Source organism: Hyla sarda, chromosome 1, assembly GCF_029499605.1.
Source record: "Hyla sarda isolate aHylSar1 chromosome 1, aHylSar1.hap1, whole genome shotgun sequence".
Taxonomy (NCBI): domain Eukaryota; kingdom Metazoa; phylum Chordata; class Amphibia; order Anura; family Hylidae; genus Hyla; species Hyla sarda.
The window spans coordinates 40,643,303-40,931,660 of record NC_079189.1 but is presented as its reverse complement, the minus strand read 5'-3'; the positions used below and the strand labels follow the sequence as shown (position 1 = coordinate 40,931,660).

Genomic DNA, 288,358 nt, shown 5'->3' with positions numbered 1-288,358 from the left:
CTGCTCTCGTGGATGCTGGACTAGCAGGACGGATCTGCGCAAATTTCAAAGACACGCTAGGCCTGAAAACCTACCGGCATCAGCTGAACTAAACCGTGAGTTCTAAACTAATCCCCGCTAAAGCTAGCATGACTACTGGACCCTACTAAATCTGGACCCTACTAAATCCCCTGAATCCAGTGGAACAGCGCATATCAATCTAAAGACTCAAAATTGCTTAAGGTCCCAGCCTTTCTCAATCTCCACGAGAACTTGCATATGTAGAGACTGTTCCTGTTGTGAAGTTTGCAGAAAATCTTCAGTAGTAAAAGTTACAACTGTTTTCAGCAAGCTCTCCGGTTGTGGACATTCAATTATTCAATACCTCTCTATCGCTCTAGGGAAGGGTGGCGGTAGGGCAAGCATTACGGAGGAGCCCTCACTCTGGCGTCATGAATAGCAAGAGTTAACCAGACACCCTTTAGTCACTGCACAGCTACACCCAATATACCCTACTCCCCCAGGCTATCACACTATGTTCACACAGAAAATTTACATGAGGATATTCTGTAGATAGTGGAGTGGAGTCAAAACATGCTGGCGCTAGGACCGCTCGGAAATTTGCTGTCTCATAGCCGGCAATGCATTTCTGAGCAGAATACACAGACATTTCTATTCTTTCTGCGGACGCCAGAATTTGATTTTCTGTGCCGGATATTTCCTGTGTTGAAATTCTGCTGTGCGCACAGTGTGCCAGAATCCCATTGAAATTAAGGGGACTCTGCTGCAGCAGAATTACCGTGTGGAATATTGCTGCAGAATTTCCGTGCGGAAATCCTGATGTGTGAACATAACCTAAGAATTATTAAAAGGTGGACGGTGCAAAGAAGGGGTGAGACCAAAAGACGGGACAAAGGGGCGGCAAAATGAGGTTTTGCCTACGGTGGCAAAATTCCTTGCACCAGCCCTGGTGGCAGCGGCCACAGGCAGGGTCCCAGTGCCATTTCAACCCCTCCCCCCCCCCCATTTTGATCACCCTGTGCCATTCCAATCCGCAGTCCCCCTCTGATTCCCCACCCTGTGCCATCTCAATCAGCCTAGTCTTGGCCAGAGTGTTTGGTGTGCAAAACTGTGATTTTTGCACAAGTTGCATATCATAAATCAGTGTGTAAACTGTGCACCTAGAAAACCACACCCATTCGCCAGCGCAGAAAGCCATATATACCATCAGAAAGCTGCCACATAAATGCGGAACGCGCTGTATGCCGACACTATACAGATATATAGCACAACCTGCAGCCTGGTCCAACCTATTGTGAAAACAATCATTTAGGCTGGGGTTACACTTGTTTTTTTTTTTTTTTCTTGCAGTTTTTGAGCCAAAGCCAGAAGTTTATTCAAAAGGAATAGGACATATAAAGGAAGGACTTACACTTCTCCTCCCTCATGGATCCACTTCTGACTTTGGCTCAAAAACTGCACTGGCACCTCAGGCTGGGATAACACCTGACGCATTTGTAAATAGAAAAAAAAAAACACCATGCTCGCTGCGGGCACATGTTATGTTGGAATCAATAGGGTAATATGAAACACCAGACACTAATTGTGTTTTCTTCATCTTTTTGTTGCGTTTTTGGCAAAATCTAATTTTTTGTATTTAAGGGTACGTTCACACAGGCGGATTTTTTTGCTGGTTTCCTGCTGCGTATTTGAAAGGGGTGGGCTCTTCTCGACTGTCCGCAGCAGATTTTCCACGGCGGAATTTACGCTGCGGAAAATCCACCGCAAGCCCCAATGAAGTCAGTAGGGACTGCAGTGGATTTTCCGCAGCGTAAATTCTGCCACGGAAAATCTGCTGCCGAGAAGAGCCCGCCCACTTTCAAATACGCAGCGGGAAACCCCCCAAAAAATACGTCCGTGTGAGCGTACCCTTATGAAGTTTTGGCATTTTTCTTCCCAATTTTTCAATAGAATCCCTTGAGTCACAAGATGAAAGAATCACATGACTTGTAAAGAGAAAAGCCAGGGAGAAAAAAAATGCCAATAATAATAATAATGATAATAATAATCCTACACATAGGGGGAGATGTATGAAAACCTGTGCAGAGGAAGTTGACCAGTTGCCCATAGCAACCAATCAGATCGCTTCTTTCACTTTTCAGAGGCCTTTTTAAAAATGAAAGAAGCAAGCTGATTGGTTGCTATGGGCAACTGGTCAACTGGTTTTCCTCTTCACAGGTTTTGATAAATCTCCCCCAGTGTTTGTCAAAAATGCCACAAAGATGTCATTTTGGTAGAAAATAAATGAGGTGGGGCAGTTTTTGTGGTGTTTTTCAAAAATTGTGACTGTTACAAGGCTTAGGCTGGGATTAAACACAGTTTATATGTGGCAATTTTCATATCACACATTGCTTTATCTTTGGCAGTCACCCCCCATGTCAGGGCATGCTGGGAGTTGTAGTTTTGCTACAAGTGGACAGCCACAAGGGATAACTGATGCAGTATGTCAATCTAGGACCAAGGTGTCTGATCTTGAACTGGCAGCAGGAGCCACGACCACTTTAAATCAATGGCTGCCGGGACGTCTGACGAGTGACATCCTATGCTGCAGGGACGTCACTCGATGGACGCCCAGGCTGTTGGGGCCACAAAATGATGTTACAAATATTAAGCGTCTGGATAGGAGAAACAAATATAACGCACCCATAGGGAGTAGCGCCATTTTGTAAAAAATGCAAAAAAAAAAATCCCTTAGATAACAATCATGCAGAATATGTAAAAAAGCTTTTTTTTAGGTTTCAGCCAATCAGAGAGCAGCACTGCTCAAATAGAACTCCCAGGAGGTAACAGCGTGTCACACATGTGATGTCATAACCATTGTCCACCAGAGAGCAGCACTGAGCAGATATAACACTGCTCCTGCTCATTCTTCATCAGTGAGGGGCCGGTGCTGGACACTGTAGGGACGCGGGAATGTGAAGTCAAAAACATGACTGTGACTGGTAAGTGCCACATTAGTGTTTAGTGCAGTTCCATGTGCATTTCTACAATAAACATGTAAATAATCTATATTTTGTTTTCCTATCTTAGATGCACTATTTCCAGCATGTGGAGTAGCATTTCCGGACTTACTGCAAGAAGTTGGATGATGGCCTAGATTTCCGGACTTACAGCAAGACGTTGGATGATGGCCTAGATTTCCGGACCTACAGCAAGAAGTTGGATGAAGGCACAGCCCCTCAAATCACGCACATACACATTTGCCCAAATTCTAGAGGTAACCTCCTTTAGTATGCCCAGAGGAAGGGCAATACAGTAGCCATGGATTCCCTACAGGTTTCCTCCCCTCTGGAGGTTTTTCCTGTCCTGAGTTAGTTACTGTACGCTCTTTGTGAGTGATGGGAGGTTACAAAAAATCCCTACACAAACATTTTAATAAATAATAAATAAAGTTTCCCTTTTTAAACTGTTCTTTGACTTGTTCAACTCATTTATTTAATTTCTGTGTGTGAAAAATAGTGTTAAAAAAATATGGATGACATGAGGTATTTTTTTTTTTTTTAAGTGAGGGAGGGCAACTGCCTACACCTATGGTGAAGAGGGGGGGGGGGGGGTAACTGCCTATACCTATGGGGAAGAGGGAGGGGGTAACTGCCTATACCTATGGGGAAGAGAGGGGGTTAACAGCCTATACCTATGGGGAAGAGGGGGGTTAACTGCCTATACCTATGCTGAAGAGGGAGGGGGTAACTGCCTATACCTATGGGGAAGAGGGGGGGGGTAACTGCCTATTCCTATGGGGAAGAGAGGGGGAGGTAACTGCCTATACCTATGGGGAAGAAGGGGGGGGGGTAACTGCCTATACCTATGGGGAAGAGGGGGGGGTAACTGCCTATTCCTATGGGGAAGAGGGGGGGTAACTGCCTATACCTATGGGGAAGAAGGGGGGGTAACTGCCTATACCTATGGGGAAGAGGGGGGGGTGGGTAACTGCCAATACCTATGGGTAAGAGGGGGGTGAGGGTAACTGCCTATACCTATGGGGAAGAGGGGGGGTAACTGCCTGTACCTATGTTGAAGAGGTGGGGGTAACTGCCTATACCTACCGTGTTTCTCCGAAAATAAGACTGGGTCTTATATTCATTTTAGTCCCAAAAAACACACTAGGGCTTATTTTCAGGGTAGGGCTTATTCATTTATGGGGAGCTGCAGGAGTGTGGAGGATGGTTGTCTGTAGCAGTGTGGAGGATGGGGGGCTGCAGGAGTGTGGAGGATGGGGGTCTGTAGCAGTGTGGAGGATGCCGCACCCCCCCATCTTCCACACTGTTACAGCCCCCCATCCTCCACACTCCTGCAGCCCCCCATCCTCCACACTCCTGCAGCCTCCCCATCCTCCACATTCCTGCAGCCCCCCCATCTTCCACACTGCTACAGCCCCCCATCCTCCCCTTCCCCCGTCCTCCACACTCCTACAGTGCCCCCCACCCCTCTGCCATAATAAACTATGGTATCTTACACATTTCATCCCCAGCGGAGACCAGCACTTCTCCACCTTCGTCCGTACCATAGCGTCCGCAACTTGTACTGTACTTGCACTGTCCGGGATCTCCTTCTGTTGCCTGTTGCTTAGCAGCCGGGGGCAGGGACACGTCCATGACGTCGGCCGTGCATACGTGCGGACGTTTTAAAGCAACAGCGTCCCTGTCCTGGCTCAATTACGGTATGCCCGCGACCAGCTAAAGGAGGTGAGGGGGACTGGGGGGTCTGGTCTGCGGGTATTACTGGTGGCTGCGGTCCAGATCTGGACCGCGGTCCGCCAGTTGATTACCCCTGGCCTAGGTCTTATTTTCGGGGTAGGGCTTATATTGCAGCCCACCCTTATAATCCTGCTAGGGCTTACTTTCAGAGTAGGGTTTATTTTCGGGGAAACAGGGTAGAGGGAAGAGAGAGGGGGGGTAACAGCCTATACCTATCGGGAAGAGGGGGGGGGTAATTGCCTATACCTATAGGGAAGAGGGGGGGGTAACTGCATATACCTATGGGGAAGAAGGGGTATAACTGCCTATACCTATGGGGAAGAGAGGGGGGGGTAACTGCCTAAAACTATGGGGAAGAGGGGGGGGGTAACTGCCTATACCTATAGGGAAGAGAGAGGGGGGGGTAACTGCCTATACCTATAGGGAAGAGAGAGGGGGGGGTAACTGCCTATACCTATGGGGAAGAGGGGGAAGTAACTGCCTATACCCATAGGGAAGAGAGAGAGGGGGGGTAACTGCCTATACCTATGGGGAAGAGAGAGGGGGGGTAACTGCCTATACCTATAGGGAAGAGAGAGGGGGGGGTAACTGCCTATACCTATAGGGAAGAGAGAGGGGGGTAACTGCCTATACCTATAGGGAAGAGAGATGGGGGGTAACTGCCTATAGCTATGGGGAAGAGGGGGGGGTAACTGCCTATACCTATGGGGAAGAGGGGGGGGTAACTGCATATACCTATGGGGAAGAGGGGGTATAACTGCCTATACCTATGGGGAAGAGGAGGGGGGGTTAACTGCCTATACCTATGGGGAAGAGAGGGGGGGGTAACTGCCTAAAACTATGGGGAAGAGGGGGGGGGGGGTAACTGCCTATACCTATAGGGAAGAGAGAGGGGGGGGGGTAACTGCCTAGACATATGGGGAAGAGGGGGAAGTAACTGCCTATACCCATAGGGAAGAGAGAGAGGGGGGGTAACTGCCTATACCTATGGGGAAAAGGGGGGGGGGGGGTAACTGCCTATACCTATCGGGAAGAGAGAGGGGGGGTAACTGCCTATACCTATAGGGAAGAGAGAGGGGGGGGTAACTGTCTATACCTATAGGGAAGAGAGAGGGGGGTAACTGCCTATACCTATAGGGAAGAGAGATGGGGGGTAACTGCCTATAGCTATGGGGAAGAGGGGGGGGGGGTAACTGCCTATACCTATGGGGAAGAGGGGGGGTAACTGCCTATACCTATGGGGAAGAGGGTGGGGGGGTGGGTAATTGCCTATACCTATAAGGAAGAGGGGGGGGGGGTAACTGCATATACCTATGGGGAAGAGGGGGGGTAACTGCCTATACCTATAGGGAAGAGAGAGGGGGGGTAACTGCCTATACCTATGGGGAAGAGGGGGGGGGGGAGTAACTGCCTATACCTATGGGGAAGAGGGGGGGTAACTGCCTATACCTATGGGGAAGAGGATGGGGGGGTGGGTAATTGCCTATACCTATTAGGAAGAGGGGGGGGGTAACTGCATATACCTATGAGGAAGAGGGGGGGGGTAACTGCCTATACCTATAGGGAAGAGAGAGGGGGGGGGGGGTAACTACCTATACCTATGGGGAAGAGGGGGGGTAACTGCCTATACCTATAGGGAAGAGAGAGGGGGGGGGGGTAACTGCCTATACCTATGGGGAAGAGGGGGGGGGTAACTGCCTATGCCTATGGGGAAGAGGGGGGGGGTAATTGCCTATACCTATAGGGAAGAGGGGGGGGGTAACTGCCTATACCTATAGGGAAGAGAGAGGGGGGGGGGGGTAACTGCCTATACCTATGGGGAAGAGGGGGAAGTAACTGCCTATACCCATAGGGAAGAGAGAGAGGGGGGGTAACTGCCTATACCTATGGGGAAAAGGGGGGGGGTAACTGCCTATACCTATCGGGAAGAGAGAGGGGGGGTAACTGCCTATACCTATAGGGAAGAGAGAGGGGGGGGGGTAACTGCCTATACCTATAGGGAAGAGAGGGGGGGGTAACTGCCTATACCTATAGGGAAGAGAGATGGGGGGGTAACTGCCTATAGCTATGGGGAAGAGGGGGGGGGGTAACTGCCTATACCTATGGGGAAGAGGGGGGGTAACTGCCTATACCTATGGGGAAGAGGGTGGGGGGGTGGGTAATTGCCTATACCTATAAGGAAGAGAGGGGGGGGTAACTGCATATACCTATGGGGAAGAGGGGGGGTAACTGCCTATACCTATAGGGAAGAGAGAGGGGGGGTAACTGCCTATACCTATGGGGAAGAGGGGGGGGGGGGTAACTGCCTATACCTATGGGGAAGAGGGGGGGTAACTGCCTATACCTATGGGGAAGAGGATGGGGGGGGTGGGTAATTGTCTATACCTATTAGGAAGAGGGGGGGGGGGGGTAACTGCCTATACATATAGGGAAGAGAGAGGGGGGGTAACTGCCTATACCTATGGGGAAGAGGGGGGTTAACTGCCTATACCTATAGGGAAGAGAGAGGGGGGGGGGTAACTGCCTATACCTATGGGGAAGAGGGGGGGTAACTGCCTATACCTATAGGGAAGAGAGAGGGGGGGGGGGGTAACTGCCTATACCTATGGGGAAGAGGGGGGGGGGGGTAACTGCCTATGCCTATGGGGAAGAGGGGGGGGTAATTGCCTATACCTATAGGGAAGAGGGGGGGGGTAACTGCCTATACCTATGGGGAAGAGGGGGGGTAACTGCCTATACCTATGGGGAAGAGGGTGGGGGGGGGGTAATTGCCTATACCTATAAGGAAGAGGGGGGGTAACTGCCTATACCTATGGGGAAGAGGGGGGGGGTAACTGCCTATACCTATGGGGAAGAGGGGGGGTAACTGCCTATACCTATGGGGAAGAGGATGGGGGGGTGGGTAATTGTCTATACCTATTAGGAAGAGGGGGGGGGGGTAACTGCCTATACCTATAGGGAAGAGAGAGGGGGGGGGTAACTGCCTATACCTATGGGGAAGAGGGGGGGTAACTGCCTATACCTATAGGGAAGAGAGAGGGGGGGGGGTAACTGCCTATACCTATGGGGAAGAGGGGGGGTAACTGCCTATACCTATAGGGAAGAGAGAGGGGGGGGGGTAACTGCCTATACCTATGGGGAAGAGGGGGGGGGGTAACTGCCTATGGGGAAGAGGGGGGGGGGTAATTGCCTATACCTATAGGGAAGAGGGGGGGGGTAACTGCATATACCTATGGGGAAGAGGGGGTATAACTGCCTATACCTATAGGGAAGAGAGAGGGGGGGTAACTGCCTGTACCTATGGGGAAGAGGGGGGGGGGGGGGTAACTGCCTATATCTAAGGGGAAGAGGAGGGGGGGTTAACTGCCTATACCTATGGGGAAGAGAGGGGGGGTAACTGCCTATAACTATGGGGAAGAGGGGGGGGTAACTGCCTATACCTATAGGGAAGAGAGAGAGGGGGGGTAACTGCCTATACCTATAGGGAAGAGAGAGGGGGGGGGGGTAACTGCCTATACCTATGGGGAAAAGGGGTGGGGGGTAACTGCCTATACCTATAGGGAAGAGAGAGGGGGGGGGTAACTGCCTATACCTATAGGGAAGATTGAGGGGGGTAACTGCCTATACCTCTAGGGAAGAGAGAGGGGGGGGTAACTGCCTATACCTATGGGGAAGAGGGGGGGGGGTAACTGCCTATACCTATGGGGAAGAGGGGGGGTAACTGCCTATACCTATGGGGAAGAGGGGGGGGTAATTGCCTATACCTATAAGGAAGAGGGGGGGGGGTAACTGCATATACCTATGGGGAAGAGGGGGGGTAACTGCCTATACCTATAGGGAAGAGGGGGGGGGGTAACTGCCTATGCCTATGGGGAAGAGGGGGGGTAACTGCCTATACCTATAGGGAAGAGAGAGGGGGGGTAACTGCCTATACCTATGGGGAAGAGGGGGGGGGTAACTGCCTACACCTATGGGAAAGAGGGGGGGTAATTGCCTATACCTATGGGGAAGAGGGGGGGGGTAACTGCCTATACCCATAGGGAAGAGAGAGGGGGGGGGGGGTAACTGCCTATACCTATGGGGAAAAGGGGGGGGTAACTGCCTATACCTATCGGGAAGAGAGAGGGGTGGGGTAACTGCCTATACCTATAGGGAAGAGAGAGGGGGGTAACTGCCTATACCTATAGGGAAGAGAGAGGGGGGTAACTGCCTATACCTATAGGGAAGAGAGAGGGGGTAACTGCCCGTACCTATGGGGAAGAGGGGGGGGGTAACTGACTATACCTATGGGGAAGAGGGGGGGGGTAACTGCCTACACCTATGGGGAAGAGGGGGGGGTAACTGCCTATACCTATGGGGAAGAGAGGGGGGGGATAATTGCCAATACCTATAGGGAAGAGAGAGGGGGGTAACTGCCTATACCTATAGGGAAGATAGAGGGGGGGGGTAACTGCCTATACCTATAGGGAAGAGAGAGGGGGGTAACTTCCTATACCTATAGGGAAGAGAGAGGGGGTAACTGCCCGTACCTATGGGGAAGAGGGGGGGGGGTAACTGCCTATACCTATGGGGAAGAGGGGGGGGGGGTAACTGCCTATACCTATGGGAAAAAGGGGGGGTAACTGCCTATACCTATGGGGAAGAGAAGGGGGGTAACTGCCTATACCTATGGGGAAGAGGGGGGGGGTAACTGCCTATACCTATGGGGAAGAGAGGGGGGGTAACTGCCTATACCTATGGGGAAGAAGTGGGGGGGGGCTAACTGCCTATGCCTATGGGGAAGAGGGGGGGGGGGGGTAACTGCCTATACCTATGGGGAAGAGAGGGGGAGTAACTGCCTATACCTATGGGGAAGAAGTGGGGGGGGGTAACTGCCTATACCTATGGGGAAGAGAGAGGGGGGTAACTGCCTATACCAATAGGGAAGAGAGAGGGGGGGTAACTGTCTATACCTATGGGGAAGAGAGGGAGGGGGGTAACTGCCTATACCTATGGGGAAGAGAGGGAGGGGGGTAACTGCCTATACCTATGGGGAAGAGAGGGAGGGGGGTAACTGCCTATACCTATGGGGAAGAGAGGGAGGGGGGTAACTGCCTATACCTATGGGGAAGAGAGCGGGTGACTCTGCCTATAGGGAACGGGGGGGGGGTGTAACTGTCTATACTTATTGGGGGGGCTACCTAACTTTATACCTGGATGCCTAACTACTTACCTACATACCAGGCTATCTAACTATGTACCTGGCCTTCATATCTGGCTTCCTGATCTACCTACCTAGTTACCTATTTACCTGTCTACCTACCTACCTGCCCTTTTACTGTGCAGGACACAAAGGAGGGCTTTATTACAGTTTGTGGGCCTATAGATGGGAAGATTGTGTAGAGGAGTGGAGGGCACTGAATATATGCAGAGTCTGACATGTTTTTCCTGCAGATATTAAGAGATCCACATGGCGGTCTTATCCGGACGGAGAAGAAAAGGAAAGAGGACGCTGCTGATCAGAAAAGACGTAATTGTGAGTCCCAAAATGTAACTGTAATCGCTTATATGGTATACACATCCTGTGTACAGCTGACATCTACCGCCATATGGTCCTGTATATAATCACTTATATGGTATACACATCCTGTGTACAGCTGATATCTACCGCCTTATGGTCCTGTATATGATCACTTATATGGTATACACATCCTGTGTACAGCTGATATCTACCGCCATATGGTCCTGTATATAATCACTTATATTGTGTACAGATCCTTTATAGTATACTGGTCTGTATATAGTGGTTTTATTCAGTACAACATTTTCAGTTTTCCACCTACAGAGCTATATGAGGGCTTTATCGGTATCTATTTGGTTTTGATGATTTTTTCATCCTATTTTTTGTTGTTGGTAGTGTGTATACAGAGGAGCTGTTACAATGTTTGCATTTGCACTATTTGGTGAGGTTGTCAAATGCATTTATATTATATTTATATTTGCTGGGTATCCCCTTAAATTTATTGCCTGTTGTTAAATAAATGTTATTTACAATTGTAAGTTTTATTCTCTAAATGTAATTTTTTTGTGCGATATAGGAAAGTTCCCCCCGCATATATATTGTATCCATCCCATCCCCTCTGCCATTTCTTTACCCCCCCCCCCCATCCCCCCCTCCCCATGCCATTTCTCAAACCCCTGATCCCTCGTCCTCTGTGCAATCGGGCCACACCCCTTTTTAGCTCCACCCCCACATAGCCACACCCACAACCAGTATTTTTCTGAGGGAAAGGTGGCAACCCTATACTACCTGTATTCTTCAGCAGGCCCCGCTGATGCCTGCGGCCTGCACGTATTAATTCATTACTTTCCCTTTAAGAAAGTAATGAATTCTGGGGGATGAGTGAGGCGATGTGCCTGTGCGCAGTTACGTACTGCAGCGTAGCTCTATTTGCCCGCCAAAGAAGAGCTGTGTCGCAGTTGGAAAAGAGCCCTTCACCAAGACGGTCGCCCGCAAGGTAGCTCCTGCTGCTCCAGCTTAATCTATGGCCGCCCGCCCGCCTGCAATGATATTTCTCACATGAATCATCATCACTCAGCTTTCTACTAGGAAAGCTGAGTGAATGATGATTCCTATGAGAAATATAATTGCAGCCATATTTTTTTCACCCAGCTTTCCTAGACTGTCTTCGGAACAGCAAAGTTTGCCTAAATATGTGGTAATATATATTTAGGAAATGTTTGCTGTATTGAAGTCTAGGAAAGCTGGGTGGAAAAAATATGGCTGCAATTATATTTCTCACAGGAATCACTCAGCTTTCTTAGTAGGATTCCTGTGAGAAATATAATTGCAGCCGTATTTTTTCCACCCAGCTTTCCTAGGCTTTAAAACAGCCAAGTTTGCCTACATGTGCGGTAACGCCTAAAATATAATTGCACAAGTCTAACAGCAGCCATAGGAAATATTATTGCAGCCATATTTTTTTCACCCAGCTTTCCTAGACTTCAATACAGCAAACATTGCCTAAATATATGTTACCACATATTTTGGCAAACTTTGCTGTTCTGAAGACAGTCTAGGAAAGCTGGGTGAAAAAAATATGGCTGCAATAATATTTCCTATGGCTGCTGTTAGATTTGTGCAATTATATTTTAGGTGTTACCGCATATGTAGGCAAACTTGGCTGTTTTGAAGCCTAGGAAAGCTGTGTGGAAAAAATATGGCTGCAATAATATTTTTCACTCAGCTTTCCTATGGCTGCTGTTAGATTTGTGCAATTATATTTTAGGTGTTACCGCATATGTAGGCAAACTTGGCTGTTTTGAAGCCTAGGAAAGCTGGGTGGAAAAAATATGGCTGCAATAGTATTTTTCACTCAGCTTTCCTATGGCTGCTGTTAGATTTGTGCAATTATATTTTAGGTGTTACCGCATATGTAGGCAGACTTGGCTGTTTTGAAGCCTAGGAAAGCTGGGTGGAAAAAATATGGCTGCAATAATATTTTTCACTCAGCTTTCCTATGGCTGCTGTTAGATTTGTGCAATTATATTTTAGGTGTTACCGCATAAGTAGGCAAACTTGGCTGTTTTGAAGCCTAGGAAAGCTGGGTGGAAAAAATATGGCTGCAATAGTATTTTTCACTCAGCTTTCCCATGGCTGCTGTTAGATTTGTGCAATTATATTTTAGGTGTTACCGCATATGTAGGCAGACTTGGCTGTTTTGAAGCCTAGGAAAGCTGGGTGGAAAAAATATGGCTGCAATAATATTTTTCACTCAGCTTTCCTATGGCTGCTGTTAGATTTGTGCAATTATATTTTAGGTGTTACCGCATATGTAGGCAAACTTGGCTGTTTTGAAGCCTAGGAAAGCTGGGTGGAAAAAATATGGCTGCAATAGTATTTTTCACTCAGCTTTCCTATGGCTGCTGTTAGATTTGTGCAATTATATAACAATATACCGGGTATATGAAAATGATGTCAATAGTGCCTACACTAACCCTTCGTCCTGACCTCACACACAGCCTACCTCCCACAGTCCTGACAGATCCCTATCCCTTGAATTCACTGCTTCCTGAAGGTACCTGTGATGAGGAGCCTGTATTGACCTGCCCTGTTTAGCCCCTCCCCTTTTAGTCCCTCCCCTTTTATGGCTCCGCCTTTTTCCGACGTCTCAATGCTATCCCCCCCAGATTTTTTGGGCTTCCTACGCCCCTGGGTCATACAGTTGCAAAGGATCAACTTTTGGGTACGTGCACAGGCACTTAACCCATTGGGGATGGAGGGTGTATGGATACGCCCTCGCGTCCCGTCACATAAGGACAGAGGGCGTACCTGTACGCCCTCTGCATTTCCAATCACTGCCGCTCTCCAGGCGGTGATCTTACCGGGATGACTTCTGAAATCATTCAGCAGGCATCCTCCATGTATCTCTATGGGAGAGGCGGGGATGCAGCGTTCGTGCCTCCCCCATGGAACTGTATGGGGAGGGTGTATGGAGGGGGCGTACCATCGACCTCCATACACATTACACGCATTAGCTGCTCACATAGAGAGGCAATGCGGGGGCCCTGTTTGGGAGATCATGGGGGGTCCGAGTGGTGGTCAGACACTTATCTTTTGCTGCAGATGTCCTTTAAGCCAGCTGAATGTCTGCTAAGTGCCGCTAAAGTAATTGGATCTCATAGATGGTCCGGTGGAAATCAGCCCAAAGAATGAAAAAGTTAATTCTTTGGGCAGATGTCCATTCCACTGTGATGATTTTACACTATGCACAGTGCAGCAGAATCCCATTGAAAACAATGGGAGTCTGCTGCAAGTGGATTTCTGCCGACAGACTGTCTCCAGTGTGAACGATACCCAACTACCCCAAGACTCCTTAGTACTCTTTCAGACCCATCTTTCCCCTCTTCCTTTAGACCCCTAAGTCCCCAAGACTCCTCTGCCCCCATCATCCTCCTTAACACTTTTCTGACCTCCGCCCATACCCCTTCACCCCCCTAAGACCCCTCAGTCAGCCTTTTACACACTTTTGTGCCCTCCCAGCCCACTTCTCCTCAGACACCCCCCTTCAATCATCCTTCACACTATTCTGCTCCCCTCCCAAGACCCCTCAGTCATCCTCCTTTACTTTTCTGCACCACCCCCAGACCGCTTCCCCCAAGACCCCTCAGTCATCCTCCTTCCCACTTTTCTGCCCCCAGCCCTTCTACTCTGCACCCTGCCATCATTCATCCTCCTTTATACCTTTCTGCCCCCACCAGAATCATCCTCCCCCAAGACCTCCAAGTCATCCTTCTTCACACTTTTCTGACCCCCCCCCCCCCAGATCCCTTCTCCACCCCAAGACTTCTCAATCATCCTCCTTCACATTTTTCAGGCCCTCCCAGACCCCTTCTTCTCCACACATTCCCTTTAGTCATCCTCCATCACACTATTCTGCCCTCTCAGACTCATCCTCCCCCAAGACCCCCCAATCATCCTCCGTCACACTTTTCTGTCCCCCCAGACTCATCCTCCCCCAAGACCCCCAGTCATCTTCCTTCACACTGCCCCCTTCTCTTCCGCACCCCTCCCATCAGTCATCCTCTATCACATTTTTCTGCCCCCCCCCAGACCCCTCACTCCTACGCACACCCCTCTTCAGTCATCCGCCTTTACATGTTTCTTCCCAGCCTTCTTCTCCTCTGCACCCCCTGCCATTTAATTATCATCCTTTATACTTTCTGCCTTTCCCCCTCTCTTACCTTGTAGGGGACAGGGGCGGATCCAGAGTCTAGTCTCGGGAGGGGCACTATTAGAGTATCAGGCGCTGGTCGACACGCCCCCTCCCATAGACTTGCATTGAGGGGGTGTGGTGTGACATCACAAGGGGCGTGGCTATGACATCACAACCCCCGCAGCCTGTACCCAGGGGTTGGAACAAAATGTTCAGAACGCTGGGGCAGTGGAGCACCCCTTTAAGTATGCAGCATAGTGCCCCCACACTAGATAGGCAGCATAGTTTCCAGTTCCCCCACACTAGGTAGACAGCATAGTTCCCCCACATTAGGTTGTAGTCCCCCCCCCATTAGGTTGGCAGTATAGTTCCCTCACATTAGGTTGTAGCTCCCCCACATTAGGTAGGCAGTATAGTTCCCCCACAATAGGTAGGCAGTATAGTTCCCCCACATTAGGTTGTAGTTTCCCCACATTAGGTTGGCACTATAGTTCCCCCACATTAGGTTGGCACTATAGTCCTCCTACATTAGGTTGGCAGTATAGTTCCCCCACATTTAGTTTGCAGTATAGTTCCCCCACATTAGATTGTAGTTCCCCCACATTAGGTTGGAATTATAGTTGTGATGTCCGCAGTGTAGCAGGTTGCAGAAAATAATTTCCAGCATAATAATCAAATATACAAATTGGCACAGAATGGGAAAGTGCTAAAGAAGTGTTTACCATTTAAAACTACAGCTCCCAGTATGACCTAAGTAGTGGTAAGGGTATGCTGCGAGTTGTTGTTTCACCCATGAAAACTGCAAAACTTACAAGTGACTTCAGTTTTGATGGGACATAGTGAGGCGAATACACATTGATATCAGTGACTACAGGTGACAGCTTCGATGGTACATACCGCTGTGACTTTGTCAGCTAAATCTTCTCTCTGCAGAAAATGACACCCAGGTGGCTCCTTAATTTGTCAGCGGATTCTGATCCTCTATATGAAAACAATAATTATTGTAATACTGCTAAACACCGTATCCTCTGAATACCCCACACTGTAGCCTCTGAATATAATACTACCACATACAGCGCTCTCTGAATATAATACTACCACACACTGCACCCTCTGAATATAATACTATCACACACTGCACCCTCTGAATATAATACTACCACACACTGCACCCTCTGAATACAATACTACCACACACTGTATCCTCTGAATATAATACTACCACACACTGTACCCTCTGAATATTATACTACCACACACTGCACCCTCTGAATATTATACTAGCACACACTGCGCCCTCTGAATATAATACTACCACACACTGTACCCTCTGAATATAATACTATCACACACTGTACCCTCTGAGTATAATACTATCACACACTGTATCCTCTGAATATAATACTATCACACACTGTACCCTCTGAATATAATACTACCACACATTGCGCTCTCTAAATATAATACTACCACACACTGTACCCTCTGAATATAATACTACCACACACTGTACCCTCTGAATATAATACTATCACACACTGTATCCTCTGAATATAATACTATCACACACTGTAACCTCTGAATATAATACTACCACACATTGCACTTTCTAAATATAATACTACCACACACTGCGCTCTATGAATATAAAACTACCACACACTGCGCTCTCTGAATATAAAACTACCACACACAGTGCTCTCTGAATATAATACTATCACACACTGTAGCCTCTGAATATAATACTACCACACACTGCTCTCTATGAATATAATACTACCACACACAGTGCTCTATGAATATAATACTACCACACACAGCGCTCTCTGAATATAATACTATCACGCACTGTACCCTCTGAATATAATTTTACCACACACTGCGCTCTTTGAATATAAAACTACCACACACTGCACTCTCTGAACATAATACTACCACACACTATACCCTCTAAATGTAATATTGCCACACACTGTACCCTCTGAATATAATACTACCAAACACTGCACCCTCTGAATATAATACTATCACACACTGTACCCTCTGAATATAATACTACCACACACTGTACCCTATGAATATAATACTGCAACACACTGCGCTCTCTGATCATAATACTACCACACACTGTACCCTCTAAATGTAATAATACCACACACTGTACCCTCTGAATATAATACTACCAAACACTGCGCCCTCTGAATATAATACTACCACACACTGCGCTCTTTGAATATACTACCACATACTGTGCTCTCTGAATATAATACTGCCACATACTGCGTTCTCTGAATATAATACTTCCACACACTGTACCATCTGAATATAACCTTGCCATGCAGTGCACCCTCTGAATACAATACTGTAATGTATTGTGGCCCATAAAAATCGTACCAAACCTGAAATTCCTTTGTTTATATGCACCATACCTCTAAAATGCAAAACACTCTGTGCCCCTCACATATAGTAATTATGCCCCATCCTGTGCCCCCATATATAATAATTATGGCCCCTCCTGCACCCCCCCCCACATATTAATAATGTCCGTCCTGTTCCCCCTCACATAATAAAAATGCCCTCTGTCCTGTGCCCCTTACATATAATTCCCCCTATGCTGTGCCATTCACATATAATGCCCCCTATGCTGTGCCACTCACATATAATGCCCTCTTTTCTGTGCCCCTCATATATAATGCCCCCTGTGCTGTGCGCTTACATATAATGCCCCCTGTGCTGTGTCCCTTACATAAAATACCCCCGTCATGCTCCCCTAACATTTAATGCCCCCTGTGCTGTGTTCCTCATATAATGCTCTCATCATGTGCCCCTCACATATACTGCCCCCAGTCCTGTGCCCCTAACATATAATGCCCCCCTGTGACGTGCCCCTCACATATAATGCCCCCTGTGCTGTGCCCCTCACATATAATGCCCCCGTCATGCTCCCCTAACATTTAATGCCCCCTGTGCTGTGTCCCTCATATAATGCTCTCATCATGTGCCCCTCACATATACTGCCCCTGTCCTGTGTCCCTAACATATAATGCCCCCTGTGACTTGCCCCTCACATATAATGCCCCCTGTCCTGCCCCACAGGGGGGCATCATATGTGAGGGACACATGAAAGAAGCATTATATCTGAAGGGCACATGATGATGATGGGGGCTTTATATGTGAGGGGCACAGCACAGGGGGCATTATATGTGAAGAGCACAAGACAGGGGACCCCCTGTCATGTGCTCTTCACATATAATGCCCCCCAGTCAGGGGAACCTCACATCAAATTTATCCTTTTTTGTGCCCCCTAAGTTTTTTTATTGCCCCCTGAGCCCAGTGCCATATAGAAGTGCCAAACAGTAAAAGAAAACTACATACACTTATATTACGTTCCCACACTGAGAAGCTCTCTTCTTCTTAGTTGCACAGACAGTGCAGACAGGTGAGCGACGAGCCGCGGTGACGGGATCTTCAGGCGCCGGCGCGATAATGTGACATCATCGCTCCGGCCTGCCGCTGATCGCCGATCACGTTCCAGCGGCGAGAAAGGTAAATTAATGAGCGAATGGTGGAGTGAGAGCTGACAGCTCCCGCTCCACCATGTTAGAGATCGGGGGGCAGAAATCTCGGGGGGGGGGGGGGGGGGGGCAATTGCCCCGTTGCCCCCCCCCCCCCCCTCCCCGGGTTCTGCCACTGGTAGGGAAGGCTTAGTCAGCAGGCTGTAGAAGTGAGCAGGGCTCCGGGTTCCTCTCCTCCTCGAAGCAGAGTAGCTGGGGCAGGGACGTCTGTGACATCAGGGGCGTGCCTGCGCACGGACGTTTGCTGCTCTTAAAGCAGCAGTGTCCCTGCCCAGGCTCACTGCACTTGGGGCCGGGGGACTGGTCACCGGACATGGGGCGGGCTGTGTCAGTGAGCAGGCAGAGCGGGCTGTTTTCTTCACTGCACCGACCACTACTTTCAAAGCGGAAGCCGAGGCTTTTAAAGCAGTGGTCAGTTTAGTGCAGAAAACAGGTGTATCACGACAGGGCAGGTGGACGGCCCAGCCCACCGGGCAAATGCCCGATGTCTAGTCTGGCCCTGAATGGCAGTCGCAGACAGTCCCTCTCTCTCTCAAAGTCTCCTATAGGCTCCAACAGCAGCAATCTTTTATCTGAGCTGCTGCTTGCTGAGTCAGCCTGTCTGTAGGGTGAACCTTCTCAGTGTTGACTGTAAGGCTATTGTGGTGTCCCGGTACCATATTGCATACCGTACCTTGTATGGTGGTCCCCAAAGTCAGAGTAACTACGCTCAGGTAAGGTCCCCAGGGTGGGACAGCCCCTAGTTGCCTTTCCTCTACTCTAATTCTGTGATGTTTTACGTGTTAATATTTAATAATAATGTACCGTATTTATCGGCGTATAACACGCATTTTTAGGCAAAAATTTTTAGCCTAAAGTCTATCTGTGTATTATACGCCGATAAGCCGCTGCAGTTCAATGATTTAAAGTGGGCGCTTTAAATCAATGAACGCAGTGGCTTTTGCAGGTCCAGAGACCTGCCGTCTCTGCTCGATTCTCTGCCCCTGCCTGTCCTGGGGTCCAGAGACTGCCGGCGCCGCTGCCCCATTGCCTCCCCTATCCCCGTGTTTTCTGATCCCGCAGAAGCCCCCAGAAAAGGCAGGGGGAGAGAGGCCGTCGCTGCCCGCTTCTCTCCCCCTGCCTTTCCTGGGTTCTAGAGCCCTGCTGCCGCCGCTTCTCTCCCCCTGGCTATCGGCGCCGCTTCTCTCCCCCTGGCTATCGGCGCTGCTGCCCCATTGCCGGCGTCACTGCCCCATTGCCTCCCCCATCTCCGGTTTTATAATTACCTGTTACCGGGGGCGGGTCCGCTCTGCCTCTTGCTCCGGTGTGGTGTCTCCTGTGCCGTTGCTATGCGTTGCGCTATGCAATGACGAGTGATGTCGCGTTGAAGACGTCACTCGTCATTGCGCCTCGCAGCACATAGCAACGACACAGGAGACGTCACACCGGAGCCAGAAGCAGTGTGGACCCGACCCCGGCAACAGGTAATTATAAAACCGGGGATGGGGGAGGCAATGGGGCAGCTGCGCCGGCAAACGTTTTTTACAAAATATCCTTGGTAAAATGAGGGTGCGTGTTTTAGGCCGGTGCGTGGTACACCCCGATAAATACGGTATATTTAATATAATGTATAGTATATAACATAACTTGTTAGCGTCGCAGGACCTTCGGTCATGTGACTGGGTTAAATCCTCTATGGTATGTTAGAGGACCTTTGGAGGTCCTTGGATCACCAGCTACCCATAATCCTGTGTGAAGGTGATTGATTAGTATTGGACCAATTAGCTCTAGTCCAGCCCCTGCCCATATAAGGGAGCTGTAGCCAATTATCGCTCTCTTGAGTTGCTGCTCTCGTGGATGCTGGACTAGCAGGACGGATCTGCGCAACTTTCAAAGACACGCTAGGCCTGAAAATCTACCGGCCTCAGCTGAACTAAACCGGGAGTTCTAAACTAATCCCCGCTAAAGCTAGCGTGACTACTGGACCATAACTAAATCCCCTAAATCCAGTGGAACAGCGCATATCAATCTAAAGACTCAAAATTGCTTAAGGTCCCAACCTTTGTCAATCTCCAAGAGAACTTGCAAATGTAGAGACTGTTCCTGTTGTGAAGTTTGCATAAAATCTTCAGTAAAAGTTACAACTGTTTTCAGCAAGCTCTCCGGTTGTGTACATTCAATTATTCAATACCTCCCTATCGCTCTTGGGAAGGGTGGCGGTAGGACAAGCATTACAGAGGAGCCGTCACCCTGGTGTCACGAATAGCAAGGGTAAACCAGATACCCTTTAGTCACTGCACAGCTACACCCCATATACCCTACTCCCCCAGGCTATCACATAGCTTTTTGGTGTCCTACGAAGAGGATATGGGTGTGTGCCTACAGCTGTTGCCACCAATCAAAGTGTACTCCCTCCTATGTAAAGGACTTTACTTATGTACTGTGAACCTCCTTCAAAGCTACGGGACTGTGTTTCTGGTGCTGTGTGCAAAAAGTGCGCACGAAATGTAAGGGGAGAGGCGAAAAGTACTGCGAAGCCGCAATTTGCAGCGCAAGGGGTTAAAGGCAGCGCTAGTCCTTCCCGCACGTGCGATCCTGAAACTCCGCCTACCGAGGTATCCGGAGCCGCGGCGGCCATCTTCACCGAGCCTCAAACAGAAGACCTACGGAAAAGCATAGTTAGAACAATAAAGAAACGCAGAGTGTTGCAGAGGACCGAAAGCTTTAAAGAGCCAGCACGGTGTAAAACCCTGAAGTGCCAGGTCACTATGTTAAGATCTTGGCTGGGTTCTACTCAACTCACGATCGTCGCACTCAAGTTCCAGCTCAATGCACTCAATTTCCAAACCAGCGCTCTCAAGTTCGAGATCTATGCACTCAATTTCCAGATCAGCGCTCTAAAGTTCGAGATCTACTCACTCAAGTTCCAGATTAAAGAACAGCTACTTCTCGTAAAGGGACCGACATTCCCGAGCTTTATTTAAAGGGACAATTCTGTTTGCCGAAATGTGGGATCCAGCAGCAGCAATACCGCTTCCAGGACCTGCTCTAGTACCTGCTCCAGCGTCTGCACCACCTGCACCCCCTATTCAGCAAGATGGTGGTGCTCCGGTGGTTTCATCAGCAGAACCAGCACAGTTGGCAGGACAAGTTAAACCCGATTCATCTCCAGCTACTGCACTGACCTCCAGGACACCTGCTGCAGCACCTGTCTTCCTGGGAAATCCTGTCCTCCCACACTACAACGGTGATCTGTTTACACTGAGGGACTTCAAGGAGAAGATATCCAGCCTCTTCGCTTTTTTTGCTTTCTCCCCTCATCTACAGGTGCAGTTACTTACTGGACAGCTGCAGGGACCTGCATTAGAGGAGATACGCACATGGCCACCGGCCGACAAGGCTACAGTAGGGAAAATCTTTGAGGGGCTCTATCAAGTGTTCGAGTCTCACTCCCCCTCTGAGGTACGTCTGAGACTGTATGAGCGACGTCAGAAGCCAGGTGAGACTCTTCGGGCCTATGCTGTAGCCCTACAGAACGCTTTAGAAGCAGTACAAAAGCTATATGGTATTACACCCGATCAGGGCAACAGGGTGTTGATGGACAGGTTCATAGATGGGGCACAGAACAAGTGGGATAAGGCCCAACTCAGGATGCTGGCAGAACAGAATTCCGACATGGCTTTCCCTGCCTTCAAGAGGTTAGCCATCAAAGTCATTGAGTCAGGGCCCAACGCGGAAGAAGTTAGGCCCGCTCTGCTGAATCATTGGGAGCCCCGGCCGTAACCACGCTTCAGCCCGCAACTGCCTCGACTCCCTCTAGTCCCTGGGCTAATGACTTACAACATGTACGGCAGGACATTGATCAGTTAACTAAAGCTGTTAAAGCGATGGTGGGCAGGGCTAACTCACCTTCATCCAAGGAGCCTGCCCCTTGCCCTGCCAGGCCACCTAGTATGCCTCTTGTGAGGCCAGGCAACCTGGGACTCCACGACCTGTTTGTAGTCATTGTAATAAGACTGGACACTGGAAGAGCCAATGTTGGGCTTTAAACGGGCATCCCCTACGGTCGAGGACCGCACCCGGGGAGTAACCATTGAAGGTCCAGAATTAAGAAGCACCAAAATAGGACTATCGATGTATGTTGTCCCCTGCCCCTATGTACAAATTGTGGTAGAAGGGGTTAAATTGCAGGCCTTGATCGACACTGGGTCCCAAGTGTCCACTATTCCTCAAGGGGTATTTTACAAATATTGGGGTCCTGAGATGTTTATGCAAGCCTAATGATGTAGACTTTCGGGTGATGGCAGGGAATGGGAAACCTGTACCGAAGCATGGCTACTGTGAGCCCACAGTGCAAGTAGGAAATCATGTCCTCAGGGTACAAGGTGTTATTGTTACTAGTGTTGGTGATGAACAAGCTGCTGAGTTTATTTTAGGAATGAACCTCATGAGACACTGTTTTGATGACATAGTTAACTCATTGCGTGCCTCTCTTCCCTACATGTCACCCTCTGGCCGGCGAGCCGTGCAACACCACCTCAGGATACTCCAAGCTGACAAGTTCGCCAATCCTGGAGGGGAGATCTGCCGGGTGAGAATCCATGACATACGAGCTGTTACCCTGAAGCGCAGACAGAGACTATTATGTGGTGTCGTGCCTGACCCAGGGTGAAGAACCAAGATTATCAGACACTCCTGGAACCCATGCAACTGGAGGACTACCCTTTGGTATGTGCAGCTAGAAGCCTTGTGACTGTGAGAAATGGGAGAGTCTTGGTTCGAAGGATTAACCTCTCCCAAGCCGTTACGAGATTAACCAAGTATACTCCTATCGCTCAGTTACATTACCTGGACTCCCAAGACGTGATGTCCAAGCCACAAGTTGCTAGACAGTGGACTGCTCAGGGTTCCCAAGGGGCCGACAAGAGCCCTGTGGACCCATGGTGGACTCAGTTGCAGATAGGAGACGAAGATACTCCCCAGAACCAGGTTGGAGGAGTCATTCAAGTGGCTAAACAGTTCCAGGAAGCCTTCAGTAAACACCCCACCGATTTTGGCCGGACCACGATGATCCAGCATCGGATCCTATCTGGAGATAGTCCTCCCATCAAAGAGAGGCACTGGCCAGTCGCACCTGGGATGTACCAGACAGTGAAGATGATGCTGCAGGAGATGAAGGAAGAGCCAGAGTTCCTGGGCTGCTCCTTTAGTCCTTGTCAAAAAGAAGGATGGGACCATTTGATTTTGTGTGGATTACAGGAAGCTGAATAATGTAACCCACAAAGATGCCTACCCTCTTCCAAGGAAAGAAGAGTCCCTTTCTGCCTTGGGATCCGGGGCCTATTTTTCAACACTAGACCTGACTAGTGGGTACGGGCAAGTGCCCATGGCCGAGGAAGATCGGGAGAAGACGGCGTTTGTGACCCCGGTGGGGCTCTTTGAGTTCAAAAGTATGCCCTTTGGACTTTGCAACGCATCGGCTACCTTTCAGCGCTTGATGGAGAGATGCCTCGGACACCTGAATTTCTAAAGTGTTCTTCTCTATCTGGATGATGTCATCGTTTATTCTCGGACATACCAAGAACACCTGGACCATCTCAGAGAAGTCTTCCAAGTCCTGACACAACATGGCCTGAAGGTCAAGCCCTCGAAGTGCCATTTGTTGAAACCCAAAGTCCACCATCTGGGACATGTCGTCAGTGCCAAAGGCGTACAACCTGATCCTGATAAAGCGAGTGCTGTAAAAGACTGGCCTACACCTAGAACTGTACGGGAACTGTCTTCGCTCAAATTGCTGGGCCCCTGACTACTCTGCTGCGGGGAATTGCCAAAGAGAACTACAATGGAAGACTCCTGATACAGGCGGATAAAGACCAAGAAGTAGCCTTCCAGGCCCTGAAGTGCCTCTTTACTAAACCCCCCCCCCCCCACCCCATCCTTGCGTACCCTGATTACAGCCAGCCATTCTGACTGTACACTGATGCCAGCTTTGAAGGTTTGGGGGCCATTCTGTCGCAGACACAGGGTGGTAAGGAGAGAGATATATACTATAGTATATATACTAGAGCTACTTCAAGCTAGAACTCCTTGCTTTGGTCTGGGCGGTCACTGAAAAATTCAAGGACTATTTGGCAGCTACTCCCTTTACAGTCTACACAGATAACAATCCTTTGGCACATTTAAACACTGCCAAGCTGGGAGCCATTGAGCAACGCTGGGCCTCTCGATTGGCCAACTATGACTTCAACATCAAATATCGAAGTGGGAAGACCAATGTTAACACAGATGTTCTTTCCCGTATGGCCCCCAGGGAAGAACCACCAATGGAAGATGTGTGGGAAGATGTAGAGATGACGCCCTTTTACCAGAGGTTTTGTGAGTCAGAGTACTCTGACGGCTTAAGAAGGTGAAGACCCTGGGCGTCCTAAGGTCCCCGAAGATCTGTATACCTGGAAGACCTTGCAAGATGAGAGTCGGGTCATGGGGCATCTTCTGGACTATCTATTGCAGAAGAGAATGCCGACTAGGCTCAGCAAGGTGCAAGGGGACTTGGAGTTGAAGCAGTTGTGGCGACAGAGAAATCGTCTGTTCCTCCACAAAGGACTGCTGTGCCAAAATTCCTTGGACCCAGTCTCCGGAGAACGCCTGCATCAGATCTTAGTCCCTCGAAGGGACGCAGCCATGGTTCTTAATGCCTATCATCACCAATCGGGACATTTTGGGGTCCACAAGACCGAGGCTACTATCCGAAGGAGGTTCTATTGGGTGTGGATGCGTGGAGATATTGAGAAGTGGTGTGCCGAGTGCACCATCTGCAGCATCACCAAGAACCCTCGCAAGGACACAAGAGCACCTCACATCCCATCCATACTGAACGGCCTGACAAACTGTTTGCTCTGGACCACGTGAAGTTATCCCCAACCCAATCGGGATATACCTATGCCCTGGCCATGGTGGGTGGTCGTTGTGTCCGTCAAGGATCTAACAGCCAGAACAGCTGCCCAGGTCTTCTACAGCCATTGGGTCCAACCTCTGGGGTGTCCTGAATCGGTCCTCACTGATCGAGGAATAGTGTTGCTCGTGAATATTCGCGATACGAATTTTATTCGCGAATAAACTGGCAGAGTCACTGGTAGAGAAGGATCTGGGTGTACTTGTAGATCACAGACTACAGAATAGCATGCAATGTCAGGCTGCTGCTTCCAAAGCCGGCAGGATATTGTCATGTATCAAAAGAGGCATGGACTCAAGGGACAGGGACATAATACTCCCCCTTTATAAAGCATTGGTACGGCCTCACCTGGAATATGCTGTTCAGTTTTGGTCACCTGTCCATAAAAGGGACACTGCGGAGTTGGAAAGGGTGCAGAGACGCGCGACTAAACTAATATGGGGCATGGAACATCTTAGCTATGAGGAGCGATTAAAGGAGTTACAATTGTTTAGTCTTGAGAAGAGACGTTTAAGGGGGGATATGATAAACGTATATAAGTATATTAATGGCCCATACAAAAAATATGGAGAAAAACTGTTCCAGGTTAAACCCCCCCAAAGGACGAGGGGGCACTCCCTCCGTCTGGAGAAAAAAAAGTTTAGTCTCAAGGGGCGACACGCCTTCTTTACCGTGAGGACTGTGAATTTATGGAACGGTCTACCTCAGGAACTGGTCACAGCAGGAACAATTAACAGCTTTAAAACAGGATTAGATACATTCCTGGAACAAAATAAGATTAATGCTTATGAAGAAATATAAAATCTCATCCCTTTCCCAATATCGCGCCACACCCCTACCCCTTAATTCCCTGGTTGAACTTGATGGACATATGTCTTTTTTCGACCGAACTAACTATGTAACTATGTAACTATATATAGCACTATATATTCGTAATTACGAATATTTTTTTTTTTTAACAGTACACATCACAGTGATCACCCCTCTCTGCTTCCAGCTTGTGTGGTGTAAAGAAGGCTCTAATACTACTGTGTGAGACTGGCGTGCGAATTTTTGCATATGCGAAAATGTGCATATGCTAATTTTCGCACATGCTAATTTTCGCTTATGCGATTTTTTGTATATGCTAATTTTCGCATATGCTGATTTTCGCATATGCGAAAATAAAACGTGAATATTACGAATATGAAAATTTAGCGAAGATATGACGAATATTCGTCCATATATTCGCAAAATATCGCTAATTCGAATATGGCCTATGCCGCTCAACACCATCGAGGAACTGCGTTTGAGGCTCAGTTATTTCAGGAACTCTGCCAGTTCCATGATTGCAAGAAGCTCCGGACCACTGTATATCACCCTCAGGGGAATGGGTTGTGCGAATGGATTAATCAGGTATTCATCCACATGCTAAGGACATCTGTTTCAAAACATGAAGAGTGGCCCCGACTCCTGCCTGAACTGTTGGAGATTTACAATAATACTATCCACTGCTCCACCAGATACACTCCCTTCTTCCTTATGATGGATTGACATGGCCAACTGCCCAACGATAGAGCCTTTGGGTTACAAGCACCTTTCAAATATTCCCCTCAAACTTCTCAAGATTGGGTTTCTGAGCATCGAAGGAGGATTGAAGAAGCTAAGGACATTGTGGAAAAGAAAATGGGCGAGGCTCAGTACAGGCAGCAAAAGGACTACAATCAGCATGCCTCCACTCAGCCACTGCAACTTGGGGATAGAGTCTGGCTCAGAAAGTTTCCTCGGTCACATAAATTGGATTCTCTGTGGGAGACGGAGCCTTACACTATTACAGCAATCCCATATCCTGACACTTATGTTTATGAAGTACAGAAGGTGGGGTTTCAACCACAAGTGGTCCACCGAAATAGGATAAAACTGTGCATGAAGGACGACTTGCCAGAGCCACCCCCTCCTGCTCCCTCAGAAGCAAGGCCAACAAGAGAGTATGTTCCAGGAGAGGGAATCCATCCTACAATGGACGTTCCACTGTTCTCCTCTCATCAGCCTGCAATGTTCTTCGGCCTACAGTGTCCGGCTTTAGCACAACTAGCTTTGATCTCCTCGCCCAGCACCGATTGCACTCCAGTGACAGCTCCAAGTGCTCCAGTGACAGTTCCAAGTACTCCAGTGACAGCTCCAAGTGCTACAGTGACAGTTCCAAGTACTCCAGTGACAGCTCCAAGCACTCCAGGACTCTCCTCACCAAGCCTCATGGGTCACACCAGTCCTGCAGAAGATATGACTCCTGTTTCCAGTCCTCAAGTTATTCCCTCGGGGACTGAAGTTTCTAGAGAATTGTCTTTTAATGAGGTCCCTGAGAGTCAAGAAGTGGTGTTGCGCCTGTCTCAAAGGTCCACACAAGGGAAACTACCCTTAAGATACCAAGACTGACCTTTCAAGTAGTACTGCACAGATAGTACCTGTTACTAAATTCATGAACCAAATAATCCTGTTCATGAGTTTACCCATACATACATAAGCATGGGTAAACTCATGAACAGGATTATTTGGTTCATGAATTTAGTAACAGGATGATATTATTTACATGAGATACATCCTACTTAACAGTTCTAAATCTCACTAGACATTTTTGCCATATAAGTTACCTGTTTAGTACACTGAGGGTTTTACTGGCTTGCCTGAGGCTTTCTACCAATAAATATGCTACTAGGGTCCATTGGTCCATTGTAGAGATAGACAGCCTGATTGATGGTCATTCAAGAAGTTATGTCCAGAACTGTTATAAACCAACCTACACTTCATTCCTCTGTCTTAGGGGACAGACGTCGAGGCCAACATACTTTAAGTAAGGGGGTTTCTGGTGTCCCGGTACCGTATTGCATACCGTACCTTGTATCGTGGACCCCAAAGTTTGAGTAACTGCGCTCAGGTAGGGTCCCCCAGGTGGGACAGCCCCTAGTTGCCTCTCCTCTACTCTAAATCTGGGATGTTTTACGTGTACATATTTAATAATAATAATGTATATTTAATATAATGTATAGTATACTTACCTTGTTAGCGTCGCAGACCTTTGGTCATGTGACTGGGTTAAATCCTCTATGGTATGTTAGAGGACCTTTGGAGGTCCTTGGGTCACCTGCTACCCATAATCCTGTGTGAAGGTGATTGACATCAGTATTGGACCAATTAGCTCTAATTCAGCCCCTGCCCATATAAGGGAGCTGTAGCCAACTATCGCTCTCTTGGGTTGCTGCTCTCGTGGATGCCGGACTAGCAGGACGGATCTGCGCAAATTTCAAAGGCACGCTAGGCCTGAAAACCTACCAGCATCAGCTGAACTAAACCTTGAGTTCTAAACTAATCCCCGCTAAAGCTAGCATGACTACTGGACCCTACTAAATCTGGACCCTACTAAATCCCCTGAATCCAGTGGAACAGCGCATATCAATCTAAAGACTCAAAATTGCTTAAGGTCCCAACCTTTCTCAATCTCCACGAGAACTTGCATATGTAGAGACTGTTCCTGTTGTGAAGTTTGCAGAAAATCTTCAGTAGTAAAAGTTACAACTGTTTTCAGCAAGCTCTCCGGTTGTGGACATTCAATTATTCAATACCTCCCTATCGCTCTTGGGAAGGGTGGCGGTAGGGCAAGCATTACGGAGGAGCCCTCACCCTGGCGTCATGAATAGCAAGGGTTAACCAGACACCCTTTAGTCACTGCACAGCTACAAACCATATACCCTACTCCCCCAGGCTATCACACTATGTTCACACAGAAAATTTACAGGAGGATATTCTGTAGATAGTGGAGTGGTGTCAAAACATGCTGGCGCTAGGACCGCTCGGAAATTTGCTGTCTCATAGCCGGCAATGCATTTCTGAGAAGAATACACAGACATTTCTATTCTTTCTGCGGACGCCAGAATTTGATTTTCTGTGCCAGATATTTCCTGTGTTGAAATTCTGCTGTGCGCACAGTGTGCCAGAATCCCATTGAAATTAAGGGGACTCTGCTGCAGCAGAATTACCGTGTGGAATATTGCTGCAGAATTTCTGTGCGGAAATCCTGATGTGTGAACATAACCTAAGAATTATTAAAAGGTGGACGGTGCAAAGAAGGGGTGAGACCAAAAGACGGGACAAAGGGGCGGCAAAATGAGGTTTTGCCTACGGTGGCAAAAATCCTTGCACCAGCCCTGGTGGCAGCGGCCACAGGCAGGGTCCCAGTGCCATTTCAACCCCTCCCCCCCATTTTGATCACCCTGTGCCATTCCAATCCGCAGTCCCCCTCTGATTCCCCACCCTGTGCCATCCCAATCAGCCTAGTCTTGGCCAGAGTGTTTGGTGTGCAAAACACTGCGACTTTTGCACAAGTTGCATATCATAAATCAGTGTGTAAACTGTGCACCTAGAAAACCACACCCATTCGCCAGTGCAGAAAGCCATATATACCATCAGAAAGCTGCCACATAAATGCGGAACGCGCTGTATGCCGACACTATACAGATATATAGCACAACCTGCAGCCTGGTCCAACCTATTGTGAAAACAATCATTTAGGCTGGGGTTACACTAGTTTTTTTTTTTTTTTTTTCTTGCAGTTTTTGAGCCAAAGCCAGAAGTTTATTCAAAAGGAATAGGACATATAAAGGAAGGACTTACACTTCTCCTCCCTCATGGATCCACTTCTGACTTTGGCTCAAAAACTGCACTGGCACCTCAGGCTGGGATAACACCTGACGCATTTGTTAAAAGAAAAAAAAAACACCATGCTCGCTGCGGGCACATGTTATGTTGGAATCAATAGGGTAATATGAAACACCAGACACTAATTGTGTTTTCTTCATCTTTTTATTGCGTTTTTGGCTATCAAATTTTTTGTATTTAAGGATACGTTCACACAGGCGGATTTTTTTGCTGGTTTCCTGCTGCGTATTTGAAAGGGGTGGGCTCTTCTCGGCTGTCCGCAGCAGATTTTCCACGGCAGAATTTACGCTGCGGAAAATCCACCGCAAGCCCCAATGAAGTCAGTAGGGACTGCGGTGGATTTTCCGCAGCGTAAATTCTGCCACGGAAAATCTGCTGCGGACAGCCGAGAAGAGCCCGCCCACTTTCAAATACGCAGCGGGAAACCCACCAAAATATACGTCCATGTGAGGGTACCCTTATGAAGTTTTGGCATTTTTCTTCCCAATTTTTCAATAGAATCCCTTGAGTCACAAGATGAAAGAATCACATGACTTGTAAAGAGAAAAGCCAGGGAGAAAAAAAATGCCAATAATAATAATAATGATAATAATAATCCCACACATAGGGGGAGATGTATGAAATCCTGTGCAGAGGAAGTTGACCAGTTGCCCATAGCAACCAATCAGATCGCTTCTTTCACTTTTCAGAGGCCTTTTTAAAAATGAAAGAAGCAAGCTGATTGGTTGTTATGGGCAACTGGTCAACTGGTTTTCCTCTTCACAGGTTTTGATAAATCTCCCCCAGTGTTTTTGTCAAAAATGCCACAAAGATGTCATTTTGGTAGAAAATAAATGAGGTGGGGCAGTCTTTGTGGTGTTTCTCAAAAATTGTGACTGTTACAAGGCTTAGGCTGGGATTAAACACAGTTTATATGTGGCAATTTTCAAATCACACATTGCTTTATCTTTGGCAGTCACCCCCCATGTCAGGGCATGCTGGGAGCTGTAGTGTTGCTACAAGTGGACAGCCACAAGGGATAACTGATGCAGTATGTCAATCTAGGGCCATGGTGTCTGCTCTTGAACTGGCAGCAGGAGCCACGAACACTTTAAATCAATGGCTGCCGGGACGTCTGACGAGTGACATCCTATGCTGCAGGGACGTCACTCGATGGACGCCCAGGCTGTTGGGGCCACAAAATGATGTTACAAATATTAAGCGTCTGTATAGGAGAAACAAATATAACGCACCCATAGGGAGTAGCGCCATTTTGTAAAAAATGCAAAAAAAACAAAATCCCTTAGATAACAGTCATGCAGAATATGTAAAAAAGCTTTTTTTTTTAGGTTTCAGCCAATCAGAGAGCAGCACTGCTCAAATAGAACTCCCAGGAGGTAACAGCGTGTCACACATGTGATGTCATAACCATTGTCCACCAGAGAGCAGCACTGAGCAGATATAACACTGCTCCTGCTCATTCTTCACCAGTGAGGGGCCGGTGCTGGACACTGTAGGGACGCGGGAATGTGAAGTCAAAAACATGACTGTGACTGGTAAGTGCCACATTAGTGTTTAGTGCAGTACCATGTGCATTTCTATAATAAACATGTAAATAATCTCTCTTTTGTTTTCCTATCTTAGATGCACTATTTCCAGCATGTGGAGTAGCATTTCCGGACTTACTGCAAGAAGTTGGATGATGGCCTAGATTTCCGGACTTACAGCAAGACGTTGGATGAGGCCTAGATTTCCGGACCTACAGCAAGAAGTTGGATGAAGGCACAGCCCCTCAAATCACGCACATACACAGACACATTTGCCCAAATTCTAGAGGTAACCTCCTTTAGTATGCCCAGAGGAAGGGCAATACAGTAGCCATGGATTCCCTACAGGTTTCCTCCCCTCTGGAGGTTTTTCCTGTCCTGAGTTAGTTACTGTACGCTCTTTGTGAGTGATGGGAGGTTACAAAAAATCCCTACACAAACATTTTAATAAATAATAAATAAAGTTTCCCTTTTTTTTAAACTGTTCTTTGACTTGTTCAACTCATTTATTTTATTTCTGGGTGTGAAAAATTGTGTTAGCAAAATGTGGATGACATGAGTTGTTTTTTTTTTGTGTCAAATGTTGCTCTCCTGCACAATCTGCACAGTGCGGTGCAGAGAGAGGCGGCTGATGCTGGTTGGTATAGTTGCTGAGGCAACCGTAGCACACCCACCAAGTTCCGTGCATAAGCCTTTTTCTGATGAACCGGAACTTGCTAGGGGTCATACAGTTGCAAAGGATCAACTTTTGGGTACGTGCACTGGCACTTAACCCATTGGGGATGGAGGGTGTATGGATACGCCCTCGCGTCCTGTCACTTAAGGACAGAGGGCGTACCTGTACTCTGCATTTCCGATCAGTGCCGCTCGCCAGGCGGTGATCGAACCTGGATGACTGCTGAAATCATTCAGCAGGAATCCGTGCCAATGCCCAGGGGCGTCCTTAGACCCCCCATGTCGGCGATGCCGCAAATCGCTGGTGAATTCACACCGGCGATTTGCGGCTATTCTGGGTCATACGGGTCTACGGTGACCTGGTGACCCGTAAATTAAGGGGGATCGGGGTTGTCCAAGATCCACGAGAGGGATAGGAGTGAGGTGGCAGGTGTGCCACCCCTCCTATCCCTGCTATTGGTCGTCTAGAAGCAACGAACAATAGCAGATCGGGGGCAGGGAGGTTAACTATTGGTTTCCCCGTTCTGCCCACCCACAATAGGTGGGGCAGAACGGGAAAACTGAAGGGGACCGGCGCCGAAGATCCACTTACCCATCGGTGGCGGCGGAGGCGACGATCGGTGGCAGAAGAGGACGGCGATGCGGCACACTGGATCCTACGGAAGACGGTGAGTTGCCGAGCAACATCTGGAGGGCTACAGTTTGAGACCACAATATAGTGGTCTCTAAACTGTAGCCCTCCAGATGTTGCAACACTACAACTCCTAGCATTTCCGGACAGCCACTGACTGTCCAGGCATGCTGGGAGTTTAGCAACAGCTGGAGGCACCCTGTTTGGGAATCACTTGTGTAGAATACCCCTATGTCCACCCCTATGCAATCCCTAATTTAGTCCTCAAATACGCATGGCGCTCTCTCACTTCAGAGCCCTGTCGTATTTCAAGGAAAGTTTAGGGCCACATATGGGGTATTTCCGTACTTGGGAGAAATTGCACTACAAATTTTTGGGGGGCTTTTTCTCCTTTTATCCCTTACGAAAAGGAAAAGTTGGGGTCTACACCAGCCTGTTGTGTAGTGTAAAAGAAAGAAAATAATTTACATTAACATGCTGGTGTTGCCCCATACTATTTATCTTCACAAGCGGTAAAAGGAAAAAAATGCTCTGCGGGCGCACAACAAGGCTCAGGAGTGAGAGCGCACTATGTACAGTTGAGGCCTAAATTGGTGATTTGCATTGGGGTGGCTGATTTTACAGCAGTTCTGATATAAACACAAAAAAAAAATACCCACATGTGACCCCATTTTGGAAACTACACCCCTCACGGAACGTAACAAGGGGTATAGAGCGCCCTTACACCCCACAGATGTTTGACGAAGTTTCGTTAAATTTGGATGGGAAAATGAAGAAAAAAAAGTTTTTTTCACTAAAATGCTGGTGTTAGCCTAAATTTTTCATTTTCAAAAGGGAAAATAGGAAAACAGCCCCCCAAAATTTGTAACCCCATTTCTTCTGAGTAAGAACATACTCCATATGTGGATATAAAGTGCTCTGCGGGTGCACTACAATGCTCAGAAGAGAAGGAGCGCGATTGGGATTTTGGAGAGAAAATTTGTCCGGAATTGAAGGCCACGTGTGTTTACAAAGCCCCCATAGTTCCAGAACAATGGACCCCGCCCCCCAAATGTAACCCCATTTTGGAAACTACACCCCTCACGGAATGTCAAAAGGGGTGCAGTGAGCATTTACGCCCCACAGGTATCTGACAGATGTTTGGAACAGTGGTCCATGAAAATGAAAAATGTAATTTTTAATTTGCACAGCCCAATGTTCCAAAGATCTGTGAAACGCCAGTGGGGTGTAAATGCTCACTGCACCCCTTCTTAAATTCTGTGAGGTGTGTAGTTTCCAAAGTCACAAGCCGGGGCTTTGTGGGGTCACAAAGCGGGGGCTTTGTAAATTCACATGGCCCCTGACTTCCATTCCAAACAAATTCTGTCTCCAAAAGCCCAATGGCACTCCTCCTCTTCTGAGCATTGTAGTGCGCCAGCAGAGCACTTGACATCCACACATGGGGTATTTCCATGCTCAGAAGAAATGGGGTTACATATTTTTGGGGGCATTTTCTCCTATTACCCCTTGTAAAAATTAAAAATTTGGTTAAAAAAAACAGAATTTTAGGGAAAAAAACTGTGGGGTGTTAAGGCTCACTGTACCCCTTATTACGTTCCTTGAGGGGTGCAGTTTCCAAAATAGTAGGCCATGTGTTTTTTTGTGTGTGTTTTTTTGCTGTTCTGGCACCATAGGGGCTTCCTAAATGCGATATGCCCCCCGAAAACCATTTCATCAAAATTTGCTTTCCAAAAGCCAAATGTGACTCTTTCTCTTCTGAGCATTGTTGTGCGCCCGCAGAGCATTTCACGTCCTAACATGGGGTATTTCCATACTCAGAAGAAATGGGATTACAAATTTTGGGGGGCACATTTTCCCATTACCCTTTGTAAAAATTGTAAATTTGGGGGGGGGGGGGGGGAAATGCACTTTAGTGAAAAAATCTTTTTTTTTTCATTTACACATCTGGCTTTAACGAAAAGTGGTCAAACACCTGTGGGGTGTTAAGGATCACTGGATCCCTTGTTACGTGCCTTGAGGAGTGTAGTTTCCAAAATAATATGCCATGTGTTTTTTTTTTTGTTTTTTTTTGCTGTTCTGGCACCATAGGGGCTTCCTAAATGTGACATGCCCCTCAAAAACCATTTCAGAAAAACTCACTGTCCAAAATCCCATTGTTGCTCCTTCCCTTCTGAGCCCTCTACTGCGCTCGCCGAGCACTTCACATACACATATGAGGTATTTCCTACTCGAGAGATATTGGGTTACAAATTTTGGGTGGCTTTTTCTCCTATTACCCCTTGTAAAAATTCAAAAACTGGTTCTACAAAAACATGCGAGTGTAAAAAAATTTGGAATTTTCTCCTTCACTTTGCTGCTATACCTGTGAAACAGCTAAAGGGTTAACAAACTTTATGAATGTCATTTCGAATACATTGAGGGGTGCAGTTCTTATAATGGGGTCATTTATGGGGTATTTCTAATATGAAGGCCCTTCAAATCCACTTCAAAACTGAACTGGTCCCTGAAAAATTCAGATTTTGAAAATGTTGTGAAAAATTTGAAAATTGCTGCTGAACTTTGAAGCCCTCTGATGTCTTCCAAAAGTAAAAACATGTCAACTTTATGATGTAAACATAAAGTAGACATATTGTATATGCGAATCAATATATAATTTATTTGGAATGTCTATTTTCCTTACAAGCAGAGAGCTTCAAAGTTAGAAAAATGCAAAATTTTCAATTTTTTCATCAAATTTTGGAATTTTTCACCAACAAATGATGCAAGTATTGACAAATATTTACCACTAACATTAAGTAGAATATGTCACGAAAATACCATCTCGGAGTCAGAATGAAAAGTAAAAGCGTCCCAGAGTTATTAATGCTTAAAGTGACAGTGGTCAGATTTGCAAAAAATGCTCCCGTGCTTAGGGTATAATGGGCTCCATCCCCAAGGGGTTAAAGGAATACTCCACCCCTAGATATCTTAACAACTACATTAAGGATAGGGGATAAGATGCCTAATGGTGAGGGCCCTCCTGCTAGGACCAGCTATCTCCATGCAGCTCCCGACATTCTAAACAGTATGTTTAGATTGCTGGCTTCCCGTGGCGGGATTCATGACGTCACATAGACATGAATGGAGGGGGCGTGGCATGACGTCATTACCAGCACCACAAGAACTCAGTGTTCTACATATATTGTTTAGAATGCCGGGTGCTGCACGGAGATCACGGAGGTGAGAGCGGCAGGACCTCAATGATCAGACATCTTATCCTCTATACTTTGGATAATGAATATGATTTTTAGGGGCGGAGTCCCCATTTAAGGAATTAGGAAGGGCGTGTAGGCATGCATTACAAGCAAGTAAAAAAAAGAGCAGCTGGGAGAATGGAGGGGCAAGCTGTGCATAACTAGCTTGCCCCCTGACTGGTGAGCAGTAAGGGGTTAAGAAATATACAGGCAATGTTTTAGCCCCCTCCCCCACCTGTAAAACTTGCCAGTGGCTATAGTGGTATGTCCCATGGGTGGGGGGAAGGAGTGCACCAATCAGGGGTTCAATAGTTTCCTGGGCTTTCAGGGGCCCTCCCCTGGGTATTTATAGCTGTGGTGCCTCCCTTCCCCCCTCAATCTGCCCAGGACCCGGAGTTTTGTCTGCCGGTTGGTATGTATCTGCCCCTTATTTATGGCCCGGATGGAGCAGGAGGGTGAGGGCTGGCATGCTCGCTTGTGGCTGAGCTGGCCTCCCCTCCTGTTGCGCCGGCGTTGGGTTCGGGAGGCTGGCGGACCTCTCCTCAGTCCCACTCTCCTTTCCCCTGTAGTCCCTGTGCGGCCTGTCCCACCCGCTCCTTTTGCCCTCTTCCCTGCCCCGAGCCCTCTCCCCTGCCTGTACCTTGATCCCTCTCCCAGGGCGTGCTCCTTATGAGCATGCTCTGGTTTTCCTTCTTGTCCCCCCCCCTGTTGTCCCCTCCATCTCCCCCCCCTGTTGTCCCCTCCATCTCCCCCACCCCTGTTGTCCCCTCCATCCCCCCCCCCTGTTGTCCCCTCCATCTCTGGAGGTGGCGGCCCCTGGGTGCCTGCTGCAGGGTGGTGGCGGCCCCTGGGTGGCTGCTGCTGGCTTAACCCCCCCTTTTTTCTGCGCAAATGGACGTTTATTAACGTCCATTTGCGCGTCCCCAGCTGTAATGCGCGCTCACAAGGCGAGCGCGCATCATAGCCGTGAGTCCCGGTTGCTATTAGCAACGAGGACTCATGCTAATGCCGGACATCGCCGATCGGGCAGATGTCCGGCATTGCCTCTTTAGACGTGACGTCTGAAAGTGACATTGCAAGCATCCCGGCTGCTCAGTCGGGCTGATCGGGACCATCGCGATAAAATCGCGATGTCCCGATCAGCTGGGACACAGCAGGAGGGTCACTCACCTGCCTCCTGCACGTCCGCTCGTTGATTGATTGCTACAAGCCTGAAATTCAGGCTTGAGCAATCGATCGTTGATAGCACTGATCGTTGCCATGTTAATACATGGCAAGTGATCAGTGTCAGGTTCAGTGAGTGCAGTGTCATAGCCCCCTGTGGGAGGTATGTCAGTGCAATAAAAAAAAAAAGAAGGATTTCAACAGTTAAGTTCATTTAACCCTTTCAATAAAAGTTTGTATGTATATATATATATATATATATATGTATGTATATATATATATATATATATATATATATATATGTATATATATATATATATATATATATATATATGTGTGTGTATATGCACATAAATTAAGTACTGTATATTATAATAAACACACACATATGTGGTATCGCCACGTGCGTACATGTCCGAAATATAAAAATATATCATCAATTGAAGCGCTCCATCTATGGCGTATGTGCAAATAAAAAATAAATAAAAAAAAGGATAATTTAATACATAAAAAACTAAAAAAATTTTAAAAAAATAAAAAAATTATTAAATAAATACAATACATAAACAGATACAAATATTAAGAATTGAATATATTTCACAGTCCTAATTAGCGTATTTTTGATCGCTTTTTGTACCGTAAATATGTATAAACAGTGATCTCATCATCTGATCAAAATGACGCTGGTACCACGGACGACTTCAGATCACGGCGCAAACTGTATGAGCCCTCATATCGTCCCCACTCATTTACCCAGCTCCTTACCCCCACCACACTAGCCCACCCCCCCTTATCTCCCCCTGCTGCTGTGGCTGCTGTTGCCCCCCCCCCCTTTTTCCTCATGCTTTTCTAGTGCTCCCCATGTTCTTGCAGCCACGGCACCCCCCGCCTCCCCATCACCTCTCCGTCCCAAGTTCCCAACCCCCCCCCTCCCGCCTCCCCCCCCTTCTGCCGCTGCTGTCCTTCTTCCTCCCTCCTCTCCAGTGCCCCCCGTGGAGGGGTAGGGAGTGCTCCCCTGATTTCATGTTGCTCTTCCCCCTCTGGGGCCGGATGGGAGCATAGACTTATTCGTCGCCGCTCTCGCTCTGGCCCTGGGAGGCAGTGTTTTTTGGACTTTCTGCTCACCTGCAGGGAGTAGGTGTTTCGGTTCTTCTGCCTCATACAGTGCCTCAGAGTCCTCTACTGCTGGTTTCCCGGCGTGGTTTCCAGCGCTGTTTCGGGCGGAGGCCGAGTGCCTGCGACCCGGCGGTCTCCAGCGTGCCTTGTCCCATGGCATGCCTGCGGCAGTGGTGAAGTGGTCCCTCCAGCTGTTGTGCTTCTCCATCTTCTGGAATTGGTGAGTGTTCTGCTGCGGGGTTTGGCCCCTTCCCCGGTTTGTGTGCTTATGGCTACGTTCTGTGTAGTGTTCGTCCTTTTGTTCCCGTGTGTTTGTTGTGTTTGGGTCTCGGATATGGATGTATGTCTGTTTTGGTCTCTGGTGGTGAGTTGGGTAAGTCTCTTCTTGACCGGGTGGTTTGGTAGGGTTTCATCTTGCGCGGTGTGCGCTTGGGTGAGTGGTCTTTTGGCCTTAAACTCTGGGTGGCCGGGGTTTGGCGGACTTCGCTCCCGAGGCTTGTTCCTTATCCTGGATCAGTGGCTGCCACCGAGTTGCGGTTTTGTTTCTTTTGGTTTTCTCCCCCTTTGTTTGGTTTATCTCTCCATCTTGGTTGTAGTCTCTCTCCGCTGCGACTCCTGTGTGTTGTACTGGGTGCTTTAGCTGATGTGGCGGTGGGTAGATTTCGCTTGAGTCTTCAGTGGGTAGGTTTCGCTTGAGTATCCGTTTGTAAACCCTTGTGAGTTCTTTTCGTGGTGGTATTCCGGAGGGTGATTCTCCAGTGCTCTACGCTTGTTGGGGTGTGGTTTGTTGCTGCAAGGCTGACATGCAACTTTGTGAAGTGTTCCATATTTTGTGCTCGCTTCGGCAGCACATATGTTATAATTGGAACGATACAGTAAAGATTAGCATGGCTTCCGCATGCGGCGTTGGCGCTGGTCTGCTGCTATCCTGTGGTTAGGGAGTGATTGTGTTAAAAAGTAAAAAAAAATTAAAATAAAAAATAAAAATTCTCTGTTTTGGTTTCCTCTGGGCTTGTAGGTGCCCTGCTTCCAGTCCTTGCTAGTTTACTGAATGTTCCACGGAGAATATAGTTCTGGGCGGAGTTTTTTCCTGCAGGTTGTCTCTGGCTGCCGAGGGTGCGTGGTGTCTGTGCCCCTGCATATGTGCCCCGGGTGCGCTAAGGGTTGATGTTTCAGTTGCTTGGGGTTTTTCATGAGTTGTGCAGTGGACAGGCCTGCTTTCAGTCCCCGGTTGCGGCTCTTGGGGAGCTTGCTCTGTTCTCAGATATGGCTGGTTTGGTTGGTTGTTGGTGTGGTGTTTGGTTTTCCCAGTGGTGCTGCGGGGTGGTTTACCCCTGGGTCTTAGTAGTCGGGGGGTTTCTGCCATGCTTGGGTTTTGTTTGCGCTTTTCCCTTGGTATTGGTTGTGGGACTTTGGGTGCTTGCTTCGGCAGCTCATGTTCTAGAATTGTAACGGTACTGTGTGGGTTGGCGTGGCCCCTAAAAAATGGCCGAGCGGTCTAAGACGCCAGACTCAAGAGGACTCTCTTGCGCTTGGTTGCGCTCTAATTTGGTGATTCTTTTCTAGGGTGTGATTTGAGTGATCGTGGTGTGTTGTCGGTCTGACATTCGGGGCGTTGTCTCTGCTATTATCTCTTTTTCGGCTTTCTTCCTGTGCTCGGCTTGTTGCACCCAATTCTTCGCTGTTTGGAGTTACAATTTATTTTGGGGCTATGCTCCTTGGGGTCGGTACTGGGTGTTGATGCTTTGTCCCGTTTTCTCTGGCAGTGGTTCCGGAGGTTGCTCCCTCGGGTGGAGTATGAAGGTTTGCTTGTTTGGCTGGCCCATGTGTCATTGTGGAGAGTGGTGTATTTCTTGGTCCGCTTTGGTGGGTCCTGCGACTCACGGTAAGGCGCTTGCGAGTGGTTGGTGTTGGTGTGGAGGCCGGGATGTCTACAGCCGAGGAGGGTCCCGGAGGTTCCAAATCGTCTGTGGATAGGGGATTTGTTTTTCATACTTGGAATGCCCCTTATGGTAACTTTACGAGGCTCTGATGTTTGATTTCCTATTTCGTTTTTAATAGGTTGTGTTAACGGACGTTAACTGCTGTGTCACCTCTCCAGGTTCGAGATTTGGGCTGTGTTCTCCGTGAATCCAAATAACATTCTTAGTATGTGACGCTGGGTATCTTCACCTGTTCATGTGAATCACCTGCTAATTAAAAAAAATAAATAAATAAATAAAAGTTGGGTGGCTTTCCCGCTGTGCTGCGATCCAGTGGGGTGCGGTTGGCACATGGCAGGGGGTGTTTTCTTTTCTGCTTTGCGGTTGGTGTATACCTAGGGGCTGGGCCCGTGAGTGGGTGGCCTTGCTGTCGGCGACCGGTTTTTCCTATCAGTTTTTGGGTCGCTTGGTGGCGGCTGCGGGTCGGGTTTTTGGTTGTCGCTTTTGCGTAGTTTTCTCTGAGCCGAGGTTTTGCGCTAGCTTTTTCCGGGGCTATGTGGATGGGACACTTCCTTTCTCCTCGTCTCCTTCCATGGGACTTGGGTGTCTGTGTTTTTGGGTGCCTATCTGGTGGTTTCACAAAAAAAGTAAAAAAAAAAAAGCCCGTCGGTCCGAGACTGCTTAGGCGATCCGGGTCACGCAGCTTGTGCTGCATGAGGGTCCGCGGATAACTGTTTTTTCCGTTGTCATCCTATTGTTGACTGGGCGGCGGTGGGGCCCCCTCCCTCTTTTTTCTTTTTGCTCCCCGCCCCCGATTATTCAGTTTCAGGTTTTTTGTCTGTTTTGGGTTTTGGCTTTTCTTTGATAGGATGTGGTTTTGTGAGTTCGGGATTTGCTCTTTTTTTTGTATCGGAGCCGGCGGAGGTGGCTGGGTTTCTGGAGAGGGTAGCGCTGTGCATGGGGCGCGGGCGATCTGCATGTTGTGTTGCTATTTTCGCCCAGTTTGATGTTTCCATATGTGTTTTTGTTTTGAGAGCGGCTTTCCGCAAGGTGGTACGAGTGGTGCGGCACTCTTCGGTGTATGGGCGAGTCTGAGAGTGGAGTTCACACGAGTTATTTAATTAAAAAAAAAAATGGTCCTGGCGGCAGGTACCTCAGATTTCCTGGAGAGGAAAAGTGTTGAGCGGATTTCCTGGAGAGGAAATGTGTTGGGTGTATTTCCTGGAGAGGAAATGTGTTGGGCGGATTTCCTGGAGAGGATAAGTGTTGAGCGGATTTCCTGGAGAGGAAATGTGTTGAGTGTGTCCGGGGGGCTGAGGTGGCCCCAGGTGTTGGCTATCCAGTATCTCTTGGGTGGGGGTAGGAGCCCAGTGTAGGGCTAACTGGTCTCCTCCGTGGCGGTAAGAAGACGGTGAAAGCGGGGTCAACCCGGGGTAGACCTCCACACAGGACGGTGTGGCAGCACCTCTCGGGTTGGTAAGAAGCCAATCGGTGTCTTTGTTACAGTTAAATTGTTATTTATATAAGTAATTTTATAAATAAAGCTGTTGTCACGATGCCGGCTGGCAGGAGGTGGATCCTCTGTGCCAGAGAGGGATTGGCGTGGACCGTGCTAGTGGACCGGTTCTAAGTCACTACTGGTATTCACCAGAGCCCGCCGCAAAGCCGGATGGTCTTGCTGCGGCGGTAGTGACCAGGTCGTATCCACTAGCAACGGCTCAACCTCTCTGACTGCTGAAGATAGGCGCGGTACAAGGGAGTAGACAGAAGCAAGGTCGGACGTAGCAGAAGGTTGGGGCAGGCAGCAAGGATCGTAGTCAGGGGCAACGGCAGGAGGTCTGGAACACAGGCTAGGAACACACAAGGGAACGCTTTCACTGGCACAATGGCAACAAGATCCGGCGAGGGAGTGCAGGGGAAGTGAGGTATACATAGGGAGTGCACAGGTGAACACACTGATTAGAACCACTGCGCCAATCAGCGGCGCAGTGGCCCTTTAAATCGCAGAGACCCGGCGCGCGCGCGCCCTAGGGAGCGGGGCCGCGCGCGCCGGGACAGGACCGACGGAGAGCGAGTCAGGTACGGGAGCCGGGGTGCGCATCGCGAGCGGGCGCCACCCGCATCGCGAATCGCATCCCGGCTGGAGGCGGTATCGCAGCGCACCCGGTCAGTGGATCTGACCGGGGCGCTGCGGGAGCGAGAGTGTAGCGAGCGCTCCGGGGAGGAGCGGGAACCCGGAGCGCTCGGCATAACAGTACCCCCCCCCTTGGGTCTCCCCCTCTTCTTGGAGCCTGAGAACCTGAGGACCAATCCAGGGTTGGGGAATGGTGTTGAAGCCAGGGTAGTCCAAGGAGAATTTCGGAAGTGCAATTGGAGAGGACCAAAAACTCAATTTTTTCGTGGTGAGGTCCGATGCACATTAGGAGGGGTTCCGTGCGGTAACGCACGGCACAGTCCAATCTTTCATTGTTAACGCAATTGATGTAGAGAGGTCTGGCGAGACTGGTCACTGGGATGTTGAACCTGTTGATGAGAGAGGCCAGAATAAAGTTTCCTGCAGATCCGGAGTCCAAGAAGGCCTTAGTGGAGAAGGAGAAGGTAGAGGCAGATATCCGCACAGGCACAGTAAGACGTGGAGAAGCAGAGTTGACATCAAGGACTGTTTCACCTTTGTGCGGAGTCAGCGTACGTCTTTCCAGGCGGGGAGGACGGATAGGACAATCCTTCAGGAAGTGTTCGGTACCGGCACAGTACAGGCAAAGATTCTCCATGCGGCGTCGTGTCCTCTCTTGAGGTGTCAGGCGAGACCGGTCAACTTGCATAGCCTCCACGGCGGAAGGCACAGGAACGGATTGCAGAGGACCAGAGGAGAGAGGAGCCGGGGAGAAAAAACGCCTCGTGCGAACAAAGTCCATATCCTGGCGGAGCTCCTGACGCCTTTCGGAAAAACGCATGTCAATGCGAGTGGCTAGATGAATGAGTTCATGTAGGTTAGCAGGAATTTCTCGTGCGGCCAGAACATCTTTAATGTTGCTGGATAGGCCTTTTTTAAAGGTCGCGCAGAGGGCCTCATTATTCCAGGAAAGTTCTGAAGCAAGAGTACGGAATTGCACGGCGTACTCGCCAACGGAAGAATTACCCTGGACCAGGTTCAGCAGGGCAGTCTCAGCAGAAGAGGCTCGGGCAGGTTCCTCAAAGACACTTCGAATTTCCGAGAAGAAGGAGTGTACAGAGGCAGTGACGGGGTCATTGCGGTCCCAGAGCGGTGTGGCCCATGACAGAGCTTTTCCAGACAGAAGGCTGACTACGAAAGCCACCTTAGACCTTTCAGTAGGAAACTGGTCCGACATCATCTCCAAGTGCAGGGAACATTGTGAAAGAAAGCCACGGCAAAACTTAGAGTCCCCATCAAATTTATCCGGCAAGGATAGTCGTAGGCCTGAGGCGGCCACTCGCTGCGGAGGAGGTGCAGGAGCTGGCGGAGGAGATGATTGCTGAAGCTGTGGTAGTAGCTGCTGTAGCATCACGGTCAGTTGAGACAGCTCGTGGCCTTGTTGCGCTATCTGTTGTGAGTGCTGGGCGACCACCGTGGTGAGGTCAGCGACATCTGGCAGAGGTACTTCAGCGGGATCCATGGCCGGATCTACTGTCACGATGCCGGCTGGCAGGAGGTGGATCCTCTGTGCCAGAGAGGGATTGGCGTGGACCGTGCTAGTGGACCGGTTCTAAGTCACTACTGGTATTCACCAGAGCCCGCCGCAAAGCGGGATGGTCTTGCTGCGGTGGTAGTGACCAGGTCGTATCCACTAGCAACGGCTCAACCTCTCTGACTGCTGAAGATAGGCGCGGTACAAGGGAGTAGACAGAAGCAAGGTCGGACGTAGCAGAAGGTCGGGGCAGGCAGCAAGGATCGTAGTCAGGGGCAACGGCAGGAGGTCTGGAACACAGGCTAGGAACACACAAGGGAACGCTTTCACTGGCACAATGGCAACAAGATCCGGCGAGGGAGTGCAGGGGAAGTGAGGTATACATAGGGAGTGCACAGGTGAACACACTGATTAGAACCACTGCGCCAATCAGCGGCGCAGTGGCCCTTTAAATCGCAGAGACCCGGCGCGCGCGCGCCCTAGGGAGCGGGGCCGCGCGCGCCGGGACAGGACCGACGGAGAGCGAGTCAGGTACGGGAGCCGGGGTGCGCATCGCGAGCGGGCGCCACCCGCATCGCGAATCGCATCCCGGCTGGAGGCGGTATCGCAGCGCACCCGGTCAGTGGATCTGACCGGGGCGCTGCGGGAGCGAGAGTGTAGCGAGCGCTCCGGGGAGGAGCGGGAACCCGGAGCGCTCGGCATAACAGCTGTGGTCGATTCCCACCCACGGAAAAGTTAAATTGTTGTTGTGTCAGTTATTATTTAATTATTTATTGTAGTAAGGGGGAGGGGTAGATATAACATGCTAGGAGCTAATTGGGTCTCAACAGTCTGGAGGGGCAAGCTGTGCATAACTAGCTTGCCCCCTGACTGGTGAGCAGTAAGGGGTTAAGAAATATACAGGCAATGTTTTAGCCCCCTCCCCCACCTGTAAAACTTGCCAGTGGCTATAGTGGTATGTCCCATGGGTGGAGGGAAGGAGTGCACCAATCAGGGGTTCAATAGTTTCCCAGGCTTTCAGGGACCCTCCCCTGGGTATTTATAGCTGTGGTGCCTCCCTTCCCCCCTCAATCTGCCCAGGACCCGGAGTTTTGCCCTCCCTCCCTTTTTTGTATCTCTGTTTATTGTAAGTCACAGCTTGGCGGTAAGAAGACGGTGAAAGCGGGATCAACCCGGGGTAGACGCACAGGACAGTGTGGCAGCACCTCTCGGGTTGGCAAGAAGCCAATCGGTGTCTTTGTTACAGTTAAATTGTTATTTATATAAGTAATTTTATAAATAAAGCTGTGGCCGATTCCCACCCACGGAAAAGTTAAATTGTTGTTGTGTCAGTTATTATTTAATTATTTATTGTTGTAAGGGGTAGGGATAGTTATAGCCTGCTAGGAGCTAATTGGGTCTCAACAGTCATGGCAGGATGCAAAGCAAAGTTTGTCTGGGACTGATTTTGAGTGTGTTCTGGCCGATTAAAAGAGAACTATGGCAACAATTAACTTATGCCTTATCCATGGGATAGGGGATAAGTAGCTGATCACGATGGTCCAACCACTGGGGCCCCCTGCGATCTCTGAGAACTGTGTGCTGCAGACGGTACTCACTCTATTATTTTTTATGGGAGCACCAAAAAGCCCAGAGTACAGCACTTGGGCATCACCGATGCTCCCATAGAAATGTATAATGCGCTTGTCGTCTACCTGGGAGACGCAGCAAACCTTCTTGTCAGTATGATAAAGATGGGAACCTATACTTTCTAACTGGACAGATTGGTAACCCCGAAGTTTATTTGCCTGCTCTTGCCTAAGTGTATCATCTGATGTGGGGTATGTGCAGGGGAGTAGCTGGAAACCACAGGGCCCCGATGCAAAAAAAATTCATTTCATGGTAGCCTCAGACGACCCTAAGAATGCTGTCAAAGTTTTATGCCCAGAAATGGTTGGCTACTCACTTTGTCAGTAGATTCTAATCCTATATATGAAGACAATCAGGGAGATTTATCAAAACTTGCGGAGATGAAAAGCTGACCAGTTGCCTGATTCTGATTGGTTGATATGGGCAACTGGTCAACTTTTCCCCTGCACAGGTTTTGATAAATCTTCCCAATAACTATTATAACCATGTTACGCACTTAGGGTTGCCACCTGGCTGGATTTTACCGGCACAGCCAGTATTTTAGAGACCCTGCCGGTATTTTTTAATATACAAAACACGTGCAATGCAATGGTCGGTATTTATCTAAAACCCCTGTGCTGTGATATGCAGAGGAGAGCTAACCCTGCCCCTTCCTCTGCCAGCTGAGTTCTGATGGATTAGAAAGCTGTTTTTGATTTTCAGCCAATCAGAGAGCAGCACTACTGTAGCCCCTCGAATCACGAACATACACAGACTCATTTGCCCAAATTATAGAGATAACCTCCTTTAGTATGCCCAGAGGAAGGGCAATACAGTAGCCATGGATTCCCTACAGGTTTCCTCCCCTCTGAAGATTTTTCCTGTCTTGAGTGTTACTGTACACTCTCTGTGAGTGATGGGAGGTTACAAAAATCCCCTACACAAACATTTTATTAATAAATAAAGTTCCCCTTTTTTAAACCATTTTTTAACTTGTTTAGACAGGGCCCCTGATGTTCTGGTGCTTCATGTAGGGGGTAATGACCTGGGGTTGCGGAGGTCCTGGGATGTTATGCGGGACGTGAAACTGGACATGTTACGGCTTTGGTCTACTTTTCCTGGCATCATTATGATATGGTCAGACATTGTGGCCAGGCGCAGGTGGCGACAGGCTCGGTCTGTGGCGTCCTTGAATCGGGCTAAGGTGAACCGGGTTGTCAGCAAGTTCATAGCTAGGAATGGGGGGTTGGTGGTTAGGCACCAGGAGTTGGAAGGGGGTCGCCAGAGTTCATGGATCCGGACGGGGTTCATTTGAATGCCATGGGTTTGGATCTATCGACTCTGGCAATTCGTGCGGTAGTGGAAAAGGCAGTGGTTTTGTGGCCTGGTCCTGAGTACAGGTTATAGATGAGCGGTCCTGTACAATCTTCCTTTACATGGTCCAACTGTCCACCTAGTGAACACTTTACATGAGAGCAGTTCATGACGAGGTGGCGGCCCCCACCATCTATGGCACAGACCAGGGTGATAACATATCTCCCACTCTGAGTCCAGGTCGAAGGAGTGCGGCAGGTGTCTGGTCATATTCTTCTCCTGCAGGAGCTGGATCATCACGGTTAAAAATGAGCAAATCGAAGCTGATGAACCCGAATTCGTTACGAATTTCATGAAATATTTGATTTGCAACAAATGCAAATATTGCCGCGATTCTATTCTATCGCTTCATTAAACTCCATTTACTGCGGTCCAGACTCCAGGGCATCTAAAATGGCAGACCCACATGTCAGTACATAGAGCAAGGAATGAAAGTAAGGCGGGAAGGGAAGTAAGCGGGATGACCCAGAATCACATGCAGGATGCAGCCTATCAGCAGCCAGTCACCCCTGTGATGTCACAGCCCTATATATTCGGCAGGCATTTTGTGGCTCGTTATATCATTCATTACACTGCAGAGAGATAGGACGGACATCGCTGTGTGTGTGCGTTGCACAGAAAAGCTCATTCAAGCAGCATTTCACATCAAAGTCACATCAGCGTTCTGGTGGACAGAGAGCAGTGTTTTTTCACTGAAAATGATTTTTACTGCAGCCATAAATCTCCCTGTTACTTTCTTCAGCATTGTATTACAGAGAGGGGCAGATAGCTGTGTGTTGCCTCATACATATCAACAAGCTGCCTCAACTTCAAAAACCTTAGCAGTGGAGGCAGGAATAATTTTTCAGCGCAATTCTGTGTCTTTGTTCCACAACAAATCATCTGCTGCTTATACTAGTCTGTAGATGGTATAATAACCAGCAGTCAATTCCAAATAGTCTTTGACAGAGTGAAATTTTGTGTTTAGTACACAGCTTTTTATGTGCTGCAGCACTGTTGTGTTCTGTTGGTGTTTTTCAAAAATACGTTTTTTTAAGCGTACTGTACCACATTTTTCTGACCTCATAAGTGCATACCACATACGTACATCTAAGTAGTGTACTATTTTGTACCTGTTAATCTCTCAAGGGCCTACATACTGTGAAAGGACAGACAAAAGTAATCACCGGCTGGCGTTTTACTAAAATACTTTTTTTAAGCGTACTGTATCAAATTTTTCTGCCCTCATAAGTGCATACCACATACCTACATCTAAGTGGTGTACAATTTTTTTTCCTGTTAATCTGTCAAGGGCCTACATACTGTGAAAGGACAGCCAAAAATAATCAACGGCTGGTGTTTTACTCAAATAATTTTTGAAGCATACAGTAGCGCATTTTTGTGCCCTCATAAGTGCATACCACATGCCTACATCTAAGTAGGGTACTATTTTCTACCTGTTAATCTGTCAAGGGCCTAAATACTGTGAAAGGACAGCCAAAGTAATCACTGGCTCGTGTTTTACTCCAATACGTTTCTTAAAGGGTACCTCTCATCAAATAAACTTTTGATATATTTTAGATTAATGAATGTTGAATAACTTTCCAATAGCATGTTAATGAAAAACTTAAATCACAGCTACAAACTTTACTTAGAAAACAGGTAGAGAGAGGAATTCTGTCAGAAAAAAATGGCAGAGAAGCTATTTCCACTAAACCCCAAAAATGCTACATGGTACATCGTACCGAAAATACATAAGACTATGGTCTCCCCTCCAGGAAGACCTATAGTCTCTGGGGTAGGTTCACTGACAGAATCCCTCTCTACATATACCGACTGGTTGTTACGGCCATTGCTGGCTGATGTACCATCCCTAGTAAAAGACACAGATGATTTCCTTGGTGCACTCGACGGCATCTCCAGTGTGGAAGGTTGCCTCTTAACGTCAATCGACGTGGAAAGTTTGTATACTCGAATACCACAGGGGCTGGCCGTCGATTGCATCAGAGAAATCCTAATACGGACAGGAAAATCCGAAGATTTTGTAAACTTAGTCTGCGAATCAATAGAGTTTATTTTGAAAAATAACGTCTTCCAATTTGGGGAACATTGGTACGCCCAAAGGGGTGGGACCGCAATGGGGACCCCGGTCTCGTGCACACTAGCTAACCTGTACCTTGCGATTTTTGAGGAAAAGTATGTCTTCACAGGTGATAATCCCTTCCTAGAGCATATTGGACACTATTCACGTTTTGTAGACGACGTGTTCATGCTCTGGAAGGGTTCTCCTGAAGACTTTGAGAGATTCGTTGAATATCTCAACAATAACCAAATGAATATGGCTTTTACCTCAAAATATAGCAATACAGAACTAGAATTCCTGGACGTTCTTATAAAAAAACAAAACAACACACTCGCTACAATAGGTTACAGAAAAGGAACCGCAAGCAATACCTTACTACACTACAAAAGCTACCATCCTTCCCACACGAAAGAAGCAATACCATACGGACAATTACTCAGATTGAGACGAATAAATAGTACAGAAGAGTCATTTAATACGCAGGCCGATGAACTGATACAACGGTTAGAAGATAGGGGATATCCACCTCAAATACTAAAAAATACACTAGAAAGAGTAAAAAGAATTGACAGAAGTACACTATTAAAAAATAGGAGACACAGAAAACACACTAGAATAAAAGATGAGGATATAAAGAAAGAGAGGTTTACATATACATTTAAATATAGTCCTATGCATGAATTAATAAAAAGATCTATATACACTAATTGGCATTTAATAGAAAGAGATCAGATTCTTGGTAAAATAAAAATAGAAAAACCCATGATAGCGTTCAAGCGAACGAAAAACTTAAAAGATGAACTAGTAAAAAGTAAAATAACGGAAAAAAGAACAACAGAAGAAAACTGGCTAAATAAATCAATAATCAGAGGAAATAAAAAATGTGGAAACTGTAACTGGTGCCACCATTTTATAACTGGCAACAGTATAAACATAGGGGGTATTACTAGAGAAATAACAGATTTCATGTGTTGTAGATCCAAAAATGTGATATATGCAATCATATGTGAATGCATGAGATTTTACATAGGCAGTACAATCAGACCCATGAATATTAGATTCAGAGAACACATGCACTCTATAGTGACAAAAAAAGGTTCACCGCTACTGATAGAACATGTGGTCTCTGAACATGCAGGAAACATCAAAAATATAAAATTCTTAGGCATAGAAAAAGTCAAAATAAAACCAGATCAAGACAATGTGAAAAAATTAAGAGAAATAGAAGCCCGTTGGATATTGAGAACGGGAGCTCAAGACATGAGAGGGTTAAACGATAGAATAGATATTGGAGTCTTCCTCTAAACATCGGTGTAGCTACAAATAGTTCTGTTTTTAGTAGTCTTGTTTTAAACAGTTTTTTTTTACCACAGCAGATATGCTATTTCCACTTATATACAATAATGAAATGTTTTATAAGTAATTTTTCTATAAATTTAATATTGGTAAATCTATTTGTAAGATTGAAACTCCGCTCACCTTGGCACGACGTCACAAATGAAGGAGGAGATATATAGTCACGTGCACAGGTGAATGGAGACGATCTGTTGAAGTTCCTGAACAGAAAGAAACAGCTGTCATCGGTTAACGCACTAGTGTTCGGCATCCCGGTGTGGCGTGGAGCCGCTTTACCTGCATGTCCCAGTAATAAACACGAAGTTACTACAACGTGGTGAGTTGCCTGTACTTTCTTCTCAACTATATGGATTAATGAAAAATATTGTCACGATGCCGGCTGGCAGGTAGTGGATCCCCTGTGCCAGAGAGGGATGGCGAGGACCGCGCTAGTGGACCGGTTCTAAGCCACTACAGGTTTTCACCAGAGCCCGCCGCAAAGCGGGATGGTCTTGCTGCGGCGGTAGTGACCAGGTCGTATCCACTAGCAACGGCTTACCTCTCTGGCTGCTGAAGATGCTGAAGATAGGCGCGGTACAATGGAGTAGGCAGAAGCAAGGTCGGACGTAGCAGAAGGTCGGGGGCAGGCGGCAAGGATCGTAGTCAGGGGCAACGGCAGGAGGTCAGGAACACGGACTAGGAACAGACTAGGGAACGCTTTCACTAGGCACTAAGGCAACAAGATCCGGCAAGGGAGTGCAGGGGAAGTGAGGTGATATAGGGAAGTGCACAGGTGGGAGCCAATTAAGCTAATTGGGCCAGGCACCAATCATTGGTGCACTGGCCCTTTAAATCTCAGGGAGCTGGCGCGCGCGCGCCCTAGAGAGCGGAGCCGCGCGCGCCAGCACATGACAGCAGGAGACGGGAACGGGTAAGTGACCTGGGATGCGATTCGCGAGCGGGCGCGTCCCGCTGTGCGAATCGCATCCCCAACGGCCATGACAGGGCAGCGCTCCCGGTCAGCGGGACCGACCGGGGCGCTGCGGAGAGAGAGACGCCGTACGCGCTCCGGGGAGGAGCGGGGACCCGGAGCGCTAGGCGTAACAGTACCCCCCCCCTTAGGTCTCCCCCTCTTCTTGGGGCCAAAGAACCTGAGGAAAAAAAATTCAATTTTTCCGTGATGAGGTCCGATGCAAATTAGGAGGGGTTCTGTGTGGAAACGAACGAGACAGTCCAATCTTTTATTGTAAAAACAATAGATGTAGAGGGGTCTGGCGAGACTGGTCACAGGAACGTAGAACCTGTTGATGAGAGAGGCCAAAAAAAATTTTCCTGCAGATCCGGAATCCAAGAAGGCCACTGTAGAGAAGGAGAAGGCAGAGGCAGACATCCGCACAGGCACAGTAAGACGTGGAGAAGCAGAGTAGACATCAAGGACTGTCTCACCTTTGTGCGGAGTCAGCGTACGTCTTTCCTGGCGGGGAGGACGGATAGGACAATCTCTTAGGAAGTGTTCGGTACTAGCACAGTACAGGCAGAGGTTCTCCATACGGCATCGTGTCCTCTCTTGAGGTGTCAAGCGAGACCGGTCAACTTGCATAGCCTCCGCGGCGGGAAGCACAGGAACAGATTGCAAAGGACCAGAGGAGAGAGGAGCCGGGGAGAAAAAACGCTTCGTGCGAACAAAGTCCATATCCAGGCGAAGCTCCAGACGCCATCCGGAAGAACGCATGTCAATGCGAGTGGCAAGATGAATGAGTTCATGTAGGTCAGCAGGAGTCTCTCGTGCGGCCAGAACATCTTTAATGTTGCTGGATAGGCCTTTTTTAAAGGTCGCGCAGAGAACCTCACTATTCCAGGACAACTCGTAAGCAAGAGCACGGAACTGAATGGCGTACTCGCCAACGGAAGAAACACCCTGGGCCAGGTTCAGCAGGGCAATCTCGGCTGAAGAAGCTCGGGCAGGTTCCTCAAAGACACTTCGAATTTCCGAGAAGAAGGAGTGTACAGAGGCAGTGACGGGGTCATTGCGGTCCCAGAGCGGTGCGGCCCATGACAGGGCTTTTCCAGACAGAAGGCTGACTACGAAAGCCACCTTAGACCTTTCAGTAGGAAACTGGTCCGACATCATCTCCAAGTGCTGGGAACATTGCGAAAGAAAGCCACGGCAATACTTAGAGTCCCCATTAAATTTGTCCGGCAAGGACAGGCAGAGGCTAGGAGTGGCCACTCGCTGCGGAGGAGGTGCAGGAGCTGGCGGAGGAGAAGATTGCTGGAGAAGTTGCGACTGAAGTTGGTGCGAAATGGTGGACATTTCCGACAGCTGACGGGTTAGAAGGGCGATCAGTCGGGCTTGCTGGGCGGCCACCGTGGTGAGGTCAGCGACCACTGACAGAGGAACTTCAGCGGGATCCATGGCCGGATCTACTGTCACGATGCCGGCTGGCAGGTAGTGGATCCCCTGTGCCAGAGAGGGATGGCGAGGACCGCGCTAGTGGACCGGTTCTAAGCCACTACAGGTTTTCACCAGAGCCCGCCGCAAAGCGGGATGGTCTTGCTGCGGCGGTAGTGACCAGGTCGTATCCACTAGCAACGGCTTACCTCTCTGGCTGCTGAAGATGCTGAAGATAGGCGCGGTACAATGGAGTAGGCAGAAGCAAGGTCGGACGTAGCAGAAGGTCGGGGGCAGGCGGCAAGGATCGTAGTCAGGGGCAACGGCAGGAGGTCAGGAACACGGACTAGGAACAGACTAGGGAACGCTTTCACTAGGCACTAAGGCAACAAGATCCGGCAAGGGAGTGCAGGGGAAGTGAGGTGATATAGGGAAGTGCACAGGTGGGAGCCAATTAAGCTAATTGGGCCAGGCACCAATCATTGGTGCACTGGCCCTTTAAATCTCAGGGAGCTGGCGCGCGCGCGCCCTAGAGAGCGGAGCCGCGCGCGCCAGCACATGACAGCAGGAGACGGGAACGGGTAAGTGACCTGGGATGCGATTCGCGAGCGGGCGCGTCCCGCTGTGCGAATCGCATCCCCAACGGCCATGACAGGGCAGCGCTCCCGGTCAGCGGGACCGACCGGGGCGCTGCGGAGAGAGAGACGCCGTACGCGCTCCGGGGAGGAGCGGGGACCCGGAGCGCTAGGCGTAACAAATATGCTTCTTTCTATTGTATTTTTCCCGATCAGTCCTGTCAGCAAGCATTTCTGACTCATGCTGGAGTCCTAAACACTTAGAGCAGCCAGCCTGCTTTGTTCACAGCCAAACAGGCTGTGAACAAAGCAGGCTGGCAGCTCTGAGTGTTCTCCTTTGTGAACAAAGCAGACTGGCAGCTCGTAGTGTTTAGGGCTCCAGCATGAGTCTGAAATGCTTGCTGCCAGGACTGGTAGGGAGACCCCTAGTGGTCATTTCTTCAAAGTGGAAAATTAAATAGAAAGAAGCATATTTTTTAATAACATGCAATTGTAAAGTTATTCTGCATAAATTAATCTATAATATATCAAAAGTTTTTTTGATGAGAGGTACCCTTTAAGCGTACTGTAGCGCATTTTTCTACCCTCATAAGTGCATACCACATACCTACATCTAAGTAGTGTACTATTTTGTACCTGTTAATCTGTCAAGGGCCTACATACTGTGTAAGATTATCCGTATGGCGCCTATTCCCAGAAAACCAAAATGCCACAGGATATTTGTTTAAATAAATTATTGGTACAAATAAAGGTGCAACACATTTCAAACCCGGGCCGGGTTCTTCCTCAGGCAATGGGTATTACAGGCGCATACTTGCGCTGGTTTAAATATACACATGCTTTCCCAGCACTTAATCACTGCCGGGTGACCGAGTACTAATTTGCTGTTAGTAGCACCCCGGTCAATGTATATTAGACAGGTAGAGCCCCCACATTTTTCTTCTATACATCTTTTGTTGTAACTGCACTAACTGAGGTGCAAATCTACACCAGCCCTGACTTGGCTTACAAAACTAACAGCAAACAGCATTATTAAAAAGTCGCACATTTTGTTGCACAGGCTAAAAAGTCGCAGAGGGGGAACCATACAAAGTGGCGTTCTGAAGTAAGAGATGTGATCAGCTGCACGTCTTTTTACCCCATTAATTTGTGTGGTGGTAACTGTGTACCTGCACCAAATTTATCAAATGGCGCAGGACATGTGATAAATCTGGTGCTGATCACATTTCTTACATCAGTACTCCACTCTGTATGGTGTTTACTCTACGTTTTGTAAGCTAAGTCAGGGCTGGTGTAGATTTGCGCCTCAGTTAGTGCATTTGCGCCAAAAGATGCAACAAACTGAAAAGGCGCACATCATACTTTCTGACCACTGCATGATATGAACTGAAATCTCGACTTGGTATGTTCTTTAAAAAAAAAAAAAAAATTCTAAATGAAAAGTCGCTAACTTTTGGCACAAAAAAATTACTGCACCACAGAAAAGCACAAAAGAACAGCAAAAAAAGTGGTAAAAGTATTCACAAATTTCCCCCAGTGTGTACATATTTTTTATTACTTATCCTGTACTGAGCCTGAGTTATATCCTGTATTATACTACAGAGCTGTACTCACTATTCTGCTGGTGAGATCACTGTGTACATACATTACATTACTTATCCTGTACTGATCCTGAGTTATATCCTGTAAATCTTTTTTATTAGAAAAATGTAAATCATAACAAACACAAAACCAGCACAACTTTGCCATAACTGAAAACAACAACATAAAATAACATAAACCCAAACTTTACATTTCAAATAAAAGAACATAAATCCTGCCTAACCGGCCAGCCCAGTTTTCCCTAGAAAATACTAGAGACGCACCTTACATAACCAAATATCTAACAACACTCACATACATACTCAACTTGCATTACCAAAAAAGAAACATAAAAATAGCACAATTTAGCTGTAACTCAAAAACACCCAAACTTGGGAAAACACACACAACAAGGACTCCCACTACACCCCATTAATTTAATATATATATGTATATATACACATACTTTTTTTTTTTTTTTTCCCCTAATTGTTAAGAAAGAAAATTAAATCTATAACTCAAAAACACCCAAACTTGGGGAAAAGAAGACCTAGACCAAAGAAAAACGAAATCCACTACGGGATACAAAAATACCAAAGAAAAATTACTACAAAAATAACAACTGGTTCGACTGCCATAATATAAGATAAACAAAATTATAACATATTATACATATAGACTATATACACTATATACACCTAAATATACAGAAAATACACCTACAAATACAATAAAACAACCTACACTAAACTGTCCCTTCACCCACACCACCCGCCCTCCTGTACATGGGTCAGAGTCCATACAATTCATAGTCCTCAATGTCCAGTTCATAACTGACCCATGCCAGGTCCACCAAAACAAACAACCACCACCACCCATAAATACACCCTCCCAACCTAGAACTCCTCCCAACCAACTTTATCATTATCAGCATTACAATATACATAAACAAACAATACAACCCACTTTAGGCCCAAGTTCGGTGCCTGTAAGCCCTTCATAACCTTAACATCTGAAAACAAAACAAAAAGCTATGGTGCACATGCATTAGCCCACCACCAGGAAGAAGGATGGCAATCCTGATACATACAAAATGTATATTCTTTCCCTAACTGCACCCTACCTCTCTCCCTACCATTATCCCTAAAAATAAACTGACCCTACTATCACCCTAACCCTGTCCCTACATCACTGTCCCTAACCAAATCAAGGGTACTCTACCCAAAAGGTCTAGTACCTAGGGCACATCAAAAGAAAACCCTCTCCATAGGAGAGAAGCCCTACTGGTACCAAGACTGCCATACTCCAAAGACCTGATCTTCCCGAGGTCACCAGTGATGTTCCTACAGACCTCCACCTCGGAGAGGACTTTCCGCTGTGTAGACACTAAACACTGTGCATTCCACGTGTAGTACCTAACCACTAAACTGACTAAGAATAAAGTGCCCCGATCACGGCCACCCAGGGTCCTGAATGCCCCATAAGCCCACTCCGGATAGGTAAGGCCGGCAAGTTGACTCCAGCCGATGGAAGCGCCCACCCGGTTGTAGACCCCTATATTAAAGGGACAATGAAGCAGGAAATGGTCCATGCTTTCCAGCATCTCCCCGCACTCTTCTCGGGGACACCCCCGGTCATCAGATCTCCTACACTTCAAATTGTCCCTCACATATAGCTTCCCCTGAAAGCAGCGCCAGGCCAAGTCCCAAAACTTCTGGGGGATCCTTTTCATGTTTAAAAGATACAACCCCACCCTCAGATCCCTACCTGGGCAGTCCCTGAGTGTCAGAGGCTTCTGGAAGTGGGTCAACAGAACCCGTTTGTCAAGGAACTGCCTTGACTGGGTCCTGATCTCCCACACTCCCAGACCCCACCGACGTATCGCCTTCAGAGTCGGGGTAGCGTAAGCCGGAAGATATCCATGGGGCGTACGGAGGTCCTTCACTTGCCCTCCTGTCTCCCATTCCTGGAAGAAAGGCCGAAACCACTCCCTGCAGGAGAGTACCCATGGAGGAGCCCTCTCTGACCAGAGGTTCGAGATGTTAGCTTTCAAGAAGGTGTTCGTTAAGAACACCACAGGGTTTACCATAGATAAACCCCCTAGTCTCCTCGTGCGGTACGTAACCTCCCTCTTGACTAGGTTCATCCTGTTCCCCCATAACAGTTGGAAAAACAGGCTGTAGATCCTAGTATAGTAAGCCTCTGGCAAGATACATACGCTGCCCAGATAGATAAACAAGGGGAGCAGGTACGATTTGATCAGGTGTACCCTTTCCCTGAGGGTCATAGACCAACCCTTCCACTGGTCCACCTTCTGAGTGGCATCCTGGAGCTTACCATCCCAGTTTTTGGTGGGATAATCATCCTGGCCGAATGTGATGCCCAGAATTTTTGCTGACTCTTGGGGCCCTGGAAGGGTGTCCGGGAGATCAAACGTGGGATCTCCCCCTCCCAGCCAAAGACTTTCACACTTATCCCGGTTGATCTTAGACCCGGATGCCTCCGAGTAGCGTTCCACCTCCGACATCACCACATCAACCTCCTCTCTCGAGGACACGAAAATGGTGACATCATCAGCGTACGCCACTACTCTCTGGGCAACATCCAGCTCCGCCAGACTCATCCCGACTCCCGCCAACGGCCCACAATCTACCCTCCGGACGAAGGGGTCGATTGCGAACACGTATAAAAGCGGGCTCAAAGGACAACCCTGACGGACTCCGGACCCCACCTCAAAAGAGTGGCCAGACCAACCGTTCACCAGCGGGAAACTCTCTGCCCCTGTATACAAGATCTTAAGCCAATTAACAAAAGTACACTGTAAGCCATATCTCAGTAGGACGGACCAGAGGTAGTCATGGTTCACCCGATCAAATGCTTTGGCCTGATCCAGGGACAGCAGGTACCCCTTCCAGAGACCCGCACTACTCCGCTCCACTGCCTCCCTGACACTAAGGACCGCACTTAAGGTGCTTCGGCCTGGAACAGAGCAGTGCTGAGCCCCCAAAAGGAGCCGGGGTGCAAACTTCACCAGCCGATTAAACAGTATCTTGGCCAGAAGCTTCCTGTCCGTATTGAGAAGAGCTATGGGCCTCCAATTCTCAATACGGCTGGGATCTTTACCCTTTGAGAGAAGAATCAGGGCTGACCTCCTCATTGACTTCGGCAGAGTGCCCGAGGAGAGACACTCATTGAATACCTCAGTCAAGAGGGGAGCTAAAGACTCCTTAAAGGCCTTGTACCACTCGGATGTTAAGCCATCCGGACCTGGTGACTTCTTGGGGGCAAGCCCCTCGATCGCCAGTCTCACTTCCTCTTCCCTGATTTCTTCTGCCAAAACATCAAGAGAGGGGTCTACCCCTGGCTCAGGAATGGTTTCAGCCAGGAAAGCCGACATCCAGTCTCGATCTAGATCCTTCCTTCCCAAGAGGTGTGAGTAGAAGGATCTGACGACCTCCAGGATCCCTGATCTGGACCGATTCAGAGATCCTGTACTATCGATCAGTCCTGAAATGACTTTACTACTCACTGACATCTTACAGTTTCTGTAAGGGTCGGGCGAGCGGTATTTCCCGAAATCCCTCTCAAAAACCAAAGATGCGTGCCTATCGTACTGACACCTCATCAGCAAGGATTTCACTCTGGAGATTTCACTCTCGGCTACCTCCAGTCGAAACAAGAAGCTCGAGTTTCCTCCTCAGTCCCTGATACAGGCGATACCTGTTCAGGGACCTGAGGCTCGAGAGCTGGCGGAAGAACCCCGCAACCCTCTTCTTTAATATCTCCCACCACTCTGACTTACTACTACAAAGGTCCAGTAAAGGTACCTGACTCTGAAGAAAATCCTCAAAGGACTGTCTTACCTCAGCTTCCTCCAGGAGGGACGAATTCAGCTTCCAATAACCTTTACCCATCCGGGGGGTCTCTGAAACATTCAAGGAAAAAGAAATCATACAGTGATCAGAGAACTCCACCTCAACCACGGACACTGCGGAAGAGACAGCTTCCTCCTTCAAATAAAACCTGTCTATTCTAGACCTGCAGCTACCTCGATGATAGGTGAAACCTGCGTGGCCTGAGGGGCTCCGAATGTGGGCATCCTCTAGGCGAGCTTCCCTAACTATACTATTGAGAGCTATGCTATCATAAGCCAACCAATCATTGGAGCCTCTCCTATCTTGGGATCTCGTGACAATATTGAAATCCCCTCCAAAGATCACCTGTCGGCTTGTAAAAAGAAAGGGCTTAATCCTCATAAAGAGATCTTTACGGTCCCACTTGGTTTGTGGGGCGTAGATGTTAATGAGCCGGAGCTCTTGTCCCTTCATGAGGACATCTAAGATCAGGCACCTCCCCATTTCTAACTCAATAACCCGTCTGCATTCAACGGGAGCGGTAAAAAGGACCGCCACCACACTATACGGCTCAGCCGCAAGAGACCAGTGGGAGGGGCCGCGCCTCCACTCTCTCCTGGCTTTTACCAGGGAGGCTAGATCTGACAACCTGGTCTCTTGTAAAAAGAAAATGTCGGCATCAACACGGCCGAGAAAATCAAAGGCTGCGAATCTAGCCGTATCAGACTTTATGCTGGCACAGTTAATAGATGCCAGCGTCAATGGGGTGAGTGCCGCCATCATGGGTGATCGAGTTAGACGGCCCTAACCCCATAATTTCTGTCTTTTCTTCACCCCCTCATCCCCAGACGAGGAGGCTTCCTTCTCTTTGGACCGTTTTTTTTTATTCTGACAGGTCCATTTTTGAATCCCCATCTCCACCTGGCTCCGGTTTGGCCCCATCCCCTGAGGATATTGCCCCATCAGGACAGGGCCCAGTTCCCCCTGGAGGCTTCCCCACTTCAGGCACCCCATCCTCGACCCCCTCCTCCAAGGAAGGGGAGGAGATGTCTTCAAGGACAGAGTACCGATTAGACAGATCAATCAGAGGGGGGGCAGGTAAGCTTCCGCTTGGGACCTGGTCCGTAGCAAGGGGACTAGAGGGCTCCGACCTCTTCTTTCCCCTTTTATTGCCCTTCTTTTTTGGCCGCTCTTCACCCTCCTCATCCACACTTTCATAGTGGGAGGAATCGGAAAGATCGGCCTTGCTGCCATCTTCTCTACAGATTCTCCTCATTTCCTCATCCAGCACATTCTCCTCCAGGGCCTCAGCAGTTTCAGGACTAACCTCTGGAGCAGGGCCAGAAGCTACCCCTGCCACATGGGAACTCTCCAGCTCCCTGCTCCTTCTCCGATTAGCCTCCCACCTCAGCTTGGCGGGACTTTTCCTCTTCACTGACCCTGTTGCACCTTCACCCGCACTCGTGCCCTCCCCAGCTGAAGCAACATTACTGCCGTCTCCAGCCAAGGTGACCGTCGCACGGGCAAAGGCGCTAGGACAACGGCTGAAAGGGTGTCCTAAGACACCACACAGATGACACCGGATCTGCCTACAGGATGCGGCAAGATGACCTACCCCACCGCACAGTGCACAGACCTGCACGGTACAGGCTGCGCTAAAGTGAGTGGGGCTGCCACACCTGTGACAGACCTTGGGCTGCCCCTGGTAGAAAACTTGGATTCTGTCTCTCCCAAGGAAAGCAGCTGATGGGATGTGGGCAACAGTGCTCCCCAAACGCTTCAGTTTGACGGAAAACGTCCAGGCCCCAGACCAGATCCCATGTTCATCATAGTTCTTTTTTGGCATGTCCGTCACATCCCCATATCGGCTGAGCCAGGTCATGATGTCATAGCAAGATAGTGACTCGTTACGTGTCAAAACGGTCACTTTCTTGACCAAATTCTGACGGGATATCGCCTTTACGGCAAAATCTCGCTAGCCGGGCTCGCTTTTCACCACCTCATAGTTCGACCAGAAAAGTTCCAAACCCTCTGGCCGAGCGAAGCTGATGTCAAACTCGGAAGTACCGTAGGGGTGGATCAGGGCAAAGATGTCACTTGCCCTGAATTCCATTCGGAGGAGGAGCTCAACCACCTTTCCCCGAAGCGGACACGCATCTTCGCCCCTCCACACTAAACGGACCACATTCCTACGGCCACTTTCCTGCCCAGATGTCGGGAGGGACCAGACCACCTCCCCATTTTGTTCTCGGAAGGCGCCTAAGCCGTGTCTTTCTATCCAAAAAGACAGGTCAACCTCACCCCTCCCCTCTACCTGGATCGACCTGTCTCCCCTACGTAGAGCCTCCAGGAGGCGCTGTTGCAAGTGACCCCCAGAGCCAGATGGAGATGGGGATCCCCCGGCAGTGACGCTGGCATAGCTTCTGGGAGAAGCAGCCACTACCGGGGGGGCAGTCGAACCAGAAACCAAACCAGGACCATTATTCTTGACAGAAATATCAGCCATAACACCTCTCTCTCCCATTCCACTACCGCTCCTCACCTGCATTTCACTAGCACCCCTCTCTTGCACCCCACTTACACCCCTCTCTTGCACCCCACTTGCACCCCTCTCCTGCACTCCACTTGCACTCCTCTCTTGCACCCCTCTTGCACCCCTCTCTTGTACCCCACTTGCACCCCTCTCTTTCACTCCACTTGCATCCCTCTCTTGCACCCCACTTGCACCCCTCTCTTGCACCCCACTTGCACCCCTCTCTTGTACTCCACTTGCACCCCTCTCTTGCACCCCACTTGCACCCCTCTCTTTCACTCCACTTGCACCCCTCTCTTGCCCACCACTTGCACCCCTCTTTTGCACTCTACAAGTTCCCCCCTCATCCACACTGCTACCACAACTCCTCCCATGCACACCACCATAATTCACATTTTGCACATTACCATTTTTGCTCTCACTTTCACACTTGCCTACACTCTCCCTTGGTGTGTTACAGACTGGGCTGGCTGGGTCTTTTGCATGTTTAATGGCTGCCGGTTTCAGAATTGGTGCTGCATAGTTCTTTCTTCCCGTCTCTTGGGGTGCAGACACACGCTCCGCCTCTGACATAGGTGGCCACGCCCCCTCGCAAAATGACTGTCCCTCCGGACTCACTCCCGCTACAGCCGACGCACAGGGAACCTCCCCCTTTACAGCGGAGTGCCTCCTGGTGCCAGAACCGGTACCAACCACATCACCTAGGGGACCGCCCCCTGAGCCAACAAGGTCCGGTGCCCGGACACTCCCCCCCCTCACAGGAGAGTGCCCTGCAGCGCCAGGACCTGTACCGCCCACTTCAACTGAACGGGTGAATCTGCCGCCATTTTCTGGTGACTGGACACCCTCCCCCCTCACAGGAGGGTGCCCTTTTTTTTCTATAGCACCCACAGCCATTTTGGGTGCACTACTGTATCCCCCATGCTGGCCCCGCTCCACTAAAGAAGCGGGGTCTGGCAGATTGGGGGACCCAGCACCCTGAACCGACTTTTCAGCCGACTCAGACTGCTGGAAGGGAGAGAAGACAAACTTCACTTGTCCCTCAGTTTTCTTTCTTTTCTTGCCCTTTTTTTAATTCTTCCTCTTCTCTTCTGGGCCCAAATCGTCTCCAAAAGAAAAATTTTCTAGACGGGTGGGTGACTCCTGCATTACAATCGCCCGCAGGAGACCCCCGTCTGCCAAGCCGCTGCCTTCACCGCAGTCACTGCCATCATCATCCTCACTGGAGAGAGGTAAGGCCACCTGAGCCGGGTTTATATAGTCTGCACTCAGGGTAAGTGGGGGGTCAGGGGTAGCAATGGTGGCACATACCGAAACAGTGTCCATATCCCCCTCACTCACATTGCCCTCCTCACCTCCTTCACCTTCCTCCATCTCCTCCTCCCCACTGCGGCAATCCTCATCTTGCGGACTTTCACAACCACTGGAGGCCTTCATGCTGGAGAACCTCTCTTCATGAATTAGCTTCTCACCAAGAAACCCAGCACCCTCCACAATGTCCGATCTCCTCCTCACAAGCTCCTCCACCTCTTTCCTCAGAGACCTCACCTTGGTGTTGAATGCTGATCTCTTTGCCTTAGGTGCCTGATCCGCTTGATAGATGGCAAACTTTAGATCTTCTCTAAGGCCACGAAGCTGCTTTCCAAGCTGTTCATATTCAGCCATCTTCGCCTGGATTCTTGATCCAAAGGTCGCCAGTGATTCTCTGTTCCCCTTTTCCCCCCATTGCTGGGGTTGTGAGGATCCAGAGACGGCTGCCTTCACTGCACTCCTCTGCCTGGAAGAGCTTCTTTTCCTTGCAGGGCTTTTGCTGGAGGCTTTGCAGCTCCCAGCTGAGGACGGGGGAGGGGGCACCACATTACTGTGAGCCCTGGTTGTTCTCCTAATTCCGTCCGGATTATTGGCCGTGGCATTTTCCTTGGCACTTCCCGCCGGCCGGGTACGGGGAGTGCAAGATGAAGCTCCAGATCCCCTGGGCTCCATAGCAGGAGAACCTACCCAGGTGTCTGCCACACACCTGGGGAGGGGCGGAAGGAAATCACTGCTTCTGTGGAAGTCTCAGGAGCTCAGCAGAACACAACCTCTCTCCAGAGCTGTACTCACTATTCTGCTGGTGGGGTCACCGTGTACATACATTACATTACTTATCCTGTACTGATCCTGAGTTATATCCTGTAGATCTTTTATTTAAAAATATAAAACATTACAATAATTATAAACAACACTATAACAATAATACAAACAACATACAATATATACAAGTAATGAGTCCATATAAGTCCTTAAATGTCCATCAAAGTATATCCTGGTCAAGCCACACTCATTGAGAATTATGGACAACGTGTTTCGGCACTCTGTGGTGCCTTCCTCAGGTCCCCCAGTGTGTCGAAACGCATTGTCCATAATTCTCAATAAAATATTTATTGTTCTGTGAAGGCCTGTGTCCGCCTTTCTGCGAGCCATTTTGAGCAGCACCTCATAGACCGCCTTTTCCTACCACCCATGTCCAAGCTGGTCCCTTGCTGGGAACCCAGAATCGGTCCGAGTGCAGCAGCTCTTAATCTATTCACTCTATTGCGCCCCGAATACCATGACCCGCCACAGTCGTGGGACCAAAACAACATCACCAAAGGTGAGTATATCACTTAGGTGTGGTGGAGGGATCACACAAAGTCGATATACGCTACAAGGGAGCGCCCCCTATCTCTCTTTTTATCTCTCCCATCCTCTCCAGTATGAAAGTAATATATATGGTGATAATATTCCTCCTTGTATACTGGTATTATTGGTAATATTGATCTCAGAATACAGGATTTGGTCAGTAACAGGATGATGGTAATATGTATGTGGATAATATTCCTCCTTGTATACTGGTATTATTGGTAGTATTGGTCTTAATAACACAGGATTTGGTCAGTAACAGTATGATGGTAATATAAAGGCGGTCCAGTTGCAGAGGGGGATGGACATGATTTCCCCACTACCGGGGCTCCAGTCGGCTTTGCATGATACCAATGGGTCTCTACCCTCCGGTCTATTAGAAGATCTGTGGTTACCCCGTAAAGTTAAGTACGCTTCTAGTGCCTCAAATCTGCTGTTTCTCGGAATCTTCTCTACTTGGTCTGAACTTTCTCCATCTCTTTCTCCATCTATTTCTCCTCTTTTACCTGTAAGCTTAATGCCGGCAGCTGTGGGAAAGCAGTCCCCCACTTTTCAATCCCTGTGGGATAAACTCTATAATATCACTGTTTCACAACTGTTCCGGGATGGAGTGTCGCCGACATCTGAGACATTGAAGGACCTCTTACCGATGCAGAGGTACTCCTTTCTGCACATCAATCATTTCACCGCCTGTTGTTCAGAATTTTTCGAAAAGGTATGGCCCGCTGAGAACACCAACTAAATTTGAAGAGTCGCTTATGGACTCGCGTCCCAAACAGAGGAAATTGTCGAACTGCTTGACTTTTGTCCACTCTTTAGAGGTGAGGTCCCCTCCTCTGTTTACTGCCTCATGGGCGACTGAATTGGGACTCTCTTTGTCAGATGCAGATATTGCCCTTCTGCTTAAACATTCCCAAGGTTTTTCACAATGTGTGAGATTGCAAGAATCGCATTACAAAATAGTATCCAGATGATACAAAACACCTGATTTCCTCTATACGCACAAACTGGCTGCCACTAACTTATGCTGGCATTGCAAAACACAGATTGGTACTCACGCACATATCTGGTGGACCTGCCCAGCCTTAGTGGGGTTTTGGTCGGAAGCAAATAAAATTATTAACAAACTACACAAAGCATTGATTCAGCTTTCACCTGCTGCTGTCCTGTTAGGACTACCTTGTCTGGGATACACCCCGGGAAAGCAGTCTCTGATTTCCCATATGCTGGCTGCAGCAAAATCTGTTATTCCTATTTGCTGGTTGCAAACTGATCCTCCTACTGTTGAGGAATGGCTTAATAAGGTCCACCAGGTGTGTAGATTTGAGGAGATGCACCATAGAGCTCTTAGAACCCATGATACTTTTCTTAAAATATGGCACCCTTGGCTACAGTCTCAGTATTGTAAAGATCGAACTGGGTAAGGTGTATTGCAGACTGATTTGCTTACTGATGATATGTTGATAACGGATACACTTGATGCATTGTACACCCCCTACCCTCCTTTTCCCCTTCCCCCATCCCTCCTCTCCCCCGATACCTCCCTTATTTCCCTCTCCCGTCCACATTTGTATGTTTTGATTGAAGTTCACACAATACTGTAACATTGATGGCTTTATGTTTGATGTACACATTTTTGCCTCTACTGGAAGTTTGTCTTGTGCATTAAAATAATAAAATGTTATTTCATCCCCCAAAAAACTTGTGTCTGACAGGACTGTGACTTTATCTTACTTGCACTTGACTTGTGGCTGCAGGACTTTACTGGACCTCAGCAGGAAGCAAGAGAGAGAAGCCCCCAGGGCTTATGTGGGGGAGACTAGCAGGGAGCCTATGGGTCACTCTGGGGGTCAGCTGGTCACTGGTGCCTCCTGGGTAACAATCACATGGTACATTTTATTAAAGGTATAACACATCTTTTAATATCCAACATATATACAAATGGGGAAACAACTACAGGGGGCCCTGGGGACACTGAGGGACACTGCCTGACAGGGCAGGAAAGGTACGTGGCAACACCATCCCGTACTGGGCCACCACAGATAACTATCTTTACTGGTACTGAAATTACTGAATCTTAGACAATACAAACTTTAGTGCAAAGGGATGTCCAGAGGGTAACCCGGGGAATGCCTTGCTGGGAGTTGTAGTTGCTGTAGATTTCAGATTATTAGCAGCCGATGCTGACTTGAGATATATACCTTGACTGACTGACTGAAAACATGATTTTCCCCAAGAGTCTTGCTTACCGCCCGGCTTTGACATTCACCTGTGCACCGGGGCCTTCTTGGGTTTGGCGATGCTGTAGAATTTTGAGATTTTCTTCCCTCTAGGCTTCTCCTCAGGGTACCTGCACTTCATTCCTGAACTACTCTAACTAGACTCTCACACTAGAACACCTACTGTACTTCAGCTCACACGGAGCTCTGCACTCCAACTCTCCAAGCTCCTAACTCAGCTCCTCCCCCCTACAGTCCATAAGGGCTAGATTTGGGGGTACCCCATTGGGGCATCAGGGTCACCTGATCACTTTGTCACAATCCCTTAAAGGTACAGTGCATCATTAAGGCATTGCATAATACAGTATTTCACATTATAACAGGTCAGGCGATGGAGCAGTGGGCCCAACATAGAGACAGCAAGGATGCCCGATGGCAATCTTTAGCTCACAGGACAACCTTTGGTGCTGGAACACCACAAAAACATAATACTGCTAGATAAAGCGACATGTACATTTCAGTATATACAGCAATCAGCTGTTCTCTATGTCCCAGTGTGAACCAAAATATATAATCCTGGAACAGCAGGATAGTTTACTTTACAGAACAACCTCTATATATTCTCGACAGGTAAACTCTTTCGCACACCTATTGCTAGAACTGCAAACCGCCCACGTCTTGAATATAACATATTGTTATTACAGTATTCACTGATTCCAGGGGGTATGCTGACTCCTGCTAAAAATAATAATCCTGTAATGTGTTGTGTAAGGTACATATTCTTTATCTACAATAACCAGGCACTGGGGGAATGAAATAACTTTTAATAAGGTTGTAGCAAAAGGTTCAGCAACATTATTTGCAACGTTTAGGTTGTCAATATAAAAAAAAAAAAAACATGGGGGGATTGAGGAGATAATTTTATTGTATATATATATATATATATATATATATATATATATACACATAACCCCTGCTTGTGCATAAATTTGTTAAAAGTCGTTATATTTGGTATTGTAGAAAAGTAAAATAAAGTATTAAAGGAGAACTACGGGATTGAAAATTTTATCCCCTATCCTAAGGATAGGGGATGTTTCAGATTGCGGGGGTCCGACCGCGGGGGCCCCCAATGATCTCCCGTACGGGGCCGCAGCTCTCTGCATAGAAAGCGCGTGTCGACCACCACACGAGGCGGCGGCTGACACGCGCCCTCCATTTACTGCTATGGGAGAGCCGAAGCGCTGCCTTCGGCAATTTCCGGCTCTCCCATAGCAGTGTATGGAGGGGGCATGTCGGCCGCTGCTTCGTGCGGTGGTCAACACGCCCTCTCTAACCAGAGAGCCGCGGCCCCGTATGGGAGATCGCGGGGGGCCCCAGCGGTCTGACCCCCCGCGATCTGAAACTTATCCCCTATCCTTATGATAGGGGATACATTTTTCAATCCCGTAGTTCTCCTTTAAAACTATATTAAAAAAAAGGATGTCAATATTAGGCTTAGCCTCTCAAAAGAGAGTGACACTCTTTATCCTACTGGTAAATTTGATTTCAGTCTCTGCTTTTAGCAAAGCTAAAGACTTAGGACACACTATCAATGCCGTCCTACACCAGATCAATACAGTGGTCCCTCAACATGGTAATCCGATCCAAATGAACAATCATTTGTTGAAACCATCGTATGTTGAGGGATCCGTGCAATGGAAAGAATAGGAAGTTATACTCACCTGTCCTTGCCGCTCCGGACCATCATCGTTCGTTACCGCTGCCCTGGATGTCGCCCTCCATCACTGTCGCCGCGTCCCCGGGGTGTCCCCAACGCTCTGGACATCTCCAGGATCCTCGCTCTCCGTCACCGCTATCACGTCACTATACACGCCGCCCCTATTGGATGACGTGATGGCGTGCCCAGCGACGTGATGATGACGAAGGAGAGCGTCGGCCATGCAGGGGATCCCGAAGAGGACGCACCGGAGCCCCGAGGACAGGTAAGAGATCATCACCGGAGCATACGGAGCACCGTAAACGGCTATCCGGCGGCAGCTGAAGCAGTCTGCGCTGCTGGATAGCCGTTTATGTGATGGCCCCAACATACAAAAGCATCGTATGTTGATGCTGCCTTCAACATGCGATGGCCTCTGAGAGGCCATCGCATGTTGAAATTATCGTATGTCGGGACCATCGTAGGTCGGGGGGTCACTATACTGTACTTATGACCCTTCTAGGCATTATTGTCACTCATGCTTCAGGCTGGCCAGGCTTCACCACAACTGGAGCTTCTTCCTGCACACTACGGCTCTCCACACACTGAACTGGCTCTTTTATGACGCTACAAGAATAGGAACCAATGGCAACCACTTCTTTATTATAAATCCATTAAAAGTCCACTTTGGGCAGCAAAAAGGCACATGGACATACAAAAATATATAGCGGACAGGAACAGATCACAATGTTCACATTAACGCGTTTCAGATTGTGTGACCCTTAATTATAGCACTTTATTATTAAAGGAGTTCTGTAGTGAAAAGGGGTCCGACCGCTGGTATCCCCTGCGATCTCCTGAACTGGGCCCCAGCAGTCTGCTGGAAAAAGGTGTGCCGACCCCGCACGGAGCGGCGGTTGATACGTCCTAGAGATTAATAAAGGGGGAGTGTCGGCTGCGGCTTCCTGCGGGGATCAGAATGGATGCTTCTGGCAGACTACCAGGGCCCGTTTAGGAGATCGCAGGTGGTCCCAGTGGTTGGATCCTCCGTGATCTATAACTTATCCCTTATTCTTTGTATAGGGGATAAGTTATTTTTCACTGCACTACTCCTTTACGGGTCACGTGACCAGAAACATAGGGATCTGTCTGTGCTCTGTAAATTTTTTTGGATGTCCATGTGCCTTTCTTCTGCCCAAAATGAACTTGGATTTCCAATAAAAAAAAGTGTTGGCATCACTACGAGCATTTTTCCATTGCAGTTAAGGACCCCACATCTTTATCTTACGCCTCTATTTGCTGCACCTTTTACTATATCTTGCACTGCCTTTTCTATTGTGTTCTTTGGGATATAACTTAGCAATTGATAACATTGTCCTATAGAAAGAATGTGTAAGAGGAGACATAGTGGGGAAATGGAAAACTGTCTAATTCTGGGCAGTAAAAACTCGGCACATGTTTAGACTGTCTAGTCTAAATTTGCCCCTTCTATTAGTTGGCTTTTTTATGCAAAAAATGTGCACAAAAAGCAGTGCATTTTTGACAATGTAAGCCACACCTTCTTCCAATGAGGACACATCCTCAGCAGTCTCCTCCTTATTGTCCCAGACAGGATTAGGTAACACCCTTGTATAGATAAGATAGGATCAAGGCATTTACAATAGCTGATGCTCAAAGCTCACTCTCTCCCTGATCTCTGCACAATGACCTCTGCAAAGGTCACAGAGCATGCCTAGAAAACTCTCCTGTAGAAGTCAATGGGTCAGCTCCAGTTTATTGTTTACTTTGGACCTGCAAATCATCTCTCTAAAGGAAGAGCGGAGAAGAAGCTCAAACAAGATAGCTGCCCCCATAATATTGTACGAAAGGTGAAATAACAAATAAAATCAGAAAACAAAAATAATTTTCATTTTTGCTACTTTTTTTTCTCCTTGCATTTTAATAGCCATAACTCTTTCAATTTTCCCCCTACAGACTTGTTTTACATGGGATCAATTGTACTTTGTGATGTCATCACTCATTTTACCCCAAAATTTATTGCAAAACCAAAATAAAATTATAAATGGGGAAAAATGTTTTCAAAAAGGAATTTTGCAACTTTTGGGGGATTAGTTTCTATGCAGTGCACTTTACGGTAGAAATGAGACATTTGGGGGAGATTCTTAAAACTTATGCAGTTGCCCATAGCAACCAATAAAGAAGAACACCCCGGGGACTGCATGAATCTTACTACTTATTTTCTTCACTGCCGGCCTTGAAGACAACAGGACATGGTGAGAAGCAGCCTGTTGCCTATGGTTACTGTATATAGGGGGAATCTGATTACAGTTCCCCTTTAAAACTGCCCTATTCTGATCCCTACAACTTTACTTAACTTTTTCATATATGAGGCTGTATGAGGTCTCAATTTCTGCTCCATGATATGTTGTTTTTATTGTTAGCATTTTTGTTTAGATAGGACTTTTTGATAACTTTTTATTCATATTTTTTTCTGGCTAAATGAAGTGACTAAAAATCATAATTTATGGCATTTTGTGTTTTTTTTAGTGCGGGATCATAAACATGCTTTAATTAAATGGGAAAAGGGGGGGTATCATTTAAACTTTTATTGGGGGAGGGATTTATTTCAAATTTTTTTTATTATTACTTATTATTACACATTTTTCAAGCCCTCAAAGGGGACTATTACATGTAATCTTTCAATTGCAAAGACTGATCACTGCTGTGCCATAGCATAGCATTGATCAGTGTTATAGGCGCTCTGCTTGTACTGCCTGCCAAGGCAGACTGTATAATCAGAGCAACGAACAGACGTTACAGAGGAAGATAAGATACCTCTGGCCGCCATCTTAGCTGATCAGGAACTCGCAACCAAGCAGAAGAGGTGCTAATAAGCCCCCTGAGCCAGCAACTGTGCCTCAGTGAGCACCATACTCTTTCCATTGTTTTCCCAGCACAGCTCCAGTCATACAGTCCTGATGGGGGTGCTGGGTACTGAGAAAGCACTAATAGGGACCCAGTAAATCCCATTAATAATAAAGGGTACTAAAAATAGAATGGAGAAAGCAAAGGAATACAGTATACTACACAGTTTCCCTATTCTTGTGTAAACTACATGCAATAAAATGTCTTTAAAAATTGTCTACATAGATTTTATAATGTTTGACTAATGGTCAAAGAACAGTCAGCGAAATGATCATGGAGGGGGGCACACTAATAAACCCTTCGCACATGGACCCCAATTTTGTTAAAACAGCCCAGGGGTAACACAGCGCCCCAGATCTCAGCTTCCTATACTCCTCCTTGTGTGACTAGAGACAGAGTGGATTATTGGGGATAACTTCAGTCACTGTCTATGTTATATTGTAGATAGCTGAACCAGAAAGAGATCATTCCATTTTGAATATCATTATGCACTGAGGCAAATCGAACATAGGGAAATGTTGCTGCAAATGTTATTTATAACCTCAATATCAATGACGACAAACCAGGTGCCTATACACGGCCGGTGTTCCATGACTGCCTCCCATGGTGAAAGCTTTTGTGGCTTCTATGTAAACAGATTAGGAATAAACCCAGACGACTCCATCTCTGCATGTAGATTATCTATTAAGTTCTCTATCCTTTGGCAGAGACTGGAGATTAATAACTCTTCTGTCTTCACAAGTAATAGGACGGGTATATTATGAATGCCTCCTTTATCCTGCACATAATCTTCCATCTGAGGAGCATCTTCCCATAAGACAACACTGTTTTGGCTGTGGAAGTGATTGGTGCATCTATGTATACACAACAATTCTGTACGGTATACAAGGCCGGCCCAAGACATTGGGGGAGATTTATCAAAACCTGTCCAGAGGAAAAGTTGCTGAGTTGTCCATAGCAACCAATCAGATCGCTTTTTTCATTTTTCAGAGACCTTTTCAAAAATGAAAGAAGAGATCTGATTGGTTTCTATGGGCAACTCAGCAACTTTTCCTCTGGACAGGTTTTGATAAATCCCCCCCATTGTGCGGCCTGGGTCCAAGAAAAAGAAAAAAAAAAGTACTATGCCATAAAATTGCACTGCATATTCAAGAGCTCTACAGCAATGCAACTCGGTAGGCCGCAGTTCCCCCACATTAAATAGGTAGCATAGTTTCCCCACATTAGGTAGGTAGGTAGGCAGCGCACACATAGGAAAATGTAGTTGCAAATGTTATTTATAACAATGGCAGTCCGGGCATGCTGGGAGTTGAAGTTTTGCCACATCTGAAGGGCCACAGTTTGAGATCAATGATGTAGAGCTTTGTGTCCTGCATGCATCGAAGAGATAGTTAGGCATAAACAGTCGGATCTTATAGATTTACCATAAATGTCTACAGTGGGAACAACCCTTTAGTAGCATACAACACACAGATGAAGGAAGGAAAGTCAGAACCAACATTTGGCCAACATTGCTTTTGATTATGATAATATTGGGGGAGATTTATCAAGACCTGTGCTGAGGAAAAGTTGACCAGTTGCCCATAGCATCCAATCAGCTCGCTTCTTTCATTTTTGAAAAGGCCTCTGAAAAATAAAAGAAGCAATCTGATCGGTCCCTATAGGCAACTGGTCAACTTTTCCTCAGCACAGGTCTTGATAAGATGATCTTGTTTGGTGTCTTTGGTAGAAACCTTTGCTTAAAGGGGTATTCCTATCTCAGCATGTTATCTTCTATCCAGGAAATAGGTGACGACATGCTGACTGCAGGCTTTTCCAGATCTGTGAGGACAGGACAGGACTGGGACCATAACCCCACTAGCTTGTATAGAAAAATTTGAAAATTTTCACACTACATCATAGGTGTGTGTTTACATGGACAAAATTAGTGTGGTTTTAGAGACAAGAAACAAAATTTTCACCTAAAAAGATGCACTGTTAACACAGGAAAAAAATTGCATTTTTTTGGTTACACCTGCATTTTTTGGTGAGGAAAGTGCACTTCTTTGGTGAGGTTCCAACTGCATTCCGCCGCTTATCTCAGCCGAGCCGCATGCTCGGCTCCTCCTCCTCACTGCAGACTCTGGACATTCTTGCCTGTACTGTCACAGGCGGCAACAGTCTTTGTCACACCCCATAGGGGCTGCACGTGTGCACAGGCCTGTATGTTCCCTGATTTCTGTCCTCCTCCAATCCCTACCAGGCACCACCTATATGAGCACTGCTCCCTTCCTTTTGTGCCTGAGCAATAGTGTAGTCTTACTACTAGTAAGGCTATCTGCTGCTATTCTGATCTACTGTTTCAGTGTTCCAAGACTCAAGCCTGTTACCTGACTCTGTCTCTGCCCTCGGTACCTTCCTGATTCTCCAGTGTATCAGTGTATGACCTGGGCTGTCGACCACACCTCAGCATACTGAGCACACCTGGCTGCTTGTGAACTATTAAGCTCTGCTACTAACATCAAGTCAAGTCAGCTCGCCCCCCCTCCTGCCTGTATGCCCAGTACTTGGTACCTGCCACTTAACTGGAGGACCTTTTGAGTTAGCGACCTGGTATTTCCCCTGCAGCTGAAGTTCAACTTCCGCAGCCAGGAGCAGGATAAAGGGTGAAAACCAGGGGAATACTGAGATTTGGCTTCCAAGTTTGACCAAAATCCAAACCAGTAAGTGGCACAGGGGGTCCACACCCATTGTGGCGTTTCTTAAGCAGAGCTGTTTTCTCCCACTAAAATCATTAGGGGAGCTCAACAAAATTGTGTTTAAATATTGTTTTGGTACAAAACCACATCAAAAACTGCACCAAAAACCCTGTCAAAAAGCCAGAAAAGCACAAAAAACAACAACTTGAAAGTAAAAAAAAAAAAAAAACCACATGCAAGATTTCAGCTTCCTGTACACTCGTTTGTGTGACTGGAGACAGGATGGAGAATTGGGTATAACTTCAGTTGTGGTCAGGGCTTTATACGTGCTGCAGTTGAAAACACTTACCTGTGAAGCTGCTGTTCTTTACTGGAAACTGAAAATAACATTTTAATAACAACACCCTATATAATGCGGTTGAACTGTGCCCAAAACCGCGACCGAGGATCAGCCTTTAGTGGGCAAAAAGACACCAAGATAGGAGATGATCAAGAATTGTTTATTGCGCATTCAGGGCTAAATACTTGAACACGTCCGCCATTTCAATGCGCGGGTCAGGGATATAAGTGGCAAAGCAACCAGAACTCCATTTACCTAGTTTCTTGATTATGTCCTGTGGTACCTTGTGAGCTGATGCTGCGGACGCAGCTCCTATCCGGAAGGAGTGCCCTGAGTATCTCCTGGCATCGAGCCCAAGACTTCGAACTAGTGATCTAAGATATTTGCAAAATTGTGATGTTGTGAATGCCCCGGTATCAAATGGTAACAGAGGGCCATTGCCTGGTTTGTCCTTCAATGCTCCCACTAATGAGGCTAACACTCGTACTGGACACCACGGGTTCCTGGAGGGGAAAAACTTGACTACTGTTCCGTTTCTGCAGGTCTTGGTTGTTTTGAGACCCAATTCGAAGCAACCATCCGACCATCTGAGTTGACCCTTGGTTAATGCTAGGCTGTGCTTGTTCGGACATGTAAATTACCCTGGGCGTAGGAAACCGTAGAATGCCATGTGACAAGCCACTTGTAAGACCAGGCTAGGTAAAAACCCGAACGGTCTGCTTTCCAACCGGTCGGACAGAGCTCTAAACAACTCAGCAGAAATTGGCAAACGACCTGGAGACTTGGGTGCCCCACTCAACAGAGCCCCTTTTAGGGCTGCCTTAACTGCGTGGGTGGATAGTATGGACGTTCTATTGGGGAAGGACAGGGAAATGAAGTGCTGGATGCCTGCTAGATACTGTTTTATGGTAGAGTGAGAGAGGTTTAGAGAAGAGTGGCAAAACCCAATGTATGACAGGATTATTTTGGTGTCGAAAGAAAATGGGATGTTGTAGGATGATAGGTACTGTTTGTAAGATGACATCGCGGCATTGTAGGACTTCTGAGTGCTGGGCGCCAAGGACTTCTTGATGAGGAGGCTCGCTACGTTAGAAAAGTGTTCTAGTCCATCATCAACATGAGTCAGGGAGGAGTTGGCGCACCCGCGGGGTCTGCATCGGGTTTGATCTGGAAAAAGATGTCAAGTTTAGCACGTGACAACGCATCTGCCGCCAGGTTCTCAGCCCCCGAAACATGTTGACATACTAGGTTGAACTGATACTGTAGTGACAGCCATACTAGTTTCCTAAGAAACTTCATGACCATTAGGGACTTTGACTTGCCTTTGTTGATAATGTCAACCGTTGCCCTGTTGTCGCAAAATATAAGGACTGTTTGCTTTGACCATCTGGGTCCCCAAGTCAGAGCTGCGGCTACCACTGGGTAGATCTCAAAGAGGGCGAATGTCTGATTGAACCCAGATAAGTATGCTGTTTCCTTTGGCCAACGATCAGCTAGCTGATGACTCCCCCAAATTGCTGCAAAACCCACCGATGATGCAGCATCTGTGTAGATTCTGGGGGAATTTGGCGATACTGTTGGGATGAACATGGTCCAAAGTCGTGGAGGAAGACTGGCCCAGAGCCGAATCATCCCCACCACCTGCGCCTGAATCAGTCATCAATAGTTTGTATAGTTCCGCCTTTCGGGCCGTGGCTAGGAAGGGAATGCTCCTCTTGCGGAGTTCCTCCATTAATTTCGGGATCGTCCAGGTTCTATAAGACGAAGATGTTGCACCCCACTCAGAGCTCCTGGCCGGGGTTTCTGGTACAGACAGGACATCCTCAATGTCTGATCCATGAGACATGATGACCTGTCCGGTCCAGAAAATGGGTGCCGGGGAAACAAATGAGCGAAAAAAATGAGAAAACAATACACGGGTTACCTACCAACTATGCAACTGGTACTGACCTGCAATCCCCACGCTGCCACTCAAGCGACCACAACTGGACCTAGATGAATTGTAACGTAGTCAGCTTCGTAGTCAAACAAAACATGATGATACGTACTGATGTGACAGACGTCACCGTGGCTGAAGTGAAACTCGTGCTATGACCTTAGGAGAAATGGCCCGAGTGGGCGTGGAGCCTGACCATACCGTGCTCAATAGTTGTGCGTGAATAACAACATGGTTGATGAGGTTGACACCCCGAAAACGTGTCGGTGACCGACAACCAAAACCGTGGTCTCCCCTGAAGATCGTGTCAGGATTGACGGTAGAACCACAGACTATGTGTATGTGGATGAAAGAGCCAATGCTATGGCCCTGTACAGGGGCCCCCATACCTCGGGGAACGTGACAAGGTAAAACGGTAAACCCACTGTCTATGTGTATCTGGTGCACAGTGACATACGAGTCAAAGGACAATACCGACAAGTAGTGCTTGTGCTGATACTGCACTGGAAACGTGTCAGTAACCGTGTATTGCAGGAGGGTTACCCCTGAAGATGAGTCAGGCTGCTGGTAACCCCTGAGTAAATATTTTCTTTCTTTTTTTTTATTTTTTTTTTTATTGTTGATGCTCTGAAAACGTGTCAGTAACATCAACCCATGCAGTAGCTCCCCTGAAGAAGAGTCAGAATAATGGTAAATTACTGCCTAATGACTGTGTGTACCTATACGTTTGCTTGGCGGTGAAACCATGACCCTAGCCGCAGGGAAACGGTGATGTGACTGACATGCGTGATTATGATCGTACGTAAAAATGCACCGAAACCAACATTGCCACAAGCTTGGCGATGAGATAATGAAAACCGAGCACGATCTTGAATACAACAGCAGCTAGAACAACAAGCACATGACACCTTATCAATACCCAACTTGCATGTCTGCCTGCCCTCTTGCCTAGAAATCAGCGATCTTATCGCAGCATGTTGGATCTGATCATTTCCAACAACGCAGAGCTGATTGGTAATGTAACTGTGCGGGAAAACCTTGGTAATAGCGACCACAATATAGTTACTTTTGACTTAAAATGTAGAAAACAAAGACAGACGGGGAAAGCAAAAACATATAACTTTAAAAAGGCAAATTTCCCTGGGCTGAGATCTGCACTACAGGACATAGACTGGGGGGAGGTGTTCTCAAATACTGATACAGAAGGTAAATGGGACATCTTTAAATCAACTCTAAATAACTATACAGCTAAATATATACCAAAGGGGAACAAATATAAACGATTAAAACTAAATCCTACATGGCTGACAAATGAGGTTAAAAGAGCAATAAACAACAAAAAAATTGCCTTCAAAAAATACAAATCTGATGGGTCAGCTATAACATTTAAACACTACAAGGAGCTTAATAAAATCTGTGAAAATGTAATAAAAACTGCAAAAATTCAAAATGAGAGACAGGTGGCTGAAGAAAGCAAAACTAATCCTAAATATTTTTTTAGATATATAAATACAAAAAAACCAAGGACAGAGCATGTAGGACCCCTTAATAATGATAATGGGGAGGTTGTCACAGGCGATCAAGAGAAGGCGGAGCTACTAAATGGGTTCTTTAGTTCTGTATACACTATGGAAGAAGGAGCTGACATTGGTCAGGTCAGTGCTGGTAACACATCATGTAATGTACTGAACTGGCTTAATGTAGAGATGGTACAAGGTAAGTTAAGTAAAGTAAATGTAAGCAAATCTCCAGGGCCGGATGGACTACACCCAAGAGTTCTTAGAGCGGTAAGTTCAGTAATATCTGTACCCTTGTTCATGATATTTAGAGATTCTCTGGTGTCTGGTATGGTGCCAAGGGACTGGCGCAAGGCTAATGTGGTACCAATCTTCAAGAAGGGCTCTAGGTCTTCGCCAGGCAATTGTAGACCGGTAAGTCTAACGTGCATTGTGGGTAAATTGTTTGAAGGACTTATAAGGGATTACATACAGGAATAGATAGGGGATAATAGTATTATAAGTGATAGCCAGCATGGGTTTACTAAGGATAGAAGTTGTCAAACCAATCTAATTTGCTTTTATTAAGAGGTGAGTAGAAGCCTTGACAGAGGAATGGCTGTGAATATAGAGGGGGGCTGTGTATAGAGGGGGGCTCTGTATATAGAGGAATGGCTGTGGATATAGTGTTTCTGGATTTTGCCAAAGCATTTGATACTGTCCCTCACAGACGTCTGACAGGTAAGTTAAGGTCCTTGGGCTTGGAAATTTTAGTTTGTAACTGGATTGAACACTGGCTCATGGATCGTACCCAGAGAGTGGTGGTCAATGATTCGCACTCTGATTGGTCCCCGGTAATTAGTGGTGTACCCCAAGGTTCAGTACTGGGCCCGCTGCTGTTTAATTTATTTATCAATGATATAGAGGATGGTATTAACAGCTCTGTTTCTATCTTTGCAGATGACACTAAGCTTTGTAGCACGGTACAGTCTATAGAGGATGTGCATAAGTTACAAGATGACTTGGATAGACTAAGTGTCTGGGCATCCACTTGGCAAATGAGGTTCAATGTGGATAAATGTAAAGTTATGCATCTGGGTACTAATAACCTGCATGCGTCGTATGTCTTAGGGGGGATTAAACTGGCAGAGTCACTGGTAGAGAAGGATCTGGGTGTACTTGTAGATCACAGACTACAGAATAACATGCAATGTCAGGCTGCTGCTTCCAAAGCCGGCAGGATATTGTCATGTATAAAAAGAGGCATGGACTCAAGGGACAGGGACATAATACTCCCCCTTTATAAAGCATTGGTACGGCCTCACCTGGAATATGCTGTTCAGTTTTGGTCGCCTGTTCATAAAAGGGACACTGCGGAGTTGGAAAGGGTGCAGAGACGCGCGACTAAACTAATATGGGGCATGGAACATCTTAGCTATGAGGAGCGATTAAAGGAGATACAATTGTTTAGTCTTGAGAAGAGACGTTTAAGGGGGGATATGATAAACGTATATAAGTATATAAATGGCCCATACAAAAAATATGGAGAAAAACTGTTCCAGGTTAAACCCCCCCAAAGGACGAGGGGGCACTCCCTCCGTCTGGAGAAGAAAAGGTTTAGTCTAAAGGGGCGACACGCTTTCTTTACCGTGAGGACTGTGAATTTATGGAACGGTCTACCTCAGGAACTGGTCACAGTAGGAACAATTAACAGCTTTAAAACAGGGTTAGATACATTCCTGGAACAAAATAACATTAATGCTTATGCAGAATTATAAAATTACATCCCTTCCCCTTATCCCCTTACACCCTTCCCTTCAATTCCCTGGTTGGACTTGATGGACGTATGTCTTTTTTTCAACCATACTAACTATGTAACTATATGTGAATCTTACCCTGGTTGTGAATATAGTTGCTCATATTGGTATATAGATTTACCCTCATTATATATATATATATATATATATATATATATATATATATATATAAATTTTGTTTATTATTTTTTTTTTCCAGAAGCTATAGTGAAACCTGTATGAAACCATGTACCATATGTGTGTGTTTTTTTTTTTTTTTAAACCATGCCCAATTCCACTGTTTTAGGGTGGTGCATATGTCCCCCGACCCTCGGGAACGTTGTCATGGGACAGGAAACACAAACACCTGGAAGGATGTGTTGTGCTAGTGACCAGCAAGGACCATAGAGGACCCAGCGGTCCCTTCCACTCCCCGTCCTGCCCGTGATCTGGACATTTCTATACACTGTGTAATTATTATTATTTATGTGTTTTTTTTATTTTATATTTTTTTTATTGCCATGGCAACGTGTCGCCCCGGCCCCGCCAGCGCCGAGGAGGGGACTGAGGGAAGCGACGGCGCGTCGCCTTGACAGCACACCAGGCCCACGGGTAGGATGCTTCACTTCTGCCTGGCAGCCTCACCCGGGACCCGGCAGGGAGCCGCCGCAACGCGCAGCTGCCGCGCGTGCCCGGACAGCGCCGCAGAGCCCCTGTACAGGACTCTGCTACACCACCCGTGAACGCCCGACCGGCCACCACGCCGACAGCAAGCCCCGCTCCCCGCCCCCCTGGTCATGCCAGACCTGAGGAGCTGGACACTCGGATACCTGTCCCCCTGCACCGTAACCTGCCCTGAGGAGATGACGGGGACCGTGCCCCCACCTCCCCGCTGACCACGGCCAATCAGCGGGGAGCTGGTCCCGGTAACCCCCTGAAAGTTGCCGGGGGTCACAGCGTCTCCGGAGCCCCGGTGTAGCTGCGCTGCGTCCCCGAGAGATTGTGGACGCCGTGACCGGCACTCTGCCCCTGCCCCAAACCCCTGAACATGCTGCAACAAGCGTCGCTTACCTTTCGGGAGATGATCCTATAAAACCCCCCGCAAGCTGAAGTCTTTGGAAGCCGGAAGGACGTGTGCGCTTACCAGAGCCCAGGTACATGCGCCAAAACACCACACACGCACCTGACTGTGGGTGTGAGGCGTATATATATTATCCGCCCCTCCCACAAATACAGCCTAATTAGGCTTAACACTAACTGACTATGTTATATTGTGGATTTGCACTTAGGCAAATCGAACATAGGGAAATGTAGTTGCAAACGTTATTTATAATCCTAATGCCAATGAATGCAAACCAGGTGCCTTTACACGGCCAGTGTACCATGACTGCATCCTATGGTGAAAGCTTTTATGGCTTCTATGTAAACAGTGTAGAGTATCTGATAAGTTCTCTCTTCTTTGGCAGAGACTGGAGATAAATAACTCCTCCGTCTTCTCAAATATTAGGACAGATATATTATGAATGCCTCCTTTTTCCCGCACCCAATGCTCATTCTTTCATTTCTTTAGAAGCATCTTCCCATAAAACAACACTGATGTGGCTGTTGAAGGGATTTGTGTATCTATGTATACCCAATAATAATCTATATAATTTAAGTATTGCACTGAACAGAATACAATGGCCAACATTTATCATTGTCTTTAGACTGTTTTATGTATCTAGAAAAGGGGCAAAAAAGGAACAAGCAGGGCTTTTTGCGGCTTTTTTTGCCCCTTTTTGTTTACACATTTCTGCTGATTTTGAGTTGCAATCCACTGATTTTGGCAATACACATGATATGGACGGGTTTTATCAACTGCGCCTTTTTGTGAAAGGGAGCAAAAAAGGCGCAAAGCCACTGAAAAGTCTCTAAAACTACACTAGCCCAGACATGGTGTAGCTTTTTGGTGTACCGTATATACTCGAGTATAAGCCGACCTAAATATAAGCCGAGGCCCCTAATTTCACCCCAAAAACCCAGGAAAAGTTATTGACTCGACTATAAGCCTAGGGTTGGAAACACATCATCCCCCCTCCCCTTGTCATCATCCAGACCCCCATCATTATCACCCTGTCATCATCCCCCCCCCCCTTCATCATCACCACCTGTCAATCCCTTCAATCAGTGGTCTTCAACCTGCGGACCTCCAGATGTTGCAAAACTACAACTCCCAGCATGTGAAACATCTGGAGGTCTGCAGGTTGAAGACCACTGCCGGGCCTTCGTCATCATCCAGACCCCCCCCCCCCCTTTAGTTTTCTACTCACCTCCCCTCGGTGGGAAGGAAGGGTGAGCTGGTCCGGGTCATCTATGCTGCAGGGACTGTCCGGTGGGGAGGGTTAGTCGTTCTGGGCTGTCCATCTTCACCGGGAGGCCCTCTTCTCCGCTCCGGACCCGGACTAGTGACGTTGCCTTGACGACGACGCACAGGGACGTTCATGCGCAGGGACGTCCCTGTGCGTCGTCATCAAGGCAACGTCACTAGTCCGGGGCCAGGCCCGGAGCGGAGAAGAGGGCCTCCCGGTGAAGATAGACAGCCCTGAACGACTATCCCTCTGCACCGCACGGTCCCTGCAGCATAGATTGCCCGGACCAGCTCACCCTTCCTTCCCATCGAGGGGAGGTGAGTAGAAAACTAAAGGGGGGGGGGCTGGATGATGACGAAGGCCGCAGTGGTCTTCAACCTGTGGAGCTCCAGATGTATCAAAACTACAATTCCCAGCATGCCCGGACAGCCGATGGCTGTCCGGGCATGCTGGGAGTTGTAGTTTTGCAACATCTGGAGGTCCGCAGGTTGAAGACCACTGAAAGGGATTGACAGGCGGAGAGTTCACTCGAGTATAAGCCGAGGGGGGGCGTTTTCAGCACGAAAAATCGTGCTGAAAAACTCGGCTTATACTCGAGTATATATGGTATGTAAAGAGAGAAATTTCAGAAAATGTGACCTGCACAAAATGTATCAAATGCTCTTTAACCATCTAATAAATTTGGTGCTCTTATACATTACCAGCACACAAAAAAAAAAAAGGTGTAAAAAAATGCCTCCAATGATAAATAATATCTCTTCACTCCTGGGTAATCTATGCAAAGAGAAGATTCGCCAAGAAACAAGTCTGACCTGTATGCCGGGCCCATCTCCTGACAACGCTTCATGCTTGTTGTTCTTTTAGGGTGATGTTTAGATACAACAAAAAGATTAAAAAGGAGAGTGAATTATAAAAGGTCCTCTAATGTACAACAACAAAAAGTGTAAGCTAAAAGAGTGTGAGCTGTTCTTTAATATCTTTTTAAATATCTAACATCTAAGACGAGATATGATTGCTTGAAGTTGTGGAACCAAAGCTTGAGGCTGCTTTACCGACTCTGATGACGTCCCCTTCTGATGTCAGAGGAATAACTTAAAGGGGTACTCCGGCGCTTAGACATCTTATCCCCTATGCAAAGGATAAAGGATAAGATGCCTGATCGCGGGGGTCCCGCCGCTGGGGACCGCCGTGATATTGCACGCCGCACCCCGTTTATAATCAGTCCCCGGAGCATGTTCGCTCTGGGTCTGATTACCGGCGACCACAGGGCCGACGGCGTGTGACGTCACGCCTCCGCCCCCGTGTGACGTCGCACCCTGACCCTCAATGCAAGCCTATGGGAGGGGGCGTGACAGATGTCACGCCCCCTCCCATAGGCTTGCATTGAGGGGGCGGAGCGTGACGTCACACAGGGCGGAGCCTTGACGTCACAACGCTCCGGCCCCGTGATCGACAGTAATCAGACCCGGAGCGAACATGCTCCGGGGACTGATTATAAACGGGGTGCGGCGTGCAAGATCACGGGGGTCCCCAGCGGCGGGACCCCCACGATCAGGCATCTTATCCCTATCCTTTGGATAGGGGATGAGATGTCTAAGCGCCGGAGTACCCCTTTAAAGCTCCTGGACCCCATCAAAAATTATTTAGCAGGACCGCTACCTACAATGTTCTATTTCCATAATACTGGTACTTGACCTCTGCCTATCCTATAGCTACATTCCCAGAATGCCCAACCGTTAAGGCGGAATGTCTGTCTGGGCGAGCATTCCGTGCACAGAAGTGCTGACTAGGACCACTCAGACATGCGCCGCCACCATTAACGGCAATACCCGAGCGGGTTACAGCTGCGGAATACTATGGCTATTTAAAGATACACTGCCCATTTACAGGAGTGATTACATCCTCACCCTATATTGTAGGCTGCTATTAGCCTATTTCAGCTTTTCTACTCATTCCAATTCTTAAAGGGGTATTCCAGGATTTTTTTTTTATTTGACTATGCTACAGGGGCTGTAAAGGTAGTGTAGTTCATAATATAGTGTCTGTACCTGTGTGTGATGGTTTTCTCACAATTCTTCTGAGATTTTCACCCCAATATTTATTTTTAACAGCATACAAAATGACTGTTGTCTCAGATTTTTCCCAGGTTGCAATGCGACCAAGACCTGACTCACTAGTCAGCTGATGACAGGGAGCCTGTCTGCTTCAATGGGTGGAGTAATCGCTTGGTGGGAGAGAGATCAATCTGCAACTAATGCAACAGCTGTTGGCACCCTGATTGAAAACCACAGGTCTTTTGTATGGATGTAGCTCATTTATGTTTCAATGGGTGGGGTGGCTGATGTGTGGGAGGGAGGAAAATGGAATTATTGGATTTGTAGGCAAAGAAGAAAACTCAAACAGGAAATACCAGTCCACAAAAAGCTAGCCACAGTGTTATGGTAATCTCACAACATAGTCAGTTATCCCCAAGACAAGCGCAGATCCTTCCTAAGCATGTCCATTACTGTCTGCCAGGTACGTACTAAAATCACCTTATGGTGGAGAACCCCTTTAAGATCATGGATAGTGTGGTAAGCGGGATCTGCCATAATTAGCACGTGTGCCTGATGATGAGGGTTGTAGTATCCAGTGGCTGAAGTGTAACAACCCTGTAGTTAACAACCCTGTAGTATATATATTTGATGCTATATACATCAAATATAGCAGCTATCCATATCAGAGCCCAGGGAAATAAATTCTATTAGAAAAGTAAACACACGCCATTATGACATTAAGTACTTTTATTACTTATTTTGTCCGCTGGTACCCCTTGTGCGTAAGTTTGACGGGTACCCGCGGACATACTTTCACCCTTTGGGGGTACAGTCACGAAAAATGTTGAGAACCACTGGTCTAAGGTGTATGGGGCACCTTAGGAATTAGACAGTTTTTTGTACATTTGGGCCAATTAGTCCATTAAATTCTAATAACAAAATGGTTTAATATACAAACATAGGGATAGATAGAACAGAAACACTAAGAGACACATAATAGAGCCATAAAGTACTCACACGAACAACCACTGCTATATATGTAATCAAGAAGCAAATACTGTATTGGGCAGTTATTTTTAATTTTCCCTTGAATTTGCTCCTTTATAGTAGTTGGGTTTTTTGCTGCATTTTCCATTGTGTATTTTGACCTTTACACAAGCAGCAATAAAAAGGGAATGGTGTTAAATGATAGAACTGCTGTGGAAGAAACCGGCTTGAGCAATACACGGTTTACATAAACAAAGACTATACCAGACAAAGACTGAGTCAAATCTTTCTTATAGAATCGAGGAACAAAGGCCACTGAGTATGGAATTTCTCTAAATTCTTTACAACAAAGTTTACAACATGGTCTAGATCTTTCACCTGGTCCAGTCTTCAAGGCTGGGATGGTACTCCATGTGAGAGCCCGACCAATCAGGTGTGATCACGAACATTACCATGACCTCAAAGCCACCTACTACTGCACAGATTATTGTCCAGAAAGTTGTCTTACAGTGGAACGGCATCGCATAGCCTGTATAATCAGAGCTTGGTCAAGTGTTTTTATGGGTTCTCATCGTGCATCTTTATTGGTAGTAGGGGCCACCAGGGAACTCAAGGAACCCTGTGTCATTCCTTGGTATAATACAAAATTTGTAAGGTAAGGGAGGGGGTTAGTATAGATAAACTTACACCAGACCATTTTTTTCCATCCAGGATGCCTCAAGCTCCCAGAATGCCTGGACAGCCAAAGACTGGTGGCACCCTGCTTGGGAAACAGACAGTCTAAAAATGTGCCAGATATATCACAGACGTCCAACCTGTTCAATTTAGTGCATCTTTATAGACTGTCTAGTCTTAGTTTACCCTTCCTATTTGCTAGCTTACTTATTGTAATTTAGGCGCAATTTTTGGTGCATGAAGTCATTCTCAAGCCTTGGCCCCTTTTCTGGCAAACCAAACCATCTTTCTGGTTAGGCAATGCCCCCATGGCAAGCGAGGCACATAATAAACATGGTACAAGGCATGTACACCATTTTAATGCAACCTGTCCCAGAAGTCTACTGCATCTGTAAAATTGAGCCCACTGTGGGTTTTTCTTTACAAGGCTGCTTTATTGTATTTTTTTTTCTTATTGTCTTGTATGCATACACAATGTTAGTGTGAATCCATACTGAAATGGTACAAACAGTGAACTGAATTACTTCAGGCATGGTCCTTAGTGTTAGACCAGCTGGGCCAGTATGTCAAAAACTGGTAACCTTGTGGGGTTTTCTCATGCAATGGTGTTGAGATTATACTGAGAATGGTGTAATCGAGGAACATTCAGCAAAAGAAGAACCTGTGGCTGTAAACAACTGGTTGACGAAAGGGATCAGAGGAAGAGGAAGCACCAAAAATAAGCTTTTTAATAAGTGTCCTAATGCTGGGACACCCAGTGACCAACTGGAATTTGTGGCAGAATCGGGGAACAAGTGTTTGTACCCTGCACCACCACCAGTGAAACTAAGCATTAAAAGTGCATCTGTCACAACCGCTACCATAGCTTATCAGGATAAACATACCTTTGTATTTAATTTTAAAATCTTTATTTTCCCCAAAAATTCTATGCTTAACAGTGTCAGAGAGGCGTTGCGGTCTAGGGCCACAGCACTGCCAATGAGGATAGTGGCATTTACTCCCCATCTGTAGACAGCTGTTTTACACCTCGTCAATACAGAATAGGGTGCAGCCAGCACCAGCTCTCTGCAACCTCTGGGCAAAAACCTTCAAACAATTGTCTACAGATGGGTAACTTCCACTTCTGGGGAGTTTCTGGCTTAGTTTATTAAATCTATAGTCATGTTCTAAGGCTTCTTAAAGGGGTACTCTGATGCTAAGAGTTTGGGACAAACTGTTCCAAACGCTGGAGCCGGCGCTGGGAGCTCAAGATGTCTTAGCCCCGCCCATTTATGATGTCACGCCCCGCCCCCTCAATGCAAGTCCTTAGACTTGCATTGAGGGGGCTGGGCGTGACGTCATGAGAGGGCAGGGCTATGACGTCACAAGCTCCCGGCAGTTTGTTCCAAACGCTGAGCAGCGGAGTACCCCTTTAAGGAAGTCGGACACTGACTATAAGGGAAAGCTACCAAAAAGGAGACATCAGAGAGATACTTTGCATAAACTTCCCAGAATTCATAGTGGAACATGAATAGTCTAAAAGTCTCCACATTTCTTTATGGTGCTCTCCTGAATGAGAAACCTTACCACTTTGGTTTCACACGAATAGGCATTTTTGCAGCCAGCCAGCACCCTGCTTTGTACTGATGAGGGGCAACAACCCCCAAAACAACTGTCTACAGATGGGGACTGTCCTCTTCTGGAAAGTTTCTATCCTGGCCGGTTAAATACCCAGGGATTTTATAAGGCTTTCCTAACTGTCAGGGAAAAGAAGGATTGGGCATATTACATTTTTACTCATGATCCTTTTATAAGCCACCACGAGAGGGGTCTTTCTTTCCTCTCCCCACTAGACAACCCACTCGGCTGAGCTAAATGTTCACGTGAAGGGAAAACTGAGACAAAACTGCTGATGGCTAAATGACCCATCTATTGAAGGTTTTTGGGCACTTAACCTCCCTGGTGGTATGATTCTGTCTGGAAATTTGTAGCAAAAGCGGTACAATTTTTAGCATTGAAATTTCACATCTCCCCCCGTCACATTCCCCCTCCCTTGTCACATTCTCCCCCCCCCCCCCTGTCACATTCATCCCCCCCGTCACATTCCCCCCCCCCCTTGTTACATTCTCCCCCCTCCATGTTACATTCCCCTCCTTCCCTGTCACATTCCCCCTCCCTTGTCACATTCTCCCCCCTCCTTGTCACATTCTCCCCCCCCTGTCACATTCATCCCCCCTTCACATTCCCCCCCCCCTTGTTACATTCTCCCCCCTCCATGTTACATTCCCCCCCTTTGTCACATTACCCCCCCCTTGTTACATTCTCCCCCCCTCCATGTTACATTCCCCTCCTTCCCTGTCACATTCCCCCCCTTTGTCACATTCCCCCCCCCCCCTTGTTACATTCTCCCCCCCTCCATGTTACATTCCCCTCCTTCCCTGTCACATTCCCCCCCTTTGTCACATTCCCCCCCCCCTTGTTACATTCTCCCCCCTCCATGTTACATTCCCCTCCTTCCCTGTCACATTCCCCCCCTTTGTCACATTCCCCCCCCCCCCCCCCCTTGTTACATTCTCCCCCCTCCATGTTACATTCCCCTCCTCCCCTGTCACATCCCCCCCTTTGTCACATTCATCCCCCCCCTTGTCACCTTGTCCTGCAGCAGGATACACTGGGTTTGCCGGGCAGATTTCAAACCTAGTGTATTTGCTGCAGAACAAGCCCTTTCCCCTTCAGCCAATCACTGGCTTTACACCACTGCGGCCTGTGATTGGCTGAAAAGGGAAAGGTCCTGTAAGATGAAGAGAGCAGGGACCAGAGCGCACGGAGGGGAACGACAGCTTCAGGGACCGGGACTAGGTAAGCAAAAGTTTTTTTATTTTCCTCCTTTTTACTTTTACACTTAGCTCAGTGTTTTCTACCAGGGGGCCTCCAGCTGTTGTGAAACTACTGCTCCCAGCATGCCCGGACAGCCTTTGGCTGTCCGGGCATGCTGTGAGTTGTAGTTTTGCAACATCTGGAGGCCCCCTGGTTGAGAAACACTGACTTTTAGTATATGTCTTTACCTGCTCTGGCCGGCCCCCGCAACGGGAGAAGAACAGAGCAGATAATCACATATTTTCCCGGGGGCTGCATCGCTATATCGCAAAAAGCAAAAATAGCGATTCGATTGCTTTTGCGATATATTGTGCAGCCCGCACAGCAACTCTGCAATTCTACCCCGAGCGTGACTCGGGGTTACCGCTTCTAGCAGCGAAAATTAACCCCGAGTCACGATCGGGAATACCGCTAGGCTGGTTAAAGGGGTACTCCGGTGGAAAACTATTTTTTTCATGTCAACCTCGCTTCATAAAGTTAAACAGATTTGTAAATGACTTCTATTAAAAAATCTTAATTCTTCCAGTACTTATCAGCTGCTGTATACTACAGAGGACATTGAGTTGTTCTTTTCTGTCTGACCACAGTGCTCTCTGCTGCCACCTCTGTCCATGTCAGGAACTGTCCAGAGCAGGGGAGGTTTGCTATGGGGATTTTCTTCTGCTCTGGACAGTTCCTGACATGGACAGAGGTGTCAGCAGAGAGCACTGTGGTCAAACATAAAGGAAATTCAAAAAGGAAAGAACTTCCTCTGTAGCAAACAGCAGCTGATAAGTACTGGAAGGAGTAAGATCTTTAAATAGAAGTAATTTACAAATCTATCTTGATAGAAGAATGAATGAAAGAGTCGGCAACTCACCACGCTTGTTCTTTCATGAGATCCTTCTTTATTACGGCATACTCACAGTGACAAAACAGGGGAGAGACACACTGCGGGGGGTACAAAAGTCGGCAACGGAACCGTTTCACACAGTGAACGTGCTTCTTCGGAAAAATAAATAGTTTCCACCGGAGTACCCCTTTAAACACTTTAGAGATAACCAGAGCTTCATCCATGAAGTCACAATAAGGCAAAGTTAGGTAGAATGACATAAAACGCAATAGTTTTAACTTACTTTTGAACTGATTTATTTGGTTGGGACAAAACTTTTCAAAACAAATTTGAAAAATATACCTCTGGATTCAATAGACTCACCTCCGAAACATCACATTATCCAAACATAAGCACATAATAATAAAAATGATGAATAAATACATTAGAAACTGAATGATCGAATTCTTGATCATACAATTTCAGAAAACGTTCATTGTGTTCTGCTCAACATCAAAACTAAATAAATTAAAATTCAAAAACTTTACTAAAATTATTCTCTAGGCAGAATATAAATCAGTCCAAAATTAATAGCATTCAGGCAAACCAGCCATCTATGTGAACCTAAAAAACAGAGGTACAGTATATGAGGTACAATGGGGGAAGGGGGAGGGAGTAGATCTCATTTTTTGTGTTTATCCATTACATAGAAGGAAAATCCTTCATATGGAAATGCATGATGACTGTGACTGTCCTTTACCGGGTACCCTGAGGTCTCTTCCATTAATGCTGTACTCTCTAAATGCTACAATACACATTACAAAAATGTGTAGTCAAGTAGAGTGTTCTTTCTCCATTTTGAACACATAAACCATCGGTGGAGCCAAACGTTCGTGTGTTTGGGAGGAATTCGGAGAGTTAGTGGCCATTTAGCCAAGGGGTACTCCAGTGGAAAACATTTGTTTTTTATTGAACTTGTGCCAGAAAGTTAAACAGCTTTGTAAATTACTTCTATTTAAAAATGTTAACCCTTCCAGTACTTATCAGCTGCTGTATGCTCCACAGGAAGTTCATTTCTTTTTGAATTTCTTTTCTGTCTGACACCTCTGTGTATGTCAGGAACTGTTCAGAGAAGAAACAAACCTATTCTGCTCCGGACAGTTCCTGACATGGACAGAAGTGTCAGCAGAGAGCACTGTGGTCAGACAGAAAGGAAACTCAAACAGAAAAGAACTTCCTGTCGAGCATACCGGAGCTGATAAGTACTGGAAGGATTAAGATTTTTCAATAGAAGTAATTTACAAATCTGTTTAACTTTCTGGCACCAGTTGATTTAAAAAATAAAAAAATTTCCACTGGAGTACCCCTATAAGGTCCAAGACCCTTCTGGCACTGGTTAGGTTGCTTTAAAATCATACTCCGATTGGCTGACCATATATATAGCATTCTATTTATATGTTGTCTTCGTGAAGGTGCAGTGCTCCCATAAAACATAGTTGATCATTTATACATCTGTTGTGCTAGCTTTTGCCAGAACCTGTAGAACTAAGGTCACTACTGAGGAATCTGGGAAGAGGTCATACCCTAAAAATCTATATTTTATGGGAGGGTCGATGTAGGCCTTTTGCATATGGCCATATTACGGATCTCTGTTTAACAGATCAGTAAAATGGTGCTCATAGACCGCTATGGATCCAAACCATACCTAAAAATTATTTAAGGAAGCAACATACAGCAGTGCATGTAATGCCGGTTCATAGGTACTCCGCCAAACAGGTAACCAGCACAATTATTTTCTTTATGTTGTGTTGTTTTTTTTTTGTTTTTATATTTTTAGTTCAAACTTGTTTAACCGGCCAAAGACACTGAAAAATCTTCTGTGGGTTGGAGCACCCATTTAAGTCCTGCTAGATTTATCTTTGGGATCTTCTTTACACTGCACATGCACATATTATTCTGCTTGTTCTAGAGAGCTAAAGGCATGGCCCCCTACGGAGACCAGAGCTTAATACTGGTACAAAATAATACAGAGAATCCCATTGCCTGCAAGGGATATAGCACATGAAATTAAATATACAGCATTGTCAACTAGATATTTCTTACAGCATTGTCAACTAGATATTTTCTATCTAAAATAAAACTAAACAAATTTTTGCACAGCAAGGAAATTGATGAGTGAAAATATTAGAAGCATTTTTACCTAAAAATGTTTATTCAAGTTTTTTTCCTTCTTCCTGTTTCTAGGAAAGCTGGGCGACAACAAACACGAAGTCTGGTATAGATCCTTAAAAGGTTTATCTCTCAGTTTTGTTGCTTCTCTGAATGTCACATCTGTCTTGTAATGCAGAAACAAGGAACAGGGAATGGATCACTGCATATATTGACACTTTCAGGACACTAGGGAAGCTAGTTCTTACCCAGCTTTCCTAGAAACAGATATAATAGCTGAGATATTTTTGATTTTTAGGAATCAGTGCTCTCTAATGTGTAGTAGTATGGATTATACCCCCAGTGCACAATGAACAAACGCTGTATGTAAACCAAGACAAGAGCAGAGAAGCTTGGGGGATGTCCTGAGTTACAGCAATAAGGGGAATCTGTCAGCTCTATATCATGCTCAGAACTGCAGACATGGGCAGATAAAACAAATGATACCTGCCTCTTAGCATTTGGCTGTTTGTGATGTGATAAAATCATGTTTTCCTGCTAAGCTCAAGAGTTGTAGAGGCCATGCTGAGCAGCATGCATGCCTCCTCCCTCCCCTACCCCTTTCTGCTCTTCATGGTTGATGTGCAGGGTTTGGCTTCCAGCACTGAGCCTTGTAGATCAATCAAGCAGAGTAGGGAGAGGTGGAGTGGCAGAGGAGGCCTGCATGCTGCAGCTCCACACGATTTTATAATTCTGCAAACAGCAATCAGCTAAGAGACAGGTATCATTTCTTTTATCTCCCCATCAGCTATCTGCCCATGTCTGCAGATCTGAGCATAATAAAGAGCTGACAGATTACCTTTAAAAGGGTTGTTGCTTTCTTCAAGAAACAAAATAATACAGTGCCACACCTGACCATAGCTTGTGTCTGGTAGTGCAACTCATCTCTATTAAAGTGAAGGGGCAGAGCTGCAATACCATACACAACCCGTGGACAGGTGTGGCACTGTTCTTGGAAACAATACCTTTTATCGCCCATGTATAAAGACCGGCACATACTATGGCAATATGGAGCTCATGCATCCTGTATAGTGAAGTGGTATCAGGATATTTACAATGTTTCTGAAGACAGCATAAAGGAGTGAGTGCTACATATAAAGCAGCGCTTCAAGTCACTACCCAATAGTGAAGGGGGGACCTCCATATGAGGGAATAAATGACAGTTCTGCCATCTTGGACCCGAACATGGCATGATCAAGATTGTCTACATCATACACTGGCATCATCCCTCCCTTCGGTGGTACTCTGTAAGGAGATGCAAATACTCTCCCATTCTGATAATGGGGGCAGCTGGACGTATTCATGATTGAGAAAATACAACAGAATAATTGGAAATGATCGTCTTGTGCTTTAAGTCGTCCGTAAACCAGTGGTCTGCAGTGGTGGCAATATACCAGCATGCACAGCGGAAGTTGTGGTCTTCAGTGCATCAAGTTGTAGATGTCATTTTTGAAGAGTTGATTTAATCCAGATGATATAGAGGCTTCAATTCTCTGTTGCCGCAATTGTATTGGTTGCACCAAAATGATGAACGTAAGGTAAAACCGTGGCTTTGATATTGATGGTTTTGCAGCACTCCCAGGTATGATCACCTACGTGTGGATTTCCTGCATGTCTGCAGTCTGAGCGCTGACCACTCTGGTCTACCCGAGGGTCATGGAGATGAAACTCGATGCAGCATCAAGCAGCTATGTGCTAAATACTCCACAGGAGACAGGCCGGCTTTTATATCACTTGAAGGAGCGTTCCCTCATCACATGATAATCCAAGCATCTATGTAGCAGTGGTGATATCCTGAGTCTGATGTGAGGGGCAGAATTCACAATGGAGTCCCCCACTTAAGTCTTTCACCACACCTTCCCGCACCAGAGTCTGCAGTAGTTTCCTCTCCTTGCTGATGTCATGCATTGGTTGACGGTTCATTGCGTTCATGCATCTATTATCAAAGTAATGTAAGGGTATGTCCGGCTGGCTGAGGTCGTATCCAAAGCCGGCAAGACTCACTTCATCACATAGATGGGTGGCCAGGACCATGGCTATAGCTCCAATGGTGGGAACATTCTAAAAGAAAAACAAGAGCAAAATTACATTGTCAGACGAATCAGAGTTTTTGATTTATGGTGTCTCAAGTAAAGACGCCAACGCCTGAGTCACCATAAGACTAAACATCTGAATACACAGTTTATAATTAATGTATAGAAGGAGGCTGCGTGCATGTCACCTCAGCCCTGAGGAGTAGGCAGACTCCTCTATGACACATTCTTAGTAAATATACCTTGTCCCAGCCCAACCACTTCTGCCCAGGTGGGAGAAATTGAAGAATATCCAAGGCAGTCTCTTTGACTATCAGAGGATTTAGAATCCGGATCTGGTGAGATTTAAGAGGTAGTTTTTCTGTGACGCTCTTCCAGAAGAATAGCCTGTTCCAGGTAGACTGTGAAGTAAAGCAAAGTATAATGAATAACAGTGAAGAAAGTCTTTTTTTGTGCATGTTTGGTCACTGACAAAAAAAATCATCAGTAAAATTTTAATGGTCGGTTTATTTAAACAGTAAAAGATAGAATAACAACAAAAAATCCAGAAAACGCATTTCAGATAATTTGGGAATTATTCTTCATTTTACTCAGTGAAATAAGTACCGTATATCCCGGCGTATAAGACGACTTTTTAAACCCAAATTTTCTTCTGAAAAGTCGGGGGTCGTCTTATACGCCGGGTATAGGGGTCCGGCATAGGAATGCTTATGATTATCGTGCCGGCTCCTGTGTGCGACTGCAGGCGGGGGCCGGCCAAAGCATGTACAAACTAATAACTGTATACTTAAAAACCAGGGTGCCTCCAGCTGTTGTGAAACTACAACTCCCAGCATGCCCGGACCGGCAAAGGCTGTCCGGGCATGCTGGTAGTTGTAGTTTCACAACAGCTGGAGGCACCCTGGTTTTTAGTATACATGAATTCGTTTTTACATGCTCTGGCCGGCCCCCGCCTGCAGCCGCACACAGGAGCCGACACGATAATTATAAGTATTCCTATGCCGGACATCCCTGTGTCCCGAAAAATCTTTTCGGGACATAAGGATGTCTGCAGGTCACTTACCATTCCCCGCCCGCCGCGCGTCCTCCACCGGTCTTCCTCCGGTCCTTCTGCGCTTCTCCACCTCTCTATGGTTGTACGCACGTGACGTCAGTGACGTCCCGTGCGTATAACCATAGAGGCTCAGGAGGACCGGAGGAGGACGAGCGCGGCCGGAACCTGGTGAGTGACCGGCGGCGCATCATCTACAGTGTTCCGATCACCGCTCCTCCAGTCCCGGGACTGCTGCTATGGTCCATAGGCCATAGCAGTAGATTGTGACCCCGGGCCGGAGAAGCGCTGACCGGAACACTGTGGGGGGCAGTACACAGACATACAGCCTCCAGCCATACACCCTATATGGCTGGAAGTTGTATGTCTGTGGGGGGAGCTGCCTACTATTGTGGGGGAGGGAGCTGCCTACTATTGTGGGGGAGGGAGCTGCCTACTATTGTGGGGGAACTGCCTACTAATGTGGGGGGAGCTGCCTACTATTGTGGGGGAGGGAGTTGCCTACTATTGTGGGGGAACTGCCTACTAATGTGGGGGGAGCTGCCTACTATTGTGGGGGAGGGAGCTGCCTACTATTGTGGGGGAACTGCCTACTAATGTGGGTGGAGCTGCCTACTATTGTGGGGGAGGGAGCTGCCTACTATTGTAGGGGGAGCTGCCTACTATTGTGGGGGGGGGGAGCTGCCTACTATTGCGGGGGGGGGGGGGGGAGCTGCCGACCTAATGTGGGGGAACATGCTGCCGACCTAATGTGGGGGAACATGCTGCCGACCTAATGTGGGGGAACTATAAGGTACTGTACATAGCGGTAGGAGGGGTAGTCTTATACGGCAAGTATATCCCAAACTCTATATTTTAACTGTAAAAGTTGGGGGTTGTCTTATACGCCCAATCGTCTTATACGCCGGCATATACGGTATTTCATCCCCTGTCAATCAGCAAGATGTTTGGCTCCCGGTGTCTTTTATACAGGTAACGAACTGAGATTTGGAACACTAATCTCATCTTGTTACCTCTATAAAACGACATCTGTCCACAGAAGTGATCAATCAGATTCCAATCTCTCCACTATGGCCCGGACCAAAGAGCTGTCCAAGGATGTCAGGGACAAGATTTTAGAACTACACAAGGCTGAAATGGGCTGCAAGATCATTGACATGGAAGTGTGGTGGCCCAGTATGGCAGTTGTTACCCCATACCCTTGCTGCCCTGTCAAATACCCACTATTATAAGGTGCAAATGCAAGAGATCAGATACATACCAATAGAGAATATTACAAAATATAGTGAACCGCTAGAGAGACGCCACCTCGGGGGGACCTAGTGAATGACCAGCAGAGAGCTGGGACCAAAGTAACAAAGGCTACCATCAGTAACAAACTACGCCGCCAGGGACTCAAATCATGCAGGCCAGACGTGTCCTCCTGCTTAAGCCAGTACATGTCCGGGCCCGTCTGAAGTTTGCTAGAGAGCATTTGGATGATCCAGAAGAGTATTGGGAGAATATCATATGGTTAGATGAAACCAAAGTAGAACTTTCTGGTTAAAACTCAACTCATCGTGTTTGGAGGAGAAAGTATGCTGAGTTGCATCCAAAGAACACCATGCCTACTGTGAAGCATTGGGGTGGAAACATCATGCTTTGGGCTGTTTTTCTGCTAAGGGACCAAGACTACTGATCAGTGTAAAGGAAAGAATGAATGAGGCCATGTATTGTGAGATTTTGAATGAAAACCTTCCCCCATCAGCAAGGGCATTGAAGATGAAACATGGCTGGGTCTTTCAGCATGACAATGATCCCAAACACACCTTCAATGTAGGAGTGGATTCATAAGAAGCATTTCAAGGTCCTGGAGTGGCCTAGCCAGTCTCCAGATCTCAAACCCATAGAAAACCTTTCTGTGTTGCCCAAACCCAAAACATCACTGCTCTAGAGGAGATCTGCATGGAGGAATGGGACAAAATACCAGCAACAGTGTGTGAAAACCTTGTGAAGACTTACACGTTTGACTTCTGTCATTTCCAACAAAGGTTGTATAACAAAGTATTGAGATTTTGTTATTGACCAAATACTTATTTTCCATCATAATTTGCAAATAAATCCTTTAAAGGGGTACTCCAGCGCTTAGACATCTTATCCCCTATACAAAGGATAGGGGATAAGATGCCTGATCGCGGGGGTCCCGCTGCTTGGGACCCCCGAGATCTTGCACGCCGCACCCCGTTAAAATCAGTCCCCGGAGCGTGTTCGCTCCGGGTCTGATTACGGTCAATCACGGGACCGGAGCGTTGTGATGTCAAGGCTCCGCCCTGTGTGACGTCACGCTCCGCCCCCCTCAATGCAAGCCTATGGGAGGGGGGGTGACAGCCCCCTCCCATAGGCTTGCATTGAAGGGGGCGGAGCGTGACATCACACGGGGCGGAGCCTTGACGTCACAATGCTCCGACCCCGTGATCAACAGTAATCAGACCCGGAGCGAACACGGGGGTCCCCAGCGGCAGGACCCCCGCGATCAGGCATCTTATCCCCTATCCTTTGGATAGGGGATAAGATGTCTAAGCGCTGGAGTACCACTTTAAAAATCAGACAATGTGATTTTATGGATTTTTTTCTCATTGTGTCTCTCATAGTTGAGGTATACCTATGATGAAAATTACAGGCCTCTCTCATCTTTTTAAGTGGGAAAACTTGCACAATTCGTGGCTCACTAAATATTTTTTTGCCCCACTGTAAGATTAAGAGCTGGTGTCCACTGCCCAATAGATTATACCGATAACAATGTAAGGCTATGCATTTCCAAACAGATACTGTGGAAACAACTGACATGTCAATTCTTTGTGTGGAGACTGGAATCAGAATTTCCACGGCAAATGATTCCACCGTGGAAATTACTCAGTGTGCACGGTGCAGCCGAATTCCATTAAAAACAGTAGGACTCTGCTGCAATGGAATTTCTGAGTGGAATTTTTCTGCTGTATTCCGCTCCAAAAATTCCTCCATGTGAACGAGGCCTAAGGGGCGCAAACCAACAATGTCCAAGAAATATGCAATGAAAACAAAAGAAAAGACAAGATCAAAAATAATCTTTACAAATAAATAAACATTTGATTCATAGATACAAGTTCTTAATAATATGGAAATGCAGTATTGTATTTGGAAAAAATATAATATAAATTATTCCCCAAAAGGGTAATAAAAGTTATGCAACCAATTTATATATCATAATATATCACAGGTACATACAATAAAGGACCATAACTTAAAGGGATATATGTACATATAAAACTGCCATGGGTGGGGGGGAAAAAAAATTAAAGAAATCTATACTCACCTGAAGCAGTTCCTCCGCCGGTGACGGTCTCTGCTGTCAGCAATAACTGTTCTCTGCCCCACCCCCTTAGCCAATCACTGTCCACAGCAGTGACCCACCAACCAGTGATTGGCTGAGTGGACACTTCCTAAGTGTAGGGATAGAGAACAGGAAGCGCTGACAGCGGAGATTGGCAATGGCGGGGGAGCGGCAGCAGGTGAGTACAGGTTTCTTTAATTTTTTCCCTCCAAACCTGAGCTGTTTTAAACGTAAAAATATTTTACTTGTTAGGCAATACAGTGAGTGGGACGTACAAGTGGAGACAGTACATTGGTAAATAATATTAGTTGACTACATGCACGCATCTATTATACACACAGCACTGACTCACCAGGGTCTCATTCTTCAGAACGGCTTGAAGCCACAAAAAGTCCACATGTTTGAAGAGGACGGTGACAAAAAGACTGTTATTCATATACTCCCGCTCTGAGACTGGCGCCCCCTCTGGATACGTCATTCTGATGGTGGTTTTGCTCCCAGCATCCCTCTCATAGCCAGGGACTGGGGCATTGTTCAATCTGTAGTTAACATAAAGGAATCATATTAGTGCCTATAAGAAGAAAGCAGTATGCATTGCTATTGCTGTTGTTTAATGTCAATCTTATAAACGTTAGTTGTGAGCACAGCTTATAAGGTTCACAGCAACTTTAGTCATGAAGGGCATATGAACTTTAAAGGGGTTATTTAGGCTGAAAACACAGAGCAGTTTTTTTTTTTTTTTTTTTTCTTAAATAGCGCCACACCTGTCCTCAGGAAGTGTGCGGTATTGCAGCTCAGTTCTATTGAAGTGTATGGAGCCGAGTTGTAATACCACACACAACCTGAGGTGCACGCCTCTAGTCTGGTATGAGCAAGCAAAGGTTTGTGCCCAAATCTGTACTATTCTCTGACTTTCTTCTCAATAGATCATTTTTAAAGGGGCACTCCGCCCCTAGACATCTTATCCCCTATCCAAAGGATAGGGGATAAGATGTCAGATCGCGGGGGTCCCGCCGCTGGGGACCCCCGAGATCTAGGCTGCAGCACCCACCTGTTGCGGCTGCACCTGTTGGAGTCTCTCATCCTAACGCCTCCCGACCACGGTGACGGGAGATCGTGACGTCACAACTCCTCCCCCGTGTGACATCACGCCCCGCCCCCTCAATGCAAGTCTATGGGAGGGGGCGTGGCGACTGCCACGCCCCCTCCCATAGACTTGCATTGAGGGGCGGGGCGTGACGTCACACGGGGCGGAGTCGTGACGTCACGATCTCCCGCCACCGTGGTCCGGAGCCGAAGCCTCCAGCGTTTCCGGAAGCCGTTGAGGTGGGTGCTGCAGCCGAGATCCAGCAGCGGGACCCCCGCGATCTGACATCTTATCCCCTATCCTTTGGGGTACCCCTTTAAACTTGGAAGTCCACACCCACTCACTTTTCAAAATTGGCTCCTTTTTTTAAGACAAAATGTATAATACATGTATAAAATGAATATAAAAATGTGGGCCAATGTATCTCAGGAAGTTGCAAAACTTTACAATCTAATGTTTATACTTCTTTGTTTGTTGCCCGCAGGGCAGCTGTTGGTTATGACACGCATGGGGGGGGGGGGGAGTCACTGACTACAGGATATCAGGTCAAGGTTTTCATCCAAGCTGTTATTTACACAAGGCTAATTGAGGGTAACTCATAAACCTTTCTTGTCCACCAATGATCAAGACACCATACACATCAGTATCTACATAGTAGCTGCCATGTGGACAATATGGAGTTGGTGTTTGGAGACCCTACATGTAATGTTCTGTGTGACCCACAGGTAATGATTGTGGTGCTGGGGGGGTCTATTCTCCCATTAGGGGAGGTATATTCTGCCGGGCCTTGATTTGTTTTTTCATCCATCCATATAGTCTATGATGAGAGGTGAACTTGTGGTCAAGGGATTGTGCAATATATCTCGGCATGTTATGTATCTACTAAACTAATACTATTATATGCACTTTGGTACCTTCTATTGCCGGGATTATTATATTGCAATATACATATACAGTGGGGATCAAAAGTTTGGGCACCCCAGGTAAAAATTTGTATAAATGTGCATAAAGAAGCCAAGGAAAGATGGAAAAATCTCCAAAAGGCATCACATTACAGATTAGACATTCTTATAATATGTCACCAAAAGTTAGATTTTATTTCCATAATTTACACTTTCAAAATAACAGAAAACAAAAAATGGTGTCTGCAAAAGTTTGGGGACCCTGCAGAATTTATAGCATGCACTGCCCCCTTTGCAAAGCTGAGACCTGCCAGTGTCATGGATTGTTCTCAATCATCATCTGGGAAGACCAGGTGATTTCAATCTCAAAAGTTTTAAATGGCCAGACCCATCTGACCTTGCCCCAACAATCAGCACCATGGGTTCTTCTAAGCAGTTGTCAAACAATCCCTCCAAAACAATCCCTCCAGAAAGATCTGGCAGACACTGAAGTTGTGGTACACTATTCCACTATAAAGAGATACTTGTACAAATATGGTCTTCATGGAAGAGTCATCAGAAGAAAACCTCTTCTACGTCCTCACCACAAAAATCAGCGTTTGAACTTTGCAAATTAACATATAGACAAGCCTGATGCATTTTGGAAACAAGTTCTGGGGACCGATGAGGATAAAATTTTACTTTTTGGCCGGAATGAGCAAAGCTATGTTTGGAGAAGAAGGGCAACAGAATTAAATGAAAAGAACCTCTGTCCAACTGTTAAGCATGGGGGTGGATCAATCATGCTTTGGGGTTGTAGTGCAGCCAGTGGCACAGGGAACATCTCACGAGTAGAAGGAAAAATGGATTCAATAAAATTTCAGCAAATTTTGGATGCTAACTTGATGCCGTCTGTGAAAAAGCTCATGTTAAAGAGAGAATGGCTTCTACAAATGGATAATGATCCTAAACACACCTCGAAATCCATCGGGGGATTACATCAAGAGGCGTAAACTTAACGTTTTGCCATGGCCTTCACAATCTCCTGACCTCAACATAATTGAAAATCTATGGATAGACCTTAAAAGAGCAGTACGTGATAGACATCCCAGTAGTCTCAAAGAACTGGAAGACTTTTGTAAGGAAGAATGGGCAAAGATACCTCAAACAAGAATTGAAAGACTCTTATCTGGCTACAAAAAGCGTTTACAAGCTGTGATACTTGCCAAAGGGGGCAGTACAAGATATTAACTCTGCAGGGTGCCCAAACTTTTGCAGAAGCCATTTTTTTGTTTTCTGTTATTTTGAAAGTGTAAATGATGGAAATAAAATCTAACTTTTGTTGACATATTATAAGAATGTCTAATCTGTAATTTGATGCCTTTTGGAGATTTTTCCATCTTTCCTTGGCTTCTTTATGCACATTAATACAAATTTTTACCTGGGGTGCCCAAACTTTTGATCCCCACTGTAGCTGCTCTGACCCTTTTGTTTACATTATTTGCACCTTATCCCCACATACTGTTCTCACTTATGTCCCGGGAAGAAAATTAATTTTCTCCTGCCAGCAGATTCCACCATCTACCTGTGGATATATTCTTTTGCTGTGTTCTTTGTGACTTTTATATGTGATTTTATATGTTTTGTTTGTTTTCTGTGATTTCAATAAAGATGATATTATTTTGATATCAAGTTTAGTCTACCATTTTGCTTATTTGTAGGATATATAATTGTCACGATGCCGGCTGGCAGGTAGTGGACCCTCTGTGCCAGAGAGGGATTGGCGTGGACCGTGCTAGTGGACCGGTTCTAAGCCACTACTGGTTTTCACCAGAGCCCGCCGCAAAGCGGGATGGTCTTGCTGCGGCGGTAGTGACCAGGTCGTATCCACTAGCAACGGCTCACCTCTCTGGCTGCTGAAGATAGGCGCGGTACAAGGGAGTAGGCAGAAGCAAGGTCGGACGTAGCAGAAGGTCGGGGCAGGCAGCAAGGATCGTAGTCAGGGGCAACGGCAGAAGGTCTGGAAACACAGGCAAGGAACACACAAGGAACGCTTTCACTGGCACTAAGGCAACAAGATCCGGCAAGGGAGTGCAAGGGAAGTGAGGTAATATAGGGAAGTGCACAGGTGAAAACCCTAATTGGAACCACTGCGCCAATCAGCGGCGCAGTGGCCCTTTAAATCGCAGAGACCCGGCGCGCGCGCGCCCTAGGGAGCGGGGCCGCGCGCGCCGGGACAGAACAGACGGGGAGCGAGTCAGGTAGGGGAGCCGGGGTGCGCATCGCGAGCGGGCGCTACCCGCATCGCGAATCGCATCCCGGCTGGCAGCAGGATCGCAGCGCCCCGGGTCAGAGGACGTGACCGGAGCGCTGCAGCGGAGGGAGTGAAGCGAGCGCTCCGGGGAGGAGCGGGGACCCGGAGCGCTCGGCGTAACAGTACCCCCCCCCTTGGGTCTCCCCCTCTTCTTGGAGCCTGAGAACCTGAGGAGCAGACTTTTGTCAAGGATGTTGTCCTCAGGTTCCCAGGATCTCTCTTCAGGACCACAACCCTCCCAGTCAACTAAAAAAAAAATTTTTCCCTCTGACCTTTTTGGCAGCCAAAATTTCCTTGACCGAGAAGACGTCCGAGGAGCCGGAAACAGGAGTGGGAGGAACAGATTTGGGAGAAAAACGGTTGAGGATGAGTGGCTTGAGAAGAGAGACGTGAAAGGCATTAGGGATACGAAGAGAAGGAGGAAGAAGAAGTTTATAAGAGACAGGATTAATTTGACACAAAATTTTGAAAGGACCAAGATAGCGTGGTCCCAACTTGTAGCTAGGGACACGGAAGCGGACATATTTAGCGGAGAGCCATACCTTGTCTCCAGGGGAAAAAACGGGGGGAGCTCTTCTTTTCTTATCCGCGAACCTCTTCATGCGTGAAGAAGCCTGTAAGAGAGAATTTTGGGTCTCTCTCCATATAATGGAAAGGTCACGAGAAATTTCATCCACAGCGGGCAGACCAGAGGGCAAGGGGGTAGGGAGGGGGGGAAGAGGGTGACGGCCGTACACCACGAAAAATGGGGATTTGGAGGAAGATTCAGAGACCCTGAAGTTATACGAAAATTCGGCCCATGGAAGGAGATCTGCCCAGTCATCCTGGCGGGAGGAAACAAAATGTCGCAAATAATCACCCAGGATCTGGTTAATTCTTTCTACTTGTCCATTGGACTGGGGATGATATGCAGAGGAAAAATTTAATTTAATCTTGAGTTGTTTACAGAGAGCCCTCCAGAATTTAGACACGAATTGGACCCCTCTATCCGAGACAATCTGCGTAGGCAACCCGTGAAGACGAAAAATGTGTACAAAAAATTGTTTAGCCAACTGAGGCGCAGAAGGAAGACCAGGAAGAGGGATGAAATGTGCCATTTTGGAGAATCGATCAACGACCACCCAAATAACGGTGTTGCCACGGGAAGGGGGTAAATCAGTAATAAAATCCATACCAATCAGAGACCAAGGCTGTTCGGGGACAGGCAGAGGATGAAGAAAACCAGCGGGCTTCTGGCGAGGAGTCTTATCCCGGGCACAGATAGTGCAGGCTCGCACAAAGTCCCCAACATCCGTCTCCAGAGTCGGCCACCAATAGAAGCGGGAGATGAGTTGCACAGATTTCTTGATGCCCGCATGACCTGCGAGATGGGAGGAGTGACCCCATTTGAGGATTCCGAGGCGTTGGCGTGGAGAAACAAAGGTCTTTCCTGGAGGAGTCTGCCTGATGGAGGCAGGAGAAGTGGAGATCAGGCAGTCAGGTGGAATGATGTGTTGCGGAGGGAGATCAACTTCTGAGGCATCCGAGGAACGAGAGAGAGCATCGGCCCTAATGTTCTTATCGGCAGGACGAAAGTGAATCTCAAAATTAAATCGGGCAAAGAACAGAGACCACCGGGCCTGGCGAGGATTCAGCCGTTGGGCCGACTGGAGGTAGGAGAGGTTCTTGTGGTCGGTGTAGATAATAACAGGAAATCTTGATCCCTCCAGCAGATGCCTCCATTCCTCAAGTGCTAATTTAATGGCTAGAAGCTCTCGATCCCCGATGGAGTAGTTCCTCTCCGCTGGAGAGAAGGTCCTAGAGAAAAAACCACAAGTGACAGCATGCCCGGAAGGATTTTTTTGTAGAAGAACAGCTCCAGCTCCTACTGAGGAGGCATCAACCTCCAATAGGAAGGGTTTGGAAGGGTCAGGTCTGGAGAGCACGGGAGCCGAAGAAAAGGCAGACTTGAGTCGTTTAAAGGAGTCTTCTGCTTGAGGAGGCCAGGACTTGGGATCAGCATTTTTCTTGGTTAAAGCCACGATAGGAGCCACAATGGTAGAAAAATGTGGAATAAATTGCCTGTAATAATTGGCGAACCCCAAAAAGCGTTGGATAGCACGGAGTCCGGAGGGGCGTGGCCAATTTAAGACGGCAGAGAGTTTGTCTGGATCCATCTGTAGTCCCTGGCCAGAGACCAAATATCCTAGAAAAGGAAGAGATTGGCATTCAAACAGACATTTCTCAATTTTGGCATAGAGTTGGTTGTCACGAAGTCTCTGAAGAACCATACGGACATGCTGGCGGTGTTCTTCTAGATTGGCAGAAAAAATTAGGATATCGTCCAGATATACCACAACACAGGAGTATAACAGATCACGAAAAATTTCATTGACAAAGTCTTGGAAGACGGCAGGGGCATTACACAGTCCAAAGGGCATGACCAGATACTCAAAGTGTCCATCTCTGGTGTTAAATGCCGTTTTCCACTCGTCCCCCTCTCTGATGCGGATGAGGTTATAGGCGCCTCTTAAGTCCAATTTAGTGAAGATGTGGGCACCTTGGAGGCGATCAAAGAGTTCAGAGATGAGGGGTAAGGGGTAGCGGTTCTTAACCGTGATTTTATTAAGACCGCGGTAGTCAATGCAAGGACGTAGGGAGCCATCTTTTTTGGACACAAAGAAAAATCCGGCTCCGGCAGGAGAGGAGGATTTACGGATAAAGCCCTTTTTTAGATTCTCCTGGACGTATTCGGACATGGCAAGAGTCTCTGGGGCAGAGAGAGGATAAATTCTGCCCCGGGGTGGAGTAGTACCCGGGAGGAGGTCGATAGGGCAATCATAAGGCCTGTGAGGAGGTAGAGTCTCAGCTTGTTTTTTGCAGAAAACATCCGCGAAGTCCATATAGGCCTTAGGGAGACCGGTTACTGGAGGAACCACAGAGTTACGGCAAGGGTTACTGGGAACCGGTTTTAGACAGTTCTTGGAACAAGAGGACCCCCAACTCTTGATCTCCCCAGTGGACCAATCCAGGGTTGGGGAATGAAGTTGAAGCCAGGGAAGTCCAAGGAGAATCTCCGAGGTGCAATTGGGGAGGACCAAAAGTTCAATCCTCTCATGATGAGATCCGATGCTCATAAGAAGGGGCTCCGTGCGGAAACGTATGGTACAGTCCAATCTTTCATTATTTACACAATTGATGTAGAGGGGTCTGGCGAGACCGGTCACTGGGATGTTGAACCTGTTGACGAGAGAGGCCAAAATAAAATTTCCTGCAGATCCAGAGTCCAAGAAAGCCACTGTAGAGAAGGAGAAGGCAGAGGCAGACAACCGCACAGGCACAGTAAGACGTGGAGAAGCAGAGTAGACATCAAGGACTGTCTCACCTTTGTGCGGAGTCAGCGTACGTCTTTCCAGGCGGGGAGGACGGATAGGACAATCCCTCAAGAAGTGTTCGGTACTAGCACAGTACAGGCAGAGGTTCTCCATACGGCGTCGTGTCCTCTCTTGAGGTGTCAGGCGAGACCGGTCGACCTGCATAGCCTCCACGGCGGGAGGCACAGGAACAGATTGCAGGGGACCAGAGGAGAGAGGAGCCGAGGAGACGAAACGCCTCGTGCGAACAGAGTCCATATCTTGGCGGAGTTCCTGACGCCTTTCAGAAAAACGCATGTCAATGCGAGTGGCTAGGTGAATAAGTTCATGTAGATTAGCAGGAATTTCTCGTGCGGCCAGAACATCTTTAATGTTGCTGGATAGGCCTTTTTTGAAGGTCGCGCAGAGGGCCTCATTATTCCAGGACAATTCTGAAGCAAGTGTACGGAATTGTACGGCGTACTCGCCAACGGAAGAATTACCCTGGACCAGGTTCAACAGGGCAGTCTCAGCAGAAGAGGCTCGGGCAGGTTCCTCAAAGACACTTCGGATTTCCGAGAAGAAGGAGTGTACAGAGGCAGTGACGGGGTCATTGCGGTCCCAGAGCGGTGTGGCCCATGACAGGGCTTTTCCGGACAGAAGACTGACTACGAAAGCCACCTTAGACCTTTCAGTGGGAAACAGGTCCGACATCATCTCCAGATGCAGGGAACATTGGGAAAGAAAGCCACGGCAAAACTTAGAGTCCCCATCAAATTTATCCGGCAAGGATAAGCGTATCCCAGGAGCGGCCACTCGCTGCGGAGGAGGTGCAGGAGCTGGCGGAGGAGATGACTGCTGAAGCTGTGGTAGCAACTGTTGTAGCATAACGGTCAGTTGAGACAGCTGTTGGCCTTGTTGCGCTATCTGTTGTGACTGCTGGGCGACCACCGTGGTGAGGTCAGCGACAACTGGCAGAGGAACTTCAGCGGGATCCATGGCCGGATCTACTGTCACGATGCCGGCTGGCAGGTAGTGGACCCTCTGTGCCAGAGAGGGATTGGCGTGGACCGTGCTAGTGGACCGGTTCTAAGCCACTACTGGTTTTCACCAGAGCCCGCCGCAAAGCGGGATGGTCTTGCTGCGGCGGTAGTGACCAGGTCGTATCCACTAGCAACGGCTCACCTCTCTGGCTGCTGAAGATAGGCGCGGTACAAGGGAGTAGGCAGAAGCAAGGTCGGACGTAGCAGAAGGTCGGGGCAGGCAGCAAGGATCGTAGTCAGGGGCAACGGCAGAAGGTCTGGAAACACAGGCAAGGAACACACAAGGAACGCTTTCACTGGCACTAAGGCAACAAGATCCGGCAAGGGAGTGCAAGGGAAGTGAGGTAATATAGGGAAGTGCACAGGTGAAAACCCTAATTGGAACCACTGCGCCAATCAGCGGCGCAGTGGCCCTTTAAATCGCAGAGACCCGGCGCGCGCGCGCCCTAGGGAGCGGGGCCGCGCGCGCCGGGACAGAACAGACGGGGAGCGAGTCAGGTAGGGGAGCCGGGGTGCGCATCGCGAGCGGGCGCTACCCGCATCGCGAATCGCATCCCGGCTGGCAGCAGGATCGCAGCGCCCCGGGTCAGAGGACGTGACCGGAGCGCTGCAGCGGAGGGAGTGAAGCGAGCGCTCCGGGGAGGAGCGGGGACCCGGAGCGCTCGGCGTAACAATAATTGTATGGGTAGCACGTACTCCATTGGCAGAGTTTTTGTAGGATTTATACTGAGTTAGGTAGAACAAACTCCCCTTCTCCCCCCCCCCCCCTCCCCTTCTTCTTTTCATATATCCCTCATCAAAATAAAGTCTCCTAGTACCTGATGACAACGTCATATTTGTTGATGGCATGTCCCAGCTGCAGACCATGGAGGATCCCCCCACTCCCTATGACAATGCAGCGCTTGCAGTCTTTCGAGCTTGGTCCCAAGGGAAGATCGTCATTGGTTACCATTTCCAAAATGTCATCAACTTCCTTGAGATACTGGCGGAACCCAAAAGGTGGGCCGTACTGATACAATGATTCGTTCAGGTCCTCGTTTTTCTTAACAAAGCCTTCCAGGCCCATGTTGTATCTACTTCCGAACAATCGGTCCATTTCTGTTCTTGCAAATGCCGGCCTACACTGGGCCTCCATGACTCTCTTGGCAAACGCGTGGGCATTCTGTGGAGACAGACAAAACTTCATTGGAACGCCCAAATGGCTCTCTTTATACTGCTGCGCTCACAATATTGTGAGTGACCATAGACAATATTACATGACAGTGGTATTGTCAAGTCCTTCTACCTAAAATAAAGGCAAACACCAGAATGGATTAGATTGGCCACAGCAGCCATTTTATTATACAATTAACATTATGCAAGAAAATTTTAATAACATATCCCCAACATGACCTCGACCCCCACGGTCCTCCCAAACAACTGAACCCTGGAAGGTGGTCCTTGAAGCCTAACCACTTCACTGGTGGTCCCCCATATACAGAACTTGCAGGCTCTTTTTACCACCAGCCGATCCTCACTGCTTCAGAGGCACAAAACTAATACCACTGAGGCCTAAGCCACCTATCTCTCTTTAAATTCCCCCTAGACTTTCAGCCGCCAACCATTAACCCCCCCCCCCCCTCACACAAAAAAAAGTTCAGAACCAACCTGGTTCCCCCATCCAGCTTTTAATCACCTTTTTATGAACACCAACTTCGAGGACCCCCTGCCACCCCAGACTACTGCAACATGAGGATGCAAATATCTGCACGGCCAACCACCCAATCCTGGCCCCCACGAAACCCAGCAAAATAAAGGCCCCCAACAAGCAGCACCCACAGTTAAACAACAAAAGAAAAGAACCCCCAAGAAGACATAAATACTCACATGGGCAGGAGGGGGGCAGATTCACTTGCAACAGCTGGAACACCACAATATGGCTGTCCCAACTGTCTCCTCACTGCCTTATATATACCCCTCCTTACGCCCACCTTTGCCACTCCTTAGCCCCCTTTCCTCCCTGACCAATCACCTTCACCTCATCCACCCCCTTTATCCAATCCTTGATCCCCCTGTACTTTCTCTCCTCTCTGTCATTAACCCCTCAGATCCTAGTCCTGACAAACCTTGTCATGAAGGTCTCCCCCTAGCTAACGCCTTAGTCTGACTTTACAGTGACAGGAATTGCCTGTGGGGGGGGGAGGGGAGATTTATCAAAACCTGTCCAGAGGAAAGTTGCTGAGTTGCCCATAGCAACCAATCAGATGGCTTCTTTCCTTTCTCAGAGGCCTTTTCAAAAGTGAAAGAAGCGATCTGATTGGTTGCTATAGACAACTCAGCAACTTTTCCTCTGGACAGGTTTTGATAAATCTTTCCCCCAGGGTGTCCCAATTCAGATAATTTCTAATCTCTTTAATTTCCCTGCAGCACCCCCACAGGAGAAAGGAAGCATTACATAGAAATGGGCTAATGCTATGCAGACTGGGTCCTTCAAAATGCTCTTTGTTGAATGAAGCTGTCCTCTTACAAAGATTCCTGGCAGGTTCTACTGTATGAACATCATAATACACAATATATTAACAATAGTTGTTAACCTCTAAAGGACGCAGGGCGTATGGATACGCCCTGCATTCCGAGTCCTTAAGGACGCAGGGCGTATCCATACGCCCGTGGGAATTCCGGTCCCCACCGCTAGCCGGTTGGGGACCGGAGCCGGATGCCTGCTGAAATCATTCAGCAGGCACCCTGGCCCTGACCCCCCCCCCCCCCCCCCCCATGTCGGCGATCGGAGAAAATCGCATGTCAATTCAGACATGCGATTTTCTCCAATTCCGGGCTGATCGGGTCTCTGGTGACCCGATCACCCGGAAAATAGGGCTGATCGGAGCTGTCAGCAACAACCCCGATCAGCCTAAAGGATTGGAGTGAGGTCGCAAAGCTGCGATCTACTCCTATCCCCTGCCATTACTCAGAACGGAGTTCTGCCCGCCCCTGGATGTCGAGGGGCTCTGGGAAGAAGATGGAGGCCGTACCTGCAGGAGAAGATGCCTGGGGACCTGGGATCTTCACTGGAGCCTGCAGGATCCTGATCAGGTAGGGAATCGACAGTGGGGGGGGGGGGGGGGTAATTGAAAGTGAAAGTAAATCGATCTTTACTTTGGCAACCACTAGGGGGGCCAAACTGCAACTCCCAGCATGCCCAGAGAGCCAAAGGCTGTCTGGGCATGCTGGGAGTTGTAGTTTTGCAACATCTGGAGGGTCACAGTTTGGAGACCACTGTTACAGTGGTGCCCAAACAGTAGCACTCCAGATGTTGCCAAACTACAACTCTCAGCATGCCTCGACTGCCCAGGCATGCTGGGAGTTGTAGTTCTGTAACATCTGTCCCTTCAGATTTAGCAATTTTCATGACATTTTTGAAAATTGCTTCTCTACTTTGAAGCCCTCTAATTTTTTCAAAAAGCTAAAATATGTCCATTTTATGATGCCAACATAAAGTGGACATATTGTGTTTGTGAAGAAAAATAAAATGTATTTGGAATATCCATTTTCCTTACAATTAGAGAGCTTCAAAGTTCAAAAAATGAAATTTTGGGATTTTTCACCAAAAAAGGATGCAAGTAACGCCGAAAATTTACCACCAAAATAAAGTAGAATATGTTACGAAAAAACTATCTCAGAATCAGAATATTCGGTAAAAGCGTTTTCGCGTTATTAATTTGTAAAGTGACGGTGGTCAGAATTGCGAAAAAGGGCTCAGTCCTTAACCCCTTAACGACGCAGGACGTATATTTACGTCCTGCGCCGGCTCCCGCAATATGAAGCGGGATCGCGCCGCGATCCCGCATCATATCGCGTCGGTCCCGGCGCTAATCAACGGCCGGGACCCGCAGCTAATACCACACATCGCTGATCGCGGCGATGTGCGGTATTAACCCTTTAGAAGCGGCGGTCAAAGCTGACCGCCGCTTCTAAAGTGAAAGTGAAAGTGACCCGGCTGCTCAGTCGGGCTGTTCGGGACCGCCGCGGTGAAATCGCGGCGTCCCGAACAGCTGATCGGACACCGGGAGGGCTCTTACCTGCCTCCCCGGTGTCCGATCGACGAATGACTGCTCCGTCCCTGAGATCCAGGCAGGAGCAGTCAAGCGCCGATAATGCTGATCACAGGCGTGTTAATGCACGCCAGTGATCAGCATAGGAGATCAGTGTGTGCAGTGTTATAGGTCCCTATGGGACCTATAACACTGCAAAAAAAAAGTAAAAAAAAAGTGTTAATAAAGGTCATTTAACCCCTTCCCTAATAAAAGTTTGAATCACCCCCCTTTTCCCATAAAAAAAATAAAACAGTGTAAAAAAAATAAAAAATAAACATATGTGGTATCGCCGCGTGCGTAAATGTCCGAACTATAAAAATATATCATTAATTAAGCTGTACGGTCAATGGCGTACGCGCAAAAAAATTCCAAAGTCCAAAAAAGCGTATTTTGGTCACTTTTTATACCATTAAAAAATGAATAAAAAGTGATCAAAAAGTCCGATCAAAACAAAAATCATACCGATAAAAACTTCAGATCACGGCGCAAAAAATGAGTCCTCATACCACCCCATACGTGGAAAAATAAAAAAGTTATAGGGGTCAGAAGATGACATTTTTAAACGTATAAATTTTCCTGCATGTAGTTATGATTTTTTCCAGAAGTGCGACAAAATCAAACCTATATAAGTAGAGTATCATTTTAACCGTATGGACCTACAGAATAATGATAAGGTGTAATTTTTACCGAAATATGCACTGCGTAGAAACGAAAGCCCCCAAAAGTTACAAAATGGCGTTTTTTTTTCGATTTTGTCGCACAATGATTTTTTTTTCCGTTTCGCCGTGAATTTTTGGGTAAAATGACTAATGTCACTGCAAAGTAGAATTGGCGACGCAAAAAATAAGCCATAATATGGATTTTTAGGTGGAAAATTGAAAGGGTTATGATTTTTAAAAGGTAAGGAGGAAAAAACTAAAGTGCAAAAACGGAAAAACCCTGAGTCCTTAAGGGGTTAAGGTGAAAAAGGGCTGCGTCCTTAAGGGGTTAAAATTTTGTTGTTGACCCACCAATGCCGCCATTCAGTCATCATCCCATACACTGCTGTGTGTGCACTTTCTCTATTTATTGTCTCTATAATACACGCCCTGCTGCCTGTAACCACAATTTACTGCTGGGAAACGGCCACCTGTTTACTCTTAAGTATCCTGGATCTGGCAGGAGTAAACCAAGTGTAATGATATCCTAGGTCACATAAAGAGGAAAAAGAAGCAGATCCCATTACAGTCCATATGTAGTGTGTCGATACTTGTGTTCCAGCTACTTCCCTACACCTATGAAATTGCCACGTGCATAAATTTGTGGGTATACTGTGAGTTAACTTGTTTTATAAAATGCAATAATAGCATACACTGAGGTATATTGTGAGTGCAAGGGTTAAATATTTACATATGCTCTGTATCAGGTGATCGATGCCTTGGTCACATGATGCTTTTCAGACAGTTTCTAGGCAGAAACTTCTAGAAGGCTTTGGGAAGAGTCTCTAGTCCAGTGTTTCCCAACTAGGGTGTCCCAAGTTTTTGCAAAACTACAACTCCCAGTATGCCCAGACAGCCAAAGGCTGTCCGGGCATGCTGGGAGTTGCAGTTTTGCAACAGCTGGAGGCACCCTGGTTGGGAAACTCTGATCTAGTTCACCTCTTCTCCCCAAAGGGGTGGACCCAAACCGTTCTAGGTTTAGCCTTTGCCTAGCTTTGCTCCTGCTAGGCATACATATTTAGACTTACTCTTTGACTTGTAACATGTTTGCACCAAGGAGTATCATATTAGCCAGAGGAGAATAATGCTGAACAAGAATCCCTCTGCATACACTTATCTCTTCAGTGATCTGTAAGCTTTTCCCAGTAGAGTATCTCATCTGTAACTGAATCTACATTAGTAACTTTACTTATACTGAGCGAAAAGTCTCTATTATGCTCATGGAAATGCCATAAAAGACACTCTTAAAGGAGTAGTCCAGTAGGGGAAAACGTATCCCCTATCCTAAGGATAGGGGATAAGTTTCAGATCGCAGGGGGTCCGACGCGATATCCCGTATGGGGCCCCGGCTCTCTAGCCAGATCACCGCACGAAGCGGCAGCCGAAACGCCCCCTCAATACACGGCCATGGCAGAGCCGAAGATTGCCAAAGACAGCGCTCTGGCCCTCCCACAGAGTTGTATTGAGGGGTATGTCAGCCACCGCTGCGTGCGGGGGTCGACACACCCCCTTCCCGCGGACTGCCAGGCCCCTGTACGGGAGATCGTGGGGGATCTCAGCAGTCGGACCTCCCCCCCCGCGATCTGAAACCTTATCCCCTATCCTTAGGATGGGTATAAGTTTTCCAGTCCTGGAATACTCCTTTAAAGGGCCAGTGACCAAGTATCCATTAATCTTCTCTAAAGGCTGTAAAATTCCACTCTGTTCCAAAAGACTGTGTTATATTTTGATTTGCACAGAAGATTCAGTAAAAGGTTTTATTTGTTTTCACATAAAGCAAGTTTGGAGGTCTAATGTCCGCACTAAGAGGACAACTTATGAGGTAAAAAGAATTCTTGGGCTCACAGGGGACCACCAGGTTAGTTACACCACCCTGCCTAGTGATCTTACCATCTACTTCCCCTGCGAGACTATTATTACCAGCTAGCCTGCACAACAATACCATCATTCCCTTGGGTACCACACATACTCACAAACCAGGAGAAGCTCTGCATTGTCCTCAGCTGTTATACCGGAGCACTTACAGGCAAATATGGCCAAACAGAATAGAGGTATCACTACACAGCTGACATAATTCACTGTCAGGACAATGTAAATGAGACTGTAAGCAAATGAGACAGAGAGAGAGAGACCTACTCACAGTGAAAACACAGGGTCTTAGATAACATGGAAAACTTGTTGAGCCCTGGTATTGCTCCAGCACAGGAGACTATCCGGTGCACCGCACTGGAAACTATAGTACAACACTACCAAATTAGCAACAGTGACCATTGGAACAGACCAGACGTGGTCATATTACTTGCTTAAAGGGGTACTCCGCCCCTAGCATCTTATCCCCTATCCAAAGGATAGGGGATAAGATGTTAGATCTCCGCGGTCCCGCTGCTGGGGACCCCCAGGGATCGCCGCTGCGGCACCCCGCCATCATTACTGCACAGAGCGAGTTCGCTCTGCACGTAATGACGGGCGATACAGGGGCCGGAGCAGCGTGACGTCATGGCTCCGCCCCTCATGACATCACGGCCCGTCCCCTTAATGCAAGTCTATTGCAGGGGGCGTGACGACCGCCACGCCCCCTCCCATAGACTTGTATTGACGAGGGCGGGCCGTGATGTCACGAGGGGCGGAGCCATGACGTAACGATGCTCCGGCCCCTGTATTGCCCGTCATTACGTGCAGAGCGATCTCGCTCTGAGCAGTAATGATAGTGGGGTGCTGCAGCAGCAATCCCCGGGGTCCCCAGCAGCGGGACCCCGGCGATCTGACATTTTATCCCCTATCCTTTGGATAGGGGATAAGATGTCTAGGGGCGGAGTACCCCTTTAATGGCAAGATACTGGACATTCCAAGGCAGTGTTTCCCCACCAGGGTGCCTCCGGCTTTTGCAAAACTACAACTCCTACCAGCCTTCAAAAGGGAAGGAGAAAGCACTGTCCAACAGTTCTGGGAGATCTGTAAATTATAGATTAAGCCTGCAGAGCAGAAATCTGCTAAAAAATACTATATATAGTGGTCCCTCAAGTTACAATATTAATGGGTTCCGGAACGACCATTGTATGTTGAGACCATAACTCTATGGAAACCTGGTAATTGGTTCTGAAGCCCTAAAATGTCATCCAAAAATAGGAAAAAAAGGATTAAAGATAAATAAGTAGAAAACTAATACAGATAAAGCAAATCCTTCCATATAAAAGTAAGAAAGATCTGCTGGGAGCGGTAATCACTGTCTATTTCAGTGTTTTCCAACCAGGATGCCTCCAGCTGTTGCAAAACTACAACTCCCAGCATGGGAATTGTAGTCTTGCAACAGCTGGAGGCGCCCTCGTTGGGAAACACTGGTCTATGTAGAGGACAGGAGCTTCTTCATGGTCCTGTACAGAACACACAATGTCCTAAAAAAGTAAAATGGAGCCGCCCTCACCTGGTGTCCAAAGGAGCAGCTAACCCTGGTACAGGTTAAAAGTAGTACAGAACATGTAGTAACTCCCTGTACTGTAGGGGGCGCTAGCAGACATCAGTCAATGCATACATTTTAGGAATACACTGGTTTTACCAGTGAATGTCCATTCTGATTGGTCGGTTCTTCCAGCCATTGACACGTTTCGCAGATTCCATAGCATTGTATGTTGAGTCTGGTTTCAAGTTACAATGCTCCAGAAAAGACCATTGTGTGTTGAAACTATTGTATGTTGAGGCCATTGTAAGTTGAGGGATCACTGTATACAAGTTATATAATGGCCAGAAATAGTGCTGCTCCTCATGTACACACAGGGCACTGTATCCTGAAAAGTTACCTAAAGTTACTTCTACGCTTTAAGTAGTATGCAAGATTTGTTAAAACTTCACATCCTCAGAAAATTCTTTATTGAGAAGAATGCAGTCTCCAGTTTACACAGCAAGTGCACCATGGTTCACTAGTAATACTTTACTAAATAAATATCTACTTTGCTTTCATGCTTACTCATGCTACTATGAGCGTAGTCAAAGTCCTGGGAGCAAACGGAGCGGCAGAACCCCTGGCGTAGTGGCGCCTTGATGGGGGTTTTAGTTAGGGATCGACCGATTATCGGTATGGCCGATATTATCGGCCAATAATCACGATTTTGGGCATTATCGGTATCGGCAATTACCTTGGCGATAAGCCGATAATGCCCCGCCCCCCACACGCAACCGCCTCCCTCGACCCACCGTCCGGCGGCATTCCGGGTGGAGGGTGAACCGGTCCGGGCTGTCCTTCTTCTCCGGGGGTCCTCTTCTCCACTCCGGGCAGGCTCCAGCTTAGTACGCTGCATAGACGCCACTACGCCGTGACGTCAGGTGTGTCGCTGCGCATGGGCGTCACTGCGCAGCGGCGTCTATGCTGCATTACTAGGCCAGAGCCTGCCGGAGTGGAGAAGAGCACCCCCGGAGAAGAAGGACAGCCCGGACCGGTTCACCCTCCACCCGGAATGCCGCCAGACACTACAGGAAGGATGGATGGCCCGGACCACCCTGACAGGCAGGGGGAGAGAAGCGGGTGGTGGCGGCGGCCTATGGCACCGCAAAAGCCACTGCAGTGCATTGATTTAAAGCGCCCGCTTTAAATCAATGATCTGCAGCGGTGTCGCGGGGGATAAATAGCCGATAACTTATACCAGAATATCGGTATAAGTTATCGGCTATCGGCCCTAACCTCCACCGATTATCGGTATCGGCCCTAAAAAACGATATCGGTCGATCCCTAGTTTTAGTGGCCCTTCCAGATGTTAGTAAGGGGTAATGTGGTTAGTGGTATATTGCAAGGGAATGGGGGTTAAAGGGTTAAATGGCTGCTGCTCCTTTAAGGGACAGTAGCAGGTGGCTCGAGAGTGGGGTGAAAGGGAGGTCATCTGGAGGGGAGGGGGAGGAGTGTATATAGGGGGGTGCTCCAGGGGGGGGAGGGTACTCACCAGTCGGTGTGTAGAAGCGAGAAGAAGGTCCCGCCCGCCAGCCCTCTTTTAAACGCTTGGTGGGTGGGATTCTGATAAGGGGGGAGGTATGTGAAAGGGTCCCGGGGGAGTTAGTAGTTTGAAAGATAAATGTTTGAGATGGTTCAATTGTGCCTCCTGGTGGTGGTTCTGGGCCTCAGGAGTTCGAGGGATTGTGCAGAAGGTTACCGGGGTGCCCCCGGGCCAGGAGCTCGCGGCCAGGGGTAAGAAGCGTGGTGCACAAATCCAGTTGGGGGAGGGGAGTGCCCTCCAGTTTGGTTATGTTTATATGTAAATATTCAAATGTTATTTATTGGTTTGTTAAATAAATGGGCCACACGGCCCAATTTTCCCACAGCAGGTGTCAGTGTCTTTTCTATTGGGTGAAGAGGTTGTTACTTGGTTAAGAGTGGGTTAGAGAGGAAGGGGTGTATCTAAAATCCCATCCAGTCCTGGGTGGAGTCAGGGGATTCAGTCTTCGCATGATGTAATGTATGGGTGACAGAGCGAGACCGTCCGGTTTGAGGCTCACTTGTTAGTCAATTGTAGATATTACATTTTTTTTTTGCTAATAATTAACATAACCATGTAGAGCTATTCACACAACCCATCCAAATTCTATCATAGCTTTTGTTATTCTTTCCTGAGAATATCCTTACCCAACAATGCTCTCACGTCATATACACTTAGCCACATACATAATGGAGCTAAATTACTGATAATAAGGGTTTATCAGGGACAACTTGGATCGGTTTATAATAGGTAACAAAAATTGGATAGCGCTCACCTCCTCCGTGCACGTGCAATCAGTCCTCCTTCACTGCCTCCAGAATCGAAAAAATCAAAGTGTAGTCACAGCACCGATAAAAACATCCATTTATTAGAAATCCATTAAAAGTCCATTCAGTACAAAAAGGTGCAAGCCGAGACCTCCCCCTTTGACGCGTTTCCGCCCTACCGGGCCTTAATCATAGATACAAGGGATAAATCATCTCCCTTGTATCTATGATTAAAGGGGTATTCCAGGAAAAAACTTTTTATATATATATATATATATATATATATATATATATATCAACTGGATCCAGAAAGTTAAACAGATTTGTAAATTACTTCTATTAAAAAATCTTAATCCTTTCAGTACTTATGAGCTTCTGAAGTTAAGGTTGTTCTTTTCTGTCTAAGTGCTCTCTGATGACACCTGTCTCGGGAACCGCCCAGTTTAGAAAAGGTTTGCTATGGGGATTTGCTTCTAAACTGGGCGGTTCCCAAGACAAGTGTCATCAGAGAGCACTTAGACAGAAAAGAACAACCTCAACTTCAGAAGCTCATAAGTACTGAAAGGATTAAGATTTTTTAATAGAAGTAATTTACAAATCTGTTTAACTTTCTGGAGCCAGTTTATATATATATATAAAAAAAAAAGTTTTTTCCTGGATAACCCCTTTAAGGCCCGGTAGAGCGGAAACGCGTCAGAGGGGGAGGTCTCGGCCTCGTTCGTGCTGGTTTGCACCTTTTTGTACCGAATGGACTTTTAATGGATTTCTAATAAATGGATGTTTTTAGCGGTGCTGTGACTACACTTCGATTTTTTTTATCGGTTAATAATAGTTGCAAGCAAGGCAACTAATAAGTGAGGCGAGGCAAGTGATCGCCTCAGGCGCGCTACTGCAAGGGGGCACAGTGGCAAAGGCTGGAAAGGCCCTTGCCGCTATGGCTGCTTGCACAGGAGCGGCAGTGTTTCACTTTCTTCTCACCTCAGTTCCGAGGTCACAGGTCAGGGACCCTGGCTTGTGTATTGTAGAGCAGAACCAGCGATCTCTGGTGAAGCAGAGCTAAGAGGTGGTGTAGTAGAGCTGTGTGAGACTAGTGGTATTGTATGCTATTTATAGTGTCCCACTGTATATACTGCCTTTAGCTACCTGCCAGCCATCTCACCATCTCAATGGTCTCCTTTGCCAGTCACCTCACAGTACTACTACTCTTATTGTCACCAGTGTACTACTACTACTACTACCCGCCCACCTCCACTGTGAAATCTCTTGTGGGAAGAGAGATTTCACTATGCTGCAGAATGGAGCTCCACTCTGGAGCTACACCCTTCTAATCCACATGTGATGCCAGCCATGCTGGCATCACATGTGGATTAGAAGGGTGTAGCTCCAGAGTGGAGCTCCATTCTGCAGCATAGAAGCCTCAGAATAGGGGGGGAGAAAGCGCTTCATAGGAAGATTGAAGACGGACATCCCTGTGCACCAAGCTCCTCATTTGCATATCAAGAAAAAGAAGAATATCACCGGAAGGAAGGCACGGATTGGGGAACAGTAAGTATGATTGTCATCAGTGTCACCCGCACTACAAGCCTATACCAATAGGTTAGTGCAGGTGATACTAATGACAGATTCCCTTTAAGCTAATCAATTTCAATATATCAATATAGATTGTCACAGTCTTATTGATAGTATCAGTAGACAGTCGTTACTGGGTCACCTGACCTTAGGAATTAAAGGGGTTTTCCTCTTGCAAAAAATCTTACAAAACAGTCTGATTTAGGGTATGTTCACACTTACAGTATCAGATGAATATTTTTGCTGCATATTTTATGCAGCTGATTTTGCTACCCGATAACATCAATGGGATATAGTAAACTGTGGCTTGGATATTGACAGGCTGCTTCGGAACTTATTTGTCTATAGTTTAGGCTTGAAATTAGTCATTTTGACTCATAAACAGGCCCGTCGCTACAGGACAGGCAAACCAAGCAATTGCTTGGGGCCCCGAGCTGGCTGGGGGCCCCCGAGCGCAGCCAGTGCTTGCCCGTCCTGTAGCGATTAACAATCCTGCTCTTGGAGTTTGTGCTCCGGGCCCCAGGCACCCAAACAAGAGGGCCTCCGAATGTCTGACATGTTTTTAAAATAAACGAATTTGCAGCTTTTGAGTTCTTCTCACCTCACCACAATCACGCTCCCCCCACCCCCGCTGCACTTGGTATCTTCCCTCAGCCCCGGACTCTTCTCTCAGCCTTCAGCCGTCTGAGCAGGGGGAGGGGGAGGAGAGAGCTGTGAGGAAAGGAGACTGCAGAGGCTGTACAACATGGGGCCTGACTAACGTAGGTGTCCCTGCATGCATTTGTGTATAAGCGTGTGTGTGTGGATATATATATGTGTGTACATATGTGTATGTCTATGTACTGTGCCTGTGTGTGTGTTACTACTGTGGATGACTATATAGAGTGCATGTGTGTATCCATACCAGTGTTTCCTATCCAGGGTGCCTACAGTTGTTGCAAAACTACAACTCCCAGCATGCCCAGACAGCCAAAAGCTGTCTGGGCTTGCTGGGAGTTGTAGTTTTGCAACCTCTGTAGGCATCCTGGTTGGGAAACACTGATCTATTCTATCTGTGTGTGTATGAAGCATGTACTGTATAGTATGTAATGTGTACAGTGTGTTGTGTGTATAATGCATGTACAGTATGTAATGTGTACAGTGTGTGTGTATGATGCATGTACAGTATGTGTGTGTATGATGCATGTACAGTATGTAATGTGTACAGTATGTGTGTGTATGATGCATGTACAGTATGTGTGTTGTGTGTGTATGATGCATGTACAGTTTGTAATGTGTACAGAATGTTGTGTGTGTATGATGCATGTACAGTATGTAATGTGTACAGTATGTTGTGTGTGTGTATGAAGCATGTACAGTATGTAATGTGTACAGTGTGTGTATGATGCATGTACAGTATGTAATGTGTACAGTGTGTGTTTATGATGCATGTACAGTATGTAATGTGTACAGTATGTGTGTGTATGATGCATCTACAGTATGTAATGTGTACAGTATGTGTGTGTATGATGCATGTACAGTATGTAATGTGTACAGTGTGTGTGTATGATGCATGTACAGTATGTAATGTGTACAGTATGTGTGTGTATGATGCATCTACAGTATGTAATGTGTACAGTATGTGTGTGTGTATGATGCATGTACAGTATGTAATGTGTACAGTGTGTGTATGATGCATGTACAGTATGTAATGTGTACAGTGTGTGTATGATGCATGTACAGTATGTAATGTGTACAGTGTGTGTATGATGCATGTACAGTATGTAATGTGTACAGTGTGTGTGTGTATGATGCATTTACAGTATGTAATGTGTACAGTGTGTGTATGATGCATGCACAGTATGTAATGTGTACAGTGTGTGTGTGTGTATAATGCATGTACAGTATGTAATGTGTACAGTGTGTGTGTGATGCATGTACAGTATGTAATATGTACAGTGTGTGTGTATGATGCATGAACAGTATGTAATGTGTACAGTGTGTGTGTATGATGCATGTACAGTATGTAATGTATACAGTGTGTGTGTATGATGCATGTACAGTATGTAATGTGTACAGTATGTGTGTATGATGCATGTACAGTATGTAATGTGTACAGTGTGTGTGTATGATGCATGTACAGTATGTAATGTGTACAGTGTGTGTGTATGATTCATGTACAGTATGTAATGTGTACAGTGTGTGTGTATGATGCATGTACAGTATGTAATGTGTACAGTATGTGTGTGTGTATGATGCATGTACAGTATGTAATGTGTACATTATGTGTGTATGAAGCATGCATGTACAGTATGTAATGTGTACAGTGCGTTGTGTGTGTATGAAGCATGCATGTACAGTATGTAATGTGTACAGTGTGTTGTGTGTGTATGAAGCATGCATGTACAGTATGTAATGTGTACAGTATCTGTGTGTGTATGAAGCATGCATGTACAGTATGTAATGTATACAGTGTGTGTGTGAGTGTGTATATAATGCATGGAGTGGCAGATCTAGGGGGGGGGGGGAACGGGGCATTTGCCCCGTCCCGTGCGTGCGCCCATTGGAAAGCAACGCAGAGGAGCGAGCAGTGAACAGGACATGCGTTGGCCAGCATGTTAAGTGACCAGCGGCACATTAGCTTCAGTGGTCTGACCACTGCTCCTCCAGTCCCGGGACCTACTGCTATGGTGGCCGGACAAAAGGAGCAGTGGTCAGAACACTGAAGTAGGGCAGTAAACAGGCATACAGCCTCCAGCCATACGCAGTATGGCTGGAGGCTGTATGTTGGTGGGGGAACATACTACACCTAATGTGGGGGGACTATACTGCACCTAATGTGGGGTAAACTATACTGCCAACCTTATGTGGAGAACTATACTGCACCTAATGTGGGGAGAACTATACTGCACCTAATGTGGGGAAACTGTACTGCACCTAATGTGGGGAGAACTATACTGCACCTAATGTGGGGGACTATACTGCACCTAATGTGGGGGAACTATACTGCACCTAATGTGGGGAGAACTATACTGCACCTAATGTGGGGGAACTATACTGCACCTAATGTGGAGAACTATACTGCACCTAATGTGGGGGAACTACAGCCTAATGTGGGGGAACTATACTGCACCTAATCTGGGGAACTATACTGCACCTAATCTGGGGAACTATACTGCCTAATGTGGGGGAACTATACTGCACCTAATGTGGGGAACTATACTGCACCTAATGTGGGGAACTATACTGCACCTAATGTGGGGAACTATACTGCACCTAATGTGGGGGAACACTGCTAGCCTAATGTGGGGAGAACTCTGCTGCACCTAATATGGGGGAACTCTGCTGCACCTAATGTGGGGGGAACTCTGCCGCACCTAACGTGGGGGGAACTGTGCAGCACCTAACATGGGGGGAACTGTGCCGCACCTAACGTGGGGGGAACTGTGCCGCACCTAACATGGGGGGACTGTGCCGCACCTAACGTGGGGGAACTGTGCCGCATCTAACGTGGGGGGAACTGTGCCGCACCTAACGTGGGGGAACTGTGCCGCACCTAACGTGGGGGGAACTGTGCCGCACCTAACGTGGGGGGGGGGGGGACTTTGCCGCACCTAACATGGGGGAACTGTGCTGCACCTAATGTGGGGGCCTCGTATAGACGTTCACTCACTTCGCGTTCCCAGCATTCAAGGGCCGGCGTTACTACGTCCTGACGCCGGCCCTAGAGCATGACGTGCATGAACATCAAGGGGGGGGGGGCCTCCATGTCCATTTTGCTTGGGGCCCCCAAATTCCTTCAAACGGCCCTGCTCATAAGTGGTAGGCAGTACATCCCTAACAACAAGATTTTCAGACATGCTCAGGTCCAATTCAGACCTGTCATGTATGTCATGCATGTCACTCTGTTTTTCAACAAGCTTTATTAATCAGATTTTTCAAAAAGAAAAACTACATTATCCATTTAAACTAATCAATCTTTATAATCCTTCTGTCCAATGTGATCTCAATGTAACTCCTGCAGCATCATGTTCCCATACAACAAATCCTTTATATAAACCCAGGAAAGGATATGTTTACACCATTCAGTTTTAATCTTCTCCAAAGCCAATGGCTCTCATTGTGCCTCATCTGCAGATCCCATGAGGAAGGGGGGGGGGGGGGGGGGACACAACAAAAGTCTTAATTATATATATGGTTACAATCGAGGTTACTGTTTCACATAAGATGCCTCCTCAGGTTCTCCTTAATGTATCTGTATATGTGTCCTGGGATCCGCCTCAGGGATGACAAACAAGCAATCCCCAAAGGCAAGATACAGTTTCACGAAGAGGACAGAGTCACCGATCCCTATCCTGATCAGTGTAGTGTTACAGAGCAGTCATGCAAGGGTTTTCTTTCTAGGACAATTCTACCAAGTTTTTCAGACAATACTCAGCAATACGTGCATGGAACTGCAGGCAGATGGACTTCAGATGGTCTCCATCTTCTTCATCTATTCGAAGGGTATGTGGTAGTTTTTATAAGCTTGAAAACCATCATGTTCAACTTACAACCCTACTGTGTTGATCCAAATGCCAATTGGCCCGTACCATGTGGTAATATTCCAATCCCAACTTCAAATATGGAGAATTAGAATAAATCCCTGGATCAACGTTTTATCTCCATAAAGTTACAGGATAGGAGAGAATGCGGTTGCACATCCAGGCCTCTCTTAAATGGAGATGAGGTGGTCGCAAACCAAGAAAAAAGCCTCATTTTGGTGCACCTCAATATCACTAGACCCTCAACCACCTAGGACAGGTGGACTTGGTGCTTTTTTGGCCCCTATGACCCTTTTTGCACGAGCTATGGACAATCTGTAACAGGACCCCACCTACTAGATGACATTTTTAAAGGAAAACTGTCATCAGTGTCACCGCTCTAACCTGTTGGTACAGGTGTGAAGTGCTGGTGTCACTAATGACAACCATACTTACCTGTCCCTGCTCTGTGCTCCAGTTCTCCCGTTATCTTCCTTCATATGTTCCGATCCGGAGCCAGGTGTATGGGCAGAGCTTCCTGACATTATCGCTGACATCAGGAAGCTCCACCCATGCCCAAAGCCGCCTCCGGAACTGAAGATAGGGACGAAGATATCAGGACAACAGGACCACGGAACGGGATCAGGTAAGTATGGTTGTCATCAGTGTCACCTGCTCTGCGCGCCTGTACCAACAGTTCAGTAACACTGATGACAGTTTTCCTTTAAAGAGGAACTCTGGTACTAGACAACTTATCTTTTTAGGGGATAAGATGTCTGATCAGGGGAAGGTTTGACCGCTGGGACCGCCCGATCTTCAACCTGGCACCCCAGTGTTCTGAACATTTATGTACAGAACGCCGGCTGTGCTAAGCTTCGAAGCGCCCCCCTCTATTCATGTCTATGGAAGAGAGATACAGTGTTTGTGTACCTCCGGATCTTCCATAGAGATAAGGAGGCGGCGTGTTGACCTATCCTGAGAATAGGGGATAAGATGTCTAGTATCGGAGTTTCCCTATAATTCTAGAGTCACGTTATGTGGCCTTATGGCCCCTCGGACACAGGGCCCCAGGTGCGTTGGCTAACTCTGCACCCAGCTATACTATACAGGCTGTAGGTAACGGATCCTGACACAGGTTCTTATCATTATTAAAAGCCGGGCATGGCCTGCTCTTCATCCTGTGAATTCCATTAATGTGAACTATGCTCAAAAGTAATATGTACAAAAGCAATGAAAAGAATAATAATAACTCATTTTGCACAATATAAAGAGAGTCCAACCTTTATGTAGTCAGGGTCCACGGCTCGAAGGTCACATGTCTCGGCGTCCAGTCCCACTTTGCCGATGTACAGGATACATATCATGAAACAGAAGAATAACAGAATCCTGCAGATAAACAAAGAGTGCCATTTAAAACGTAGAAAAAAATATATATAAAAAATACAAAAAATACATAAAAAAAAATGGAAAAGACTGAGGTGGAGTCCTCAGCCTCAAATCATATTGGGATAACCTGTATAAAGCAGGATATGTCCATGAGTGCTTAACTCAGTGTTTTTTCAACCAGGCTGCCTACCGCTGTTGGAAAACTACAACTCCCAGCATGCCCGGACAGCCAAGGGCTGTCCGGGCATGCTGGGAGTTGTAGTTTTCCAATAGAGGTGCTCTCTGCTGCCACCTCTGTCCATGTCAGGAACTGTCAGGAGCAGAAAAGGTTTGCTATGGGGATTTGCTCCTGCTCTGGACAGTTCCTGACATGGACTGAGGTGGCAGCAGAGAGCACTGTGGTCTGACTGGAAAGAACTACAGAACTTTTTCTGGAGCATACAGCAGCTTATAAGTACTGGAAGGATTAATATCTTTAAATATGAATCATTTTCAAATCTATATAACTTTCTGATCTGCGCTTGTTTACCGAGTCTTACCCCGGCTTATTTGCTGGATTGGACATGCAGCCCTTTAACTACATCGTTGTCTACATGTTGATGTTGTGTTACTGCTCCATTCACTGTCTATGGGACTCCTGAACATGGGGGCACTGGCCATACGCATCAGGTAAGAGAAAAGCAGAGAAAAGGACCGACAAGCGGCGCCTCGTGTATTACCCCAAGATAAAAGTGGGAGGTATGTGGAATGGGGGATGACCCCACGGGGCTTATAGTTGGCCGCTCACCTCAAAGTGGAAAATAACAAGCATGTAACCCCTATTTAAAGGGGTACCAATGATGGTGCGTCGCTGCTCAGCCAGTGGGTAGCAGGATCGACCCAGGTCGTCCTGTAGAGGCAGTAGGAAGGAATAGAAAAGAACCCTTGAATACCGGCGCTGCGACTAGAGCATACAGACAATAACGTCCAGGATGAAGTAAAGGATCCTCAGCAGGACCATTTATTAAACAAAAAACTAAATAAAAAACAATGGATTACGCGTTTCGGGAGGAGTCCTCCCTTCCTCAGATCAGGGTCTGTCATCAAAAAAAATCACCCTGTCATCAAAAAAAAAGGAAAGGAAAAAGAGGAAATACAAAAAAATAAAAAAGGAAGAAATTAGAGAAGAAAATATAAGGGGAAAAAAAGTTATATATGTATAGTATATCAATCATTTAGGTGGATAAATAACAATTACCGTATATACTCGAGTATTAGCCATTCCGAATATAAACCGAGGCCCCTAATTTCACCCCAAAAACCTAGAAGTTATTGACTCGACTATAAGCCTAGGGTGGGAAATACATCATCCCCTTCTGTCATCATCCACACCCCCATCATTAACACCCTCATCATCATCACCCTGTCATCATCCCCCCCTTCATCATCACCCTGTCATCATCACCCTGTCATCATCACCCTGTCATCATCACCCTGTCATCATCACCCTGTCATCATCACCCTGTCATCATCACCCTGTCATTATCACCCTGTCATCATCACCCTGTCATCATCACCTTGTCATCATCACCCTGTCATCATCACCCTGTCATCATCACCCTGTCATCATCACGCTGTCATCATCACCCTGTCATCATCACCCTGTCATCATCACCCTGTCATCATCACCCTGTCATCATCACCCTGTCATTATCACCCTGTCATCATCACCCTGTCATCATCACCCTGTCATCATCACCCTGTCATTATCACCCTGTCATCATCACCCTGTCATTATCACCCTGTCATCATCACCCTGTCATCATCACCCTGTCATCATCAAGCTGTCATCATCACCTTGTCATCATCACCCTGTCATCATCACCCTGTCATCATCACCCTGTCATCATCACCCTGTCATTATCACCCTGTCATCATCACCCTGTCATTATCACCTTGTCATCATCACCCTGTCATCATCACCCTGTCATCATCACCCTGTCATCATCACCCTGTCATTATCACCCTGTCATCATCACCCTGTCATTATCACCCTGTCATCATCACCCTGTCATCATCCCCCCTTCATCATCACCCTGTCATCATCACCCTGTCATTATCACCCTGTCATCATCACCCTGTCATTATCACCCTGTCATCATCACCCTGTCATCATCCCCCCTTCATCATCACCCTGTCATCATCACCCTGTCATTATCACCCTGTCATTATCACCCTGTCATCATCCCCCCCCCCCCTTTCATCATCACCGCCTGTCAATCCCTTCTCAGTGGTCTTCAACCTGCGGACCTCCAGATGTTGCAAAACTACAACTCCCAGCATGCCCGGACAGCCATCGGCTGTCCGGGCATGCTGGGAGTTGTAGTTTTGAAACCTCTGGAGGTCCGCAGGTTGAAGACCACTGAGGAAGGGATTGACAGGCGGAGATGAACGGCCCAGACCATCCCCTCACAGCTAAGACAGATACGTTTTTTTTGTTCACTCATGTATAAGCTGAGGGGGGCATTTTCAGCACGAAAAATCGTGCTGAAAAAACTCGGCTTATACTCGAGTATATACGGTATTTCAAATTTTATACAGGTATCTTCATTAGTTATAATAGGATGTAATTTCTCTCTTAAGATATCATTGGGTAGTCAGGCCGAACCATACATTAATCATATTATCTAGAGATGAGCGAACTTACAGTAAATTCGATTCGTCACGAACTTCTCGGCTCGGCAGTTGATGACTTTTCCTGCGTAAATTAGTTCAGCTTTCCGGTGCTCCGGTGGGCTGGAAAAGGTGGATACAGTCCTAGGAAAGAGTCTCCTAGGACTGTATCCACCTTTTCCAGCCCACCGGAGCACCGGATAGCTGAACTAATTTATGCAGGAAAAGTCATCAACTGCCGAGCCGAGAAGTTTGTGACGAATCGAATTTACTGTAAGTTCGCTCATCTCTAGTATTTATATTACACCAGAACAGTGGGGGAGGGCTCGTATGATCGTCACTTGCCTAAGGGCCCTATTGCATGGGAAGATTATCAAGTAATATCACCTTGTGTAATAGGTCCAAAGATCAGCCTAGATATGCTCGTTGATCGGCTGAACGGGTCATTTTAGGCCCTTCCATGTGGGCAGATTATCAAACAAATGAGCATTCGTGATAATCGGTCCATGTAAAAGGGCCAGCGATCTGCTGTCAAACAAGCAAACACTTATTCATGAGCTGATTTAATCCTTTGTGTGCCTACTTATATTATTCTTGTCAACAGACTATGTACATACGGGATATGCGGCTTACAATGATGAATGTAATGGATCCAGTGGCCAGGCCGTATGTCCACTTGAGCCTTGTATATAGGCTCTGCAAACAAGCACGGATCCCTTTGACCCCCCCTCCCCCCCCCCCCACCAGCTCTAACATCTAGGGTCAGATGGGTCATACACATTAGATTGTCGTCACACTGTCTACATTAAAGAGATGTTAAAGGGGTACTCCGGTGGAAAACCTTCTTTTTTTTTTTTTTTTTTTTTAAATCAACTGGTGCCAGAAAGTTAAACAGATTTGTAAATGGATTAAAAGGAAAATTGAGGCTCAAGATCTTGAATACTGGATAGACATTTATTAAAGGGTACCTCTCATCAAATAAACTTTTGATATATTTTAGATTAATGAATGTTGAATAACTTTCCAATAGCATGTTAATGAAAAATACGCTTCTTTCTATTGTATTTTTCCCGATCAGTCCTGTCAGCAAGCATTTCTGACTCGTGCTGGAGTCCTAAACACTCAGAGCTGCCAGCCTGCTTTGTTCACAGCCAAACAGGCTGTGAACAAAGCAGGCTGGCAGCTCTGAGTGTTCTCCTTTGTGAACAAAGCAGACTGGCAGCTCGTAGTGTTTAGGACTCCAGCATGAGTCTGAAATGCTTGCTGCCAGGACTGGTAGGGAGACCCCTAGTGGTCATTTCTTCAAAGTGGAAAATTAAATAGAAAGAAGCATATTTTTTAATAACATGCAATTGTAAAGTTATTCTGCATACATTATTCTATAATATATCAAAAGTTTTTTTGATGAGAGGTACACTTTTAATTGTATTTTGTGTCCCCGCTGACCCACAAGGGCCCTGTGTGTCACGGAGCACATCACATATTTTAAACAATTCATTAATAAATGTCTATCCAGTATTCAAGATCCTGAGCCTCAATTTTCCTTTTAATCACTTTAACTTTCCGACACCGTGGGTATAGGAGCCATTTGAGTTGCTCGGCTCAAGGTGACTAGTAGATAGGAGCCTCTCCTATTTTCTATAGATTTGTAAATTACTTCTATAAAAAAAAAAAAAATCTTAATCCTTCCAGTACTTATCAGCTGCTGTATAATATAGAGGAAATTATTTTCTTTTTGGATTTCTTTTTTGTCTGTCCACAGTGCTCTCTGCTGACACCTTTGTCCATGTCAGGAACTGCCCATAGCAAACATATGCAGCTCTGGACAATTCCTGACACGGACAGAGGTGTCAGCAGAGATCACTTTGGACAGACAGAAAAGAAATCCAAAAAGAAAAGAATTTCCTCTGTAGTTGTCAGCAGCTGATAAGTACTGGAAGGATTAAGATTTTTTTTTATAGAAGTAATTTAAAAATCTGTTTAACTTTTTGGCACCAGATGATTTAAAAATAAAAAACTGTTTTCCACCGGAGTACCCCTTTAAGTTACAACACTTTTGCCTCATCCACAAGATCCAAGTCATTCCTCGTCACCACTCCTTTTACTGTCCATTGAACTGCCAAGGACAGCCAAGAAAAGAGTTTGGCTCAATGGAACAGTGGAACACATGTGCGACCCACAGTTTTATTCAAAGCAATGATTTACATAAGTTACATAATTTCATAGATAGAAATGTTTTTATTTATTTCATAGATAGGAAAACATTTTTTAAACCCTCTCCATAGTGGACTAGTTTTTACACATGAAGACGATGTACAGAAAAGAACCCTTTGGTACCAGAGGTGGTATTTTATTAATTTATTACCGTTTATTAAGTACCGACGTGTTTCGGGAGGAGCCCTCCCTTCCTCAGATCAGTATAGAAGCATCGTGTGTAATATATAAGGAGAAAAATGGCGCCAACGTATAAAGGGGAGGGGCCACAGGCACAGAAAAAACATAGTAGTACATACAGTTCAAAAGTATAATAGAATATAAACAAATATAATTAAAATACAAATAAAACATATAGGGTAATCGAGAAGCAGAAATGCATAATACATATGAATTCATATGACAGTATGCTAGTTCTGGTCCGAAGCGGCAAAGTAAAAAAGCGCTGTGTAAAATGCGCTCCATCACTAGGTCGGGTCGCTATGGGGGAATTCACGTGACCGGTGTTAAACCAATCAGAGTGCCGGGGGTGGAGGCATCAGTCCATGCTGTCTCGGCATAGCTCTTCCCTATTTTCTCTGCCTGTGGCCCCTCCCCTTTATAAGTTGCCGCCTTTTTTCTCCTTATATATGTCTGTAATACACAAGTTGTTTGTATACAGATCTGAGTAAGGGAGGGCACCTCCCGAAACGTGTCATCCTCTTTATTATTTTGAACTTAAAGGGGTACTCTGTCCCTAGACATCTGATCGCGGGGGTCCCGCCGTGGGGGTCTTGGCTGTGGAACCCCAGAAATCCGATGCACGGAGCGAATGAGTGCCGAATGACTGGTGGTGCGGAAGCTCATGATGTCACGATCATGCCCCGTGACGTCACGACCACGCCCCCTTAATGCAAGCCCATGGGAGGGGGCGTGATGTATGTCACGCCCCCTCCCATAGACTTGCTTTGAGGGACCGTGGCCATGACATCACAAGCGGATGTTGCCCTGACATCATGAGCCTCCAGCGCTGCACCCGACGCTCTAAACAAACACCGGGTGCAGCAGGGAGGTCACGGAGGTTCCCAGCGGCGGGACCCCAGCAATCCGACATCTTATCCCCTATCCTTTGGATAGGGGATAAGATGTCTACGGGCAGAGTACCCCTTTAATAAACGATCCTGCTGAGGATCTTTGATACCACCTCTGGCTCCATTCTCCAAAGTGCGTTCCACATACCGGATGTGGAGGAACGTTTGCGTACCATCCCCCGGATATGCGCCACTGACATGTGCACCTCCCGGCTATTTAAACGCCGGCTTGGTGGCACAATATAGCGGCGTTCATTGGGTCCCACTTCATCCTCGGTAAGATCTCAGGCTATCATAGATAGAGCTCATCAGTGTTTTGGGTGGTTTTGAACTATATCTGGTTCGTTTTTTCCGATTTACAGTATTTATTCCCTTGGAATGTTCCCTTATCCTTTGGGACGATCCTTTGTCCTGTTTTATCTGATAACAGGTCAGTTACTTTCTTGGGCTTTGAAAACGTATTATTTATGGTATCTTCATTTGGTTGTGATATCAGTTATTATTGTGTTTATCCTTAGTGTATTTCCCCAGTGGGACATCTATATACAACAGTTTGGAGATAGCTGGAATGTATTACTATTCATAGTCCACCTCCTACCCACATGAACTGGGGTAAGTGGACTTTCAAGATCCTTTATATTTGGATATGTTGGCTTCAGTTTTAAGGCTATGTTTTGACATCTATATCCAATTTCCAGGTGCCTCTCCTTTCTCTTTGGTTTGGAGTCCTTCATCAGGGACACTATGGGGGAGATTTATCAAAACCTGTGCAGAGGAAGAGTGGTGCAGTTGCCCATAGCAACCAATCAGATTGCTTCTTTCATTTTCCACAGGCCTCTTTAGAGGCCTGTGGAAAATGAAAGAAGCAATCTGATTGGTTGCTATGGGCAACTGCACCACTCTTCCTCTGCACGGGTTTTGATAAATCTCCCCCTATATTTTTAGGGGGGTTTTGCACACAGACTGACCTCTCATATTCTTATTATGGTAAGCCCCTACAGAATATCATGATTTCTAATGCTTAATTTAGGGGTCAAAACCTCATTTGAAGAGACTGCGTTGTTTTTTTCCTCTTTTTTAGTGTGGATAATCTCATTTCATCAAGCAACTATATATACTTTTGGCCATTTCTACCAACTTACCACCAGGCCGCTATCTACAATCATATAACCTCTTCATTGCATTATTGTATATTCTGGACCTATATTCTTTCTCTATGTGACTGACCGATATTCTTTGGCCCGCTGACGCTGTATGACATTATCTTTGTTTGCATCTAACAATTTATATGTTTTGTATCTAATATTTATATCTGTTGTACCTACTAATTATGTTGTTTAACATCTATGTTACTAATCATCTATCGCTGTGATTATCATTTCTAGTGTCACTTAGTATTGTGACTGTTAGAGTTCATTTGCCTCCTCCCATTCCCTGATGAGCCCTACGAATTACCGGCTGAAACGCGTTGGTTAGAGAGGTATTGCTTATCATGTGTGAATATATCTTTGTGATTTGATTTCTCCTTTCCCCCATCCACACTTAGTTCAGGAGTTACCAACCTAGATAGGTAGGTACTCTAGTGTAGTTATTCCCCTGTACCCTATCCCTCTATCCTATCACTCCCTATATATATTTTGTTGTGTATTGCTACCTTGTGGGCACTTTAATACTTTGAGTAAAAAATACTGAAATCATCTCTTGCCTAATTGGTGTTTCCTTGCTAATATATAATAGTTCAATTTTTTTTACGCCAAGGGATTTATTGATCGTCCTGGTTTTTAAGGTACCAGTTATCTGGAGGGGCAAGCTGTGCATAACTAGCTTGCCCCCAGACTGGTGAGCAGTTAAGGGGTTAAGAAATATACAGGCAAGCTTTTTAGCCCCCTCCCCCGCCTGTAACAACTTGTTGGTAACTATAGTGGTATGTCCCATGGGTGGGGGGGGGGGAGGAGTGCACCAATCAGGGGTTTAATAGTTTCCCGGGCTTTCAGGGGCCCTCCCCTGGGTATTTATAGCTGTGGTGCCTCCCTTCCCCCCTCAATCTGCCCAGGACCCGGAGTTTTGCCCTCCCTCCCTCCCTTTTTGTATCTCTGTTTATTGTAAGTCACAGCTTGGCGGTAAGAAGACGGTGAAAGCGGGGTCAACCCGGGGTAGACCTCCACACAGGACAGTGTGGCAGCACCTCTCGGGTTGGCAAGAAGCCAATCGGTGTCTTTGTTACAGTTAAATTGTTATTTATATAAGTAATTTTATAAATAAAGCTGTGGCCGATCCCCACCCACGGAAAAGTTGAATTGTTGATGTGTCAGTTATTATTTAATTAATTATTGTAATAAGGGGGAGGGGTAGATATAGCCTGCTAGGAGCTAATTGGGTCTCAACAGTCTGTTTCCTTTATAGTGGTTGATGTCTCAGAGTCTGCAGCGCCTGGCACCAAAGGGTTCTTTTCTACACGTCGTCTTCATGTTCCCCAGGAGTTGTTCTTGCTTCCTGTGACCCGTCCACATAGCAGCAGCTCCATGACATTTGTACCCAATCATTGGGGGGGATAGGCTTTCTTTTTACTTACTTGAGGTTGAGCGGCCACCCCCTGCGCTCATATTGTGGTGTTATGGAGAGTAATTCACAAGGCACCGGTATCAGTCTCTCTCTTTTTTCTACTTCTACATAGTCTTTACATGTCTACTAGTCTCCTCATGGCTCTGGCTTGAGACTACAATCCTATAGCTACACCCCTGTGTACTGGGAGACGCCTCGCTGGTCATAGGTACTGAAGGCATCCTAGGTATGGCTGGTTTAGCTACCTACACGTTTTGGGAGTGGTACATGATCCTCATTCAACTACAGACGAGTAAGAAAATCCTGAGTTTCTTCTATGTATTGCACTTAGAGCAATGAGAGAACTTACACAATTTGTATTCTTATCTTTGCGGGGTAACGTGGGAAATATTACAATCATATGCTATACATAGCTGGAAATGGCAATTAAAGGGACATTGTTTTCTGTTATCAGCCCGACTGACAGGAGACTGAGAAAAATCTGTGCCCCGTATAACACTACTTCATGTCACATACTTACAGGGCTGAGAACCTCCAAAACCTTCACATATCTACCTGGGACTGGTATAAGCTGCTCCTCTTGTACCCATGATGCACTTATAAGCTGCAAACACTTAAAGGGGTATTCCAGGGAAAAAAAAACTTTTTTTATATATCAACTGATTCCTATTAAAAAAAATCTTAATCCTTCCATTATCAGCTGCTGAAGTTGAGATGTTAGACAGAAAAGAACAACTCAACTTCAGCAGCTCATAAGTACTGAAAGGATTAAGATTTTTTTTTAATAGAAGTCATTTACAAATCTGTTTAACATTCAGGAGCCAGTTGATATATATAAAAAAAAAGTTTTTTCCTGGATAGCAACGGGAGAAATAGTGCATGCACCATTTCTTCCGTTCATTCGCCCATCACAAAATAACGTCCGTTATGAATAACAGGTGATAACGGGTTAAAACGGCTATTGGAAAAATCCCATAGACTATAATGGGATTTTCTAGCGGCCGTTTAACGGTCGATTTCCAGGGATTTAATAACGGGCGTTTATAACGGAGGTATTTTCATAGTATGAAAGCAGCCTTATCTTTTAACCTACATCCCTGATATCATACATGGTGTACAGAGATTTAGGATAAAAGGAGTGAACGGGCTAGTGCCGTAGCGGGGGGGGGGGGGGGGGGGAACGGGCTAGCAAAAATAAAAAAATAGGATGGTGGGAGCTACCCTTTAAAGGTGCAATTGGGAACAGTCAAATGACGGCCACTACCTAGTAGAAGTTTATAGCAGGTATTGGAAGAAAATGTGGATGAATTTTGGTGCTGGAACGGTGGATATTAAGAAAATCAGGAACACATCCGTATTCCATTCAGAGGCTTTATTGTGAATACACAAGCTACGCGTTTCTGGTCCGAACCGGACCCTTCGTCAGGCAAGGAAACCTTGCCTGACGAAGGGTCCGGTTCGGACCAGAAACGCGTAGCTTATGTATTCACAATAAAGCCTCTGAAAGGAATGCGGATGTGTTCCTGATTTTCTTAATATCCAGAGTTCCAGCGCCAAAATTCGTCCACATTTTCTTCCAATACCTCCTATTACGTTACACTGGGACAGCGTGCCTGCTACCAGAGGACTGAGGCTGCGGACCTGGGAATTGTTACCATACCACGCTTTTTAGGTGTTGTGCCCTGAGCGCAACGTCCTCCGGTGAGTTTAACCTTGAATACGTGTAAACTCAATTTTTTTACGTTCTTCACTAGGGGCGCAATTTCCCTCTTTCTTTTTTCCTCTCCCTTTATGTTTAGTAGAGGTTTATGGGAACCAATGTAGTAATGTCATTTTTTTAAAGCTTTCCTCTCCACTTCTACTTCAGGGTGAATTAAAGGGGTACTCCGGTGGGAATCATTTATGTTTTTTTCATAGCAACTGGCTCCAGAAAGTTAAACAGATTTGTAAATTACTTCAATTAAAAAATCCTTAATCCTTCCAGTACTTATCAGCTGCTGTATGCTCCACAGGGAGTTGTGTAGTACTTTTCTAGTCTGACCACTGCGCTCTCTGCTGACACCTCTGCCCGTGTCAGGAACTATCCAGAGTAGGAGCAAATCCCCATAGCAAACCCATGCTGCTCTGGACAGTTCCTGACATGGACAGAGGTGTCAGCAGAGAGCACTGTGGTCAGAGAGAAAAGGACTAAACAACTCTCTCTGTAGTATATAGCAGCTGATAAGTAATTTACAAATCTGTTTAACTTTCTAACACCAGTTGATTTGAAAAAAAAAAAAAAAATTCCTCTGGAAAATTTAACGTAAGAACAGGAAAACTTAAACAAGTAATGGAAAAGAAGATAATGTAATAGAAAAGAAGAAGTACAAATTATACAATGTGAACTAGAAAAAGTCACAGAGATCTGCGCAGGGCCAACATTATGTATCCCTGGGGATCAGAGGATCCTCATGTGTGCTTCTTGTGTGCTGCTTATACAGGGCTAAGGCCCCTTTCACACTGCCGTTGTGCCCCGTTGTGCCTTTAACATACGTTATCAGGACGAGGAAAAACAGGTCCCGACAGATCCCATTTAATATTATGGGGTCCGTCAGGCTCCGTTGTTTTTTGACAGGAGTAGCAGGGGAAAAAGACGTTGCATGATGTATTTTTTTCTCCCGCTATTCTCCTTGTGTTCCCTGATGTCCGTCGCACTGCCGCGTCACAACGGTAGTGTGAAAGTAGCCTACGGCTGGGTTTATACTACTGTTGCAAGTTTTGTCCAAAATTCAAGCCCAAGTAGAGCACAATGCTGAGAGAGATGCTCTTTGTAGCCACCCTCAAATCTGGCAAAGGGATGAGGACCCTCCCTATAACACCCTTCAAGGGTACGTTCACACGTTAAAGGAAAACGGTCATCTGTTCACCCACACTAAACCCAAAACACTCGGTTATAATGCGGGTGTACAGGAGACCGATGAGGGGTTAATGGGTTAAATACATACCTGCACTACGGAGATCTGTCTTTCCGAAGATCGGCATCCATTTTCAGTGAATTGCGTGCTGGAGGCGGGTCCGCCGGCTCAATTTGAATATTAAAGGGGTATTCCAGGAAAAAACTTTATATATATATATATATATATATATATATATATTGTGGCAGTGTGGCAAGGAAAGGGTGTATTTCCTTGGCTCACCCTGCAGAAGCTCTCACCTGCTTCTTAAGTAATGAGGCAGGAGGGAAGGGAGGTGTATATGAGATGGAGACTCAGTGTAATGTGGGCTCTTCCTAGGAGACAGCATGTGGGCTGTAGGGAAGAGACAGAGCCTGCTGAGGAGTACACAGCCCGAGCTATGAGTGGCTCTAAGAGAGTGACATGAATTGTGAGTAGAAGGTTGCAGGGGACATATGTTTAACCGGCTGAGGGAAGCTCAGCGGTTGTTAGTCAGGACAAGCTGATCTGTTTAGTCAGTGACCAGACGGTCTAGGATTTTGTTTTGTTCCTGCTTTTTGTTTATTTCTTTCCCTGCAACCTGTCTAATAAAACTGGCAAGGTGCCAGATTTGCATTATAAGCGTTTGTTTGATGGTTTATTGAGAAGAAACACATCCTGTGGCGTGGTCCAGGACGATCCCAGAGCTAATCCCCAAGACGAATCGTCACATTTTGGTGGAGGATGCGGGCACGCCGTTGCTAAGGGCAACCTGTTGCCAAGGGCAACCAACGGGCGAGTTGGAGAGGAGCTGTTGCTAGGAGCAACCCCCTGCAAGATTGCAATTCGGAGGAGCCCAGCAGAGGAGTTCAAGCACAGTTTGGTGTCTGTGGAGGAGCGTTGCTAGGGGCAACGGATCGAGAATTTTTTTCAAAAAAATGGAACAACCTCGAAAGGCTGTTGCTGGGAGCAACCGACGTGGGCCACAACCGGTGGTCGCCATGAGTTGTTGGTGGGTGGAATCGCACTTTGGGTGGACTTGGATTGTTTCCAGACTGTATCTCGGATTATGCCAGAAATAATTCCATTTGTGAAGTCCTGCCCGGAGCCCGGTAAGACTGTTCAAATTACCTTTGATACATGTTTTGGGACAGTGAACCATATAATGGAGGTATGTGCGGAACTTACAGTGGAAATTGTACTGGGCAGAGACTTTCCGTATTTCTGGCAGCTGTGGGATGCTGAGAGTGCACCTGAGAGTTCGCACACAAAGGTTCCGGAAGGAGTGAGGACTGGGGTGTCTCTACTGGACTGTGTGAATGGTGCTGTATATTGTGAACCCATCCAGGCTGATAATGTTTTTCTTGAAACACTTATGTTAATGTGTTCTGATGTAAAGAGTTCAATTCCCACCTCTCGCAGGACAAAAGAAAACCTGTGTGAGCTGGAAATAGAAGGTAAAAAGATGATGGTTTTGTTAGATCCAAAATGTGTAATAAGTCTGGTAAAGACCAGCTGCAGAAAGCCAGACCCCGCTATAGTGTCTATACAAGCCGGTATTTGGGGTCATAAAACAGTTAATGTGTGTATTTCTACTCCTTATGGTACCATAAGTCACAAGGTTGCAATAGAGCCTACCTTAAAGTATGAAGTAGTGCTGGGGAAGGATTTTCCGTTTTTTCAGCAGTTGTGGGAAGATAGTCAGGTGACTAGAGCAGGAACACCTGATAGGCTCACAACACTTGGTTTTCACCACATAGCAGGGGACAGTAACTCAGCAGAGGCTGAGGACGGGGAATGTCAGCAGACCCTAGGTATATGTCAGGTGGGAGTGTGCCAGACCACTAGGGGAGCTGAAGAACAGTCCGCGAGTCAAGATAAAGAGGTGACTGGAATAGAAGCTACAGAAAAAACAAAACTCCGGAAGAGAGTACCAGTGGAGCTGGGGGCTGCACTTACAGTCACAGACAGAGTCCTAAGTGAAGGAGACTGTGACAAGACAAAAGAAAAGTCTGCCAAGAAGCCGAGAGACAGTTCAGAGGAACTGATCAGGAATCTCCCTGACTCGCTGGTGTCAAGAGCCATTGAAGTTGTTGCTAGGGGCAACAAACTAACCGCCAAGGGATTGCCAGTCCGACAGGAGTGTTTAGCGAGAGTCTCCAGAGTTGCCAACGTGGTGGGAGAGAAAGAGTGCCACGTGTCCGTGTTGTGGATGATATTAATGAGGCACAAGTGGCCGCAACCCCGAAAAAGGGGGAGACTTCATCTAGAGATGGAGAAGAGCTGGGTCGAGTGTCTGACAGAGGACCAGAGGATGTCTCAAGGTCTAACAGCGAGAGTGAGGAGACCGCTGTCAGTAACAGGTCTCGGAAAAGACGAGCTGGCCTTGGGAAAAAACTGGAGCAGATCCAGAATCTGGAAGAATCCCTGCAGATGGCTTATGTGAAGTTGTTGGAGAAAGAAAAAGAGGTACATCGCTTGACAGAGGAGAAGGACAAATCGCTTGCTGACTTCAAGAAAGAGCAAGAAGCGAGGCTTCAGCTGGAAAAAGTCATGGAGCATCACAGAAGTGAGTTTGTGGCTCTGCAGGATGAACTATCCCGCTCCCAGGGTCTTGTGACCAGCAAGGAGAGTGAAGTGCAGAGTCTGGCCAAGCAGATGTCCTTCCAGGAAGAAGAAGTGAGTCTTCTACATGGTGCATATCAGGCTCTGCAGAGTGATCACAAGGCTAGCCTGCTAGCCATGGAAAAAATAGAAAAAGAGAATGAAATGAAGATGGAAGCTGGGGCTCTTGCCAGCAGTCTGGAGAGTGTCTCTAAAGCTAAGAGACAACTTGAGGAGGAAGTCAAGGTGAAGAATGCCCTTGCACATGCTCTTCAATCTGCTCGTCATGACAATGTCTTGCTCCGTGAGCAGTATGAGGAGGCCCTGGAACAAGTTGAGACTCTGCAACATGAAAACAAGAACTTGCAACAGGAGATCTCAGATCTATCTCAACAGATTGGTGAGAGTGGAAAATCTATCAATGAGTTGGTGAAGTCCAAGAAACAGTTGCTGGACAGTGAGAAGATGATCTCTGCACAACTCAAGAGTGAGCAGCTGAAATATATAAAGCTGGAAGATGACATGAAGATCTTAAAAGAGAGCCTGGAAGCGCAGAACGAAACGCGCAGAAGGTCCCACGTAGCTGCCTTGGTTTTGCTGGGAGCGCAACTCTACGAGCAGGTGGCTGTGCTGGCGGACAATGAACAATTGAGGAAACAATTGCTGTCTTCGGAAGATACTGTCAGGGACTTGACAGAGTTACTTGACAGTGAGAGGATGAAGTCCGCTAAGCTCCAGTGTAAGCTGCGAAAATGTGAGAAAAAGGAAGAGGACCAGGAAGTCCTAAAAGAGAGCAGAGACCAAGATATGGCGGAATTGGCTCAAGAAAGGCTTCTGGGGCCGAAGTTACAGGATACAGTTATGCTTTCTCTGATTGCGAAAAAGTCCTCTAAAGCTAAGATTGAGGTGAAGTCCTGTAAGAAGTCTCCTGAAGCTAGGACTGAGCTGAAACCTGGTGGGAAATCCTCTGAAGTGGAGACTAAAGAGAAGAGAGGTGGGAAATCCTCTGAACCTGAGCACACCAAAAATGTGACGATTCGTCTTGGGGATTAGCTCTGGGATCGTCCTGGACCACGCCACAGGATGCGTTTCTTCTCAATAAACCATCAAACAAACGCTTATAATGCAAATCTGGCACCTTGCCAGTTTTATTAGACAGGTTGCAGGGAAAGAAATAAACAAAAAGCAGGAACAAAACAAAATCCTAGACCGTCTGGTCACTGACTAAACAGATCAGCTTGTCCTGACTAACAACTGCTGAGCTTCCCTCAGCCGGTTAAACATATGTCCCCTGCAACCTTCTACTCACAATTCATGTCACTCTCTTTGAGCCCCTCATAGCTCGGGCTGTGTACTCCTCAGCAGGCTCTGTCTCTCCCCTACAGCCAACATGCTGTCTCCTAGGAAGAGCCCACATTACACTGAGTCTCCATCTCATATACACCTCCCTTCCCTCCTGCCTCATTACTTAAGAAGCAGGTGAGAGCTTCTGCAGGGTGAGCCAAGGAAATACACCCTTTCCTTGCCACACTGCCACAATTTATATATATATATATATATATATATATATATATATATATATATCTCAATTGGCTCCAGAAAGTTAAACAGATTTGTAAATTACTTCTATTAAAAAATCTTAATCCTTTCAGTACTTATGAGCTTCTGAAGTTAAGGTTGTTCTTTTCTGTCTAAGTCCTCTCTGATGACACATGTCTCGGGAACCGCCCAGTTTAGAAGCAAATCCCCATAGCAAACCTCTTCTAAACTGGGCGTTTCCCGAGACAGGTGTCATCAGAGAGCACATAGACAGAAAAGAACAACCTTAACATCAGAAGCTCATAAGTACTGAAAGGATTAAGATTTTTTAATAGAAGTAATTTACAAATCCGTTTAACTTTCCGGAGCCAGTTGAGATTAATATATATATATATATATATATATATATATATATTATATAAAAATTTTCCAGGAATACCCCTTTAATTGTCGCAGGTGACATGAGCACTCAGTCGGCACAGCGCTCACATGACTGGCAACAATAAATATTCAAATTAAGCTGGTGGGCCCGCCTCCAGAGCGCAATTCACGGAAGATGGAAGAAGATCTTCGGAGGGACAGATCTCCGGAGTGCAGGTATGTATTTAACCCATTAACCCCTCATCGGTCTCCTGTTCACCCGCACTATAGCCCAGTGTATTGGGTTTAGTGTGGGTGAACAGACTGACCGTTTTCCTTTAATAAACCGGTTAACCCGCTGCAAGTTTTGTTATCATTCACTACAATGGGTCAGCAGAAAATCCACAATAGCCGCAGATTTGCAGACTGCCAGCGGACCAATTGAAGTCAATGGTAGGAAAACTCGCAGAGGATCTCCCGCAGTGATCGATGTGTGAACGTATCCCAAGGTGGCCAGCTTTCGGGAAGCAGATCCTAGAGCAGTGGTCTTCAACTTGCAGACCTCCAGATGTTGCAAAACTACAACTCCCAGCATGCCCGGACAGCCGACGGCTGTCCGGGCATGCTGGGAGTTGTAGTTTTGCAACCAACCTTAAAGGGGTTATCCAGGAAAAAACTTTTTTTTATATATCAACTGGCTCCAGAAAGTTAAACAGATTTGTAAATTACTTCTATTAAGAAATCTTAATCCTTTCAGTACTTATGAGCTTCTGAAGTTTAATGTTGTTCTTTTCTGTCTAAGTGCTCTCTGATGACACGTGTCTCGGGAACCGCCCAGTTTAGAAGCAAATCCCCATAGCAAACCTCTTCTAAACTGGGCGGTTCCCGAGACACGTGTCATCAGAGAGCACTTAGACAGAAAAATCAAAAAAAGTTTTTTCCTGGATAACCCCTTTAACTGATCAGCTTTGCAGCCAGCATTCAATCTCTTGTAGCGCCACCACTGGCGATTTAAAGCATTACACAATGAACATGCAAATAAATGAACATAGGCAATGCAAAGAGTGAGAGATGCTATACACCCCGCTCTATAATAGGATAATGCCGGTCTAGTCATGTCTTTCGAGGTAACAACAAAGTAGATGTCCAGTGGGAACCCCCCACGATCTCCCATACAGGGCCCTGGCACGACCCCTCCATTCATCTCTATGGGGGTTGGGGGTGGGGGGGTGGGGGTGGATACATTTCTTACCACTGCTGGACAAGCAGAGGTAGATTTTTGAAAACTTGTGGAGTTTTGGCCATAGCAACCAATCAGATGGCTTCTTTTATTTTTCAGAATGAAAGAAGCAATCTGGTTGCTATGGGCAACTGGGCAACTTTGCCTCTCCACAGGTTTTGATAAATCTCCCCCCCCCCCACAGTGTATAAAGGCCAAATATTTCTGGATGGAGATTCCGATGCAGCAGCCTCCCATTGTTTTCAGTAGGATAGGCTAGAATAGGCCTCGTTCACACGACAGAATTTTTGGCGCAGATTCTGGCAAAAAAAATTCCGCTCGGGTCCCATTGTTTTTAATGGGATTCTGCTTCACCATTCACACGGCAGAATTTCCACGCCTCCACTGAAAAAAATGGAACACGTCAATTCTTTTGGCAGAATCCGCTCGGAAATGCTCAGCTGATAATGGACCCATTTGCGGAATGTCCACCTGTGTTTTCCAGGCGGACATTCCACAAATATTCCGCCATGTGAACATAGCCGTGTACGCTGAACACTGCGGAATTCCCGCGGCAGAAATGATCCAATTCCGTACTTTGCTGAATAAATGAACTTATTGCTGACAATCGAAACAACACATGTCTAAGCGGCATAGCGCTAGTTCATTACGGCGGCGCCAGCTGCACGTGGAATGTGTGCCCGCAATTTCCCCGGGCAGATATTTCGTAATGTGCATGGGCCCTAAAGAAGAAACGACGGGCAAATTCAGCTGATACATGTAAAATGGGAATATGAGTATATATTAGCATTTTATTGCAAGTTAGCTACATAAGATCAACATATACTGCAGTGCTGTACAGATTTCTAGAGATGAGCGAACTTACAGTAAATTCGATTCGTCACAAACTTCTCGGCTCGGCAGTTGATGACTTATCCTGCATAAATTAGTTCAGCTTTCCGGTGCTCCGGTGGGCTGGAAAAGGTGGATTCAATCCTAGGAAAGAGTCTCCTAGGACTGTATCCACCTTTTCCAGCCCACGGGAGCACCGGAAAGCTGAACTAATTTATGCAGGATAAGTCATCAACTGCCGAGCCGAGAAGTTTGTGACGAATCGAATTTACTGTAAGTTCGCTCATCTCTACAGATTTCTATCACAATTTTATTTTATTTTTTTAGTTTTTTTTTTTTTGTTTTTTTTTGTTTTTTTATAGGTATCAAAAGGTATTTTAAAGGTATCAAAAATTATTGAAAAAAAACTATTTCCTATAGCCATATGAATTGAAATGTAGAATAACAATTTCATATCTCTATGGGAATGTGTATAGACTTCCTAGAAGGGGTTAAACCAGTTTCTGAAGTGGTTGCTACACTGCATAAAAAAATTTAAAAAAAATTTTAAAAAAATTTGCAAGACTGCCCCCTGCAGGATACAATTTTTATTTTTTTGTTTCTGATTTAAAGGGGTACTCCGGTGGAAAACCTTTTTTTTTTTTTTTTTTTTTTTTTTTTTAATCAACTGGTGCCAGAAAGATAAACAGATTTGTAAATTACTTCCATTTAAGAATCTTAATCCTCCCAGTACGTATTAGCTGCTGAATACTACAGAGGAAATTATTTTCTTTTTGGAACACAGAGCTCTCTGCTGAATCACGAGCACAGTGCTCTCTGCTGACATCTCTGTCCATTTTAGGAACTGTCCAGAGCAGCATATGTTTGCTATGGGGATTTTCTCCTACTCTGGACAGTTCTTAAAATGGACAGAGATGTCAGCAGAGAGCACTGTGCTCGTGATTCAGCAGAGAGCTCTGTGTTCCAAAAAGAAAATAATTTCCTCTGTAGTATTCAGCAGCTAATAAATACTGGAAGGATTAATATTTTTTTAATAGAAGTCATTTACACATCTGTTTAAAGGGGTATTCCAGAAAAAAAAAAAACTTTTTTTTATATATCAACTGGCTCTAGAAAGTTAAAGAGATTTGTAAATTACTTCTATTAAAAAAAATCTTAATCCTTTCAGTACTTATGAGCTGCTGAAGTTGAGTTATTCTTTTCTGTCTAAGTTCTCTCTGATGACACCTGTCTCGGGAACTGTCCAGAGTAGAAGAAAATCCCCATAGGAAATCTCTTCTACTCTGTGCAGTTCCCGAGACAGACAGAGGTGTCAGCAGAGAGCACTGTTGTCAGACAGAAAAAAACAACTCACCTTCAGCAGCTGATAATTATTGGAAGGATTAAAATATTTTAATAGAAGTCATTTACAAATCTGTTTAAAGGGGTACTCCAGTGAAAACCTTTTTTCTTTTAAATCAACTGGTGGCAGAAAGTTAAACATATTTGTAAATGACTTCTATTAAAAAATCTTAATCCTTCCAGTACTTCTTAGCTGCTGAATGCTACAGAGGAAATTCCTTTATTTTAGGAACGCTGATGACATCACGAGCACAGTGCTATCTGCTGACATCTCTGTCCATTTTAGCAACCATGCATAGCAGATGTATGCTAAGGGCAGCATGGTGGCTTAGTGGTTAGCACTGCTGCCTTGCAGTGCTGGGACTAGGGTTCAAATCCCACTAAGTACAACAATAAATAAAGCATTATTATTATTATAATAACGTCAGCAGAGAGAACTGTGCTCGTGATGTCATCAGAGAGCATTCCAAGAAGAAAAGAATTTCCTCTGTAGTATTACTATTTTTAATAATAATAATGGTAATTTACAAATATGTTTAACTTTCTGTCACCAGTTGATTTAAAAGAAAAAAGGTTTTCACCGGAGTACCCCTTTAACTTTCTGGAGCCAATTGATATATAAAATATTTGTTTTCCCTGGAATACCCCTTTAACTTTCTGGCACCAGTTGATTAAAAAAAAAAAAGTTTTCCACCGGAGTACCCCTTTAAAAAGAGATTCGGACGAGAGATGCAAGATTTCAGTCCTAAAAAGCAAGAGTTATATCAAGTCAGCCATACTGTGTACGCCGGAACTGTAACGCTCGCACATTTCCCCTGGCAAAGGAGCTGACTCTGCAAGAGATTACACGGACTTTGTACTAGAACAGTATTCGAGAAAATGTTTACCTATTAAAAAAGCATTGTGTAAGCATTTTTTTCCGCCATTTTTCAACATCTCTGCTTGATTTCAGTGAATGGGAACATGGTTATTGTCACCAAGAGCTTAGAGCAGTGTTTCCCATCCAGTGTGCCTCCAGCTGTTGCAAAACTACAACTCCCAGCATGCCCGGACAGCCAACGGCTGTCCGGGCATGTTGGGAGTTGTAGTTTTGCAACAGCTGGAGGCACACCGATTGGGAAACACCGGCTTAGCGTCAAATATAGCAGCACAAATATCTCTTTCTCCTGTTCTAAAAGTTTGCTATGTAAGATACAATGGGGTTCATCAAGGGATTCATTAAGACCTGGGCTGAGGAAAAGTTGACCAGTTGCCCATAGCAACCAATCAGATCGCTTCTTTCATTTTTCACAAAAATGAAAGAAGCCATCTGATTGGTTGCTATGGGCAACTGGTCGACTATATATCTCCCCCAATGTATCAGGCTAGAATCCAAGACGTTTATGTCACTGGGTACCATTGTAGCAAACCCTCAGCTGTGAACGGTATAAGGATGTTTACCAGAATGTTTTCATCCAAGGAAAGGTGTAAAACAAAACAAAAAATTAAAAAAACACAAGTAGAGCTGAAAGTGTGAGAACTTATTATTATTATTATGATTATCTAGGAACAGAAAAACATAACTAATTTATTCTAAAAACAGCGCCACCCCTGTCTTCAGGTTGGGTGTAGTATTACATCACGGACTTAAATAGTATAAAGCTGCAGTACCATACACAACCTGAGGACAGGTGGGGCGCTGTGAGCTCTGTTTTTCTAATCCTGGACAACCCCTTGGGTTGATACTGAGGAATTTTCCGAGCGCAGTTCCGCTTAAAATGGAAAATCTTGCTAATTTTTTCGGCATATTCCACTTCAGTCTATGGGGATGACAACGTCCGTGTGGTCCATGTGTCGAATGATTCAGTCAGCGCTGGCAGAACCTCCGAAATTCCTGAGTATGAACCCTGTCTTACAGCATTATAAAAATGGCGATATGGAAAATGGGGTGGAGCTTATAATGTCCAGCTAGGCCAGTGTTTCCAAATTAGTGTGCCTCCAGCTGTTGCAAGACTACAACTTCCAGCATGCCAAAGGCTTTCCGGACATGCTGGGAGTTATAGTTTTGCAAAAAGCAGTGTTTTTCAACCAGTGTGCCTGCAGCTGTTGCAAAACTACAACTCCCAGCATGCCTGGAAGCATTTGGCTGGGGGCTCAGTGGTTGGAAAACATTGAGCTAGAGGAAGACTGGTTGGGAAACACAGGGCTAGGGAGCAGCTTCCTGCAGCAGGAACCTCCCCCCACTACTCAGTTTAAAATAAAATTTTTTTAAAAAAATACTTAACCCCTGCATGACTCATTTAGCATGAGATGGCGAGGACCAAGGAGTCCAGGGCCCTGATTTCTTTAAAGGGGTACTACGCCCCTATCCCTAGGGAATAAGATGTCCGATCGCGGGGGTCCCACTGCTGGGAACCCCTGCAATCTCTTCTGCAGCGGGGGTCCCACCGCTGGGCCCCCCGCGATCTCTCCTTTGGATAGGGGAGGAGTACCTCTTTAAGACTTTATTTCCTAGGTATAATGCCCCTTTAACAGTGTAAAGGTACTTTTCATTGCTTACTCGAGTCTCCTGCTGCAGGCACCAACATTATTACTAACTAGGGAACATTATAATACATTAACCCTGGATGGCCGATCCCCAAGAATCATGACCCACCTCCCAGACATGTTAGCAAGAGAAAGAACTGACCTGAATAAGACCCTGCAGCAGCATTTACAGGTCGGCCTTTTCATCTTCGGTCCTTCTGATGGACATCACAGTCAGTAGGTTGGAGGTCACAGCAATGAGGACAGTGTACGTTCTTCTAAGCTTACACAGCAGACCTGCAGGCAGCACATATGATAAAATAAGAGGAGTCGCAATAAGGCAGAAATCATCCAACGCCATGCCAACAAATTATAATTTGAAATGATTGAAACCGGGGGGGCAGGACAAGGTTAACCTGGCAAACTAACTCCTATATCTTTATCACTCCATCTGCCCTCATTGTATAATAGGCACTCCCTGTCCTGTGGGTAACGCTGATGTCTTCCTCAGTATTGTCACAAGTCACACAAGATCAAAAGGATACAACAGTAGTCATTTTTTGGTTGTACTATATACAAGAACTGGAAAAAGAAACACTTTCAGCTCCAAGGGATAAAAATGTCTTGCTTTGTTAGACTTCTTGGTAAAAATGCATTAAAAAAATCAAACAGGTTTCGGACATTTTGCCATCCTTATTCATGACTTGAGATAAATAGATGAATAGATAGATATAAGATAGGTAGATAGTTATAAGATAGGTAGGTAGGTAGAAAGATAGATGATAGATAGATAAAAAGCAAAATTGGTCAGCACATCCTGATACACAACTATTGTATGAAATAAGTATACAGGTGCATGCTGCTGATATATCATAGTGTAGGGTCCATCCCAAATGAAGTCACCTTATCGTGGTGGGATGGTACACACTATTTGGCCAAATGATAAGAAATGAACCTCAATTTTTCACCCTAGTAGTATTGCAAAGTAAAACATGTCATATTTCACATATGCAGGAAAAAGGAGAAAATGGTCCCTCTCTAGGCGCTGCTTCTCCCAACAGATTCACTCAGACAGGTAATTCATATGAAATGAAACTTTTATTAGACCAATTACGCGTTTCGGGTATTAACCCTTCCTCAGATTGGCATATAGCATAGTGCTAGAAGTTAAATAGATAGGTAGGTAGACAGATAGATGGATAGATAGATAAATAGATATGAGATAGATTGAGATATAGATATATATATATATATATATATATATATATATATATATATATATAGATATGAGAGAGAGATTGAAGATAGATCGATAGATTGAGGATAGATAGATATGAGATAGATAGATAGATAGATAGATAGATATGAGATAGATAGATCAATCGATAGAAAGATATGAGATAGATAGACAGATAGATATGAGATAGATAGATAGATAGATAGATATGAGACAGATAGATAGATAGATATGGTATCGATAGATAGATATGAGATAGATAGATAGATAGATATGAGATAGATAGAAAGATAGATAGATATGAGATAGATAGATATGAGATAGATAGATAGATAGATATGAGATAAATAGAAAGATAGATAGATAGATATGAAATAGATAGATATGAGATAGATAGAAAGATAGATAGATATGAGATAGATAGATATGAGATAGATAGATAGATAGATAGATAGATATGAGATAGATAGAAAGATAGATATGAGATAGATAGATAGATAGATATGAGATAAATAGAAAGATAGATAGATAGATATGAGATAGATAGATATGTCCAATAAGAAACAGTGGCACTCCCGTAGTTTTAGTGTAAAGTGATGTCTTTTATTTCACTCCACCGTGTGCTACGTTTCAACAGGCTGTTGAAACCTAGCACACGGTGGAGTGAAATAAAAGTCATCACTTTACACTAAAACTACGGGAGTGCCACTGTTTCTTATTGGACATATACTTCACTGGACCTCTAACCAAGGTTTACAGCAGGAGGCACCCCTACATCCCTACACTTGGAGTGCTGCTTTTTTCCTTTCTCTAGATAGATAGATATGGAAGAAAAACAGCAGCACTCACAGGTTGCAGGTGAATAGTGTGTGGCTTTATTCACAAAGCATCAGAAGTAGCGACGTCTCAGCCTTCCCTCAAGGCCTTTGTCAAGCAATGGTAAGTACATAGTGCAGAGTATATATACACATCAGGTGTGGTACAATTAGTGATGTAATCAAAGACGTTGTGTGTTGACAAAACAGACAGCAAACAACGTGACAATATGATCATAGGTGTACAGGCAAAATACAAACACCGCATGTACATCAGATGTCCGCCGCCTATGAAATCAGTGCAAATCAAACATAATTGCTGTACATAAAAAATCCATACAATAAGTGCTATTAAGCGTGGTGAGTGTACCTTCCGGCGGGGAGGAGGAGTCCCGGCACATGCGTCACACACCGGAACCTGTGGAGACACTGTATTGGATACGGTGCAGATAGCGTTCGCATCATTTCCGGTACAAAGTAGAGGTGAAGTAGGTAAACAATAACACATGGTGCCACATGCGCATGCGTCCTGAGGACTCGTTGGAGTATGCGCCATCTTGGGACCTGGCAACCCCTCACTCTCGTTCCTACGCAAGCTTTTATACAGCCTGTCACTAGTTATACTAGCACATCGTGGGGGTGGGGAGGTACCCATGTTAAGGGGCGGTCGTCACAGAACGGTATCCGTTCTTCTAGACTTAGACATCGGGAATAAGGTCTACCAATGGAACACCGTGCAAGTAAGCCAAAGACGCTTCAAGAAAAGTAAGGATACTCCCCTCAGCTCCACTACCCCCGAAAGTGAGGCCACAGGACCATCTGTATCAGCTCCTTTTTTAGGGGCGGGCAACAATTCCACCGTAGGCCCACCAGGAGAGGTGGGCGGAGACACAAACGACGCTATCAAAACAAGGGGACAACGTACTCAGAAAGGGACTCAACCAAAGATCTCATTCAAAAAGACAAGAAATTAGTGGTAAATATATCTTCTACTTCTTTATCAGTGCCACAATTAGACCTACTTGCCAAAGGCATCAATTATTGTCCAGCTTCGAAACCGGATTGGTTCCAGTTGGAGCTGGACCTCCTCCAGTTTTTCAGAAAGCTAAAACTACGTGTTTGGTTTTCTGGGGGACAAGAGGGAGGTCCACCTCCAAATGTTGAACAAATTCCACGATGCTTTAATCTACAAGATTTTGACATTCATGTACCTAGTGATTTCACTCCAGTTGTACACTCTCCAATTTTAGACACTTTCTTCACTTTGGTAAAGAAAGATGTTGAGCATTTGAAAAAATGACTTGTCCCACTACTTACACCCTAACTTATCCAAAGAAGAGATCTCGGCGATGCTTAGGCTTGTCCAGAACCACAACTTAGTCATCAAGCCCACAGACAAAGGCGGTGCTGTTGTGGTGATGGACAGGTCCAAGTACATCGCCGAGATAAACAGACAGTTAGAGGACACAGAAACTTACAAAAAGGTACACCATGATCCCAAGTGGTATATTGAGAGACATATCAAAGGGATCTTACTCCCGGCTTTGGAGGCGGGCCTTATCGATAAAGCACTCTTTGATTTTTTACTTGTAAAAAATCCCATCACTCCATACCTATACACATTACCTAAGATTCATAAGTCTCTGGTGGACCCTCCCGATGCCCTATAGTGTCCGGGAGGGATTCCATAACGAGCCATATATCAATTTTTCTCGATAAGGTCTTACGCCCATATGCCAGTGGAGTGAGGTCCTACATAAGTGACACTCCAGATTTTCTTGATAAAATTAAGAATGTATTTATACCAGAGGGTGCCATCTTGGCAACACTTGACATCGTAAGCTTGTACACATCTATTCCCCATGACGGGGGAATGGATGCTGTGAAACATGCTATCAATCAGGACTTTTCTAGTGATCAGATGTACTTGCTTGTTGACCTACTGGGGGTGGTCCTGACCAGGAACTACTTCAGGTTTAACGAGCAATTCTATATACAATGCATCGGGACCGCGATGGGGACGAACGTCGCACCAATGTATGCGAATATGTTCGGTGCCCGTCTAGAGGAGGATGTCCTCTTTGTATCCCACCACTTTAGCCATGTGCTGGGGTGGTGGAGATACATCAACGACATCTTCCTCGTCTGGTCCGGCACCGATATTCAACTTCAGGACTTCCATGCATTTTTGAACACTGTTCACCCCAACATTCAATTCATATTAACATCTTCACCCACAGCGGTCCAATTTCTGGACATACTTGTAAGCATTGATGGTTTCTGTCTAGTTACTGATCTGTACGTGAAGCCGACAGACAGTAACTCAATATTGAGGTACTATAGTCAACACCCCAGACATATGCTCAACTCATTGCCTACAAGTCAAATGTTGAGAGCGAAGAGGATAATCACTTCTAAAGATAAGTTGGAGCCAGCACTCACCAAGATGGCGTCCAACTTTATGGAACGTGGTTATCCTCACAATTTGATAGATCAATGCAAGGACAAAATGTTGCACATGGACACCGACACGGTTGATATTTGTCAACCGAGAGACGAACTCCCCCGTATTGCTTTTGTCTCCACTTTCTCAGGAGTCTCAGGGAGAATGGCAGGTATATTCAGGAGACACTGGCACATCCTGCGAGACTGTTATGAGAAAGTTACTGAATTCAAGACTCCGCCCCTAATGTCATATCGCAGACCAGGCAATCTCAGAGATCGCCTGGTAAAAGCGGATGTGTCACCACGGGCCCTAGACAGGGCTTTATCACCAGTGCCAATCCGGGTTCATTCCCATGCAGGTCGTGCTTAAATTGCCCCGTAATGCACAAGGGCAACAAATTTGTTCATCCCACCACTGGACAGGAATTTCCAATAAAACACCATTTAACTTGTAATTCCAGCTATATAATCTATGTCCTTTGGTGCCCCTGCAGATTACTTTACATAGGGGAGACCACTTGGGATTTTAAGACAAGAATTAATCACCACAGGTACACGATCAGAAGAAAACGACCTCCCTGTTGCAAAACACTTTGACGAATTAGGACACACTGAAAAAGACTTACGGTTCATGCTCATTGACCACATACTGCCCCTCAAGAAAGGAGGCGATCGTGTGAGTCTACTAAAAAGAAGGGAACTTAGATGGATCTACACTTTGAATACTTTGAAACCAGCAGGTCTTAACACTGAATACAAAATCAGTCACATATGCCTCCAATGTAATGTATGCTACAGAATACCCCCATAACTGCTGGTGTAAGATAGAGTACTTTGTTTTCTTATTATGTGTGTACTCACCTTTCTCTTTTACCTTTCCCTAGGTGGAGATGGAGAGCGACACATGAAGGAGCATACTGGACATGAGGAACACTGTTGGGAGACACCCCCCCTTTTACACATCACCACAGTCTTCACATCTGGGCACTGAGCACCCCACCGCTGCATATATGAGCAAGGTGGATGCCCGGAAGACCCAAAAACAGTGAGCGGACCGGTATACTGTCACCCAGATGGGCAACCACCAGGGACAGACAGTGAATCGGGTAAGTCTAAAAGAACGGATACCGTTCTGTGACGACCGCCCCTTAACATGGGTACTTCCACACCCCCACGATGTGCTAGTATAACTAGTGACAGGCTGTATAAAAGCTTGCGTAGGAACGAGAGTAAGGGGTTGCCAGGTCCCAAGATGGCGCATACTCCAACGAGTCCTCAGGACGCATGCGCATGTGGCACCATGTGTTATTGTTTACCTACGTCACCTCCGCTTTGCACCGGAAATTATGCGAACGCTATCTGCACCGTATCCCATACAGTGTCTCCACAGGTTCCGGTGTGTACACTCTCCACGCTTAATAGCACTTATTGTATGGATTTTTTATGTACAGTAATTATGTTTGACTTGCACTATTTGTTTGATTTCATAGGCGGCGGACATCTGATGTATATGCGGTGTTTGTATTTTGCCTGTACACCTATGATCATATTGTCACGTTGTTTGCTGTCTGTTTTGTCAACACACTACGTCATTGATTACGTCACTAATTGTACCACATCTGATGTGTATATATACTCTGCACTATGTACTTACCATTGCTTGACAAAGGCCTTGAGGGAAGGCTGAGACGTCGCTACTTCTGATGCTTTGTGAATAAAGCCACACACTATTCACCTGCAACCTGCGAGTAATGCTGTTTTTCTTCCATATTTACCTGGGACTTGGGACCGAGTCAACCAGCGAGCACCATCTCTCACTTCGTAGTGCTGCCTGTTTCTATCTACTATAGATAGATAGATATGAGATAGATAGATATGAGATAGATAGATATGAGATAGATAGATATGAGATAGATAGATATGAGATAGATAGATAGATAGATATGAGATAGATGGATAGATGGATAAATGGATAGATGGATAGATGGATAGATAGATAGATAGATAGATAGATAGATAGATAGAGAAGTGAAGCAGCACACTCAAGGCAGAAGGTAAGTATCTGGGTGCTGCAGTCTCAGGGGCCTCGGTCCTGGTCCAAAAATTGTAGAAAAAGGAAGCTGCTGCTGCACACCGGAGTAGAAAAGTATAAAGTGGTTTATTCCAGCTAAAAATAGGACAACGTTTCTGTGGTCTCACACCACCTTTCTCAAGTCCTTTCTGTGGACTTGAGAAAGTTTGGACTTGAGAAATGTGGTGTGAGACCACAGAAACGTTGTCCTATATTTAGCTGGAATAAACCACTTTATACTTTTCTACTCCGGTGTGCTGCAGCAGTTTCTTTTTTCTAGATATGATAGATAGATAGATAGATAGATAGATAGAGATAGATAGGAGATAGATAGATAGATAGATAGATAGATAGATAGATAGATGGATTGATATGAGATAGATAGATAGGAGATAGATAGATAGATAGATAGATAGATATGAGATAGATAGATAGATATGAGACAGAGATAGATAGATAGACAGATATGAGATAGATAGATATGAGATAGATAGATATGAGATAGATAGATAGATATGAGATAGATAGATATGAGATAGATAGATATAGATATGAGATAGATAGATATGAGATACATAGATAGATATGAGATAGATAGATATGAGATACATAGATATGAGACAGATAGATATGAGATACATAGATAGATATGAGATACATAGATAGATATGAGATAGATAGATATGAGATACATAGATAGATAGATGAACCAGAACAGGTTCTCACTGTTAGTTCAGCAGAGGAACATGGATGCAGCGGAAACACAAGAGGTCTAAAAGAAGATAACATTTGAATCCCTTGGAGCTGGAAGCTTTTCTTGCTCCGGTTTACATCTGCCCTTGAATGCAGAGAATTCTTTATGAGCTCAAGCTACACAGAAGATTATGGTGGAAGGCGAGTAGTGCTGGACTTTATACTTTTCTCTACATACAACAACACAAAATAGTGATGTTGCAGAGACGGATTTAATAGGTTTCCCTGCAGTGCCAAATGACTCACTCGCCTCTGCTGCATCAGGTGCACGCCATAAGACCGACGAGCGCTTAACTCAAGTGTTTCCCAACCAGGGTGACTCCAGCTGTTCCAAAACTACAATTCCCAGAATGCCCGGACAGCCTTCAGCTGTCCGGGCATGCAGTGAGTTGTAGTTTTGCAACAGCTGGAGGCACCTTGTCTAGGTGGCAGAAAACCCTTAAGCCTCTGTTCACACCTGCAATATTGAATCCTTCGGACACAGCGGACCCTACTGAGCTATATACGGACCATTAGGTTCCACCATGTGCGTCATCTCTTCTTTACATCGAATAGGACAAACACTGAGATAGAGTTGCTCAATGTGTAACCAGCCTTAAAGGGACCATTTCACATTCACACGTAAACAGTAAACAATACAAAAGACAATATACACCAAGCCCTGCCTGACACACTCGGCTCTGCTACATCAATATTTAAGCTCGCTCCTGGAATACATTGACTTTCCAATAGACTTCCAATCCCCAAGATGCTGCAGTACAGAACTTTACAGCGTTCACTTCTATATTCCCACCGTCTTCCCATCCTAGCTGGGCTGCACCTGTGACATTTATAGTGAGGAGACAAAATAGAAATCCCAAATGCTGGCATCGAAACGCGTTACCTTATCCGAGGCGATGCCAGGATTCCTGCTCAGGGAAGAAGTGATGCATGGAAGGCAGAACTTCTGGGATGAATGAAAACAATAGCACATTGTCCGGGCGGAACACTTCTCCATGTTGAGGGAAAGTTTCAGCATTCATCTAGTCGTGGCTGGCCCCCCCTGCATATTTGCTGGGAGGTATATGGGCTCTGCTCCGCCTCGCTTCACATCCACTACCCTGTGTGCTGACCATGAGGAGGATCAGATGATTGTAATAGGAGAGGAGAGGTGGAGAGAGCAGGAGGCACTACATCCATGGCTCGTGTTACTGCTCTGCCAGCTGAGACTCTGCTCATCTCATGTCTGTCACATCTACCTATATAGATTTGGCTTCTTCGAATAGCGCCGACCTCTTCTGCAGCACTGTACAGAGATTGTCACTGTTTACCTTAAAGGAATACTGCGGTGTAACACAACCTATCCCCTCTCCACAGGATATGGGATAAGTGTCTGATCGAGGGGTTCCGACTGCTGGGAGGGACCCACGCAATCTCCGGCCTGGTGCCCAGCTCTCTTCATGCACAGAGCAATCTCTACTCCTTGCAAGGAGACTGTTGACCCCCCATGAAGCAGTGGTTGACACGCCCCCTCCATGTATTTCTATGAAATAGATGTAGATACACAAATGCTGTATCTAAGACGCTCCGATAGAGATGCCTAGTGCGGGGGTTGATAAGGATCAGTGTATGGGAGAACCAGGGCGTTGTGCAAGAGATTGGGGAGGTCCCAGCGGTCGGACCCCCGCGATCAGACACTTATCCCCTATCCTTTGAATAGGGGATAGTTTGTTGTACACTGCAGTACCCCTTTAAAGGGGTACTCCAGTGGAAAACTTTTTTTTTAATCAACTGGTGCCAGAAAGTTAAACAGATTTGTAAATTACTTCTATTTAAAAAATTCTAATCCTTCCAATACTTATTAGCTGCTGAATACTACAGAGGAAATTATTTTCTTTTTGGAACACAGAGCTCTCTGCTGAATCACGAGTACAGTGCTCTCTGCTGACATCTCTGTCCATTTTAGGAACTGACCGGAGCAGCACATGTTTGCTATGGTGATTTTCTCCTACTCTGGACAGTTATTAAAATGGACAGAGATGTCAGCAGAGAGCACTGTGGTCATTTATCAGCAGAGAGCTCTGTGTTCCAAAAAGAAAAGAATTTCCTCTGTAGTATTCACCAGCTAATAAGTACTGGAAGGTTTAAGATTTTTAATAGAAGTAATTTACAAATCTGTTTAACTTTCTGTCATCAGTTGATTTAAAAAAAAAAAAAAAAGTTTTCCACCGGAGTACCCCTTTCATCCCTGTCACCAAAGGGGGGTCACAATCTAATTTCCAAAATGTATTTATATTCAAACAGGCAGATGTAGCAGCTCTAACCACTTGTGTTTCCTAATATGGAGAGATGCGTGTTTTCGAGAGTATCCAACTAAGGGCTCGATCACACTGCTCAGCTAAAGAAAGCGCAGTCGGTCATTCAGTCGGAAGGACTTGACTTAGGGTACATTCACACGTACGCAGATTTGATGCGCAGGATTTTCTCATTCCGATGTAAACTAAATGACTGAGCCCAGCTTCTAATCTGCAGTTACAAATCCTGCGCATCAAATCTGAACAGGATCCTGTCCGTGTGAACTTACCCTTAAAGGGGTAAAAAACATTTTTTTTTTTTTTTTTAAATCTGCCAGAAAGTTAAACAGATTTGTAAATTACTTCTATTTAAAAAATCTCCATCCTTCAAGTACTTATCAGCTGCTCTATGTTCCACAGGAAGTTCTTTTCTTTTTGAATTTCCTTTCTGTCTGACCACAGTTCTCTCTGCTGACTCCTCTGTCCGTTTTAGGAACTGTCCAGAGTACGAGCAAATCCCCATAGCAAACCTATCCTGCTCTGGACAGTTCCTGAAATGGACAGAGGTGTCAGTAGAGAGCACTGTGGTCAGACAGAAAGGAAATTCAAACAGAAAAGAACTTCTTCACTAGCATACAGCAGCTGATAAGTACTGGAAGGATTAAGATTTTTAAATAGAAGTCATTTACAAATCTGTAACTTTCTGGCACCAGTTGATTTATATAAAAATGTTTTCCAGTGGAGTACCCCTTTAAAGAGGTTATCGAGGAATAGAGAAACTGAGCTAATTTCTTCCAAAACAGCATCACACATGTCCTTAGGTTGTGTGTGGTATTACAACTTGGCTCCATTCACTTTAAAGGGGTACTCCCCTTTTTTTTTTTTTTTTTTTTTTATCAACTGGTGCCAGAAAGTTCAACAGATTTGTAAATTACTTCTATTAAAAAATCTTAATCTTTTCAGTACTTATTAGTGGCTGTATACTACAGAGGAAATGGTTTTCTTTTTGGAACACAGAGCTCTCTGCTGAATCACGACCACAGTGCTCTCTGCTGATATCTCTGTCCATTTTAGGAACTGTCCAGAACAGCATATGTTTGCTAAGGAGATTTTCTCCTGCTCTGGACAGTTCTCAAAATGGACAGAGATGCCAGCAGAGAGCACTGTGGTCATGATATCAGCAGAGAACTCTGTGTTCCAAAAAGAAAACCATTTCCTCTGTAGTACTTAGCAGCTAATAAGTACTGGAAGGATTAAGATTTTTTAATCAATTAAGTAATTTTACAAATCTGTTTAACTTTGTGGCACCAGTTGATTTAAAAAAAAAAAAAAAAAAAGTTTTCCATGGGATAGGTCATAAAAAAAAATGTATCTCATTTTTATATAAATCTTAAACTATAAAAAAGACCACTAGGGGTCCCCATACCAGGCAAAATATAATCCTGTCTGGCTGCAGCATCATCTTTGTCCCAGCTGAAGCACAGGAAGAGACAAAGTCCAGGAAGTGAGGACGGGACTAACACTCTGTTCTCACTCCTGTCCTATCAAACTGCAGCATGAAAACAAAGAGGAAGGGGTTGTTTACAGAGCAGCCTGCAGTGATTAGATGAAAAGACCCAGCACAGTAGACTCAGGGAGGAAGTGAATGCATGGTAAGCAAGGGCAGGCTCACTGCTTGCCTTGGAAACGTCCCTTTCTGAGCAGTACATGTCAGAATAAGTGAGCAGCAGAACAGGAGGATTTGTGAGCCAAAAACATATAAAGAATCTGCATAACCTTGTGAGTAACAAATAGAAGCATTCTTTTTTTCTGTGATATAACAGGTGCGCTTTAACACTCCTGACAGTGTGACCGGGCGCTATTACATTTTTGCATTCTCTGCAACTACATACAATCAAAAAAATAAAAAGACTATGACTCTCATTATGGGCTATTAGCAGGAAAACCTGGGCTCATGGATTTGGCTGCAGTTAAAAGAGAACAATAAAAGCAAAATATTAGTCATTTCCACTTTCCATTTACTTCTTTAGAAGAGTCTTAAGTCTGAAGTCACAGGAAACCACTAAGAAAATGATGCTATGGGTGTAATTATTAGGGCAGGTCAATGGTTACATAGTTGGGAATGGGACTTTCTTAGGTCATGTTGGTGTTTTTTTTGGCATTTAGCTATTGACATTGGGCAGGGGCGGCCCAAGACATCGTGCTGCCTTGGTTCAGGAATGAAATGCTATGCCATTGCAATTTAGGAGGACAAAAAAAAGCAATTCTGGGGTTTTGTATTTTTTTTAAACATTTACGCCATTTACCGTACGGGTGTTATACTTTAATAGTTTGCAAAATTATGCACATGGCGATATCTAATTATATTTACATAACATTATTATCTCAACATGTTTTTTATATTGAAATTGGGGGGGGGAGGTGATTTGAACTTTTAACATGGAAGGGGTTAATGTGTTTTGTTTAGTTTTTTAAACCTTCATGGACCGGGACAAAAGGAGAGGTAAGCCCTCCAGTTACCTCTATAGTGGATCGACCCCCCCCCCCCCTTGATTGGGCTGCGGGGGGGGGTTGGGAATCCAAGCCCATTAGACCTCCAAGGATGGTTTAAATCTCTCTTTAGAAACCACTGCCAGCATTGACAGAAGCGATGTAAAGGGTTAATAGCTTGCTGCGGCAATCGCTGCATGCCAGCTATTAGTGGCGGCCCCCAGCTACTGAAATCAGCTGGGGGGTGCTGGGTAAGGAGCGGGGTCAAGTCAGGAGCCCACTCCATACACCCTGAGCTGCACCATGACGGACAGACTGGTTCCATCATGGGTTACAAAAGGGTCAAAAATCGTCCCCTGTGAAAGTGCCACCTGGGTCCAATGGACCCAGCTGGACCCATTGTAAGGCCGGCCCTGACATTGGGACAAAATGCCTGCAAGGGAAGCCTAATTTCCTAAAACTGTTTCTTTAAAAATATCTACTAACCACGCCAAACTTCACATACACTAACATGGTTCTTTTATGGTAGTATAAAGAGTAAAGAATTAACTTGTCTAATCTTTCTGTGGATTCCGCTCGGAAATGCATTGCTGTCTATGAGATGACTTCCATTCAAATGTGCAGAATGTCCACCCATGTTTTCCGGACAGATGTCCTGCACATTGTTTGGTCCTGTGAACCCGGCCTCATAGGGAATTCTGCCATAATAGAGGGTGTCCTCAACTTTTGGCAGAGCTGTTACATGGAGGACCTGTCGTGTCCTGAATTATTCAAAAAGCTTTTTGATCTGAATATATACTGTGCAATTCTTAATTTCCCCTGTGGGGGTGCTGCAGGGAAATTAAACATTAACTGCAAGGATTTTCAACAGATCACAGCTGATCGCTGGAGGTCCCAGCAGTAGGACACTGCTTATTATCATGGGACTCTTCTGGGTTCAAGTCTCACAAAGGGCAGCATCTGTATATTTCTTGCCTCCAACACTCAGATTGGTAGGAAATGACACTGTATGTATTGTACAAGGACCGATGTGATGACAATCTCTGTACAGTGCTATAGTATATATTGGCGCTACATTAATTATTATTAAAACCTCTTTAGTCATGAAAGTTAAATAATGCAGTTGAGCGACAATAAGGGTAGGGTCACATGTAGCACATCAACGACGGAAAATCTTAAATCGGAGTATGTGACTACTCACTGAAGTTAATGGGTTCCACTTGCAGATTTTCCACTGCAGAAATTACGCTTGCAGAATTCCGCAGAGAAAGATCCGTTTGTTAAATTCTCGGCAGAATTCGGCAGAAAATACACAAGTGGAATTTCAGCTGTGGGAAAGCTGCTGCGCGTGTGCCACTTCTGATCCCACCCTTACAGGGGTACTCCGCTGCTCAGCGTTTGGAACAAACTGTTACAAACGCTGGAGCCGGGAGCTTGTGACGTCATAGCCCCGCCCACTCACACTGTCACGTCCCACCCCCTCAATGCAAGTCTATGGGAGGGGGCGTGATGGCTGTCACTCCCCCCCTCCTATAGACTTGCATTGAGGGGCTGGGTGTGATATCATGAGGGGGCGGGGCTATGACGTCACAAGCTCCTGGCGCCAGCTCCAGCGTTCGGAACAGATTGTTCCAAACGCTGAGCAGTGGAGTACCTCTTTAGGAGCATTTCAGCACGGGGGAAACGCATAAAAAGTATTTACTTACTTTTCTTGCTGAGACCCCCCAACACCCCCCCCCCCCCAACCAACATTGTACATTATTTCTTTTGCTTAAAGAGTACCAGTCACCAAACTAAACTTTTCATATACTGTTCCTTAAGACACTTTGCTATTTTCCTGCTAATAAATTTCTCACCCTTTAAATGTTTTTAATGTAATTGAAAAAATGTCCACAAGTCAAATAGTTCGTTTGGTCTCCTCCCGACCTGTCAGGAGACCAAACTCAGGGGTTACGCTATGCGCTCCGGCCTTACACGCTGGCCGTGAGCGCATGGTCCCCTTACCTTCTGCTGCTAACGGGGCTGGGACTTGCATTGCAGGAAGCACCCGCATGTGAGCCCCAGTCCATCACTCTCCGGGTGTTTCCCCTGCCTCTGCTTCCACCTCTCTGCTCCGGCGCACGTGTCCCCGCGAGCGTGCGCCGGAGCTTTAAGATTTAAAGGGCCAGTACGCTCATTAGTGTAATCACCTGTGTCTTGTTGATAAATTCCTCCACCCTCCTCAGTTCTCTGCCGGATCTTTGTTGCCTTGTGCCCTAGAGAAAGCGTTCCTTTGTTTTGCCTTGCCGTGTACCAGATCTCCTGCCCTTGTGACCTTGACCTTGTTTCTCTGCCGCCTGCCTACTGAACTTCTGCTACGTCCCGACTACACTACTGTGCTGCCTGCCCTGACCTACAGCTATCCTGACTACGAGTTGTCTCATCCCTTCTGTGCTTCGTATCTCCTCAGCCGCCTGTGTGGTCGAGCCATTGCCGGGGGTTGCGACCTGGGTGTCGTCTGCAGCATCTAGCCCATCCTGCTTTGCGGCGGGCTCTGGTGAAGACCAGCGGCACCTTAGACTCCGCTCCCTGGCACTGTCCGAGTCATCTGCCACACAGGTCCAGCGGATCCACATCCACCGGAGTTCCTGTCTTCAGAAACGTGAGTGTTACATCAGGAAGTGTGTGCAGGGCTTGGTGAGGCACAACTCTTGCAGGCTTCAGTGACATTGTGCCTCCTGGGGAACACCCACTTTCTCCTGCTGGGAGCTCACATAATGTGAATGTGATACAGAACCTTTTAACCCCTTGGGGACGGAGCCCATTATGACCCTAAGGACGGGAGCATTTTTTGCAAATCTGACCACTGTCACTTTAAACATTAATAACTCTGGGATGCTTTTACTTATAAATTTGATTCCGAGATTGTTTTTTCATGACATATTCTACTTTATGTTAGTGGTAAATTTTCGGCGATACTTGCATCCTTTCTAGGTGAAAAATGCAAAAATTTCATGAAAAATTTGAAAATTTTGCATTTTTCTAACTTTGAAGCTCTCTACTTATAAGGAATATGGATATTCCAAATAAATTATGTATTGATTCACATATACAATTTGTCTACTTTATGTTTGCATCATAAAATTGACGAGTTTTTACTTTTGGAAGACATCAGGGGGCTTCAAAGTTCAGCAACAATTTTCCAATTTTTCGCAAAATTTTCAAAATCGGAATTTTTCAGGGACCAGTTCGGTTTGAAGTGGATTTGAAGGTTCTTCTGGTTAGAAATACCCGATAAATGACCCCATTATAAAAACTGCACCCCTCAAAGTATTCAAAATGACAATCAGTAAGTGTGTTAACCCTTTAGGTGTTTCACAGGAATAGCAGCAAAGTGAAGGAGAAAATTCAAAATCTTCATTTTTTACACTGGCATGTTCTTGTAGGCCCAGTTTTTGAATTTTTACAAAGGGTAAAAGGAAAAAAATCCTCTCAAAATTTGTAACCCAATTTCTCTCGAGTAAGGAAATACCTCATATGTGTATGTCAAGTGTTCGGCGGGTGCACTAGAGGGCTCAGAAGCGAAGGAGCATCAATGGGATTTAGGAGAGTGAGTTTTTCTGAAATGGTTTTTGGGGGGCATGTCCCATTTAGGAAGCCCCTATGGTGCCAGGACAGCAAAAAAAAACACATCGCACACTATTAGGGAAACGACACCCCTCAAGGAACGTAACAAGGGGTACGGTGAGCCTTAACACCCCACAGGTGTTTGACAACTTTTTGTTAAAGTAGGATGTGTAAATGAAAAAAAAATATTTTTCCACTAAAATGCTGGCTTTTCCCCAAATTTTACTTTTTTACAAAGGGTAATAGGAGAAAATGCCCCCCAAAATTTGTAACCCCATTTCTTCTGAGTATGGAAATACCCCATATGTGGACGTCAAGTGCACTACGGGCGAACTACAATGCTCAGAAGAGAAGGAGCGCCATTGAGCTTTTAGAGAGATAATTTGTTTGGAATGGAAGTCGGGGGCCATGTGCATTTACAAAGCCCCCCGTGGTGCCAGAACAATGGATCCCCCACATGTGACCCCATTTTGGAAACTACACCCCTCACGGAATGTAATAAGGGGTGCAGTGAGCATTTACACCCCACTGGCGTTTGACAGATCTTTGGAATAGTGGGCTGTGCAAACAAAGAAATTACATTTTTCATTTTCACGTACCACTGTTCCAAAAATCTGTCAGACACCTGTGGGGCGTAAATGCTCACTGTACCCCTTATTACATTCCGTGAGGGGTGTAGTTTCCAAAATGGGGTCACATGTGGGTATTTATTATTTTGCATTTATGTCAGAACCGCTGTAAAATCAGCCACCCCTGTGCAAATCACCAATTTCGGCCTCAAATGTACATAGTGCGCTCTCACTCCTGAGCCTTGTTATGCGCCCGCAGAGCACTTTGCGCCCACATATGGGGTATCTCCGTACTCAGGAGAAATTGCGTTACAAATTTTTTTTTTTTTTTCCTTTTACCTCTTGTGAAAATAAAAAGTAAAGGGCAACACCAGCATGTTAGTGTAAAAATTTTTTTTTTTTACACTAACAGGCTGGTGTAGACCCCAACTTTTCCTTTTCATAAGGGGTAAAAGGAGAAAAAGCCCCCCAAAATTTGTAGTGTAATTTCTCCCGAGTACAGCGATATCCCATATGTGACCCTAAACTGTTTCCTTGAAATACGACAGGGCTCCAAAGTGAGAGAGCACATGCGCATTTGAGGACTAATTTAGGGATCGCATAGGGGTGGACATAGGGGTATTCTACGCCAGTGATTCCCAAACAGGGTGCCTCCAGCTGTTGCTAAACTCCCAGCATGCCTGGACAATCAGTGGCTGTCCGGAAATGCTGGGAGTTGTTGTTTTGCAACAGCTGGAGGCTCCGTTTTGGAAACACTGCTGTACAATACGTTTTTCATTTTTATTGGGGGGGACAGTGTAAGGGGGTGTATATGTAGTGTTTTACTCTTTATTAGGTGGTAGTGTAGTGTTTTTAGGGTACATTCACACTGGCGGGTTACGGTAAGTTTCCCGCTAGGAATTTGCGCTGCGGCGAAAAATTTGCCGCAGCTCATACTTGAAGCAGGAAACTTGCTGTAAACCCGCCCGTGTGAATGTACCCTGTACGTTCACATGGGGGGGGGGACCTCCAGCTGTTTCAAAACTACAACTCCCAGCATGCACGGTCTGTCAGTACATGCTGGGAGTTGTAGTTTTGCAACAGCTGGAGGCACACTGGTTGGAAAACCTTCAGTTAGTTTCAGTTATCTAACTCAGTATTTTCCAACCAGTGAGCCTCCAGCTGTTGCAAAACTACAACTCCCAGCATGCACGGTCTGTCAGTACATGCTGGGAGTTGTAGTTTTGCAACAGCTGGAGGCACACTGGTTGGAAAACCTTCAGTTAGGTTCTGTTACCTAACTCAGTATTTTCCAACCAGTGTGCCTCCAGCTGTTGCAAAACTACAATTCCCAGCATGTCTGATCAGAAGGGCATGCTGGGAGATGTAGTTATGCAACAGCTGGAGGTACGCAACTACAACTCCCAGCATGCCAAGACAGCTGTTTGCTGTGTGGGCATGCTGGAATTTGTAGTTTTGCAACATCTGGAGTGCTACAATTTAGAGACCACTGAACAGTGATCTCCAAACTGTGGACCTCCAGATGTTGCAAAACTACAACTCCCAGCATGCCCAGACAGCAAACAGCTGTGTGGGCATGCTGGGAGTTGTAGTTTTGCAAGATCTAGAGGGCAGTATAGAGATCACTGTGCAGTGATCTCTAAACTGCAGACCTCCAGCTGTTGCAAAACTACAAATTCCAGCATGCCCACACAGCAAACAGCTGTCTGGGCATGCTGGGAGTTGTAGTTTTGCAACATCTGGAGGGCTACAGTCTAGAGACCACTATAGTGGTCTCAGACTGTAGCCCTCTAGATGTTGCTATGCAACTACTCACCGGCTTCCGTCGCATCAGGGAGCCGTCCTCTTCTGCCGCACGCCGCCGCCGATCCCCGTCGCTCCGCTGCCTCCGGAGGGGTAAGTGGACGTCGGCGCCGCTCCTCTTCGTTTTCCCCCTTCTGCCCCTCCTATTGTGGGTGGGCAGGACGGGGAAAACGAAAGTAAACCCCTCCGCCCCAGATCTGCTATTGGTGGTCGCATCTAGACCACCAATAGCAGAGATAGGAGGGGTGGCAACTCTGCCACCTCACTCCTATCGTTTTAGGGGGATCGTAGGTGTCATGGACACCCGCGATCCCCCTTCTATTCCGGGTCACAGGGTCACCATAGACCCGTAATGACCCGGAATCGGCGCAAATCGCAAGTGTGAATTCACTTGCGATTTGCGCCGATCGCCGACATGGGGGGGTCTAATGACCCCCCTGGGCATTTGCACGGGGTGCCTGCTGATAGATATCAGCAGTCACCCCGGCCCGGTCCCCGCCCGGCGGGGGCCGAAATTCCCACGGGCGTATGGATACGCCCTTCGTCCTTAAGTACCAGGACGCAAGGGCGTATGTATACGCCCTTCGTCCCCAACAGGTTAAGGACAGGAGGGGTGTTAGGAGTAGATAGGGAATATAATCTGAGTAAGTTTAGGAAATATGGTTTGATGACAGGTATTCTTTAAGGTTGGTGCATGTATTGCTCACCGCAGCTGAGCAGGCAATACACAGGCTCTAAGAGAACGACAGGGGGAGCAAGATAGGTAAGTACTTCGTTTTCTATGTCATAGAAAAAAAAAGTTGGAATACACCTTTAATCAAATAACTGCTTATAAATGATATGGATAAGTATTGGAATAACAGAACAAGAGCAGGACTTGGGTATTCTGGTTACAGGTAAGCTAAACTGAAGTACTCAATGTCAAGCAGCAGCTGCAAAGGCAAATAAAAATTTTAAGTGTATAAAACCTGCGTTTTTAAAGTAATACTGCCCCTCTATAAATTCCCAGCAATGCCACACATCCAATATAGTAGTTACCTGGCCGACTAGGCTCAGGTAACTTTGACTGGGCAGACGAGGGGAAGGCGGTCCTAATGGGGAGTAAGGGGTTAAGAGCCCCGAGCCAAAGAGGTGTGTGTGGGTTAATGGACTCCCTCCCTCTTCCCAGGACGGTGGGCTGGTTCTTGGGTCGGGTGAGGGAGAAGGTAAGACCCTCCCAGACTGTTAGTTACGCCCCCTAGCTTATATATACCCCCCTTTTCCCCTGCTCCCACCAGTCCGGCCAAAAGCGGGAGACTGAAATAATAAATCAGATGGATAGCAGGAGCTTGAAATAAAAAGACGCCTTATACATGATCCTATTTCCACGTCTAAATATGTGTGGCCAATACAAAGACCTAGGACATGATTTATTCATTCCTGTACAAAGGACCAGGGGACATTCTTTACATGTAAAGTAGAGGAGGCTTAGACGTCAATACACAAAAGTGTACGTTACACCTCTAGTAGGCAAACTATGGAGGAAGGCAGATCCAGGAGCAGCATTAAGGGCTATATGTTCTAATACAAAGATCTAATGACAAATGGCATCAATGGTTATACATTATTCACTATTGAATTATGTCTAATTGAGACAAGAAAGGTGGAACTTAAGGGACCTGTGTCTATTTTCAACCTATGTAACTCAATATGTCCCTCAGAGTATAATGGAGATTGTAAGTAAGGGAAAATAAACCCTCACGTTAAAGGGGTACTCCGGCGCTAAGACATCTTATTCCCTATCCAAAGGATAGGGGATAAGATGCCTGACCGCGGGGGTCCCACCGCTGGGGACCCCCGTGATCTTCCATGCCACATCCCGTTAGAATCAGCCCCCGGAGCATGCTCGCTCACAGGGACGGAGCATAGTGACGTCACAGCTCCGCCCCCGTGTGACGTCCCGCTCCGTCCCCTCAATGCAAGCCTATGGAGGGGGCGTCACGCCCCCTCCATAGGCTTGCATTGAGAGGGCGGAGCATGATCTCACACGGGGGCGGAGCCCTGACGTCACTATACTGTGCGGCGTGGAAGATCACGGGGGTCCCCAGCGGCAAGACCCCCGGGGTCAGACATCTTATCCCCTATTCTTTGGATAGGGGATAAGATGTCTAAGCACCGGAGTACCCCTTTAAGTACTGGTGGAGGTCCCTGCAATTGGATCATTACTAATCAATCATGCCCTAATTTTTATGGTAGGAGAGCCCCTTTAACTGTAGCGTTGACAAACATTGCTGTATCCACAGAGATTATCACTTTCCTTCCCCTTAAAAAAGCATTCTGGGAATATCTTGCATTTATAGTGCAGCATAGGCTATTATTAGAGAATAATGTAGAGGTTCTTGTGTCTGTCTTGTGCTTACCTGTTGTCGCTGATGTGGCAGGCATGGATTTTCAGCCATATTGATTTGTATTTTCCTACTGAAATGATTTTCCAATGCTGAGGACATAGAGTCTCATTACTGCAGGTCAACTTACTGGACCAACCTAAGCCAGGTGAGACTTACATGTGAGTTGGTGTTTACACTATATGCAGCTTTGATACGTTTTCTTATTCAAAGTGCATTTTCTAGAGAAATATTGGCATGAGCGGAAAGTGATTTGTTCTATTATTACAACTGAGGTGTTTTGTGGCTGTGTTCACACACTGGCCCTGATTTACTAAGAGTGTTGTGTAGGTTTCTTTGTGGGTTTTAATTCCCTACAATTTATTTTTCACGGTATTTACTAAGATTTCCCTACATTGTCCACTTTTCCCTAAACTTTGCTTTTGTTACACATGCTCTGATCTGTAGGGTTTTCCTCAGCTCAAATCCACCACATTTTATGTGGAAACCTTAGTAAATATGTTGGGTTTTTGTGAAAATGTCAGCAACACGCCCCTTTTTGTAGGCCCCACCCCTTTCCCTGACGTCAACGCCCCTTTTTCAGGTTTTCTTCGCAAAATGGAGAGTTAGTCTGAGTTTTTTCAATTCTGGTACCAATTCTGGAGAGCCCCTAAGATGAAGTATGTGTGACTTCACTTGTTCACAAGTATGCACTCCAGTTAGCCTTCAACGGCACTCAACCGGCACTCAACTTCATTACAATTTTTCCTAATCTGGCAAGGAAGCTCCTTGTACAGTTTGTTGTGGACCTCATATATCTTGTGAATTCAGAGCCTTCTTCATGCCTTCGGTTTTCTTTGAAATGACTGGGACACCTGGTGGGCCAGGCTAGTGATCACATGACCCAGTTACAACAATGAAGCCACAGGTAGGTGAAGAGTATCTGATCTAACCATAGCTAAGAACAGAGAATGGAACAGCAGCGTGCATGCTCAACCATCATTCCATTAATTTTGGAACAAGGGACCACCATTTTCTTTATTAGTGGGGTTCCCAATGGTGACTCCCACCAATCAGATACCCATAAGTTTTAATTTTGGGCTAACCCCTTCAAATCTAAAACTAAAACTTATTTTCATGATACTTGCCCTTTAACTGCTCCCCTGTATGAATAAATGTTAAAAGGTGTACAACAAAAGAATATGCCGATTATTCAGACCACAGCTGAAGCCCCCACCAATGTCCTAAATAAATGGGTCCCAATACTTTGTAGTAAATAGATGACAAAATATGATACCACTAAGAACTATAGAGCTCTTCCATGCCATTGTAAGAGTACCCCTTCAATGTTTCTCATCTCCAGCATTTACTTGTGCCAGGATTCGCTTTCCTGCCCTATGTGTCCCATTTGGACAAGAAGCACAAAATATTGTCAGATGAAACACGGGTCACAACAGTACTTCTCTGGTCTGTGGAATCTGGAACACACTCAGGATCTTGTTTTCAGAATAACACTGTAGTTCTGCGCCCACAGATGCCCTAGAAGTCTCATTATGTAGACTGGAGGAGAAATGTCTCCAGTATCAATTGTCAATGAATCATTTCCCATTGTGTATGGGTATTTCCAGTATAAAGATATTAAACTACTAATACTTTGTCCAGCCCTGAGGATTACAGAGATTTCAGAGACTGTAATTGTATGGATGTGTGTCAACATGTTGGAAACCAAAGCTTGCAAGTCCTCTACCATGACCATACAACCCCAGTCCCCGAGTTCACCACCATGTCCATGACCAACCAGTCTCCAAGGACTCTAGCACTTCCGAACAATCACAGTCCCAAAGACATCCACCATGTTTGTGAAACCACTATCCCAGAGATCTGGACCATGTCCATCCATCCAAAGTCCCCATGTCTATATAACCACAGACCCTGAGATCTCTACCATATGCACACAACCATAGTCCCTAAGCTCCAAAATGTTTATACAAACACAATGCCCAAGATCTCTACTATAATAATGTAATAACAGGTCCCAAGGTTTCCACATTTCCAGAAACCACCATCCCCTAGAACTATACATTGCCCATAAAACCCCAGTCCCTGAGATCTCCAAAACGTTGATAAATCCAGTCTCCAAGATCTCCCCCATTTCCATATAGTCACAAAGAACTAGAAGTGTTCTCTGTGAACTTCTCTGTGTCACACAATCTTGTCTCTGCAATTTCTACCATGTCCATACATCCACAGTCCTTGAGATCTCCACCATCTCTGTACACTCAGAATGTTAGTTACCTGGCTGTTAAGGCTTTGGTAACTTTGACTGCCTTGACAGGGTGTTAGGCGGTCACTTGTAAGTCATGGGGTCAGACTGCAGGGGGTTAAAGGAATGCTCTGCCCCTAGATATCTTATCACCTCTCCACAGGTGTCTTATAAGATGTCTGATCGTGGTCCCACCGCTGGGGACTCCCGCGATCTCCCTGCTGCACCCGGCAATTATTTAGAGCGTTGGGTGCAACACCAGAGGCTCTTGATGTCACGGTGATGGACGTCACGCCCCCTCCCATAGACTCGCATTGAGGGCTGTGGCGTCACGAACGGGGCGTGACATCAAAAGTCTCCGCCCCACATCGCCAGTCATCCGGCATGGAGCAAAGTTCATTCCGTGTATAAGGGATAAGATGTCTAGGGGCGGAGTACCCCTTTAAGTTTGATCCTAGCCAGAGCAGAGGGACAGACATCTAGTGCACGGTGTGAACTTTGCTCCATGCTGGATGACTGGTGATGCGGGGTGGAAACTCATGACATCACGCCCTGCTCGTAACGCCACGGCCATGCCCCTCAATCATCGGTACGTCCCACCTAGTTATATAGCCCCCTTCCTCCTTTCTACCTCACAGCAAATTAAAAAGAAAAGATTTTATATCCATAAATTTTTTTAATTTAACTCATGCCCATTCAGGTTTCGATATGATTTGCTGTTTTCTTTTTTGGTACAGGCTTGCACCTATTTGAGGTCACAGCTGGCGGGAGAGATCATCATTATCGGAGGATTTGGGAGCCTGATGGCTACATGGTAACAACTGGTGGCTGGCAGACTGCTTCAGCCAATAACGTATGCTTAAAGGGTACCTCTCATCAAAGAAACTTTTGATATATTTTAGATTAATGAATGTTGAATAACTTTCCAATAGCATGTTAATGAAAAATATGCTTCTTTCTATTGTATTTTTCCCGATCAGTCCTGTCAGCAAGCATTTCTGACTCATGCTGGAGTCCTAAACACTCAGAGCTGCCAGCCTGCTTTGTTCACAGCCGAACAGGCTGAGAACAAAGCAGGCTGGCAGCTCTGAGTGTTCTCCTTTGTGAACAAAGCAGACTGGCAGCTCGTAGTGTTTAGGACTCCAGCATGAGTCTGAAATGCTTGCTGCCAGGACTGGTAGGAAGACCCCTAGTGGTCATTTTTTCAAAGTGGAAAATTAAATAGAAAGAAGCATATCTTTTAATAACATGCAATTGTAAATTTATTCTGCATACATTACATTTGATGAGAGGTACCCTTTAAGTTTGTGATTTTAAGAGTTAACCATTATAGTTATGGGTTAACAAAAGTTGGCTGCTAAGCAGTCAGGTTTACGTTGCTGATTTATTTCAATAAAGCTGTGACCGATCACTCAGTCCATATAAAGTTATACTGTTGTTGAGGGTCTTATTTATGGGAGCGAGAGGCTATGGGAAGAGAGCACCCGCGTTAGGAAGGGAGGTGTTTTCCATGTTCCTTGCAGTCTTATTCAATCTTGTCTTAAGATTTCTACTCTAGGGATATGTCGGCACTTCCGTGGAATCTGCAGTGGTGCACGGGGTAGGGTAAAGCCACAAGTAGAAGAAAGATGATACCCGGCACTCACCAGTAATGCAAGTAAAGATTTGTTATGCATAGTATAGTACAAGGACGCGCTTCGGTGTGGGAGCCTTCCCCAGCCTATGGCAGACAGCCAGGAGCCGATCCATAGTTTAGTATCGTGCGGTGGTTGACATGCCCCTTCCATAGACTTGCATTGAGGGGGCATGGTGTGACATCACAACCCCCTGGATCCGCCACTCGAGACAGCCGAGGAAGGCTCCCGCACCAAAACCCGTCCTTGTACTACACTATGGCATAATAAATCTTCACTGTGCATTACTGGTGAGTGCTAGGTATCATCTTTCTTCTACCTGAGATTTCTACTATGTCCATACAACTACAGTCCCCGGGATCTCACCTTATCTATACAATCTTGTATCTCATCCACCGGGTTCATATGATCTTGACCCAGATTTCTGCCAAATCCATACAACTGTTGTCTCAAAGTTCCCAAGACCTGAGACAGTCAGATTAACAATAAACTTCCAGATAAGAGGCATTATATACAGTATTCAGTATTAGATGAAGTAAGTGTGATTTCACCTGCTCAAGTGTGCACTCCAGAGAGACTTTCATGACACTCAGCTTCAGCTTATTTTAATCTTGCAAGGAATCTCCTTGGACAGTTTGTTGTGTTATAAGCAGATGTGGACCTCTTATACCGTGTGAATTCAGCGCCTACTTTATGCCTGGGGCTTTTTTTTTTTTAATGACTTTGTAGATTTCGAGACACACCTCATTACTCGTGACAGCTTATAAATATGACATAGTCTATTGTCAGACAGAATCATGAAACCATGTACTGGTGAGCTATGTTAGGAGCAACTAGGGATTGAAGTTGCACACTGGGAAACAAACTAAAAGGGGTACTCTACTCTGCCCCTAGACATCTTATACCTTAACCAAAGGATAGGGGATAAGATGTCTGATCGCAGGGGTCCTGCCGCTGGGGACCCCCGCGATCTCCCTGCTGCATCCAGCGTTTGTTTAGAGTGTTGGGTGCAGCATCGAAGGCTCGTGAAGTCAAGACGGTGCCCCCTTAATGCAAGTCTGTGGGAGGAGGCGTGATGGCCTTCACGCCCCTCCCGTAGACATGCATTGAGGGGGTATGGCCATGACATCACGAGCGGGGTGTGGCTATGATGTCATGAGCCTCCACCCCACATCGCCAGTCATCCTGCATGGAGCGAAGTTCGCTCTTTGCACCGAATGTCTTGGGTGCTGCAGCTGAGATCGAGGGGGTCCCCAGTGGCGGGACCCCCGCGATCAGACATCTTATCTCTTATCCTATGGATAGGGGATAAGACATCTAGGGGTGAAATACCCCTTTAAAACCCCTAGGCCCAAGCGCAAAATCTATACCTCCAACCCCACTAAACTGCAATGGCTTCACATTGTATGGGATATGTATGAAAAACAAAAGTTTCACCAAACCACATTACATTGTAAAAAGATGTCTGCTTTTCTCCCAAAACAGTGCCACTTGTGCCCATAGGCTGTGTCTGGTACTGCGAAACTTGAATGGTACTTTTTAAGTTGAAAGAAAGCCAGCCCCTATTTCCATTCTAAGACATGTGGGACACCTACCTGCATCCCTGACAAACACCAACTTTACCCAGGATTTTATAGGATGTCAGTTTTGTGCTAAAGTTGCAGGTGTGTTGCATTTGGTATACGATTGCGAAACCCAATCCATTTCAAGGCTCCTTGGCCACATTGCAAAATCGAAATCTTTTTATGTGGCAGATAGTCAGCTGGGCCCGCTCAGGGCCCAAGTGCAAACACTACCTTTGCACTCCTTGGACAGATACCAATGAGTGTCACTGTTTGGATTATGTCAGTCACCATATGGCTTACATGTGACATAACAGAAAGACTAACCGGTTCCATATAGATGTGACAAACCTTGCTATGTTAAGAGTTGCAAAGATTAGAGAAGTTTGTGACCTTTCCGTAAATAGCTGTATCATAACAATCATGTGACAATGACATAATCATCAGGAGATGACGAATGGAAATGGACAGATTTATACACATAACGGCACATAAATGATTTTCTGGGACCCTTGTGGTGCCATGTCAGCTTTATCCAAAATTCTGGGCTCTTGTAGTTGCTGAAACAATTTTCAGAACGGGAGTATGGATACCCCGCTGTATAAACCTGCACTCATGGGGGAGATTTATCATAAACCGTGAAAAGGAAAAGTTGCCCGGTTGCCCATAGCAACCAATCAGATCGCTTCTTTCATTTTTAACAAGGCCTCTGTAAAATGAAAGAAGCGATCTGATTGGTTGCAATGTACAACTGGGCAACTTTTCCTTTGCACAGGTTTTGATAAATCTCCCCCTTAGTATATATTCTAAAAAGTGCATGAATATTTTTAAAGGGGAACTCCTTTGGCTTCAGTAATGAATAAAATCTATGACCTCTGTTGCTTTCTATTAGCAAGAGGTTGACTAATGGTTCCTATACACAATTACCAATATGGACAAGGCCATCTGACTGTCTAACATGTATGGGAGCTTCCCAACTCTCCCGAACAGATGATATCAGGGAAGAGAAGGTTGGAGTTTTAAAGGGGTTATCCAGGAAAAAACTTATTTTTATATATCAACTGGCTCCAGAACATTAAACAGATTTGTAAATTACTTCTATTAAAAAATCTTAATCCTTTCAGTACTTATGAGCTTCTGAAGTTAAGGTTGTTCTTTTCTGTCTAAGTGCTCTCTGATGACACCTGTCTCGGGAACCGCCCAGTTTAGAGGCAAATCCCCATAGCAAACCTCTTCTAAACTGGGCGGTTCCCGAGACACGTGTCATCAGAGAGCACTTAGACAGAAAAGAACAACCTTCACTTCAGAAGCTCATAAGTACTGAAAGGAATAAGATTTTTTAATAGAAGTAATTTAAAAATCTGTTTAACTTTCTGGAGCCAGTTGATATATAAAAAAAAGTTTTTTCCTGGATAACCCCTTTAATTTATGCTTCTCTACAGTGCCCTATCTGGTGTGATTAGTCCTCTGGGACATAAGGTAAATAAAGTTTTCACAAATTGCTTTTTAGCCACCATCTCATTGTGCATCACCTCTTAGCGCAGAGCACAAGTTTGTCACCGAATACCATCCCTAAAATCTAAAACATGGGTTAGTAGAATGTAGGCTAACAAGGAAGCACTGCTATAGAGGGTGCACAGGTACACATTGACCATAGGGTCTAAAGGAACCTAAAGCCTATCGGCTACATGAGAAGACAACAGCATGCATACAGTGGTCATATGCCCACCAGAAGTCTTTAAAGGGGTCCTAGAATTGCCATAGTCTGGCTGATCATGGTGTGGTTAACTGGGAACAAGCAATGTGCCCTTTAAGAAAGTTCTTTCTGAGAAGTCAAGACAACATCAGACTCTGGATTATGCCAGCAAAGCTTTGTTTATTCTTTCACCATAGCAGTTACAAAACCATATAAACCGCCAACTTCTACTTTAGATGCCCATAAAGGGTGTTCCTAGCGGAACCTTGCCACACTCAGGAATGGAAATGAGTATGACACAAGACGAGTGGCGCAAGAGACTAGAGGGACACAGCATTTTCAGGATGTTGGCACTAAAGGGGGGGGGGGGGGGGTAGTGTGTCGTCTTGAGGAGACTGCAGTATGGAGTATTACAAGCCATGAAATGCTCCATAGGAAAAAGAAAGTATATAAAGTACCCTGAATGGCTGCCCAGATGGGTAAACTCTCCCATCGGAAAGAGATTCTAAATTGAGATATGATCCCTAATTGTCTTATAAGGCCCTTTTAAAGGAGATGTCTCATACTTAAAATTCCAGAAAAACGTATCCCCTACACGCCCCCTCCATATCTCTCTATGGGAGAGCCATTGAGCTATTTTCTGGATCTCCCATAGAAAGATATAGAAGGGACGTGGCAGCCCCCGTTTAGGGCGGGGGTTATGATGCGCAGCTTTCGGGGAGAGCCGGGCCCCCACCATCTTAAATTTATCCCCATCCACAGGATAGGGGAAAAGTTTTTTTGTAATTTTAAGTATGAGACATCTCTTTTAAGGGTCTAAACATTGATTTAAAGGGAAGCTACCTCTGGTAGTTGTTAGCGTGGAGAAAGTTCTATTCTTTTTAGAGGAGAGCTATGTTGGGAAGTTGGTATTGGTTGCTCCATCTCCCAGCAACAGGAACTGTAGGGGAAATGTATTGGAGTATTCCATAACAGGCATTCAGATAAAGAGCTATTAGTATAGTACATCGATGACTCAAGTTCACCAAAGTTCTCACAAGGAGCAAGACGTCCATGTGTCCTACAGGGATGTGGAATTCCTATCGCCCGACGCCCGGGACAAGAAGTTTTGGGCGCCGGGCAGGTGAATTTGTCCGGCCCTTAGCCCAGCTTCGGGCAAGCAGGGCCGGACCTGACAAGCGCGGCGGCGATCTGCAGTCTGTATGGAGCGCTCCATGCATGCGGCGCTCACAGGGGAGTATGGAGCGGGCTCCGGACTCGTGGCCGCTCCATACTCTGCAGCCCCCGGTTGTTCTCAGTAGCCGGGGGCCGCCGCTAATAGCCAGCATGCGGCGATCGCCGTGGCTGGCTATTAACCCTTTAGATCGCCGCTGTCAAAACTGACAGCGGCGTCTAAAGGGAGATGTGAATGCTCCCTGGTGGGCTAGTGGGGTGGATCGCCAAACCTAATGTGTAAAAAAATAAAAAAAAGTTTTAATAAAAGTTTGAAAGACACACATTAACCCAGTGGTCTTCAAACTGTGGCCCTCCAGATGTTACAAAACTACAATTCCCAGTATGCCCGGACAGCCGTTGGCTGTCCGGGCATGCTGGGAGTTGTCGTTTTGCAACATCTGGAGGGCCACAGTTTGAAGACCGCTGCATTAAAGGAGAACTACGGGATTGAAAAATGTATCCCCTATCTTAAGGATAGGGGATAAGTTTCAGATCGCGGGGGGTCCGATCGCTGGGGCCCCCCGCGATCTCCCGTACGGGGCCCCGGCTCTCTGGTTAGAGAAGGTGTGTTGACCACCGCACGAAGCAGCGGCCGACATGCCCCCTCCATACACTGCTATGGGAGAGCCGGAAATTGCTGAAGGCAGCGCTTCGGCTCTCCCATAGCAGTAAATGGAGGGCGCGTGTCAGCCGCTGCCTCGTGCTGTGGTCGACACGTGCTCTCTATGCAGAGGGCTGGGGCCCCGTACGGGAGATCGTGGGGGGCACCAGCGGTCGGACCCCCGCGATCTGAAACTTATCCCCTATCCTTAGGATAGGGGATAAAATGTTCAATCCCGTAGTTCTCCTTTAACCCCTTCCATGTTAAAAGTTCAAATCACCCCCTTTTCCTATATAAAAACAGGTAAACATAATAAAAATAAACATATTTGGTATCGCTTCCTGCGTAATTGTACAACCTATTAAAATATAACATTATGTATCCCGTACGGTAAATGTAAAAAAAATACCAAACCACAGATTTGCAATTTTTATAATATCCCAGAAAAAAAAGTTAAAAAGCGATTAAAAAGTCAGATCAATACCGAAATGGTACCGATACAAAAAACTGATTATGGCACAAAAAATGAGCCCTCATACAGCCTGGTATGGGGAAAAAAAATAAAGCTACAGGGGTTAAAAAATGGCAATTAAAAAAATTAGAAAAAGTCCAGAATTAGTAAAACATGACGTAAACGATACAAATCTGGTATCGCTGTAATCAGGCGCCTAAAGTATAAAACTAACATGTTACCTCAACCACAAGGTAAATGGCGCAGAAAAGAAAACCACCAAATCTGCTAAATTATCTTTTACTATTTCAATTTCACTTCCCTAAATATATATATATTTTTTTGGTTCAGAGAATACGTTATTGAAAAATTAAAAGGTGTCATTATAGTAGGTAGTTATGGCTATTATAGGGCGAGAAGGAAAAAATCTGAGTGTAAAAGCGAAAATTGGCCGGACAAGTGGATCGTCATGAGGGACAAGTAGATTTTGCTCCATTTTAGTCCCATGGACAAGTAGTTTTTTATAAAATTTCCACACCCCTGGTCCTAATAGGACAATTTTAGAATATAGTTATAGCATGGACTGGTTAGAGAGAGCAACATAGGTGCAGTCTATTTTGGCTTTTGAAATCCATTCACATCAGAGACAATTTTAAGGGCACCGTACAACATGTGCCAAGGTGCCGCAGTATCAGGCTGTTAAAATCAACCATACAATATACAGTGATCCCTCAACTTACAATGGCCTCAACATACAATAGTTTCAACATACAATGGTCTTTTCTGGACCATTGTAAGTTGAAACCAGACTCAACATACAATGTACAGACAGTCCAGATCTGTGAAACGTGTCAATGGCTGGAAGAACCGACCAATCAGAACGGACATTTCACTGGTAATACCCCTGTATTACTGAAGTGTATGCACTGACTGGTGTCTGGTAGCGCCCCCTACAGTACAGGGAGGTATTATATGTTCTGTACTCTTTACCTGTATTACTGAAGTGTATGCACTGACTGATATATGGTAGCCCCCCCTACAGTACAGGGAGGTATTATATGTTCTGTACTCTTTACCTGTATTACTGAAGTGTATGCACTGACTGATATCTGGTAGCGCCCCCTACAGTACAGAGAGGTATTACATGTTCTGTACTCTTTACCTGTACCAGGGTTACCTGCTCCTTTGGACACCAGGTGAGGGAGACTCCATGTTACTTTTTTAGGACATTGTCTGTACTGTACAGGACCCCGAAGAAGATCCTGTCCTCTACATAGACCAGTGTTTCCCAAGCAGGGTGCCCCCAACTGTTGCAAAACTACAACTCCCAGCATGCCCGGACAGCCTTTGGCTGTCCGGGCATGCTGGGGGTTGTAGTTTTTCAACAGCTGGAAGCTCCCTGCTTGGGAAACACTGACATAGACAGTGATTACCGCTCCCAGCAGATCTTTCTTACTTTTATATGTAAGGATTTGCTTTATCTGTATTAGTTATCTACTTATTTTTCTTTAATCCTCACTTTTTTCCTATTTTTGGATGACATTTTGGTGGCTTCAGAACCAATTACCAGGTTTCCATAGAGTTCTGGTCTCAACATACAATGGTTTCAACATACAATGGTCGTCCCAGAACCAATTAATATTGTAACTTGTGGGAACACTGTACTAGATATCCAACACTTTTTTCCAGGGGTTCACAGTGCAGCCACAAGTGATGTTTCATGTTGTACAATCTACAGTATTTTGAAGCATTGTACGACACATCAGTAAAATAAACACTGTTTTGCATTCTGCCGCTTCTCTCGAGTATAGAGATGTCTGTTTTGTGGATAAACTGCCGGCATTAAAAGGAGGTCATTCTGATAAGAACACATTTCCTGGAACAGGCTTCATGAGATAAACTACTAAATGAAAGCTAGAAACCCGCTAGTGTTCATCTAGTGGCATGAGTAGTATTCATGTTTAAGGAAGTTCAAAAAAATTTTATAAAAAAAAGTATCTTGGGGATTTTGTGGTAACATAAGATGTCGAATTTTATAGTAGTTATATTCTTGTACATAGGAGCAGTATTATAGTAGTTATATACTTGTATATAGGAGGCAGTATTATAGTAGTTATATTCTTGTATATAGGAGCAGTATTATAATAGTTGTATTCTTGTATATAGGAGCAGTATTATAGTATTTAAATTCTTGTAAATAGGAGCAGTATTATAGTAGTTATATTCTTGTACATAGGAGGCAGTATTATAGTATTTATATTCTTGTATATAGGAGCAGTATTATAGTAGTTATATTCTTGTATATAGGAGCAGTATTATAGTAGATATATTCTTGTACATAGGAGGCAGTATTGTAGTAGTTATATTCTTGTACATGGGAGACAGTATTATAGTAGTTATATTCTTGTACATATGGACAGTATTATAGTAGTTATATTCTCGTACATAGGAGGCAGTATTATAGTAGATATAGTCTTGTACATGGGAGCAGTATTATAGTAGTTATATTCTTGTACATGGGAGCAGTATTATAGTAGTTATATTCTTGTACATAGGAGCAGTATTATAGTAGTTATATTCTTGTACATAGGAGCAGTATTATAGTAGTTATATTCTTGTACATAGGAGACGGTATTATAGTAGTTATATTCTTGTACATATGGACAGTATTATAGTAGTTATATTCTCGTACATAGGAGGCAGTATTATAGTAGATATAGTCTTGTACATGGGAACAGTATTATAGTAGTTATATTCTTGTACATAGGAGCAGTATTATAGTAGTTATATTCTTGTACATAGGGACAGTATTATAGTAATTATATTCTTGTACATAGGAGCAGTCCTATAATGCCACAATCCATTGTGTAGAAGTACCAGTCCTTGCGCCACAGTAAGACACCCTTATAGGCTTTCTACAGTAAAGTTCAAGCTTATCGGACTGTATTCTGTCTGCAACTACTTTTCCATTTAGAAACTTCACTTACACGTGTGAGTAGCACACTAGAGATTCTCCAGTCAGATTGTCTTCTAAAGAAGAAAAAAAATAAAATACTGTAAGTACAGTGACCAATTATTCATCCATACACTTTGACAAGTGTAACATTCCACTCTCTGCGGAAGAGACTGTCTTGTATTTGCACAGAGGTAAAGTTTACAAATTGCTTTTACATTATCCACATGCCTGGAGTTATCTTCCTGGGTTGGGTTCACAGGAGTGTTACGCCGAGCGCTCCGGGTCCCTGCTCGGGAGCGCTGCACTGACACTGCCGACGGGGATGCGATTCGCATAGCGGGACGCGCCAGCTCGCGGATCGCATCCCAATCCACTTACCTGTCCCGGTCCCCGGCTGTCACGTCCTGGCGCGCGCGGCTCCGCTCTCTAGGGCGCGCGCCAGCTCTCTAAGATTTAAAGGGCCCAATCAGTGTGATTAGCTCCCACCTGCTCCACGCCTTTATAACCTCACTTCCCCTTACCAGCATTGCCGGATCTTGTTGCCCTTGTGCCTAGTGAAAGCGTTTCCTGTGATTGCCTTACCAGTGTTTCCAGACCTTCTGCTGTTACCATTGACTACAAACCTTGCCGCCTGCCCTGACCTTCTGCTACGTCTGACCTCGCCTCTGTCTAGTCCTTCTGTCACACGCCTTCTCAGCAGTCAGCGAGGTTGAGCCGTTACCGGTGGATACGACCTGGTTGCTACCGCCGCAGCAAGACCATCCCGCTTTGCGGCGGGCTCTGGTGAATACCAGTAGCAACTTAGAACCGGTCCACCGGTACGGTCCACGCCAATCCCTCGCTGACACAGAGGATCCACATCCAGCCTGCCGAATCCTAACAGTAGATCCGGCCATGGATCCTGCTGAGGTGCCACTGCCAAGTCTCGCTGACCTCGCCACCGTGGTCGCCCAACAAGGACAGCAGCTGTCACAGTTGTCCACCATGCTACAGCAGCTTCTGCCTCTTCAGCAGCAACCATCTCCTCCGCCAGCTCCTGCACCTCCTCCGCAGCAAGTGGCCGCTCCTAGCCTCCGCTGGTCTCTGCCGGACAAATTTGATGGGGACTCTAAACTCTGCCGTGGTTTCCTGTCCCAATGCTCCCTAAACTTGGAGATGTTATCGGACCAATTTCCCACAGAACGGTCAAAGGTGGCTTTCGTGGTTAGTCTCCTGTCTGGGAAGGCCTTGTCATGGGCCACACCGCTCTGGGACTGCAATGATCCTGTCACTGCCACTGTTCAGTCCTTCTTCGCTGAGGTTCGTAGTGTCTTCGAGGAACCAGCCCGAGCCTCTTCTGCCGAAACTGCCTTGTTGAACCTTGTCCAAGGAAATTCTTCTGTGGGCGAATACGCCATCCAATTTCGTACCCTCGCCTCAGAATTATCTTGGAACAATGAGGCCCTCTGCGCGACCTTCAAAAAAGGCCTATCCAGTAACATCAAGGATGTGCTGGCCGCACAAGAAATTCCTGCCAACCTGCATGAACTTATCCATTTGGCCACCCGCATTGACATGCGTTTTTCTGAAAGACACCAGGAGCTCCGCCAGGAAAAGGACCTTGATCTCTGGGCACCTCTCTCCCAGAATCCTTTGCAGTCTACCCCTGTGCCTCCCGCCGAGGAGGCTATGCAAGTGGATCGGTCTCGCCTGACCCATGAAGAGAGGTCTCGTCGCAGAGATAAAAATGTATGCCTCTACTGCGCTAGTACCGAACATTCCTAGTGGATTGCCCTATTCGTCCTCTGCGTCTGAGAAACGCACGCACGCACCCAGCTCACATGGGAGTGGCGTCTCTTGGTCTGAAGTCTGCTTCTCCATGTCTCACTGTGCCCGTACGGATTTCTCCTTCTGCCAACTCCTCCTTCTCAGCTGTGGCCTTCTTGGACTCTGGTTCTGCGGGAAATTTTATTTTGGCCTCTTTTGTTAATAGGTTCAGCATCCCAGTGACCCGTCTAGTCAAGCCGCTCTACATTTCTTCTGTCAACGGAGTAAAATTGGACTGCACTGTGCGTTACCGCACAGAACCCCTGCTTATGAGCATTGGACTGCATCACGAAAAAATTTAATTTTTTGTTCTGCCCAACTGCACCTCTGAAGTCCTCCTCGGTTTGCCATGGTTCCAACGTCATTCTCCTACCCTTGACTGGACCACCGGGGAGATCAAGAATTGGGCTCCTTCTTGTCACAAACGATGCCTCACATCTGCTCCCACTTGTCTAACTCCTGAGGTTCCACCCATACCGGCTCCTCCCAAGGCTTACCAGGAGATTTTCGGCAAAAAGCAAGCTGGGATTTTGCCTCCTCATAGCCCCCTTCCTTCCCCCTCTGCCCCCCCTCCCCATTCCCACTTCTTCTGGATTGCCTGCCATTGATGAAGTTACCCAGGACTTCTCTGTCATCCGGAAGGAAACTCAAGAATCGCTCCCAATGGCCTCGTCTCGTATGAAGGGACAAGCAGACAAAAAGAGGGGGAGACCTAGGGGGGGACACTGTTATGCCGAGCGCTCCGGGTCCCTGCTCCTCCCCGGAGCGCTCGCGGCGTTCTCCCCTCCGCAGCGCCCCGGTCAGACCCGCTGACCGGGAGCGCTGCACTGACACTGCCGACGGGGATGCGATTCGCATAGCGGGACGCGCCCGCTCGCGGATCGCATCCCAATCCACTTACCTGTCCTGGTCCCCGGCTGTCACGTCCTGGCGCGCGCAGCTCCGCTCTCATAGGGCATGAGCGCCAGCTCTCTAAGATTTAAAGGGCCTGTGCACCACTAATTGGTGCCTGGCCCAATCAGTGTAATTAGCTCCCACCTGCTCCACGCCTTTATAACCTCACTTCCCCTTCCCAGAATTGCCGTCTCTTGTTGCCCTTGTGCCTAGTGAAAGTGTTTCCTGTGATTGCCTTACCAGTGTTTCCAGACCTTCTGCCGTTACCATTGACTATGAACCTTGCCGCCTGCCCTGACCTTCTGCTACGTCTGACCTCGCCTCTGTCTAGTCCTTCTGTCCCACGCCTTCTCAGCAGTCAGTGAGGTTGAGCCGTTACCGGTGGATATGACCTGGTTGCTACCGCCGCAGCAAGACCATCCCGCTTTGCGGCGGGCTCTGGTGAATACCAGTAGCAACTTAGAACCGGTCCACCAGTACAGTCCACGCCAATCCCTCGCTGACACAGAGGATCCACATCCAGCCTGCCGAATCCTAACAAGGAGAACATCACCCTCCACCACCCTAAAGAACTACTACTTCCAGCCAGCCTGCACTGTACTACGTGCGCTGAAATACGAGCAACACTAGGTCAGATCTTCATGTACTGTAGCAGAATATGTGAATTCTCACAACCAGAAGAAATGTTTTTAGTGCTGTAATATAGCATCTACGGTCATCTTTCTTGCCACCACTAAAGTCAATTAGAGGAATTCTGGAACATATGGTGTTTGTTGAAAATGACTTCCTCAATAAGCAGAAATGATCCGATAATAACCCTCAAGAATATTTAGAGCCTCAAGTTCATCATTTCCATCAAGGCTTTGACTATTCCAAAGGCCTGTACCATGGGGAAGACACAATACGGTAGGGCTCTGTACACTGAGGACAAGCAGGGCTCTGTACACTGAGGACAAGCAGGGCTCTGTACACTGAGGACAAGCAGGGCTCTGTACACTGAGGACAAGCAGGGCTCTGTACACTGAGGACAAGCAGGGCTCTGTACACTGAGGACAAGCAGGGCTCTGTACACTGAGGACAAGCGGGGCTCTGTACACTGAGGACAAGAAGGGCTCTGTGCAGTGAGGACAATCAGGACGCTGTACACTGAGGACAAGCAGGGCTCTGTACACTAAGGACAAGCAGGGCTCTGTACACTGAGGACAAGCAGGGCTCTGTGCACTGAGGACAAGCGGGGCTCTGTGCACTGAGGACAAGCGGGGCTCTGTGCACTGAGGACAAGCGGGGCTCTGTGCACTGAGGACAAGCGGGGCTCTGTGCACTGAGGACAAGCGGGGCTCTGTGCACTGAGGACAAGCAGGGCTCTGTACCCTGATGACAAGAAGGGATCTGTACCCTGATGACAAGCAGGGCTCTGTACACTGAGGACAAGCAGGGCTCTGTACACTGAGGACAAGCAGGGCTCTGTGCACGGAGGACAAGCAGGGCTCTGTGCACTGAGGACAAGCAGGGCTCTGTACACTGAGGACAAGCAGGGCTCTATACACTGAGGACAAGCAGGGCTCTGTACACTGAGGACAAGCAGGGATCTGTGCACGGAGGACAAGCAGGGCTCTGTACACTGAGGACAAGCAGGGCTCTGTACCCTGATGACAAGAAGGGATCTGTACCCTGATGACAACCAGGGCTCTGTACACTGAGGACAAGCAGGGCTCTGTACACTGAGGACAAGCAGGGCTCTGTGCACGGAGGACAAGCAGGGCTCTGTGCACTGAGGACAAGCAGGGCTCTGTGCACTGAGGACAAGCAGGGCTCTGTACACTGAGGACAAGCAGGGCTCTATACACTGAGGACAAGCAGGGCTCTGTACACTGAGGACAAGCAGGGCTCTGTGCACGGAGGACAAGCAGGGCTCTGTGCACTGAGGACAAGCAGGGCTCTGTACACTGAGGACAAGCAGGGCTCTGTGCACGGAGGACAAGCAGGGCTCTGTGCACTGAGGACAAGCAGGGCTCTGTGCACTGAGGACAAGCAGGGCTCTGTGCACTGAGGACAAGCGGGGCTCTGTGCACTGAGGACAAGCGGGGCTCTGTGCACTGAGGACAAGCGGGGCTCTGTACCCTGATGACAAGAAGGGATCTGTACCCTGATGACAAGCAGGGCTCTGTACACTGAGGACAAGCAGGGCTCTGTGCACAGAGGACAAGCAGGGCTCTGTGCACTGAGGACAAGCCGGGCTCTGTGCACTGAGGACAAGCAGGGCTCTGTACACTGAGGAGAAGCAGGGCTCTGTACCCTGATGACAAGCAGGGCTTTGTACACGGAGGACAAGCAGGGCTCTGTGCACTGAGGACAAGCGGGGCTCTGTGCACTGAGGACAAGCGGGGCTCTGTGCACTGAGGACAAGCGGGGCTCTGTGCACTGAGGACAAGCGGGGCTCTGTGCACTGAGGACAAGCAGGGCTCTGTGCCCTGATTACAAGCAGGGCCCTGTGCACTGCGGACAAGCTGGTCTCTGTGCACTGCAGACAAGCAGGGCTCTGTGCAGTGAGAACAAGCAGGGCTCTGTGCACTGAGGCTCAGAGACATGCTCCTGGCTCACACAGCCAGGAGCCTGCACAGAGCCCCACTTGTCCCGCCCACACTTCCTGTATTTGGTCTCCTCACAGAGACACACAGGCAAAGGCTGCACGTACAGCGTTTGTTTTTGTAACCCATAAATATAAACATTTTTTAACCAATGTATATTACAAATATACAAATAATAGTATTATCTACATTATATAAAAAGTTTATGAAAACGACAGGTACACTCCTTTACCATGTTAATTGCCTTTAAGAATTTAATAATGATAATAACCTCCTTGTAAGTGAACCATGAACTGAGGTTCTTATCTTAATGGCCTTTAAGGCAGAAGTGTGCGGCATAGAATCCCAGGGTCAAGGAGCAAAGAACATTTTCTTCTATAAACATTTTGATAGTAAAGTGCAGAAATTCGCACAGCTCAGCAATGTCCCATACACCAGTGCTACATCTGTGCTGCTCGGGAGGTTGCACAAGGCATGCTTTCCACTACTAAGCATTTTCCATTCACACGGTCACCAGTCAAAACTATATTTATCCTTAAAGCAATGCTTCTCCACCTTTATCACACTGCCGGGTTATTATACATGCCATAGTGTTATGTAATTTTATGTAATTTGCTGTTGTTATTCTGATTGTTGCTGTTACATCTAATAATTAACTATAATTGAAGATTGGAACGATTCAACGACAATAGTAAAAGTCTTTACAGAATAGAGACTGAAGAAAACCAACAATTCTTTTTTTTTTTTTTATGATAAAAATATCGGACAGGACCTTACTTATTTGTTAGAGCCTCTTAGTTATGGTGCCATTGACAGACATAATGTTTCGTGCATAACAATCCTCCCCTCTTAGGCCTCGTTCACATTGCCTTCGGACTCCGCTATTCAGAGTTCCGTCGGCAATCCAGCAAGAAGGACGGGAGTTTAGTGGAGAAAAAATAGTGGAGAAAAAGTAGTAGCCATTAGCATCCGACCCGTTTTAGGGTCCGATTGGTTAAAAAAAAAAAGAGCAGATCAGACCCTTGACGGGTCGGATGCAAACGGCCATCTGAACCTAGCCTAAGATAAGGAAACTATGTAAATAATGGTGCCGATGAATAACCCATTTTGGACAGTTACGTGAACGTGAAGAAATAGTCTCATTTGCAGTGTCCTTTATATGTGTTTTATTATCCTCAGACACATCTGATGGTGGAGACGATTGTTCCTCTAGTTGGATAAGAGGAGGGTCAGTGGGATGTAGGGCACCTCTTTGAACTGTGAGTGCCTTAGGCTATGTTTCCAAACGGAATTTCGCTTGAAAATTAAGCTTGGAAATTATAATGCACATTGGGGGGGGATTCATCAAGAGTTGTGTAGGTGAACGTCTTTTCACCCCATTAATCTGTGTGGTGGAAACAGTGTACCCGCACCAAATTACCGTATTTTTCGCCATATAAGACGCACTTTTTCTTCCCTAAAACTGGGCGTCTTATACGGCGAATACACCCCTATTGCGGCGGTCCCTGCGTCCATCAACGGCCGGGATCCGCGGCTAATACAGGACATCACCGATCGCGGTGATGCCCTGTATTAACCCTTCAGATGCGGCAATCAAAGCTGACGGCCGCATCTGAAGGGAAAGTGACACTAACCCGGCTGTTCAGTCGGGCTGTTCGGGACCGCCGCGATTTCACCGTGGTGGTCCCGAACAGCCAGACTGAATAGCCGGGTTAGTGCTTACAGGACACCGGGAGGGACCTTACTTGCCTCCTGTATGGCCGAGATTCCCTGTACGGCCGGCGCTTTCCTTCCTCGTCATCACGTCGTCGCATACGTGCGTCGGCGTGCGTAACGACGTGATGACGGCGACGGAGAGCGAGGATACTTGGCAGGCAGCAGAGACGTTCCAGAGCGACGGGGACACGGTGACAGCGATGGAGCGACATCCAGGGCAGCGGTGACGGGTCCGGAGCGGCGGGGACACGTGAGTATTACCTCCTATGCAGTGGTCTTCAATCTCCGGACCTCCAGATGTTGCAAAACTACAACTCCCGGGCATGCTGGGAGTTGTAGTTTTGCAACATCTGGAGGTCTGCAGTTTGAAGACCACTATTGGGTTCAAAATCTTTATTTTTTTAGATTTTGCACCTATAAATTGGGTGCGTCTTATACGCCGGTGCGTCCTATAGGACGAAAAATACGGTAAATGAAAAGTTGCAAAACTTTGGTGCAAACAATCACTGTGCCAAAAAACGGCAAAAAAAAAGGCGGGGGAAGTTAGAACGAATCATAAACTCCCTCCATTGTGTTGAATGTTGAATGGGAATTCCGCTGTCCCATTCACATGGCAGAATTTCCGCTGCTGAAATTTTGCATTCTGTATTCTGTAATCTGTAAGAACATTGAACCCATCTTTAAATTTTGTGGAATTCCAAGGAAGTCTATTAAGGACAGAATCTGTTCACTGAAGACAAGAAAGCCTGCATAAATTCTGCTCAAATTCTGTGCATAATATACAAAACTGCCAAAAATCCACAGCCAGCTTTTTAGAATGGAACGTAGATGTGAAGATAGCCTTAGGGTTAGGATTACTTTCAATAGAAGGTGATATCCATTACTCCACTTCTCAGGTGGTCTATATGTCTTCTGAGAAGATGGCCACCAGTAGTTCTACGACACAGATCCTGCAGTTCCCACTAAGGTTGCTGGTAGAGATGAGCGAATTTACAGTAAATTCGATTCGTCACGAACTTCTCGGCTCGGCAGTTGATGAATTTTCCTGCGTAAATTAGTTCAGCTTTCAGGTGCTCCGGTGGGCTGGAAAAGGTGGATACAGTCCTAGGAGACTCGTTACAGCTTACATTTACTTTAAAGGGGTACTCTGCTCCTAGACATCTTATCCCCGATCCCCACTATCACAGCCATGCGATGACATCACAACCGTGCCCCGCTCATGATGTCATGGCCACGCCCCCTCAATGCTAGTCTACGGGAGGGGCGTGACGACCGCATCGACAGTCAACCAGCACGGAGCAAAGTTCGCTCTGTGCACCGGATGTCTGGGGTGTTGCAGCCGAGATTGCGGGGGTCCCCAGCGGTGGGAACCCCGCGATCAGACATCTTATTCCCTATCCTTTGGATAGGAGATAAGATGTCTAAGGGCGGAGTACCCCTTTAAGGGAAGGTAAACTGCAATAACCTGGCACTTCCACTAAACAATAAACAGACCAATCTGCTTCTGATCGTATTCATTTTGTATATGCCAGAGCCACGGCTGATTTTCGGGGGTGCCGTGTGTTGGCCCCACACCAAACAGATCACCTATCGTGAAGATTTGCCATCAATGTAAATGCCCTAGAAAACTCCTTTAACTTGTGTTCTCTGCATGGTTTCTACATAACTGTGTTTCAGTAACACAATGGAATTTGTGCAGATGTAAACAATGTAAACAGGATTACAATATCTCTTCTTACCATTCATTTCAAGCTACACACATGACTAATAGTTGTTGCATTAAAGGGGTACTCTGGCGTTTAGACATCTTATCCCCTTAGACTACGCCCCCCCCCCCCCCCCGTTTATTATCAGTCCCCGAAGTGTGTTCGCTCCGGGTCTGATTACTGTCGATCACGGGGCCAGAGCGTTGTGACGTCAAGGCTCTGCACCCGTATGACATCATGCTCCGCCCCCCTCAATGCAAGCCTATGGGAGGGGGCGTGACAGCTGTCACGCCCCCTCCCATAGGCTTGCATTGAGGGGCGGAGCGTGACGTCACACGGGGGCGGAGGCGTGACGTCACACGCCAGTGGCCCTGTGGTCGCCGGTAATCAGACCCGGAGCGAACACGCTCCGGGGACTGATTATAAACGGGGTGCGGCGTGCAAGATCACAGGGGTCCCCAGCGGCGGGACCCCCGCGATCAGGCATCTTATCCCCTATCTTTTGGATAGGGGATAAAATGTCTAAGCGCCGGAGTACCCCTTTAAAGGAATGAAAAGATATGCCTTCTGGTACATATTATATTTTGTATTTAACAGATATCATGGTTTGTGGAGTTGAATGCATTGCTTGTCTAAGTTGTAGAATAGCCCCAGTCTACGCGCCTTGTAACCATCAAACCACAGATGAGCCGTCTAGCAGAGGCTGCTTGACCAAGGACAGGAAGTGGAATGAAATGTTCTGTACAATTGCACAGTATTAGGCTTCTATGACTCACATATGAGGTTATCAGTATGGGAACAGCAGAAGAATTTCATGAACAAATAACCTGCAGCTTATTGTCTGCAGGTTAACTGACCCTCAAAACGCGTTGTCACTGATATTTCTCATAAACAAGGAGAGTTGTGTGTCCTATAATAACCCCTGAGCCACCATGCTGTCCATGGGTGCCGATAAGGAGACCATAAAAGTGGCTGGGAGCTTAAATACCCAGACCCAACAACACTTCGTCAACGGGGTTGGATTAAAGGTGTACTCCAGTGAATAACATTTTTTTTTTAAATCAACTGGTGCCAGAAAGTTAAAAAGATTTGTAAATTACTTCTATTTAAAAATCATAATCCTTCCAGTACTTCTTAGCTGCTGTATACTCCAGAGGAAGTTATTTTCTTTTTAAAGGGGTACACAAGTGGAATTTTTTTCTTTTTAAATGAACTGGTGCCAGAAAGTTAAAGGAAAACTGTCTCTTGTCTTCTCCTGCACTATCCACAGGTACTGGTGTATAGTGCGGGAGACGCTGATTAAAACGAGCCCTACCTTGTCCGGATCTGCGCCGCCGTTCTCCCGCAATTGTAGTTTTATTATCTGTTGAAATCTTCTTGTAACTGGCACGGGCGGGGCTTCGGCGCTTAACTGGCACTGATGTCAGCGCCGCTTATGAATATTCATCCCCCCTCCCCCCAGTTAGGAGTGGCAAAGAGAGGGAGGGCTGGAGGGAGGGAGGGGGGATGAATATTCATAAGCGGCGCTGACGTCAGTGCCAGTTAAGCGCAGAAGCCCCGCCCGTGCCAGTTACAGGAAGATTTCAACAGATAATAAAACTACAATTGCAGGAGAACTGCGGGGCAGATCCGGACAAGCAAGGGCTCGTTTTAATCAGCGTCTCCCGCACTATCCACCAGTACCTGTGGATAGTGCAGGAAAAGACAAGAGACAGTTTTCCTTTAAACAGATTTGCAAATGACTTCTATTAAAAAATCTTTACCCTTCCAGTACTTCTTAGCAGCTGTATGCTACTGAGGAAATTTTCTGTCCGACCACTGTGCTCTCTGCTGACACCTCTGTCTGTCTCAGGAACTGTCCAGAGCAGGATAGGTTTGCTATGGGGATTTGCTCCTGCTCTTGACAGTTCCTGAGACAGACAGAGGTGTCAGCAGAGAGCATTGTGGTCAGACAGAAAAGAGCTACACAACTTCCTGTGGAGCATATAGCAGCTGATAAGTACTGGAAGGATTACTATTTTTTAATAGAAGTAATTTACATATCTGTTTAACATTCTGGCACCAGTTGATTAAAAAAAATAAAAAATGTTTTTCACTGGAGTACAACTTCAAACTTCTGCCAGACTCTACTAGTAGTGGCTTATCTCCCCAAGAACAGAAGGATAGGGCTGTTGAAATCCAACAGGCCTGATCCTTCTCCCTCAACATCATCTGTGGGAGGGGGAGAATCAGCAGGCCCTATATACATAAGATGATTAGCTGGTTCTGGTTTGGCCAAAATACGTCTAAACTATATTGGGGCCTTAAAGAGGTACTCAGTTACTCATTGTTTGGAACAAACTGTTCCAAACACTGGAGCCGGCGCCGGGAGCTTGTAATGTCATAGCCCCGCCCCATCAATGCAAGTCTATGGGAGGGGCGTGGTGGCTGTCACACCCCCTCCGATAGACTTGTATTGAGGGTGCGGGGTGTGATGTCATGAGGGGAAGGGGCTATGACATCACGAGCTCCCGGCACCGGCTCCAGCATTCGGAACAGCGTGCAGAGTACCCCTTTAAATCCTTGGTTTTGGCTGTATGGCCAGCTTTACACCTCCAGTAATTGACTGTAAGGGAGAACCTACCTGGTCATAGCCAGAAGCATATACTATTACCTCCCCTAAGAACCAAAGCATTGTAAAGCTGGCCACACCCATACGAGAAACCGTCTTCACTATGGCACTTATGCTTCGTCCACTATTTAGGGCCCCCCCACATAAAATTGAGTCCTGTAAGAAGACGTCTTCATACAATTGTTAGGATTCGGCTAGCTGGATGTGGATCCTCTGTGTCAGAGAGGGATTGGTGTGGACCGTGTCGGTGGACCGGTTCTAGGGTTGCTACTGGTTTTCACCAGACCCTGCCGCAAAGCGGGATGGTCTTGCTGCGGCGGTAGCAACCAGGTCGTATCCACCGGCAACGGCTCAACCTCGCTGACTGCTGAGAGGGCGTGGGACAGAAGGACTAGACAGAGGCAAGGTCAGACATAGCAGAAGGTCGGGGCAGGCGGCAAGGTTCGTAGTCAATGTGGATAGCAGAAGATCTGGAACACAGGCTTTGGACAACACTAAACGCTTTCACTGGCACAAGGCAACAAGATCCGGCAAGGAAGTGCAGGGGAAGTGAGGTAATATACACAGGGAGCAGGTGGAGGCTAATTAGACTGATTGGGCCAGGCACCAATCACTGGTGCACTGGCCCTTTAAATCCTAGAGAGCTGGCGCGCGCGCCCTAGAGAGCGGAGCCGCGCGCGCCAGAACATGACAGCCGGGGACCGGGACGGGTAAGTGGCTTGGGATGCGATTCGCGAGCGGGCGCGTCCCGCTATGCGAATCGCATCCCCATCGCGAATGTCAGTGCAGCGCTCCCGGTCAGCGGGTCTGACCGGGGCGCTGCAGAGAGGAGAACGCTGCGCCGCAACAATAAAGTAAAATCTCCTCAAATCACAATTTCATACAGAAGGCAAAACAATAGTAACAGTGGCCATAGACACGACACGGCTAATGTCTATAAGTAGCAGTAGACAGGGATCTTTTGGGTGTACGTCCAATACGGAAAGTATACAGTTTGGGGGAGAATTATAAAAACCTGTGTAGAGGAAGAGTGGTGCAGTTGCCCATGGCAACCAATCAGATCGCTTCTTTCATTTTTCACAGGTCTCTTTAAAAATGAAAGAAGCCATCTGATTGGTTACCATGGGCAACTGCACCACTCTTCCTCTGCAGTTTTTGATAAATCTCCCCCTTTATGTTTATTTATTTTCTCATTTGTCATGTGCATCTACCAGAAAGCACCGGTACACAGGCGTTTGCAGGGTTCTTGCTATAAACCATTACACAAACATGAAAGCAGTGAGGGGCATTGGACTGTGTATTCAGAATAGGCTGAGGAACCAGCCGGAGGTCATTATAGGTCACGCGCCCTTGTGATCCAAGCGCACAACATATGAAGTTCACTTGCTCCACCTCACACACAAGTGGCCCTGTGTAATGTGCGGGGAAGACTGGGAAGGACAAGAGCAGCATTGTGGAGTTGAAAGGAGATTATTATTGGCATGGGGTTGAGCCAGGCAGAACATTTTAGTCATATGACTAATTCACCATTATTAGTGGAAATTCATCTAGTGGTTTTAGAACACATGACGTCTATGATGTATAGATTATCATCGAGCTCATCAAATTTGAAAACGGTGCTAACCACTGAGCCACCATGCTCACCATGCTCTCCATGGCCTTAAAGGGGTATTCCATGAAAAAACTTTTTTTTATATAAACTGGCTCCAGAAAGTTAAACAGATTTGTAAATTACTTCTATTAAAAAATCTTACTCCTTTCAATAATTATAAACTGCTGAAGTTGAGTTGTTGTTTTCTGTCTGGCAACAGTGTGCAGTTCCCGAGACAAGCAGCGATGTCAGCAGAGAGCAGAGTAGAAGAGGTTTGCTATGGGGATTTGCTTTTAAACTGGGCAGTTCCAGAGACACGTGTCATCAGAGAGCACTTAGACAGAAAAAAAACAGCTCAACTTCAGCAGCTCATAAGTACTGAAAGGATTAAGATTTTTTAATATAAGTAATTTAAAAATCTGTTTAACTTTCTGGAGCCAGTTGATATATAAAAAAAAGTTTTTTCATGGATAACCCCTTTAAGGGCCTTAAGAAAATAGACATTCCAAATAAATTATACATTGATCCACATACATAATATGTCTACTTTATGTTTGCATCATAAAGGTGACGAGTTTTTACTTTTGGAAGACACCAGAGGGCTTCAAAGTTCAGCAGCAATTTTCCAATTTTTTACAAAATTTTCAAAATATAAATTTTTCAGGGACCAGTTCAGTTTTGAAGTGGATTTAAAGGGCCATCATATTAGAAATACCCCACAAATGACCCAATTATAAAAACTGCGCCCTTCAAAGTATCCAAAATGACATTCAATTAGTGTGTTAACCCTTTAGTTGTTTCACAGGAATAGCAGCAAAGTAAAGGAGAAAATTCGAAATCTTCATTTTTTACATTCACATGTTCTTGGAAACCCAGTTTTTGAATTTTTACAAGGGGTAAAAGGAGAGAAATCTTCCTAAAATGTGTAACCCAATTTCTCTCGAGTAAGGAAATACCTCATATGTGTATGTCAAGTGTTCAGTAGAGGCGCAGTAGAGGGCTCAGAAGGGAAGGAGCGACAATGGAATTTTGAAGAGTGAGTTTTTCTGAAATGGTTTTTGGGGGGCATGTCACATTTAAGAAGCCCCTATGGTGCCAGAACAGCAAAAAAAAACACATGGCATACTATTTTGGAAACTACACCCCTCAAGGAACATAACAAGGGGTACAGTGAGCCTTCACACCCCACAGGTGTTTCACGACTTCATGTCAAAGTTGGATGTGTTAATAAAAAAAAAAAATTTCACTAAAATGCTAGTTTTCCCCCAAATTTAAAATTTTTACAAGGAGTAATAGGAGAAAATGCCCCCCAAAATTTGTAACCCCATCTCTTCTGAGTATGGTAATACCCCATGTGTGGACATCAAGTGCACTGCGGGCGCACTACAATGCTCAGAAGAGAAGGAGTCACATTTGGCTTTTGGAAAGCACATTTTGCTGAAATAGTTTTTCTAGGGCATGTCGCATTTAGGAAGCCCCTATGGTGACAGAACAGTTAAAAAAAACCCACATGGCATACTATTTTGGAAACTACACCCCTCAAGGAACGTAACAAGGGGTACAGTGAGCTTTAACAACCCACAGGTGTTTGACGACTTTTCGTTAAAGTTGGATGTGTAAATGAAAAAAAAAAATTTTTTCACTAAAATGCTGGTTTTCCCCCAAATTTTACATTTTTACAAGGGGCAATAGGAGAAAATTACCCCCAAAATTTGTAACCCCATCTCTTCTGAGTATGGTGATACCCCATGTGTGGACGTCAAGTGCACTGCGGGCGCACTACAATGCTCAGAAGAGAAGGAGTCACATTTGGCTTTTGCAAAGCACATTTTGCTGAAATGGTTTTTATGGGGCATGTCGCATTTAGGAAGCCCCTATGGTGCCAGAACAGTAAAAAAAAAACACATGGCATACTATTTTGGAAACTACACCCCTCAAGGAACGTAACAAGGGATACAGTGAGCCTTAACACCCCACAGGTGTTTGATGACTTTTCGTTAAAGTTTGATGTGTAAATGAAAAAAATATATATTTTCACTAAAATGCTGGTTTTCCCCAAAATTTTACATTTTTACAAGGGGTAATAGGAGAAAATGCCCCCCAAAATGTGTAACCCCATCTCTTCTGAGTATGGTAATACCCCATGTGTGGATGTCAAGTGCACTGTGGGCGCACTACAATGCTCAGAAGAGAAGGAGTCACATTTGGCTTTAGGAACGCACATTTTGCAGAAATGGTTTTTGGGGGGCATGTCGCATTTAGGAAGCCCCTATGGTGCCAGAACAGCAAAAAAAAAAAAAAAAACACATGGCATACTATTCTGGAAACTACACCCCTCAAGGAATGTAACAAGGGGTCCAGTGAGCCTTACCACGCCACAGGTGTTTGACTACTTTGGATGTGTAAATTATTATTATTTTTTTTTTTTTACTAAAATGAAGTTTTTTCCCCAAATTTTTGATTTTTGGAAGGGGTAATACGAGAAAATGCCCCCCAAAATGTGTAACCCCATCTCTTCTGAGTATGATAATACCCCATGTGTGGACATCAAGTGCACTGCGGGCGCACTACAATGCTCAGAAGAGAAGGAGTCACGTTTGCAAATTTTGCTGAAATGGGAGTGAAGTCAGGGGCCTTGAGCTTCAAAATCGCTGCCTGTGTAGCCAGAGCAGTGGGACCCCCCCTCAAGGGGCATTACATGAGGTAATTAATAAACGTTACATGGGGTAAGTTACTAAAATGGGGTACAGTGGGATATAAAATTATAAAACAGGTTATGTTCCCAGAATGATGACCCAGAGCATAGCCAAAACTAAAGAATATGGCCACCCCAAACCCTATGCTCTGAATCATCATTCTGGGAATGTGATGTGTGTAGCCGTCCCTAACCTGTTGCCTCAAATACGCACCCCGCTCAGGTGGAGAGAGAGCGCTGCGCATTTGAGGCAACATAAAAAGTCCCCGATGATAGTGACTCAGTGACCCATAACCCGTTTTTTTAAAAAAATCCCCCCAGAGGTCTTATCAGTTTATTTTATCTTATTTTTTGCTGAAATTTTTTTTGGGGCAATTTAGTGGTTTTATGGGGTTAAAATTTGGAATGTACTCTGGACTTGGTACATTGGGGTCAAATTATGGAAAATTAAAATGAAAAGGGAAAATTTAGTATCGCATGGAAGTGTGATACTCCCTGAAGCAGTTTTTAATGCAGAGGCCCGGATGATCGGGGGCAAGTGTCACATTGATAGGTGGTGTCCTTCCGTATCCCCCTCCTGTGACACACTCTGCATTTTTTCTGGGATGGTCCCTTCTTTCCAGTGTGGGGGACTTCACCTGGAAAGTGTTGGCCTGGGACGATCCTGGCACCTATTACTCCAGTTCCTTGGGAAGTCCGGCCTGCTCTTTCCCGGTCAGCAAAGATCAGGACCTTTAGGACTTCTTCTTGGAACTGGAGGAATGTCCCAGTGCTGCCAGCGTTCTGGTACAGTACAAAAGAGTTGTACATGGCAACCTGTACCAAATAGACCTCAACTTTCTTGTACCATACACGTGTTTTCCGCATGGCGCTATATGGCTTCAGAATTTGATCAGACAGTGTGTGGGGTGGGGGGGTGGGGGATGTATGTAGTATGTATGTATGTATGTATGTATGAGTGCTTGGTGTAACTATTAGATATAATGGTGTGTGATTAGAAATCACCCACCGTTATATAAGGAAGGAAAAAAATTTGTGCACCAAAAAACAGTGGGGGGGGGGGGCAAATGCAGCGCCCTGAACCCCTAATAGGGCCCGGGTCACACTGAAAAATTTGTGGTGGACCCTTGGGGACCTATTAGGGGGTCGGGGGGGGGGGGGATTTTTATTCATTTTTTTTACTTTTTTACACTCACTCCTACCTTGCCCTGGAGTGTATTCTTTCCCTGCTCTGTCCCTGCAGATCTTCTTCCCTGAGGGGGCTCTGATCGCACAGAGCGGGAGTCCCTGGCACCTTCGAGCAGCTTTGCCCGCTGACTGAACTCAGTTGACGGGCAGAGCTGCAAGAAGATGCAGTTAACCCCTCCCCTGCCGTCTGCTATTGGCTGGACCCCCCACTGATGACCCCCCCACGGCATTTGCACGGGATGCCTGCTGAACGATATCAGCAGGCAGGTCCTTAAGGGGTTAAAGATAAGCCCCCACCACACTCCTCTTCCCATTCAAAGTACATGAATGCTCAACCACGTCTATAGGGGGTATTAGGAGACATAGCTGTCAGTCTAAACGGAGGTAGGGCAGACGGATATTGCATGTATACAGGTGTGATGTCCCGGTATGGGCTATGCATCCCACAGTCCTATCAGCTTGAGTCCCTGCATGTCCCCAGGCCTCACCTGCATTGTACCCCTATAATTTGTATAGTTGTATATTATTTGTAAAGGAACTTTGATATGGTCACATGGTTATTGATCACATGATAATGGTTGTCACATGTTAAAGTCACATGTTTTGTTTCCCAGAGAGCACCAGGTGACCAGATGACCCGCAGCTAGCCCTGAGGTCAAGTCCAGTCCAGACGTTTCAGAGCCAGTGTCCAGCACATCTGGAGGCCTCAAGCCTAAATTACAGCCACAAGTCAGTAAGTCAAGTCATCTCTGTCCGCTGTCACTATCTTCAGTCAAGTCAAGTCTATTATAGTCAGCGTGGCTGTCCTAAAGTCTGTCAAAGTCACTGCAAGTCCCAGCAAGCTGCGAGGTCCCCTGTGTTACTGGTCACCTCTCTGGGATCCTGGCCTAGCTGTAAAGACTGTACCATCTATCTACCTCAGTAAAGCTACCATTAACCTTGACCTGGCCTTGGACTATTATTTGCCCAGCCTAACTAGGACTAGCGGTGCTACCGTTCGGGTGGTTCTCGGTAAAACCACACCCTGGCGTCACAAACATTTAGGGGTTAACACCATCTGCCCCTGGGCTACAACATCTGCCCCTACAACTAGTTTTAAGAGCATTTGTATATAGCAGAATAATACAGTGCAGGTGTCATCCAGATATATGGATTGTGAGGTTATTTATTAGTAACTGTGCCATCTCATGCTTAGGGAGCACATGTGTGTATGTATATATATATATATATATATATATATATATATATATATCACAGTCTGGTTCAGTAACACACCCAAAAGGAAATGTCTAACAATGTATATCCTAATGTGGCGGAGGGGTGTATAGGGGATCATTTTTCACACACGTCTATTCTAACTACATCTCATGAAGGCGTAGCAGAGCTATATAGCTGTTTAACTCTTTAGCTAGGCCAAGCACTCCTGGCTGCTTCTATAACTATCTAGAACTAGAACAATATTTTGAAGTGGTTGCCTGACCGATTTTCACACAGAAGGAATCTTAAAGGGGTTATCCAGGAATAAAAAAGCAGAGATAATTTCTTTCAAAAAAACGCTCCCTGTCTGTCTCCAGGTTGGGTGTGGTTTTACAACTTGGCTCCATTCACTTCAATGGAACTGAGCTGCAGAACCACACCCAACCTGGAGACAGACGGGAAGAGGTTTTTGAAAGAAACTGGCTCTGATTTTCGATTCCTGGATAACCCCTTTAAAATGAATCATAGATTACAGTTTACCCCTTCCCCCAAATGTTTTATCATCCAAAAAATCAGCTCCCTGCGACCCTAGTACACCTGCCTGAAAATCTGCTCGCTTCCCAGTTTATGGATGTCGGAGCACGCAGCTTGAGACTACATCTCCCATCATTCCTATGCGTATATATCCTGAATCTTTCTTACCACCCACCATTGGCATAATACACTCCCATCAATGACTCTGTATAAACATCCCTAGCTAACTTGCATATTCAGTGACTGGGAGGTACCGACTGAACAGAGGGAGGTGGAAAGAATTGTGATGTTCCAGGCCCAAAATGGCCGCCGCAGCACTGAGAGACGGCGGACACGCTGATTTATGACGAATAAGAATAGAATAAAAAACACCTCCTAAATAAAATGGGCAACTCTATAATAAATAAAAGTCATATTCATGACCTGTTTTACAAACTATAAAAAGCCACCAAAAATACAAAATAACATAAAATAACATAAAATAACATAAAATTAAAAAAACAACTTTTGTTCTCAGACGAATATGAATTTATTTATGTAGCGCTAGCAAATTAAGCTGAACTTTTTTAGGGTACAAATAAGGACAAAGATCAAAAAGGAGAGCCCTACTCACAAGAACCTTCAATCTATACCAGTGGTCTCTAAACTGTGGCCCTCCAGATGTTGCAAAACTACAACTCCCAGCATGCCCGGACAGCCAATGGCTCCTCTCTCCATTACATGCTGGATGTTGTAGTTTTGCAACATCCGGAGGGCCACTGTTGTAGACGACTGATCTATGCGAAGCTGCTGCTAAGGGATTCTGGCAGCGGCTCATCCCTCCTCTCTGGCAGAAAATTCTGCAGCCGAAATTCAAATGCCGGCCTTTGCAAAAATCTGCCCGGTCTGCTTTGCGGTCGATGGTGACGGCTTTGCCACTGATGGGATATCTGCCCAAAATATCTCCAGGCGGAGTTTCCGTAGTGTGAATGTAGCCTCAAGGTTCTACAGATTGTAGTCCAACCCGACCGCTACTTCTTGTACCCATCTTATTTGCCGAGTTGTGCAACAATGTGTCTACTGTCATATGATTTCCTCTATATTGATAAACAAAGAAGCATTGTTTATCCTGTCGAACATAATGTAACGTCAAATCTTTCTTGTGACTCCTCAGCCAAGTGATTAACTTTATTAACTCGAAATTTTAGGTAATTTATGTCTATTTTGTAAAAAAATAAATAAATAAATTAAAAAAACCACATAAGCCCAGATAAGGATTCATTCAACACAACCCTATATTTTCTGTAAACTTTGGCCTGATCCTCCCTGGCATTAGGGTGCGTTCACACTGAGGATTTCACGAGGAATAATTTCGGTCAGGAAATTGTTACCTTCTGTCATTTTATCCATCAAGCAGAATTCAGGCGGAATTTGAGAGGAATTCAAATGGAATTTCCATGCGGAAATGAAGAGGAATGGAGGAGGAGGCTACTTAATCTACTTTTCTAAATTCCGCTCGAATTCCGCTTGAAAACAATGTTGGGCAGAATTTTTTTTTACCATTGACTTCTATTCTGCTCGCGGATTCCTCTTGAAGGATGAACATGTTCTTTCTTCGGGTATGTTCACACTGAGGGTTTGGAGAGGAATTTCCGTGAGTAATTCTGCTCGCTTATTCCTCTCCAAATCATTCAGCAGCGAAAAACCCCATAGCATGTAATGAAAATTCTGCTCCTCAGTTCACACTGAGGAATTTCCGCTAGCGGAATTCCGTCACTGAATTCCGTTCCGCATGAAGAATGAACATGTTCGTTCTTCATGCGGAATTCGCATGGTAACTCCATAGAAGTCAATGTAAACATTTTTCTCAGGCCACCACACTTCCGTGCGGAATTTGCGCCGAATTGCCACGGAGTTCCTGCAGAAATTGCGCGGAATTCCCGCAAAAAAAAAATTTACAATGTCTTCTATGCTGCACTGAACTCCGCATTGATTTCTGTGCAGAATCAGCGCGAATTCCGTGCAGATTCCGCGCAGATTACTTGCAGATTCCGCCCGGATTCCGCGCAGAGTCCGAGCGGAAAAAAACTGTCATTTCTGAGCGGATTTGTTCACCGCAAATTCCGATAAGTGTGTGAACATATCCTTCAAGCGGAAAGGAGTTCAGCGTCGGAATTATGCTAGCAGAATTTCCGCAGTGTAAACAGGACAGCAGAAGAAACATTAAAGTCAATGGGCAGAGGAGATGTGCGTTAATTTGGAGATGTAAATTAATTAAAAGATGTAAATTAATTAAAAGGAGAGTAAAGTCCTCTTGAATTACTCAGTGTGAACGAGCCCTGGGGGAGATTTATCAAAAGCTGTGCAGAGGAAAAGTTGACCAGTTGCCCATAGCAACCAATCAGATCGCTTCTTTCATTTTTAAAAGAGCCTCTCAAAAATGAAAGTAGTGATCTGATTGGTTGCTATGGGCAACTGGTCAACTTTTCCACTACACAGCTTTTGATAAATCTCCCCCCATATATATAGTAAATTTGAGTAGCCGTATTAGTCCAGTGATGCAGATGCAAATATATATACTGTAAATATATGTATACACGCAAGACAGAGCGTTATAGTCGGAGAGTTTGTAACATTGTTTATGTTACTTTGTAATAGAGATAATATAGTATATCCTAAGGCTATGGTCGCATTTACATTGTGGTTTTAGTTTATAAAGGAAGACACGATATATTGCCAAGAAATTCCACCTGCATCGGCATTGACTTATAATAGAGGTCCATGGAGTTTTGCTACTTTTCCCGTCCGATCCAGGGACATAACTATAGGGGGGGGGGGTGTCCCATAAGAGCAGTGGTCCCCAAACTGTGGCCCTCCAGATGTTGCAAAACTACAATTCCCAGCATGCCTGGACAGCCGTTGGCTGTCCAGGCATGCTGGGAGTTGTAGTTTTGCAACATCTGGAGGGCCACAGTTTTGGGACCACTGCATAAGAGGATAGTAGGGTAACTATTAGGGCACATGGGGGCTCCCGTTGCAGTTATGCTATTGGTCAGATCAGATGGGGCTACTAACAAATCCCACCTACCGTCCTACTGTATACAGTTCCCCTATATGTTTTTTTTTTTTTTTTAAGGAAAACTGTATACAACCATATAGAAAACCGTATACATAGACATCCCATTCAAAAACATATGCAACAAGAAGCATCCGGTTGCACACGTTTATGGCCGTGTACGGTTTTGTGCATTTTTTTTTTTTAATGTACACAAAAGTGCTGTCTACTACAGATTTGAGTCCTGTTTAAAAACCGTACGCAAACCGTATACGTTTTTTTTTAACATTGAAGTCAATGAAAAATGGACGGGTTTACAGTGACATAAAGTTTTTGGGATCTGTTTTTTTCTAGCACATGGAAAACCACACCTACTGTCCTTGGAATTTTAATAAAACAATCTGAACTTTATTGCAAGAAAGTGTCTTAACGATAAAAACTGTATTAAACTGTAAACGTTAAACCGTAAACTGTATTAAACCGTAAAACCGTATACGTTTTTTTTTTTAACATAGGCGTCAATGGGAACCGTACAGAACTGTATGTGCGTACGATTCCATCCGGTTTTCACCATACGGTTTTTGACTTTGCACAGGTTTTTTTTTCTTGGAATTTCAATCAAACAAGTGAAACTTTATTCAAAATGGAGTAAAAATTTAAAAACGTATTCGTTTTTTTCTTAAAAAACGGATGCAACCGGACATCATTTTTCAAACTGTATACGGTTTTCAACCGTATATGAGTTAAAATTTGTACATAGTTTAGTCAGGTTTTGAGGAATCCGTTTTTCATGAAAAACCTGATACGGGAAATGTATTGCAAAAACGTGGTGTGCATGCACCCTTGAACACACTGCAAAATCACAATGGATAAGGGTGCATTCACACCACGTTTTTTTCCTGTATCAGGTTTTTGATGAAAAACTGATTCCTCAAAACCGGACTATACTGTATCAAAACGTGTGTACAAATTTTACCCCGTATATGGTTAAAAACCGTATACAGTTTAAAAAGTCATCAGTTTTTTATGGAAAAAAAACGTATACGTTTTAAACTTTTCCCTCCATTATAAATACAGTTTAACTTGTTTCATTGAAATTTCAAGAAAAAAAAACCTGAAAAGTCAAAAGCCATATGGTAAAAACCTGATGGAACCGTACGCACATACAGTTCTGTAAGGTTCCTATAGACTCCCATGTTTAAAAAAAAACGTATACGGTTTAATACAGTTTTTCTCCCGGACCAAAAACCATGGTAGACTACAGTTTTGGGTACGGGTAAAAAAAAACTGACAAGACCGTACAGGATGCAAAACGGACACAACCTGATGCATCTTTTGGCATACGGTTCTCAATGGAGAGTCAATGCATACGGTTTTCAATACGGTTCCGTGCGGTTTTCACATTGAAAACGTATACGGGAAGTGTATTGCAAAAACGTGGTGTGAATGCAGCCTAAAACATACTCAGTTCTGCTGCGTCCAACTAACTCAGCACTGCTGTGCCCAGCAAACTCAGCCCAGCTGCCTCTCTACAAGGTAGATTAACAGCATTACGTGTTTCTCAATGCAGAACTTTATTCACTTTCTAGTCACATCCATCCAGACCAGTGTTTCCCAACCAGGGTGCCTTCAGCTGTTGCAAAACTACAACTCCCAGCATGCCCGGACAGCCAAAGGCTGTCCGGGCATGCTAGGAGTTGTAGTTTTGCAACAGCTGGAGGCACCCTGGTTGGGAAACACTGATCCAGACCAAGGCAAAGGGATATGGAGACCAGCCCGGTCCCCCAACTTACGCAAAACTTAAAGTATCAAGTATTCCAAGACCACCAATAAACTTACATGGATGAGGGGGCGGCTGTGAGGGTTCTCCAGAGCTTCACATCCAGGTATATGGGAAGGTGCTGGGGTCAAAGCAGATTCATCTGAAAAAGAACCACAGATGAGGGAGAAGGGAGCAGAAGAGTCACATCTCTAGAAGAAGTCACATCACAGGAAACATGCTGCCTCCAGTCACCCAGCAGGATGAGAGGCTACAGGGGAGGAGAAGTGCAAGCAGGGGGTTGGGAGGGGGTAGGAGCTCAGCAATGTGTCAAGGCAAAGCAGGATCCCAGCTACAGGGAATGAAGTGACAAAGTTCTGGAGGGGGCGGGGGTCCCAAAACAATGGGACACAGGAAGGAGAAGGACTCCTTACTGGGATGTATGGAGTAGGGGGTCTAACGCTGCATGTTTAGAGGAGGAAAGGGGGCGCTATTTTTAGGTAGATATCTTATTACAGGAGGTTTAGGGATATTTGCAGCGGGAATGTGAAGATGTTTAGTCCAGGTATACAGAGTACTAAGATTGTGGGTGTATGTACAGTTCTCCCAGCAGTGAGGGTGTATGTACAGTACAGTGGAGGTCTCCCAGCAGTGAGGGTGTATGTACAGGTCTCCCAGCAGTGAGGGTGTATGTACAGTACAGTGGAGGTCTCCCAGCAGTGAGGGTGTATGTACAGTACAGTGGAGGTCTCCCAGCAGTGAGGGTGTATGTACAGTACAGTGGAGGTCTCCCAGCAGTGAGGGTGTATGTACAGTACAGTGGAGGTCTCCTAGCAGTGAGGGTGTATGTACAGGTCTCCCAGCAGTGAGGGTGTATGTACAGTACAGTGGAGGTCTCCCAGCAGTGAGGGTGTATGTACAGTACAGTGGAGGTCTCCTAGCAGTGAGGGTGTATGTACAGTACAGTGGAGGTCTCCTAGCAGTGAGGGTGTATGTACAGGTCTCCCAGCAGTGAGGGTGTATGTACAGTACAGTGGAGGTCTCCTAGCAGTGAGGGTGTATGTACAATACAGTGGAGGTCTCCTAGCAGTGAGGGTGTATGTACAGTACAGTGGAGGTCTCCTAGCAGCGAGGGTGTATGTACAGTACAGTGGAGGTCTCCCAGCAGTGAGGGTGTATGTACAGTACAGTGGAGGTCTCCCAGCAGTGAGGGTGTATGTACAGTACAGTGGAGGTCTCCTAGCAGTGAGGGTGTATGTACAGGTCTCCCAGCAGTGAGGGTGTATGTACAGTACAGTGGAGGTCTCCTAGCAGTGAGGGTGTATGTACAATACAGTGGAGGTCTCCTAGCAGTGAGGGTGTATGTACAGTACAGTGGAGGTCTCCTAGCAGCGAGGGTGTATGTACAGTACAGTGGAGGTCTCCCAGCAGTGAGGGTGTATGTACAGTACAGTGGAGGTCTCCTAGCAGTGAGGGTGTATGTACAATACAGTGGAGGTCTCCTAGCAGTGAGGGTGTATGTACAGTACAGTGGAGGTCTCCTAGCAGCGAGGGTGTATGTACAGTACAGTGGAGGTCTCCCAGCAGCGAGGATGTATGTACAGGTCTCCCAGCAGTGAGGGTGTATGTATGTACAGTACAGTGGAGGTCTCCTAGCAGTGAGGGTGTATGTACAGTACAGTGGAGGTCTCCCAGCAGTGAGGGTGTATGTACAGTACAGTGGAGGTCTCCCAGCAGTGAGGGTGTATGTACAGTACAGTGGAGGTCTCCCAGCAGTGAGGGTGTATGTACAGTACAGTGGAGGTCTCCTAGCAGTGAGGGTGTATGTACAGTACAGTGGAGGTCTCCCAGCAGTGAGGGTGTATGTACAGTACAGTGGAGGTCTCCCAGCAGTGAGGGTGTATGTACAGTACAGTGGAGGTCTCCCAGCAGTGAGGGTGTATGTACAGTACAGTGGAGGTCTCCTAGCAGTGAGGGTGTATGTACAGTACAGTGGAGGTCTCCCAGCAGTGAGGGTGTATGTACAGTACAGTGGAGGTCTCCCAGCAGTGAGGGTGTATGTACAGTTCTCCCAGCAGTGAGGGTGTATGTACAGTACAGTGGAGGTCTCCCAGCAGTGAGGGTGTATGTACAGTACAGTGGAGGTCTCCCAGCAGTGAGGGTGTATGTACAGTACAGTGGAGGTCTCCCAGCAGTGAGGGTGTATGTACAGTACAGTGGAGGTCTCCTAGCAGTGAGGGTGTATGTACAGGTCTCCCAGCAGTGAGGGTGTATGTACAGTACAGTGGAGGTCTCCCAGCAGTGAGGGTGTATGTACAGTACAGTGGAGGTCTCCTAGCAGTGAGGGTGTATGTACAGGTCTCCCAGCAGTGAGGGTGTATGTACAGTACAGTGGAGGTCTCCTAGCAGTGAGGGTGTATGTACAATACAGTGGAGGTCTCCTAGCAGTGAGGGTGTATGTACAGTACAGTGGAGGTCTCCTAGCAGCGAGGGTGTATGTACAGTACAGTGGAGGTCTCCCAGCAGTGAGGGTGTATGTACAGTACAGTGGAGGTCTCCCAGCAGTGAGGGTGTATGTACAGTACAGTGGAGGTCTCCTAGCAGTGAGGGTGTATGTACAGGTCTCCCAGCAGTGAGGGTGTATGTACAGTACAGTGGAGGTCTCCTAGCAGTGAGGGTGTATGTACAATACAGTGGAGGTCTCCTAGCAGTGAGGGTGTATGTACAGTACAGTGGAGGTCTCCTAGCAGCGAGGGTGTATGTACAGTACAGTGGAGGTCTCCCAGCAGTGAGGGTGTATGTACAGTACAGTGGAGGTCTCCTAGCAGTGAGGGTGTATGTACAATACAGTGGAGGTCTCCTAGCAGTGAGGGTGTATGTACAGTACAGTGGAGGTCTCCTAGCAGCGAGGGTGTATGTACAGTACAGTGGAGGTCTCCCAGCAGCGAGGATGTATGTACAGGTCTCCCAGCAGTGAGGGTGTATGTATGTACAGTACAGTGGAGGTCTCCTAGCAGTGAGGGTGTATGTACAGTACAGTGGAGGTCTCCCAGCAGTGAGGGTGTATGTACAGTACAGTGGAGGTCTCCCAGCAGTGAGGGTGTATGTACAGTACAGTGGAGGTCTCCCAGCAGTGAGGGTGTATGTACAGTACAGTGGAGGTCTCCCAGCAGTGAGGGTGTATGTACAGTACAGTGGAGGTCTCCCAGCAGTGAGGGTGTATGTACAGTACAGTGGAGGTCTCCTAGCAGTGAGGGTGTATGTACAGTACAGTGGAGGTCTCCCAGCAGTGAGGGTGTATGTACAGTACAGTGGAGGTCTCCCAGCAGTGAGGGTGTATGTACAGTTCTCCCAGCAGTGAGGGTGTATGTACAGTACAGTGGAGGTCTCCTAGCAGTGAGGGTGTATGTACAGTACAGTGGTGGTCTCCCAGCAGTGAGGGGTGTATGTACAGTACAGTGGAGGTCTCCCAGCAGTGAGGGTGTATGTACAGTACAGTGGAGGTCTCCTAGCAGTGAGGGTGTATGTACAGTACAGTGGAGGTCTCCTAGCAGCGAGGGTGTATGTACAGGTCTCCCAGCAGTGAGGGTGTATGTATGTACAGTACAGTGGAGGCCTCCTAGCAGTGAGGGTGTATGTATGTACAGTACAGTGGAGGTCTCCTAGCAGTGAGGGTGTATGTACAGTACAGTGGAGGTCTCCCAGCAGTGAGGGTGTATGTACAGTACAGTGGAGGTCTCCCAGCAGTGAGGATGTATGTACAGGTCTCGCAGCAGTGAGGGTGTATGTATGTACAGTACAGTGGAGGTCTCCTAGCAGTGAGGGTGTATGTACAGTACAGTGGAGGTCTCCTAGCAGTGAGGGTGTATGTACAGTACAGTGGAGGTCTCCCAGCAGTGAGGGTGTATGTACAGTACACTGGAGGTCTCCCAGCAGTGAGGGTGTATGTACAGTACAGTGGAGGTCTCCCAGCAGTGAGGGTGTATGTACAGTACAGTGGAGGTCTCCCAGCAGTGAGGGTGTATGTATAGTATAGTGGAGGTCTCCCAGCAGTGAGGGTGTATGTACAGTACAGTGGAGGTCTCCCAGCAGTGAGGGTGTATGTACAGTACAGTGGAGGTCTCCCAGCAGTGAGGGTGTATGTACAGTACAGTGGAGGTCTCCCAGCAATGAGGGTGTATGTACAGTACAGTGGAGGTCTCCCAGCAGTGAGGGTGTATGTACAGTACAGTGGAGGTCTCCCAGCAGTGAGGGTGTATGTACAGTACAGTGGAGGTCTTCCAGCAGTGAGAGTGTATGTACAGTACAGTGGAGGTCTCCCAGCAGTGAGGGTGTATGTACAGTACAGTGGAGGTCTCCTAGCAGTGAGGGTGTATGTACAATACAGTGGAGGTCTCCTAGCAGTGAGGGTGTATGTACAATACAGTGGAGGTCTCCAGCAGCGAGGGTGTATGTACAGTACAGTGTAGGTCTCCCAGCAGCGAGGATGTATGTACAGGTCTCCCAGCAGTGAGGGTGTATGTACAGTACAGTGGAGGTCTCCTAGCAGTGAGGGTGTATGTACAGTACAGTGGAGGTCTCCCAGCAGTGAGGGTGTATGTACAGGTCTCCCAGCAGTGAGGGTGTATGTACAGTACAGTGAAGGTCTCCCAGCAGTGAGGGTATATGTACAGTACAGTGGAGGTCTCCCAGCAGTGAGGGTGTATGTACAGTACAGTGGAGGTCTCCCAGCAGTGAGGGTGTATGTACAGTACAGTGGAGGTCTCTCAGCAGTGAGGGTGTATGTACAGTTCTCCCAGCAGTGAGGGTGTATGTACAGTACAGTGGAGGTCTCCTAGCAGTGAGGGTGTATGTACAGTACAGTGGAGGTCTCCCAGCAGTGAGGGTGTATGTACAGGTCTCCCAGCAGTGAGGGTGTATGTACAGTACAGTGAAGGTCTCCCAGCAGTGAGGGTGTATGTACAGTACAGTGGAGGTCTCCTAGCAGTGAGGGTGTATGTACAGTACAGTGGAGGTCTCCTAGCAGCGAGGGTGTATGTACAGTACAGTGGAGGTCTCCCAGCAGTGAGGATGTATGTACAGGTCTCCCAGCAGTGAGGGTGTATGTATGTACAGTACAGTGGAGGTCTCCTAGCAGTGAGGGTGTATGTACAGTACAGTGGAGGTCTCCCAACAGTGAGGGTGTATGTACAGTACAGTGGAGGTCTCCCAGCAGTGAGGGTGTATGTACAGTACAGTGGAGGTCTCCCAGCAGTGAGGGTGTATGTACAGTTCTCCCAGCAGTGAGGGTGTATGTATGTACAGTACAGTGGAGGTCTCCCAGCAGTGAGGGTGTATGTACAGTACAGTGGAGGTCTCCCAGCAATGAGGGTGTATGTACAGTACAGTGAAGGTCTCCCAGCAGTGAGGGTGTATGTACAGTACAGTGAAGGTCTCCCAGCAGTGAGGGTGTATGTACAGTACAGTAGAGGTCCACTGGTGATGAGGGTGTATGTACAGTGCAGTGGCGGATCCAGGGGGGGGGGCAACGGGGCAATTGCCCCCCACCCCCGAGTTTTCTGCCCCCCGATTTCTAACATGGTGGAGTGGGAGCTTTCAGCTCCCGCTCCATCATTCGCTCATTAATTTACCTTTCTCGCCGCTGGAACGTGATTGGCGATCAACGGCAGGCCGGCGCGATGACGTCACACTGTGCAACTAAGAAGAAGAGAACTTCTCAGCGCGGGAATGTAATATAATTGTATGGATTGTTTTTTTTACTGTTTGCACATCTATATGGCACTGGGCTCAGGGGGCAATTAAAAAACAAAAAAGGATAAATTTGATGTGATGTGACCATGACAGGGGGGCATCATATGTCCTCTGTCTTGTGCTCTTCATATAATGCCCCCTGTGCTGTGCCCCACACATATAATGCCCCCTGTGATGTGCCCTCACATATAATGCCCCCTGTCCTGCCCCACAGGGGGCATCATATGTGTGGGGCACATGACAGAAGCATTATATCTGAAGGGCACATGATGATGATGGGGGCATTATATGTGAGGGGCACAGCACAGGGGGCATTATATGTGAAGAGCACTTGCACATATAATGCCCCCATCATCATCATGTGCCCTTCAGATATAATGCTTCTGTCATATGCCCCTCACATATGATGCCCCCTGTGGTGCAGGACAGGGAGCATTATATGTGAGCGGCACATCACAGGGGGCATTATATGTGAGGGGCAAGTCATAGGAGGCATTATATGTGAGGGGCAGTCACAGGGGGCATTATATGTTAGGGGCACAGGACAGGGGGCAGTATATGTTAGGGGAGCATGACAGGGGCAATATATGTGAGGGGCACAGCACAGGGGGCACTATATGTGAGGGGTACAGGACAGAGGGCATTATATGTGAATGGCACAGCATAGGGGGCATTATATGTGAATGGCACAGCATAGGGGGCATTATATGTTAGGTGCACAGGACAGAGGGCATTTTTATTATGTGGGCAGAACAGGACGGGCCATAATTATTATATGTGAGGGCACAGGATGGGGCATAATTACTATGTGTGAGGGGCACAGAGTGTTTTGCATTTTAGAGGTATGGTGTATATTATAAAGGAATTTCAGGTTTGGTACGATTTTTATGGGCCACAATATATTACAGTATTGTATTCAGAGGGTGCACTGCACGGCAAGGTTATATTCAGATGGTACAGTGTGTGGTAGTTTTATATTCAGAGAGCGCAGTGTGTGGTAGTATTATATTGAGAGAATGCAGTATGTGGCAGGATTATATTCAGATGGTACAGTTTGTGGAAGTATTATATTCAGATGGTACAGTGTGTGGAAGTATTTTATTCAGAGAGCGCAGTATGTGGTAGTATTATATTCAGAGAACGCAGTATGTGGCAGTATTATATTCAGAGAGCGCAGTGTGTGGTAGTATATTCAGAGAGCGCAGTGTGTGGTAGTATTATATTCAGAGGGCGCAGTGTTTGGTAGTATTATATTCAGAGGGTACAGTGTGTGGTAGTATTACATTTAGAGGGTACAGTGTGTGGTAGTATTATTATCAGAGAGCGCAATGTGTGGCAGTATTATATTCATAGAGTACAGTGTGTGGTAGTATTATATTCAGAGGGCGCAGTATTTGGTAGTATTATATTCAGAGGGTACAGTGTGTGGTAGTATTACATTTAGAGGGTACAGTGTGTGGTAGTAGTATATTCAGAGAGCGCAGTGTGTGGTAGTATTATGTTCAGAGAGCGCAGTGTGTGGTAGTTTTATATTCAGAGAGCGCAGTGTGTGGTAGTTTTATATTCAAAGAGCGCAGTGTGTGGTAGTATTATATTCAGAGGGTACAGTGTGTGGTAGTATTATATTCAGAGAGCGCTGTGTGTGGTAGTATTATATTCAGAGAGTGCAGTGTGTGGTAGTATTATATTCAGAGGGTACAGTGTGTGGTAGTATTATATTCAGAGGCTACAGTGTGTGATAGTACTATATTCAGAGAGCGCTGTGTGTGGTAGTATTATATTCAGAGAGCACTGTGTGTGGTAATATTATATTCAGAGAGCGCAGTGTGTGGTAGTTTTATATCCATAGAGCGCAGTGTGTGGTAGTATTATATTTAGAGAGCGCAGTGTGTGATAGTATTATATTCAGAGGGTACAGTGTGTGATAGCATTATATTCAGAGAGCGCAGTGTGTGGTAGTGTTATATTCAGAGGGTGCAGTGTGTGGTAGTATTATATTCAGAGAGCGCTGTGTGTGGTAGTATTATATTCAGAGAGCGCAGTGTGTGGTAGTATTATATTCAGAGGCTACAGTGTGTGATAGTATTATATTCAGAGAGCGCTGTGTGTGGTAGTATTATATTCAGAGAGCGCTGTGTGTGGTAGTATTATATTCAGAGAGCGCAGTGTGTGGTAGTTTTATATTCATAGAGTGCAGTGTGTGGTAGTATTATATTTAGAGAGCGCAGTGTGTGGTAGTATTATATTCAGAGGGTACAGTGTGTGATAGCATTATATTCAGAGAGCGCAGTGTGTGGTAGTATTATATTCAGAGGGTGAAGTGTGTGGTAGTATTATATTCAGAGAGCGCAGTGTGTGACTATTATATTCAGAGAGCGCTGTGTGTGGTAGTATTATATTCAGAGAGCGCTGTGTGTGGTAGTATTATATTCAGAGAGCGCTGTGTGTGATAGTATTATATTCAGAGGGTGCAGTGTGTGATAGTATTATATTCAGAGGGTGCAGTGTGTGGTAGTATTATATTCAGAGAGCGCTGTGTGTGGTAGTATTATATTCAGATGCTACAGTGTGGGGTATTCAGAGGATACGGTGTTTAGCAGTATTACAATAATTATTGTTTTCATATAGAGGATCAGAATCCGCTGACAAATTAAGGAGCCATCTGGGTGTCATTTTCTGCAGAGAGAAGATTTAGCTGACAAAGTCACAGCGGTATGTACCATCGAAGCTGTCACCTGTAGTCACTGATATCAATGTGTATTCGCCTCACTATGTCCCATCAAAACTGAAGTCACTTGTAAGTTTTGCAGTTTTCATGGGTGAAACAACAACTCCCAGCATACCCTTACCACTACTTAGGTCATACTGGGAGCTGTAGTTTTAAATGGTAAAAACTTCTTTAGCACTTTCCCATTCTGTGACAATTTGTATATTTTATTATTATGCTGGAAATTATTTTCTGCAACCTGCTACACTGCGGACATCACAACTATACTGCCAACCTAATGTGGGGGAACTACAACCTAATGTGGGGGAACTACAACCTAATGTGGGGGAACTATACTGCAAACTAAATGTGGGGGAACTATACTGCCAACCTAATGTAGGAGGACTATACTGCTAACCTAATGGGGGGGGGGGGACTACAACCTAATGTGGGGGAACATACTGCCAACCTAATGTGGGGGAGCTACAACTTAATGTGGGGGAACTATACTGCCAACCTAATGTGGGGGAACTACAACCTAATGTGGAGGAACTATACTGCCAACCTAATGTGGGGAAACTACAACCTAATGTGGGGGAACTATACTGCCAACCTAATGTGGGGGAACTATACTGCCAACCTAATGTGGGGGAACTATACTGCCAACCTAATGTGGGGAAACTACAACCTAATGTGGGGGAACTATACTGCCAACCTAATGTGGGGGAATTACAACCTAATGTGGGGGAACTATACTGCCTACCTAATGTGGGGGAACTATACTGTCAACCTAATGTGGGGGAACTATACTGCCTACCTAATGTGGGGGAACTACAACCTAATGTGGGGGAACTATACTGCAAACCTAATGTGAGGGAACTACAACCTAATGTGGGGGAACTATACTGCCAACCTAATGTGGGGGAACTATACTGCCTACCTATTGTGGGGGAACTACAACCTAATGTGGGGGAACTATACTGCCTACCTAATGTGGGGGAACTACAACCTAATGTGGGGGAACTATACTGCCAACCTAATGTGGGGGAACTACAACCTAATGTGGGGGAACTATACTGCCTACCTAATGTGGGGGAACTAAAATCTAATGTGGGGGAACTATACTGCCAACCTAATATGGGGGAACTACAACCTAATGTGGGGGAACTATACTGCCTACCTAATGTGGGGGAACTACAACCTAATGTGGGGGAACTATACTGCCAACCTAATGGGGGGGGGGGACTACAACCTAATGTTGGGGAACTATGCTGTCTACCTAGTGTGGGGGAACTGGAAACTATGCTGCCTACCTAGTGTGGTGGCACTATGCTGCATACTTAAAGGGGTGCTCCACTGCCCCAGCGTTCTGAACATTTTGTTCCAAGCCCTGGGTGCAGGCTGTGGGGGTTGTGATGTCATAGCCACGCCCCTTGTGATGTCACACCACACCCCCTCAATGCAAGTCTATGGGAGGGGGCGTGTCGACCAGCGCCTGATACTCTAATAGTGCCCCTCCCGAGACTAGACTCTGGATCTGCCCCTGTCTCCCAGCAGTGATAGTGGACAAGCAGGGCCCTGTGCAGTGAGGCTCTGTGACACATCCCCAGCCCACACATCAGGATGAATGACAAGCCAGGAGTCTGCACAGAGCCCTGCTTATCCCGCCCTCACTTCCTGTATTTGGTCTCCTCAGAGACACACAGGCAATAGCTGCAGGGACAGCATTTTTTCACCCAAAAATATAGACATTTTTTAACCGATATATGTTACACGTGGTGGTTAGCCTGTATAGGCTAATCTAATTTATGGGAGGAGTCTGGAGGCGTATTTATACTTACACTCAGGGTCAGGGGAAGATCCGACTGCTCCGGTTCCCTCTGGTTCCTGGACGACTCTGCGTTTCCGGTCAGCTGATCCGCTTATTCCGGCGGCGGTCAGGTAGGAGCGCAGTCTATCTGCGCCATGGTTTTCTTTCCCCCTCTCCTCACCCCGTACGTCGCGTGGCTGGCTGGGGCCGGGACTCTCAGCACCACCACGGACCTCGCTCCTATACGGGGGAGGAGAGGATGTCGGAGCCCGGCAGCCTCTCGGTCAGCAGACGGGCGCGTCCTGCACAAGGTCTGTTGCTTGGCAACCGCAAGCTCGGCCGCACGACACACAGGGCCCCACGTGGCACAATTTGGTAGTGTAGCTCATTGAGGAGCATCTGGCAGGGTCAACCAGGGATCCAAATTTGTGTGTGGGGGGGGGGTTAGAATTACGGGGGGGGGGGGGGTCCAGTGAGATTAGGTGGTTGCAGAGGCAGCATTATTGTCAGGGGGCATGCTGCCTCTGCTTATCTTGGGGCACCCCCTTGTCATCCGGGGGATTCTCAGAAACTGGAGGGGTTATGGCAGCCAGTTATTAGAGAAGTATCCATATATTTACTATCATTTTACTCTGGATCAGGTTGTAAGTTATATATGGTTGCTGGTATGTACATTCTTCCCTCTCTTCCTCCTGCAGGTCCTTATCTCCTCCCTTTACGTCTGGGGGTCATTATTCTTACCCACAATTCCACCATTATGTATGTATTTGTTCAAGTATATGCTTCAGGTTATGTTTGCTTGAGGTTATGTTTGCTTTATTTTCTGTGTTATATCAATTTGGTGTCCACTACTTTCATGTCATTTCAGCGGGAATTACGTTGTATTTATTACCCACTATCCTTTGCGATACTACTTCCTCTTGTCAGTTGCGTACGTATCTATTTTATTCACGGAATTTTGGTTCTGGTTCGTTACGCTTTGTGATTCATGGTTTTTCCTCAGACAGATTATCTTCTGGTTCCATCTCGCCACCTTCCGTTCTGAATCAGGTATTTTTCTGGGAGCTTATAGGATGGTTGTAGTTCACCTCGTGTTGGGTTTAGTTCCATTAGGGTGATTCCTCATTTCCATATATCACCCCGGTGGTGTCAAATTCTCCTACCGTTCTCTGAGAGGTTGGTTTGCCGGGTCAAACCTCGATGCCTCATGTTATTTGGGTAGTGTATACTAAGGCTAGTGGGTGGGACTAGGGGGAGGAGCCAGTAGAGGTGGGTTGCCCTCGTCAATCCTCGTGCCTCGTACTCTGGCTTAGCTAGTTCACTTGTCTTGTCTGGGCACCCTCTAGAGGCAGATTGCTTGTCAATCCTCGCGCCTCACGTTTGTCTCTTACGTCTTCTTTTGTAGACAGGTAGGCTTATGGGTGTTATTGTTTTTCAGGGGATGTCCGTGTGCTCAGAAACCATGGAAGGAACTGCTGTGCCTCCTTCACCAGCTAGATCTTCTTCGCAAGGGAGTGCCATGTCCCTTAGGACTTGGACAGTCCCAAAAATTATTGCGGAGCTTCGCCGCAAAGGGATCCCATTCCCAGCCACGGCTAGGAAGGCAGAACTTTACAGGATCCTGTGCTCACATAGCACCCCGGAGGCCGGTGAACAGTCAGATAGGGATACTGTGACTTTGGCCCAAATTCATACTATCCTTGGCACCTTAACCACTTCCATGCGTGATATGCAAAACAGAATGGCCAACCTCGAGGCACGATCCAGCCCAGGCACTACCACGGTGATCGCAGGATCATCAGGTTCTACCGGGCCTGGTGAGACCTCTCAGGTGGCAAGCACGTCAAGCGTGGCAGTCTCAGTAGGGGCAGTCCCAGCCCCGGCCCCTGAGTCGCAAGCTGTATCCTCAGTTCCCGTGGTCCCAGCCTTAGTGGCCCCCTCATGCTACATGCCAGGTATGTTCTCTCCTTTAGTCAGCCTGAGCCCAGCACACTTTATTCCCGAAGCTATCAGGAGAGATATCTTGGATGGGAGAGATGTAAATTTGGCATCTCTCCTGATTGCTTTGCAGGATATTCTCGACAATAAAACATTTGCTTGCGGGGAGGTTACAGTCACAGTGAAAGCCAGGGACCCCAGGCTGAGCAGGAAGCTGAACATACCGGAATTTGTTCTAGCCTTCGGGCTGTTTAGGGATGTTCTGTGCTCTGCTCATCCTGGCAGGAGAGACGAGCTAGATCAATATCTCCACAAGCTGGTCGACCTTGGTTATAAGTATGGTGGTTTTTCTTTTTATGATTATCACCGTTCTTTTTCTGCCAAGGCAGCGGCTACTCTTTCACAGTTCAAGCAGGGCACCAATTGGGCAATTTTAGACACTGAATTGTTTTGTAGACATTTTGCGGGGCTCAGGGAGCCGCTGTGCGGGGTATGCCAATCTTCTACCCATGCCACCAATTGGTGTTCTGCTTCCACTGAGGGCGCATCCGCTTCTGAAGGAGCGGCAGTCAGGGGCCAAGCAGGTCCTACGGTCGACAAATTGGGTAGGCCAGTTCATTATCTTGGGAATGCCCAGATATGCAATAATTTCAATCTATCAGCCTGCCGCTTCAGTCAGTGTAGGCTCTTGAACATCTGCTCCATCTGCCATAGGGCCCATCCAAAAAGTCAGTGTCCTAAAAGATCCGGGGCGGACGCATGACTAAGCGGGGTTAATCACCAAGTGCTACGATCCTACTTAGGTGATCATCCGTCTCCAGGCTTTGTTGACTTCCTTTGCGAAGGTTTTCGGCATGGCTTTGACACGGGCATGATTTGTGTACCCCATGACACGTATGAGTGCAGGAACCTGCAGTCTGCAGAGAATCATCCAGAGATAGTGACAGAGCTTCTCAACCAAGAGGTTCTTAAAAAATTTGTGATCGGCCCTTTTGATAGAACGTCATTCAGTCAATGGAGGATTAATCTGATAGGAGTTGCGTGCGGAAAATTCTCAAATAAATACTGATTAATATATGACTTGTCGGCACCTCATTCTTGCAGCACACCTAGCGTTAATTCCCTCATACCATCGGAGGAAGTCACATTAAAGTACACATCAGTTGACGCGGCTATACAGAGAATTTTACAGTTAGGGACTGGCACATGGCTGTCTAAAGCCGACATTTCTGACGCTTTTAAGCTATTGCCAATACGACCTGACCTCTGGCCTTGGCACAGCATTAAATGGAACGGTCTTTATTACTTTGCGACTCGTTTGACCTTCGTGGCCAAAAGCAGCCCGTGGTTGTTCAACTCATTCGCCTCAGCCCTCGAATGGATCCTCGTTAACCACTGGTCATGTGAGTACGTGTTGCATTATCTAGATGATTTTCTGCTGTTGGAAGCCCCTGCCAGTGAGCCTAAGGATTTAAGAACTCTTCTTTCAGTTTTCCGGAACCTCAATGTTCCTGTGGAGGATAGGAAGGTTGAAGGGCCGTCAACCTCAATCACCTTTCTCGGCATCATCCTTGACACCATGAGGTTAGAGGCCAGACTGCCTCAAGACAAATTGGATAGAATTCGTTCAGTCCTTCATAGGTTCTCTCAGACCATGGTGACCAATCGTCAGCAGCTCCAGAGTCTGTTGGGAATGCTAAATTTTGCCGTAAGAATCATTCCCCAAGGGCGAGCATTCGTCTCCAGACTGCTGGCCCTGTTGCCATCTGCCCCTGATCCTGACTCCCCAGTAATGCTTGATCAAGCAGCCCGGGCAGACCTAATCATGTGGGACAATTATTTGGCAAATTGGAACGGGGTTGCCATGTTCGTTCTGAAGGCTGACGAATTCTCTCCAATTGTTATATCTGATGCCGCAGCTTCAGGTGGATATGCAGCCATTTTCAAGTCCCACTGGTTGTGGGAGGCTTGGCCCCCAGAAACCCTCCAATGGCCGGAGTTCTCTACCACCTCAGCCCTGCTGGAAATAGTACCCATAGTTGCGGCAGCACTAACCTGGGGTCATCTCTGGCGAGGTCAAACAGTCGTTTTCTTCGCGGACAATACTGCTACTAGGGATATCATATGTAAGGGTAGATCCAAGCTACTCAGTATCAAGTCTTTCCTGATGAAACTGACTCACACCGCTTTAATGGATAATTTTCACATTGAATGTGTGCATATCGAGGGAAAAAAGAATCTAGCAGCTGACGCCTTATCACGCTTTGACTTCCAGGCATTCCGGCAACTCATGCCAGAAGTGGACCAGACGGCTACCACGCCACCTCCTTTCAACACTCTGACGCTGGATTGAGTATTCTGCATGCAGGAGCAATTAATCTGATCAATCAGTCCCTCGCCAAGACCACGGCTAGATCTTACAGAACAGCCTGGAGGGCTTTCCTCAGTTTCCCGCAGTTACACCCTTCACCCTCACCTTTCAGTATACAGTATATCCTATCCTTCGTATACTTTTGCCACATTTCAAAAAAATTGTCACATAATTCCATCCGTTTGTATTTGGCTGGGGTTCAGCATTTCCATTCACTTAGTCATCCCAGTTCCCCGTCTATTATCAGTTCTCATGCCGTCAAAGCGGCCTTGAAGGGCATTCTGAAGTCTGAGAAGCCCAAACCTGCAGCTAGAGCACCACTGTCAGTAACTACCTTCCAGCAGATTAGCATTACTCTTGACAATAACCCAATTGGTCTGGGGGGAAGCCTTGTAATCAAGGCTGCCATGTATTTAAGCTTTTATGGGTTCCTCCGGCCAGGAGAATTTACACGAACCAATTATGGGTCAGATTTCCTCCTGATCAGACATCTGGTCCCCACCGACTCAGGATACCAGCTTTTGTTAGACCACACCAAAACCCAACAGATCACACAAGCCCGGGTAGAATATTTCCCCACTAATAACCCTTGGTGCCCGGTGAGAGTGCTACGTCTATTACTAGAATCCCTCCGGGGACAATCACCCGAGTCGCCTTTACTCCCGTTTCCGATTCTGGCACTTACTACCAAAGACTTCGTCAAACACATCAGAATCTTGGCGTGCAGTACGGGAATCAACCCAGAAACCATTACTGGTCATTCATTTAGGATAGGGGCGGCTTCATCGGCTTCCAGGCACGGTGTTCCTGCTCACATTATTAAAAGACTGGGGCGGTGGAATTCGCCTTGTTTCCAACTGTATGTCCCTAACCCACGAACTGAAATTGCCGGAGCTTTCAATGTATTGGCTAACGTGTAAAAATGCATTGTTACTTTCATTAAACTACTTTCCCTACAAGTTGGTGTTTTGCCCACTTCTTACTTCAGGCTTACCTATACAGCCGGACGGGCACACATCAGGCTTATGTTTGTTAGGGTAAGCTGCACACACTTCTTGGTAAGAATCCGACCATAAGTGGTGGTTAGCCTGTATAGGCTAATCTAATTTATGGGAGGAGTCTGGAGGCGTATTTATACTTACACTCAGGGTCAGGGGAAGATCCGACTGCTCCGGTTTCCCCACCCTCCACTCCCTCTTTTTATTCAGTATCCATAGATATTTTTCTTAGGGGTAGCCCACTTCTTACTTCAGGCTTACCTATACGGCCGGACGGGCACACATCAGGCTTATGTTTGTTAGGGTAAGCTGCACACACTTCTTGGTAAGAATCCGACCATAAATGTAGATATAATAGTATTATCTACATTATATAAAAAGGTTTTGTTGATAAAAGGTACACTTTAAGGGTGCATTTACAGGCCAGAGGAGGTGTCCCAGCATGACACAGTATAGCTGGATGTTGCAAGAGTGTATCTGCAATAAAGATGTCACGACAGTAAGCAAGTGTATCAGCAGTAGAGTGAATAGGAAAAGTTTCTGCCAACTTCTTTGCATTCTGCTACTGCATTTTTATTGGCCTCCCACTGTGAGGGCTGTGCAATGATTGGCTGCTTCCATCAATCATCGGGACATAGCAATATTGACATCAAACATCAAAAAGTCAGGGCTCAAATACTCGTGAATCTCACATATGTGCTACATTGGAGGCATGTATTACTGGGCCAAACATTTAAACATCACAAAAAGTTATGTGTGTCTGTGCTGTGGTCGGCAGGCTTCACACTACGTTTTGGCTATACGGGGACCGGATCCGGTTGGGGGGAGTAAAAAGCAGGCTCTCCCGTATCCCAGCCAGACCCTGCCCCCATCTCATTCATTTGAATGAGCCGACCGGAGTCAGATAGTGACTCTGGTCGGCTTATTTTTACCCTGTATCCGGTTCCGTGACCGGACCTAAAACCGTAATATACCAGTATCCGGTCGGCTCATTCAAATTAATGAGATGGGGGCCGGGTCCGGGTGAGATATGGGAGCGCCCAGTTTTCACTCCCCCCAGCAGAATCCGGTCCCCATATAGCCAAAACGTAGTGTGAACCCAGCCGTGTTGTTTAGTGATTGTGGTGACATATGTTGTTAGTAGAGATAAGCAAAATTTTGAAAAATTAGATTTGGCTGATTCACCGCATTTTTCGAAAAAATTAGTTTCAATCCGAATTTATTCGCGGCAAATCTATATAAAAACACGGCTATTTCTGGCTTACATAGAGCCTCAATAGGGGTATAGAACATTTTGCTGAGTTCTAACACGCATATGGATTGTGCTGGGGTAGTGAAATAAGACTGTTATTTGAATAACATGCAGATTACTGGGCCGCTTTTAGAATCACTGCCGCACAGCAGCATAATGACAAAGCCTGGTGGTGGCATCAGTATGAGGAGACCATAAAGTGGCTGAATGACACAGCGTGGAGGTGTTGGCAGCATGAGGAGACCATATAGTGGCTGAATGATACAGCATGGAGATGTTGGCAGCATGAGGAGACCATAAAGTGGCTGAATGAAACAGCTTGGATGAGGCTGAAGCATGAGGAGACCATATAGTGGCTGAATGACACAGCGTGGAGGTGTTGGCAGCATGAGGAGACCATATAGTGGCTGAATGACACAGCGTGGAGGTGTTGGCAGCATGAGGAGACCATATAGTGGCTGAGTGGCACAGCATGGAGATGTTGGCAGCATGAGGAGACTATATAGTGACTGAATGACACAGTGTGGAAGTGGTGGCAGCATGAGGAGACCATATAGTGGCTGAATGACACAGCGTGAAGGTGTTGGCAGCAAGAGGAGACAAGATAGTGGCTGAATGACACAGCGTGGAGGTGTTGGCAGCATGAAGAGACCATATAGTGGCTGAATGGCACAGTGAGGAGGTGTTGGCCGCAGGAAGAGACCATATAGTGGCTGAATGACACAGCGTCGAGTGTTGGCAACATGAGGAGACCATATAGTGGCTGAATGTCATAGCACGGATGAGCCTGAAGCATGAGGAGACCATATAGTGGCTGAATGACACAGCGTGGAGGTGTTGGCAGCATGAGGAGACCATATAGTATCTGAATGACACAGCGTGGAGGTGTTGGCAGCATGAGGAGACCATATAGAGGCTGAATGGCACAGCCTGGAGTTGGCGGCAGATGAGTAGACAATAGGGCCTCACAATCTCTAAGAATAAAAGATGAATTTTGACATTTCAATTGAAGATGTATGGTACCATAAACATGTATAGAAGAAACTTTAAGGCAAAGCCAGCTCACCCCTGGTCCGGATATTGAGCACGGAAAAGTGCACAATGAAACTTGCACAATGAAAAACTTGCACAATGAAAAAATAGAACGGAATCCAGCTCAAATGCAGATCAAATATGCGCAGCTTTATTTCAACATCACGCCCAAAGCAACAGGTACAAGTCGGAAATGACGCGTTTCGGCCAGGTGCTGGCCTTAGTCATACAATAATTACAAACTCTAAGGATACTTATATAATATGCATTAATATTATTATTAATAACCAAAAATTACTTTATTTCTGTAGAAGGGAACCACAAAGAATGACTGCACTATAATGGACATGTATTTCACTGTGTGTTTAGGTGAGAACTGAAAAATTTAATATGGATATATAAGAAAATATACAAAAAAATAAATAAATAAGAGAATATATATATAGCAATGTGTGCAAACGGATACAAAGTCATATATCCTATCCAAAAAAGGAGAATACATAATCCTGCATGTCATGCTAGAAGGAATGCATCCACAATAATATAAATAATCCATATAATATTGGTCATATGTCATTAAGTATATGGTGCATCCTCGGTATGTGTCAGAAATCATATGTATAGAGAAGAAAGGAGAAAAAAAGGGGGCGGAAAGAAGGGGGGGAAAGGGGGGAAAAGTACGTTGGTTGTACCACAAATCCACTTAAGGTGCGGGTGAGGAAGCATCTTTCCCATATCCCGCACTTTAAGAACAGAAACCCATCCATGATCACTAAACATATAGCTGAACAACATGGAGGAGATTGGTCCTGTGTGAAGGTTCAAGGGGTAGAGAGGGTATCTTCACCATTACGAGGAGGAGACCATCGAAAGGAACTTATGGATAGGGAAATATTTTGGATCCTTCGCCTTGATACTAGGTACCCCAAAGGTTTAAATAAAAGGTTGGACGTTATCCTCCATTATTAGGTAGATACCTTTATTTTTCCTATAAAGCTGGGATATCAGGCTAGTTTCATATGTATCTACTGTATTCTGCAGTCTCCTTTATTTTTCATTTATTTTATTTTTCTTTTAATTTTCCTTTTTCCCTTCTTTTTTATTTCTCTTTTTCTTTTCTTTTTCTTTCTCGTTCTATTTTTCTTCCCCTTTTTTTTCACCATCCCTCTTTCCTTCTTTTCCCCTTCTTCGTTTCCTTCCCCCCATTTCCCCCCCTTCTCCTCCCCCCCCTTTTTTTCTCCTTTCTTCTCTATACATATGATTTCTGACACATATCGAGGATGCAACATATACTTAATGACATATGACCAATATTATATGGATTATTTATGTTATTGTGGATGCATTCCTTCTAGCATGACATGCAGGATTATGTATTCTCCTTTTTTGGATAGGATATATGACTTTGAATCCGTTTGCACACATTGCTATATATATATTCTCTTATTTATATATTTTTTTGTATATTTTCTTATGTATCCATATTTAATTTTTCAGTTCTCACCTAAAAACACAGTGAAATACATGTCCATTATAATGCAGTCATTCTTTGTGGTTCCCTTCTACAGAAATAAAGTAATTTTTGGTTATTAATAATAACATTAATGCATATTTACCTATACATTTTTTGTACTTATATATTTTGTTTATTTTTTTTTTCTGTTGAAGGCATCTACAATTGTACTATGTTTAGAACTACTTGTTGCACAGCCGCAAGGCAGTATTCGCTACTGATCCAAACAAAAAGTTTTTAAAGATATAATTTCTTATATTTCTTAGCACTGTCATGCGTGTCACGATGCCGGCTGGCAGGTAGTGGATCCTCTGTGCCAGAGAGGGATTGGCGTGGACCGTGCTAGAGGATCGGTTCTAAGTCACTACTGGTTTTCACCAGAGCCCGCCGCAAAGCGGGATGGTCTTGCTGCGGCGGTAGTGACCAGGTCGTATCCCCTAGCAACGGCTCAACCTCTCTGGCTGCTGAAGATAGGCGCGGTACAAGGGAGTAGACAGAAGCAAGGTCGGACGTAGCAGAAGGTCGGGGCAGGCAGCAAGGATCGTAGTCAGGGGCAACGGCAGAAGGTCTGGAATCACAGGCAAGGAACACACAAGGAACGCTTTCACTGGCACTAGGGCAACAAGATCCGGCGAGGGAGTGAAGGGGAAGTGAGGTGATATAGGGAAGTGCACAGGTGTAAACACTAATTGGAACCACTGCACCAATCAGCGGTGCAGTGGCCCTTTAAATCGCAAAGACCCGGCGCGCGCGCGCCCTAGGGAGCGGGGCCGCGCGCGCCGGGACAGAACTGACGGGGAGCGAGTAAGGTACGGGAGCCGGGGTGCGCATCGCGAGCGGGCGCTACCCGCATCGCGAATCGCATCCCGGCCGGAGGTGGTAACGCAGCGCCCCGGGTCCGTGGAACCGACCGGGGCGCTGCAGTGAGGGAAGTGTAGCGAGCGCTCCGGGGAGGAGCGGGGACCCGGAGCGCTCGGCGTAACAGTACCCCCCCCCTTGGGTCTCCCCCTCTTCTTGGGGCCTGAGAACCTGAGGATCAGACTTTTGTCCAGGATATTGTCCTCAGGTTCCCAGGACCTCTCTTCTGGACCACAACCCTCCCAATCCACTAAAAAAAAAGTTCTTCCCCTGACCTTTTTAGAGGCCAAAATCTCTTTGACAGAGAAGATGTCCGAGGAGCCGGAAACAGGAGTGGGAGGAACAGATTTAGGAGAAAAACGGTTGAGGATGAGAGGTTTAAGAAGAGAGACGTGAAAGGCATTAGGGATACGAAGAGAAGGAGGAAGAAGAAGTTTGTAAGAGACAGGATTAATTTGACACAAAACTTTAAAAGGACCAAGATAGCGTGGTCCCAACTTATAGCTCGGGACACGGAAACGGACATATTTAGCGGAGAGCCATACCTTGTCTCCAGGGGAAAAAATGGGAGGAGCTCTTCTTTTCTTATCTGCGAATCTCTTCATGCGAGAAGAAGCCTGTAAGAGAGAATTTTGGGTCTCTTTCCATATGGTGGAAAGATCACGAGAAATTTCATCCACAGCGGGCAGACCAGAGGGCAAGGGGGTAGGGAGGGGGGGAAGAGGGTGACGGCCGTACACCACGAAAAACGGAGATTTGGAGGAAGATTCAGAGATTCTGAAATTATACGAGAATTCGGCCCAAGGTAGAAGATCTGCCCAGTCATCCTGGCGGGAGGAAACAAAATGTCGTAAATAGTCACCCAAGATCTGGTTAATTCTCTCTACTTGTCCATTGGATTGAGGATGGTATGCAGAAGAAAAATTTAATTTAATCTTGAGTTGTTTACAGAGAGCCCTCCAGAATTTAGACACAAATTGGACGCCTCTATCCGAGACGATCTGTGTAGGCAACCCGTGAAGACGAAAAATGTGTACAAAAAATTGTTTAGCCAACTGAGGCGCTGAAGGAAGGCCAGGAAGAGGGATGAAATGTGCCATTTTGGAGAATCGATCAACGACCACCCAAATAACAGTGTTGCCATGGGATGGGGGTAAGTCAGTAATAAAATCCATACCAATCAGAGACCAAGGTTGTTCGGGGACAGGTAGAGGATGAAGAAAACCAGCGGGCTTCTGGCGAGGAGTCTTATCCCGGGCACAGATAGTGCAGGCTCGCACAAAGTCCACCACATCAGTCTCTAGAGTCGGCCACCAATAGAAGCGAGAGATGAGTTGCACAGATTTCTTGATGCCCGCATGACCTGCGAGATGGGAGGAGTGACCCCATTTGAGGATCCCAAGGCGTTGGCGTGGAGAAACAAAGGTCTTTCCTGGAGGAGTTTGCCTGATGGAGGCTGGAGAAGTGGAAATCAGGCAGTCAGGAGGAATGATGTGTTGAGGAGAGAGTTCAATTTCAGAGGCATCTGAGGAACGAGAGAGAGCATCGGCCCTAATGTTTTTATCAGCAGGCCGAAAGTGAATTTCAAAATTAAATCGGGCAAAGAACAGAGACCACCTGGCCTGACGAGGATTCAGCCGTTGGGCAGACTGGAGGTAGGAGAGGTTCTTGTGATCGGTGTAAATAATAACTGGAAATCTTGATCCCTCCAGCAGATGCCTCCATTCCTCAAGTGCTAATTTAATGGCTAGAAGCTCTCGATCCCCGATGGAGTAGTTCCTCTCCGCCGGAGAGAAGGTCCTGGAAAAAAAACCACAAGTAACAGCATGCCCGGAAGAGTTTTTTTGTAGAAGGACAGCTCCAGCTCCCACTGAGGAGGCATCAACCTCCAATAGGAAGGGTTTAGATGGGTCAGGTCTGGAGAGCACGGGAGCCGAAGAAAAGGCAGACTTGAGTCGTTTAAAGGCGTCTTCCGCTTGAGGAGGCCAGGACTTGGGATCGGCATTTTTTTTTGTTAAAGCCACAATAGGAGCCACAATGGTAGAAAAATGTGGAATAAATTGCCTGTAATAATTGGCGAACCCCAAAAAACGTTGGATGGCACGGAGTCCGGAGGGGCGTGGCCAATCTAAGACGGCAGAGAGTTTATCTGGGTCCATTTGTAGTCCCTGGCCAGAGACCAAGTATCCTAGAAAAGGAAGAGATTGGCATTCAAACAGACATTTCTCTATTTTGGCATAGAGTTGATTATCACGAAGTCTCTGAAGAACCATACGGACATGCTGGCGGTGTTCTTCTAGATTGGCAGAAAAAATCAGGATATCGTCCAGATATACAACAACACAGGAGTATAGTAGATCACGAAAAATTTCATTAACAAAGTCTTGGAAGACGGCAGGGGCGTTGCATAGACCAAAGGGCATGACCAGATACTCAAAGTGTCCATCTCTGGTGTTAAATGCCGTTTTCCATTCATCCCCCTCTCTGATGCGGATGAGATTATAAGCACCTCTTAAGTCCAGTTTGGTAAAAATATGGGCACCTTGGAGACGATCAAAGAGTTCAGAGATGAGGGGTAGGGGGTAGCGGTTCTTAACCGTGATTTTATTAAGACCGCGGTAGTCAATGCAAGGACGTAGAGAGCCATCTTTTTTGGACACAAAGAAAAATCCGGCTCCGGCAGGAGAGGAGGATTTACGGATAAAGCCCTTTTTTAAATTTTCTTGGACGTATTCAGACATGGCAAGAGTCTCTGGGACGGACAGAGGATAGATTCTGCCCCGGGGTGGAGTAGTGCCCGGGAGGAGGTCAATGGGACAATCATAAGGCCTGTGAGGAGGTAGGGTCTCAGCTTGTTTTTTGCAAAAAACGTCCGCAAAGTCCATATAGGCCTTAGGGAGACCGGTTACATGAGGAAGCACAGGGACACGGCAAGGTTTACTGGGAACCGGTTTTAAGCAGTCCTTGGAACAAGAGGGCCCCCAACTCTTGATCTCCCCAGTGGACCAATCCAGGATTGGGGAATGGAGTTGAAGCCAGGGAAGTCCAAGAAGGATTTCAGAAGTGCAATTGGGGAGGACCAACAGTTCAATCCTCTCGTGATGAGATCCGATGCACATTAGAAGGGGCTCCGTGCGGAAACGTATAGTACAGTCCAATCTTTCATTGTTTACACAATTGATGTAGAGGGGTCTGGCGAGACTGGTCACCGGGATGTTGAACTTGTTGACGAGAGAGGCTAAGATGAAATTTCCTGCAGATCCAGAGTCCAAGAAGGCCACAGCAGAGAAGGAGAAGGCAGAGGCAGACATCCGCACAGGCACAGTAAGACGTGGAGAAGCAGAGTAGACATCAAGGACTGTCTCACCTTTGTGCGGAGTCAGCGGACGTCTTTCCAGGCGGGGAGGACGGATAGGACAATCCTTCAGGAAGTGTTCGGTACTAGCACAGTACAGGCAGAGATTCTCCATGCGGCGTCGTGTCCTCTCTTGGGGTGTCAGGCGAGACCGGTCGACCTGCATAGCCTCCACGGCGGGAGGCACAGGAACAGATTGCAGGGGACCAGAGGAGAGAGGAGCCGGGGAGAAGAAACGCCTCGTGCGAACAGAGTCCATATCCTGGCGGAGCTCCTGACGCCGTTCGGAAAAACGCATGTCAATGCGAGTGGCAAGATGGATGAGTTCATGTAGGTTAGCAGGGATTTCTCGTGCGGCCAGAACATCTTTAATGTTGCTGGATAGGCCTTTTTTAAAGGTCGCGCAGAGTGCCTCATTATTCCAGGATAATTCTGAAGCAAGGGTACGGAACTGTACGGCATACTCGCCAACGGAAGAATTACCCTGGACCAGGTTCAACAGGGCAGTCTCAGCAGAAGAGGCTCGGGCAGGTTCCTCAAAGACACTTCGAATTTCCGAGAAGAGGGAGTGTACAGAGGCAGTGACGGGGTCATTGCGGTCCCAGAGCGGTGTGGCCCAAGCCAGGGCTTTTCCAGACAGCAGGCTGACTACGAAAGCCACCTTAGACCTTTCAGTGGGGAACTGGTCCGACATCATCTCCAAGTGTAATGAACATTGGGAAAGAAAGCCACGGCAAAACTTAGAGTCCCCATCAAATTTATCCGGCAAGGATAGTCGTATTCCAGAAGCGGCCACTCGCTGCGGAGGAGGTACAGGAGCTGGCGGAGGAGATGATTGCTGGAGCTGTGGTAGTAACTGTTGTAGCATAACAGTCAGTTGAGACAGCTGTTGGCCTTGTTGCGCAATCTGTTGTGACTGCTGGGCGACCACCGTGGTGAGGTCAGCGACAACTGGCAGAGGAACTTCAGCGGGATCCATGGCCGGATCTACTGTCACGATGCCGGCTGGCAGGTAGTGGATCCTCTGTGCCAGAGAGGGATTGGCGTGGACCGTGCTAGAGGATCGGTTCTAAGTCACTACTGGTTTTCACCAGAGCCCGCCGCAAAGCGGGATGGTCTTGCTGCGGCGGTAGTGACCAGGTCGTATCCCCTAGCAACGGCTCAACCTCTCTGGCTGCTGAAGATAGGCGCGGTACAAGGGAGTAGACAGAAGCAAGGTCGGACGTAGCAGAAGGTCGGGGCAGGCAGCAAGGATCGTAGTCAGGGGCAACGGCAGAAGGTCTGGAATCACAGGCAAGGAACACACAAGGAACGCTTTCACTGGCACTAGGGCAACAAGATCCGGCGAGGGAGTGAAGGGGAAGTGAGGTGATATAGGGAAGTGCACAGGTGTAAACACTAATTGGAACCACTGCACCAATCAGCGGTGCAGTGGCCCTTTAAATCGCAAAGACCCGGCGCGCGCGCGCCCTAGGGAGCGGGGCCGCGCGCGCCGGGACAGAACTGACGGGGAGCGAGTAAGGTACGGGAGCCGGGGTGCGCATCGCGAGCGGGCGCTACCCGCATCGCGAATCGCATCCCGGCCGGAGGTGGTAACGCAGCGCCCCGGGTCCGTGGAACCGACCGGGGCGCTGCAGTGAGGGAAGTGTAGCGAGCGCTCCGGGGAGGAGCGGGGACCCGGAGCGCTCGGCGTAACAATGCGTCTGTTTAACAAATTGCATGTTCTCTTAATTACATTTATAATTGTTTTTATTAATAAATATTATTAATTCATTTTGATATTTTATGTATATGTTCATATTTGTATATAAAGCAAAAACGCAGTAGCGTTCGTTGTAAACGGAGTCGGGAGAAGAGGTTCAGCAGGAGTTAATCCATCCTTTTCACCTGATGCTGCATCTCGTTATCTCCCACTCCGTATATAAGTATCCTTAGAGTTTGTAATTATTGTATGACTAAGGCCAGCACCTGGCCGAAACGCGTCATTTCCGACTTGTACCTGTTGCTTTGGGCGTGATGTTGAAATAAAGCTGCGCAAATTTGATCTGCATTTGAGCTGGATTCCGTTCTATTTTTTCATAAACATGTATAGGTAATGTCCTAGGCCCAGCAGCATCACTAAACCATCTAGTTGCTGAATGACACAGACAGGAGCAGGCAGCAGCATGAGTACACAAGAGGGGTTCACAACCCCTGACATTAAAAGATGAATGTTGAAATCTCTATTGAAGATGCATGTTAGCTAGTGCTACCATCCAAAAATTTAAGGCCCAAGCCCAGCAGCATCACTAAACCATGTAGTTGCTGAATGACACAGACAGGAGCAGTCAGCAGCAGGAGTACACAAGTGGGTTTCATAACCCCTAAGATTGAAAGATCAATGTTGAATTCTCTATTAAGCATGTATGTAAGCTAGTGCTAACATCCAAAATTTTAAGGACCAAGCCCAGCACCATCAGTAAGCCAAGTAGTTCCTGAAACACACAGTCAGGACCAGGCATCAGCAGTACCCAAGAGGGTTTCATAATCCCTTACATTGTAAGATCAATGTTGAAATCTCAATTAAGCATGCACGTAAGCTAGTGCTAACATCCAAAAATTTAAGGACCAAGCCCAGCAGCATCAGTAAGCCAAGTAGTTCCTGAAACACACAGTAGGAAGTAGTCAGCAGCAGTACACAAGAGGGTTTCATAACCCCTTTACTTTGAAAGATCAATGTTGAAATCTCAATTAAGCATGTATGTAAGCTAGTGCTAACATCCAAAAATGTAAGGCCCAAGCCCAGCAGCATCAGTAAGCCAAGTAGTTCCTGAAACACACAGTCAAGAGCAGTCAGCAGCAGTAGGGGGGTTTCATAACCCCTAAGATTGAAAGATCAATGTTGAAATCTCTATTGAACAGGTATGTTACCTTGTGCTATCATCAAAGAATTTAAGGCCAAAGCCCAGCAGCATCACCAAGCACAGTAGTTCCTGAAACACACAGCCTGAAGAAGGCATCAGCATGAGTTTACAAGAGGGCTTCACAACCCCTAATATTAAAATGTTAATGTTGAAATCTGTATAGTAGATGTATGTTAGCTAGTTCTAACATAAAAAAAAAATTTAGGCACAGGCCCAGCAGCATCATTAAACGATATAGTTGCTGAAACACACAGCCTGGATCAGGCAGCAGCAGAAGTACACCAGAGGGCTTAATAACCCCTAACATTAAAAGGTGAATATTGAAATATGTATCGAAGATGTATGTTAGCTAGTGCTAACATCAAAAAAATTTAGGCACAGGCCCAGCAGCATCAGAAAGCCAAGTAGTTCCTGAAACACACAGCCTGGTTCAGGCAGCAGGATGCGTACATAAGAGGGCTTCACAACCCCTAACATTAAAAGATCAATGTTGAAATCTCTATTGAGCATTCTGGTCCCAGCAGCATCAGAAAACAATATATTAGCTGAATGACACAGCCTGGATGTGGGGAAAGCATAAGGAGCCCATTTAGTGTCTGAATGGTACAGCCTGGAGGTGGCTGAAGCAGGAGGAGACCATATAATTGCTTAATGGCACAGCCTGGAGTTGAATAGCATAAGAATAAGGAGACAAAATAGTGACAAAATAGTGGCTGAATGAAACAGCCTGGAGGTGGCAGCAGCAGCATCAGGAGTCCTGAAAGTGACCCGGTGACAGTGTGGTGCGGTGGGTGGCAATATCAGTACCCGGTGATGAAGGTGGCTGGAATGTTTGTAAATGGGGAGCAGTGCCTTAAATCTTTTGGCACTATCCATATTTGTGAAGTGTTGGTGTAGCACCATGGTCAATCTACTCTGATGCATCTGGCATTGGTAGGTGGAAATCCTGGCTGATCCAAGCCTGATTCATCTTCACAAAGGTCAGTCTCTCCACATTTTTCGTGGACAGACGAGTTCTCCTTGGGGTGACTATGGCCCCCACCACACTAAACACCCGCTCTGATGGCACACTACTGGCCGGGCAGAACAGCTTTTCCAGGGAAAACTCTGCTAGATGTGGCCTTAAATCAAGTTTGGTTGCCCAGAAGTCCAGCGGATCTTCAAGGTTTGTTGGCATGGCCATGTCAAGGTATGCCACCACCTGCTGGTTCAGGTCCTGCTCCATGTCTACCTTCCGCTGATGAGTTGCTTCACTATGCAGGTGAAGAAAGGTACTCATCAGTGACTGTAGACTCAGGCTGCTGCTGATGGAGCTTGTACTGCTCCTGCCACCCCACCCCTCCCCAGCAGCCATGGCAGTGGAAGGTGAGCGCAGAGGCCCCCCCGGGTAAGACCTGCGAGTGGATGGACAATTGCGCCAGTTGACATCGGCCAACTGACTACGTAGGATCCCTCTCTAGTAGGTCAGTTTGTCCTCCCTCTCAGTGGGTGTAAAAAAGGCCCCCATTTTGTGCCGATAGCGAGGGTCCAACAAGGTGGAGAGCCAGAAGTCATCCCGCTGCCGGATGTTGACAATTCGGTGGTCACTACGCAAGCATTTATCGTGCCAATTGTGCAAGTGCCTCGAAGGGACTCCCTGCATCCATCTCCACTGCATACTGCTATGGTGTGTCTGGGTCCTCTGTCTCGCCTTCCTCATAACCCTCTAGCGCCTCTAGTTGATCATGCTCCTCCTCTCCTGTCAGATGACTAATCTGTGCTCCAATGTGCCTCTCATCATCCTCCTCCTCCAGTTCAGCCCCCACAGGGCTCATGTGGCCGTGAGATGTAGGCGCAACATCTCCATTGCCCTGACCAGCCATCGTTTCCAACACTTGTTGTAGGAAATGAAGCAGTGGAATGATGTCATTCATCCCCTAATCCTGGCGATTTACTAATAATTGTCACGATGCCGGCTGGCAGGAGGTGGATCCTCTGTGCCAGAGAGGGATTGGCGTGGACCGTGCTAGTGGACCGGTTCTAAGTCACTACTGGTATTCACCAGAGCCCGCCGCAAAGTGGAATGGTCTTGCTGCGGCGGTAGTGACCAGGTCGTATCCACTAGCAACGGCTCAACCTCTCTGACTGCTGAAGATAGGCGCGGTACAAGGGAGTAGACAGAAGCAAGGTCGGACGTAGCAGAAGGTCGGGGCAGGCAGCAAGGATCGTAGTCAGGGGCAACGGCAGGAGGTCGGAACACAGGCTAAGAACACACAAGGAAACGCTTTCACTAGGCACAAGGGCAACAAGATCCGGCGAGGGAGTGCAGGGGAAGTGAGGTATACATAGGGAGTGCACAGGTGAACACACTGATTAGACCCACTGCGCCAATCAGCGGCGCAGTGGCCCTTTAAATCGCAGAGACCCGGCGTGCGCGCGCCCTAGGGAGCGGGACCGCGCGCGCCGGGACAGGACCGACGGAGAGCGAGTCAGGTACGGGAGCCGGGATGCGCACCGCGAGCGGGCGCCACCTGCATCGCGAATCGCATCCCGGCTGGGGGCGGTATCGCAGCGCACCCGGTCAGTAGATCTGACCGGGGCGCTGCAGCAGCGAGGATGCCGCGAGCGCTCCGGGGAGGAGCGGGGACCCGGAGCGCTCAGCGTAACAGTACCCCCCCCCCTTGGGTCTCCCCCTCTTCTTGGAGCCTGGGAACCTGAGGAGCAGACTTTTGTCTAGGATGTTGTCCTCAGGTTCCCAGGATCTCTCTTCAGGTCCACAGCCCTCCCAATCCACCAAAAAGAACCTTTTTCCTCTGACCGTCTTGGAGGCCAGTATCTCCTTCACTGAGAAGACGTCAGAAGAACCGGAAACAGGAGTGGGAGAAACAAGCTTGGGAGAGAAACGGTTGATGATGAGTGGTTTAAGAAGAGAGACATGAAAGGCATTAGGAATACGAAGAGAAGGAGGAAGAAGAAGTTTGTAAGAGACAGGATTAATTTGGCACAAGACTTTGAAAGGACCAAGATAGCGTGGTCCCAGTTTGTAACTGGGGACACGAAAGCGGACATATTTAGACATGACGGCCGTACACCACGAAAAATGGGGATTTAGCAGAAGATTCAGAGACTCTGAAGTTATACGAGAATTCGGCCCATGGTAGAAGATCTGCCCAGTCATCCTGGCGGGAGGAAACAAAATGCCGTAAATAATCACCCAGGACCTGGTTAATTCTTTCTACTTGCCCATTGGATTGAGGATGATAAGCAGAAGAAAAGTTTAATTTAATCTTGAGTTGTTTACAGAGGGCCCTCCAGAATTTTGACACGAATTGGACGCCTCTATCCGAGACGATCTGCGTGGGCAACCCGTGAAGACGAAAAATGTGTACAAAAAATTGTTTAGCCAACTGAGGCGCTGAAGGAAGACCAGGAAGAGGAATAAAATGTGCCATCTTGGAAAATCGATCAACGACCACCCAAACAACAGTGTTGCCACGGGATGGGGGTAAGTCTGTAATAAAGTCCATACCAATCAGAGACCAAGGCTGTTCGGGGACAGGCAGAGGGTGAAGGAGACCAGCAGGCTTCTGGCGAGGAGTCTTGTCCCGGGCACAGACAGTGCAGGCCCGCACAAAATCAACAACATCCGTCTCCAGAGTCGGCCACCAATAGAAACGAGAGATGAGTTGCACGGATTTCTTGATGCCCGCATGGCCTGCGAGATGGGAGGAGTGACCCCATTTGAGGATTCCGAGGCGTTGGCGTGGAGAGACGAAGGTCTTCCCTGGAGGAGTTTGCCTGATGGAGGCTGTAGAAGTGGAGATCAGGCAGTCAGGAGGAATGATGTGTTGCGGAGAGAGCTCTACTTCCGAGGCATCCGAGGAACGAGAGAGAGCATCGGCCCTGATGTTCTTATCGGCAGGGCGAAAGTGAATTTCAAAATTAAACCGGGCAAAGAACAGAGACCACCTGGCCTGGCGAGGATTCAGCCGTTGGGCAGACTGGAGATAGGAGAGATTCTTGTGATCGGTGTAAATAATAACTGGAAATTTAGATCCCTCCAGCAGATGCCTCCATTCCTCAAGTGCTAATTTAATGGCCAGTAGCTCTCGATCCCCGATGGAGTAGTTCCTCTCCGCCGGAGAGAAGGTCCTAGAAAAAAACCCACAGGTAACAGCATGCCCGGAAGAATTTTTTTGTAGAAGAACCGCTCCAGCTCCTACTGAGGAGGCATCAACCTCCAATAGGAAGGGTTTAGATGGGTCAGGTCTGGAGAGCACGGGAGCAGAAGAAAAGGCCGACTTGAGCCGTTTAAAGGCGTCTTCCGCTTGAGGAGGCCAGGACTTAGGATTGGCATTCTTCTTGGTTAAAGCCACGATAGGAGCCACAATGGTGGAAAAATGTGGAATAAATTGTCTGTAATAATTGGCGAACCCCAAAAAACGTTGGATAGCACGGAGTCCGGAGGGGCGTGGCCAATCTAAGACGGCAGAGAGTTTGTCTGGATCCATTTGTAGTCCCTGGCCAGAGACCAAGTATCCTAGGAAAGGAAGAGATTGACATTCAAACAGACATTTCTCCATTTTGGCATAAAGTTGATTGTCACGAAGTCTCTGAAGAACCATGCGGACATGCTGGCGGTGTTCTTCTAGGTTGGCAGAAAAAATCAGAATATCGTCCAGATACACAACAACACAGGAATATAAGAGATCACGAAAAATTTCATTAACAAAGTCTTGGAAGACGGCAGGGGCGTTGCACAGGCCAAAGGGCATGACCAGATACTCAAAGTGTCCATCTCTAGTGTTAAATGCCGTTTTCCATTCATCCCCCTCCCTGATGCGGATGAGATTATAAGCACCTCTTAAGTCCAGTTTGGTAAAGATGTGGGCACCTTGGAGGCGATCAAAGAGTTCAGAGATAAGAGGTAGAGGGTAGCGGTTCTTTACCGTGATTTTATTAAGACCGCGGTAGTCAATGCAAGGACGTAGGGAGCCATCTTTTTTGGACACAAAGAAAAATCCAGCTCCGGCAGGAGAGGAGGATTTGCGGATAAACCCCTTTTTTAAATTTTCCTGGATGTACTCAGACATAGCAAGAGTCTCTGGGGCGGACAGAGGATAAATTCTGCCCCGGGGTGGAGTAGTGCCCGGGAGGAGGTCAATAGGACAGTCATAAGGCCTGTGAGGAGGTAGAGTCTCAGCTTGTTTTTTGCAAAACACATCAGCAAAGTCCATATAGACCTTAGGGAGACCGGTTACAGGGGGAACCACAGGGTCACGGCAGGGAGTACTGGGAACCGGTTTAAGGCAGTCCTTGAAACAAGAGATACCCCAGCTCTTGATCTCCCCTGTGGACCAATCCAGGGTTGGGGAATGGCGTTGGAGCCACGGTAGTCCAAGGAGAATTTCGGAAGTGCAATTGGGGAGGACCAAGAACTCAATTTTTTCTTGATGAGGTCCGATGCACATTAGAAGGGGCTCCGTGCGGTAACGTATGGTACAGTCCAATCTTTCATTGTTAACACAATTGATGTAGAGGGGCCTGGCGAGACTGGTTACCGGGATGTTGAACCTGTTGATGAGAGAGGCCAAAATAAAGTTTCCTGCAGATCCGGAATCCAAGAAGGCCATAGTAGAGAAGGAGAAGGTAGAGGCAGATATCCGCACAGGCACAGTAAGACGTGGAGAAGCAGAGTAGACATCAAGGACTGTCTCACTTTTGTGCGGAGTCTGCGTGCGTCTTTCCAGGCGGGGAGGACGGATAGGACAATCCTTCAGGAAGTGTTCGGTACCGGCACAGTACAGGCAGAGATTCTCCATGCGGCGTCGTGTCCTCTCTTGAGGTGTCAGGCGAGACCGGTCAACTTGCATAGCCTCCACGGCGGGAGGCACAGGAACGGATTGCAGAGGACCAGAGGAGAGAGGAGCCGGGGAGAAAAAACGCCTCGTGCGAACAAAGTCCATATCCTGGCGGAGCTCCTGACGCCTTTCGGAAAAACGCATGTCAATGCGAGTGGCAAGATGAATGAGTTCATGTAGATTAGCAGGAATTTCTCGTGCGGCCAGAACATCTTTAATGTTGCTGGATAGGCCTTTTTTAAAGGTCGCGCAGAGGGCCTCATTATTCCAGGATAGTTCAGAAGCAAGAGTACGGAATTGTATGGCGTACTCGCCAACGGAAGAATTACCCTGGACCAGGTTCAGCAGGGCAGTCTCAGCAGAGGAGGCTCGGGCAGGTTCCTCAAAGACACTACGAAATTCCGAGAAGAAGGAGTGTACAGAGGCAGTGACGGGGTCATTGCGGTCCCAGAGCGGTGTGGCCCATGACAGAGCTTTTCCAGACAGAAGGCTGACTACGAAAGCCACCTTAGACCTTTCAGTAGGAAACTGGTCCGACATCATCTCCAAGTGCAGGGAACATTGTGAAAGAAAGCCACGGCAAAACTTAGAGTCCCCATCAAATTTATCCGGCAAGGATAGTCGTAGGCCTGAAGCGGCCACTCGCTGCGGAGGGGGTGCAGGAGCTGGCGGAGGAGATGATTGCTGAAGCTGTGGTAGTAGCTGCTGTAGCATCACGGTCAGTTGAGACAGCTGGTGGCCTTGTTGCGCTATCTGTTGTGACTGCTGGGCGACCACCGTGGTGAGGTCAGCGACAACTGGCAGAGGTACTTCAGCGGGATCCATGGCCGGATCTACTGTCACGATGCCGGCTGGCAGGAGGTGGATCCTCTGTGCCAGAGAGGGATTGGCGTGGACCGTGCTAGTGGACCGGTTCTAAGTCACTACTGGTATTCACCAGAGCCCGCCGCAAAGCGGGATGGTCTTGCTGCGGTGGTAGTGACCAGGTCGTATCCACTAGCAACGGCTCAACCTCTCTGACTGCTGAAGATAGGCGCGGTACAAGGGAGTAGACAGAAGCAAGGTTGGACGTAGCAGAAGGTCGGGGCAGTGGCCCTTTAAATCGCAGAGACCCGGCACGCGCGCGCCCTAGGGAGCGGGACCGCGCGCGCCGGGACAGGACCGACGGAGAGCGAGTCAGGTACGGGAGCCGGGGTGCGCACCGCGAGCGGGCGCCACCCGCATCGCGAATCGCATCCCGGCTGGGGGCGGTATCGCAGCGCACCCGGTCAGTAGATCTGACCGGGGCGCTGCAGCAGCGAGGATGCCGCGAGCGCTCCGGGGAGGAGCGGGGACCCGGAGCGCTCGGCGTAACAATAATGTGGCTTCCTCAAAGGGCCTGAGCAAACTGCAGGTGTCACGTATGAGCTGCCACTGATTCACATTGAAGTTACACAGGAGAGTACCCCTATCCGCTTGGATCATGAAGAAATCGGTGATGGCTTTTCTATGTTCGTACAGTCGGTCCAACATATGGAGGGTGGAATTCCAACGTGTGGCAGCGTCATAAATCAGACTATGTTGGGGGATACCATTCTGACGCTGAAGCTCAAGGAGGGTGTGCTTTGCAGCGTACAAGTGACTGAAGTGCATGCAAAGTTTCCTTCCCATTGTTAGGATGTCTTGCAAATGGGGGGAACCCTTCAGGAACTGCTTGACAACCAGATTTAACACGTGTGCCATGCAGGGCGCATGGCTCACCCTTCCTTGTCGCAGCGTGGCCAAGATGTTCCTCCCGTTGTCAGTCTCCATGGTTCCCATTTCCAGTTTTTGTGGAGTAAACCATGCACCGATTTCTTTACAAATTACTTTTAGCAGTTCCTCCCCTGTGTGACTCTTTTTGCCAAGGCAAACCATGTGAAGAACAGTGTGACACCACGGTGCCCTGCACACATGGTATGCTGAAGGGCCACTGAGACTTGTCTGAGCAGTGGAGGCTGAGGACACGGTGGAGGATCAGGAGGCGGAGTCGCACACTGTCACAGGACCAACGGGCTGACAGCATGGAGGAAGAAGCTGTCCAAGTTGGTGTTGTGGCTGTGCAGGAACCACATTCACCCAGCGAGCCGTAAAGGACATGTATTGTCCCTGACCGTAGTTACAGCTCCAGACGTCGATGCTGCCGTGTACTTTGGCACACACCGACAGGCTCAAGGACTGGACAACCTTCACTTCCACAAAATTGTGCAGGACTGCTACTGCCTTCTTCGCAAAGAAATGACGGCTTGGCACTCTCCTCCTCGGCTCGGCACAAGCCATCAGTTCTCTGAAAGGTGCAGGGTCCACCACTTGAAAAGGGAGGGACTGCAGCACCAGCAGCTTAGACAGGAGCACATTCGGCTTCTGCGCCGTTGGATGAGTGGGCACATACTGTTGTCTCTTGGACATGGCTTCGCGAATGGATTGTTAGCAGAATGGCTGACTAAAAGTGGGAGGAGCAGGAGCATCTGGAGTGACAGAAGGAGGGTATGACACACAGCTCCCTTCGGCTGAGGTGGTGGAGCCTTGGCTGGCTGAAAGAGGGAGAGGCGTGCCATTGGGTGATGCTGCAGGCTGGACCAGTACATCGGAGCCATGGTTCTCCCAGGCCGCTTTATGGTGGTGAAGCATATTTTGACGCAGGGCCGTGGTGCCAACATTGGGAACCTGGCCACACTTCACCATCTGCCAACATATCTTGCATGTGGCTATGTGAACCTCCTCCGGATGCTTGATGAAAAACTGCCACACCGCCGAGTAGCTGATTTTCCCACCAACAGTCTGCACTAATTGACTGCTACTGCCACCGTCTCCAGGAACCCCTGCTCCACTACCTCCCGGGAAGGTAGGCTGCCGCGAAGCAGGTGGTCTCCCCCGGGCACTTTTAGCTCCAGAATTTCCACTTCTGCCACCACGCTGACTGCCAACCAGGCTACCGCCTTCCTGGCTCAGCTGTTGCCTCACGGGCAACCTGCAACTCTCTTCTCCTGATGATGATGAAGCCCCTTCTGCACCCGGCTCCCAATTGCAATCAGCTTCATCATCATCAACAAGTGTCTGCATGTCACTGATGTCCTCCTCAGGTTCCTCAACAGTGTCTGCTTCAGGACCCTAGCAACACTGCCTCCCACGTCACTCTCCTCATCACTACTTGTCCGCCTAGCGGAAGAAGCGGCAGATGTCTCCTCCACTTCTTGGCTGGGCAGTAGCTGCTGCCTGTCCTCTATTATATCGTTCTCAGTGAATAGTGGAGCTGAACCCACAGCATAAGATACGGTACTTCTGTGGGGGAGGGAACAGCATAGGTGTTACGCCGAGCGCTCCGGGTCCCCGCTCCTCCCCGGAGCGCTCGCAACATCCTCGCAATCGCAGCGCCCCGGTCAGACCTGCTGACCGGGTGCGCTGCGATACCTCTTCCAGCCGGGATGCGATTCGCGATGCGGGTGGCGCCCGCTCGCGATGCGCACCCCGGCTCCCGTACCTGACTCGCTCTCCGTCGGTCCTGTCCCGGCGCGCGCGGCCCCGCTCCTTAGGGCGCGCGCGTGCCGGGTCTCTACGATTTAAAGGGCCACTGCGCCGCTGATTGGCGCAGTTGGCTTAATTAATGTATTCACCTGTGCACTTCCCTATATAACCTCACTTCCCCTTCCCTTCCTTGCCGGATCTTGTTGCCATCGTGCCAGTGAAAGCGTTTCCCAGTGTGTTCCTAGCCTGTGTTCCAGACCTCCTGCAGTTGCCCCTGACTACGATCCTTGCTGCCTGCCCCGACCTTCTGCTACGTCCGACCTTGCTCTTGTCTTCTCCATTGTACCGCGCCTATCTTCAGCAGTCAGAGAGGTTGAGCCGTTGCTAGTGGATACGACCTGGTTGCTACCGCCGCTGCAAGACCATCCCGCTTTGCGGCGGGCTCTGGTGAAAACCAGTAGCAGCTTAGAACCGGTCCACTAGCACGGTCCACGCCAATCCCTCTCTGGCACAGAGGATCCACCTCCTGCCAGCCGAATCGTGACAATAGGACAGAGGAAATGGGAGGACAGGGACTGCTCCATGCCAACTGAGGGTTGTGTCTGAGGAACCCACCGACTGTTGACTGGGGGTGTCAGATGTCACTTGTGATGAAGTGGATCGCTGTTTCTCGACGACGGCAGATGGGTTGCTGGTCGAGAAACGGACGCTAGTTGATAACGGGAGCTCAGGCCTCTCGCGACTCCTGCTGCCACTCACCCCTAGTCTGCTGCGACCTCTGCCTGAAATATTTAGGCCTCTGCCACTCCTCTGTGCACGTCTTGGCACTTCTCTGTCTGACATACTTGTGCGTATATGAGGGGAGTACAATACCCTTCACTATGCTTAAAACAGTATTTGTCTAGAACAGCAGCAGGTGTGCACTTTTGGCTGGCCTTTCACAGTATCTAGGCCCTTGACAGATTAACAGGAACAAAATAGTACACTATTTAGATGTACGTATGTGGTATGCACTGATTAGGGCAGAAAAATGCTCTACAGTACACTTAAAAAAGTATCCAGTCGATGACTACTTTTGCCTGGACTTTCACAGTATGTAGGCCCTTGACAGATTAACAGGTAAAAAAAATAGTACAGTACTTAGATGTACACATGCGGTATGCACTTATGAGGGCAGAAAAATGTGCAACAATGCGCCTAAAAACTCTTTGTAAAACACCAGCAGGAGATTGCTTTTGTCTGTCCTTTTTACAGTATGTAGGCCCTTGACAGATTAACAGGTACAAAATAGTGCACTACTTAGATGTACGTATGTGGTATGCACTTATGAGGGCAGAAAAATGCGCTACAATGAGCCTAAAAACTCTGTAATTTTTTTTTAAACACCAGTCGGTGATTTCTTTTGGCTGTCCTTTCACAGTATGTAGGCCCTTGACAGATTAACAGATACAAAATAGTACACTACTTAGATGTATGTAAGCGATATGCGCTACAGTACGCTTAAAAAAAAATTATTTTTGTAAAACACCAGCAGTACATAACAGTGCAGCAGCCAAAATCAGTGTACTAAACACAAAATTGCACTCTGTCACAGACTATTAAGAATGGACTGCTGGGTATTATACCGTCTACAGCATGGGTCCTCAAACTACGGCCCGCGGGCCACATGCGGCCCGCCGAGGACATTTATCCAGCCCGCCGCTGCCTGGGACATCCCTGTGTCCCGAAAGATGTTTTCGGGAAACAGGGATGCGCTCTCGGAGACCCCGCGTTTACTTTAAAAACACAAGGGCCGCCGGGAAGGTGGCGCACGCAGGGACGTCACTGACGCCATGCGTGCGCCCATAGCAACGGAGCGCGGAGGAGCGGGGCAGCGATGAGGACGTGCGCTGGCCAGCTAGGTAAGTGTTACCAGTGGCACGTCAGCTTCGGTGCTCCGACCACCGCTCCTTCGGTCTCAGGACTTACTGCTATGTCCGGACCGGAGGAGCGGTGGTCGGAGCACTGAAGTGGGGCAGAACACAGGCATGTCTGTGGGGGAACATACTGGACCTAATGTGGGGGAACATACTGCACCTAATGTGGGGAGCTATACTGCCAACCTAATTTGGGGGATCTATACTGCACCTAATTTGGGGGATCTATACTGCACCTAATGTGGGGGAACATGCTGCACCTAATATGGGGGAACTATACTGCACCTAATGTGGGGAGCTATACTGCCCCTAATGTGGGGGACTATACTGAACCTAATGTGGGAGATCTATACTGCACCTAATGTGGGGAGCTATACTGCACCTAATGTGGGGGACTATACTGAACCTAATGTGGGAGATCTATACTGCACCTAATGTGGGGGAACATGCTGCACCTAATGTGGGGAGCTATACTGCACCTAATGTGGGGGAACATTATACTGCACCTAATGTGGGGGAACATTATACTGCACCTAATGTGGGGGAACATTATACTGCACCTAATGTGGAGGAACATTATACTGCACCTAATGTGGAGGAACATTATACTGCACCTAATGTGGGGGAACATTATACTGCACCTAATGTGGGGGAACATTATACTGCACCTAATGTGGGGGAACATTATACTGCACCCAATGTGGGGGAACATTATACTGCACCTAATGTGGGGGAACATTATACTGCACCTAATTTGGGGGATCTATACTGCACCTAATGTGGGGGATCATGCTGCACCTAATGTGGGGAGCTATACTGCACCTAATGTGGGGAGCTACACTGCACCTAATTTGGGGAACTATACTGCACCTAATGTGGGAGATCTATACTGCACCTAATGTGGGGGAACATGCTGCACCTAATGTGGGGAGCTATACTGCACCTCATGTGGGGATCTATACTGCACCTAATGTGGGGGAACATGCTGCACCTAATGTGTGGAGCTATACTGCACCTAATTTGGGGGAACATTATACTGCACCTAATGTGGGGGAACATTATACTGCACCTAATGTGGGGGAACATTATACTGCACCTAATGTGGGGGAACATTATACTGCACCTAATGTGGGGGAACTATACTGCACCTAATGTGGGGGAACATTATACTGCACCTAATGTGGGGGAACTGTACTGCACCTAATGTGGGGGAACTGTACTGCACCTAATGTGGGCGAACTGTACTGCACCTAATGTGGGGGAACTGTATTGCACCTAATGTGGGGGAACTGTACTGCACCTAATGTGGAGAAATTGTACTGCACCTAATGTGGGGGAATTGTACTACACCTAATGTGGGGGAATTGTACTGCACCTAATGTGGGGGAATTGTACTGCACCTAATGTGGGGGAACATTATACTGCACCTAATGTGGAGGAACATTATACTGCACCTAATGTGGGGGAACATTATACTGCACCTAATGTGGGGGAACATTATACTGCACCCAATGTGGGGGAACATTATACTGCACCTAATGTGGGGGAACATTATACTGCACCTAATTTGGGGGATCTATACTGCACCTAATGTGGGGGATCATGCTGCACCTAATGTGGGGAGCTATACTGCACCTAATGTGGGGAGCTACACTGCACCTAATTTGGGGAACTATACTGCACCTAATGTGGGAGATCTATACTGCACCTAATGTGGGGGATCATGCTGCACCTAATGTGGGGAGCTATACTGCACCTAATGTGGGGAGCTACACTGCACCTAATTTGGGGAACTATACTGCACCTAATGTGGGAGATCTATACTGCACCTAATGTGGGGGAACATGCTGCACCTAATGTGGGGAGCTATACTGCACCTCATGTGGGGATCTATACTGCACCTAATGTGGGGGAACATGCTGCACCTAATGTGGGGAGCTATACTGCACCTAATTTGGGGGAACATTATACTGCACCTAATGTGGGGGAACATTATACTGCACCTAATGTGGGGGAACATTATACTGCACCTAATGTGGGGGAACATTATACTGCACCTAATGTGGGGGAACTATACTGCACCTAATGTGGGGGAACATTATACTGCACCTAATGTGGGGGAACTGTACTGCACCTAATGTGGGGGAACTGTACTGCACCTAATGTGGGGGAACTGTACTGCACCTAATGTGGGGGAACTGTATTGCACCTAATGTGGGGGAACTGTACTGCACCTAATGTGGAGAAATTGTACTGCACCTAATGTGGGGGAATTGTACTACACCTAATGTGGGGGAATTGTACTGCACCTAATGTGGGGGAATTGTACTGCACCTAATGTGGGGGAACATTATACTGCACCTAATGTGGAGGAACATTATACTGCACCTAATGTGGGGGAACATTATACTGCACCTAATGTGGGGGAACATTATACTGCACCCAATGTGGGGGAACATTATACTGCACCTAATGTGGGGGAACATTATACTGCACCTAATTTGGGGGATCTATACTGCACCTAATGTGGGGGATCATGCTGCACCTAATGTGGGGAGCTATACTGCACCTAATGTGGGGAGCTACACTGCACCTAATTTGGGGAACTATACTGCACCTAATGTGGGAGATCTATACTGCACCTAATGTGGGGGAACATGCTGCACCTAATGTGGGGAGCTATACTGCACCTCATTTGGGGGATCTATACTGCACCTAATGTGGGGGAACATGCTGCACCTAATGTGGGGAGCTATACTGCACCTAATGTGGGGGAACATTATACTGCACCTAATGTGGGGGAACATTATACTGCACCTAATGTGGGGGAACATTATACTGCACCTAATGTGGGGGAACATTATACTGCACCTAATGTGGGGGAGCTATACTGCACCTAATGTGGGGGAACATTATACTGCACCTAATGTGGGGGAACTGTACTGCACCTAATGTGGGGGAACTGTACTGCACCTAATGTGGGGGAACTGTACTGCACCTAATGTGGGGGAACTGTACTGCACCTAATGTGGGGGAACTGTACTGCACCTAATGTGGGGAAATTGTGCTGCACCTAATGTGGGGGAATTGTACTGCACCTAATGTGGGGGAATTGTACTGCACCTAATGTGGGGGAATTGTACTGCACCTAATGTGGGGGAATTGTACTGCACCTAATGTGGGGGAATTGTACTGCACCTAATGTGGGGGAATTGTACTGCACCTAATGTGGGGGAACTGTACTGCCAACCCTAATGTGGGGGAACTGTACTGCCAACCCTAATGTGGGGGATCTATACTGCCAACCTAATGTGGGGGGAACTGTGCTGCGTACTTAAAGTGGTAGTCCACTAATAAGATATATAAGTGTGCATAGGAATTTGTTCATGTTTTGATATCTATAGTCCGGCCCTACAACGGTCTGAGGGACCGTGAACTGGCCCCCCGTTTAAAAAGTTTGAGGACCCCTGGTCTACAGACTAGTATAACCAGCAGATGATTTGTTGTGGAACAAAGACACTGAATTGCGCTGAAAAATTATTCCTGCCTCCTCTGCTAAGGTTTATGAAGTTGAGGCAGATTGTTGAAATGTATGAGGCTCTCTGCCCCTCTCTGTAATACCATGCTGAAGAAAGTGACTGGGAGGTTAATGCCTGCAGCTGCAGTAAAAATCCTTTTCAGTGAAAAAAACAATGCTCTCCGTCCATGAGAATGCTGATGGGACTAGGAGGATGTTAAACGCTGATGGAATGCACTTTTCCCTGTTGTAACACACACAGGCTGTCCGTCCTATCTCTCTGCAGTGTCATGAATGAAGTGGCTGGCCGCAATATGGCTGCCGATTCTATAGGGCTGTGACATCACAGGGGTGACTGGCTGCTGATAGGCTGCATCCCGCATGTGCTTCAGGGTCAATCCGCCTACTTCCCTTCCCGCCCTGCCTTCCTGCCTTCCCAGCGTCCCTTGCCCCATGTACTGACATGTGGATCCGCCATTTTAGATGCCCTGGAGCCTGGAACGCTGTAAAATGGAGTTTAATTAAGCGTTTTGCGCAATAGAATCGCGGCGATATTCGTATTCGTTGCAAATCGAATATTTCCTGAAATTCGTAAATAATTCGGGTTTGTCAGCTTCGATTCGCTCATCTCTATTTAAGATATTGGGAGGGCATAATGTTTCAGACATGAGAGAGATATTTGCTGGTTTTCTGTAGGATTGCAGGTGTAATATCATGGGAAATGGTATAGAGCTGTGTCATCATGATGATACTGGAAAACAAATCTAATAATAAGCATGCAAATGTCTTCACTTTCACGTCACTGGAATGTGAGATCCTGCCGGGGGTGAGCACTCAGCCTCACTACACCCCAAAGGCAGCGGTGCCTGCACAGAGAGCAGATTGCTCACCCCCGGCAGGCTCTCACATCCTAGTGATGTGAGAGTGAACACATTTGCATATTCATCACTGGGGAGGGCCAGGCAGTGAATATTGTATAGGCAGGGGAGCTCGGGGAGCCGGTCCCCTGCCTCCATTGTGCACAGCAGCGCAATAGGAATAAATGAAATAACTGGCAAAACTTTGAAACTACTACACAGATTAACGTAAGTGACCACTGTTTTTATAGCTGTTTAGTATACAGTTACCCCCCCCCCCCCCCCGACCTACGATGGCCCCGACATACGATCATTTCAACATACGGTGGCCTCTCAGAGGCCATCGCATGTTGAATGCAGCATCAACATGCGATGCTTTTGTATGTCGGGGCCATCGTATACGGCAGCCGTTTACGGTGGTCATCAGGATCCCCTGCATCGTCTGCGCTCTTCATCGTCGTCATCAACATGCGATGCTTTTGTATGTCGGGGCCATTGTATCCGGCAGCCGTTTACGGTGGTCATCAGGATCCCCTGCATCGTCTGCGCTCTTCATCGTCGTCATCACGTCGCTGCGCACGCTGTCCCATCATCCAATAGGAGCGGCGTGCGTAGCGACGGAGAGCAAGGATACCGGGGAGGCAGAGGCCTTGCCGGAGCGTCGGGGACACCCCGGGGACTCGGCCACAGCGATGGAAGGTGACATGCAGGGCATGACGAGCGGTGACGGTCCGGAGCAGCGGGGACACGTGAGTACAACCTCCAATACCAGTGGTCTTCAACCTGCGGACCTCCAGATGTTGCAAAACTACAACTCCCAGCATGCCCGGACAGCCGTTGGCTGTCCGGGCATGCTGGGTGTTGTCGTTTTCCAACCTCTGGAGGTCCGTAAGTTGTAGACCACTGTCTTATACTTTACATTGCACGGATCCCTCAACATACGAGGGTTTCAACAAAGGATGGTCCATTTGGAACAAATTACCATCGTATGTTGAGGGACCACTGTATTGGGTTTAGTGCTTTTGAACAGGCTGGCAGATTCTGTTTAAGACCAATGGAGCGAAGAATCTTATTTGGATAAAAATTTATTGGATAATAATAAAAAATTGGATCTTATGAAATCCTATGACAAAACTGAAGGAAAGGAGTGCGGAAATTTTTAGACAGCAAGTGCAATGTCACAGTAGCAAGGAGTGGACCTTCTGACCCTGGCACACCCAAGTTAGCTTAGTGCAGGGGGGGTACACAGAGGTTGGTAACAGTCTGTATCACTCTATTACTACTGAGATGCGGGTATCTAGTTAGTGTTGAGCGGCATAGGCCATATTCGAATTTGCAATATTTCGCGAATATATGAACGAATATTCGTCATATATTCGCTAAATTCGCATATTCGTAATATTCGCGTATGAGAAATTAGCATATACGAAAATGAACATAACCGAAAATTGGCATATGCGAAAATTTGCATATGCAAATTTTCGCATATGCGAAAATTCGCACGCCAGCCTCACACAGTAGTATTAGAGCCTTCTTTACACCACACAAGCTGGAAGCAGAGAGGGGTGATCACTGTAATGTATACTGTGGAAAAAAATAGTGCTATATTCGCGAATTCACGAATATGCGATATCCGCAAATAACATTCGCATTGCGAATATTCGCGAGCAACACTAGTATCTAGTTAGTACCCTTTTTGAGAGGCTCTGGTGGAGCATAGAGGCTCCAAACATATGTGTGTGACCTTCAGGTTAAAACATTACCTCAGGTCTTTAGTTTCTCTGTGGAATTTGACCTGGATTCCTTCAGCATTAGCTTCCAGTCCTTTTGAACCTACTAGAGACTGTACTATTAAACATATAAGCCTGAAAACCCTTCTTCTTTTTTTTTTTTTTCTTTTTTTTTTAAGTAATAACTTCTGTCAGGTAAATACAATGATCCCTTAACTTACAATGGCCTCAACATACAATAGTTTCAACATACAATGGTCTTTTCTGGACCATCGTAAGTTGAAACCAGACTCAACATACAATGCTACAGACAGTCCAGATCTGTGCAACGCGTCATTGGTCGGAAGAACTGACTAATCAAAATGGGCATTCACTCGTAAAACCCCTGTATTACTGAAGCCAATGCACTGACTGGTGTCTGGTAGCGCCCCCTACAGTAGAGGGAGGTATTACATGTTCTGTACACTTTACCTGTACCAGGGTTACCTGCTCCTTTGGACACCAGGTGAGGGCGACTCCATTACTTTTTTTACTTACAGGACCCTGAAGAAGCTCCTGTCCCCTACATAGACCAGTGTTTCCCAAGAAGGGTGGCCCCAGCTGTTGCAAAACTACAACTCCCAGCATGCCCGGACAGCCTTTGGCTGTCCGGGCATGCTGGGAGTTGTAGTTTTGCAACAGCTGGAGGCTCCCTGCTTGGGAAACACTGACATAGACAGTGATTACAGCTCCCAGCATATCTTTCTTACTTTTATATGTAAGGATTTGCTTTATCTATATTAGTTATCTACTTATTTTTCTTTAATTCTCACTTTTTTCCTATTTTTGAATGACATTTTGGGGCTTCAGAACCAATTACCAGATTTCCATAGAGTTCTGGTCTCAACATACAATGGTTTCAACATACAATGGCTGTCCCAGAACCGATTAATATTGTAACTTGAGGGACCACTGTAAGTGAAATCCAATCCTCCTGTACGTTACAGCCATACCTCATAGCCCTTCATCACAGTCACCCTAAAAGCAGATATCTCTTTCCTACCAAGGGTATCTTCTGAATTTCATATTTCTATGACTTTCATATTTCTATGATTTGGACAGAACAAAACATGAAGAAATGACAATAACGTATTGGTTCTATTCCCTATCCAGAATTGTATGGCTGCCTCCTGGTCAATCCTGCATACGATTTCTAAATATTATAGACTAGTGGGGAGATTTATCAAAACCTGTGCAGAGGAAGAGTGGTGCAGTTGCCCATAGCAACCAATCAGATTGCTTCTTTCATTTTCCACAGGCCTCTTTAGAGGCCTGTGGAAAATGAAAGAAGCAATCTGATTGGTTGCTATGGGCAACTGCACCACTCTTCCTCTGCACAGGTTTTGATCAATCTCCCCCCTAGGTCTGCTATCCAGCCAGAAATTTGCCTTAAAGGGGTACTCCGGTGGAAAACTTTATTTTTTATTTTTTAATCAACAGATTTGTAAATTACTTCTATTAAAAAATATTAGTCCTTCCAGTACTTATTAGCTGCTGAATACTACAGAGGAAATTATTTTCTTTTTGGAACACAGAGCTCTCTGCTGACATCATGACCACAGTGCTCTCTGCTGACATCTCTGTCCATTTTAGGAACTGTCCAGAGCAGCATATCTTTTCTATGGGGATTTTCTCCTACTCTGGATAGTTCTTAAAATGGACAGAGATGTCAGCAGAGAGCACTGTGATCATGATGTCAGCAGAGATCTCTGTGTTCCAAAAAGAAAATAATTTCCTCTGTAGTATTCAGCAGCTAATAAAAGTACTGGAAGGATTAAGATTTTTTAATAGAAGTAATTTACAAATCTGTTTAACTTTTTGGCACCAGTTGATTAAAAAAAAAAAAAAAAATTCCACCGGAGTACCCCTTTAAACAGAAGATTCTCCAGACTATCCTCTTTTCCAAATATCTGTAACTTGCTGAGTACCCTGCGTTTCCCGGTCTTCCTATCCAAACCTTGTGGGTAGTGAAAGCAACAATTATATATAAAATAACACAATATTGTGGGTGTACCTTGAACTCTGAACTCTGTACACCCTGCCACCCAGCTTTCCAGTCTCTTAAAGGAGAACTCTGGCAAAAGTAAGTTATCCCCTATCCACAGAATAGTGGTCGAACCCCACGTGATCCCTGGGACAGGACCCCAGCTCTGTCTGTGAGGAGCGCATGTTGTCTAGCACTGATGTACTCGACTCTTTTTGGCGCTCCTCACTGAGGGACCCACCGCTTGGATCCCAGGGCTAGGACACCCCCCCGCGATCAGCTACCTATCCCCTATCCTGTGGATAGGGGATACGTTTATTTTTGCCAGATTTCTCCTATAAGAGAATATCTGTTTGGTAAAGCAGCCATAGTGGAGCTCTTTGGACAAACTGAGAGGCACGTACACTGCATGCCACCCAGCTTTTCCAGTCTCCTTAAACCCCACGCCTTCTCCCCGCCCCTGCACTGATATCTTCTTTCCCTCCTCTCTCTTCTCTCAGCATGAAATAAATCTTGTCTCAAACCACCCACGTTGTCCCCTCTCCCTGCCCCGGCACTAACTATTCTCTGCACCTGCCTGCTGGATAGTTAAATCATACTTTACCAAGACATTGTTCTGGCAGCAGGATGTTTAAAACTCCCAGGCAATCTCGGCAGCCTGAGAGTAAATGTGATCAGGAGATTAGTTCTTACTGTTAATTTAGTTTCCGTTAATCTATTGTGACTTGCCTTCTTGTTATTATAGTGAACTATAAATAAAAAAAACATTTTGCATGAATAATTTTCACATCAGAAGCACTGGTGGGAGGCTGTAGGAGAGACCCTAATAATTTCTGTTCCTGCTCCCACTCAGTTCAAGTCTCCTCTTATGCTTTCGTGGAAACCAAATAAACCATATGGAGATATTCCCATATCTTAGTAGATGTGTTAAGAAGGGTTTTTATTTTTTTGTGTTGCTTGTAAATGTTTTGTAGATTTGCAAACATGTAAAGTGACAGCAAACACACAAAAAGTAAACAAGGGCTCATAAACTAAACGGTGAGTTAGTTATAGTCACAAAAGGGGCAGGAATGTTGTTTCTTTCAGTAGCAGATGTGTTTAGAAGTGTTACTGCTTGTAGACATTTCCTAGTTGTACATGCATTGTTGTGTAGATTACAGTAGTCCCTCAAGTTACAATATTAATTGGTTCCAGGACGACCATTGTATGTTGAAACCATTGTATGTTGAGACCAGAACTCTATGGAAACCTGGTAATTGGCTCTGAAGCCACCAAAATGTCATCCAAAAATAGGAAAAAGGGAGAATTAAAGAAAAATAAATAGATAACTAATACAGATAAAGCAAATCCTTACATATAAAAGTAATAAAGATCTGCTGGGAGCTGTAAATCACTGTCTATGTCAGTGTTTCCCAACCAGGGCACCTCCAGCTGTTGCAAAACTACAATTCCCAGCATGCCCGGACAGCCGTTGGCTGTCCGGGCATGCTGGGAGTTGTAGTTTTGCACCCTGGTTGGGAAACAAGGGTTTATGTAGAGGACAGGAGCTTCTTCAGGGTCCTATACAGTATACCCAGTGTCCCAAATGGAGCTGCCCTTACTTGGTGTACAAAAGGAGCAACTAACCCTGGTACAGGTAAGGAGAAGTACAGAACTTGTAGTTCCTCCCTGTACTGTAGGGGGCGCTACCAGACAGCCAGTCAGTGCATGCGCTTCAGTAATACAGGTGATTTACCAGTGAATGCCCATTCTGATTGGTCAGTTCCTCCAGTTGTGACATGTTTCACAGATCTGGACTGTCCGTAGCATTGTATGTTGAGTCTGGTTTCAAGTTACAATGGTCCAGAAAAGACCATTGTATGTTGAAACTATTGTATGTTGAGGCCATTGTAAGTTGAGGGATCACTGTACTACTTAGGCTAGGTTTACATTGCTGCCCATTTTCTTTTTCATATCAACTGCCTCCAGATAGTTAAAAAGATTTGTAAATGACTTCTATTAAAAAAATCTTAATCCTTCCAGTATTTATCAGCTGCTGAAGTTGAGTTGTTCTTTTCTGTCCGAGAACAGTGCTCTCTGCTGACACCTCTGTCTGTCTCAGGAACTGTCCAGAGCAGGATAGGTTTGCTATGGGGATTTGCTCCTACTCTAGACAGTTCCTGAGACAGTCAGAGGTGTCAACAGAGAGCACTGTTGTCGGACAGAAAAGAACAACTGGAGCACCCCCTTAAGCAGAGCCTTACTGTACAAAAAAAAAGTAATTGAAAAAAGACACTAGATTTTAAGAACAAAATCGCCAAGACCAAATGTTAACCCGAATCTGCAAAGCACTGTATCCAGATTGGGACATGCTTACGCTGTTTGAGCATTGGAATGTTGGTGAATGCTCTTCTATACAAACATTCCTTGTTAAAGGGGCCTGTGTAGAAGGAGGTGCACACAATGGTTGAATTCTGTCCCAACAGCGCCAGGTCCCTAATGCTCTACCCATCATCCTGCTTCTGATGACTTTTTGTTCCTGCAGGAACTGCCTACTCAGCCAATTACTGGCCACAGTGTGACCCTCCTTAAAGGGGTACTCCACTGCCCCAGCGTTTGGAAGATTTTGCTCCGAATAATGGGTGCGGGCTGCAGGGGTCGTGACATGATGACCACGCCACCTCGTGATGAATGCTCCGCTCTCTCAATGCAAGTTAATGGACTTGCATTGAGGGGGCGTGGCGTGAAGTCACAACAGGCATGGCCGTGACGACTCCCGCAGCCCGCATCCAGTGTTCTGTGCAAAATGTTCTGAACATTCGAGTTGGGGAGTACCCCTTTAACCAATGATTGGCAGAGTGCGCAGTTCCTGTAGGAACAGAACATCATAGAGAGCAGCACTGGAGAAATGGTTTACCTAGGTTTTTACATATGGCTTCAACATTTTGGCTTCATTTTTGTAAAAACATTTCTGTCACTTAAATCAATGTTTGTCACAAAGAGATGTAAACCTTATCTTTGATCATTTGCACTGGGGAGAATAGCCCATTGCTTCACCTCCACTTCAAGTTGGTAAATCTACTGTGATTGACCTGGCAATAAATTTCAATGTTCCAATCTGACCAGGAAAAATTGGTTGCAGGTTGCAGTAGGCTTCCAGTCTGTGGTCAATTTTTTTTACAACTGTATGGGTGCATTACACAAGTACGGACATACATGTGCACCACCACATTCAGTACCATGATACTTCAACTACAAGTATGTTCTTATCAATGTCAGTGCCTATTATACTACTACCTAGGCACCAGTGACGTCAGTGGGGAATTTTGGTTTTGTGTTGCCTTAGGCCTGGCCAAATTGGGGCAACCCGCCTTAAATGCATCCAGGGACACACAGTGGGCAGGCCCGGACGTGATGCCACAATGTGCTCCCCCTGCTCCCTGCTGTTTGGTCAGGAAACAGCAGATTTTAGGTTTTATTTTTGGAAAGGAATCCTGAGCAGAGAACACTGAAATACTAGGCATATGTAGCGGCACCGGTGAGAACCGCTACATGTGAACGGAATAAAATTACAATGCCTCTCATAAACACAGAAGTCCTTGAGGTGTCCTCAAGTTATGACCATGTCTTGGTCCTTAAGTATTTTAAAAAGCAGAAGAAGAAAGGTGGGAACTATGATTCATATAAGTATTTCCAAGGGATAACGCGTTTCGAGGGGCGGAGACCCCCTCTTCGTCAGATTGGATCTGAGGAAGAGGGGGTCTCCGCCCCTCGAAACGCGTTATCCCTTGGAAATACCTGTACGAATAAGTATCTCTTTGCTTCACGAGATACTCGACTGTGTGGATGAATATTCTACATTTCTACATTGAAAAGGAGCGCTTCTCAGCACCGCATTTTTTCGGATCGTAGATCCCACCTTTCTTCCTCACTAACCAGACGTCCAGGACCAGCTCCCAGGACCAAAGCCTACAACGGTGTTGTGTTTGGAACACAACACCCCTAGGTGAGCATACTAAAACCTGTTCACCTACATATATATTCCTAATATCACAGAATCATGGCACATTAGTGCGCTTTTTCTTCTATTTTCTTTTTCATATATCTGAGTCCTAAAAAGCAGAAGAGCAATAGGTTGGAAAACATTGAATTAGGGCTAAAACAGGTGAGGGAGTTAAAGGACAACTGCAGCCATAACAACTTATCCCTATCCACAGGTTAGGGGATAAGTGTTTGATCGCTGGGGGTCCGACCACTGTGCGCATAGCGTCGGCCTCAGTGAGGTCAACGGTATGCCCCCTCCCCATACAGCTCTATGGGAGAGGCCGGGTGGCACGAATGCTGCATACCGCCTCTCCCATATAGATACATGGAGAGGGTGTGTCGGCCACAGCGTCATGCTGCAGCCAGCACGCCTCCTGCACTTATCCTGTGGATAGGGGATAAGTTGTTATGGCTCCATATTTCCTTTAATGCAGGATGGTGCACGTGTACTGTATCAGTTGTTGTGCCAACATGATCAGTGGCCATCAGGTCATTGACAGCCACATCAAAAGCCACATCCTCCCTCCGGCACCAAAGGTTAGGGTCCGGCTGAAAACAGTTTGTGCCATATGAGAAAAAAAAACAAGTAAGACAATTACTCCAGTTGAAGAAAAACAGCACCTGAGGGTCAGTGAAGGTCATCATTCTCCTCCTGACCACATCTGTCTGATCAGTACTGGAGTCAGTATATGGTCTGCAGAATGATGACGGGTGGAAGCCTTCATGTTTGGGAACCAACACCCTGCGTACCATGTCATTGTGCTTTCACCCCAGGGATGTGGAGATCCTATTGCCCGACACTCAGGGATATGCAGTTCCGGGCGCCAGGCAGGTGAATTTTTCATTTTTCTTTGGGCAAGCAGGGCCGTACCTGAAAGCCCCTGACAAGTACGGCCGAGCTCAGGGTGTATGGAGCTGGCTCCTGAAATTATTTTTTAATTTGTAAAACTACTACTACTAACTATTTGTTAAACTTTTTTTGTAAAATTTTCGGAAAATGTTCATTTCACAGATAATGTTCTCTCCCCCGTCACTTATAATGTTCTCCTCCCTCATTACAGATAATATTTGCTACTCCATCACAGATAAAGTTTTCTACTCCATCACAGATAATGTGCTCTCCTCCATCACAGATAAAGTTCTCCCCATCACAGATAATGTGCTCTCATCCATCACAGCTAATGTGCTCTCCTCCATCACAGATAATGTTCTCCCCATCACAGATAATGTGCTCTCATCCATCACAGCTAATGTGCTCTCCTCCATCACAGATAATGTTCTCCCCATCACAGATAATCTGCTCTCTTCCATCACAGATAATGTTCTCCCCATCACAGATAATGTGCTCTCCTCCATCACAGATAAAGTTCTCCCCATCACAGATAATGTGCTCTCCTCCATCACAGATAATGTGTTCTCATCCATCACAGATAATGTGCTCTCATCCATTACAGATAATGTGCTCTCCTCCATCACAGATAATGTTCTCCCCATCACAGATAATGTTCTCCCCATCACAGATAATGTGCTCTCCTCCATCACAGATAATGTGCTCTCCTCCATCACATCACATCTGGTCTGCACTTGAGTTTGATGACTAGATATCATTAGTTCCTTTCTTTTCCCTTCATGAAAGACAATTGAGGATCTGGGTAAGTTTTCCAGTTTCACCTAAAGACAAGTAAATCCTGGAATACAATTCAAATACTGAGAATTCAATTTGCATTTCTATCTTTAGGGGCGCTGCAGGAAATTAGGATTCAGGTTCCATCTTGTTGGTATTACAGTAGTTAATTGTTTCTCTCCTCTCAGATCTATCTGATTCTCATTAATGTTCTCACTCATCACAGCTAATGTTCTCCCCATCACAGATAATGTTCTCCCCATCACAGGTAAAGTTCTCCTCTCACTCATAGATAATGTTCTCCCCCATCACAGATAATGTTCTCCCCATAAATGATAATTTTCTCCCCATCACTGATAATGTTCTACCCCATCACAGATAATTTTCTCCCCATCACAATGTGTTCCCCTATCACAGATAATGTTCTCCCCCATCATAGATATTGTTTTCCTCCATCACAGATAATGTTCTCCCCCATCAGAGCTAATGTTGCCCCCATCGCAGATAATATATGCCTATTTTTTGAGTCTGGCTGACTAATTCATTGTTTTTTCATTTCCTCCTCTGAGTAAAATGGTGAGACCAATGTTCTCGTCCCTCATCACAGATAATGTTTGCCTCCATCACAGATAATGTTCTCCCCATCACAGATAATGTTCTCCCCATCACAGATAATGTTCTCCCCATCACAGATAATGTTCTCCCCATCACAAATAATGTTCTCCCATCACAGATAATGTTCTCTCCCCATCACAGATAATGTTCTCCCCATCACAGATAATGTTCTCCCATAACAGATAATGTTCTCCCCATCACAGATAATGTTCTCCCCATCACAGATAATGTTCTCCCCATCACAGATAATGTTCTCCCATCACAGATAATGTTCTCCCGTTCACAGATAATGTTTTCCTCCATCACAGATAACGGTCTCTCCTCTGTCATAGATAATGTTCTCCTCCATCACAGATAATGTTCTCCTCCATCACAGATAATGTTCTCCTCCATCACAAAGTCGTCAGAGAGCCTGCCCCTTTCAAATTCGCATTGGGAAACCCGCTGAAACAAAATATGCTCGTGTGAATGAGCCCTTGAAGTGATTTTTCAATTTGTAAAACTAATTCTCTCTGCATTTTATTTGCATTTTTCTCCCAGAAAAAATGCACATCATACTCTGACTTCAGTACTGATCAGACAAATGTGGTCAGAGGCCGAATGATGACTTTCAATAACCCTCAGGTGATGTTTTTTCTTCAATTGGAGTTGCCATCATCTATTTTCTTCGCTCTGCAAAAAAATGTCCTCTAAAGCTGTGTTTCCCAACCAGGGTGCCTTAAGCTGTTGTAAAACTTCCAGCATGCTCAGACAGCCTATGGCAACAGATGCAGCAGGAGGGGAGGTAACAACAGGTACAGCAGAAGGAAGGGTGACAGGAGGTGCAGCTTGAGGGAGGTTGACAGGAGATGTAGCTGGAGGATGGATGACAAAAGGTACAGCAGGAGGGAGGGCAAGAGGAGGTGCAGCAGAAGGATGGGTGACAGGAGGTGCAGCAGAAGGATGGGTGACAGGAGGTACAGCGAGATGAGGGGGTGACAAGAGGTTCAGCAGGAGGGAGGATTATGCTACCGCCATAGACTGCAGGGGCAGCACAGAGCAGTGTCCTTCTCAGCACAGGTGACTTAGTATAAAAGATTGTTAATAGAACTAATTTACAAATCTGTTTAACTTTCTGGCACAAGTTGATTTTAAAAAAATAAGTTTTCCACCGGAGTACCCCTTTAAAGAATAGGCATACCTTTAAACCTGTCCTTCATTAGATATGGGAACTCAACCCCATACAGTGGGGCAAAAAAGTATTTAGTCAGCCACCAATTGTGCAAGTTCTCCCACTTTAAAAGATGAGAGAGGCCTGTAATTTTCATCATAGGTATACAGTGGGGATCAAAAGTTTGGGCACCCCAGGTAAAAATTTGTATTAATGTGCATAAAGAAGCCAAGGAAAGATGGAACAATCCCCAAAAGGCATCAAATTACAGATTAGACATTCTTATAATATGTCAACAAAAGTTAGATTTTAGTTCCATCATTTACACTTTTAAAATAACAGAAAACAAAAAAATGGCGTCTGCTAAAGTTTGGGCACCCTGCAGAATTTATAGCATGCACTGCCCACTTTGCAAAGCTGAGACCTGCCAGTGTCATGGATTGTTATCAATAATCATTTGGGAAGACCAGGTGATGTCAATCTCAAAGGTTTTAAATGCCCAGACTCATCTGACCTTGCCCCAACAATCAGCACCATGGGTTCTTCTAAGCAGTTGTCTAGGAATCTGAAACTGAAAATAGTTGACGCTCACAAAGCTGGAGAAGGCTATAAGAAGATAGCAAAATATTTTCAGATGTCAATATCATGTGTTAGGAATGTAATTAGGAAATGGCAGTCATCAGGAACAGTGGAAGTTAAAGCTAGATCTGGAAGACCAAGAAAAATATCAGACAGAACAGCTTGCAGGATTGTGAGAAAAACAATTCAAAACCCACATTTGACTGCACAATCCCTCCAGAAAGATCTGGCAGACACTGGAGTTGTGGTACACTATTCCACTATAAAGAGATACTTGTACAAATATGGTCTTCATGGAAGAGTCATCAGAAGAAAACCTCTTCTACGTCCTCACCACAAAAATCAGCATTTGAACTTTGCTAATTAACATATAGACAAGCCTGATGCATTTTGGAAACAAGTTCTGTGGACCGATGAGAATAAAATTGAACTTTTTGGCCGGAATGAGCAAAGGTACGTTTGGAGAAGAAGGGGAAAAGAATTTAATGAAAAGAACCTCTGTCCAACTGTTAAGCATGGGGGTGGATGAATCATGCTTTGGGGTTGTATTGCAGCCAGTGGCACAGGGAACATCTCACGAGTAGAAGGAAAAATGGATTCAATAAAATTTCAGCAAATTTTGGATGCTAACTTGATACCATCTGTGAAAAAGCTGAAGTTAAAGAGAGGATGGCTTCTACAAATGGATTATGATCCTGAACACACCTCGAAATCCACGGGGGATTACATCAAGAGGCATAAACTGAAGGTTTTGCCATGGCCTTCACAATCTCCTGACCTCAACATAATTGAAAATCTATGGATAGACCTTAAAAGAACAGTGCGTGACAGACAGCCCAGAAATCTCAAAAAACTGGAAGACTTTTGTAAGGAAGAATGGACAAAGATACCTCAAATAAGAATTGAAAAACTCGTGGCTGGCTACAAAAAGCGTTTACAAGCTGTGATACTTGCCAAAGGGGGGCAGTACAAGATATTAACTCTGCAGGGTGCCCAAACTTTTCCAGAGGCCATTTTTTGGTTTTCTGTTATTTTGAAAGTGTAATTGATGGAAATAAAATCTAACTTTTGTTGACATATTATAAGAATGTCGAATCTGTAATTTGATGCCTTTTGGAGATTTTTCCATCTTTCCTTGGCTTCTTCATGCACATTAATACAATTTTTTACCTGGGGTGCCCAAATTTTTGATCCCCACTGTACCTCAACTATGAGAGACCTAATGAGAAAAAAAAGAGGAAATCAAATTGTAGGATTTCTAATGAATTAATTGGTAAATTCCTCGGTAAAATAAGTATTTGGTCACCTACAAACAAGCAAGATTTCTGGCTCTCACAGACCTCTAACTTCTTCTTTAAGAGTCTCCTCTGTCCTCCACTCGTTACCTGTATTAATGGCACCTGTTTGAACTTTATCAATATAAAAGACACCTGTCCACAACCTCAAACAGTCACACTCCAAACTCCACTATGGCCAAGAGCTGTCGAAGGACACCAGAAACAAAATTGTAGAGCTGCATTAGGCTGGGAAGACAGAATCGGAAATAGGCAAGCAGCTTGGTGTGAAGAAATCAACTGTTGGAGCAATTATTAACAAATGGAAGACGTATAAGACCACTGATAATCTCCCTAGATCTGGGGCTCCACGCAAGATCTCATCCTGTGTTGTCAAAATGATCACAAGAATGGTGAGCAAAAATCCCAGAACCACATGGGGGGACCTAGTGAATGACCTGCAGAGAGCTGGGACCAAAGTAACAAAGGCTACCATCAGTAACACACTACGCCACCAGGGACTCAAATCATGCAGTGCCAGACGTGTCCCCCTGCTTAAGCCAGAACATGTCCAGGCCCATCTGAAGTTTGCTAGAGAGCATTTGGATGACCCAGAAGAGGATTGGGAGAATGTCATATGGTCAGATGAAACCAAAGTAGAACTTTTTGGTAAAAACTTAACTCGTCGTGTTTGGAGGAGAAAGAATGCTGAGTTGCATACAAAAAACACCATACCTACTTTGAAGCATTGGGGTGGAAACAACATGCTTTGGGGCTGTTTTTTTAGGCAAAGGGACATGGAGGACTGATCCATGTAAAGGAAAGAATGAATGGGGCCATGTATCATGAGATTTTGAGTGAAAACCTCCTTCCATCACCAAGGGCATTGAAGATGAAACGTGACTGGATCTTTCAGCATGAAAATGATCCCAAACACACTGCCCGGGCAACGAAGGAGTGGCTTCGTAAGAAGCATTTCAAGGTCCTGGAGTGGCCTAGCCAGTCTCCAGATCTCAACCCCATAGAAAACCTTTGGAGGGAGTTGAAAGTCTGTGTCGCTGTTACGCCAAGCGCTCCGGGTCCCCGCTCCTCCCCGGAGCGCTCGCTTCTCTCTCGCTACCGCAGCGCTCCGGGCAGCTCCACTGACCCGGTGCGCTGCGATACCGTCTCCAGCCGGGATGCGATTCGCGATGCGGGTAGCGCCCGCTCGCGATGCGCACCCCGGCTCCCGTACCTGACTCGCTCTCCGTCTGTCCTGTCCCGGCGCGCGCGGCCCCGCTCCCTAGGGCGCGCGCGCGCCGGGTCTCTGCGATTTAAAGGGCCACTGCGCCGCTGATTGGCGCAGTGGTTCCAATTAGTGTGTTCACCTGTGCACTCCCTATTTATACTTCACTTCCCCTTCACTCCCTCGCCGGATCTTGTTGCCATTGTGCCAGTGAAAGCGTTTCCTTGTGTGTTCCTAGCCTGTGTTCCAGACCTCCTGCCGTTGCCCCCGACTACGATCCTTGCTGCCTGCCCCGACCTTCTGCTACGTCCGACCTTGCTTCTGTCTACTCCCTTGTACCGCGCCTATCTTCAGCAGTCAGAGAGGTTGAGCCGTTGCTAGTGGATACGACCTGGTCACTACCGCCGCAGCAAGACCATCCCGCTTTGCGGCGGGCTCTGGTGAAAACCAGTAGTGACTTAGAACCGATCCACTAGCACGGTCCACGCCAATCCCTCTCTGGCACAGAGGATCCACTACCTGCCAGCCGGCATCGTGACAGTAGATCCGGCCATGGATCCCGCTGAAGTTCCTCTGCCAGTTGTCGCCGACCTCACCACGGTGGTCGCCCAGCAGTCACAACAGATAGCGCAACAAGGCCAACAGCTGTCTCAACTGACCGTGATGCTACAGCAGCTACTACCACAGCTTCAGCAATCATCTCCTCCGCCAGCTCCTGCACCTCCTCCGCAGCGAGTGGCCGCTTCTGGTCTACGACTATCCTTGCCGGATAAATTTGATGGGGACTCTAAATTCTGCCGTGGCTTTCTTTCCCAATGTTCCCTGCACTTGGAGATGATGTCGGACCAGTTTCCTACTGAAAGGTCTAAGGTGGCTTTCGTAGTCAGCCTTCTGTCTGGAAAAGCTCTGTCATGGGCCACACCGCTCTGGGACCGCAATGACCCCGTCACTGCCTCTATACACTCCTTCTTCTCGGAAATTCGAAGTGTCTTTGAGGAACCTGCCCGAGCCTCTTCTGCTGAGACTGCCCTGTTGAACCTGGTCCAGGGTAATTCTTCCGTTGGCGAGTACGCCGTACAATTCCGTACTCTTGCTTCAGAATTATCCTGGAATAATGAGGCCCTCTGCGCGACCTTTAAAAAAGGCCTATCCAGCAACATTAAAGATGTTCTGGCCGCACGAGAAATCCCTGCTAACCTACATGAACTCATCCATCTTGCCACTCGCATTGACATGCGTTTTTCCGAAAGGCGTCAGGAGCTCCGCCAGGATATGGACTTTGTTCGCACAAGGCGTTTTTTCTCCCCGGCTCCTCTCTCCTCTGGTCCCCTGCAATCCGTTCCTGTGCCTCCCGCCGTGGAGGCTATGCAGGTCGACCGGTCTCGCCTGACACCTCAAGAGAGGACACGACGCCGCATGGAGAATCTCTGCCTGTACTGTGCCAGTACCGAACACTTCCTGAAGGATTGTCCTATCCGTCCTCCCCGCCTGGAAAGACGTACGCTGACTCCGCACAAAGGTGAGACAGTCCTTGATGTCTACTCTGCTTCTCCACGTCTTACTGTGCCTGTGCGGATATCTGCCTCTGCCTTGTCCTTCTCTACTATGGCCTTCTTGGATTCCGGATCTGCAGGAAATTTTATTTTGGCCTCTCTCGTCAACAGGTTCAACATCCCAGTGACCAGTCTCGCCAGACCCCTCTACATCAATTGTGTAAACAATGAAAGATTGGACTGTACCATACGTTTCCGCACGGAGCCCCTTCTAATGTGCATCGGACCTCATCACGAGAAGATTGAATTTTTGGTCCTCCCCAATTGCACTTCCGAAATCCTCCTTGGACTACCCTGGCTTCAACTCCATTCCCCAACCCTGGATTGGTCCACTGGGGAGATCAAGAGTTGGGGGCCCTCTTGTTTCAAGGACTGCCTAAAGCCGGTTCCCAGTACCCCTTGCCGTGACTCTGTGGTTCCCCCTGTAACCGGTCTCCCTAAGGCCTATATGGACTTTGCGGATGTTTTTTGCAAAAAACAAGCTGAGACTCTACCTCCTCACAGGCCTTATGATTGTCCTATTGACCTCCTCCCGGGCACTACTCCACCCCGGGGCAGAATCTATCCTCTGTCCGCCCCAGAGACTCTTGCTATGTCGGAGTACATCCAGGAAAATTTAAAAAAAGGCTTTATCCGTAAATCCTCCTCTCCTGCCGGAGCCGGATTTTTCTTTGTGTCCAAAAAAGATGGCTCTCTACGTCCTTGCATTGACTACCGCGGTCTTAATAAAATCACGGTAAAGAACCGCTACCCCCTACCCCTCATCTCTGAACTCTTTGATCGCCTCCAAGGTGCCCACATCTTTACTAAACTGGACTTAAGAGGTGCTTATAATCTCATCCGCATCAGAGAGGGGGATGAATGGAAAACGGCATTTAACACTAGAGATGGACACTTTCAGTATCTGGTCATGCCCTTTGGCCTGTGCAACGCCCCTGCCGTCTTCCAAGACTTTGTTAATGAAATTTTTCGTGATCTCTTATACTCCTGTGTTGTGGTATATCTGGACGATATCCTGATTTTTTCTGCCAATCTAGAAGAACACCGCCAGCATGTCCGTATGGTTCTTCAGAGACTTCGTGACAATCAACTTTATGCCAAGATAGAGAAATGTCTGTTTGAATGCCAATCTCTTCCTTTCCTAGGATACTTGGTCTCTGGCCAGGGATTACAAATGGATCCAGACAAACTCTCTGCCGTCTTAGATTGGCCACGCCCCTCCGGACTCCGTGCTATCCAACGTTTTTTGGGGTTCGCCAATTATTACAGGCAATTTATTCCACATTTTTCTACCGTTGTGGCCCCTATCGTGGCTTTAACCAAAAAAAATGCCAATCCCAAGTCTTGGCCTCCTCAAGCGGAAGACGCCTTTAAACGGCTCAAGTCTGCCTTTTCTTCGGCTCCCGTGCTCTCCAGACCTGACCCTTCTAAACCCTTCCTATTGGAGGTTGATGCCTCCTCTGTAGGAGCTGGAGCGGTCCTTCTACAAAAAAATTCTTCCGGGCATGCTGTTACTTGTGGTTTTTTTTCTAGGACCTTCTCTCCGGCGGAGAGAAACTACTCCATCGGGGATCGAGAGCTTCTAGCCATTAAATTAGCACTTGAGGAATGGAGGCATCTGCTGGAGGGATCAAGATTTCCAGTTATTATTTACACCGATCACAAGAACCTCTCCTATCTCCAGTCTGCCCAACGGCTGAATCCTCGCCAGGCCAGGTGGTCTCTGTTCTTTGCCCGATTTAATTTTGAAATTCACTTTCGGCCTGCCGATAAGAACATTAGGGCCGATGCTCTCTCTCGTTCCTCGGATGCCTCGGAAGTTGAACTCTCTCCGCAACACATCATTCCTCCTGACTGCCTGATTTCCACTTCTCCAGCCTCCATCAGGCAAACTCCTCCAGGAAAGACCTTCGTCTCTCCACGCCAACGCCTCGGAATCCTCAAATGGGGTCACTCCTCCCATCTCGCAGGTCATGTAGGCATCAAGAAATCTGTGCAACTCATCTCCCGCTTCTATTGGTGGCCGACTCTGGAGACGGATGTCGTGGACTTTGTGCGAGCCTGCACTGTCTGTGCCCGGGATAAGACTCCTCGCCAGAAGCCCACTGGTTTTCTTCATCCTCTGCCTGTCCCCGAACAGCCTTGGTCTCTGATTGGTATGGATTTTATTACAGACCTACCCCCATCCCGTGGCAACACTGTTGTTTGGGTGGTCGTTGATCGATTCTCCAAGATGGCACATTTCATCCCTCTTCCTGGTCTTCCTTCAGCGCCTCAGTTGGCTAAACAATTTTTTGTACACATTTTTCGTCTTCACGGGTTGCCCACACAGATAGTCTCGGATAGAGGCGTCCAATTCGTGTCAAAATTCTGGAGGGCTCTCTGTAAACAACTCAAGATTAAATTAAACTTTTCTTCTGCATATCATCCTCAATCCAATGGACAAGTGGAAAGAATTAACCAGGTCTTGGGTGATTATTTACGACATTTTGTTTCCTCCCGCCAGGATGATTGGGCAGATCTTCTACCATGGGCCGAATTCTCGTATAACTTTAGAATCTCTGAATCTTCCTCCAAATCCCCATTTTTTGTGGTGTACGGCCGTCACCCTCTTCCCCCCCTCCCTACTCCCTTGCCCTCTGGTTTGCCCGCTGTAGATGAAGTGACTCGTGATCTTTCCATCATATGGAAAGAGACCCAAGATTCTCTTTTACAGGCTTCATCTCGCATGAAAAAGTTTGCCGATAAGAAAAGAAGAGCTCCCCCCATTTTTGCTCCCGGAGACAAGGTATGGCTCTCCGCTAAATATGTCCGCTTTCGTGTCCCCAGTTACAAACTGGGTCCACGCTATCTTGGTCCTTTCAAAGTCTTGTGCCAAATTAATCCTGTCTCTTACAAACTTCTTCTTCCTCCTTCTCTCCGTATTCCTAATGCCTTTCATGTCTCTCTTCTTAAACCACTCATCATCAACCGTTTCTCTCCCAAGTTAGTTTCTCCCACTCCTGTCTCCGGTTCTTCTGACGTCTTCTCGGTGAAAGAGATACTGGCCTCCAAGACGATCAGAGGAAAAAAGTTCTTTTTGGTGGATTGGGAGGGCTGTGGACCTGAAGAGAGATCCTGGGAACCTGAGGACAACATCCTAGACAAAAGTCTGCTCCTCAGGTTCTCAGGCTCTAAGAAGAGGGGGAGACCCAAGGGGGGGGGTACTGTTACGCCAAGCGCTCCGGGTCCCCGCTCCTCCCCGGAGCGCTCGCTTCTCTCTCGCTACCGCAGCGCTCCGGGCAGCTCCACTGACCCGGTGCGCTGCGATACCGTCTCCAGCCGGGATGCGATTCGCGATGCGGGTAGCGCCCGCTCGCGATGCGCACCCCGGCTCCCGTACCTGACTCGCTCTCCGTCTGTCCTGTCCCGGCGCGCGCGGCCCCGCTCCCTAGGGCGCGCGCACGCCGAGTCTCTGCGATTTAAAGGGCCACTGCGCCGCTGATTGGCGCAGTGGTTCCAATTAGTGTGTTCACCTGTGCACTCCCTATTTATACTTCACTTCCCCTTCACTCCCTCGCCGGATCTTGTTGCCATTGTGCCAGTGAAAGCGTTTCCTTGTGTGTTCCTAGCCTGTGTTCCAGACCTCCTGCCGTTGCCCCCGACTACGATCCTTGCTGCCTGCCCCGACCTTCTGCTACGTCCGACCTTGCTTCTGTCTACTCCCTTGTACCGCGCCTATCTTCAGCAGTCAGAGAGGTTGAGCCGTTGCTAGTGGATACGACCTGGTCACTACCGCCGCAGCAAGACCATCCCGCTTTGCGGCGGGCTCTGGTGAAAACCAGTAGTGACTTAGAACCGATCCACTAGCACGGTCCACGCCAATCCCTCTCTGGCACAGAGGATCCACTACCTGCCAGCCGGCATCGTGACAGTTGCCCAGCGACAGCCCCAACATCACTGCTCTAGAGGAGATCTGCATGGAGGAATGGGCCAAAATACCAGCAACAGTGTGTGAAAACCTTTTGAAGACTTAAAGCAGGGGGTCTCAAACTGGTGGCCCTCCAGATGTTGCAAAACTTCAACTTCAAGCATGCCTGGACATGCTCAGACAGCCATTGGCTGCACGTAATGGCTGTCGGACATGCTGAGATTTGAAGTTTTGTAACATCAGGAGGGTCACCAGTTTGAGTTTGAGAGTAAACTTTGACCTCTGTCATTGCCAACAAAGGGTATATAACAAAGTATTGAGATTAAATTTTGTTATTGACCAAATACTTACTTTCTACCATAATTTGCAAATACATTCTTTAAAAATCAGACAATGTGATTTTATGGATTTTTTTTCTCATTCTGTCTCTCATAGTTGATGTATACCTTTGATGAAAATTACAGGCCTCTCTCATCTTTTTAAGTGGGAGAATGTGCCCAATTGGTGGCTGACTAAATATTTTTTTCCACCACTGTATATAATGGCACCAAGACTCAGTCTGCAGAATGTACATTATTCTCTTCGCCAACAGAAGATCTTGGTCTTGGTGAGGGTGGCCTATGCTAACCTTTATGCACCTTTACAAATACAAAATGGCATCTTAAGGGGCAAATTAATGACAACAGGTAAAGCGCATACCTATTTGCCCTTGCAAAAAAAATCTCATCCCATGAAAATTTATGGATTAGCATGATTTTTGGAATACCTGAAGAAGGGTGTAACAAACATTCACAGCGTTTCCATTACACAGCCAACATGGTGATCTCAATATGGAGCCAAAGACTGTCAATGGAGATGGTCGTGGTGCCCTTTTTTAAAGGGGTTATGCAGCGAAAAGTAACTTATTGCCTATCCACAGGATAGGGAAAATGTGTCTCATCGCGAGGGGTCCCACCGTAGGGGTGTGTTGTCCCAGCACTAGAAGTTGTCCTGTGGGCTGCGGACTTCCTCGTGCGGACCTGCGGCACGGGTGTTGGGCCCCCTAAGTGACTGACTGCTGCATTTCAATTGTTCAAGCACTTTATCAAATGTTATTTACATGTGTTATACCTTTAAGAGCAGAGGAGCAGTGTAAGCTTATGTGACCCTGCATGCCAATGGGAACCCCTAAACTGTTAGCTCTATAGAGTAGTGGGGTAGGAGTTGCCCCAGATCAGTTCTGAGCTCAAGTGTGGTAAAGGTGTGAGGTGTGTGGAGAAGCTCACAGGGAAGTCCAGAACAAATATCCTCTCAAGTCCTATCTAGCCATTCTGCAAGGGATCCCCCGCACAGAGGAAATTAAAGCCCTGGCAGAGAAAGCTACAGGATCTTGTAAGAACACTAGCGACTTGGAAAAATCTTCAGTCTTATATTAAGTCAGTATTAATTAATTGGGTGAAAAGCACCATAAATCCCAGCAAGGCAACAGGGCTCCCAAGGGGGTACACAGCATCCTCTCCACTCTTCACCATACTGTTGGCTTGTAATACCATATCCACCTGCTCCGTAACCCAACGTACGTGTGTTTCTTTACTCCCCGTGTCTGGCCCTGGAGAAGCTGCCTCCAACTTCGGACTGTGTATAGGCTAATGGTGCCCTGGCGTCACAAAGTGATCAGGTATTCCTAGCACCCCAGTGTCACAACAGGGGTCCTTGTGATCTCCTGTACAGGCCCTGGCTCTCTAAGGGAGCATACTCTATTCATTCTTTATGGAAGAGACCCCCGTGCTGTGCTGTACTCAGGCATCTCCGACCCACCCATAGAAATGAATGGAGCGTGAGCAATCCCCAACACATGCTCCTCTTAGAGAATCAGGTCCCGTTTAGGAGATTGGGGGGGGGTCTCAGTGGTCTGATCCCCCGAAATCAGACACTTTTTGCTGCACAACTCCTTTAACTCTCTGATACTGTCCACGTGGGGTCATCTAATAGGGCCTTTAAACAAATTCCATTGTTGTGCTAATATCCCCTAAAGACATTTTTGACTGTAGAATTGTTTTTTGTCAGTTAGAAAAAAAAACATTTCCTGTGACTACTTTCTTGAGTGGTAACCCAGTTTGGTGACCCAGTTTGGTGACCCAGTCATAGAAACTCCCAAAACGACTAAACCTCAACTTTCTATAATGAGAAGTGTTATTCTAAAGTTTTGAGTAAAAGTGAACCAAAAGTAAATAAAATAAAAAAAGAAACCAAAAACATTTGACGTGTCCTAAGATGTATTCAGACCTTGACTGATCACTAGAGTTAGACAGTCCCATAGACTTGCATTATGAGACCCACTTTATTACATTATACAGAGCCAGAAGAGAACACTAGGCAAGGACTTCTCCCTGTATGTCCTAGTGATGGGTCGGGGTGTGAACACTCAGAACCACAACCAATAAATGTCTATCTGACATATCAAAAGTTTTTTGTACTGACAGTGCCCATTCTAGGTCCCCATACACTTTAGTTTTGCACACTTCGGGAGGACTGGATGGCTGTCTACAGTGTAATGGGGTCTCCAAACTCTCCTCCGACAGATGAGGTCAGGGGAGAGAGAAATCAGGCATGTTGGATTTCATATGCCCAAACTTTTTGTTTTCTTAAAGATAAGCCACCACCATAGGTGTCAAGAACATGGCCTTACCTCTCCTTTCCCCATTTACAACACAAGGATGTTTGGTGGATCTAAACATTAATGTGGATGAAGTGAAAGTATAAATGAAAGTGAACGGGTAAAAAAACTGTGTAAATAAAAATAAACATATGTGGTATTGCTGCGTGCGGAAATGTCCAAACTATAAAAATATATAATAAATGAAACCGCACGGTCAATGATGTACGCGCAAAAAATTCCAAAGTTTTGGTCACTTTTTGTATCATGAAAAATGAATTAAAAGCGATCAAAAAGTCCGATCAATACAAAAATGGTACCACAAAAAAATTAGCCCTCAAACCGCCCCGTACGCGGAAACATATAAAAGTTATAGGGGTCAAAAGATGACAATTTTAAATATATTCATTTTCCTGCATGTAGTTATAATTTTTTCCAGAAATACCACAAAATCAAACCTATATAATCAGGGGATCATTTTACCCATATGGACCTACAGAATAAAGAAAAGGTGTCATTGTTACCAAAAAATTCACTGCGTAGAAACGTAAGCTCCCAAAAGTTACAAAATTGCATTTTTCTTCAATTTTGTCGCACAATGAATTTTTTTTCCATTTTTCCATGGATTTTTTGGTAAAATTACTAATGTCACTGCAAAGTAGAATGGGTGGCACTAAACATAAGCCATAATATGGAATTTTAGTTGCAAAATTTAAAAGGTTATGATTTTTAAAATGTAAGGAGGAAAACAGTGGAAAAACCCTGAGTCCTTAAGGTGTTAAGGCAATATAGAAGGGAAGTGGGCACCTCCAGGCTATTATGTTAATCTAACAAATACATAATTGTATCACTCTTTTACTGTGTATTATAGAACAGGATGATACTTAGCCTCTTCGCACAAGACAACATTGTGTACCTTTCCTACAGTTCACGGTCAGGATATACTGGTTATTCAGTTCTATAAGTGTCAAAGAGAAAAATTGTGAAGTAAGCAAAACAAAGACATGCCAAATGGTTAATTGAGTTTATTGTAATTAATGCTATAGCACCAACAGATAATCATGAGGAAAAGTAAGTACAGCCATCTTCAATTCTGTGTTATTATTTACTAGGATCTAAAGCTCCTCTTTAACTCCAAAATGGCCAAAATGGTTCCAGAGGGTTCTAGATTTTTTTATGATTTGAGCCAGATTCTATTTTAGTACATTATTATGGGGGCAGCCATCTTGCCTGAGCTGTTTTTAACAACATTTAGTGATATTCTTTATAGCAAGCCCCATGGACATAGACACTATGAACATCATAGGGACCCTATTCTTTATATAGGACAGGTTTCTAAACATGTTCTGTGTCCTGTGTAGAAGTCTTTCTACAGGGGAGGTAGAGGCTGAAAATGAATAAGGCCGTTGGTGCATTCGGGGTGTTTCCTAACCCCTTGGTGTACTGGTTTTTCTTTCCCGCCAGTCTCTCACACCTTGTAATGAATATTCAGATACAGTGACCTACGATGGCCCCGACATACGATAATTTCAACACGCGATAAACGGCTATCCGGCAGCGCTGACTGCTTCAGCTGCTGCCGGATAGCCGTTTACGGTGCCCCGTGTGCTCTGGTGATGGTCTCCTACCTGTCCTCGGGGCTCCGGAGCGTCCTCTTCACAATCCCCTCCATCGCTGACGCTCTCCTTCGTAGTCATCACGTTGCACGCACGCCGTCCCGTCATCCAATAAGAGCGGCATGCATGTGTAGTGACGTGATAATGGCGACTGAGAGTGGAGAGCGAAGATCCTGGGGAAGCAGAGACGTCCGGAGCGTCGGGGACACCACGGGGACGCGGCGACAGAGATGGAGGGCGACATCCAGGACAGCGGTGACGAGTCCGGAGTGGTGGGGACAAGTGAGTACAGCTTCCTATACTTTACATTGCACGGATCCCTCAACATACGATGGTTTCAACAAACGATGGTTCATTTGGAACTGATTACCATCGTATGTTGAGGGACCACTGTATTTCCTCTTCTGGGCGTAGCTGCTACATGGTGAAATCCCCGTTCCCAAAAAATCTTCAGAAATGCCATATATATATATATATATATATATATATATAAATAAGGTCGTTAGTGCATTCGGGGTGTTCCCTAACCCCTTGGTGCACTGTTTTTTCTTCTCAGCCGGTTTCTCACACCTTGTAATGAATATTCAGATATTTCCTCTTCTGGGCGTAGCTGCTACGTGGTGAAATCCATCACGATCTGAGATATCAAGCTCTGACTATACAGACGGAAAGAAGTGTCACCGGGGCCACAACCCCTCTCTCTGCTGATTGTCACACAGGGCTCCAGCGCATGCGCCTTTAAGCGCCAAGCTCTTTGACTCATCACAGAGCTTCGGAATCACTTGGAGACTCAAAAGCCCTGTATACCACTCACACAGACAGAAGATGCCATGACGTCAGCGGAGAGAGGTGGGTATAAGAATAAGAAAAAAAAACGGACTTCAGGCGCACAAAACCGTTCCGTAGAAGAAGTACTACTAGTGCTGGTAGTAATTGGTACTAACTTCACTTTATTTCAATAAAACATTAAAAAGCCATACACATTACGTGTATGGCTTTTTAATGTTTTATTGAAATAAAGTGATATACATTTTTAATGTTTTATTTACATAAAGTGAAGTTAGTGCCAATTACCACCAGCACTAGTAGTACTTTTTCTACGGAACGGTTTTCTGCGCCTGAAGTCCGGGGGTTTTTCTTCTCCGTATACCCCAAAAGAACAAAATTATAAAAGTGTTCAGGGTAGTGCCTAAAATGTAACTTTTATTTGGATCATTAAAAATCACCCAAAAATGTGTTTGGTTCCAACACCATTAAAATAAATATATACAGATCGCAGGGAGCAGGATCCTTCTTGGAGCAAAGGAAACGCTCAACCTGTGCCACAGATAATTAGTAACTATTTGTTACTAATATTGAGTAGCAATGTATTATACCATCAATATATTATACCACCGACACGTTTCTGCCATATGTTTCAATGGCGTCCTCAGGGAGGCATATATTATGTACAAAATCGGTATAGAAGATATACTAGATCAATATAAAAGATCTTATATAGGTCCTCACTTCCGGCACGGACCGGAGGTTATATGCACGCCACTGCGCCCATCCTCTGTGACGCACTAAACAGAGGGGGCGTCTCCATTCCGGATACACAGTGGCGTACACTCTAAAGCCTCCGTTCCAGAAAATGACAGGTATGTAAACAAGGCTTTGAGGCTGTTTAGCCGTGCATCAATTTACACAGCCATGGATACTGAGGCTTCTGCTATATAACTATATTATCGCAACCAACCCCCAATTAGGTAAATAAGGGATGAGTTATGATTATTCCCCTGAGGTTAGTTGCAGGCTAATTGTATGTAATTTATAGCTGTCATGAATGTGTGTACAATACAGCATTCCTGAATAGAGAGAGACGCCAATCTATGTCATGAGTAAGGGGTAAGTTCAAACCAGTATTGGGGTATATATGATGGTACTACATATTGTCACGATTCGGCTTCCAGGTAGTGGATCCTCTGTGTCAGCGAGGGATTGGCGTGGACCGTGCTAGTGGAACGGTTCTAAGAGGCTACTGGTTTTCACCAGAGCCCGCCACAAAGCGGGATGGTCTTGCTGCGGCAGTAGCAACCAGGTCGTATCCACTAGCAACGGCTCTACCTCGCTGACTGCTGAGAAGGCGTGGGACAGAAGGACTAGGCAGAGGCAAGGTCAGACGTAGCAGAAGGTCGGGGGCAGGCGGCAAGGTTCGTAGTCAGGATGGGTAGCAGAAGTTCAGGTACACAGGCTTTGGACACACTAAACGCTTTCACTGGCACAAGGCAACAAGATCCGGCAAGGGAGTGCATGGGAGGAGGTCAGATAAAGGCAGGGAGCAGATGGGAGCCAATTAAGCTAATTGGGCCAGGCACCAATCATTGGTGCGCTGGCCCTTTAAGTCGCAGAGAGCTGGCGCGCGCGCGCCCTAGAGAGCGGAGCCGCGCGCGCCAGCAGATGACAGCAGGGGACCGGGACGGGTAAGTGACCTGGGATGCGATTCGCGAGCGGGCGCGTCCCGCTGTGCGAATCGCATCCCCGACGGCCATGACAGTGCAGCGCTCCCGGTCAGCGGGACTGACCGGGGCGCTGCGGGGAGAGAGACGCCGTGAGCGCTCCGGGGAGGAGCGGGGACCCGGAGCGCTAGGCGTTACAGTACCCCCCCCCTTAGGTCTCCCCTTTTCTTTGACCGGCAACTGCCTCCCCTGGGATGAGGACACCGGGAAAAAATGGAGGGTTTCCTCAACGGCAGGCAGTACAGCAGGAGTGGGAATGGGGAGGGAGGGCAGAGGGCGAAGCCTGGCACGGGGCAGTGTGACACCAGGACGGGGGCCATGAGGAGGCACAGAGGTTTGCCTGACGGGACTGGGAGGGGGGGAGAGGCACTTCCTATGGCAGGCAGAGTCCCAGTTCTTTATCTCCCCGGTGGTCCAATCAAGGGTGGGGGAATGAAGCCGGAGCCATGGCAGACCGAGGAGGACCTCAGAGGTACAACTGGGGAGAATGAAGAACTCAATCCTTTCGTGGTGGGGTCCGATAGACATCAGGAGGGGTTCTGTGCGGTAACGCACGGTGCAGTCCAATCTGGCTCCGTTGACCGCGGAAATGTAGAGCGGTTTGGCGAGACGGGTCACCGGGATGCTGAATTTATTAACAAAGGACTCCACAATAAAATTCCCGGAGGCACCAGAGTCCAAGCAGGCCACGGCTGAGAGGGAGGAGTTGGCTGTAGGAGAAATCCGCACGGGCACCGTGAGACGTGGAGAAGAAGACTTAGAACCAAGAGATGCCACACCCACGTGAGCTGGGTGCGTGCGTGCGTTTCCCAGGCGTGGAGGACGGATAGGGCAATCCACCAAGAAATGCTCGGTACTGGCACAGTACAGACAGAGATTTTCTTCTCTACGGCGATTCCTCTCTTCCTGGGTCAGGCGAGACCGATCCACTTGCATGGCCTCCTCGGCGGGAGGCCCAGGCATAGACTGCAAAGGATGCTGTGGGAGAGGTGCCCAGAGATCTAAGTCTTTTTCCTGGCGGAGCTCTTGGTGTCGCTCAGAAAAACGCATGTCAATGCGGGTAGCTAGATGGATGAGTTCTTGGAGGTTGGCAGGAATCTCTCGTGCGGCCAGCACATCCTTGATGCGACTGGATAGGCCTTTTTTAAAGGTCGCGCAGAGAGCCTCATTATTCCAGGATAGTTCAGAAGCAAAAGTACGGAATTGTATGGCGTACTCGCCAACGGAAGAATTACCCTGGACCAGGTTCAGCAAGGCAGTCTCAGCAGAAGAGGCTCGGGCAGGTTCCTCAAAGACACTTCGGACTTCAGCAAAGAAGGACTGGACTGTGGCTGTGGCAGGATCATTGCGGTCCCAGAGCGGTGTGGCCCAAGACAAGGCCTTTCCTGAAAGAAGGCTCACTACGAACGCCACCTTAGACCGTTCTGTAGGAAACAAGTCTGACAACATCTCCATATGCAGGGAACACTGAGACAAAAATCCACGGCAGAGTCTGGAGTCCCCATCAAATTTGTCCGGCAGGGACAAGCGGAGGTTAGGAGCGGCCACTCGCTGCGGAGGAGGTGCAGGAGCTGGCGGAGGAGATGGTTGCTGCTGTAGCAGAGGCAGAATTTGCTGTAACATGGCGGTCAACTGCGACAGCTGCTGTCCTTGTTGGGCAATCTGCTGCGATTGCTGAGCGACCACCGTGGGAAGATCAGCGAGACTTGGCAGCGGCACCTCAGCGGGATCCATGGCCGGATCTACTGTCACGATTCGGCTTCCAGGTAGTGGATCCTCTGTGTCAGCGAGGGATTGGCGTGGACCGTGCTAGTGGACCGGTTCTAAGAGGCTACTGGTTTTCACCAGAGCCCGCCGCAAAGCGGGATGGTCTTGCTGCGGCAGTAGCAACCAGGTCGTATCCACTAGCAACGGCTCTACCTCGCTGACTGCTGAGAAGGCGTGGGACAGAAGGACTAGGCAGAGGCAAGGTCAGACGTAGCAGAAGGTCGGGGGCAGGCGGCAAGGTTCGTAGTCAGGATGGGTAGCAGAAGTTCAGGTACACAGGCTTTGGACACACTAAACGCTTTCACTGGCACAAGGCAACAAGATCCGGCAAGGGAGTGCATGGGAGGAGGTCAGATAAAGGCAGGGAGCAGATGGGAGCCAATTAAGCTAATTGGGCCAGGCACCAATCATTGGTGCGCTGGCCCTTTAAGTCGCAGAGAGCTGGCGCGCGCGCGCCCTAGAGAGCGGAGCCGCGCGCGCCAGCAGATGACAGCAGGGGACCGGGACGGGTAAGTGACCTGGGATGCGATTCGCGAGCGGGCGCGTCCCGCTGTGCGAATCGCATCCCCGACGGCCATGACAGTGCAGCGCTCCCGGTCAGCGGGACTGACCGGGGCGCTGCGGGGAGAGAGACGCCGTGAGCGCTCCGGGGAGGAGCGGGGACCCGGAGCGCTAGGCGTAACACATATATTATCCTGAGTGAGGATAGTAGGTATTGTAAAGATAGGGGGAACCCCTGGAGACGGATTCTCCCCTATATCTACAAAAGGCCTGATCTGAACAGGGCTTGACATAAATGGATGTGGATGGGACGGTCCCTGTGTTAGGGGTCCCTAAAGGGGAGGAGGGAGGGGGCAAGGTGTGGACCTAAATGATCTACACTAGCCCTAGATTACCCTATTACATTGTCCCTAAAACCTAGGCGGGGTGGCCGCCCTAAAAAGGGCGGTCCCGCTCAGGAACCTCCTATTGGGTGCCTATATACCCTGGAGTTAACTAGGGGTGACTACTATCTCCTATCGACCCTCTAAGGTCATCCCTGTCTACCTAGGAGTCACCCAATATCCCACCACATCCCATTTATAAGAAGCAGCCAAAATTCAACTGTTCATTTAGGCCTTTCGGAGCCACTGAATCAAGATGATAGATCCAGCGGCATTCCCGTTGGAGTAGGAGTATATCTATATCCCCACCCCTCTGAGAGGGAATAATTCGGTCAATCCCCATGAATTTAATTGATCTTAAATCACCCGAGTGCTGTTGGTTCATATGGGTTGCCACAGATGTTTCTCGGTGGTTTCTTATGTCCCCGATGTGCTCTAAGATTCTCTTTCTAAATTCTCTCAAAGTCTTCCCCACATATATGCGGGGGCAGGTACATATTCCCATATATATAACGCATTTGGATGAACAGTTGATGAATTCTCTAATGGGTATCACCTCTCCTTGTGTATTGGGTACCTTGTCACTCTTCTCCACATATTGGCACGCTCTGCAATGGCCACATCTAAAGCAGCCTGAGATGTCTGATAGTCTGTTAAGCCAGTTTTGCGGTGTCTGTTCTGGTTCAAGATGGCTCCGGACCACCAAGTCCCCTATACTTTTACCCCACCGGTATGTAATTTGTGGGCTTGGGCCAACAATATCCCGGAGGTCCGGGTCCATCCCAAGGATATTCCAATGCTGGTTGATGATTTCTCTCACTTGGGGTGCCCTTCTGTCAAAAGTACCGATAACTCTAGCACTTGTGGATGTTTCAGTCCTAGTTCTTGGAACAAGAAGCTCATTTTTAGGTGTTCTGAGTGCTGACTGATAAGCCTTGGACAATATGTGGTCCGGATACCCCCTATTGGTAAACCTCTGCATCATGACAGCAGCATCTCTCTTAAAATTTTTGTGCGACGAACAGTTCCTCCTGAGGCGGAGATATTGCCCTTTAGGATGGCAACTCTCCCACCTCAGGAGGCTGTTCGTCGCTGTTTTCTTGCGATATATCGTGCTTTAGACTGTATTGTTCCTGTCTCTATAGATTTTTACATCCAGGAAATTGATTTCTTTATCCTGGGTTTCATATGTAAAAAAGAGACCCAATTGATTTTTATTGATAGAGTCAACTAGACTTCCGAATGCCTCCCTACTGCCGCTCCAGATTATGAACACATCATCTATGAAACAAAGCCAAGTCAAGGCTCACTCACAGAAATGCTCCCTCTCATCATTGAATAAACAGGTTGCCTCCCACCATCCTAATGTTAGATTGGCGTAACAGGGCGCACAGGGGGACCCCATAGCGGTCCCCCTGATCTGATGATAAATGCGCCCATTGAATAAAAAATAGTTTTTAGTCAAAAACATTTCAGTAGTTGGAGGACAAATGCATTGTGTTCTTGGTAGCAAATACCACGTGTACTTAAATAGTATGCCACTGCCTGGAGACCATCTGTATGGTGAATGGAGGAGTACAGTGCCTCCACATCTAAGCTTGCAAAGATGGTGTCATTACCAATGGAGATGCCTTCAATTATTTTTAGCAGGTCCATGGTGTCACGCAAGTATTACGGGAGGGCAAGTACGAATTGTCTCAACACTCTATCAATATAAGTCCCCACATTTCGTGCCATGCCCCCTATTCCAGAGACAATAGGTCGACCTTTCAATGGAATTAGGCCCTTGTGAATTTTGGGCAGGGCATAAAACGTGGGGATAGTTGGCTTGTAGGGTCTGAGAAAGTCCAGTTCCTTCTGATCAATTAACTTTTTTCCAAATGCTGTATTCAATATATCCATTAGTTCCAAGCAGTACGCATGCGTAGGGTCTGCCGGTAATTTCTCATATGTGTCCTTATCATCAAGCAGTCTCCTGCACATGCGCACATACTTGGTTCTATCCAGCAAGACTATGTTTCCTCCTTTATCAGAGGCTTTAATTATTAGTTCCTTATTATTTTTAAGTTGTGTCAGTGCTTGTCTCTCCTGGAAACTTAAGTTGTCCCTCATGTATGGTTCAATGGTTGTTAGCTCTCTCAAGTCCTTGAGAACAAGTTCAGTAAATACATCTATACAAGAGGTGTCCCCAATTGGTGGAAAAGATCTACTCTTGTTCTTAAGGTCAGTGAAAGGGCCCTGTCCTTCAGCCCTCTCTCCATCCTCCAATAGAGTCACAAGATCCCTGGTCACTGTGAGATCTTCTGGGGACATCCCGAATGCTAGGCCTTCTCTTCTCTGTCGCATTTTGAAGAATTTGTGCCACCTTAGCTTCCGTGAAAACAAATGGATATCCTTAGTCCATTCAAATTCATCATAAGCCGAGGTGGGAACAAATGTGAGACCCTTCAAGAGGACTGACTTCTGTGTTTCTGATAGACTAATACTGGATAGATTGATGATTTGAGTGTCATCAGTGTTATCTAGCGCTTCTGTGGATTGTTCTGTGTTCGTGGGGGGAAACGTAGTTGATACGGGTCCCTCCTCCGTATACCTACCATATCTTCTGTTCCGGTGGATCTTGAATCATAGACCAGCACCCGATGGCTGCACTGTCCACAGTTATCGCCGATTGCTCTTGTTAGCTATTGTGTCTGTCCACACAACAGGCCCAGGTGAGCAGTTACCCACAAAGGTCTCTCTCTCTCACCTGTCTCAACTTTTCATTTGTGTTCAAACATATTGCGTTATGAGGAGCTCTGCAGTGTTTTTCTATAGAACTATATTCAACGTCAGCAGAGAGAGGTCCCGGGGCATAGCGGACCCAACTGTCTCTGACTATAGGAAAATCTTTTTTGAAAAAAGGAAATAAAGCAAGGAAAGGTATGTGCCTGGAATATATGTTAAAGGGGTACTCCACTGGAAAAAAAAATTAACTGGTGCAAGAAAGTTAAACAGATTTGTAAATTACTTCTATGATCTAGAAGATTTTATCTATTACTGCATCTGATTCAGGTCACTTTCAGATGGGAGGCAATTTAGGTCCCTAACAGGGTATTAAAGGGGTACTCCCCTGGAAAACATATTATTTTTATTTATTTTTTTATCAACTGGTGCCAGAAATTTAAACAGATTTGTAAATTATTTCTATTTAAAAATCTTAATCCTTCCAGTACTTCTCAGCTTCTGTTTGTTCCACAGGAAGTTCATTGATTTTTGAGTTTGCATTCTGTCTGACCACAGTGCTCTCTGCTGATACCTCTGTCCATTTTAGGAACTGTCCAGAATAGGAAAAAATTCCCATAGCAAACCTATGCTGCTGTGGACAGTTCCTAAAATGGACAGAGGTGTCAGCAGAGAGCACTGTGGTCGGACAGAAAGGAAGTTGAAAAAGAAAAGAACTTCCTGTGGAACACACAGAATCTGATAAGTAGTGGAAATAGTGGATTTTTAAATAGAAGTTATCTACAAATCTGTTTAACTTTCTGGCACCGGTTAATTAAAAAAAAAAAAAATGTTTTCCAGGGGAGTGCCCCTTTAATACCCCGTTAGGGACCTAAGTTGCCTCCCATCTGAAAGTGACCTGAATCAGATGCAGTAATAGATAAAATCTTCTAGAGCATTGTATTCAAACTGTGGCCTTCAAGATGTTGCTAAAACTACAAGATTATCAGAGGGTGGAGTAAAGAAGTTCCCATGTAAAATACGGGGTACTCCGACCCCTAGACATCTTATCCCCTATCGTGACGTCACGCATGCACCCCGCTCGTGATGTCATGGCCACGCCCCCTCAATGCAAGTCTATGGGAGGGGGCGTAACGACAGTGACGTCACGAGCTTCCGCCAGTACAGAGTGAAGTTTGCTCTGTGCACCAGATATCTGGGGTGCCGCAGCCGAGATCACAGGAACCCTGCAATCAAACATCTTATCCCCTATCCTTTATATATGGGATAAGATGTCTAGGGGCAGAGTACCCCTTTAAGAGCTGTATCTTGGAAACATTTTTCCAGTTCATTGTGTTCCTGAAGGTCCCCTGCCAAGGCAATTGAGTTAATCATTTAGAGGAGCTCGGCAGCAAATGCATTGTGGCTGCCAGTAATGGAAGAACCACGTGTACAGCTCAGAGGAAGCAGCCGGAGGGACTACAATATTAAATGAGACTTTATCAGAGTAATGAATCTCCCAATGTGCTCCCAGGATACATTTCAGTAAAGGATGGCAGTAAAGTGGTTGACAATGCAGCGTGCAATAGAGATTTAACTCTTGATAACTAGGCCAACAATATACAGTGGTTTTAGACTGACACGATTTTTGGTTTTCACCAAAAGTTGCTGTTTCGAGTGTTTGTAAATCTTTTAGTCAAATGTTTATATGGTATTCTTAAGTACAATTATAAGCATTTTATTAACCCCTTCCCCTGGCATGCCTTTTTGGGACTAATGCCTAAGCTATTTTAAATTTTTTTTGCTTTTCCAACTTTGCCCAATTTTACAAAAAAAAAATATTTTTTTTTTTGGGGGGGGGGGGGGTTAGGGGTTGGGGGTTGACATATATGCAATTGGTTATTTTTCATTAAGGCTTCGTTTGCCGGCCAAATGAAAAAAAAATGCAATTTTGGTCTTTTGGTTTTTTTCTTTGCACTTTAAATTTACACCGTTTACCCCACTGTAAAAATAACATTATTGCTTTATCCTCTGGATCAGTAGAGCTATATCAAATTTATGTAGATTTGTTAACTACATTGCCATAAAAGAGATATTTAAAAAAATATATATATATAATTATAATAATTAGTGTTGCTGCATTACAAGATATATATATTTTTTTTGCCTTACGGCGCTATGTTAGGGCTCAAACTATTTTGGAATACATATGACTTTTTCAATGTTTTCTTTTCTGTTTTTTGGAAGGTGGTTAACAAAATGGTGTAATCGTGTTTTTTTTTTTTTTTGTTCGTTTGTTTGTTTTTTCAGTGTTCAGCTTGCTACATAAATAATAAAATAATTTCATTTTTTGGGTCGTGTCAGTCGTGGACGTGTCAGTCATTTTTCAGAAAAGAGCAGCAAAAATGCACACTCGGCACCACTATAATACTGCTAATAAAGTGCCACAAACGCAGCCTGAGCCATGTTTGACCTGTATGAAGTCTCTGAAGAATTCAATAACAATATCTCACAATCTCATAACATATAGTTTGTATTTTTCCATCTGAATTTTTCTGGATTTTAAATTGGCACAAAAAATTTAAAATTTAGGAGCAAAATGTAAAAAAAAAAGTGGCGCAATACTAAAACTTTGCATCATTTCAAAGCAACACAAGTGAGTTATGAAAATGTTAACCATGCCTCGAAACTAAATTTACAACTCGTGCGTCTGTAAACATCACAAAAATAGTCACCTCTCACCCAAAGTACAAAGGTAATATTCTATTCATGTCAGACTTGCATACCAGCAACACAAAGGTTAATAAGTAGAGTAAACCCGGTTAGAACGACACATTAGGTCATGTCTAAAAGTAAACTGTTGGTTATGAAACCACTAGTATTATACAACCACGAGACAATCCTGATGAATACCTGTAGAGTGTTTTGCCTATAGGATCCAGTATATGTAGCCTGGGGTTTGGACATTATCTTCATTCTGGGTTTCCTTTAGAATAAACAAGCGCAGACTGATGTAATCCAGACAAACAAGAACAAGGTTCTCCTCTACCTCAAGCCTTGGGAATTTCCAGGTGGACATTCCACCAAAAGCGGAACATGCCGGTGCTAGGACCGCTAGAAAATGCACCGTCTCACAGACAGCAATGCATTTTGTTGTGGAATCAACAGAAAGAATAGACGCCGGAAAAAATTTCTGCGGATGCCGGAAATTACACAGCAGAAACATCTGCCGTGGAAATTCTGCCGTGTGAACAGTACAGCAGAATACCATTGAAATCAATGGGACTCCGCTGCAGCAGAATGTCTGTGTGGAATTGTTCTGCAGAATACATCCCCTATACATCTTATCCCCTATCAAAAGGATAGAGGATAAGATGTCTGTAGCTGTGGACCCCTGCGATCTTGGCTGCGGCACCCCGGACATCCGATGCACGGAGCGAAGTTCGCTCCATGCCAGATGACTGGCGCTGCGGGGTGGAGGCTTGTGACGTCACAGTCATGTCACAGTGACTCTATATGAACGTGCTCATGGACTCAATATGATTTTTTTGTACAGTAATCTAAAATTGTTCAGGTTGAAATTAAAGAGGACCTGTGGCCAACCCAAAAAAGGATATTGGAATATTTCATAAATAGCATAGGGTGCCCTGATCCCACACCCTTTCCCTACATCCCTTTCTTGAAACGCCCTTCCGTTCCTGAGATATGAGGGTTTGTCGGACAATTCAGAGGATCAGTCAGATGAACGTGAACTTAATTTTACTAATAAGAACGAATATTAGATGATTGGTGGAATTATACAGTCAGGGGTATGTATGTTGTACACCGGGGAGCTTTTGCCTAATTCGCACCCCCCTGACTTTTTAATCCTGCCGATCTCCTGACAGCCACTCCTATTATTACAATTAAAGGAAATCTGTCACCAGTGTCACCTGCACTAACCTGTCGGTACCATCAGATAGTGCAGGTGACACTGATGACAACAGTACTCACCTTGTCCCGTTCCATGCAGGGGATCTCCGATAATCTTCTCCTTGGGGCATGGGCGGAGCTTAGTGACGTCACCGCTGCTGTTCTTTAGAAGCAGGACCCAGCAGAGAGAAGCAGCAGTGAGGTCACTAAGCTCCGCCCATGCCCTAAGCCGGGCCCGACGCTGAAGCTAACGGAGAAGATTACCGGAGATCCCCTGCACGGAACAGTACCGACAGGTTAGTGAGGTGACACTGGTGACAGATTTCCTTTATGTTCATGTTCATCTTACTGATTCCGTGAATTGTCCGCCAAATGATACACTCTCATATCCCAGGAACAGCATATCAATAAACTGTAAACGGGTGTTTGATCAGCGCACCCTAAGGTATGGTGAAGCCCCAAAAAACTATTTTTGGGGGGTTTTGTTTCTAAGCAGTGCACTTCATGCTTAAAATGACACATTATCTTTATTCTGTCGGGCAATATGATTACAACGATTGGACAGCACAGAGGCAGCTAGTGACCCCCGGGCCATCAGGTCAGCTGATCGGGACCCCGCAATCAACCCGCAAGGGTCCTGATTAGCTATTAGCTGGCACTTGTATTTTACTGGATTTAGGTCCAGCAATCGACTTCGATAAGGAGATCTAGGGATTGATTTCCTTACAGCTTTTAGCTGGCTACTGATACCAGCCAGGAGGCAGCCCGATATGGAGCAGAATCATGGCAGAATCCTTCTCCAATGCCGGTTCTTACCCCGGGATATCCCCATACATCCTCGGGGGGGAATAAGTTAGGTTACATGTTGGACTCTAATTATATGTTATATATTCAGAACAGTTACATACTGTAATATCTGTTATTAATATGGCTGTGGTGAGGGCTGTTGATTCTTTTTTATCTTTGTTTTATAGAATCTTAGACTACATTCTCAACTAAATGGGGGCTTCAGAGAGAACCATACTATGTGGCTGTTGCTCATTACAGGAAATCTTGTGCAGTCTCATCCATCTGGCATAGGCCTACTTTGTCGATAAATACATGCGGTCTCTTTTATGTCCCTTTATTAGCTGTATATGGAGACAATAATTAAGCAACAATAATCACCTGTTTGCAGCACAGGGTGGTACAAAGTATAGAAGAAAACAATAATTATAATGTTGCGAACATCCTTTTGTTTAACCCCTTAAGGACCAAGGACGTATGAGTACATCCTTGGTCCCGCTCCCGTGATATAACGCGGGGTCCCACGGTGACCCCGCATCATATCACGGCGGGCCCGGCGTCATAGTGAAGCCGGGACCTGCCTCTAATAGCGCGCGGCACTGATCGCGGTGCCGCGCGCTATTAACTCTTTAGCCGCGCTCTCAAAGCTGAGCCACGCGGCTAAAAGTGAAAGTAAAAGTGCCCGGCTAGCTCAGGGAGCTGTTCAGGATTGCCGCAGTGAAATCACAGTGTCCAAAACAGCTGTACTACAGGAGGAAGGTCTCTTACCTTCCTTCCTGCAGTCCGATCGCCGATTGAATGCTTCAAGCCTGAGATCCAGGCTTGAGCAATCAATCGGCGAAAACCCTGATCAATGCATCCCTATGGAGATGCATTGAACACAGTTAAAGATCAGTAAATGCAATGTTATAGCCCCCTATGGGGGCTACAATATTGCAAAAGAAAAGTGTAAAAAAATCATTAACCCTTTGAATTATCCCTTCCCCTAATAAAAGTTTGAATCACCTGGCATTTCCAATAATAAAAAAAAACAGTGTAAATAAAAACAAACATATTTGGTATCGCCGCGTGCGGAAATGTCCAATTTAAAAAAAATATACCACTAATTAAACTGCACGGTCAATGGCGTATGCGCAAAAAAATTCCAAAGTCCAAAATAGCGTATTTTTGGTCACTTTTTATATCATGAAAAGATTAATAAAAAGTGATCAAAAAGTCAGATCAATGCGAAAATGGTACTGACAAAAACTTCAGATCACGAAACGTATACATTTTCCTGCATGTAGTTATGATTTTTTTCTGAAGCATTACAAAATCAAACCTATACAAGTAGGGTATAATTTTAACCGTATGGACCTACAGAATAAAACTAAGGTGTCTGTCACGATTCGGCTCACAGGTTGTGGATCCACTGTGTCAGCGAGGGATTGGCGTGGACCGTGCTGGTGGACCGGTTCTAAGAGGCTACTGGTGTTCACCAGAGCCCGCCGCAAAGCGGGATGGTCTTGCTGCGGCAGTAGCAACCAGGTCGTATCCACTAGCAACGGCTCAACCTCGCTGACTGCTGAGAAGGCGTGGGACAGAAGGACTAGGCAGAGGCAAGGTCAGACGTAGCAGAAGGTCGGGGCAGGCGGCAAGGTTCGTAGTCAAGATGGATAGCAGGAGTTCAGGTAACACAGGCTTGGACAACACTAAACGCTTTCACTGGCACAAGGCAACAAGATCCGGCAAGGGAGTGCAGGGGAAGTGATGTGATATAGCCAGGGAGGAGGTGGAAGCCAATTAAGCTAATTGGGCCAGACACCAATCATTGGTGCACTGGCCCTTTAAGTCTCAGAGAGCTGGCGCGCGCGCGCCCTAGAGAGCGGAGCCGCGCGCGCCAGCACATGACAGCAGGGGACCGGGACGGGTAAGTGACTTGGGATGCGATTCGCGAGCGGGCGCGTCCCGCTGTGCGAATCGCATCCCAGACGGCCATGTCAGTGCAGCGCTCCCGGTCAGCGGGACTGACCGGGGCACTGCAGGGAGAGAGACGCCGTGAGCGCTCCGGGGAGGAGCAGGGACCCGGAGCGCTCGGCGTAACAGTACCCCCCCCCCTTAGGTCTCCCCCTTTTTTTGTCCGACAACTGCTTTACCTGGGACGAGGACACCGGGAGTGAATGGAGGGTTTCCTCAAAGGCAGGCAGTACAGCAGGAGTGGGAATGGGGAGGGAGGGCAGAGGGTGAAGCTTGGCACTGGGCAGGGTGACACAAGGACGGGGGCCATGAGGAGGCACTGAGGCTTGCCTGACGGGACTGGGAGGGGGGGAGAGGCATCTCTTGTGGCAAGCAGAGTCCCAGTTCTTGATCTCCCCGGTGGTCCAGTCAAGGGTGGGAGAATGAAGCTGGAGCCATGGCAGACCGAGGAGGACCTCAGAGGTGCAGTTGGGGAGGACGAAAAATTCAATCCTTTCGTGGTGGGGTCCAATGCACATTAAGAGGGGTTTTGTGCGGTAACGCACGGTGCAATCCAATCTGACTCCGTTGACCGCGGAAATGTAGAGCGGCTTGACGAGACGGGTCACCGGGATGCAGAATTTATTCACCAAAGACTCCAAAATGAAATTCCCAGAGGCACCAGAGTCCAAGCAGGCCACGGCTGAGAGGGAGGAGTTGGCTGAAGGAGAAATCCGCACGGGCACCGTGAGACGTGGAGAAGCAGATTTTGAACCAAGAGACGCCACACCCACGTGAGCTGGGTGCGTGCGTGCGTTTCCCAGACGTGGAGGACGAATAGGGCAATCCACCAAGAAATGCTCGGTACTGGCACAGTACAGACAAAGATTTTCTTCCCTACGGCGATTCCTCTCTTCCTGGGTCAGGCGAGACCGATCCACTTGCATGGCCTCCTCGGCGGGAGGCCCAGGCGTAGACTGCAAAGGATGCTGTGGGAGAGGTGCCCAGAGATCTAAGTCTTTTTCCTGGCGGAGCTCCTGATGTCTCTCAGAAAAACGCATGTCAATGCGGGTGGCCAAATGGATAAGTTCTTGCAGGTTGGCAGGAATCTCTCGTGCGGCCAGCACATCCTTGATGCTACTGGATAGGCCTTTTTTAAAGGTCGCGCAGAGAGCCTCGTTATTCCATGATAATTCGGAAGCAAGAGTACAAAATTGGATGGCGTACTCGCCCACTGAAGAATTACCCTGGACCAGGTTCAGCAGGGCAGTCTCGGCAGAAGAAGCTCGGGCTGGTTCCTCGAAGACACTACGGACTTCAGCGAAGAAGGACTGGACTGTGGCTGTGGCAGGATCATTGCGGTCCCAGAGCGGTGTGGCCCAAGACAAGGCCTTTCCTGAAAGAAGGCTCACTACGAACGCCACCTTAGACCGTCCTGTAGGAAACAAGTCCGACAACATCTCCATATGCAGGGAACATTGAGACAGAAATCCACGGCAGAGTCTAGAGTCCCCATCAAATTTGTCCGGCAGGGACAAGCGGAGGCTAGGAGCGGCCACTCGCTGCGGAGGATGTGCAGGAGCTGGCGGAGGAGATGGTTGCTGCTGTAGCAGAGGCAGAAGTTGCTGTAACGTGGCGGTCAACTGCGACAGCTGCTGTCCTTGTTGGGCAATCTGCTGCGATTGCTGAGCGACCACCGTGGTAAGGTCAGCGAGACTTGGCAGCGGCACCTCAGCGGAATCCATGGCCGGATCTACTGTCACGATTCGGCTCACAGGTTGTGGATCCACTGTGTCAGCGAGGGATTGGCGTGGACCGTGCTGGTGGACCGGTTCTAAGAGGCTACTGGTGTTCACCAGAGCCCGCCGCAAAGCGGGATGGTCTTGCTGCGGCAGTAGCAACCAGGTCGTATCCACTAGCAACGGCTCAACCTCGCTGACTGCTGAGAAGGCGTGGGACAGAAGGACTAGGCAGAGGCAAGGTCAGACGTAGCAGAAGGTCGGGGCAGGCGGCAAGGTTCGTAGTCAAGATGGATAGCAGGAGTTCAGGTAACACAGGCTTGGACAACACTAAACGCTTTCACTGGCACAAGGCAACAAGATCCGGCAAGGGAGTGCAGGGGAAGTGATGTGATATAGCCAGGGAGGAGGTGGAAGCCAATTAAGCTAATTGGGCCAGGCACCAATCATTGGTGCACTGGCCCTTTAAGTCTCAGAGAGCTGGCGCGCGCGCGCCCTAGAGAGCGGAGCCGCGCGCGCCAGCACATGACAGCAGGGGACCGGGACGGGTAAATGACTTGGGATGCGATTCGCGAGCGGGCGCGTCCCGCTGTGCGAATCGCATCCCCGACAGCCATGTCAGTGCAGCGCTCCCGGTCAGCGGGACTGACCGGGGCGCTGCAGGGAGAGAGACGCCGTGAGCGCTCCGGGGAGGAGCAGGGACCCGGAGCGCTCGGCGTAACAGTGTCATTTTTACCGAAAAATGTACTACGTAGAAACGGAAGCCCCCAAAAGTTACAAAATGGCTGTATTATTTCAATTTTGTCGCACAATGATTTTTTTTCCCGTTTCGCCGTAGATTTTTGGGTAAAATGACTGATATCATTACAAAGTAGAATTAGTGGCGCAAAAAATAAGCCATAATACAGATTTTTAGGTGCAAAATTTTAAGAGTTATGATTTTTTAAAGGTAAGGAGGAAAAAACAAAAGAGCAAAAACCGAAAAACGCCCGGTCCTTAAGGGGTTAATGCTGGAAAAAGATAAGGTGCATAATAATAGCCAAAAGCAGCCTGCTGTATCCCTAGAGGATATGGGCATAGTGGCAACTACAGATGTAGGTGGTCAAAGTACAAATGTGGCACAGAAAGATTCAATTGTTGGAAAATATAGATAAATCAAAAGGTGAAAGACCATTTTTGTATAAAAAATATATTCCAAAAAACATTTGCCCCATTCTGCCTAACCAGGTCATGAAAGGGGTACTCCAAAGGGAAAAAAAAAAAAGTTTTAAAATCAACTTGTGGAAAAAGTTATACAGATTTGTAAATTACTTATATTTAAAAATCTTAATTCTTCCAGTACTTATCAGCTGCTGTATACTATAGAGGAAGTTGTGTAATTTTTTTCCATTCTGACCACAGTGCTCTCACTGTCCAGAACAAGAGACTGCTATAGGGATTTGCTCCTGCTCTGGACAGTTCCTTAAAAAGACAGAGATGTCAGCAGAGAGCACTGTGGTCAGACTGGATAGAACTATACAACTTTCTCTGTAGTATACAGCAACTGATAAGTACTGGAAGGATGAAGATTTTCAAATAGAAGTCATTTACAAATCTTATAAATTTCTGGCACTATTTGATTAGATTTTTTTTTTCCTCCAAAGTACTTCTTTAATCGTTGATTTGTGTTTACTAGATAGACAAGTTACCACTGTTCCATACAGGAGTTTGACACCCCATCCCATCCATAACATAATCCTGTCTGGCTACAGCAGCATCATCTTTGTCCCAGCTAAAGCATAGGCTGGGACAAAGTCCAGTAAGTGAGGGCAGGACTAGCACTTCTCTGTGCAGACTCCTGTTCTTTTAGACTGCAGCATCCAAAAAAGGGAGGTGGGTTTTACAGAGCAATGATTGGATGAAGAGACCCAGCACTCGGGGAGGAAGATGAGTCATGCAGAGGGAGGACACGCCCTCTCCAAAGCACAGAATGATAAACCAAGTGAGCAACAGATGGAAGGTATTTGTGAGAGAAATATAGGTGCTAGACACATTAAAAATTAGATGTATACGATCAGGATTCAGTACTAGCATGTAAAATTTTTTTGTGGGATATGACAGATACTCTTTCAAATAGTGTACGTGAGTAAATAAAAAAAAAAACTGAAACCAATTACACATCTTCAATTGGTTGGTTTGTGCGCTGTTGGTTTGTGCATCCTCCAAGCAATAAAGCTGTAAGTGTTCGCAAGAAGTGTCCTAGGTGCCTTGTCATTTCTCTTCTACCAAATAATTACACATCTTTTACAAGGTCTCGAACCCCCAATCTGAATATTTACTAAACACTACTTACTACACTTACAAGAATACATGAAGTATGACGTTTAGTTACCAAAGAACAAATATATCATGCCAAGTATTATATATTATTATATAATAAGTAAATTATTTATAATTGTGTGTATATATATATATCATTTTTTTTATTATTATTTTTGCCTTTAACCTGCATGTATTCTAGAAATAGAAATAGGTTGTGGACAAAACAAAAAAATTCTCTTATTTTATTACATTTCATCCACCTTGGGTCTTGATCCCATGATTTAAGTGTTTACTACGGAGACAAGTTACAGCAGCTCTATCCTCCAGCTTAACTCATTCATATTCTGTTTGTAGCCTGGGGGTTGGACTCTATTGTCATGTTTGATTTCCTTTAAAAGAAAACAAGCCCAGACCAATGTAAGGTCCCTTTCACACTACAGGTATCATCCTGTAAAAACCTCTGTTGTGACTCCCGGCAAAAAGTCCTGAAAACGGCCTTCAAAAAATCCCATTAATTTCAATGGAATTTTTTGACCATCCTTTTGCATCAGGTATGTCCGTTTTTACTAATGTCCGTTATTTTTGTCGGCACAAAATACGGTGCAAGCACTAATTTTTGGTCCAGCAAAAATAATGGTGAAAAAATGTCCGTTAAAATTTAACATTGAAGTCTATGGAAAACGGATGTTTAAAATAAAACATCCATTATCATCGGGTATTGTTAGTTTTTTTTTTTACATCTGTTTTTTTTTTTACTGAGCATGCTCAGTACAGCTTTACAAAAAAAGGGTTAAAGACCTGATAAAAAAAAAAATGGATGTAACTGGTAATAAGGGATGATAACGGATGAACAACATCAGGTTTTTAAGAAAAAAAACATTAAAATAACGAATGATGGTCATCAGTTAACATTCGTTATTACCAGTTATTGCATCCAGTTTTTTTCATCCATTATTGTAAAAAAGCAGGATGATACCTGTAGTGTGAAAGGGGCAAACAAGACAAACAAGTTTACTGAACTAATTCAATAAAGGTACAAAAGCTTAGTCATTGCTTTCACGCAGGATGGCACTATTTCTGACATTTTACAGATAATTTCAACACAAACATTATTTTACCTGTTGGGGACTAAGGGCGTATGCATACGCCCTTGCGTCTTGGTACTTAAGGTTGAAGGGCGTATCCATACGCCCGTGGGAATTTCGGTCCCCGCCACGCGCCGGGCGGAGACCGGACCGGGGTGACTACTGATATCAATCAGCAGGCACCCCGCGCAAATGCCTAGGGGGGTCATCAGACCCCCCATGTCAGCAATCGCCGCAAATCGCAAGTGAATTCACACTTGCGATTTGCGCCGATTACGGGTCTATGGTGACCCGAAATATAAGGGGGATCGCGGTTGTCTAAGACACCCACAATCCCCCTGAAGAGATAGGAGTGAGGTGGCAGAGGTGCCACCCCTCCTATCCCTGCTATTGGTGGTCTAGACGTGACCACCAATAGCATATCGGGGGCGGGGGGGTTTACTTTTGTTTTCTTCGTCCTGCCCACCCACAATAGGCGGGCCAGAACGGAGAAAACGAAGAGGACCGGGCGCCGAAGATCACTTACTTGTCCGGAGGCAACGGAGCAACGGTGATCGTCGGGCGGCGGGCGGCAGAAGAGGACGGCTCCCTGGATCCAACGGAAGCCTGTAAGTTGCCTAGCAACATCTGGGGTGTTACAGTCTGAGACCATTATACGGTGGTCTCTAACCTGTAGCCCTCCAGATGTTGTAAAACTACAACTCCCAGCATACCCAGACAGCTGTTTGCTGTTTGGGCATGCTGGAATATGTAGTTTTGCAACAGCTGAAGGACTGCAGTTTGAGACCACTATACAGTGGTTTCTAAATTGTATCCCTCCAGATCTTGCAAAACTACAACTCCTAGCATGCCCAAACAGCTCTTTGCTGTCTGGACATGCTGGGATTTGTAGTTTTGCAACATCTGGAGGGTCACAGTTTGGAGATCACTGGGCAGTGGTCTATAAACTGTAGCCCTCCAGATGTTGCAAAACTGCAAATACCAGCATACCCAAATAGCAAACAGCTGTCTCGGCATGCTGGAAGTTGTAGTTGTGCACCACCAGCTATTGCATAACTACATCTCCCAGCATGCCCTTTGGCGATCAGTACATGCTGGGAGTTGTAGTTTTGCAACAGCTGGAGGCACACTGTTTGGAAAATACTGAGTTAGGTAACAGAACCTAACTGA

General features: G+C 46.6%; 1 protein-coding gene and 1 long non-coding RNA gene across 4 annotated transcripts; one reads left to right on the top strand and one right to left on the bottom strand.

The window, feature by feature from the left end:
- The first annotated feature begins 30,452 nt into the window (after positions 1-30,452).
- Positions 30,453-31,612, top strand: LOC130300612 (uncharacterized). Of its 2 annotated transcripts, none has more exons than XR_008851458.1 (3): positions 30,453-30,467; positions 30,965-31,164; positions 31,253-31,612. It is a non-coding gene; the product is annotated as an uncharacterized LOC130300612 (long non-coding RNA). The 2 variants fall into 2 exon arrangements; XR_008851452.1 differs by having other exon boundaries at positions 30,958-31,164.
- A 59,024-nt stretch (positions 31,613-90,636) lies between these two features.
- ST3GAL5 (ST3 beta-galactoside alpha-2,3-sialyltransferase 5) lies at positions 90,637-201,873 on the bottom strand. 2 transcript variants are annotated; one of them, XM_056554439.1, is made up of 7 exons: positions 201,601-201,873; positions 145,562-145,695; positions 123,463-123,568; positions 106,434-106,777; positions 97,311-97,497; positions 92,801-92,959; positions 90,637-92,586 (listed from the first exon to the last, which is right to left on the bottom strand). In XM_056554439.1, exons 2-7 carry the CDS (start codon positions 145,603-145,605, stop codon positions 92,299-92,301), a joined length of 1,128 nt encoding a protein of 375 aa, XP_056410414.1. In that variant the 5' UTR covers positions 145,606-145,695; positions 201,601-201,873; the 3' UTR covers positions 90,637-92,298. The 2 variants fall into 2 exon arrangements, with proteins under 2 accessions (XP_056410414.1, XP_056410415.1); XM_056554440.1 differs by lacking the exon at positions 201,601-201,873 and adding an exon at positions 153,603-153,971.
- Between the last annotated feature and the right edge of the window lie 86,485 nt (positions 201,874-288,358).

Excerpts from the sequence above, each read along its gene's own strand:
- ST3GAL5 (XM_056554439.1), bottom strand. The coding sequence starts at position 145,605 with ATGAAAAGGCCGACCTGTAAATGCTGCTGCAGGGTCTTATTCAG. Across the intron at positions 123,569-145,561 it reads TGCTGCAGGGTCTTATTCAG|GATTCTGTTATTCTTCTGTT; the intron begins GTCAGTTCTTTC and ends GTTTATCTGCAG. Across the intron at positions 92,960-97,310 it reads TTCTGAAGAATGAGACCCTG|TCTACCTGGAACAGGCTATT; the intron begins GTGAGTCAGTGC and ends TTTACTTCACAG.